At 44.5% G+C, this 220,000-nt stretch overlaps 5 protein-coding genes across 12 annotated transcripts in view; 1 reads left to right on the top strand and 4 right to left on the bottom strand.

The window, feature by feature from the left end:
• Window positions 1–8,329: 8,329 nt before the first annotated feature.
• On the top strand, window positions 8,330–32,289 carry BRD7 (bromodomain containing 7). 6 transcript variants are annotated; one of them, XM_087729050.1, is made up of 17 exons: window positions 8,330–8,420; window positions 11,614–11,822; window positions 13,610–13,739; window positions 14,248–14,305; window positions 16,038–16,182; window positions 19,071–19,181; window positions 20,314–20,495; window positions 21,479–21,602; window positions 23,428–23,503; window positions 24,316–24,423; window positions 26,244–26,376; window positions 28,046–28,157; window positions 28,652–28,714; window positions 28,918–29,029; window positions 29,115–29,258; window positions 30,053–30,196; window positions 32,095–32,289. In XM_087729050.1, exons 1-17 carry the CDS (start codon window positions 8,363–8,365, stop codon window positions 32,157–32,159), a joined length of 1,974 nt encoding a protein of 657 aa, XP_087585176.1. In that variant the 5' UTR covers window positions 8,330–8,362; the 3' UTR covers window positions 32,160–32,289. The 6 variants fall into 6 exon arrangements, with proteins under 6 accessions (XP_087585176.1, XP_087585175.1, XP_087585174.1 ...); XM_087729049.1 differs by having other exon boundaries at window positions 23,413–23,503; window positions 28,658–28,714; XM_087729048.1 differs by having other exon boundaries at window positions 23,413–23,503.
• Window positions 32,290–33,267: 978 nt separating this feature from the next.
• Window positions 33,268–125,253, bottom strand: ADCY7 (adenylate cyclase 7). Its single transcript, XM_087729051.1, has 28 exons — window positions 125,026–125,253; window positions 94,934–95,537; window positions 92,883–93,083; window positions 91,637–91,792; window positions 82,529–82,678; window positions 81,063–81,208; window positions 80,391–80,502; window positions 78,011–78,138; window positions 77,272–77,430; window positions 70,843–70,975; window positions 66,870–67,055; window positions 65,290–65,333; window positions 62,905–62,958; window positions 61,325–61,405; window positions 59,044–59,125; window positions 57,944–58,041; window positions 56,884–56,968; window positions 55,326–55,463; window positions 53,570–53,617; window positions 51,348–51,392; window positions 49,485–49,645; window positions 47,942–48,023; window positions 44,251–44,406; window positions 42,988–43,134; window positions 39,436–39,543; window positions 38,531–38,645; window positions 38,251–38,375; window positions 33,268–37,018 (listed from the first exon to the last, which is right to left on the bottom strand). Exons 2-28 carry the CDS (start codon window positions 95,102–95,104, stop codon window positions 36,881–36,883), a joined length of 3,249 nt encoding a protein of 1,082 aa, XP_087585177.1. The 5' UTR covers window positions 95,105–95,537; window positions 125,026–125,253; the 3' UTR covers window positions 33,268–36,880.
• A 12,619-nt stretch (window positions 125,254–137,872) lies between these two features.
• On the bottom strand, window positions 137,873–179,624 carry TENT4B (terminal nucleotidyltransferase 4B). Of its 2 annotated transcripts, XM_087729333.1 has the most exons (12): window positions 178,754–179,622; window positions 159,218–159,341; window positions 153,756–153,802; window positions 152,162–152,282; window positions 149,643–149,750; window positions 146,101–146,229; window positions 144,983–145,196; window positions 144,154–144,280; window positions 143,883–143,986; window positions 141,315–141,502; window positions 139,616–139,780; window positions 137,873–138,081 (listed from the first exon to the last, which is right to left on the bottom strand). In XM_087729333.1, the coding sequence occupies exons 1-12, from the start codon at window positions 179,572–179,574 to the stop codon at window positions 137,902–137,904; spliced, it is 2,328 nt and encodes a 775-aa protein (XP_087585459.1). In that variant the 5' UTR covers window positions 179,575–179,622; the 3' UTR covers window positions 137,873–137,901. The 2 variants fall into 2 exon arrangements, with proteins under 2 accessions (XP_087585459.1, XP_087585460.1); XM_087729334.1 differs by lacking the exon at window positions 139,616–139,780 and having other exon boundaries at window positions 178,754–179,624.
• Window positions 179,625–183,425: 3,801 nt separating this feature from the next.
• Window positions 183,426–210,032, bottom strand: HEATR3 (HEAT repeat containing 3). Its single transcript, XM_087729482.1, has 15 exons — window positions 209,835–210,032; window positions 205,385–205,557; window positions 203,058–203,145; window positions 201,072–201,184; window positions 199,461–199,570; window positions 197,369–197,509; window positions 195,345–195,613; window positions 193,740–193,830; window positions 192,633–192,787; window positions 191,354–191,436; window positions 189,597–189,733; window positions 188,274–188,362; window positions 187,564–187,707; window positions 186,244–186,420; window positions 183,426–185,417 (listed from the first exon to the last, which is right to left on the bottom strand). The coding sequence occupies exons 1-15, from the start codon at window positions 209,967–209,969 to the stop codon at window positions 185,289–185,291; spliced, it is 2,034 nt and encodes a 677-aa protein (XP_087585608.1). The 5' UTR covers window positions 209,970–210,032; the 3' UTR covers window positions 183,426–185,288.
• A 3,697-nt stretch (window positions 210,033–213,729) lies between these two features.
• CNEP1R1 (CTD nuclear envelope phosphatase 1 regulatory subunit 1) overlaps window positions 213,730–220,000 on the bottom strand; it is a 9,501-nt gene continuing 3,230 nt past the window's right edge. The window contains exons 3-6 of one of the 2 annotated variants that reach the window (XM_087728760.1): window positions 219,748–219,821; window positions 218,659–218,768; window positions 217,036–217,090; window positions 213,730–215,678 (exon numbers count right to left, since the gene is read on the bottom strand). In XM_087728760.1, the coding sequence (XP_087584886.1) occupies window positions 215,637–215,678; window positions 217,036–217,090; window positions 218,659–218,768; window positions 219,748–219,821 (281 nt within the window). In that variant the 3' untranslated portion in view covers window positions 213,730–215,636. The remainder of the gene's footprint in view (window positions 215,679–217,035; window positions 217,091–218,658; window positions 218,769–219,747; window positions 219,822–220,000) is intronic. The other variant, XM_087728759.1, reaches the window with a different exon arrangement.

The following is a 220,000-nucleotide window of genomic DNA, read 5'->3' as shown; positions in this document are numbered from 1 at the left end:
TTTGTTAAAAATATATATAAAAATCTAGCCATGTGCCTCTTCTGAACTGGAACTGTGCCTCCCAACATTCAAAGTTGGAAGCGTTAAAAGGAAACAGAAGAAGAAAGAAATCACAGAAGAAAAGGATGCTGTGATCTCTGACTACATCAAATGTGTTTGTTACATTTCCCTGGGTGATCTTGAATATTTCCAGGAGACGGGAGATATTAGAAAGACGGATTTACATATTACAGAGGCTGTCAGTTTTCACTACCCACTTTGGACTAGCAAGTGAAAAGGAAGTCCCATAAAGGAAGTCATGGACTAAGGGAGTGCCATCAAAGGGTGACACGGGCGCATAGTTGAACATTTGTTGTTGTTAGTTGCAAAGTCATGTCCAGCCCTTTGCAACCCCATGGACAACGTTCCTCCAGGCCTTCCTGTCCTCTACCATCCTCTGGAGTCCATTTAAGCTCACGCCGACTGCTTCAGTGACTCCATCCAGCCACCTCATTCTCTGTCTTCTTCTTCTTCTTCTTCTTCTTCTTCTTCTTCTTCTTCTTCTTCTTCTTCTTCTTCTTCTTCTTCTTCTTCATCTTCATCTTCATCTTCCTCTCCTCCTCCTCCCCTTCTCTTTTCTCCTCTTCTCCACTATGCCTTCTCCCTCTCTCTTTACATTCATTGATTGTTGTTGTTAGTTGTGAAGTTGTGTCCAACTCATTGCAACCCCATGGACAATGTTCCCCCAGGCCTTCCTGTCCTCTACCATCCTCTGGAGTCCATTTAAGCTCATGCCGTCTGCTTTGGTGACTCCATCCAGCCACCTCATTCTCTGTCGTCATCATCTTCTTCTCTTCTTCTTCTTCTTCTTCATCTTCTTCCTCTCCTCCTCCTCCCCTTCTCTTTTCTCCTCTTCTACACTATGCCTTCTCCCTCTCTCTCTCTTTACATTCCTTGATTGCTGTTGTTAGTTGTGAAGTTGTGTCCAGCCCATTGCAACCCCATGGACAATGTTCCCCCAGGCCTTTCTGTCCTCTACCATTCTCTGAAGTCCATTTAAGCTCATGCCAACTGCTTTGGTGACTCCATCCAGTCACCTCCTTCTCTGCCGTCTTCTTCTTCCTTCTTTCTTCTTCTTCTTCCTCTCCTCCTCCTCCTCCTCCCCTTCTCTTTTCTCCTCTTCTCCACTATGCCTTCTCCCTCTCTCTCTCTTTACATTCCTTGATTGTTGTTGTTAGTTGTGAAGTTGTGTCCAGCCCATTGTAACCCCATGGACAACATTCCTCCAGGCCTTCCTGTCCTCTACCATCCTTGGAGTCTATTTAAGCTCACGCCGACTGCTTTGGTGACTCCATCCAGCCACCTCATTCTCTGTCTTCTCCTTCTTCCTTCTTTCTTCTTCTTCTTCCTCTCCTCCTCCTCCTCCTCCCCTTCTCTTTTCTCCTCTTCTACACTATGCCTTCTCCCTCTCTCTCTCTTTACATTCCTTGATTGTTGTTGTTAGTTGTGAAGTTGTGTCCAGCCCATTGCAACCCCATGGACAACATTCCTCCAGGCCTTCCTGTCCTCTACCATCCTCTGGAGTCCATTTAAGCTCACGCCGACTGCTTTGGTGACTCCATCCAGCCACCTCCTTCTCTGCCGTCCCATTCCTGTCACCAGATTCATTCTCCTCGCTTCTTTAACTTGTATTTACTCAGCTCACTACAATTAGATGGTTTGGAAAACAACAACAAACCACTAAGTCACCGGGCATGAAGTCAACTTTTGCCAACTGCAATGGCCGGGTTCACACATCAAGTTAAATTTGCAACAAACAAATCGTGTTTTTTTTGGCTTAATGCAATGTTTGCATCCAGCTTACAGGGAGTCCTGTGGCCAAAATACAATCAAAGCTCTCCTGGTATAACGCTGACTGTAAGTTACTTATCTGTGGATTTATCATCTGAATCCTTGTTCTTTAATCATGGAAAAAGGTGGCTGCCAGATTCAGTCAACAGGACAAAATGCTGGAGAGATTTCCTGGCTTATTTCCCCTGCTTGGCGTCTTTCATTTCTTACATTCTTCTCACCTTGGTTACTATGAAGATACTTCTTCTCTCCTTCTGCACCCCGTGGCCTCTTCATCCAATAAATCAATACAACCCAACTCAGAAAGGTTAGACAGTCCTTTGGTGAAAGCTCCAAGTCTCTGTTTACGTGCCCCGAGACCGGGGGGCTAAACATAGTTGGGAAGGGTAATGGAGAAGCGAAGTAGACATGGAACAGGCCTACTAAATCTTTGTCTCTCTTATTTTCAAAATAGCCGCAGCAGGATGAAGGATGCGTGTGCGCCACGCACAACATCATGGTTCCCACAGCAAGATTTATTGGGTGTGTAGAAAGTTAGCACCCTCCCCTCCCCTAGAAGAATGAAATATTTTGTGGAATATTTAAAGAGGCGGAATATTATATTTCCCCTAAAGGAGAGATTGAAATCTTAAGGAAGACAGAAACTCAAAGCTTTAGCTGCCTGCCGCCAGGAGATATTTGGTGCCCATTGAGAAGGACTGGGCCAGCGTATCTACAAGACAAAAGACCTTCAACTCCAAGATGATGGGAGAATAGAATAGAATAGAATAGAATAGAATAGAATAGAATAGAATAGAATAACAGAGTTGGAAGGGACCTTGGAGGTCTTCTAGTCCAACCCCATGCCTAGGCAGGAAACCCTACACAACTTCACACAAATGGTTATCCAACATCTTAAAAATGTCCATTGTTGGAGCATTCACAACTTCTGGAGGCCACTGATTAATTGTTCTAACTGCCAGGAAATTTCTCCGCAGTTCTAAGTTGTTTCTCTCCTTGATTAGTTTCCATTTCATTGTTTCTTGTCCTGCCCTCAGGTGCTTTTGAGAATAGCTTGACTCCCTCTTCTTTGTGGCAACCCCTGAGATATTGGAACACTGCTATCATGTCTCCCCTAGTCCTCTTTTTCATCAAACTAGACATGCCCAGTTCCAGCAACTGTTCTTCATATGTTTTAGCCTCCAGTTCCTTAATCATCTTTGTTGCTCTTCTCTGCCGTCTTTCTAGAGTCTCCACATCTTTTTTTACATCATGGCGACTGAAAATAACTGCTGTATTCCAAGTAGAATAGAATAGAATAACAGAGTTGGAAGGAACCTTGGCGGTCTTCTAGTCCAACACCCTGCAGGAAACCTTATACCTTTTCAGACAAATGGCTATTCAACATCTTCTTTAAAACCTCCAGTGATGAAGCACCCATAACCTCTGGTGGCAAGCTATTCCACTGGCTAATTGTTCTTACTGTCAGGAAATTTCTCCTTAGTTCTAGGTTGTTTCTCTCCTTGATTAGTTTAGTTTCCATCAGTTGCTTCTTGTCCTGCCCTCAGGTGCCTTGGAGAATAGCTTGACTCCCTCTTTTTTGTGGCAACCCCTGAGATATTGGAAGACTGCTATCATGTCTCCCCCTGGTCCTTCCTTTCATTAAACTAGACCTATCCAGTTCCAGCAACTGTTCTTCATATGTTTTAGCATCTAGTCCCCTAAACATCTTTGCTGCTCTTCTCTGCACTCTTTCTAGAGCCTCCACATCTTTTTTTACATCATGGCAATCCTTCAGGAAAAAGCCATTCAGACACAATAGGAACTGCACAACAAGCCCCTTCAGGGCATCAGCCCAAGCTTCAACCAAGCTTGACTCAGAAAACCTACAAGGGTAGCTATGACCCCCATAGCAGCCAATAGCTTGCACAGGAACAGGAAGCTCACGGGCGAGGCCCAAGAGAAGGTATAAATAACCCTCACTCTCTACTCCATGTGGTCCGCTACCCCAGAATCACCCGCGCTTGGGGGTTCTGCTTCACCATTAAACCATCTTTCCAATCAGCCTCCATGTTTCCAGTGTCTTTCTCCCCACTTGGGACTAAACCAGATGGATATTTCTTCCATCAGGTCAGAGGTGGGTTCCTACCAGTTCGCACCTATTAGGTAGAACCGGTTCGTCAAATCTACCGAACCGGTTAGAAGAGGTTCCACCAGGGGACCCGGAAAGCAGGCCACACCTACAGAAGAGGTTCCAAAAAAATTTGAAACCCACCACTGGTCCTTGGATATGATTATTCTATACTATCATGCTCCTATTTATAAAACTCAGTGCCTCTGTGAAAGGTAAGGATGACTACTGCGTTTGTGGTGCAATCAGAACATTGCGTGTATTGAAGTTGTTTTAACGCAAACCAAAGATGCCTTTTAAAAAACAAGTTTACATCACATTCTTATGCATGCCAGTGCTGTGTGGGAGGTAATTTAAGGTGGTTCTGACAAGTGTCGTCGGCATCTTCATATCCGGTCACATGGGCGGCAAGCCACTCCCATCCGGTCACATGGGCAGCAAGCCACTCCCACAAAGGAGGCCACACCCACAGAGTAGGTTCGAACAATTTTTGAAACCCACCACTGCATCAGGTGTACACTATGGATTCAGCCTCAGGGAAAGCTAACCAGATTTGGCTCAGGATGAAGGACGTACCGTTGCACGAAGCTGTTGATGAGTTCACAGAACATAAAGGTAAAAGTTCCCCTCGCACATACGTGCTAGTCGTTCCTGACTCTAGGGGGCGGTGCTCATCTCCGTTTCACAGCCGAAGAGCCAGTGCTGTCCGAAGACGTCTCCGTGGTCATGTGGCCGGCATGACTCAATGCCGAAGCTGCACGGAGCAATGTTACCTTCCCACCAAAGGTGGTCCCTATTTTTCTACTTGCATTTTGTACGTGTTTTCAAACTGCTAGGTTGGCAGAAGCTGGGACAAGCAACAGGAGCTCACTCCATTACACATCACTAGGGATTCGAACCACCGAACTGCAGTCTCTTCCGACAAAGGATTTGGGGGGGGGCTGCAAATCCCCCCTCACTTAGCAACGTAAATTTGGGGCTCAATTTTGGTCGTAAACCGAGGACTGTCTGTGTTACGGTTGTAAGTCGAGGACTGCCTGCTGTGTTGACCCATCTTCCTGTTCAGCCCTTTGTTCCTCCCATCTCAGACTGAAAACTGCAGGCCTTGTGGCTCTCTTTACCTTTTAAGAAACAGGAAAGCACAGACCTGCTAATGAAATGTTATACAAATAATAGCACAACAAAGCCGGAACTCCCACGCAAAGCAAAACGGGAGTTTTCATGAACACAGGAAAAGTATCCGTTGGCCCAGGCATATTAGCAGGTCTGCAGGCTAACAGGCGAAACGTTGGAAGTGCGGCTGTGTGTGTGTGTGTGTGCGGTGAGTGTTCAGAGCTATTGCCAGTATCTGTAGCATCTGCTCTGATTAATCCTTTCAAAAAAGCAACTGGCGTTCAAAGGAATTCACACGGTGGGGAACCTGTTACATCTGTTACAGTGTCAGCTACATATTTCCCAAGCTCGGATTCTCTACGGTTTCTAAGATGAAATCTAATCCAGGGGTTGCCCGATTTGGGCTTTCCGGCTGGCGAAATTACACACACACACCCTTCTTAGGAAAGGGGTTTAAGACGCTGAGCTTATCGATCAGAAAGGTCGGCAGTTCAGCTGATTGAATCCCTAGCGTAACGGAGAGAGGTGGGTTCCTACCGGTTCGCACCAGTTCGTTAGAACCGGTTCGTCAAATCTACCGAACCGGTTAGAAGAGGTTCCACCAGTGGACCCGGAAATCAGGTCACACCTGCAGAAGAGGTTCCAAAATTTTTTGAAACCCATCACTGGAGCTCCCGTGACTTGTCCCAGCTTCTGCCAACCTAGCAGTTCGAAAGCACTTGAAAAATGCAAGTAGAAAAATAGGAACCACCTTTGGTGGGAAGGGAACAGCGTTCCGTGCGCCTTCAGCATTGAGTCATGCCGGCCACATGACCACGGAGACGTCTTCGGACAGGGCTGGCTCTTCGGCTTTGAAACAGGGATGAGCACCACCCCCTAGAGTCGGGAATGACTAGCACATATGTGCAAGGGGAACCTTTACCTTTATCTTAGGGTTTATTTAGCCCAGAGATCCCCATACATCGCATCCAGGCTAGGCAAAAACATTTCCTGAGCCGGCTCTGAAATTTGGCAGCCAACTTTGTGGTAGGCAACTTTATGATTTGGTGTGTGGAGCAAACCAGAAAAAAAAAGTCCTTAATTTATGGTTTCGGGTTTTTGGAAACCCACCATGGCTTGCTTTCATTCAATAAATGGTGGTTTAGTTAATCTTAGGTTAGCACTTTATGCAAACCCAAAGACTAGGATTCTTTGGGAAAGCCGGCCACAGAGTAACCAGGGATGGTTTGACTCCTTAAAATAGCACTTTAAAAAATATATTTAGGTTTGGTATATTTCAAAACATTGATTAACTAAGTCTCCAGGGGAATATGTTTTTTTTACAAGTCACCACACCTGTGTGGCTACGACACGAGTTTTCTTTATGTTGATTTAATTCCAGTTTATGGATTAGGGAAGAATAATTACTAGGATAGAAGTATTGTGGATTGCATTTGCTGCAACATCTCTGAGCTTCGTTCTTAAATAAGCAGAGCCAACATCACACAAAATGATGTGTGTGTGTTTGTGTGTGTGTGTGTGTGTGTGTGTGTGTGTTTTCTTAGCATTTTCGATTAAAATACCTTGCTGCTTTGATACAGTGTTAGCCCTTTCTTAATGCACTGACTGGAAATTGCTAACTGAAGATGCTCTACGAGCAATTGTTGGAAATATTTCTTTCTATGTTATTCAATAATCCAGCAGCTAAGCTGATCTCTTAACAACCTCTAAAGTTACTAAATAATCAAGCAAGTTTGCCTTATTTGAACTAGAAATCCACATTTCATGGGGGGGAAATGCTGGACCATTTTCCTTGGCGTATCACACCCCCAAGTGCAGTGGTTCTCAACCTGTGGGTTGGGACCCCTTTAGGGGTCGAACAACCCTTTCACAGGGGTCGCCTAAGACCATCGGAAAACACGTATTTTGGAAAAAATATGGAAAACATAAAATTGTGGTTGGGGGTCACCACAATATGAGGAACTGTATTAAAGGGTCCCAGTATTAGGAAGGTTGAAACCCATTGCCCAAGTGGAAGGAAACATTCCCAATCCATAGAACTTCCTTCTCCAAAGAGGCGCCCTTCGGAAAGAAAGAGACAACTGGGGGATGACTTCCACCGCTTTTGAACTACACCTTCCATGATCCCAATTGTCATAGCGAAAGCAAGGGTTTGTGGGAAAGGTAGCTTTGTTTATCACATCTCACTCACTGAGTGAACCTGGGCTGTGCGCAATTAAAAACACACTTTTAACTAACCAGGTTTCTTTTTTAAAAAAAACATCCAGAAGACATAAGATTGTCTACCCTCGTGTGCAAATTCCCAGAATTCCCCAATCCACTGGCTAGCTGGGAATTTGGGGAGTTGTCAAATCTAGATAGCAAGGAGATACAGCTGCCCACTCAAGAAGGAGAAGAAGAGGAAGATGAGGATGAGGAGGATGAGGAGAAGGAAGAGGAAGAAGAAGGAGAAGGAGAAGAAGAACCTCAAGATGTTTCAAAAGGTACCTACTAGAACTAAGGAGGAGGAGGAGCGAGACGGAGAAGGAGAAGAGAGGGAGAAGGAAGGAGGAGGAAAGCTAGAGGAGGAGGAGATACAGCTGCCCACTTAAGGAGAAGGAGGAGGAGGAGAAGGAGGACGACGACGACGAGAAGGACGAGGAAGAATAACAACAACAACAACAACAACAACAACAACTCTGGGGTCCTTAGTGCTCTCTGACTTGGATGTTTTCTTGCAGTCGTTTCATTACCATCATCATCAGTCCGACCAGGGAGAAGGGTTCAAGCCCTGATGATGTTCCCAAACTCGGGTAATGAAACATCTGCAAGGAAGCTACCAAAGCCGCGTCCTTCTGCTGCAGAAACCGAGAGCACCACACGAGGGCAGCAGAAGCAACGACTGTGCCGCAATGACAGCGGCCAACACGAGAGGGCGCTGCCTCTTTCGCAGGCTTTGGCCGCTCGCTTCCCCCTCCCTCCCCTGTGGGTCCGCAGAGCTAAAAAGGGTAGAGTGACACGAATTTCCACACTGATTTTTTTTTTTTGCCTTTCCTATATTGCCTCGCGGCGGCAAAATCTCCCGCAGACGACAGGGGGCGCCAAAAGGGGGCTCGCCCGGAGTCTCTCTGCTGCCACCTCGAGGCCCGCGGCTTCCTCAGACCGGTCGGACGCCCGCCTATTGCGGGTGGGGGGGGGGGCTTCGGCGTCGGACGAGGCGAGTGAGGGAGAGCGAGAGCGCGCGTTCTCCCGCCCCGTCGTCTCCTGGCCCCGCCTCCTCGCTGCTCTCGCGAGAGCCGTGCGGCGCGAGTGTGACGTCACCGCCGCCCGATGCGGGCCATGGGCAAGAAGCACAAGAGGCACAAGGGGGAGAAATACCCGTATGAAGGTACCGGCGTCCCGGGTGGAGGTGGGCAGAAGAGAGAGAGGTGGGCCGGGGGCGCCTCCGAATGCCCCGCTGCCTTCCTGGGGGAGGGGAGGGAGGAGCAGGGTCTCGATCTCTCAGCCTTCGGGTGGAAACCAGGGCTCCCACAATCCCCTGCTGGGAGGGAGGGGGGGATCTGCAGACCCCAAAATCCTCTGTCGGAAGAGACTGCAGTTCCCAGAATCCCCTGCCAGAGGAAATCAGGAACTCCCATGATCCCCTGATGGGAGGGAGGGAGAGAGTGGGGATCAGCAACTTCCAGAATCCCCTACTGGGGGGGGGGGGACTACAACCCCCAGAATCCCCTGCCAGAGGGAAATCAGCAACTCCTAGAATCCCCTACTGGGGGGGGGGGAGACTACAACTCCCAAAATCCCCTACTGGGGTGAACTACAGCTCCCAAAATCCCGTGAGAAGGAACTGCAGTTCCCAGAATCCCCTGCCAGAGGGAAATCAGCAACTCCCAGAATCCCCTACTGGGGGGGGGGACTACAACCCCCAGAATCCCCTGCCAGAGGGAAATCAGCAACTCCCAGAATCCCCTACTGGGGGGGGGGACTACAACCCCCAGAATCCCCTGCCAGAGGGAAATCAGCAACTCCTAGAATCCCCTACTGGGGGGGGGGAGACTACAACTCCCAAAATCCCCTACTGGGGTGAACTACAGCTCCCAAAATCCCGTGAGAAGGAACTGCAGTTCCCAGAATCCCCTGCCAGAGGGAAATCAGCAACTCCCAGAATCCCCTACTGGGGGGGGGGACTACAACCCCCAGAATCCCCTGCCAGAGGGAAATCAGCAACTCCCAGAATCCCCTACTGGGGGGGGGGACTACAACCCCCAGAATCCCCTGCCAGAGGGAAATCAGCAACTCCTAGAATCCCCTACTGGGGGGGAGACTACAACTCCCAAAATCCCCTACTGGGGTGAACTACAGCTCCCAAAATCCCGTGAGAAGAAACTGCAACTCCCAGAATCCCCTGCCAGAGGGAAATCAGCAACTCCCATAATTCCCTACCAGGGGGAACTACAACTCCCAAAATCCCCTACTGGGGTGAACTACAGCTCCCAAAATCCCCTGTGAGAAGAAACTGCGATTCCCAGAATCCCCTGCCAGAGGAAAATCAGCAACTCCCAGAATCCCCTACCAGTGGGGAACTACAACTCCCAAAATCCCCTATTGGGGTGAACTACAGCTCCCAAAATCCCCTGTGAGAAGGAACTGCAGTCCCCAGAATCCCCTGCCAGAGGGAAATCAGCAACTCCCAGAATCCCCTACCAGGGGGAACTACAACTCCCAAAATCCCCTACTGGGGGGAACTACAGCTCCCAAAATCCCCTGTGAGAAGGAACGGCAGTTCCCAGAATCCCCTGCCAGAGGGAAATCAGCAACTCCCAGAATCCCCTATCAGGGGGAACTACAGCTCCCAAAATCCCCTGTGAGAAGGAACTGCAGCTCCTACAATCCCCTACTGGGGGCGGGGGGGAGAACGGGACTGCAGCTCCCAGTATCCCCTTTGACAAGGAACTGCAATTCCCAAGAATCCACCACCAGAGAGGAACTGCAGCTCCCAGAAACCCCTGTCAGAAGAAACTGGAAGTCTGCAATTGTGGCTTGACTACAGTTCCCAGCAGCCCCAGCCGGAAGAGTGGCATTCCTAACAAAATATATATGCATATTGTTTCAGGTCTTTGTATCTCCATACGCATCTATCCATATCCTTGTTAACTTAAGTATGTGTCCCATCTGTAGTATTATACAAATCTTTTTCACACAATTTTTCTCTTCATTGGCAGGGTTACCTCGGAAACTTCCATTTTATTTCACTTTGAAGTGAAATCTAATTTTGGAATGGATCCCAAACCTGTCTAGCCTCTTTCTTTATGAAAGCAGTATATTTATGGCTTTGAATATTGAATTGATCATTTTTTTCTCAAGCGATTTGGAAAGGAGGCACATAAATATTTGTAGCAGCTCTCTGAACTCAGAAGGGAACATCGCACTAAGCAAATGTACTGTGGTTCAGAGCAATGTGGAAATTTTCCTCTGTGTATTTAAAAATGATAACTTTGGCTAGTATGTTGCTAGGTTCCACCACAAAACCGCGTTCGACTAAAGCGCGCTCGACGAAACCGCGTAGCTGACGTCATCACAGCGCGACGAAAAAAGCACGCTGCGAGGGCTAAAACTAAAATTAACCCCTAAACCTAACCCCCCTAAACCTAATCCTAAACCTAACGCTAAACCTAACGCTAACCCTTAACCTAACCCTAAACCTAACCCTAACGCTTAACCTAACCCTTAACCTAACCCTAAACCTAACCCTTACCTTAACGTGAATCGGCTTGCTTTCAAAGCGCTATTTAAAGCGCCCTTTTTTCTCTGCGGTCGCTGTTGTCGCCCTGCTGATGATGTCAGCGATGCGGTTTAATCGGGCGCGCTTTAGTGGAGCACGGTTTTGTCGTGCAACGATGTTGCTAAGGGTTAAGCATTGATTCTTGAGCGTTCAGATGATAGAATTAAAATCTGTCTCAAGCTCAGTGGATAAACGTATATTCTGGGGTGATTGGCCAAATTACTGCTAATTTCCTGTAGTCATTTGAAACATTTTAAACACGTCCACAATCACTTTATGAGGTCTTAATCTGTTGATAATTCTATCTTTAAGTATCAGAACTATGGTTAGTTTTTGATTTACGATAAAAATTGAGCCCAACATTTTTGTGGCTAAGCAAGACATTTATTAAGTGAATTTTGCCGTGTTTTACAACCGTCCTTGCCACAGTTGTTAACTGAATCACTGCAGTCATTAAGTTAGTAACCTGGTTGTTAAGTGAATCTGGCTTCCCCATTGACTTTGTACGAAGGTCGTAAAAAGGGATAGGCTGACCCTGGGACACTTTACAAATATGAGTCAGTTGCCAAGCATCTGAATTTTGATCCCATGCTGCAACAGTCGTAAGTATGAAAAATGGTCATAAGTCGCTTTTTTCAGTGCCGTTGTAACTTTAAGCTGTCACTAACTGAATGGTCATAAGTCAAGAACTGCCTGTAATATTAATCTTTTTTTTTTTTCAAAAATTCGCAATTGAATTGGTTAGGCGTTACATTGCCAATATTTAGAAAGTTTAACCGAGAGTTCTCATTTTTTCTTCAAGAATATGTAGAAAAACCACTAAAACTTGTCTTAAAAGTGGGAGGAAACGAGGTCGCAGAACTATCTACTCAGAGCTCGGTGCACGATTCCTCCCTGTATGACGACAAAAGTGAATATGAGAAACACAAAGACAAGAAAAGAAAGAAAAGGAAAAAAATGGAAAAACAAGTCCCGGGTGAGGAAAAGGAGAAAAGGAAGAGAAAAGTAAAGGTAATTATTAGAATAGTTACTGGGTTGACTTTAAGAGCTGGGGTGGCGCAGTGGTTAGAATGAAGTATTACAAGCTAACTCTGCCGACTGTCAGCAGTTCAGTTAGCAATAGCAATAGCAGTAGACTTATATACCGCTTCATAGGGCTTTCAGCCCTCTCTAAGCGGTTTACAGAGTCAGCATATCGCCCCCAACAATCCAGGTCCTCATTTTACCCATCTCGGAAGGATGGAAGGCTGAGTCAACCTTGAGCCGGTGAGATTTGAACCGCCGAACTGCAGTTTAGCAGTCAGCTGAAGTGGCCCTGCAGTACTGCACCCTAACCACTGCACCACCTCAGTTCTCATTGGCTCAAGATTGAGTCAACCTTCCATCCTTGAGAGGTGGGTAAAAGGAGGACCCAGATTGTTGGGGGCAATAGGCTGACTCTGTAAACCGCTTAGAGAGGGCTGTAAAGCACTGTGAAGCAGTAGATAATAAGTGCTATTGCTATTCCATCCATCCATCTTCCCTCCCTTCCTTCCTTGATGATACAATGGTTAGAATGCAGTATGGCAGGTTCTGCCAACAGCCAGGAGTTCAATGCTGGCCAGCTCAAGGTTGACTCAGCCTTCCATCCTTCCGAGGTGGGTAAAATGAGGACCCAAGATTGTTGGGGAAATACACTGACTGTATAAATCGCTTAGAGAGGGCTGTAAAGCGGTATATAAATCCTAAATACTAAGTGCTATTAAAATGTTTTTTTAATTGTTCATTTATGCTGGATTGTTGAGATTATTAAATGGGGCACGAAAATAATCCAGAACAAGTTTGAAAACGTAAAAAGTCTCCTTTTCAAATATTGGTTAAATTTAAACTGGGGGCGGGGAATAGATTTGGTGTGGTTCTCCCATCACGCCTAGCCTTGTTACTCATGTTGGTTTGAGATTCAGCATCTGCAAACTCTCCATTTTCCAGATACTGGAAGACTTTTTATATAGGAAGCAGCATAAATGTACTTAGTAGAAAGAATTTCCAGGAGCAGATTATCTAACCTGATACGACTGAGCCTCCTGCATTCCTGTGAACGGAGATGCTTTTAACGTTAATGAATATCCTAATTAAATCAACGGCGTTGATTTATGCCAATTAATGCAAACTACGTCGATTTATGCCAATTAATGCAACTACATTGATTTATGCTAGTGATGTAGCCGAGGGTTAAGCATTGATTCTTGAGCATTTAGACGATATAATTGAAATCTGTATCAGGTTCTGCAGAATAATTTTTTTTCCCCCAAATATTGATTTTATTTCTTTAAAAAAAACACACACACAAATATTTCATCATTTGTCAATCATTAAGACATTGAAGTACAATTTTTTGTGTGTGTGCCCCTCCCTCCCTCCACCCCCCAACCCCCCTCCTCCTTCCCCCCCCCGACTTCCCAGAACCCGTACACGGTATGGATTTTTAACTAACCCAGTCTAAAATCTATTGAGAAAAAAGAAATAAAGAAATTAATGACATTCTGCATTGACCTTAGCTTCTTCTTACTGAACTAACTTTTAACAGTTTAAATCATTTCTGATCTTAAGCATAGGCTAACTGGAATTTCTTGGTCCCGTATTTATTTTGTATATAGTCAATCCATTTTTTCCAGTCTCATTTATATCTCTCATTTGAGTGATCTTTAAGATATGAGGTTCTGCAGAATAATTTTGATTTAAACCTTGCTCACAAAGAAGCTGCCCTTTTGCAACCGGTTGCGTTGATGTTTCACAAGCATTTCCTGTTGCTTCCTCAGGAGGATAAAAAGAAGCGAGATCGAGATGCCGGTGAAAGCGAAGGAGAAAGGGAACTCAAATGCCAGTCTCCTTTAAGATTGGAAGTGCCGCTTGTAAAGTCTCTAGCAAGCAGTTTAGCAAAACAAGAAGGTAAAGGAAATGCTATTTTTCTTTCAAACCGCTATGCAGGTTTCCCCCAACCACCCGTTTTTGTAGTTAAAAAAAAAACATTCATAAAATAATGCTACTAAACCATAACTACTGATGCAAAAATTGCTAACATGCTAAATCCTAAATAAATCCTACACTTTGTCGTTTTCTCCAAAGATGTTTCTGTGTCATATATTTTTTCCCCTGCCTAAAACCCCTTGGCAAATTCCTCAAAAATTAAATGGATGTTATTCTCCTGGAGGAAGACCCAGACTTTTTGCTAGTTTGCATAGCATTGTGGAAAGATGAAACTCAGAATATCTTCACCGATGAGGAAACTTTGTTAAAATGATGAAGGATAAACAGATTTTTAAAATGTATCCCGTGTGTCCCTTTTTGTGTCACTTTTTACTCCTTTGTTTGTCATGATTTAATACTTTGTTTCCGTCAAAATATAGAGTTCCTTTCTGTTTAGCTTCCCTTTCTCTCTCTCTTTTTTTTATCCTAGAAGTGGAGCAGACACCTCTTCAAGAAGCATTGAACCAGCTTGTAAGACAACTGCAGAGGTGAGCTGTTGCTGCGTTTTGTGTAGAAATGCTGTTGCTTATAAGAATTAGTAAGGACATTAATGCCTCGATAATATCAGTGATCAAAGCTAAATCAAAGTCGCATAAAGTAAAGGTAAAGGTTCCCCTCGCGCATATGTGCTAGTCGTTCCTGACTCTGGGGGGCAGTGCTTATCCCCTTTCAAAGCCGAAGAGCCAGCGCTGTCCAAAGACGTCTCCGTGGTCATGTGGCGCAATGGTTAAATGCAGCACTGCAGGCTACTTCAGCTGACTGCAGTTCTGCAGTTTGGCTGTTCAAATCTCATCGGCTCAAGGTTGACTCAGCCTTCCATCCTTCCGAGGTGGGTAAAATGAGGACCCAGATTGTTGTTGGGGGCAATATGCTGACTCTGTAAACCGCTCTGTTAACCCTATGAAGCGGTATATAAATCTAATTGCTATTGCTATGACTCAATGCCGAGGACACACGGAATCCTTTAACTTTCCCACCAAAGGTGGTTCCTATTTTTCTACTTGCATTTTTTACGTCCTTTCGAACTGCTGGGTTGGCAGAAGCTGGGAGAAGTAACGGGAGCTCGTTCTGTTATGCGGTGCTAGGGATTCGACCTGCCTAACTGCCGATCTTTCTGATCAACAAGCTCAGTGTTTTAGCCACTGAGCCACCACGTCCCTGTTCAAAGTCGCATACTTGAGGCATAATTCTTATAACACCTGAATTTAATATTTGCTTTCTCTCTTTAAAAAAACCCCAAAAGGATTATTGCAGTGCTTTGACTCGTAATTGTGCTGCATTTATAAATTGCGTCCTCCGAAATAATCCAGCGATTATAATATCATTATTATAGATTTAGCTATTTAAGTCCAGCTATTATAATATTATGAGACAATTATATATTATTATTATAGATGGCCTTTAGAGTACTCTCCATTTTGCAGAACAGATCGCATTTAAAAGAAAGGAAAATATTCTGCACGTCTGTCATGGCCTTGAACCTGAAGCTCTTGATATCAAAATACATCATTATATTTGATGGAGAGATATCAAAATCCTCTATAGTTCGGTTCCACCACAAAACCGTGTTCGACTAAAGTGCGCTCGACGAAACCGCGTACCTGAAGTCATCACAGCGCGACGAAAAAAGCACGCTGTGAACGCTAAAGCTAAAATTAACCCCTAAACCTAACCCCCCTAAACCTAACCCTAAACCTAACCCTTAACCTAACCCTAACCCTTAACCTAACCCTAAACCTAATCCTAACCCTTAACCTAACCCTAACCCTTAACCTAACCCTTAACCTAACCCTAGCCCTTACCTTAACTTGAATCGGCTTGCTTTCAAAGCGCTTTTTAAAGCGCCCTTTTTTCTCCGCGGTCGCTGTTGTCGCGCTGCTGATGACGTCAGCGACGCGGTTTAATCGGGCGCGCTTTAGTGGAGCGCGGTTTTGTCGTGCCACGCTATAGTTCAGTTTAGAAATCTCAACCACATTTTAGTCATATCATCTCAGTATAAAAAGTGGGTATGGAAGGATGGGGGAGAGAGAGATTTCTACATTTAAAAAAACTTTTTAAAAAAATAAAAAGGAGTTGGCATAAGGCCAGATCTGTCTCTAGTTTAATCTTAGTTTTTCTACTTTCTTTTTAAGTTGGAGTCATGTCTTCTTTTTAATAGTAAACTCTGTTCTTTGCTATAGAAACGGAACATGAAATGCTCTTCTTTTCATTTCTTAACAGAAAGGATCCGAACGCTTTCTTTTCATTCCCTGTGACGGACTTCATCGCCCCTGGTTACTCCATGATCATTAAACGCCCAATGGATTTTAGTACTATGAAAGAGAAGATAAAGCATAATGGTTACCAATCCATCGAAGAGCTAAAGGTGCTTATAATTTATATATCCTAACTGCAGGGAGGGAATTAAATATCAACACTTAATACAATAGCAGAGTTGGAAGGGACCTTGGAGGTCTTCTAGTCCAACCCCCTGCCTAGGCAGGAAACCCTATACCATTTCAGACAAATGGCTATCCAATATCTTTTTAAAGACTTCCAGTGTTGCGGCATTCATAACTTCTGGAGGCAAATTCTGTTCCGCTGATTAATTGTTCTAACTGTCAGGAAATTTCTCCTCAGTTCTAAGTTGCTTCTCCTTGATTAGTTTCCACCCATTGCTTCTTGTCCTGCCCTCAGGTGCTTTGGAGAATAGTTTGACTCCCTCTTCTTTGTGGCAACCCCTGAGATATTGAAGATATTCACTTCGCAATTGTCTCACTTAAGCAACAGAAATTTTGTGGTCGTAAGCCAAGGACGTAACCTGTATTAGAGATTGAGACAGTGTAAAAACAAGGTGGCCAAGGTTAAGGAGACAGGTTCTCCTTAAGTATGCTTGACAGAGTAATAGATCAATAATAATTATATAATAATTGCGAAAGTTCATTGACTGTTCCCAGTCACTCTTCCGCAATATATTAAAGGATTAAGCAGTTGAAATTCAAACGGAACTTATTCAACCAGAATAATAGGAAGAGGGAAAAAATATTTGAGTTTTGTCTTTTTCTTAAAAGGAGAAGAAAGATTGAGAAATGTTTGCACATAATCAGAACTAAATGTCTTCCCCCACACTCCTTTGGATTGCCATTATCGCTTTTAAAATAAATACTAGCTTTATTGGAACAAACAGCAAACCCGTATAATATGTTACCCTTGCCTTTTTCCTCTTTCTGAGCACACTGCTGGTTAAAATTCTTGTCTCGCCACAACCCTTCTCTTTGTACACATTAAAGAGAAATGCAAGGCTGTGGTGGTGGTGCATTAATGCATCCCAACCTGACAAAACAACTCTCTGATCTCTGGGGAGAACTGTCTGGGACGAACGCCGCCTTTATCGGTGCAAAGTGTAAAAATCAGAGCTCTGTCACCAGCACTTCTGGCCTCACACGGCATCTGTCATCCGGGAAGCTCATCAGCCGCTCGCCCAACATTGCGCGAGCTGATGTGGAAAGAGAAGGGTCTGAAATCCCGCTTGCAGGTTCAGCCTGCCCTTCCAGCTCGAAGGCAGCATGGAGGGAGCATCCTTACAACGTCTTCTGGATAAATCCTCCCCTCTTCTTTTTTTACACGTTAACCTTGCCTGCGGTAACAAGGAGTCGAGTTCGAAAGGAGCGCGCGAGGGACGGCAGCCCGAAAGCCAAGATCGTCCACCCACTGCTGGTTTTCGTTCAGCTCTTCGCCCGTTGACTTGTTAAAAGGGGCAGACCGTGTCCGAGTCGGACCGTGAGAATGAAGAAAGTTTCCAAAGGGGTCACACCTATAGACGGTGGATTTAGTCCCTGTCCCGTCATGTTTTTGCCATCACTCGGCACACAACCACCACAATGGAAGCCACAATTAACTGTGTTGAGTCTTGAGTGAGACGGTCGTTCTAAGTTTGTCTAAGTGAGACTGTTGTTAAGTGAATGTCGCCCTGTTTTGTGGCCTTCCTGCCCACAGTTGTTAAGTGAATCGTGGCAGTTGTTTCGCTAGTAACCGGCAAGGTCCCTTCCAACTCTGCTATTGTGTTGTATTGTATAAGTGTGAAAAACAGTTAGAGTCAAGGACTATTTGTAAATAGTGATTTTTGTCTCTGGGCAGTGGATGAATGATCCAGATTTAGGGGATATTTCTATCCAACCCTTGTCATGGTCTGTGGGAGCGCCTTCCCTCTGGAATGAGCTGGCCCCGGAGCTTGGTATAATCCCAGACCTCCGGTCCTTCCCCCCCCCTTAAAGTTGGCTTTTCCAGCAAGCCAGCCTGGCATGAACAAAATAAATAAAAGTATTGATTATTGTTAATTTTAATTTGAATTCTTTTAAAATTCGTATTTTATTATTTGTATGCCGCCCTTCTCCGGGAGGACTCAGGGCAGCGAACAATTCAAGGGGGAAAAAAGGGGAACATAAAAGACAAAATACAAATAATAAAAGTAGACAACAGTCGCACAACCATACATGTCGAGAGGGGAGGGGAACTCATCACCCCCAGGCCTGCCGGCACAGCCAGGTTTTGACGGTTTTTCGGAAGGCCTGGAGAGAGGTGAGGGTCCGAATCCCTGCGGGGAGTTCATTCCAGAGGGCCGGAGCTGCCACAGAGAAGGCCCTCCCCCGGGTAATAGCCAGATGGCATTGGCTGGTAGATGGCACCCGGAGGAGGCCAACCCTGCGAGATCTAATGGGTCTGTGGGAGGTAATTGGCAGCAGGCGGTCTCTCAATAAAAAAATGTGTCATTGTTAATTTTAATTGGGTTTGGGGATATCTTATTTAATTTCTTTTTAACTTTTGTAGTATGTTTCTTTTAATGTTGTACGCCGTCCTGAGTCCTTGGGAGAAGGGTGGCATATACATCGAATAAACCTAAACCTCAAATATGTCTAAACAGTGGCTTAAAGAGCCAAGGTGGCGCAGTGGTTAAATGCAGCACTGCAGGCTACTGCTAGATCAGCAGGTCAGCGGTTCAAATCTCACCGGCTCAGGGTTGACTCAGCCTTCCATCCTTCCGAGGTGGGTAAAATGAGGACCCAGATTGTTGGGGGCAATATGCTGACTCTCTGTAAACCGCTTAGAGAGGCCTGAAAGGCCTATGAAGCGGTATATAAGTCTACTGCTATTGCTATATTGCTATTGCTATTCCTTCTGTAAGCAATTCTGATTCCATAGCTTGAAGTGCATCTTGGGGGCAGCAACCCCAGAATTCTGCACTACTCACGTGCCTTAATTTTTCTATTTATGCAGGACAATTTCAGACTGATGTGTACAAATGCGATGGTCTATAATAAACCAGAGACTATTTATTACAAGGCTGCGAAAAAGCTCCTACACTCCGGAATGAAAATACTCAGTCAGGTAATTGACAAGAGGGAAGAACAAAGTATTAGAAGAGTGATATTTATTGCTATCTGGACTACGGATTATTTATAACGTGAAGGGTTGGACTTCACACTAGTTGGGATCTTAGATGGAATCTTCCAAATTCATTATAGTCTTAGGTACGCTTTCAAAAATGTCAGTCTCTGTTCTGATCTCGGCTTCCCCAGCAGCAAGAAGCCAAGTCCTCCTCCCTATTTAATTTACAGTGAATTCCTCTCCAGCAAAGTTTTTCCTCTCCCATCGTCTTTCAAGATAGTTCACAATTAAGGACCTTTATCAGACTTGGAGAGTGGCCAAGCCGATATCTTTCAGAAGCCACAAGAATGAAGGAATGAACTCCTGCAAACACCCGTCTCCTTTCACTTCTCTTTTATTCCCTATGTGAGGGGGGGGGGTGCATTCACCATCTACCTGTGGCCTTACTCCCAAGTCAACCCTTGTTCTTTAGCTGTTCCCTTCGTCTGGCAACTCTGTGCATGCACACACTGGGAACAGGCTCCAGTTCTTCTGCCCCACTGATACCTGACTCTGAAGGCAACTGATAACTGTTGGACTGTCCTGGTCCCATCTCTGCCTCCGACGCAGACTCGTCAAAGCCTTCATCAGATTCCATGACTGTCCCATGTTCCTCCCCAATCTCCTCACTGTCCGAATCTGCTGTCAGCTCTGCTGGCCCGCTGGCGGGCCATAACATTCTCGTTGACATAAATAGGACATTGGAGTAAACTCATTCGAATTGTGTTGCAAAACATGCTTGGCAGAAATGTTTCCCAACCTTGGGAACTTTTAAGATATATGCGGACTTCCAACACCCAGAATTCTCTAGCGAGCCATGCTTCCTGGGGAATTCTGAGAGTTGAAGTCCAACACATCTTTAAAAGTTACCAAAGTTGAGAAATACTGCTTTACGGTATTTAATTCTTAGGATCATCTATTTGAAGGGGGGAAAAAAAATAAACCATTATGGACTCTTCTAAAACGTCTCTAGTCGAATACGTCCTTTTTAAGGGCTGGAAAATTAGGCACCTAATTCATTGAGTTGCATCGATTTTTTTCAGCTGGTAGGAATAAAACGGCGAATTTACGTTCTGTGTTTTCGTTTCCTTAGGAACGAATTCAGAGTTTGAAGCAAAGCATTGACTTCATGGCAGATCTTCAGAAAAGCAGGAAGCAGGCGGACAAAAGCGGCTTGCAATCTGGGGGAGAAGAGGATGATGGTGTTGGAAAAGATGGAGACCCCACAGACATAGACCTCAGAGCCTTTAAAAGTCCCATCAAAGATTTCAAAAAGTGATTATATTTCCCCAGAAGCTGATTTCCCCCCCCTCCCCCCAATTTCAGTAGAATCAGGAGCTGGAAACTGTGCAAGACAGTTTGGTATTGTGGTTAAGGTAGCCGGCTAGAAAGCGGGATAGTGAGTTCTAGTCCTATCTTGGACACAAAACCGGCTGGATAAACTTGGCCAGTCACCCTCTCTCAGCCCCAGTAAGAAAGCAATCATCTTCGACCCCATAATCCCTTGCGGGGTGGAGTCTGGGCCACTGAATGGAGCTAGGGGAGTGTTTACTGGCCCGATGCCCTTCCCTGTCGCCAGTGCGGAGTGCAGTGCAGATGTGTATTCTCATGGTGCTCATCTGCCTCTACCTAGGACTGAACCCACAGCCTCCTGATTGTGAGGCGACAGCTCCACCTCTAGGCCATCGTACCGCTCCCAGGAAGAAGGCAGTATTGTTTCAAGATATTCAAACTCTTTTTCTAATTAGGTTAGCAAATCCAGAGGCAATGACAAGCTCGTGTAACGAAGCCAATTCCTGATATGCATCCACCTCACTGACTAAATGTCGGTTTCACTCTTTTAACTGATGAAGAGGAGCACAATGGCTTGTGTGATTAGGGCACTGGCTTGACAAGCAACAAGCTGGCGTTCGAAACCCGGGTGCTACCACGGGGTGGGGTGAGCTCCCGTCCTTCGCTCCAGCTCCTGCCAGAGACATGAAAGGACATTCTTCCAGGCAACAATGATATCACAGGCCAATCCTTTCAACTGGGAAGCACTTAGTGCAACCCCCCCCCCCAAAAAAACCTGATGAAGAACATGACAATTACTAGCTGCTGTTACCAATTATTAGCATTTACCATTTCTAATATCCAAAGGACTGCACATTTTTCTTACCACACCGGTTTTAAAATCTTTTACGTTCTAAAAGGGATCAAAATAATGTATATTGGGTTTTTTTTAATGTGGGTTTTAATGCCATTTTTTTTCCTCCCAGAAAAGAGAAAGAACTACTGGAAGAAAAAATTAGGAACAGTAATTTAGAGAAGGAACAAGAACTGATTGAATGTATAATTAAAGATTCCGGAGGAAAGTTGACCAAACGTTCTGCTAACACTCAAGTAAGCTGACGAACCTTACCAAACGTTTAGAAAACTTCAGTTTCTACACTCTGATTCTCAACATAATGCTTTAAACATTAGCATCCCTCCAAATCTCCATTAATTTGAAACGGTTAGCAAAAGAGTTACTGTATTTTTCGGAGTATAACACGCTCCGAAGTATAAGACGCACCTAGATTTGGGAGAGGAAAACAAGGGAAAAATATCTGCTTCTGCCTCCCAGCAATTTCCTCCTTGCAACAAACAGTACAGGCAATATACAATGTTTGTAGTGTTATATTTCTGACTATATTGTATAGAGGCTGTTAAAATTAATGTGCTTTGTGTATAGTTATTCTCTGCTATTTAAAAGAATAGCACTTTTTAAAACAATAGCACTGGGCCTCTTCAGATTAAGCATTTATTTTAAAAAGCTTCATTTTGTTAAGCTGTCTAGAACAATAATAAAGCAGTCTTTAAAAAATAAGTCTAATAATTTGAACATTCTAAAGGCGTTTATAGTTGTTGACTTACCTCCTTGCAGAAAACAGCCTGATTAGCACAAGAAAAAAAATTTCCTTTGCCTCTCAGCAATTTGCCATGTGGAGCAAACAGCAAGTTTCACTTTTTTATTGAAAATTTAAAAAAACAAGCTTTTACAAATATTTACTTCCCTCCCCCACCCTCCATCCCAACCTTCCCCCCCCAGACTTCCCAGAACCAATACAAGGTATAAATCTTTAACAAAAAGATCCCTAAATAAGCTTAAAAAAGAAAAAAAGTTAATAACATCTTTCACTTGAGCTTTAACTCCTCCTTGCTAGGCTAGCTCTAAACAATTTGTATCATTCCTCTTTTCTTTAATCATAAGCTATCTGAAATTTCTTAGTCCCGTATTTATTTTGAATGTAATCAATCCATCTTCTCCATTCCAGCTTGTATTTCTCATCTGAATGGTCCTTAAGATATGCAGATGTTTTAGCCGTCTCAGCTAGGTTTGTTACTTTCAATGTCCATTCTTGAATCGTAGGCAAATCTTGTTTCAATTTCTCCCGATCATCAGCTGTTTCAGGCTGCAGGGATTGCTATAGCTTATTGAAGCCTCTGCAAGCCACCCCCCTCCCACTCAGTTTGCTGCAAAGAGGTAAATTGCTGGGAGGCAGAGACCAAAGGTTGGGGCCGGTGGGTGGGGCTACATTCAGTGTATAAGACACACCCACATTTTCACCCTCTTTTAGGGGAGGGAAAAGGTGCGTCTTATACTCCAAAAAATACAGTACTTAGGTTTTTTTTTTTTAACTTGGTAAAAAGGCTCCTCCATGTACTCCTAGAAGCCATATTTTACATTTTGGGCCTTCAGGCCTGCCACATTTTCTACTGTGGGGAAATGGGAGAGGGGATTATATGCAGTATGGGAGAGAGATAGTCAAAATAACATTCCTTTCTCAGAGAGTCAAGGACACCCTGGCTTGCAACTGGAGGGGTGTGACTGGGAGGCATCTCCAGAATTGGATGGTGCCTGAATGGATCACGTGATGGACATGTGGGTGCTGGGAAGGGACTTGAACTTTGATTTGGGTGGGGAAAACCTGGAGCCTTTCAGATTTGGCTTTTCCCAAATGTGCCAATATGACATCTCTAATAAAGTGGAACTTTGAGGAACCTCAAGCTTCGGAGTCTTCTTTCGTTGGGGGTGTCACTTGGAACCCTGACATTAATCCAAATCTTTGTCTGATGCTACCTGGGTTAAGAGTTGGCCGCTAGCCTTAAAAAATGGCTCCTCCTCGTACTCTTTGAATCCTTCTTTTAGTTTCTTGACTCGCTACAATAGCTTGTTCTTTTTCAGTGTGAGTTTGAGAGAAGAAAACCTGATGGCACAACCACCTTGGGACTTCTTACTCCAGCCGAAAATATGGCAGGAGGTAAGAGCAATTTTAATATTCCTCCTTGGATGTGTGTGTGTTTACAAATGATGGGGCTGACTCATTTAAAAAGGATGCTGGCTGAGGACCAATCCAGCTGCTGTCTTAGAAAGCCCGAGGAATGGATACCCCACCGTTGATGTTAAATATTCCTCATTCGGTTTGTCTTTCAAATGAGTAGCATTTGATTGGAGAAAAAGTGAACTGTTTGATTGGGAAAAGAGTGAGCTGAACTGTGGGAGGAAGGTTTTAGGAAACCCCCCTTGCTAAAATGTAAATTTGGACATGCTTCCCTTCCAAAGGCCAACTTTTCAATTGAATTATACAGGGAACGCTTAACCATGTCCATTACTTAATCTGAATGTGTTACAACACCCTTTTAGCAGGGATTTTTCCTTCATCTAATACAGATCACAAAAAAGCTCTCATTATACAAAATGTAAACTCCTGTTCCTTCGTTCTAAGCTTCGTAGCGATTCTATGCTTGTCTCTATTTTCTTACATCTACAGTCTTTCTTCTTTCTTCTTCTTCTTCTTCTTCTTCTTCTTCTTCTTCTTCTTCTTCTTCTTCTTCTTCTTCTTCTTCTTCTTCTTCTTCTTCGACGCACACTTACTATAATGTTCAAGTCAGAGGCAAAAGTGTTCCTAAGGAATTATTTTCCCATAATTTATTGTCGCAAACGCGCGAGGAAAATCTTAAGATGTGCTGTGCGCGCAGAGCAATTACTCTGAAGGATTTGCTTCTACTTCATGTAAATAATTCAAAATCACCTCCCGGATCCTTGTTCTCCTGTTTTACTTTTGGATTTTAGAGATGGGTTACAACTCTCTGAGGCTGGGAGCCACGGCTGGAAGACTTCAGTCAGGTGTCAATACTTTACAAGGGTTTAAGGAAGACAAAAGGAATAAAGTTACGCCAGGTAATGGCTATAATGCCTCTGTTAAGGCAACCCAACTTCCCATAAAGAATGAATTTGGTTAAATTTGATTTGATTGATTTGATTTTATTATATTTATATGCTGCCCTTTTCCCCCGAAGGGGACTCAGGGCGGCTCACAATTCAAATCAGGGAAGGGGGGGTGGGGGTACAGACAAAAAATAAAAAACAAAACATAACAATACATAATTTAAAAACACACAACAGTCATACCATTCGAGACGGGGGCAACAGCTCTTTAGCCCCAGGCCTGTCGGAACAGCCAGGTTTTAAGGGCCTTGCGGAAGGCCTGGAGGGTGGTGAGGGTTCGAATCTCCACGGGGAGTTCGTTCCAAAGGGTCGGAGCAGCCACAGAGAAGGCTCTCCTCTGGGTAGTCGCCAGTCGACACTGGCCGGCGGATGGAATTCGCAGGAGGCCTAATCTGTGGGATCTAATCGGTCTGGTGGAGGTGATTGGCAGCAGACGGCCTCTCTAAATGAACCCAGCTCCAGTCCTTTCTGGAAAAAGTATCGCTTTTCCTCACTGGGTTCTTTGTGTTATCAGTGGGCCCCTCGGTGCTCTCTGAGCTTGGTTGTTTTCTTGCAGACATTTCATTACCCAACTAGGTAACTTCACCAGTGCTAGACGAGAGTGGGGTTTGTAGAGTTGAGGAGGATGAGAAGGAGGATCCTCAGTGCTCTCTGAGCTTGGTTGTTTTCTTGCAGGCATTTCATTACCCCACTAGGTAACATCATCAGTGTTAGAAGGGAGTAAATTGTAAATTTAATGAATTTATATGCCGCCCAATCCCGAAGGACTCTGGGCGGCTTACATAAAAACAACTGTAAGAGGATACAAAAAATATAAAATAAAGAAGAAAGCAGGTTAAAAAACACATCATGCACTCAGTCTTAGTGGGGCTGGACCTCAGTCATGAGGTCAACAGCCCCAGGCCTGCCGGAATAGCCAGGTCTTAGTAGCCTTACGGAAGGCCGAGAGAGTGGGCAGGGTCCGGATCTCTGGGGGTAGATCGTTCCACAGGGCCGGGGCAGCTACAGAGAAGGCCCTCCCCCGAGGAGCCGCCAGACGACATTGCCTAGTCGACGGCACCCGGAGGAGGCCCATCCTGTGAGATCTTACCGGACGCTGGGAGATATGTGGCAGGAGGCGGTCTCGTAGATATCCAAGTCCTAAGCCATGTAGGGCTTTAAAGGTGATAACCAGCACCTTGAAGCGTGTTCAGAGACTGATAGGGAGCCAGTGCAGCTCGCGGAGGATAGGTGTAACATGGGTGTATCTCGGTACACCCAGTATCGCTCGCGCAGCTGCATTCTGGACCGGTTGTTGTCTCCGAACACTTTTTAGGGGGTATAAACAGAGCCAAACCCCACCCCTCCTTTCTAGTACTGATCATGTTAATAAGTTGGGTAATGAAACATCTTCAACAAAACTCAGGGAACACCAAGGACCCTTCATTTCAACTCTGAGCTACAAATATTTCTTTTCAGTCTTATCTCTCAATTAAGAGCCAGAGTGCGCTGCCTCTTTTACACTAAAAGTTCCATCAGGGCACTAGTTGAACTGGCCAAAACAGCGTTATCACAGCCAGAATTTAAACAAAATACACTCTCAACCTTCCTAGTTCAATTTACAATATTGGACTCTCTCTCCCTATGACTAACGGGGCTTTTGAAGAAGCATGATATGAATAAAAACTCTCTTAGGGCCCTATCAAGAGTTCAGAAAAGATCCCCTTAATGTGTGAGGGACTTGATTCCTGCTTCGTTTCAAGATACTTAATTCCTGCTTCCTTTCCCATCAGTGATGTACTTGAACTATGGACCTTTTAGCTCGTATGCTCCGGCGTATGACTCTACATTTGCAAACATCAGCAAGGATGATTCTGATTTGATCTACTCTACTTACGGAGAAGATTCCAATCCAGGAATTTTCAAGTAAGTCTTCCAGCAAGCGGGATTTCCCTTGGTTATTCGACTTTGCTAGAGTGAAAGCTTTTTTTTTTTAGACCCTTTCCCAACAAATGTTCTGATTTTCCCTTTTTCTAAGAAAAGAAGAGGCACTAGACACTTGACGCCAAGAATCACTTCATCCCTCATTTTCTACCAAAATGTTCTACCTTAGTAGTTGTTTTTTTCCCCCTGAAATACTATATAGCGCGTTTAAAAGCTGTGTCACAAAAAATATTTAAAACAATCCAGCTTGCTGTTACAGCGCGAAGTATTAAAACGAAACTGGGAATAAGGGGAAATATTTAGGTGTTTTGTCATTTTAATTTAATTGGTAAAAGGGGGCAACCTAATTATTGGGGCTGCAGGAAAGTTTTTCCTTGCTAGATATTTTGTGATGCTAGTCCCTGTGGATGAAATGTATCAGGAATTATGATAGTCCACACAGAACAGAATAGAATAGAATGCTTTTATTGGCCAAGTGTGATTGGACACACAAGAAATTTGTCTTCGTGCATACAAGACTTTGCACGCACATATTTTTCTGCTCTTCGTGTTAATTTGTGCTCAGATTTACTAGGTCAAAATGCATGAAATGTTTTTTGAAAGCATCAGGAAGATGCCTTTTAATGTACCATGCTACTATACAGTTACTTAGTTCTGATTCTTCACAAGCACTTTCTTGGAAGATCATAGTTGGTTCAAGTAACTCATCTGTTATTTAATAGCAATAGCACTTGAACTTACATATCGCTTCACAGTGCTTTACAGCCTTTTCTAAGCGGTTTACAAAGTCAGCATCTTGCCCCCAACAATCTGGGTCCTCATTTTACCAACCTCAAAAGGACAGAAGGCTGAGTCAACCCTGAGGCAGTCGGGATCGAATTCCTGGCAGTCGGCAGAATTGGCCTGCAATACTGCATTCTAACTACTGCGCCACCACGGATCATGATTTCATATTAGCGTAAGGACAAACAACGCCTTGTAGGCAGTGTTCATTGTTTCCCTGGAGTTTTTAATTTTTCTTGACTATGTTTTTTATTTAGCATTAACAGGATACACCAATAAGATCTCTGTTAAAAAAAAAAACTGGTTAATTTTAATCACCAGAACAATGACTTGGTGACTCAATGAAAAGAGAGCTATTCAAGTATAATTTATTATTATACAATTGTATCACAGCGGCCAGTTGTTTCGCCGGATTTGGCATTGGTTACGAGTCGGGCCCCACCCAGGGGCCTAGGACGTCGTAACGTATTTTCGTAATATGCGTGCAGATCCAAGCAGTGCGGCTTTTTGCATTTGACTGATGGTGATTTTGTCAATTTTTAACTGTTTTAAATGTAATTCCAGTGCTTTTGGAATAGCACCCAGTGTGCCAATTACCACTGGAATTACCACTGCTGGTTTGTGCCATAGTCGTTGAATTTCGATTTTTAAGTCCTGGTATCTTGCGATTTTTTCATGTTCCTTCTTGGCGACCCTGCTATCACCTGGTATTGCGATGTCTATGATTGTGACCTTATTTTTCTCTATTATTATTGTTGTTGTTGTTGTTGTTATTATTGTTACCTCGTAGGCTGGAAGTTAATTTAACTAGGTTATGGGAATGGCCAGTTGTAATTAATTGTAAAACAATTGCTCTCCTTGCTTTTAGCATTGATGAGTTTTTGGCAAAATCCCACGATCATCCTGGACTGATGACTGATAGCTTGCTGGATGTCTTGACACAAGGCGAGCATTCGCGCACCCTCAGAGAACTTGAGACGGTGAGAACATTCACATGTTAATACGCATATAAACAGCATGTAAACATTGTAGCGTTAAGGAGATTCATCTCCAGGGAGAAAGTGAAATCTTTCCTTCCTTATCATTTCTCGGTCATCAAAGTTAGAACTTAGCCTATTAATCTCTATATATATAGATTAATATAATACTGTGGGGGTAAGACACCCCTAACAACTTGGGGGGGGTGTTCTGTTAAGATACAGCCTGTTGTGCCTTAAAATGTCTTCTACTGTACTGCCTTAAAATGGCTTCTACTGTACAGCGCAATGGAGTTGCCAAGGTAACGGCTTCACAGTACTCCACCAGGGGGCTCTGGTAAGGCGGAAAATGTCCAATGGTCCGGACATTTTCCCCCTGTAAATAAATACCCGGACAACTCCGGGTTATCAGTAAGTATTCAACTAAATGGCGTTTAATTTTTTAAATTATTATTATTTATTTATGTTTCTCATTACTTTATCCGGTTCTTTCCTAGTTGCAGACCACAGAGGAAACAGAACGCTTACGTGAAAAGACGGATACAACGAAAGACGTAGAGGTGAGATAGTTATAAATGTGGTGGACATTTCAGGACTGGTGGGGTTTTTAAACAGGGACATAGACATTGAGTCAACTAAAGAGCAAGAGGGGAACCTTTACCTTTACCTTTTCGTCTTATAGCGCATCATAATGGGCGAAGCATGATGTACGTGTTTATTTTTACCCTGGATTTTAAGACCATATCTTTGTTCGCCTCTCTAGATAATAGAAACAGATCCAGCCAAGGTTGACTCTGGCCTTAATAAAGAGAGGCTCACAGCACTCAGAGCGGTGACGAATTTTGGGGTCCCTGCTGAGGAATTTAATTCTGAAGGTGAGCCAACGTGTCTTTGCAAGGCCTTGTGGCAAAATCCAACTCAATTTATGGTGCCTCACCGCTTTGTCTTTTGATTTCCCAGAAGCGGAAGTATTTCAGAGAAAGCTGGACGAAACCACAAAATTAATCTGTGACCTTCAGGATGCTCAGAACGAACGGCTGAGTACAAAACCGCCACCGAACATGATTTGTCTCTTGGGCCCATCTTACAAGGAAATGCATTTGGGTAAGAATTTAAGGAATATTTATTCATTGGTATCTCGCCTTTATGATTTTTTTAAATACTGTATTTTTCAGAGTATAAGACGCACCCTCCCCCCCCTCCAAAAAAAACAGGATGAAAATCTGGGTGCGTCTTATACACTGAATACAGCATTTTTGGCCTCCTGAAACCTCGCCCCCTTCGCAAAAATGGAAGTGCAGAGGCTTTGGGAGGCCTGCAAAGTGTTCCTGGGGAGGGCAAAAACGTGCGGAAAACAGGCCATTTTTTGCTTGTTTTTTGCCCCCACAGCCCCCAGGAGCACTGTACAATCCTCCTAAATGCTATGCATGTCCTTTTCTTTAGCAAAAAACGGCCCATTCCCCCCCCCCCAAAGTCCCAAGGAGCATTCTATAATCCTCCTAAGGCTATGCATGCCCCCTTTTTTTGGCAAAAAACCGAACCATTTTTTGCTTATTTCCCCCCCTCCCCAGCCCCCAGGAGCACTTCGCAGGCCTTTCAAACTCTCTGCATGCCCTGTTTTTTCACAAAAAACGAGGCTTGCAGAGAGTTTGGGAGGTCTGCAGAGTGTAAAAACTTTTTTTTTTTTAATTTACCTCTTCAAAATCTTGATGCATCTTATACTCCGGTACCTCTTATACTCTGAAAAAAAATACGGTAATCAATAACAACATTCACATGCATTCTGAATGGGAGCGGTCCACTTTGTTGAAAAACGTAGGTGGTGGTTGTTGAAGATAAAAGAGTTTTCGGTAGCCTTCTAGAACGTTACATCAATCCATTTCTTTACTTTTCTTCAGCGGAAAAAGTGACGAATAACCTGAAGGAGCTGGCACAACAGGTAGCTCCAGGTGACATTGTCAGCACGTACGGAATCCGTAAAGCGATGGGGATTTCGCTTCCAGCTGTAGAAAAAACAGTCAGCCTTGGGGATTTCACAGAGGGTGAGTATGTTCAGGCTGCCAGCAATCAGTGTCTGCTTCGGAACCATACAGAGGTGGGTTCCTACCAGTTCGCACCTATTCGGTAGAACGGGTTCGTCAAATCTACCGAACCGGTTAGAAGAGGTCCCACCAGTGGACCCGGAAAGCAGGCCACACCTACAGAAGAGGTTCAAAAATTTTTGAAACCCACCACTGACACACACACACACACACACACACACACACACACACACACACAGTCACATAGACAGACAGACTCACACAGAGAGAGAAAGAGAAAGAAAGGAAGGAAGAAATAAATCCAAAAGAAGTGAGGGAGAGATGAAAGAAAAAAAGGAAAAAGGGACAGAGAGACAAAAGGAAGGAAAGAGAGAGAGAGAGGGATAAAGAAAGAAAGAAAGAAAGAAAGAAAGAAAGAAAGAAAGAAAGAAAGAAAGAAAGAAAGAAAGAAAGAAAAAAAAAAACACATGGCCAGCAAGCCACTCCCACCAGGTCACATGGCCGGGAGTGCCACCACACACACACACACACATACACAGACTCACACAGACTCACACAGAGAAAGAGAAAGGAAGAAAGAAAGAAAGAAGAAAGAAAGAAAGAAAGAAAGAAAGAAAGAAAGAAAGAAAAAGTGAGAGAGATGAAAAAAAGGAAAAAGGGGCAGAGAGACAAAAGGAAAGAGAGAGAGAATGAAAGAAAGATAGATAGATAGATAGATAGATAGATAGATAGATAGATAGATAGATAGAAAGAAAGAAACAAACAAACAAACAAACAAACAAACAAACACATGGCCGGCAAGCCACTCCCACCAGGTCACATGGCCGGCAAGCCACTCCCACAAAGGAGGCCACACCCCCAGAGTAGGTTCTAAAAAAATTTGAAACCCAGCACTGGAACCATATCTTGCAAAGTAGCACGTAGAGTTTACTTGGGGAACCAGTCGTATGTTTTAGAATACAGGTAGTCCTCAACTTGCGACCTCAATTGAGTCCAATGTTTACATTGCTAAGTGGAACATTTGTGAAGTGACCTTTGCCCCATTTTACAATTTTCCTTGCCGCTGCTGTTAAGTAAATCATTGCAGCTGTTACGTTAGTAACACAGTTATTGCAGGAATTGGGAGATGACAGTTGCTCTTTAAAAAGGATGATTTAAATTGAGTTGATTGAAACCAAGCCTTTTTACTAGTGATTTAAATCGTGATTTAAATTGGCTTGATTTAAATCAAATCACAGTTCTAGGTTGCATCAACAGAGGGATAGAATCAAGGTCACGTGAAGTGTTAATACCACTTTATAATGCCTTGGTAATGCCACACTTGGAATACTGTGTTCAGTTTTGGTCGCCACGATGTAGAAAAGATGTGGAGACTCTAGAAAGAGTGCAGAGAAGAGCAGCAAAGATGATTAGGGGACTGGAGGCTAAAACATATGAAGAACGGTTGCAGGAACTAGGTATGTCTAGTTTAAGGAAAAGAAGGACTAGGGGAGAGATGATAGCAGTCTTCTGACATCTCAGGGGTTGCCACAAAGAAGAGGGAGTCAAACTATTCTCCAAAGCACCTGAAGGCAGGACAAGAAGCAATGGGTGGAAACTAATCATGGAGAGAAGCAACCTAGAACTAAGGAGAAATTTCCTGGCAGTTAGAAGAATTAATCAGTGGAACAACTTGCCTCCAGAAACTGTGAATGCTCCAACACAAAGTTTTTAGAAAGATGTTGGATATTTGTTTGAAGTGGTGTAGGGTTTCCTGCCTAAGCAGGAAGTAGACCTCCAAGATCCCTTCCAACTCTTGTCATTCTGTTCTATTCTAAAATAATTTGACCGGCTTTGCAAACCAAGCAAGTAAGTGACTTTTTGGATTTTTTTCTCCAACCCCCCCCCCCCCCCCCCAGAGATCCAAGACTCTCCCAAGGCCGTCATTCTTCTTGAAAATGAATGTGAGCCAGTTGCTGTTTGAAGCATCCTTATTAAAACGTTCCCTCTTCGGTGGCAGAGGAATAGAATTTGCCCCCTTGTATGCACAAAGCTGTTTGTATACTTTTATCTGTTAAAATATTTGAATTCCTAATAAAATTATTGAAACCCTGCTGGTCCTATTTCTAATTGCAGATGTAAGAGATAACGCTTTAAATAGAATGCAGGCGTTGGATCATGATTTGTGGGAGCCAAGAAGGTGATAGTGGTTTGAAAGCTTTTTGAACATGGTTGATACTGCTCGTTAGTGTTGTGGCCTGCTAGTGGAGGTGGCAGCAGATTTATACAATTGGGGGGAACGACGACATGGGCCAGTCCTGGGGTCTGGGGAAGGCTCTGATGAGGGCTCTGTGTCAGAGGCAGAGAGGGGGCCAGAGCCGTATGCCAGTTATCAGCTGCCTTCAGAGTCAGCAGTGAAGCAGCTGGAGCCTGTTCCCAGTGTGCGCATGCGCAGAGTTGCCAGACAAAGGGAACAGGTCGACTTGGGAGTAAGGCCACAGGTGGACGATGAATGACCCCTCCCAGAGGAAACAAAAGAGGAGCAAAAGGGGAGTGGAGTTTGCAGGAGACAATTAGTTCACTTAATCAGTTCGTGACTCTCTGAGACTCCTGGCCAAGTTCTGCAGAGATCAGCCTGGCAGCTCTCAAAGCCAGATAAGGTCTGTGACCGTAAATCCTCCCTTGAAAGACTTTGCTGGATGTGACTGACCAGAATTCCCAGTCAATTAATAAAAGGGTTTTTTGTCGTGAGCTTTTGCAGGAAGCAATTAGTTAATCTACTTGGTTCAAGCGTGGAAATGTTCCGTTTGACTTCCGCTAAGTTTGGCCTTGCTCTGCGTTTGGCAATTAGGTCTCTGGCAGCATTCCAAAGGAGATAAGGTGGGTGTTGTTATCAACATTTCCCTGAAAGACTGTGGCAATTCGAGCAGGCATCTGTTGGAATCTTCACAGGCTCTGAAGACTTGCGGACTGTTAATTTACAGCCGTATAAATAAAAGGATTTTGGGGGCTAAGACTGTGATTTATGCTTTCTCGGGAAGCCTAGATCAGAACAATATTTGTATATAAATTACAGAAGAAATAACATCAAATAACACGAAACTTTTTAATACAGAAAACTTAAAAAGTGGAAGCAACATAGCCTAGACCAGTTGCCTGGACCGCAATATAATGCAAAAGAGAAAATTTGAAGATTTCGCAAACGTTTCTGACGGTATACATTTGAGAGCAGTTGTTACACAATGATTTGAAATATTAATACGGTAGATAATTTCTGAACCAAAACCTTCTAACTTCTGTGTTTTATTTTAAAAACCAATCCTGTAATGTACAATTAAAAAAAAGAAAGAAAAAGTAATCATTGACACAAACGTGCAGTTATAAAGACAGTTGTGTGACCTTTTTAAACTACCCAGGATTACCTTAATACTCTCGAATATAATCTACTTTAATCGCCTAAGACTTTCTAAAAGTCCTTTATCTATAGTAAGACCTCACTAGAAGTTTGTTCCCATCATGAAACATAGGAAATTCATCCTCCACGTATTAATTACACAGTAATTATAATGAACACAATAAGGGTGCACACTTAGCATAAAAAGGATTTGCAGTCAATTGAACTGGCCTGTGAAACTTTTTAAAAAATTGAATACGATCAGAGCTCATTAATAGATTCACTCTATTGAGGACACTCCAATTTCTTCAGATTTATATACCTTTGTATCTAAAATGCATTCTAAAAAGCTTTGACGCAAATGGATGTAGCAGAAATAAAACGGCAGCAAAATACAGGCAGTTCTTAACAATACTACTCAACGTAAGTCATTGGTGCTTTAGATATCATCTTAAATAAACGCTTTCCTTTGTTCTTGCTTGTCCTAGATTTTATGCACAAACAGATCATTTGGTTGCCCTAATTTTGCTCCGTACCAGCGGTGTTGAACAAAACACCATTATTATTATTTTTGCAGTTGTTTATCCAATTTCATAGTCCCATCTAAAAAACCCTGTAATTTGTAGGATTGTAGGTATTGTGGCCAGGACAGTGAGGAGATGGGGGAGTAACATGGGCCAGTCCTGGAGTCTGGGGAAGACTCTGATGAGGGCTCTGGAGGCAGAGGTGAGGTCAGGGCCATCTGACAGTTATCAGCTACCTTTGGAGTCGGAGATAAGTGGGGCAGAAGAACAGCTGGAGCCTGTTCCCGATGTGCGCATGCGCAGAGCTATCAGGAGAAAGGAGCAATTAAGGAACAGGTCGACTCGGGAGAAAAGGCACAAGGGGACGCTGAATGGCCCCTCCCGTAGGAAATAAATAGGAGAAAAAGAGTGGTGTTTGCAGAAGACAATTAGTTCGTTAATGGGAAGATTTGCTTATCTGAGAGATTCCTCGTCGAGTATTTCCTTGGCTTGGCAACTATCCAAGGACTGATAAGATCTGTTGTTGCAATTCACCCTTGAAAGACTGACTTTGCAGGATAGGAATGCTAGGGATTCACATTAGCCAAATCAAAAGGGGCGAGGGACCAGGAGTCTGTTTTGTGATTTGGTGAAGCCTACCCTGTTTCCCTGAAAATAAGACCTCCCCGGATAATAAGCCCAATCGGGCTTTTGAGTGCATGCGCTAAAATAAGCCCTCTCCCAAAAATACTGCAACGCAGCAGCAGCCATGAGGTAATCACGCTCGCCGCCTCCTGCACCTCAAAAATAATAAGACCTCCGCGAAAATTTGGCCAAGCGCTTATTTCAGGGTCAAAAGAAAATAAGACCCTGTCTTATTTTTGGGGAAACACGGTGGGTTATAACAGTAGGTAGCACTGCTGTGGAAACTTTCAGACAATAATTTTATTTCACGAGTGACATTTTACTTGTGCTTTAAAAACATGGGTTCTCCCCCCACCCCAAACCAATTCCTGAAAGGCCTCAGAGCTTTGTCATATTTTGTTGTGCGACTTCGCACCTTGTCAAAACCAACTCTTCAGTTGATGGTAAAGATTAGTAACACTTCAAAAAAAACAGCCGATGGGATTCTTCGGGATTCCTGACACGAAAAGCAGAATCCTACTTTGAAATAACTGAGATGAATAACGGGAAGAAACATTGTTTTGCATGGACACAGTAGACCTCAAGTTACCACCATTCATTTAATGACCGGTCAGATTTACGACGACCCTGAAAAAAGTAACGAGGTCCTTGTCCTCACAACCAATGCAGCGTCTCCACGATCCAAATTTGGGCACTTGGAAACCTGTGTGGTTGTTGCATCTCAAGGTCATGGCTACTGGCCACTTTCTCAGCTGGCTTCCAACAAGCAAAATTAATACGGTAAGGTTGGGTTCGCTTAACGACCCTGTGACTCATTTAACAATAATTGATCAACAACCATGGCAATACGGTCATAAAATCAGGCACGGCTCACTTTAAAAATAACCCACCTGGCTTAGCAGTGGAAGTTCTGGTCCCAATTGGAGGTTGTAAGTCAAGGACTATCTTGGCCTGCTTCTCGTTCATTTTGGTCGCAAACGTACACAAGATAAAATTCAGCAGAAGGATACGGACACTTACTGTGCGGTGTTGGTATAGAAGCTGCCATGGTCATGGAAACATCGTCTATAATGCTCTACATCACTCAAAATTATGAGGGTGTTACTGACCACCGCGGGAAAAAAATGGCACAATATCTTCTCTACACCGCAACCCATTCCGGGAATTATCCATCATTCTGTTTTAAGATTAGTAGTGCAGCTGTAGTAAAAGCTGCCCATAATTTATATAAGCGGGTTTGCTATTTAAAGAAAGAACCTGAATTTTGCACCGACAATGCAGGAATTTCCACATTACTATAGGCTGCCGAATGGCTATTGAACTCAAAAATAGCATCTTGCAAAGACAAATGAGAGAGAAAGGAAGGAAATAGGCTTCCCAGAGTCCTTCAAAAAATAAGCACATTTTAAGACACAAATCCTCAAGTGTTTGATACCAAGCCCAAGAAGTGAATTCCAGAAAATGCATCAGCTGGGAGAAGTTTCTCTCTTAGGCTGTTCTTTTCCAGAACAGAAATGAGGTAAGTAGCGAATAAAAACAGATAGGTCTCATTTATTTTATGACGGGATAGAAGGAGTGCAAGAAAAAAAGTTTTTTGTTGTTGGTTTTTTTAGTCTCAAAATGTTAGTCGAAGAGAAAAGCAGAAGTGCCATTTCGGGACATCCGCAGCAGATCTGAGGGTGTCGCTAATGGACAACGAGAGGAGGAATCACAAATTAATGGCAGAGCAGATGAACAGTTCCAATCTGGTCTCTTTGTCATCTGATTTTTGTTCAAGGCAGTGCTATCGCAATTGTCAAATCTATCCCGCACAAAAAGGCAAGGAGGGAGCAGAAGAGGATGACACCTTGAACCAAGAAATCCTCTTGCTTGACTGCCAGTCCACAGAAATTTCTGAGTCCTCTGTGGGAGGAAGCAAAAATTGGCATCAGGTAGACTCAACTGTAGATGCAACTGGACTCAAATGTAGACTCAACCACTGTAAACATCTTTCAAGAACCTCTTCCGTTCTTCTCTCGAGATGCAAAACGACCAGCACGGATTGCCATTCGGCACAAACTCCTTTTTACAGAAGGAGACAAAATGTTAACAGTTGCTAAAAATTGAAAGCAAAGTCCGTCGAGATATTTCAACCGTCATTTCTCAGCATTCTTCTCGTTCGGGTCAAAAAACTTGAGATTTGGCTGTATCGGTGCAGACGAAATAAGTGACCAATTCTCCCTTTCCCTTCACGTTAATCAAACCTCGGCATTCGCAAGCATATCCTAAGCTCTCCAAGATTTTGCACGTCTCTTCCGTAACCTGTGCGTGAAACAAAAATGGAGAGGGCATTCAAAATCCTTAATATTCGATGGATTTGGGACCCTCCTGTTGTTGTTTTTTGCTGGCACTTCCAGAAGAAATTATAAAATCAGTAAAGTTGACTTGCACGGTCAAAGCTAAATGTGAATCATAGGAACAAATCCCAACAGCTGTGGCAAAAAAAAAACCTCCATATTTTTCAGTACCGTATTTTTCGGAGTAAAAGATGCACCAGAGCATAAGACGCACCAAGGTTTTGAAGAGGCAAATTTAGAAAGAAAAGGTTTTGCGTTCTGCAAACCTCCCAAAAATGGCCCATTTTGTGTGTGAAAATGAGCCTGTTTTTTGTCCAAAAAAAGAGGGCATGGATAGACTTTAGGAGGCTTATAGGGTGCTCCTGGGAGCTAGGGGGCAAAGTTGAGCAAAAAATGGCCCGGTTTTTGCTCATTTCTGTCCCCCAGGATCACTCTGAAAGCCTCCTAAAGGATCTGCATGGCCATTTTGCTGAAGGGGGCGGGGTTTCAGGAGGCAAAAAATGTTGTATTCAGTGTTTAAGACGCACCCAGATTTTCAGCCTCTTTTTTGAGGGAAAAAGGTGCGTCTTATACTCCGAAAAATATGGTAGTTAGAGCTACCTGGCTTGGCTGAACTTATGTTATGAGCCCTGTTGGCGCAGTGGTTAGAGTGCAGTACTGCAGGTTGCTACTACTGACTGCCGGCTGCCTGCAATTTGGCAGTTCAAATCTCACTAGGCTCAATCACATCTCATCCTTCTGAGGTGGGTAAAATGAGGACCATAGAGGGCAATAGACTGATTCTATAAACCGTTTAGAGAGGGCTGTTAATCAATTAGCAGTATATTAAATCTAAGTACTATTGCTATTGCTATTTCTTCCTTCCTTCCTTCCTTCCTTCCTTCCTTCCTTTCTCTTCCCCTTTCCTTCCATGGTGCAGTGGTTAGAATGCAGTAATGCAAGCTAACTCGGCCGACTGCCAGCAGTTCAATCCTAACCATCTCAAGGTTGACTCAACCTTCCATTCTTCCAAGGTGAGTAAAATGAGGACCCAGATTGTTGGGGCCAATAATCTGACTCAGTAAACCACTTAGAGACGGCTGTAAAGCACTGTGAAGCAGTATATAAGTCTAAGTGCTATTGCTATCTCCATGTTCTACATATAGTTATTTTGAGGTTCCCTTCCATTAAAATCCAAAATTTCCTGTCTTCTTTTACCTGGATTTTTCCAAGTTCTCCAGTAGTCTCCATTCTACTGGCAACATTGACCGTGTTTCCCCAAATATCATATTGGGGTTTGCGAGCACCGATCACACCAGCTACTACCGGTCCATGATTGATGCCTGCATAAATAGGATGATGAAGGAGAGAATAAATGTATGATGTAAAATGTACACAGGTTGGATCCAAACTTGGAAGAAAACTATCAGTGTAACCTTAATAAAGTAGCATACCCACTCTTAGGATCTGGGAGATGCCCACCTCTTCCCAAACTTACCGACACGTAGACGGAAATTGTTGAACGAATGGCGGTTGATGCCATCTAGCTTAGTCATCAAGGCCATTGCGAATTCCACCATGATGCCAATTTGAGCACACTGTTTTTCTTGATCCTAAGCAGATGTTGGGAAGAGACACATCAATAGCAGAACTGTAAGTTATTTCAATAGCAATAGCAATTACCTCCCAAAGACCCGTTAGATCACACAGGGTCGGCCTCCTCCGGGTTCCGTCCACCAGCCAATGCCACCTGGCTACTACCCCGGGGGAGGGCCTTCTCTGTGGCAGCTCCGGCCCTTTGGAACGGACTCCCCGCAGAGATTTGGACCCTCACCTCTCTCCAGGCCTTCCGGAAAGCCGTCAAAACCTGGCTGTGCCAGCAGGCCTGGGGTTGATGAGTTCCCCTCCCCTCTCGACTTGTGTAGTTGTATGATTCTTGTTATTTTAATCACGTGTATTGTGTTTTATGTTCCCTTTTTCCCCCTTTGAGTTGTTCGCCACCCTGAGTCCCTCCCGGAGAAGGGCGGCATACAAATAAACTAAATCTTAATCTTAATAGCAGTTAGACTTATATACCGCTTCATAGGGCTTTCAGCCCTCTCTAAGCGGTTTACAGAGTCAGCATATCGCCCCCAACAACAATCCGGGTCCTCATTTTACCCACCTCGGAAGGATGGAAGGCTGAGTCAACCCTGAGCCGGTGAGATTTGAACTGCAGAACTGCAGTCAGCTGAAGTAGCCTGCAGTGCTGCATTTAACCACTGTGCCACCTCGGCTCTATGATATGAAATGAACTTGAAGATACATGGACTTCAGCTCAAAGAATTCTGGGAGGTGAAGTCCAGACATCCTCAGGTTGAGAAACACTGTTCTGAGGAATGAACCCTTCAAAAGGACACCTACCACATTATTCTCTTGACCAGGTACCACACACAGTCCAGATGCTGCCATGTACGTGCTCCCAATAGTTTTGATTTTTTCAACCCCACTAAACTTAGGCTTTAGCAGCAGCTGTCGAAGAGAGAAAAAAGTGTATAGTATTTAGGGTTCGACCACAAAATCGCGGAGGACAAAATCGCGCTCGACGAAAGCGCGCATTTGACATCATCACAGCGCGACGAAAACATCGCGCTGTGATCGAAAAATGTAAAAATAAAGCTAAAACCTTCCCCTAACCCCCCCAAACCTAACCCTAAACCTAACCCTAAACCTAACCCTAAATCTAACCCTAAACCTAACCGTTAACGTAACGAAAAACCTAACGCTAACCGTTAACCTAACGCTAAACCTAACGCTAACGCTCTAAACCTGACCCTAACCCTTAACCTAACCCTTACCTTTATGTGAATCGGCTTGCTTTAATTTTAATTTTATTTCAATTTTTAATTTTTTTCGTCGCACTGTGATGACATCACATGCGCGCTTTCGTCGAGCGCGATTTTGTCCGCGCTTTTGATGGGTCACGAGTATTTAGGAGTTGTCAATTATCTCACATTATAGTGGTACAAAAGGCTACATTTTTTGGACAAATTAGCCAACTCAGGTTAAAGAGCTTCAGCAGACAGCGAATTCAGTGTAATATTTTCAATTTTTTTTTGAAGATACCTTAAGGATAGAATTTACATGATTAATCTGCACAATTTGAGGTTTTATGTGTGATTTCAACTCTCAAAATGCTGGTAAATGAGCCACACTTTTAAAATTTGTCACTTTTTAGTTTACGGAAGCTACCAATGGTGTAGGGTCTGCTTAGGTAGAGGGTTGGACTAAATAATCTCCAAGGTCCCTTCCAACTCTGTTAATCTGTATCAATTCAACATGAATGGTAGAGTAATAAAATTAAAACGCTGTAGAATATTCCAGCTTAATATAGGAAGTCTTCAGTTATTTTTATTCATTTGGCCCAATATTGTCTAATTAATCGCTATAGAAGGTCACCTTCTATAGAACCAGTTCCGATATTCTTCCAATTTGAAGATGCGAAGAATGGAATCTGGAGCCATTCTGGTGCAAAATATTATGGGGTACAAATGAATTATGTTCCTTCCCTCCCACTGTTCCCAACTGATTCCTTCTTTAAACTTGATCAGCTCAAAAAATAATAATAAAACCTTTCAATCAAACTTGATTCCTGGTGATCTCATTGACACAACCATTCATATATATTTTTTTTTGGCAAAAGTTCTTCCTCCCAAATAAGTTGTTCAACTTTCCAGTCAAATGTACTACTATGGTATTTCCCTAAAGGTAAAGGTTCTCCTCGCACATATGTGATAGTCGTTCCCCACTCTAGGGGGCGGTGCTCATCTCCGTTTCAAAGCCGAAGAGCCAGCGCTATCCGCAGACACCTCCATGGTCATGTGGCCGGCATGACTTAATGGCGAAGGCGCACGGAACACTGTTACCTTCCCACCAAAGGTGGTTTCTATTTTTCGACTTGCATTTTTTACGTGCTTTCGAACTGCTAGGTCGGCAGAAGCTGGGACAAGTAACAGGAGCTCACTTCATTATGCAGCGCTCGGGATTCGAACCGCTGAAATGCTGACCTTTCTGATCCACAAGCTCAGCGTCTTAGCCACTGAGCCACCGCGACCCTTTGGGTATTTCCCTGGCAGTGTCCTATTCAATTACAGATCATCTGTAACTTATAACCATTTGTTTAGTGACATTCGAAGTGACAACGGCACTAAATAAGTGACTTATGACCATTTTTCACACTTACAACCATTGCAGCATCCCCATGATCAGGGGATCAAAATTCGGACACTTGGCAACTGGCTCACATTTAAACCGATTGCCAGGTCCCCGGGGGTGATGCAATCTCCTTTGGCGACCTTCTGACAAGCAAAGTCAACGGGGAAGCCAGATTCATTTAACAACCGTGTAACTAACTTAAAAACTGCATTGATTCACTTAACAACTATGGCAATCAAGGTCATAAAATGGGGGCGAAACTCGCTTAACAAGTGTCTTGCTTAGCAACAGAAATGTTGGTCTCATTTGTGGTTGTAAGTCAAGGACTATCTGTACTAAGGACTATCTGTGCTCTACATGGGGCTGCCCTTGAAGAGCATCCGGCGACTTCAGCTAGCCCAGAATGCGGCCGCGCGAGTGATCGTGGGCGCACCGCGGTTCGCCCACATAACACCTATCCTCCGCGAGCTGCGCTGGCTACCTGTTGATCTCCGGGTGCGCTTCAAGGTGCTACTTACCATCCATAAATCTCTCCATGGTAGTGGATCTGAGTACTTGAGAGACCGCCTCCTGCCGATTACCTCCCTTCGACCGATTAGATCGCACAGATTAGGCCTCCTCCAAGTTCCATCCGCCAGTCAGTGCCGACTGGCGACTACGCGGAGGAGAGCCTTCTCAGTAGCAGCTCCGACCCTTTGGAACGATCTCCCCGTGGAGATTCGCACCCTCACCACCGTCCAGACCTTCCGCACAGCCCTTAAGAACTGGCTATCCCGCCAGGCCTGGGGATAAGATTCTAATCCGCCCCACCCGAATGCTGAATGAAAGTTGTGTTTTATCGTCTTATTTTTTATTTACGCACTGTCTTATGTTTTATCTTGCACCCCCCTTCCCATGAACTGTAAGCCGCCCTGAGTCCCCTCAGGGAAAAGGGCGGCCTATAAATAACAAATAAATTCTAAAAAAAAAAAAATTCTAACCTCAGGCCTGATTAGTTCCCAGTTCAGACAAAGGTTAGCTTGGGACTGTCACTTGCCGAGACACACCCATTGTCCTTCCAAAACCTCCTGCGGGAGTGGCGTCTATCTCCCACTAACATCTGCTTCAGATGGCGTCTACTAAGCCTGAGGCATGGATAAGTCACACCGATGGACAAACGCTGCTAAATATTTCAGGAGAAGGTTCTCGGAGTAGTAAATCAACCTTTGTAGAGTAGTGTTTCTCGGTTCCACCACAAATCCGCGGTAGACTAAAGCGCGCTCGACGAAAGCACGTACGTGACGTCATCACAGCGCGACGAAAACGGCACGCTGTGAGCGGTAAATTTAAAATTAACGCGAAAACCTTACCCTAACCCCCCCAAACCTAACCCTAAACCTAACCCTAAGCCTAACCCTTAACCTAACCCTAAACCTAACCCTTAACCTAACCCTAAACCTAACCCTAACCCTTAACCTAACCCTAAACCTAAACCTAAACCTTACCTTTATGTGAATCGGCTTGCTTTAATTTTATTTTCATTTTAATTTTATTTATTTTTAATTTTATTTGTCGCACTGCTGATGACGTCACGTACGCGCTTTGATCGGGCACGCTTTAGTGGACCGCGGTTTTGACGGGTCACGGTGTTTCTTAACTGTGGCCACTTGGGAGACGCGTGGGCTTCAAGCATTCCCCAACGTTGAAGCCCACACATCTTACCAAACTGCCAAGGTTGAGAAACAGAGAAGGCTGACGAAGCCAAAGTCAACAAGGACTTACCTCATCAAAATCGGCGATGATCTCATTCAGGAGACGGAGACATTCCAGCCCCTCCTTGTTGACATCGCACTCGGTGTAAAATACCTTGAAGTCAGGGACCGAGGCAAACATGACGCAGACGCAGTCGTAAGATTGATGGTACCAGTCCTGAGGGACATGCAGTAATAGGTTCGTGAACAATTGCTTTCAACTTAATGCTCCACCCCAACCCCCTCCAACCACCACCCCATGTTAACCAAGGCAACAAGGACACACAAAGTTCCTTTCTAGTTAGCCCACCGAAATTGCACACACGTCAGAAATTGGATGCTACACAAAGGAGCGTGTCGCAAGGGGTGTTACTCTTCTCTTGTGCCAGACAGAGAGCCCGTATTTCTTCCAATCTGTTTTCCTTTGGGGTGCCTCTCAGGTCACTCCTTGAGAATCTATTAGCGCCCCATGAGCGCTTGAGAAGCAACTCCCTAAGATGAATATCGTTCTTACAAAACTTGAAGTTCTACAGGATAATGAGGATGAGTGTTACTTATGTGGCGTATTCCTCAAAAGGGCCCCCACAGCTTTAGGATTATTGTGGCCCGCCAGCAGCCAGCGGAACTGGAAGCAGATTCACCCAGTGAGGAGGTTGGGGAGGAACATGGGCCAGTCCTGGAGTCTGGGGAAGGCTCTGATGAGGGCTCTGTGTTGGAGACAGAGAGGGGGCCAGGACTGTCTGACAGTTATCAGCTGCCTTCGGAGCTGGACATCAGTGGGCAGAAGAACAGCTGGAGCCTGTACCCAGTGTGTGCATTTGTAGAGTTACCACTCCACTTTCGCTCCTCTTTTATTCCCTATGGGAGGGGCCATTCACCATCCACCTGTGGCTTTATTCCCAAGTCGACCCTTGTTCTTTAGCTGTTCCCTTCATCTGGCATGCGCACACTGGGAACAGGCTCCAGCTGTTCTTCTGCCTCACTGATGTCTGACTCTGAAGGCAGATGATAACTGACGTACGTCTCTGGCCCCCTCTCTGCCTCCAACACAGAACCCTCATCAAAGCCTTCCCCAGACTCCAGGACTGGCCCATCTTCCCCCCAACCTCCTCACTGTCCGACTCTTCTGCCAGCTCCACTGGCCACTAGTGGGCCACCACACTAGGACTCTACTGCTTTCTTCTTAACTTGAGGGCAACTTCAGTGAATGAGCTCTTCAAGATCAACTGACATGCTACCAGCATCTTCAACCGAACATCTGCCACATAACATTACACAAATTTTTTCCCCCTACCTCGTTTAATTTGTCGCCAATAAAATGGGCCGCCACATGAGCTGGGAGGACGTTTTCCAGCAGTAGCCTGTTTACATTCTCCATCGTTTCAAATGACTCATGTTCCTTTTTGAATTTGTTTTTCTGCAGGCAGTCCAGCCGACAATAATAGTCTATCTGCAAACAAACAGACAGTTACCAAAACTATCAGCGACAGATACAAAGTTTATCCCATATTGATGTTGTGAAGACTAGGAAACAATTGATTTATGACAAGCCAGATACAATGCCCTTAATCTGATTGATTTGCGTGTTTCAATGATTCCTACAAATTTTATTTTTAAGTGGACATGCATAGGATCTGTCTATCATCTTTGTCTGTCTGTCTGTCTGTCTATCCCTCAAACATCTCTCTCTCTCTCTCTCTCTCTCTCGTATCTGTCTGTCTACCTACCTATCTACCTAATCTATCTTATATCTATCTATATCTGTCTATCTAACTACCTACCTACCTACCATTTATATTATATCTGTCTGTCTGTCTATCTATCTATCTCTCAAACATCTATCTCTCAAGGTTGGACTAGAAGACCTCCAAGGTCCCTTTCAACTCTGCTACTGTATTGTATTGTAAACATTATCTATCTATCTATCTATCTATCTATCTATCTATCTATCTATCTATCTATCTATCTATCTACCTACCTACCTACCTACCTACCTACCTACCTACCTACCTACCTACCTACCTATCATCTATCTTATATCTATCTATCCTCAAACATCTATCATCTATCATCTATCATCTCTCTCTCTCTCTCTCTCTCTCTCTCTCTCTCTCTCTCTCTCTCTCTCTCTCTCTCTCTCTCTCATCTATCACCTACCTATTTATCTATCTATCTATCTCTATATCTATCTAATTTACAGAGCCACCCATCTCACGAGCAAATAACTCTAGGCAGCATACAACAAATATAAACAATAAATTGTGCTTCTAAAGTGGGTAAGGCACTGTATTTTCTTAACAACAACAACAAAAACACACCATAGTCCGTTTCCACTTTTGGGTACTTAAGCCTCCGTAGCTAAATCACCGTTCATTCTTTTTCCTGAACTGGTTGTTGATAGATAATTTGCCTCATTATATTTTAATATAAAAGCCCTGAATTTATTCAGACACACATCCTGCATATGGGGATTTATGCTTAGATCCACGCAATCATAGCGGCTTCATAGGCATTCAGCTCAAACAAGTAAAATTATTAAGAAGAAGAATATCAATTGATTGCTAATTCAATATGGAACATCCCTGAGTAATGCCTTGGGATAAACAATTAATCACAGTTTTAAAATAGAAACCTGCCTTTCAGGGGGAAATTAGACTATAATGAATGTTTTATGTGTGTACCAACGGGCCGGGATTTGTTCTTTTTGGTTTTGTGTGTGTGTGTGGATAATATATTTCCACTATTAGGAAGCAGATGTACCAAATGAACTAGTTGGAGTTCCACCAGAAAACAATATTCCGGTGGAAAAGGAATCTGTTTGATTCAATATCTTCCATTGTCACACCCCCATGGCTCAAAAGGTTTGCTCTTGTCTTCTTTCAATGTCATTTTTGAGCATTAAAGTTGTGCCTTAAGAAAACAATGACAAAACTCCATTGTGATGTCAACATCCAGGTTTATAGCAATAGCAATAGCAGTTAGACTTATATACCGCTTCGTAGGGCTTTCAGCCCTCTCTAAGCGGTTTACAGAGTCAGCATATCGCCCCCAACAACAATCCAGGTCCTCATTTTACCCACCTCGGAAGGATGGAAGGCTGAGTCAACCTTGAGCCAGTGAGATTTGAACTGCTGAACTGCAGATAACAGTCAGCTGAAGTACAGCACTCTAACCACTGCGCCACCTCGGCTCTATGGGTTTATGTTCTACCAACAATGCCTTTCACTTGCAGGAGAAGTCCTGCTCCACCATGGAGGGTGTGTTGAATCAACCTCATATTTTGGTTTTTTTATTTATTTTTATTTTTTTATTTTTTATTACATATTTTAACTTCTTTTATAAACAAAATGCTGCCTGGGTTTTCCCCCTTTACACGTTCTGTTATGCATAGTTCATTTCACATCATATTTTCATTTCACATTTCAGTCATCTTATTTTCACTCCGTATTTTCCAGCTTAACTTTAATTTCTTCTTGATATATAAACAATATCATTATTTGTCTCTCCAAGTTATTCAAATTTCACATATATCATCTCCATTATTCTGTTTCACTATCAATAACGTATGTCCTCAAATTTAATTTTATGTAGTGAACATTTCATTTAATTTTATATAGTAAACATTTCACTTAATTGTAAACAGTTAATAGTATTAAATCTATTTCCCTCACATCATATTGGCTATCTACCATTAGCTAAATTTACCGAATTTCATTCTATTCTACTAGTAAATCCTTTCCCTTCTTTCCTCCTTTCAACCATTTTCTCTTAGTCTATCAGGAACGTCACTTCTCTTATATTCTGTCCTCTCCACCCCTTCGCCTAGCTTTTTTTTGTTGTTGTTCTTGTAATTTCTATATATATATATTTTTACGAGCTTTTTTTCTCCTTTTTAATTCTATTGTTTTAGTACCTTTCCCCAGTTTTCTCCCCCATCTTTTGTTGAGTTGTTCATCACATGGTCCTTGCCACTCTGGATTAGTATTGCCACACTTTTGCTAATTACTTTGGCTATTCTATGGAAGAAAATGCATTTCTCCTGTCAGTTTTCTGAGAGTTTCAGAATTCCCAGAAAAGCTCACCTAATACTGTTCCACCATGGGCTCTACATGTTCCACCACGCGCTCTACATGGGGCTTCCCTTGAAGAGTGTTCGAAGACTTCAGCTAGTCCAGAATGCAGCCGCGCGAGCGATTGTGGGTGCACCTAGGTACACCCACGTTACACCTATCCTCCACGAGCTGCACTGGCTTCCCATTGGTCTCCAGACATGCTTCAAGGTGCTAGTCGTTACTTTTAAAGCCCTACATGGTATCGGACCTGGTTACCTGAGAGACTGCCTCCTGCCAGTCACCTCCCAAAGACCTATTAGATCCCACAGACTAGGCCTCCTCTGGATTCCATCTGCCAGCCAATGTCGGCTGGCGACCCCTCAGGGGAGGGCCTTCTCTGTGGCTGCTCCGGCCCTATGGAACGATCTCCCCGTTGAGATCCGGACCCTTACTACCCTTCCAGCCTTCCGCAAAGCAACTAAGACGTGGCTGTTCCGGCAGGCCTGGGGCTGTTGAATTATCCAGCCCCATCCTATGTTATGACTGTTGCTGAATTTTTAATTGTTGTTTTTATTTTTGTACCCCCCTTCCCTTTTTATTGTTAGCCGCCCTGAGTCTTCCGGGAGTATACAAGCTAAATAAACTCAACTCAAACTCAAACTGTGGGAAAACTTTGCAATATGGTTGGATTATTTTCAGAGTTGCAAAGGAGATCTATGTTTTAATTTTTCACAGTTCCGTTTCTATTGTGTACACTGTCATTCGATACATTTGTTCTGCGAACAAACAATGGTGACAATGACAGATGCAAAGAACAACAATGACAATAATGACTGACAGAAAGACACGTCTCGATTTTAGAGTCAACTTTCCCAGTTCCTGGGCTGAAAATTTGAGGAGATTATAGAACATAAGTCACAAAGAAATCCATACCTGCTTGGACAACAAAACCAGCGTTATATAAAAGAGTGCCAGGTACAAATTGATCATCACTCTGGGATTTTTTATAAAAAGCCTGAAGTAGAAAATTAAAAAAAACAAAAACAAATTAGAACAATTACACGACACACACGTGTTTATGATTGAAAAAGTCCAAAAGTCTGAACTGCACAATGCTTAAGAAAGAAAACTTGCACTAATATTTGTAAAAAGTATCTTCCTCAAGAGAAACAGTGAAGTGGCGGAAAGGAAGGAAGGAAGGAAGGAAGGAAGGAAGGAAGGAAGGAAGGAAGGAAGGAAGGTAGGAAGGGAGAGAGGAAGCATGTTTGTGTGAAGGGGAGGAAGGGAGGAAGGACGGAACAAAAGGAAAGGAAAGAGAAAGAGAGAGGAAGTGTGTTGGGAGGGAGGGAGGAAGGATAGAGAGAAAGCATGTTTGTGTGAAGGGGAAGGAGGGGGAGGGGGAGGGAGGGACAGATGGAGAGAGAGAGAAAGTATGTGAGAGGAAGGAAGGAAAGGACAGAAGGAGAGAGAGAGGGAGAGAAAGCAAGAAGGAGAGAGAGGGTGATGGGAGGGAGGGAGGAAGGGAAGGAGGAAGGAAGGAAGGAAGGAAGGAAGGAAGGAAGGAAGGAAGGAAGGAAGGAAGGGAGAGAGGAAGCATGTTTGTGTGAAGGGGAGGAAGGGAGGAAGGACGGAACAAAAGGAAAGGAAAGAGAAAGAGAGAGGAAGTGTGTTGGGAGGGAGGGAGGAAGGATAGAGAGAAAGCATGTTTGTGTGAAGGGGAAGGAGGGGGAGGGGGAGGGGGAGGGAGGGACAGATGGAGAGAGAGAGAAAGTATGTGAGAGGAAGGAAGGAAAGGACAGAAGGAGAGAGAGAGGGAGAGAAAGCAGGAAGGAGAGAGAGAGGGTGATGGGAGGGAGGGAGGAAGGGAAGGAGGAAGGAAGGAAGGAAGGAAGGAGAGGAAGGATGTTTGTGTGAAGGGGGAGGAAGGGAGGAAGGAACAAAAGGAAAGGAAAGAGAGAGGAAGCGTGTTGGGAGGGAGGAAGGAAGGAGAGAGAGAGAAAGTATGTGAGAGGAAGGAAGGAAAGGACAGAAGGAGAGAGAGAGGGAGAGAAAGCAGGAAGGAGAGAGAGAGAGGGTGTTGGGAGGGAGGAAGGAAGGAAAGGAGGAAGGAAAGGAAGGAAGGAAGGAAGGAAGGAAGGAAGGAAGGAAGGAAGGAAGGAAGGAAGGGAGAAATGTGAGGTCACTTCCAACTTGTTAAGAGCTTTCATTTTCGTGCTCAAAACAAAGAATGGAACTGGGCAGATGCTATTTACAAGAATGACATTCAATAAACAATCCAGTGGGCCCTTATCACATTTTGTAGCATCCTGTCCAAGGCAACAGGCACTCCCACAAAGTTCTCAGGTGGGAAACAGCATCTTAAAATAGTCCCACCAGACCTGAATAACTTGATCTCTTCCAGTATGGTTTCATGGTGGATTTCACCCCACCCCATCCCCTGGCAGAGTTGCTTTCGAGATATAAAAGCCCTTCCTACCTCTTGGCACATTCCTGTTCGCAGGTGAGATTTGGATTGCTGTTAAATATGACGAAATACCCCACAATGGCTCCTGAGAGCAACATTAGCTTGAGTTCAAAACTCATTCGAAGGAACACGGAGCATGCAATGAAGCCCAGAATGCAGCAGTAGGCGTAATACTGGTATAAAAAGAAGGATTTAAGCAAGAGTTAGCAAATATGTTCATGTCACACTACTAGCAGAGGGCTTATTATTACTATTATAGCAATAGCAGTTAGACTTATATACCGCTTCATAGGGCTTTCAGCCCTCTCTAAGTGGTTTACAGAGTCAGCCTCTTATCCCCAACAATCCGGGTCCTCATTTTACCCACCTCGGAAGGATGGAAGGCTGAGTCAACCTTGAGCCGGTGAGATTTGAACAGCCGAACTGCAGAACTGCAGTCAGCTGAAGTAGCCTGCAGTGCTGCACTCTAACCACTGCGCCACCTCAGCTCTTTGTGTTAAAAGATTGCATGTCTCAATAGATAAATTTACAGGGGCGTCCACCATTGGCAACTCTAAGAGCTGTGGACTTCAATTCCCAGAATTCCCCAGCCAGCCATGATATAAATGCTTGGATGCCTCCTGACATAAGGTAAAGGTTCCCCTTGCACATATGTGTTAGTCGTTCCTGACTCTAGGGGGCGGTGCTCATCTTCGTTTCAAAGCCGAAGAGCCAGCTCTGTCCGAAGACGTCTCCGTGGTCATGTGGCCGGCATGACTCAACGCCAAAGGCGCACGGAACGCTGTTACCTTCCCACCAAAGGTGGTTCCTATTTTTCTACTTGCATTTTTTACACGTTTTCGAACTGCTAGGTTGGCAGAAGCTGGGACAAGTAACGGGAGCTCACTCCGTTACGCAGGCGCTAGGGATTCGAACTGCCAAACTGTCGACCTTTCTGATCGACAAGCTCAGCGTCTTAGCCACTGAGTCCCTGTGCCTCCTGATATACATGCAATTATTTAACACTGCATCTTGAAATTAAGCAAATTGGGCAAAGCAAAAAGACACATCTCCTCTGCACAGTTGTGAAGAAGCGGACACAACTTTACAGAACCCGTGTTGCTGTTAAGATGGCAATCCGAGAGCATGGCTTCAAATGGGAACCTGATCAGATCCTACACATGATTCAGATGTGGGATTGAGCCGGTTCGCTCTGGTTCGGGCAAACCGGTAGCGACAGCTGCACGAGGCTCCGCCCACTTGCCCCGATGTAATGCGCGAGCACTGCAAACTGGTAGGGAAAGGAAGTGAATCCCACCTCTGACCTGAGTGTAATGGTTGCAACCCTATTTTTTTTCCCATCAGGGTCATAACTTGGGTTCCACCACAAAACCGCGGAGGACAAAATCGCGCTCGACGAAAGCGCGCATTTGACGTCATCACAGCGCGACGAAAATATCGCGCTGTGATCGAAAAATGTAAAAATAAAGCGAAAACCTTACCCTAACCCCCCCAAACCTAACCCTAAACCTAACCCTAAATCTAACCCTAAACGTAACCCTTAACCTAATGCTAAACCTAACGCTAACCCTTAACCTAACGCTAAACGTAACCCTAACGCTCTAAACCTAAACCTAACCCTTAACCTAACCCTAACCCTAACCCTAACCCTTACCTTTATGTGAATCGGCTTGCTTTAATTTTAACTTTATTTCAATTTTTAATTTTTTTCGTCGCGCTGTGATGACGTCAAATGCGCGCTTTCGTGGTTGCTGCACAATGCAGTCGCTAAACAAAGTCTAACTGCATAAACTTGATACATTTGCGACTGCCTTTTTACCCAGGGCGGGGCCCAAAAATCTATATTTTTAAAATATTACATTCATCTTCACTCACCGGGTAAATCATAACCGATCCATCTTCAGTAATGTTTCCTGACGCCTGTATGGTTTTTTTTTGGGGGGGGGGGGAGGAAAAACATAAATAATTACTGAGGTGATAAATTGAGCTTCACACAAGCAAATCTGGAAGGGGAAAAATTAACAGAAATATGCAAGAGGGGTAAAATATTTTGTAGTTCTGGGAAGGTTCTGGGTAATATTTGGAGTGGTGGGATTCAAATAATTTAGCAACCGGTTCTCTGCCCTAATGACCAGCTGGGTAGGCGTGGCTCAGTGGTCATGTGACCGTGTGGGCGTGGCCAACTCAGCTGTCACTCAGATCAATGGGTGCTTCGCTTTAGCTGTGACAGTGTAATAAGGGTTAACCGGAGAGGCAGTTTCTGTAAGCAGGGCAATAAAGATGAGGCTAGAAACAACACCAGAATGTTGGCTTCCTGCCTTCCTTACAGGATTAGCCCTGTAAAGTGGGGGGAAAAACAAAAGGAGATTTCTTCCAACCATTTTTCTTTCTTCCATAAGAGCCGAGGTGGCGCAGTGGTTAAATGCAGCACTGCAGGCTACTGCTAGATCAGCAGTTCAGCGGTTCAAATCTCACCGGCTCAGGGTTGACTCAGCCTTCCATCCTTCCGAGGTGGGTAAAATGAGGACCCGGATTGTTGGGGGCAATATGCTGACTCTCTGTAAACCGCGTAGAGAGGGCTGAAAGCCCTATGAAGCGGTATATAAGTCTACTGCTATTCCAACAACCGGTTCTCCGAACTGCTTAGAAAGTTAACAACTGGTTCTCCCGAATAGGTGCGAACCGGCTGAATCCCACTACTGGAAGGGGCTCAGACCGGCTCCTTCCTGACTTACTGGAATATAAGAAGGAGGGAAGATGCCTTATTATTACACCTAATCTCAATAAAGTGTAATTCTAGTCTGCCTGTAAATATTTTCCAGTGGGGCTGACGATAACAATTACAGATTGTCCTTGACTTGATGACCACAATTTAGCTCCAATTAACCATTATTAAGCAAGGCAGTTGTTAAGTGAGTTGTGTTTCACTTTCTGGCAACAGTTCTTAAGCAAATCGCTGCAGTTGGTAACGGAAACATGTGGTCATTAAGTGAATCTGGTTCCCCCCCCCCCGCTGACTTTGCTCATCAGACGCTGAATGGGAAGGTTGGAAAGGGTGACGATCACTTGAACCCAGGACAACGCAACTGTCATCAGCCCATGCCAGTTGCCAAGCGCCCAAATTTTGATCACGGGACCAGGGGGAAATGCCGCAACGGTTTGTCAGCGCTGTAGTAAACTTCGAACCGTCACTAAATGAATGGTTGTAATCAGAGGTGGGATTCAGCCGGATGTTACCGGATGTTAATTTTAATCTGGTTTGCCGAACCGGTAGTTGCAAGGACTGGTTGACTGCCCCCCCCTCCCGCCACCCCACCCTGGGAGTCGCCACGCAGCCTGTTCATCGTGCCAGGTATGTGCAGGGCCTGTGTTGAGGCTCCGGGAGGGCGAAAAATGGGCCTACTACCGGAAGTAACGGAAGTCTGAAAACGGGTCTGTTTCCAGCCTTCGGAGCCTGGGGGAGGCCATTTTGGCCCTCCTGGAGGCTCGAGGAAAGGCTCCGGAGCCCAGGGAGGGCAAAATACCCCATCCCCTACGGTGCATGAAGCCAACTAAGTCATGCCTTCATCACCACACCCACCCAGCAACCGGGCAGAGAAGTGGTTGCTCAAATTTTTCCATCCCACCCCTGGTTGTAATTTGAGAACTGCCTGGAAAGATGACCCTTCTCCCCCCCGCCCCAAACTAACCAAAAGTTATGCATGGGATTATTATTCTTTTTTTTTTTCAAAATAAACATTTCCAAAGTCACTTTAATCATTTGCCTTCTAATTTTTAACCCGGCTTTTAGCCAAGGGCATTGACAGAATATAAAGGCAGCATAATGAAGGTCAGATCCCAAAACAGCCAAAGGTTCGTTTGTAAATCTCCACCCTGCAACAAGTCTTTGTTTAAAAAAAGGGGGGGCAATTTGCGAGCAGCAACCACAAATCAAAAAGGCGATGGAAAAGCGAGATAGTAAAGCAGGTAAAGTCAGCGTAGCCTATAATCAAAACATTACATGGGGTATTTTCACCTTGAGATAAGAAAGCCAGCCCACACCTGCTACTAAACCCAAGCAATTACTCTAGCCAATAAAATCAGCTTTTTTCACTCACTGGATTGGCATGTGAGGAAGTGTGATCTTCACCAAACTGGCGCACTGGCTAATGAAGACATTAAAAACTGGTTAGGGAATATTTTGGTAACAATTCAAAACACATACATTTATTGCCAAAGCAGCAAGAGTTTTCAGAAGGAAGAGAGGGTGGTTGAAAGCGCAGATGAGTGGAACTAAAGAAGCTTCTTGGATAAGGACATTTTTAAACCAAGAAAGTCCAGTGGGTTTAAATTGTTGGAACAGTGACAATATATTTCAAGTAGGAAAACACACTACAACAGCAACCACATTCACTGTCGGATTCCCCATATTGCTAAGTGCTTTTCTGTTCCCAAAGCCTGCCCAACTTCACTGAAAGTTGGTTTCTCAGCTACTTTGCATTTTATAGCATGAATTCCCCAAGTTGGGTGCATACTCCTTGCTAGCTTCAACTGTGGAGGTGGTTAGTAGTATCGAACTTTTGGGTGTGCAGGTTAGCTTGGTTGCTCAACAGTGAGACACTGGGGAAAGGGGCACAGCAGCGCATGCATTTTCTATGTCGTATGAGAAGAGCACATCTTCCTTCCACTGTCCTTACCACTTTCTATAGAGGGAGGATGGAAAGCATCCTGCCGTATTCTATTACTGTGCGGTTTGGAGGTGTTACTGTTTTGGACAGGACACACGGACACAAACATACGTACATACATTCAGGTATGTGTATGGATATGTGTGTGTATGTATGTGTCAGGCCTGCAGTCATATTCCTTTCTGGATCTTTGGCCTGTCACACTCTCTCTTATTTTACTATGCTGTTTCATTAGTAGGGAATTGGGAGGGGGGAAATAGTAAAGAGTGGAATGCGATGTTGTCAAAATAAAGTTCCTTTCTAGACTCCAAGGTCATCCTTTGTCTTTGCACCTCTGCACCTGACCAGAACTGGATGGGTGGAACTGCCAGCATGGCAATGGAAGATTGGACCATGGGACGGGCTTGTGGGTGTGGGGGCAAGATCATTAACTTTCAACTGGGTGGGGAAATCCGGGAAGCTTTCAGTTTCAGGTTTTCACCGATGTGCCAACATGACTCTCTTCATAAATTGGAACTTTGAGCAATACTTTGCTTTGGACTGTGATTTAATTTTGGATGTTATTTGGAATGTTGACAGTATGTATGTCAGGCCTGCAATTATATTCCTTTTAGAATTGTGGCTTGCCACACTTTCTCTTATTTCATTATGCTGTTTCATTAGTATAGTTGATGGGAGGGGGGAATAGACAGGAGTAGGATTGTGGAATGTATTATTATTCTTTACTAGAAGCCAAGGTCATCTTTTGTCTCCGCACTTTTACACCTGACCGGAAGCAGCTGGGTGTGGATGCCAGCGTGGAAGAAGAAGATTGGACCATGTGATGGATTGTGGGTGTGGGGACAAGATCATGAACTTTTAACTGGGTGGAATTCTGATGTCATTTCCAGAATTGGGATTAACACAGATGTGCTAAGATGTCTGCTTTATTAAATTGGAGCTTTAAGGATCGTTTTGCCTTGGACTCTGATTTAATTCTACATGATACTTGGAACGCTGACAGTATGTATTTGGGAGCGGGCATCAGAATTTCATTTCTTAATGTGCCAGTGTGTGACAATAAAGGTTATCCTATCCCCTCCGCTCCCCTCCCATTGTATAAGGCCTTCCCATCAGCCACGACTGCAGATGGAGACAGGCGGGGTCACTGCATACTTCCCCATTAATACTCAACGGAAGGCATTACCAGGTTGAAAACAGCAATTATCAGCAGCGAGCCGAGGGCAAGGATTGCCAGGGGAAGCCTGACCGATGGCATCGTCTCCACTTTCTCAGAAATCCGGCAGAAGTAGCGTGCTAGTGGCCACCGCTTTGCGCAGCATCTCTGCCGACGGGGAAGAAAGATTTCAAGATAGAAAATCCACCGCCTGTACCATACACCTTCATACATCATAGCATCATACGTATGTGTCGTTCTGAGGATAATTAGGACAGTTGGAACCACACGGTTTAGATAAAGGGACTTACAGGAGTCCCAAAGGTGTTTTTTCAAAAGGCAACTGGACTTCGTTTTCCCCCCCCTGAAGACGTTTTGTTTCTCATCTGAGAAGCTTCTTCGATTCAGTCAGAAGAAGCAAGACATCTTCAAGGGAAAAAAACAACAACAAAGAAAGTCCAGTTGTCTTCATCGGTCCTTAGCATCTCCAGTTAAAAGAGTCTTAGTGGCTGCTCTGGTCTGTGACTGCTCCGGCCCTCTGGAACGATCTTCCCTTGGAGATTCGGACCCTCACCACCCTTCAGGCTTTCAGGCTTTCCGTAAAGCCGTTAAGACCTGGCTGTTCCAGCAGGCCTGGGGCTGCTGAGTTCCATCCCTACTCAAATTGGTATGCTTGTTGAGACCTTTTAAATTGGTTCTGTATAGTTGTTTGTCTTTGTTTTCTTTTCCTTTTGTATTATTTCCCTTCCCTTCCGGTTTTCTAAGCCGCCCTGAGTCCCTCGGGAATAAGGCGGCATACAAGTTGAATAAAACCAAACCAAACCAAACCACTTAGGTCCCACAGCTGGGAAGGACTCTTTCTGCTCCCCACCTTGCAGAGTTACTGCTATTCCTTTGGCCGCACTAAACTAGGAAGACCAAGGATCTAATTTGCAAGCTGGAAACCTTCCACGCTTTGTTTACTGGAAAGGAAAGTTGTAGCAGGAACCACTTAGGGTATGTCTGCATTAGAGATGCACTGTCATCTATTCTGACGGTAAGCAAGAAATGCAAAAGGCATTCGACATAGTTCAGTGGTCACCTAGGAAACTGCAATTCCATTAGACCAGGGGTGTCAAACTCAAGGCCTGAGGGCTGGATCCGGCCCACAGGGTGCTTAGATCTGGCCCTTCCTGAAAGGAAGTGAAGGCCTGGCCCGTAGTGCCTATGCCAGTGAAAACGGAGCTTGGGAGTAGCTGAAAATGGAGCTTGGGAGCCTGTTTTCGCTGGCAGAGTGCTCAGGCCACCACTTGAGTGATGTTGAGCTGGCTATGCCCACCCTGGCCATGCCCACTCCAGCTCTCTAAGGTCAACTTGAGTGATGTTGAGCTGGCCATGCCCACCCTGGCCATGCCCACCCCAGCTCCCTAAATTCAAACATAATCCTGATGTGGCCCTCAATGAAACTGAGTTTGACACCCCTGAATTAGATGGTTATCATGCTGGCTGGGGAATTCTGGGAGTTGAAGTCCACGTATCTTAAAGTTGCTTGGGTTGAGAAAAACAACTCTAAAAGTTTTGACTTCCCTTCTTTTTTCTTTTTACTTACCCAACAGTCATCCGCAAAGCAGACACACAAAATCAGCCCCATGATGATTGCAACAATCCCAAATGAGATTCCTAAGGTTCGTGAGCTGAAAGAGAGAATGAGGATTGATTGATTGATCGATTGATTGATTCAGCGTATGACTTATCGCTCTTGGATTAGCAATATATAAATTAACATTTCAACTAGATGAGTAAGAGAACGAGGAAGGAAAGAGCAAGCAAAAGCAGATTGACGAATTCAGGAATTGTAAATTCTCCAGAAAGGTCTGAATCTCTTCTACTGCAAAGCTGGTGCCTGAAAATGTGGAGTTTGATGTTCAATCTTAATTACGATCACACAATCCAAGTGCTTTCCCCCCCCCCTCCTAAGTGGCTTTTCACTATGCAGGAAATATTAGATATAATCACAGGTTTGAGGAAAGAACAGATCTGTGGGAAATTCCCTTTCTTTCTTTCTTTCTTTCTTTCTTTCTTTCTTTCTTTCTTTCTTTTCTTTTTTCTTCTTCATCTCCTTCCTCCTCCTCCTCCTCCTCCTTTAAATACTTTCCCTTGAGGTGAAGGAGGCTAGTAGATTATGGCAAGATATCATCTCCACCCCTTCTTTTATCTGTCTTGTAGTTAATTTTAATGTTTTACTTCCAATCTTTGAACGTTCTTAACCTTTTAATGGTTTCAGACAGTTATTTATGGCATTGTAAGTCACCCAGCATTGCTAGATGGTGAGATGAGTGGCATATAACTGTAATATAATAAAATAAATAAAATTTCTTGGTACTTAAAACAATAAAGGTATATGGAAAGCAAGCATATTAAGAAGAAAAGCTTAGCCTGGGTGACTTTTCTGTTTCCTTGTTACTCTACGCCTTATTATTCTACTCCATGAGGGGAAAAAATTCTACAGTTTTGCAAAGAAGCCTCTGAACCTGCGAAAATAATAGAGTTATAGAATAAAGGAAGTCCTGACAATTTAATTGATTTAATAGGATGCATAGACAATTATTGGGGCTCAAAGAAGACACAGACTGGATTGATTTCATAATAGAAATAAAGACAACACTTACTTTGAGGTAATGCATATCTGCACCGCAAACATGCACAGCAGGACAATGCCAGCACAGACAAAATAACCCTTCAGTTTGGGAATAGCAATTGTGCGATACTGTAAAAAAAAAAGAAACAGAAAAGACTTCGATATATTCCTAAAACACCAGCTCTTAGGGTGTCACGGAGGAAAAATAAATAAGGAAACAGAGTGAGCCCTACCATAAATAACTTCTTTGCTATATACATATAGGATTGCAGGTAATCCGCAATTTATAACCAATCATTTAGAGGGTGTCACAATGGCACTTTAAAAAGTGACTTATGATCTGTCCCAGAGGTGGGTTCCTGCCAGTTCGCACCAGTTTGGTAGAACCGGTTCGTCAAATCTACCGAACCGGTTAGAAGAGGTTCCACCAGTGGACCCGGAAAGCAGGCCACACCTACAGAAGAGGTTCCAATTTTTTTTGAAACCCACCACTGGTCCTTGGATATGATTGTTCTACACTATCATGCTCCTATTTATAAAACTCAGTGCCTCTGTGAAAGGTAAGGATGACTACTGCGTTTGTGGTGCAATCAGAACATTGCGTGTGTTGAAGTTGTTTTAACGCAAACCAAAGATGCCTTTTAAAAAACAAGTTTACATCCTATTCTTCTGCATGCCAGTGCTGTGTGGGAGGTAATTTAAGGTGGTTCTGACAAGTGTCGTCAGCATCTTCATATCCGGTCACATGGGTGGCAAGCCACTCCCATCCGGTCACATGGGCGGCAAGCCACTCCCACAAAAGTGGCCACGCCCACAGAATAGGTTCGAACAATTTTTGAAACCCACCACTAATACAATCCTACCAAATAGAGGCATCAGATTCCTTAAAAAAACAAAAACGTGCCATATTCAAAAGAAATCTGAAAATACCCTTTTCTAGCACACTAATTGAAGCTAAATGAATGGAAAATTGTGTCTCAGCCTAAAAATTCTGTAAACAGGAAACTGTAAGATTACATTTTGATTTGTTAAGGTTAGCTTCCTTTTCAAACGCTAAAACCTGAAAAAAAAACGTTTTGTGGGGCTTGAAAGATTTTGCTCTTGTAGACATTCCTCCAATGTCTCACAAACCTCTTTTTCCAATCCTGTTTCGACAAAGCACAGCAGAAACCCACACAGTCCACGGAAATCGTCTTTCTGGCCGCACCACGGCCTGCACGAAGGAAAGGAAAACAGAAACTAAGCATCCAATGTGAAATTATAACAATTTTAAGTCAAGGATTTGTTCGTCGGGAAGCCAGGCTATTTAAAAAAAAAGACACGGAAGTATTAGAATTAAGACAAAATAAAGGAAAGGAGAGCAGCAAAAGGTGGTGGTGGGGGGAGGATTAAGAGCCGAGGTGGCGTAGTGGTTAAATGCAGCACTGCAGGCTACTTCAGCTGACTGCAGTTCTGCAGTTCGGCTGTTCAAATCTCACCGGCTCAGGGTTGACTCAGCCTTCCATCCTTCCGAGGTGGGTAAAATGAGGACCCGGATTGTTGTTGGGGGCAATATGCTGACTCTGTAAACCGCTTAGAGAGGGCTGAAAGCCCTATGAAGCGGTATATAAGTCTAACTACTATTAAGATTAAGGTGGCACAGTGGTTAAATACAGCACTGCAGGCTACTTCAGCTGATTGCAGTTCTGCAGTTCGGCTGTTCAAATCTCACCGGCTCAGGGTTGACTCAGCCTTCCATCCTTCTGAGGTGGGTGAAATGAGGACCCGGATTGTTGGGGGCAATATGCTGACTCTGTAAACCGCTTAGAGAGGGCTGAAAGCCCTATGAAGCGGTATATAAGTCTAACTGCTATTGCTATTGCTATATAAAACTTTCTACTTTGTTTTACGACCTTTCAATCAAAACCGGAGAAAAGGTAATAATATGGTTCTAAATGATTAAGCAGTTCTGAATGACGTTTTCACTGGGTTCCGGCATTACAGAACCAAAATGTATTTCTTAGAACTACGTAGCCTTCATGGCGTCTTTGTAGTTGCTGCATCGTGTGTGAAATGAAGACTTAATTTTGCTTTAAGTGCTTTTAAAAGCCTGTAACACTAAACCTTCTCATTAGCATCTGGCACAGAGAGAATTTTAGATGAAAAGTTGGAGCCAGATTAGAATTCCAGAAAGGAGCTACAATATTAAAGAATAACTGGCTGTCTTTAAGCCTAGACTGGGTTACATCACAGTTGTTTTGCGGTGATGAATCTCAAATAACACCCGCAGTCCTTGACTTACAACCATTTCCATAGCAACCGTCAGAAGTTACAACACCACTGGAAAAAAACACAAAAGTCAATGGGGAAGCCAGATTCACTGAACAACTGAGGTACTAACCCATCAATTGCAGTGATTCACTTAACGGCTGTGGCGAGAAAGATCATAGAATGGGGCAAAACTCCCTTAACAAAAGTCTCGGTGAATAACAGAAATTTTGGGCTCAAACTTGGAATTTATTTTACCAGTGGGTGGAAAAAAAGGGGTGAAGAGTAAGAATGGCATTGTATTGTTAAGCAAATTAAATACCCAGACAATGCAATGTTTATTGTTTATGGACTGAGCTACGGTGGCATAGTGGTCAGAGTGAAGTACTGCAGGCTACTACTTCTGCTGACTGCCGGCTGCCTGCAATTGGGCAGTTCGAATCTCGCTAGGCTCAAGGTTGACTCAAGGAGACAAGGGAGAGTGATCTGGATGCCAGCAGTGAGTTGTTCCTGGATGCACGGCACCGAAGAGCTAATAGGCGTCAGGAACAGTTGTGTAAGTACAGGAGGTAATTGCACTCAGCTGGTGGTCATTAGGCTCCTCTCCAGACTATAAAAGGACTGCTTGTGCACACGCCCCTTTTGCAGAAGTCAACGCATTAACTAATGTTGGAGAACAGTATTGTGAGCTTGGCAGTCTGGATTGCTGCCAGACTTATCTGTGTTGGATTGCTGCCACGGCTTATCTGTGCTGGTTTGCTGAGAAGGACCTGTCTGTCTGTTAATAAATTCTGGAAAGTATCTTTGACTCGGAGTGTGTTGGTGTGGGAAGAGGGGGGTCAGAACACATAGTCATCATAACATTCCTTTCTCAGAGAGTTAAGGACATCTTGCCCTGCACCTGGGTGGCGTGACTGGGAGGCATGTCCAGTTTTGGATGGCGCCTGAGTGGATCATGGGATGGACATGTGGGTGCTGGGCAGGGACTTAAACTTTCGTTTGGATGGGGAAAACCTGGAAGCTTTCAGATCCGGGTTTCCCCAGATGTGCCAATATGACATCTCTAATAAATTGGAACTTTGAGGAACCTCAAGTCTCGGAGTCTTCTTTCATTGGGGGGGTGTTACTTTGAACCCTGACAAAAGGACCTCTTCTGTTTTCTTACTTGGCTGAATTCAGGCCCTCAATGGTCGACATCATCTTATCGTTGATTTCTTCCTCCATTCTTCCTTTCTGAGAGGTGTTTCTGAAAAGAAAGGAAAAAACGACACCGTGAAAAAAAAGGATTCCTTCCAAACGTTCAGAGAATCAACTAGGATGGGAGGGGAACATCCCAGATTAACTAGAGGACCACTTCCCAAGCTGAAAATAACAGAATTATTTATTTTTTTTAAAAAAAAATCCGAATTTTGGCCACTAGGATGTTGAGAATGAGAAACGAAGATTTGTGAAGAGACAAGAGATTTCACCTGCATTAAACTACAGTAAAGATGCTCCTTTATCATCCAAGAATTGTACACTGCTGAATGGATTTGTGTGATTTTTTTTTGTTTTACACTGGAGAAAGAAGGTTCTTGGGCTGAATTCGCATCCTAATTCATAATTTGACTCCTTTGGCGATAGCTAAGCTGAAAGCTCGGTAAACAAGTTCACAAACCATGATTTATGGTTTAGCTTGCTGCATGTGAATCCATCCACTGTTATCTTTTTGAGGGATGTCAACTGCTTTCGAGCAGGGGTGTGTCCAACTCTTGGCAACATTAAGATCTGTGGACTTCAACTCCCAGAATCCCCCAGCTAGTCATGTCGGTCATTTAATATTTTTTATTGTATAAAATACAATAAAATAAAATAAAATAGGAGGTTAAGGGAAGGAAAGGGAACAGGAAAAGGAGGTGTGAAATACAAGGGGGAAGAGAAAGAGAAAGAAAAGGGGAGCATTGACTTCCAACTCTCCCTAGCACAGTACAAGATAAACACACTTCAACCTCCACTTTTTACTTTTACATATTAATATATAACTAGCAGAGGTGGGTTCCTACCAGTTCGCACCTATTCGGTAGAACCGGTTCGTCAAATCTACCGAACCGGTTAGAAGAGGTTCCACCAGTGGACCCGGAAAGCAGGCCACACCTACAGAAGAGGTTCCAAACTTTTTTGAAACCCACCACTGGTCCTTGGATATGATTATTCTACACTATCATGCTCCTATTTATAAAACTCAGGGCCTCTGTGAAAGGTAAGGATGACTACTGCGTCAATCAGAACATTGCGGGTGTTGAAGTTGTTTTAACGCAAACCAAAGATGCCTTTTAAAAAACAAGTTTATATCATATTCTTATGCGTGCCAGTGCTGTGTGGGAGGTAATTTAAGGTGGTTCTGACAAGTGTCGTCGGCATCTTCATATCCGGTCACATGGGTGGGAAGCCACTCCCATCCGGTCACATGGGCGGCAAGCCACTCCCACAAAGCAGGCCACACCCACAGAGTAGGTTCGAACAATTTTTGAAACCCACCACTGATAACTAGCCATTTCTATAGCACCAAATCTTACTAATCAACAAAACCAAGATCAAAATTTCATTATTTTTTTCTTCACAAGGGTTGGTCCACAGGACTTAAAGTTGCCAAGGTTGGGGACTCCTGCTTTAGAGAAAGGTGAAATGAGAAACAACTAGGAGAATAATCACACAGGAAGACGACAACAACAATCACTGAAAGTGAGAAGAGGAAGGAAAACTCACTTATAGGTTAGAACAGAAGGAGGACAGTAGTGGTGTTGTCTAGGTCCTTCGAAACTAACAGATACACAGAGAAAGAGAAATAAAGGTTTGAGGTTGGTTGACGCATAGATCCAGGCCAATAATTAGCAAACCAGTAAAAAAGATTTCCCTCAAAATTACAGCAACAGCCGCCTCTCCTGAGATACTTGCATCCTCCCAAGGGAGCCTTGAATTATTTTGAAAAATAAGTTTTGCATCCCTTCTTCAAAAAGTCTGGAAGAGCCGAATGAAAAGTGTAAGAACCGATTAAAATGTAATTTGTTTCTGCTGCTCAAAAGCACACAAAGCAAAAACCAGGAAACTTGCAAACGGTTCTGTTACTTGCCCGTTTTTTCATTTACCTTGGCAGCACACAGCAGTTAAAATTCTACATTTGGCATCAGCAGAATGGCATGTCTATGGAGATTTTCATATCTATATATCTATATATCTATATATCTATATATCTATATATCTATATATCTATATATCTATATATCTATATATCTATATATCTATATATCTATATATCTATATATCTATATATCTATATATCTATATATCTATATATCTATATATCTATATATCTATATCTATATCATCTATATCTATATCTATATCTATATCTATATCTATATCTATATCTATATCTATATCTATATCTATATCTATATATCTATATCTATATATCTATATATCTATATATCTATATATCTATATATCTATATCTATATCTATATCTATATCTATATCTATATCTATATCTATATCTATATCTATATCTATATCTATATCTATCTATCTATCTATCTATCTATCTATCTATCTATCTATCTATCTATCTATCTATCTATATATATATATATATATATATATATATCAGAGGTGGGTTCCTGCCAATTCACACCAGTTCGGTAGAACCGGTTCGTCAAATCTACCGAACCGGTTAGAAGAGGTTCCACCAGTGGAGCCGGAAAGCAGGCCACACCTACAGAAGAGGTTCCAAAAAATTTTGAAACCCAACACACACACATACACACACACACACATACTCACACAGAGAGAGAAAGAGAAAGAGAGAAAGAAAGAAAGAAAGAAAGAGAAAAAGAAAGAAAAAGTGAGAGAGAGATGAAAGGAAAAAGGAACAGAGAGACAAAAGGAAGGAAGAGAGAGAGAGAGAGAGAGAGAGAGAGAGAGAGAGAGAGAGAGAGAGAAAGAAAGAAAGAAAGAAAGAAAGAAAGAAAGAAAGAAAGAAAGAAAGAAAGAAAGAAAGAAAGAATACACATGGCCGGCAAGCCACTCCCACCAGGTCACATGGCAGGCAAGCCACTCCCACAAAGGAGGCCACACCCACAGAGTAGGTTCGAAAAAAATTTGAAACCCACCACTGATCTATATCTGTATATATATCTGTATCTGTATCTGTATCTGTATCTGTATCTGTATCTGTATCTGTATCTGTATCTGTATCTGTATCTGTATCTGTATCTGTATCTATCTATAAATTAAATATTCTTTTTTTGGACTATTTTTCAAACATCTTTGAGACAGCAGAACTCCAATTTCTAGGCACAGCAAAAGAAAGAAGAGTAGAGGAGAATTTGAGAAGGCAAGGGAGAAAATGGGTGACATTGTGTTTCTCCATTTTTCAACTTCCTCTTTGCAATCATGACGTAATGCTCATTGGTGGGCAGAAGCGGGGTTGGGATGAAAGATTGGCTTAAGTCCTGGCGGGGCGGGGGTGTGTGTGTGTGTGAGATATCCAACCACAGAATTCCTGAGCCCTAACTGCAAATTAAGGCTCTCTTTTCATCAAGTCAAGAATTTCTTTTCCAACAATTAGCTGTTTAAAGGTAAAGGTTCCCCTCGCACATATGTGCTAGCCATTCCTGACTCTAGGGGGCGGTGCTCATCTCCGTTTCAAAGCCGAAGAGCCAGCGCTGTCCGAAGACGTCTCCGTGGTCATGTGGCCGGCATGACTCAACGCCGAAGGTGCACAGAATGCTGTTACCTTCCCACCAAATGGGGTCCCTATTTTTCCACTTGCATTTTTACATTCTTTCGAACTGCTAGGTTGGCAGAAGCTGGGACAAGTCACGGGAGCTCCCACCGTTATGTGGCGCTAGGGATTCGAACCGCCCAACTGCTGACCTTTCTGATGGCCAAGCTCAGCGTCTTAGCCACTGAGCCACCGCATCCCTCTTTAGGAAAACCTAAAAAGAGAGCTGGGAGTTTATACAGACTCTCCTTTAATTCTATTGTGCATGCTGGCCGTTGATCTTTCTCCTTCCTTATAAAATGATTTGCAGGCTAGAGGATTAAGAAAAGGGACTGAAGCCAGTTCTTAAAGAAAGATATCAAACTTGCCTCTCTGTGGTCCTCTGACGACTTGCGAGCTGAAGGGCTATCTCCTAAGCAAGAAGAAAGCGTGGAGAAGAAGGTTTTACTTGTTAAAGAAGTAAACAATGCATTTGGTTGTGTAATCTAAATATTATAAAGGTAAGAGTTCCCCTCGCACATATGTGCTAGTTGTTTCCGGCTCTAGGAGGCGGTGCTCATCTCTGTTTCTAAGTCAAAGAGCCAGCGCTATCCAAATACCTCCCATAGACCGATTAGATCACACAGGTTAGGCCTTCTCCGGATCCCATCTGCCAGCCAGTGTCAGCTGGCGACTCCCCGGGGGAGAGCCTTCTCTGTTGCAGCTCCAGCCCTTTGGAACGATCTCCCTGTGGAGATCCGGACCCTCACTACCCTCCCGGCCTTCCGCAAAGCCGTTAAGTCCTGGCTGCTCCAGCAGGCCGGGGGGCTTTCGAAATATCCAGCCCCTCGGAAATTGTGACTGTTGTATATTTTAATATGTTGTCTTGTGTATTATCCCCTTCCCTTGTTTTATTGGAAGCCGCCCGGAGTCCTTCGGGAGTGGGCGGCATACAAGCTCAATAAAACGAAACGAATATGTCTCCGTGGTCATGGGGCTGCAGAAGTGGGTTGCTCCCGGTTCGGCCAGGATCAGCCAAACCGGTAGTGGCAGCGGCAGGAGGCTTCACCCACCTGCCCCAACGCTTCTGCACATGCGCAGGGATTTGAAACCCACCTCTATGTGGCGGGTGTGACTAAACGCTGAAGGCGCATGGAACGCTGTTACCTTCCCACCAAAGGTGGTTCCCTATTTTTCTACTTGCATTTTTACATGCTTTCAAACTTCTAGGTTGGCAGAAGCTGGGACAAGTCACGGGGAGCTCACTCCGTTAACACGGTGCTAGGATTCGAACCTTCTGATCGACAAGCTCAGTGTCTTAGTCACTGAGCCACTGTGTCCCTCTAAATATTATAGGTACCTATAAATAAAGAGGATCTAGACTCAATTCTCCCAAAAAATAAAAAGCATCCTAAATGCTCACTATAATGTCCCCTTCAGAAGTAGGAAGAAGTGAACAAGGGCAAAAGCCTTGGGACTTCTTCAAAACCGTTAAACAGATGTTCTCCAACCTCAATTTTTGCAGCTCTCTCCTCCTTTGCTATGAAATTATGTATTTATATCCTATCTTATCTCCATTACAAATGGGAAACACGGCCACTGTAGGAGGAGTGGCCGAACCTGGGGAAGGAGTTAAAAGAGGGATCAATCCAGAATCCCTACATAGCCACAAGCAAACTAAATTCAGCCAGCCTTGAATTCCGTTCACCCTTATTTAACTCCAAGCAACCTCTAACTTTAGTTGAGAAGATTCCTGTGCCTAGGCATGAATAGCAACACGTCAGTTTTGACTGGATCTTCCCACGTGGACTTGTTCTTTCACACCTGACAATCCCAGACCTGAAAAAGGAATGTGTTTCGGTACAGGCATTTCTCAACTCCTTCTCCTGTTCACGGGAAACCTCATGCATGCCTCCATAAGGACTTGTGCTAGGAAGGCAATTTTGAAGAACGGGTGGCAAAGATTCACCTTCCTGCGTCTGCGGTTGGGCGCAGATGTGTCGCTGCTCACACTCTCTCGGTGGTTCAGGTGGGAAAAAGGACGAGCTGCTCCCCAAGATTCCAGGTATCGTGACATCCGTACAGAGGCCCTCATCTTCAAGCCATCCTGCACTCTGGATTGAGGGAAATGATTGTTGGTGGCACGCTGTTTTGACTAATGAGAGAGAGAGAGAAAAGAGAGAGAGAGACGAGAGAAGAGAGAAGAGAGAAGAGAAAGAGAGAGAGAGAGAATATAAATAAATGATTACGTACAGGCTACCCTCCATGGCCCATTTTTGTTCCCAGCGGGCTGCAGGGAGGCTAATAGGACCAAATGAGGTGTGGGGCTCATGTGTGCATGCATGGGGGGGGGGGGGGGTTTAGCACAGGTGGGTTTTGTGTGCATGGGGGAAGGGGGGGTTGCACGTAGGGGGGCAGGGGGACAAGGGGGGTGTCATGCACATATTGAATGAGTGCAGGAATGCGCCCCAGGGGTGGATTCCTGACGGCATTACTACTCATGCGCAGACCAGACATACTCGGCGCGTGTGCACATTTGCACTTAAAAAGGTCTGGGCATGTGCACACCATTAAAAAAGAAATACAAATTAAACTTTTTCAATGTAGATTGTTTATGCGCCCTTGCAGAACAGAAAATAAAGATGGTGGTGCCCAGGATAGAACTGGTGTGGTCAGGTGTACCCTCTCCGAGTTACTACCTATTCGGCTGAACCGGTCCGAACTGAAAGGAACTCCCCTTCTGGTACGCCCGCTATTGCATGCATATGCACCAATGGTGGGTTCCGGATCCTGTTGCAAGCGGTACGGTGCAACGGGGCCCGGTGTCCACCACATGAATGCGCCCAGCACGGACACACCCGCAGTGTGCACATGGGTCCTTTCCTACTTCAACGCCTCCACGACGCTCCAGCTGCTCGGCGGAGCATCGTGCGGGCGCCGTACACTTCGTGTATGTGCACAGAAGAGCTCAAATACAAGTAAGGAGGACAGGCAAACGAGTGGGCCCTCCGGAGCACCGTACCTGAAAGGTAGTTGGTGCTCCCAGCAGGCACCAGTACGCCCGTACCAGGGTGTGCCGCCTGCAACCCACCACTCATGTGCACATGCTTTTGGCACGCGGCGGCAAAAAGGTTAGCCATCACTGCTCTAGGATGCTCAAGTTTCCCCGTTGAAAATATGCTTGAGCTCTCGCACAGGTGATGTTACCTACTCGGATAAGGAAAAGTCTCCGAGCCAACAACCGAACTCAGGAGGCACCGAGGTCTCCAGAGTTCAATTCTGAGCTATTGATATTCTCTTCTGTTGGATCCAATGGTGAGATTCAGCCGGTTCTCACCACTTCGGGAGAACTGGTTGTTAACTTCGAGGAGCAGTTTGGTGAATTGGTTGTTGGAAGAAATCATTAGGGCAGGGAACCCCTTGTTAAATTATTTGAATCCCACCACTGATTGGATCTTACTTTCTGTAGGCTTAGTTGTTGCACCAAATGCTCGTAACCCGTCAAAACCGTGGTCCACTAAAGCACGCCCGATTAAAGCGCGTACCTGACGTCATCAGCAGTGCGACGAAAAAAATTAAAAATAAATTAAATTAAAATTAAAAATAAATTAAATTAAAATTAAAATTAAATTAAAGCAAGCCGATTCACATAAAGGTAAGGGTAAGGTTTAGGGTTGGGGTTAGAGTTAGGTTAAGGGTTAGGGTTAGGTTTAGGGTTAAGTTAAGCGTTAGGGTTAGGTTTAGAGTTAGGTTAAGGGTTAGCGTTAGGTTTAGCGTTAGATTAAGGGTTAGGTTTAGGGTTAGGTTTAGGGTTAGGTTAAGGGTTATGTTTAGGGTTAGGTTTGGGGGGGTTAGGGTAAGGTTTTCGCTTTAAATTTAAATTTACCGCTCACAGCGCGATGTTTTTGTCGCGCTGGGATGACGTCACATACGCGCTTTCGTCGAGCGCGCTTTAGTCTACCGCGGTTTTGTGGTGGAACCCAAATGCTATCTTGGAGCACCTTTGAGCCCTACTATGAGTAAACAGGATTAAAAGAACTAAAAAAAAAAACAAACAATCCAGAAACCCATTCATAGCACACATTAAGCTCCACAAATGGTGATTGGTAATGGATTCATGTGGCCGTTACCAAAAGAAGAACCACTTTTACCCAATTCTGGGTCATTTACCCTGGGTTGGGAAGCCCTGTTCTAGAAGAATGTACTCTTCGTAGGGTTATTCATTGGAACTGGGACTTCCTGTGGCCCACTATGCTCTGCAAAGTAGCACTAATATCCTTTATTAATGAGAATATCGAAGGCAATCAGGTAGCCATTGGCCTTGGGATTCTGCCAGAGCTGTGGGAATTGTTGAAAAACAGAAAGAGGGGAGGGAAAGAAAGAAAAAACACCCGGACCTCTTTTGCAAGCTGAGGAAAGCAAAACTAAAGAGTATTCATTGTGCAATGGCTTTCCTTTCCTTTTTCTTTTTTTAAAAAATCAGTTCTTCTCAAAACGCTGGTAGAAGAATTGCACTTAAAGCAAGCGTGGGAGTGCTTATTCTGTTTAATTACACACATTTAAAGAACAGCCATTCTGGATTCCTGAAGGGCTCCTTGGAGATCGAAATTTAAAAGCCATTGTTTCCCCGGGATCGGTGGTTCATGGCAACTGAATGTTTAATATGTCCTCTCTTCCCCCTCCTTTTCCAAGTGCACACACAACCAAATTTTTAAAAAAACCAAACTTTCCAGATTGCAGGCTTCGGTTTAGTTCGGCTTTTGATACTTCACCTGACTCTCATTATTCCCCATTTCTTGGTACATCCACAACGCATAATAAAGATCTTAAAACGAAACGAAAAAGCAGGAAGCAAGCGGCGAGGTGTGGGTTTGCAAAATAAAATCGTAGGCCACCTGATCAAAGGCAACTGTGGTGTCAGCTGAAGAATATATATATATAGACAACAGAACTCAACAGTATTTTTAGATTAGAATCATTTAACTCCTCTCTGCCTACATCTGTTTCTTAGATAGATAGATATATTTTTTGCCAGCTTTATATTTTGCATGGATAGGCTACAGAGACTCAGATGTGGCTGAGTTTAAAAAAAAAAAAGGTTTAGGTTTTTTAGGAAAAGGTTCCCCTCGCACATACGTGCTACTCATTCCCAACTCTAGGGGGCAGTGCTTATCTCTGTTTTAAAGCCAGAGAGCCAGAGTTGTCCGAAGACGTCTCCGTGATCATGTGGCCGGCATGGCTCAACGCCGAAGGCGCACGGAACGCTGTTACCTTCCCACCAAAGGTGATTCCTATTTTTCTACTTGCATTTTTTACGTGCTTTCGAACTGCTAGGTTGGCAGAAGCTGGGACAAGCAACGGGAGCTCACTCCGTTACGCAGTGCTAGGGATTCGAACCACCAAACTGCTGACCTTTCTGATCCCTGGTTTGCAACCATCGGCTTCAACTTGCCTCCAGGAGTTGTGGGCGCTGCAACACTGGAGGGTTTTAAGAAGAGATTGGACAAGCCATTTGTACCAAATGGTATAGGGTCTCCTGCTTGAGTGGGGGTTGGACTACAAGACCTTTAAGGTCCCTTCTAACTCTGTTGTTGGGTAATTCTGTAACTCTCACTGGCCAGTTCATTATGCTGACACCTGCCCTATACCTACACACCAGTGTTTATCAACCTTGGCAACTCAGAGAGTTGTGTGGACGTCAACTCCCTTGTTGGCTGAGGAACTCTGAGAGCTGAAGTCCACCCATCTTAAGAGCTGCTAATATTGAGAGAAACACAGCTCTTACACCATTGTTGCCGGTCTGCATGTTTTTAGTTTTCCATGTGTGCAAACTCAACCACCCAATGTGCCATGTTAAACCATGATTCAGCATGGCATGTGCAAAACCAGAGAGATTAAACTTTGTTTGTTTGTTTGTTTGTTTGTCATCAGAGAATACCTACCCTGGGGTCAATCACCAAATAAGTCTTGATATTCATGGATTCAAGATAGGGATCCCGGAGGTGCCCGTTGCCTTCTTCCACCTCATAAGCTTTGCCCAGATGATTCAGTGTTGCTTCCGTGATGTGCACGCGGCTGCAAAGAGGATTGGGGCGGGGGAGAGAAAGAAAGAGAGAGACTAGGGTACAAAGGGCTGAAATGTTTGCAGAAACGTCATTCCCAGGAATCGATTACCATTACAATGGCAGCGGCTGCCAAAAGCTCTCTGCTGCTACACATTTGGCAGCCAAAAATCAAGATTCCTGGCAGGATTGCTCTTGAACAGCTCAGCTGGATAGAACATCCAGCAGTGCCAATTCTCATAACTTTGTGCAGTGTTTTTGAGCGAGATACAGACAGACAGACAGACAGACAGACAGACAGACACACGGAGGGAGGGAGGGAGAAGGAGGGAAGAAGGGAGGGAGATAGAGAAGGAGGGTGATAAGGATGGAGGGAGGGAAAGAGAGAAAGAGGGAGGGTGAGAGGGAGGGAGGGGACGGAGGGCAAAAGGGAAGGAGAGGGAGAGAGAGGGAGGGAGGAAGAGAGAGGACAGAGGGAAGAAGGGAGGGAGGGAGAGACGGAGGGAGGGAGGGAGAGATGGATGAACAGGCTCCAGCTGTTCATCTGCCTCACTGATGTCTGACTCTGAAGGCAGCTGATAACTGGCACACGGCCCTGCCAGCCCCCCCTCTGCCTTCCCCAGACTCCAGGGCTGGCCCATGTTCCTCTCCAATCTCCTCAGTGTCCGAATCTGCTGCCAGCTCCGCTGGTGGGCCACAACACACACATTGGGGCTGCCCTTGAGGAGTATTTGGCGACTTCAGCTAGTCCAGAATGCGGCCGCGCGAGCGATTGTGGGTGCACCTCGCTTCACCCACGTAACACCTATCCTCCGCGAGCTGCACTGGCTACCTGTCGATCTCCGGATACGCTTCAAGGTGCTACTTGCCACCCATAAAGCCCTCCATGGTAGTGGATCTGGGTACTTGAGAGACCGCCTACTGCCAATCACCTCCACTCGACCAATTAGATCTCACCGATTAGGCCTCCTCCGAGTTCCATCCGCCGGTCAATGTCGACTGGCAACCACGCGGAGGAGAGCCTTCTCGGTGGCAGCTCCAACCCTATGGAACGATCTCCCCGTGGAGATTCGTACCCTCACCACCCTCCAGACCTTCCGCACAGCCCTTAAAAACTGGCTTCCCTGTCAGGCCTGGGGCTAAAGATTGCAACCTGCCCGAATGGTATGAATGTTGTGTTTTAATGATGTATTGTTCTATATGTTAAAAGTTTGTTTCCCCCCCCCCTTTTTTAAGTTGTAAGCCGCCCTGAGTCCCCCCAGGGAAAAGGGCGGCATATAAATAAACTTAAATACAAATACAAATACAAAATTGAACATCCTCCAGGATCTCACTGCTGTTCCTCGCCACCCTCAGCACCCGCTGCCAAAAGCAACCATCTCACATTGTCTCTGGACAGAATCAGTGCCAGGTGCAAATAACCAGTAGCATTTGTTAGAGTCGAAGTATAGAAAAGTTCGTCCTTGCTTACCTAGAATCTACTCAACTAACACTTGGCATTAAATTGGTGCTAGATCAAGGTCAATGGAGTTCATGAGAGAACTTGAGAGTTCTCTACTTGAGAGACCGCCTGCTGCCAATCACCTCCACTAGACCGATTAGATCCCACAGATTAGGCCTCCTCCGAATTCCATCCGCCGGCCAGTGCCGACTGGCGACTACCCGGAGGAGAGCCTTCTCTGTGGCTGCTCCGACCCTCTGGAACGAACTCCCCGTGGAGATTCGAACCCTCACCACCCTCCAGGCCTTCCGCAAAGCCCTTAAAACCTGGCTGTTCCGACAGGCCTGGGGCTAAGGAACCGTTGCCCCCGTCTCGAATGGTATGACTGTTGTGTGTTTTAAATCATGCATTGTTTTGTGTCGTTTTTAATTTTGTCTGTATCCCCCCTTCCCTGGTTTGAGTTGTGAGCCGCCCTGAGTCCCCTTCGGGGGGAAAAGGGCGGCATATAAATAAAATAAATATTCAAACATTCAAACATTCATGGGTGGGCTGGATTTGGGGTTCTCCCCCAGCAACGCCACGACTCCAAACTGATGACTCTTCTAACTCTGCCCGCTCTTGTTTATTTCTGAACATCATTTCTGTCTGTTTTTTCTTCCTCCTTCCCTCGATTTCCCCAATACAGTGTGGATTTCAGACCTGTTAAAAGCACTCTTCTTGCTTCTCCCTCCCCCCCCCCAAAAAAATTATGTTTGCCTACAAAGCGCTTGGCAATATTGTTCCGACGAAAGGGAAATATTGCTCTTTCAGTGAAGTGCATGCTTAGCGCAGAAGTTCCCTCAAGACGGGGGGGGGGGGTAGCAAATGGCCCTTTGTGTCTTTCAACTGGAAGAAGGCTTCATTCAATTTTAATTCCATTTTAGACTGAAAGCTCTCTTCTCTTTGTCTCCTTCCTGCTTAAATAACGCCTAGGTGTGTAATCACACTCTACGCTCTACCGTTCTCCAAGAGTTTACTCAGCTGGCTTGCATCGAGTGCCCTCAGGAAGCACCACAACCTACAGCTTACTTAGTAACACACACGCACGCACACCGAGAGCACTTCCCAATGCTACAGAAAGAAAATAGCATACGCCGTTATGGGATTGTTTGTGTCTTTCTATAAAACAAGGACTGCCCAACATACTGTTAACCTGAGATGAACCAATGAAGACTAACAACATTGCAGCCTCAATTGAGATAATGATGACAACAGAGTGCCAATCTATCTATCTATCTATCTATCTATCTATCTATCTATCTATCTATCATCTATCTATCTATCTATCTATCTATCTATCTATCTATCTATTATCTATCTATCATCTATCTATATCAATCTATCTATATTATCTATCTATCTATCTATCTAGCTATCTATCATCTATCTATTATCTATCTATCTATCTATCTATCATCTATCTATTATCTATCTATCTATATCTATCTATCATCTATCTATCTATTATCTATCTATCTATATCTATCTATCTATCTATCTATCTATCTCTATCAATCTATCTATATTATCTATCTATCTCTATCAATCTATCTATTATCTATCTATCTATCATCTATCTATCTCTATCAATCTATTTATCTATTATCTATCTATCTCTATCTATCTATCTATTATCTATCTATCTATCTATCTATCTATCTCTATCAATCTATCTATCTATCATCTATCTCTATCAATCTATTTATCTATTATCTATCTATCTATCTATCTATCTATCTATCTATCTATCTATCTATCTATCATCTATCTATCTATCCATCCATCCATCCATCCATCCATCCATCCATCCATCTATTATCCATTATCCATTATCTATTTATCTATCTATCATCTATCTATATCAATCTATCTATATTATCTATCTATCTATCATCTATCTATCATCTATCTATTATCTATCTATATCTATCTATCTATCATCTATCTATCTCTATCAATCTATTATCTATTATCTATCTATCTATCTATCTATCTATCTATCTATCTATCTATCTATCATCTATCTATCCATCCATCCATCCATCCATCCATCCATCCATCCATCCATCTATTATCCATTATCCATTATCTATTTATCTATCTATCATCTATCTATATCAATCTATCTATATTATCTATCTATCTATCATCTATCTATCATCTATCTATTATCTATCTATATCTATCTATCTATCTATCTATCATCTATCTATCTCTATCAATCTATTATCTATCTATCTATCTATCTATCTATCTATCTCTATCAATCAATCTATCTATCCATTATCTATCTATCTATTATCTTTCTATCATCTATCTATCTCTATCAATCTATCTATTTGCACCAACACCTAACAATGTGTCACGCTATCATTTATTTGAGAGTTTATCAGCTAACTAGGTGAATCAATAGGTCCTTCAAAAGCTTCAGTCTAGACCTCCATGGTCCCTTCCAGCTCTATTATTTTGTTATTCTGTTATTCAGTCAACCTTCACCCACTCACTTCATTCATTTCTTTATTCACTCATTCATTTAGTTTCAAGAGTAGAACACGGAGTAGCAGGGGAAACTGTTTAGCGTTCCCTCAATCCTAAGACCAACCCTGAAATGCAAAAAATGAGTGTAGGACAGTACAAATAGTTTTGGATTATCCCTCGGGTTAGGATACTGTATATATAAAACCTTACAAGCAGAATGTTGTTGATTTTTTTCTTTTGTAAGCAAACATTTGTGTTTTCAAAATATTCTCTGTCTTTTGTAAGCATGGAAGTGTTTTTAAAGCAAGAATTTGCTCCCTAAATGACCGTGTTTTGGTTTCGCAGTTCTCTGGTTTCATCCTGAACAAGCAAGATAGAATAGAATAATAGAGTTGGAAGGGACCTTGGAGGTCTGCTTTCTGCTTAGGCAGAAAACCCTACACCACTTCACCACTACTCCACTGATTAATTGTTCTGTCAGGAAATTTCTCCTTAGTTCTAAGTTGCTTCTCTCCTTGATTAGTTTCCACCCATTGCTTCTTGTCCTACCCTCAGGTGCTTTGGAGAATAGTTTGACTCCCTCTTCTTTGTGGCAGCCCCTGAGATATTGGAACACTGCTATCATGTCTCCCCTAGTCCTTCTTCTCATCAAACGAGACCTACCCAGTTCCTGCAACCGTTCTTCATATGTTTTAGCCTCCAGTCCCCTAATCCTCTTTGTTGCTCTTCTCTGAACTCTTTTTAGAGTCTCCACATCTTTTTTACATCGTGGCAACCAAAACTGCATGCCGTATTCTAAGTGTGGCCTTGCCAAGGCCTTATAAAGTGATATAATGTGAACTTGATTCTATCTCTCTGTTTATGCAGCCTAAATGTTGTCAGATATGCAATTATAACTCCAGTAAAAGACTTGGAGTGAAATACTTTATTCTGCTATTATGTTCTAAAGCTAAAGTGTACTTCTTTCTGAGAGGCCACACACTGAGTTACAACAGAGCCGAGGTGGCGCAGTGGTTAAATGCAGCACTGCAGGCTACTTCAGCTGACTGCAGTTCTGCAGTTCGGCTGTTCAAATCTCACCGGCTCAGGGTTGACTCAGCCTTCCATCCTTCCGAGGTGGGTAAAATGAGGACCTGGATTGTTGTTGGGGGCAATATGCTGACTCTGTAAACCGCTTAGAGAGGGCTGAAAGCCCTATGAAGCGGTATATAAGTCTAACTGCTACTGCTATTGCTATAACAACTATAATGCAGGTATCCAGGTACACAAAGAAGATGATGTTGTCCTTCCAGGAGTATCCAGCAAACAGGTAAGATCATGTACTGGAAACAATAACCAATCCATCTGGTGCCATAAAAGTGACTAAAAATAAACGCATGCTTTGCCTCTTTGAGAGGTTAAAATACTGTTAACAAGGCTGGAAATGATTTCTGCAGATCCAGGAAAATATTTACAAAGCAGTTCCATCAGTCACAAGGTACCCTGAGGTCCCTTTTGCAGTTTTCCACGCCCTCCAGAGTAAAGGCACACATCTTACTATCCAGAATATAGATTAGCCAACTCTGAGTACATGTTGGAAACCATTGTGATTTTCATTAGGTGGGGAATGGCAAACTGAGAATTCACTAAACAGAAGAGGGAGGGAGGGAGCAAGTGAGCCAGAGAGTGAGGGGAGGAAGGAAATAAGGAAGGAGAGAAGAAAGGGAGGGAGGGAAGGAAGGAAAGAAAGGAAGGAAAGAGAGGAGAAGAGAAAGGGAGGGAGAGAGGGAAGGAAGGAAAGGGAGGGAGGGAGGGAAGGAGGAAAGGGAGGAAGGAAGGGAGGAAAGTGAGGAAGGGAGGGGAGGAAGGAAGGAGAGGCAAAAGGGAGGGAGGGAAGGAAGGAAAGTGAGGAAGGAAGAAAGGAAGGAAGGAAGGAAATTGAATTCTAAATTGTTTACCAAGTTGTGCATCCTCCAACATACACTCATACATTAAAACCTGGTTTAGAAATCACATCAAGGAATTGGGGCTCAAGCCTTCATTCTCAACACACAGAAAACCGGGAAAAACATCCCATTTTCAAATTTGGCACTAAAAATTGATGGGAAAATTTAGGCTATTTTTGCACCAGAGGAAAGAGTTAATTAAGGGTGCTTTGCTTCCCAAAGATGAACCCAGAATGTCTCGTCTTGAAGACTCTTGCTCTAATGTCACGGTGAAATCTCGCAACCAACCGAAAGATCAGATTATCCCCCAAACATTCTGCATCCTTGGACTAAACCCAAGTAAATCAACCTCAGCTGGGAAACTGCTCTGTATTTCCACTACTTGCCATCACAACGCCATACCCTGGAATGACTTCAGGTGCTTACCCAGGGATGCCGGCAGATTCCATGCGGTTGGCTAAGGAGACATCATGAGACCACACATCGTACTGCCATTTCCGAAGTCCGATCACCCCACAAAGTACGTTTCCGGAATGAATGCCAACTCGCATGTTGATGTCCACCCCTGTGGCTTCCCTTACTTGCCTGCAAAAATAAAAAAAATAAAAAATTATAAGTGCTCCAGTGTGGAAGACAAGATGGAAAGTCATTTGATTGTCCCTTCTCTAGACAGGCATGGGCTTAATTGGTTCGCGACTCTCCGAGACTCCTTGCCAAGTTTTGCAGAGATCGGCCTGGCAGCTCTCCAAGCCAGATAAGGTCTGTGACTGTAAATCCTCCCTTGAAAGACTTTGCTGGATGTGAAAGGGAAGAATTCACAGTCAATTAATAAAAGAGGTTTTTTGTCGGGATAAGGAGTTTGCTTCAGGCTCTTGAGAAGCCTCGGTCAGAACAGCTGGCTGAGGAATTCTGGAAGTTGAAGTCAACAAGTCTTAAAGTTGCCACGAAAGATTAAATCAGTGTAAACTAACTGCACAACTCCTTGATTTTACATCTGGATATTTAACAGAGCAATAAATATAAAAAACTGCACTGGTACAATCACAGGAGGAAGAAATTTTCTCCTTTCAGAGGATTACAAGACCCTATTATTATCTATCATACTGCTACATTATATATTCCGGCATCACCACTTCTAATTTACTAACTCTTTTAAAGTACCTACTTTATCGCTTCACACATGTCGAGGCCCATTTTCACACAGTTTTTGGCATGTATCGGCAAGGACACAGGTAAGCCCGAGACGCAATAATAACAGTCTCCCAATATTTTGATCCTCATGCATTCATTTTCCTACAAAACAAAACACACAAAAAAATAGCCCATGAGTCACTGAGCATGGCAAATATGAATTAACCGGCATTTTTTTTTAAGCAGTGCAAATTATAGGCTTTTTTGCAGGGAGAAAACAGATCAGCTGTCATCTCTTCATCCGAAGTAAGACTTTTCTGTATTCCAAAAAAATAACGGGGGAGGCACAGGATGGTTCATTTGCAATTTATCTGGGGTTCAAGCCAGTGGTGAGATTCAAATAATTTAAGATTCAAACCCAGGGTCAGGTTGACTGTCTTGGGAGGTATGACCCATCCCCGTCCTCCGGTTCACCGACAAATGCGCGCTGGACAAAAGCGCGCCGACAAAACCGTGAGAAAAAAAAACGTGAGTTCAAAATCGCGCCGACGAATGAGCGCAGAAGCGCGCCGACAACAGCGCGCCGACAGAAGCGCGCTCTAAACCTAACCCTAAAGGTAACCCTAAAGCTAACCCTAACCCTAAACCTAACCCTGAACCTAACCCTTACCCTAACCCTTACCTTAACCGTAATCGTGCTTCTGTTGCTGCTCTTTTGTCGGCGCGCCTTTGTGGGCGCGCTGTCGACGTCACAGTTTTATCGCCGTGGTTTTGTCGGCGCGCTGTTGTCGGGCACGCATTTGTCGGGTGACGGCGTCCTCCAATTCTGCCACATGTGACTCCAGTGATTGCAAACCTGACCCCTATTTTCTAGACCAGTGGTGGGATTCAGCCGGTTCGCACTGGTTCAGTCGAACTGGTTGTTAAATTACCCCCACCCCGCTATCAAAGTGGATCCTGTGCGCTGCGTTGCAATGGAGAAATGGGAAAACAAAGCGGCTGGTACACGGGAAAGAGGAAAGCGATTTTCTCCTTCCCACATGCTGGCCGCTCCATTGCCCGTTTCTTCATTGCAGCGCAGCACCCAGGATCCTTTTTGATAGCGGGGTGGGAGTAATTTAAAAACCAGTTCAACTGTACCAGCGCGAACCGGCTGAATCCCACTATTAGTTCAAGCACAGAAAATGCAAGGCAGTTACAGTCACTTACAGCCATTCGTTGAGAAGTGACAACAGCAGTGGAAAATCTTGCTGGCTGCCTCAAGCAAATTTAAAATTATCCACATGCAGCCAATGACTGTTATATAGGTAGTCCTCAACTTACATCAAGTTCGTTTAGTGACTGTTCCAAGTTACAATGGCACTGAAAAAAGTCACCCATGACCATTTTTCACACTTACAACCTGCCGTCACGTGATCAAAATTCAAGTGCTTAGAACTGGTTCATATTTATGACGGTTTCCAGAGGCCCTGTGATTCCCTTTTGCGAACTTCTGACCAGCAAAGTCAACGAGGAAGCCACAGTGGCTTAACAGCCATGTTCCTAACTTAACTGCAGCGATTCAGTTAACAAATGTTGCAACAAAAGTCGTAAAGTGGGGCAAAACATCACGTAACAAATGTTTCGCTTAGCAACATAAATGTTGGGGTCCTTTGTGGTCGTAAGTGGAGGGGGTACCTGTACTGCCAAACTATGCGACACCGTGGTTTTTAAACGGATAGCTTATTAAACCATGCACAAGGTTGTTGTGAGACTGCACAATAAAAAAATAAACACCATATTTTACGGAGTATAAGACGCACCTTTTTCCCTCAAAAAAGAGGCTGAAAATCTGAGTGCATCTTATACACTGAATACAGCATGTTTTTGGCTCCTGAAACCCTGCCTCTTCACCAAAATAGCCATGCATAACCTTTAGGAGGCTTTTAGAGAGCTCCTGGGGGCTGGGGAGGGCAGAAATGAGTGAAAAATGGGTCGGGCTTTTTGCTCAATTTTGTCCCGTCCCCCCCAGCCCCTAGGAGCACTTTATAAGCTTCCTAAATGCTCTGCATGGTCATTTTTTGGGGGGGGGAATGGGCTGTTTTCGTAAAAACCAGTCTGTTTTTTGCTCATTTTGGGGGGCGGGCACCCCCCAGGAGCACTCTACAAGCCTCCTAAAGACTATTCATGCCCGTTTTTTGACAAAAAATGGGCCCGTTTTCACAAAAAATGGGCCATTTTGGGGAGGTCTGCAGAGTGCAAAAACTTCTTTAAAAAATTTGCCTCTTCAAAATCTTGGTGCGTCCTATACTCCAAAAAATATGGTAATGCTTGTTTACCAACCAGAATGTCTACAGTCACTCAATAGGTGAGTTGTTTTCTCAACATCAACAACTTGAAAATGTGGGGAATTTCAATTCCCAGAATTGACTCACCTTTGCAATCTGGTCAAATTTCCCAAAGAGTTCATTCAACATTACCACTAGCTCCTTTGGAGAACAGTCACTTGCCAAGCGAGTGAATCCTACGATGTCTGCATACAGGATGCTAAAGGAAGGAGAAAGAAATATGACAAGTCTGGGATTGCTCTATGCGAAGTCCAGCTTGAAGAACCTGTGATCCCTTCAAGGAAACCTCAAGAACTTGGTGGCCTCTTTAAAATACTGACCCCAGAGGGAAATACGAGTCTCGGAAATTGTCAGAGTGTTTGCAGCATGACTACTATTAGGAGGCAACCCAGGAGCAAAACACGGCACACAGAGACTTAGATGTTTAATAGTGGTTTATATACAAGACATATACAGAAATACGCGTGGTAGTCAAATACCTGACAAGCAAGCAATCTTCTTCTTAACACTACATGGAGAACTTAGCAATGGATACTGGACACAAGGAGAGAGATACACTAAGAGAGAGAGAGAGAGAGAGATACGCCCTCTCTGGCCTCCTTTATATAAACAGCTTCTTAAAGTGGCAATAACCCAGCTTCTTAAAGTGGCGATGCCTCTGCTGACTCATCCTCATTTCATCATCTTAATTTACAGCCTTACATGGGCTGGTCCGCTTTAAATCATCAGAAATCATCTTACAGAAATCCAAAAATTTACCTGACATTCTGGTGCCGTTTCACATACAGGTTGTGGAAATTATTATCATGCTTTTTCATATCGTTGGTTTCTTTTAGACGCTCGATGATGGCAAGTTTCATTCCCATAGATATGTGAGCTGGCAGGATTGACAGAAGCAAGCTTTCCTTGGAGCAAAGAAGAAGATTTGAATTGTTCAAAGCATGAAGTGATCTCAAACCAAAGGAGGAGGAAGGAAAGACGGTTGCAAGAGCAACCCAAGACATCTAATAAACCTAACTCTAACTAATAAGAGCAAATCCCCGCCTTCGTTAAGTTCATTAGACCATGCAGTGTTCCTTCATTCACTTAGTGCTTCCATCAAATGTTGGCAATTCAACTTGGATGCTTGCAAATCTGTGCAAAAACACACATTTGTTTGCAAATGTTCCACTTATAATCATGTTTTCCAGAGAGGTCTCCTGGCTGTTCAGGAATTATTCTAGAATAATATTCATGAATATTTCTGAGTTTTCATTTTAATGGCTGCCCAGGAGGCAGCAATATGGCTTGCCGAACCTGGAACGAAGGAGAATATCTGTAGCTCAGCGTTGAACTGTGGGCTGCTTGGTGGTCTCTTGAGCTGGATTCTTTTCTTGTGGATGTTTCCTAACCCAACTAGGTAACATCATCAGTGCTAGAAGGGAATTGAGGTTTATGAAGAGGAGGAGGAGGAAGAGGAGGAAGACTGTGAGGTCCTTGGATCTGTCTGAGCTTTGTTGTTTTCTTAAAGATGTCTTATTACCCAACTAGGTAACATCATCAGTTCTAGAGGGGAGTGGGATTCACTACTGTTGATGCTACCCATTTTGGGTAATGAAACATCTGCAAGAAAACAACCAAACTCGGAGAGCAACAAGAACCCCACAGTCCCCCCCCTCCTCCTCCTCCTTCTCCTCCTCCTTTTCCTCCTCCTCTCCACAAACCCCACTCCTTCCAGCACTGATAATGTTCCATAGTTGGGTAATGAAATGTCTGCAAGAAAACAAGCAAGCTCAGAAAGCATCAAGGACCCCCACAGTCATCCCTCCTCCTCCTCCTCCTCCTCCTCCTCCTCCTCCTCCTCCTCCTCCTCCTCCTCTCCACAAACCCCACTCCTTCTAGCACTGATAATGTTCCATAGTTGGGTAATGAAGCGTCTGCAAGAAAACAAACAAGTTCAGAGAGCATCAAGGAGCCCCACAGTCATCCCTCCTCCTCCTCCTCCTCCTCCTCCTCCTCCTCCTCCTCTCCACAAACCCCACTCCTTCTAGCACTGATAACGTTACATAGTTGGGTAATGAGACGCCTGCAAGAAAACAACCAAGCTCAGAGAGCACCGAGTGAACCTGGAATGAGTGATGTGCTGCCCGAAATAAATTATCTGCATGTTAATAATGGCCTCTTAATAATTAACCATGCAGGGGAAAAAAACATGTGCTATTTTTATGGTTGGATATCCACCTTACCTGTTGCCTTTTTTCAATTTTCAATTTCATCTGGACTTGGATGCATTTTAAGGTATAGCGGTACAGATCCCAGGAGGCGTCTTGCACTTGATGCTTGTGGTACGCCCCCAGCAAATTGCCACAAAGGAAAATGAAAGCATTCGCCACCAGCTGGGTAAAAGAAAGAAAACCATACCGTTACGATAGGCTGCTTTTTGCAGCAGGCACAAGATTCTTCCTAACCACCTCTTACTGAACAAGCCATAATGGCTCATCGGCACAGAATGCTGGGCTAAAAGCGAGGGGCACCAGAAATAATAACAATTGGACGCAGCTAAACAAAGAACCCTTTCTTCTTCCAATTTTGCAATAGGAAAGCTTTAACCTATTTGTTCTTCTTCCCCATCCATTCCTCCCCAAGACTTTTTTTTCCAGAGAAAGTGCCTTCTACCATGTCTTCCGCAATTGCTGTTTTAACCAATTTTCCACAAAATGCTCCATTCGTTTCTTAAATCCATCCCATTCATTTGTTAAACTCATCCCACCGACCACCAAGGTAGTCTACAGTGAAAAAAAATTCAAATAAAAGTGAAGACCGGAATACTATCAATAAAGGCAAAAAACAGAGGGAGTGTATGTGTAAACCAGGGGTGTCAAACTCAAAGCCCGTGGGCCGAATCTGGCCCACAAGGTGCTTAGATCTGGCCCGCAGGGCCACCCTGGAAACAGCGAAGGACTGGCCTGCGGTGCCTCTGTCAGCGAAAGGAGGGCCATGTGCAGCTTGGGAAGGCTTTGAACAGACCTCCCGAGCTCCGTTTTCAGCTGCAACGGCCTTCTGCAGCGCTCTGCCAGTGAAAATGGAACTTGGAAGGGCCATATGCAGCCCTCCCGAGCTCCGTTTTCAGCTGCGACGGCCTCCTATAGCACTCTGCCAGTGAAAACGGAACTTGGAAGGGCCATATGCAGCCCTCCCGAGCTCCGTTTTCAGCTGCGACGGCCTCCAATAGCACTCTGCCAGTGAAAACGGAACTTGGAAGGGCCATATGCAGCCCTCTCGAGCTCCGTTTTCAGCTGCAACAGCCTCCTGCAGCGCTCTGCCAGTGAAAACGGAACTTGGAAGGGCCATATGCAGCCCTCCCGAGCTCCGTTTTCAGCTGCGACGGCCTCCTGCAGCGCTCTGCCAGTGAAAACGGAACTTGGAAGGGCCATATGCAGCCCTCCCGAGCTCCGTTTTCAGCTGCCACGGCCTCCTGCAGCGCTCTGCCAGTGAAAATGGAACTTGGAAGGGCCATATGCAGCCCTCCTGAGCTCCGTTTTCAGCTGCAACGGCCTTCTGCAGCGCTCTGCCAGTGAAAATGGAACTTGGAAGGGCCATATGCAGCCCTCCCGAGCTCCGTTTTCAGCTGCAACGGCCTCCTATAGCACTCTGCCAGTGAAAACGTAACTTGGAAGGGCCGTGTGCAGCCCTCCCGAGCTCCGTTTTCAGCTGCGACGGCCTCCTATAGCACTCTGCCAGCGAAAACGGAACTTGGAAGGGCCGTGTGCAGCCCTCCCGAGCTCTGTTTTCAGCTGCAACAGCCTCCTGCAGCGCTCTGCCAGCGAAAACGGAACTTGGAAGGACCATATGCAGCCCTCTCGAGCTCCATTTTCAGCTGCAACGGCCTCCTGCAGTGCTCTGCCAGCGAAAACGGAGCTGGGAGGGCCGTGTGCTGCGACACGAGTGACGTCAAGCTGGCCACACCCACCCTGGCCACACCCACCAAGCCCTTGAGGTCAAACACAACCCTGTTGCGGCCCTGAATGAAATTAAGTTTGACAGCCCTGGTGTAGACTCTTCAGCCCAAGCATGTGAAGCCTTAGGCTGTTTCACTATCCTTTATGAAATAGAATACAGCTGCGAGGGGAATAATAGTTACACATGGATCAGTAGAATAGTTCATTTTAAGAAGAACGCTCCTTCTTTTGGATGGCAGGTTGAATCAACCCTGAAGCAGTGAGAATTGAACTGCTGGCAGTTGGCAGAGTTTGCCTGCCAATACTGCATTCTAACAACTGTGCCACCTGGGCTCAGTTCAAGCTGCTTCACTGCCTTTCATTGTTGGCCATGTGTTCAGTCCCCCCCCTCCTTCGCTCGTTAACAGACGACAGGCAGACAAACTTAAAAGGAACTCACTTTATCAGTCCTCAGCTCAAACTGGCTGCAAGCCCAAAATAAACCTAAATAAAGTCTCTGCCTGAAGATAACGGAATGCAAAACAAATCTCTCTTACGGCAAAACAAGGTGTACAAAAAGAAAGCAAAGCACTTCTCCAAGTGTCTCTTCGAATCAGGGTTACAGAAAGCAAATCACTTCTCCAAGTGTCTCTCACAAATAAATCACGACCTAGGATCAATGAGCGAATGAATGAACGTTGACTCCTGCAACCAGGGCGTGGCACCATCCGTCCTTTTATCCCCAGAAGACGCCACTAACGAGCCCCAGTTGCATTGTTAATCTTGCATCCCGAAAAGACTCACAGGAGACTTCTGCTGAGTCACAACACCATGTTTGTGGAGACTGACCATGTTCAGATTTGGGGAGCCCCTACCAACAAAAGACTTGGGAAAAAAAACTCCTACCAACTATTAATTTGCCAGCACTTAACTAGCCTATTATAAGTCCAGGATTTCATATATTCCCAGATTAGCTTGCAGTTCCAGGAATGGCGGATTTTAGAGTTATGACTGTTACGTTGTGTGTCCTTTCTCTCTGATCTACGGGTTGGTTCGTCTTGAAACACGAATCAGAAATGCAAAGCTCTCTACTTTGAATCTGCCCATCCAGATGATCTGGATTTCGTAGGCAGCTTGGAAGAGGCGCTAATTTAATTCCTTGCTTTCCTTTTTTGTCTGATCTCAACTCCCCCCCCCCCCCTAAATCCCTGAATGATTGTACGATAGATGGGAAAGGGGGAGGAGGGAGTACAACCTTTTTAAAAAATATAAATACTTGTGTGAAACTGTATTTTGTTTTAGGAGAAAAAAAAGAAGCACAGTCTCCGAACTCTGAAACCGCTCCAAAACTAAGATTAACTTCAAGAAGTGATTGTTGCCAAAGCCGTGATTGATACCTTGGCTCATTTGTTAATCCAGGTGATTTCACACAGTGATTAAGTTCACACATTGCGCTACACCATTGTGATTTTAGTAAGCCAGAAATTATTGGTTTCTACAACAGGCTACATCATACATCATAGTCCACAAACCTCCATGTCTAAGGCAATTAAATTTTGGGTTGGTTTCCTACACATAATTTCCCATTGCCATGGAATACATATGGTACAAATTAACCATACCATCCTTCCTACCACTTCTAAAACAGCTAAGACATTCATTGGAGGTGGAAAAAACATAGCAGATTTCAAAGAGAAACCTCAGCTTAACCCACTGATATAAGAATTAGTTTCTTCACTCTTGCTTTAAAAACAAATATGGCAGAGGTGGGTTCCTACCAGTTCGCACCTATTCGGTAGAACCAGTTCGTCAAATCTACCAGACCGGTAAGAAGAGGTTCCACCAGTGGATCCGGAAAGCAGGCCATACCTTCAGAAGAGGTTCCAAAAATTTTTGAAACCCACCACTGCTAAAGGGTTTGGGGTGCAAGGATCTTGTAACTTGACAGCTTTAAGACTTGTATGCTTCAATGCCAGAGTTGCTGAGCCAACGTGACTGGAGGAGAAATGTTGAGAGTTGAAGTCCACAAGTCTTAAAACTGTCAGGTTTGAAGACCCCTAGTTTTTTTTTCCTAAAGGGTTAGGGGTGCAAGGATCTTGTAACTTGACAGCTTTAAGGCTTGCGGGCTTCAAATGCCAGAGTTTCTGAATAGCTACTTGGACCGACCTAAGTACTAATTCATAGTTTCATATAGCAATCACATGGGCGGCAAGCCACTCCCACCAGGTCACATGGCCGGGAAGCCACTCCCACAAAGGAGGCCACACCCACAGAGTAGGTTTGAACAATTTTTGAAACCCACCACTGAAATATGGCTAGTCTGGAGAGAAGAAGGATTAGGGATGACATGATACCAGTGTTCTAGTATTTAAGGGGCTGCCCCCAAAGAAGAGGGGGTCAAATTATTCTCCAAAGCCCCTGAAGGCAGAACGAGAAACAATGGATGGAAACTAATCGAGGAGGGAAGCAACCTGGAATTAAGGAGAAACTTCCTAACAATGAGAGTAATTAAACAGTGGTTAATTCAGAAGTTGTTTGGTGCTCCAGCACACCTTTAAAAAGAGATTGTACAGCCGCTTGTCTGAAATGGTATAAGGTCTCATGTTTGAGCAGGGGGTTGGAGTAGAAGACCTCCAAGGTCCCTTCCAGCTCTGTTCTGATTAAGGTTTTCCCCAAAGCACCTGAACAGCAGGACAAGAAGGAATGGATGGAAACTAATCAAGCAGAGAAGAGACCTAGAACTAAGGAGAAATTTCCTGAAAGTCAGAACAATTAATCAGTGGGACAACTTGCTTCCAGAAGTTTGTGGGTGATCCATCATGGGAAGTTTTTAAGAGGAAATTGGATAATTATGTCTGAAATGGCATAGGGTCTCCTGTTTGAACAGGAGATTGGACTAGATGTCCCAAGGTTCTCTTCTCTTCCTTTCCCTTCCATTCCCTTCCCCTCTCCTCTTCTCCTCTCCTCTTTATTCCTATTCTATTATCCTATCCTATCCTATCTTATCCTATCCTATCCTTTGCTTCTAGCACACATAGAAGTCATTACGTCATTGTATTTTCTTCTTTTGCCAAACTAGGAAACCATAATTATTACATTCGGAATAAACCATGATCTTAAACTTTCATTTCCAATACCTGCTCTGTTTGGGGAAATCAAAGCAAACATACCCAGTTACCACATTTAATTAAAAAATAAAGTTTCAGGAGAGATGGTCCAAGATCTCCTGTTAGATCTGCTTCTCTGCCATCCAAATATTCTATTCCTTTCATTTCGTGTCTTTTATCATGCTGGCATTCCACGCTGCCTACTCTCGAAATATTTTCATTCATACTGAAATTATTGTTTGATTGACTCAGGAAAGGAAATCGAGTTTTGTCTTGCTTTGGTTTCCGGCTAGGGATTAAACCAGGCCCTTTTTTTTTTTGGACTGAAAGTAAGCAAGTGCTTCAGAAACGAGATGATGGCATGAAAATTCACCACTCCTCAAAATCCAGCAAATTTGCCAAGAAAGAAACAAAGTGTGAATAAAAAGAGTTGCTTCAATCGTGACCCCAGCATTTATCTGGGGGAAAGGAATACATTACCTCATTCTCCAAGACATGATACACACCTTAGTGGTGTGGATCTTAAAGGGTTTTGCCGAGTTGTTTATCTGATTTTTTTAAAAAAACAGATTGTCTAGACAAGCAGGGCTTGGCAAACGACTGGAGAAATATTTTGACGGGTCATTGTTTCCACATTTACAACACTGGAGTATTTCCCTTTATCCTTCTTCAAGTGCGCACTCCTTTCGTAATAAAATCAAATATTCTTTCTGGAATGTAGCACTGCCTTGTGGGGAAAAAAACTGGGAAGAACTGTGGGGTTCACTCCACCACTCATGTATCGTTTTGATGTGAATCGAAGCTCCAGATGAATTTAAGATCCGTGTGTCCTCTTAAATTTTAAGATGAAGGCTATCGTGGAGAAGGAGGGGTCAACCTATTCTCCAGAGCGTTTGACGGCAGAACAAGAAGGAATGGGTGGAAGATCATTAAAAAGAGATCCAACCAAGAACTAAATTTCCTGATAGCAGTAGACTTATATACCGCTTCATAGGGCTTTCAGCCCTCTCTAAGCGGTTTACAGAGAGTCAGCATATTGCCCCCAACAATCTGGGTCCTCATTTTACCCACCTCGGAAGGATGGAAGGCTGAGTCAACCCTGAGCCAGTGAGATTTGAACCGCTGAACTGCTGATCTAGCAGTAGCCTGCAGTGCTGCATTTAACCACTGTGCCACCTCGGCTCCTGGTCCTGATAGAATAATTAACCTGTAGAGTGGCTTCCCTCTAGAAGTTGTAGGTGCTCCATCATTGGAGGATTTAAAAAAAAGATTGGACAGCCATTGGTCCAGAATTGTATAAGACAGTGAGGGCTAACCTTTTCGTCAACGCGTGCCGAAAACCGGCACATGTGCACACACACACACATAATGCAATGCGTGTGACACACACCCCATGCTCCCCACCCCGTGCAACCTCCTGGGACCAAAAACTGGTCGGGGAAAACACACATCTGTTCTCCTCCGTCCAGTAATGAATGCCGAGACAAGCTTAACTGGAATGTCACAGCACTTTATTAGCAAGAAACCAAAACCTCGGTGGCTGAAAGCCAAGCGTAACAAACAGATAAGAACTCAGACTTCGACAGATAACAGCTTCTCCAGCGTTAGGAATGACGTTGACTCCTGCAAAAGGGGCGTGTGCACAAGCAGTCCTTTTATAGTCTTGAGAGGAGCCTAATGACCACCAGCTGAGTGCAATTACCTCCTGTAACTGCGCAACTGTTCCTTACGCCTATTAGCTCTCCGGTGCCGGGCATCCAGGAACAACTCCCTTGGCTCCTCCCCACTGCTGACGTCCGGATCACACTCCCTTGTCTCCTCCCCACTGGTCCAAGGCTCAGGTGCCTCCTGGTGGCCAACCAGCCTCTCTGCGCCCTGCTCGGAGTCAGAACCCTGTCCAGGGTCCTCCACATCCTCCAAAGCCGACTCATAGGGCCCCTCGCTGTCGGAGTCTGGTGGCAGCTCCAACGGCTCCTGCTGGGCCACAACACACATCCATGGACGGTGGAGCTGAGCTGGGGTGACAGCTCGTGTGCCTGTAGAGAGGTGCCATAGATTTGTCATTACGGGAATAGGGTCTCCAGCTTGAGCAAGGAATTGGGCTACAAGTCTTCTAAGACCCCTTCCAAACTCGTTATTCTATGTTCTGAATTAAATCGTCGTTCCAATTCAACCAGCAAATGCTTTAAACTTTCCACAGGCTGTGGAAAGTCATTCCTCCATTACAATAGAAACTAACTCTGTGTGGCCTAACCTGGACCCATAGTTCTTTCGTTACTTTGGAACCTCTTGTAAGGTCCTTATGGAAAAAAAAGGAAGAAAGAGACACTTCCAGGATTACCAAAGAAAGAGAGAAAATCCAACGATCAATCTGGAATACAACAAAGAACAGAACATCTATGTTTACATGCATGTATAGATGTGTATTATGTGTGCCCACATGTATTAAAGTTAAAACATGTCCAAATATGTAAAGAATTGCCTAAAATGTGACCAAGTAGTCAATAGAATGTATGTCGGACCAACAAGCTAGCTAATTTTAAAGAAGAAAACATTTCTAATATCACTGCTTACACAATGTATAATTAACACCTTTTCTAATAGAAGATTTGTTCCACTGCCTTTCCTCCCCCATAGCCCAGAAAGGAACATTGCTTGAGAAATGATGGGGGAGGAGGTAACAAACTTTTTTTCTTAATTTACTTCTTAAATCTTTCTGAAGCCACTTCAAGGATTTGCACATCTGCAGCAAGACTGTTGATGGCGCAACACTGGAAGAAGGAAGATTTGCCTACTATTCAAGAATGGACATTAAAAGTAACAAACCTAGCAGAGATGGCTAAAATATCAGCATATCTCAAGGACCATTCCAATGAGAGATATAAATCGGAATGGAGAAGGTGGACTGACTATACTCAAAATAAATATGGGACTAAGAAATTCCAGATAGCTTATAACTGAAGAAACAAGGAATAACATAATCTGTTTAGAGCTAGCCTAGCAAAGAGGAGTTAAAGCTCAAATGGAAGATGATATTAACTTTTTTTTCTTAAGTTTATTTTAGAATATTTTTGTTAAAGATTTATATACCCTGTATTAGTTCTGGGAAGCCGGGGAGGGGGGGGAAGGTTGGGGGGAGGGGGGTTTGGGTGGGGAGGGGAGGGGGATGGGGAGGGAAGTAAACATTTGTAAAAGTGTTTTTTTTTCAAAATTTTCAATTAAAAAAAATAGGATTTGCACTTTTGCTTTCTTCTTGTAAATATGTTTTATTTCATTTCATTTCGTAGAATCACATATATACTGTGCATAACCGGGGCATATAACATTGAACAATAAACACAGCCCACCCTCTTGTCAACAATACCCCCCAAAATACAAGCCCAATACACCACTTCGACCCACCATACACCCTTTCTTTCACCCCCCTCCAACTTTCGTTCTTCCCTCCAGCGTTCCCCTCTATCCTACTTCCCTTCCCCCTCTATCACTCCTCTCTCCCAATACACTCCCTCTCTTCCTTCTCACCCTCCCTCCAATCCTTTCTCTCACCCTCTCTACCCCTCTTTCTTCTTTCCCTCTACTCCTCCCTTCGGTGTATCTCTGCTATCTATCAATATATTCAGCTTGTCTTATTTTAACACTAGAGTTAAAGAGCAACAGTATACAAGTGCAATCGTGTTATTTTAAAATCTAACATGTACTATATTTCCCCCCTCCCCCTAAGACCCCACCTCCCTTCCCTCCCCCTGACTTCCCAGAGCCCGTACACGGTATAGCTTCACTTTTGCTTTCTTTGTGGCAGAGGTGAAATGTTACTGGTTCGGACCAGTTCGTCCGAACCAGTAGTAAAACATGCTACCAGTTCAGGCAAACTGGTATTTCCGATGATCAGCTGTGACGTGGGATTTATATTAGCTGGAATCGTCGGCATTCCTGCTTTCTAGCTAATCTAAATCGCGTGGCAGAGCAGATTCCTCCCCCCTCATTTTTCTATTTAACATTGCAGGCGTCCTCAGTAGCATGCTCCGCCCACCCACATTATCACGCCCTGTATTTGACGCTCTGCGCATGTGCGGAAGGTCCTTTGCATGCGCGGAAGGTCCTTTGCATGCGCGGAAGTGGCACATTCAAGCGAAACGAGCATTTGTGAAGCGGTAGCGGCAGTAAATCGATTTCACCCCTGCTTTGTGGTCACCAACAGGCAGGAAATCACCTGGGTTTTGGTAATGGTGATCAGAGGATCCTCCCACAAATGTTCGAGGAGACACTTGGTGGGGTCAAGAGCCTTGGTTTCCCCAAGGTGCCTTACCTGAAGGAGCAAGGTGTGTTGATTCTGCGAGTCTGCTGTAACGCTGAGGACGATAATATGGGAGACGGCCGAAAAGGAGCTAACTATGACAGCGTCTCTCATAGCCAAGGGCAACATGGTGTATGTGGTGAAGATGATGAACAGGAAAAATGGAACCTGGAAAAAAAACAAGGTGTCATCATTCTGATTGATGAACTCAGAAAAGTTCAGGTTCAAGAGATCCTTTATTGAGTACATCATATCGGCACTTAGAAAGGTGAAACTAGCTCTAAATTATTCCCATGCTTAAAGGTGAAGGTTCCCCCCACACACATGTGTGCGAGTTGTTTCCAGCTCTAGGGGACGATGCTCATCTCTGTTTCAAAGCCGAAGAGCCAGCGCTGTCCGAAGACATCTCCATGGTCATGAGCCCATGTGTTAAAAGATTGTGCGTCTCAATAGATAAATTACAGGGGCGTCCACCCTTGGCAACTTTAAGAGCCGTGGACTTCAATTCCCAGAATTCCCCAGCCAGCCCTGATATAAATGCTTGGATGCCTCCTGACATAAGGTAAAGGTTCCCCTTGCACATATGTGTTTGTCGTTCCCGACTCTAGGGGTGGTGGTGCTCATCTCCGTTTCAAAGCCGAAGAGCCAGCGCTGTCTGAAGATGTCTCCGTGGTCATGTGGCCGGCATGACTAAATGCCGAAGGCTCACAGAACGCTGTTACCTTCCCACCAAAGGTGGTCCCTATTTTTCTACTTGCATTTTTACGTGCTTTCGAACTGCTAGATTGGCAGAAGCTGGGACGAGTAACGGGAGCTCACTCCATTACGCAGCACTAGGGATTTGAACCACTGAACTGCTGACTTTTCTGCTCGACAGGCTCAGCATCTTAGCCACTGAGCCACCGCGTCCTTAAACTACCTTTAATGAATATAACTTTATTGTCACTTTGAATGTACACTGATCGGCATACATTAAAATGAAATTTCATTGCATACAGCTCTCAAAAGGGTCACCACCTCCAATGTACACTAGATAAACATGACAGAATCAATCAATCAATAAGTACAAAATTGTGCCTATTTCCACATATATTATACCACACAGAGAAACAACACAGTCTAGTTTGGATGCATACTGGTATAAAGCTATCGGGATGTACTGAAAAAGGGTCACGCAAGGTGGGTTCAGGGGGAGGGGGCTGGACAGGCAGTCTCTTTCGGGTGCAAGGATGACATCATCATTAAGGGACGGAAATACCTGTTCCCATCCAGCAGGTTTTGAATTGTCGAAAATGGACACATATCCAATGGCCAGCAAGCTGATCCAGATCACGCCCGCAAAGAGCTTCAGCTGGCACCAAAAGTAATATTCGACGTAAACTAAAACATACATGATGATGAAGATGATGAGAGCAACGCTCACAGTGACAATGAAGGCCAGGTGTTCGCCGGCGTTTTTCTGTAAGCAAAAGAAAAGTTAGTTTGGGGTTAGGTTTTGTGCTAAGTTCCTGCTTTAATGCCACTATGCGATTTTGCTGCAGTCTGTACGTTTTAATAATTTTAAATTACTAATAATAAGTAATTTAAGTAATAATAATAAGTAATAGTAATTTTAAATGACTAATAATTTTAATTAACTAATTCACCAATTCAGAAGCCAGTTCCTAATAGCAATAGCAATAGCAGTTAGACTTCTATACTGCTTCATAAGGCTTTCAGCCCCCTCTAAGCGGTTTACAGAGTCAGCATATTGCCCCCAACAACAATCCGGGTCCTCATTTTACCCACCTCGGAAGGATGGAAGGCTGAGTCAACCTGGAGCCGGTGAGATTTGGCAGATAAGAAACTTAGCTTAATCCGGTCAGATTTATGGGACTATTCAGACCAGCAATTTTTCTCTAAATCCCTTAGGGAGGTCTTTCCCATCATCTGCCATCCAACCTCTTAAAGGTAAAGTTTCCCCTCGCACATATGTGCTAGTCATTCCTGACTGTAGGGGACGGTGCTCATCTCTGTTTCAAAGCCGAAGAGCCAGCGCTGTCCGAAGACGTCTCCGTGGTCACGTGGCTAGCATGATTAAACGCCGAAGGCGCACGGAACGCTGTTACCTTCCCACCAAATGTGGTTCCTATTTTTCTACTTGCATTTTTTACGTGCTTTCAAACTGCTAGGTTGGCAGAAGCTGGGACAAGTAATGGGAGCTCACTCCGTTATGCGCCACTAAGGATTCAAACCGCCAACTGCTGACCTTTCGATCGACAAGCTCAGCGTCTTAACCACTAAGCCGCCTCTTAGATCCTTTCAATTGGAGATACAGAAAAGATCAGAATATTTCGCTTTTAGAAATTCTGGAATAGCAATTCCCAGGGGATCTGGTGAATATCTAGAAAAAAATATTCTGGAAAAGGAAAATAGTTTGTAGTCTCTCATCTCCAGGATTGTCAACCAGACACATCCCTTATCTGTGGTTTTTTACTTTTAGAGACAGAGTAGAGAAATACATGTAACCAGAATAACAGAGTTGGAAGGGATCTTGGAGGTCTTCTAGTCCAACCTCTTACTAAAGCATGGTACCCTACTCCATTTCAGGCAAACGGTTGTTTCCCCAGAAAGCGTTAATCAGAAAGTCTTTTCACATTTCGTTCTTCCTTCTGATATCTGGCTGGGCTAGAAACTTTTAATAGTTTGCTCTTATAAGTCTAAATATTTATGCATTAAAACAACTGCATTCAACCTCAACAACCGTGTCAACATAAATGTAGAATTTCAGAAATAATCACGTTAGATCTACACGCTTGCTAGAAGCATAATCTGACATTCCTATTACATTTAAAATTAAAGTTCTAGGATTCCTTTAACTTACAGAGCACCCGAGAAACATTTATCAGATTTAACAGATTCTAGATTCATTTTGATTTCTCTAGAAATATAAGCTGCTGCAAATATGTACAGGTAGGAATTGTAGGAGAAAGCTTCTAAAACATTCTCTGAACTTGAGAGAGAGAGAGTTCTTTAAAGCTCCTGGGCTAAAAGGGGTTTACATTTCTCTAAACGCAATATTCTTTACTTGCAGTATTCCCCATAATATTACACGTTTCTTCAAATTCTCGCCAGCAGATTTTGTATCTTTTAAAAACCAACTTTTCCCTAACTTGCTGGTTAGGAAGCTGTTTGGGAAAATGCAAAGCACGATGGATTGCAAAACGATGGATGAATTTGCATTAATATAACGGGTTCCTACATCTGAAATTAGAGAGTCCGGTTTTGTTCAGAATAGAAAAACTAAGAACCTCAGCACATCATACTCACATCGTAAGAGACGAGCACTACGATAAGTGTTGAGCAATAGGCGACCACAATGAAGAGCAGGAAGAAGAGCAGTGGGTGTTGTTGACTTGCATAAAGATACTTCTCGTATAAGGGATCTGACAACTTGCAACCTTCGCTTTCATTAAAAAAGTATTTGCCTTTAGCTGGCATTTTAACTCCAGGCAGTCTCTACGCCTCGCTTCGCACCGAAAAGCAAAAGGGTGGTGGTGTTTTGTTTTGTTTTTCCCCCAAGGAGCAAGGATGCGACTCCTCACATTCAAATCCGCTATCGGATCACTCTCCGGTTCGCCACGTCTCGGGGAGGGGGAGAAACATTGGACTTCTGGATTAGCATCTCTTCTTATAAGGATGAAGCGCTTCGAATCGCAGCATCAGTCGGAAAAGATGGCCCCACCTCCTCCTTCGCCTTCTCCGCTCGTTCCAGAGCCATGTGCAACCCACCGAGAGGTCTCCGCATGGGTTTTTCTCAGGCGCGGCTTTCATTTGTGCAACTGAAAAGCAGGTGCTGGCGATTTTGCCATCTTCGTTGAAGCCTCTTTCACAAGCTGTCGGCAATTCGACCGGGATGAGTCTGGGATGCGAGCTGCAAAAGGGGGGGGGGGGAGAGACAGAGAGAGCTTTTAAATAAATAAATAAGCCAGCCCGGCTTGGCTTAAAAAGGAAGCCCATGTTCTTTGACAGAAGGGTGATTGCAAAAAAAAAAAAAAACAATCCAGCTTTTTCTAAGATTTTATTCGTTTGATTGATTTCTATCCCAACTTTATTTATAAATAACTTAAGGCAGAAAACATACCTAAGGCTTCTTCCTCTTCCGTTCCCCACAACAACAACAATCTTGGAAGCTGGGTTGGGCTGAGAGATTGGCCTGAAGTCACCCAGCTATTGAGGTCCAGCCCTGACGAGATTGGGTGCATGGTGAGGTTTTAATCTGTTTCCTTTGGTTTTTTTTAATTCTTTATTTTTCATAATTTACCTCTTTTCTGTAAGCCGCCCGGAGTCCTCCAGGATTGGGCGGCCTATAAATCCATTAAATACAATACAATACAATACAAATGCAATGGCTAAGGCAGAACTAGAACTCCCAGCCTCCTGGTGATTGGCCTGAAGTCATCCAACTATCTTTCATGGCTAAGGCAGAACTAGAACTCCCAGCCTCCTGGTGGTTGGCCCAAAGTCACCCAGCTGACTTTCACGGCTAAGGCAGAACTGGAACTCCCAGTCTCCTGGTGGTTGGCCCAAAGTCACCTAGCTTACTTTCAATGGCTAAAGCAGAACTAGAACTCCCAGCCTCCTGGTGGTTGGCCCAGTCACCCAGCTGACTTTCAATGGCTAAGGCAGAACTAGAACTCCCAGCCTCCTGGTGGTAGGCCCAAAGTCACCCAGCTGACTTTCATGGCTAAGGCAGAACTAGAACTCCCAGTCTCCTGGTGGTTGGCCCAAAGTCACCTAGCTTACTTTCAATGGCTAAGGCAGAACTAGAACTCCCAGTCTCCTGGTGGTTGGCCCAAAGTCACCTAGCTTACTTTCAATGGCTAAGGCAGAACTAGAACTCCCAGCCTCCTGGTGGTAGGCCCAAAGTCACCCAGCTGACTTTCATGGCTAAGGCAGAACTAGAACTCCCAGTCTCCTGGTGGTTGGCCCAAAGTCACCTAGCTTACTTTCAATGGCTAAGGCAGAACTAGAACTCCCAGTCTCCTGGTGGTTGGCCCAAAGTCACCCAGCTGACTTTCAATGGCTAAGGCAGAACTAGAACTCCCAGCCTCCTGGTGGTTGGCCCAAAGTCACCCAGTTGTTTTTCATGCCTAAGGCGGGATAGAACTCACCATCTCCTGGTTTCTAGACGAGCATTTATTGTTTAAATTTATAAACCTTCCATCTCAAAAGTGATGCTAAATAAATAACGGTATTACATTTATTTGATATTTTCAATGGAAAACCATCATAATAACCTATTTGTTAATAATACAACATTGCCATACAGGGAGTAACGTAAGTGAGTGAAACCTTCTGACGTTTGATTAAAAGCAAAACTTTCCAAACGTCAGGATTTAAAGCCTTGATCGTCATAGAACATCTCATTGTAGTTACGAACAGCTCACCGTCAGCAACAAATTCAGGAGATGAAAGGAAAAAAACCCTTCAATTTCTCCCTGGGGGCTCCAGCATATTAGCATAGGAAAAGAATCCACAGATAAGTCTTAGACATCATATAAACCCATGATAGCAAACCAATGGCATCCATGCCATAGCTGGCATGCAGTACCCTCCACAAAGGGTTCCACCACAAAACCGCGTTCGACTAAAGCGCGCTCGATGAAACCGCGTAGCTGACGTCATCACAGGGCGACAACAGCGCGGAGACAGAAGCACGCTGTAAACGCTAATCCTAAACCTAACCCTAAACCTAACCCTAAACCTAACCCTAAACCTAACCCTAAACCTAACCCTTAACCTAACCCTAAACCTAACCCTAACCCTAACCCTTAACCTAACCCTAAACCTAACCCTAACCCTAACCCTAAAGATGCCTTTTAAAAAACAAGTTTACATCATATTCTTATGCATGCCAGGGCTGTGTGTGAGGTAATTTAAGGTGGTTCTGACAAGTGTCCTCGGCATCTTCATATCCGGTCACATGGGCGGCAAGCCACTCCCACAAAGGAGGCCACACCCACAGGGTAGGTTCGAACAATTTTTGAAACCCACCACTGGTGGGTTCACATGTTGCACCAAGCCAACTATGGCTTCCTAACCAACCTGGCTGAGTTACAACATACTAAGACAAAACCCAAGGGAACTACAGTGTATAAATTCTGCCTTCCTATCCAGTCCAGGATTTATGCAGACAGATTTTTTTTCAACCCTCTTTTATAAATGTACTTCTCACTTTCATGCTGTATGTGGAAGTGTTTTCAAAAGTATTTTTAACCAAGGCAAACTCTGTTGTGTTTTAAATGCAAAAAAAAGGGCCTGTTTTCCACCCCCAAACAGTGGGGAAATATGTAGAATGCTTGTTTGCGATTATTTTTAACTCTTCTAAAACAGAAAGCAAATACAGTTCTCGATACTTATTGTTCCAGCCGCAATAACCGAGTTATGTCTGTATGAGGTCTTAACACAGAGACCAAAATATACTCCCCTTGCAAAACTCAATGCAAGTTCCCACAATGCAGCCGCCTCAATCTTGGCTTAACAGGATGTGATTATAATGTTCACATAACCCGGGATGTTCTAACAAGTACATCATATGGCGGCTTCAAACTGTGCCTTAGCATATTTGGCCACACTGAATCACCAACTACCCAACTCCAATTTATTGTATGGTGTGAGCCAGTCAATAACTGTGATCTATAATTTTCTTGGAATTAACTGTTCAAAAATCATGTAGTCTTAGGAAATAATCACCTTTCTCTCTCCTCTTCTGCTGAGACTGGGAATGTCCAGCTTTGTAGATATCAAATCGAATAAAGTTCTCGACAGGCATTGAGTTTCATCTCCACACATCGCTCCGGTTTTCACACCAAATATTTCGTTTCTCCTAGCATAAGTGGAGAGCTTTGCCATGATTAATGCTGACTTTGACCCACGATGATCCCTTTACATAAGGTTCCCAATCTGGCCTTTGCATCAATCCCTATCATCGATTGATTCAGGTGGGTTGAAGCTAAAACATACGAAGAGGCGGTTGTAGGAATTCAGTATATCCAGTGCAGTGAAAAGAAGGACTAAGGGAGATATGACAAGGGGTTGCCAAACCACAATTGCCAGAAATTTGGACAGAGGTATTAGGTCCCTGGAAATGCCAAATATTTGCTTTGGCATCACTTTACATTACCCCACAAGGAAAGAAAAGTAAGTTGAACTGATCTTAAGAAATTTCTACATGCAACATCAAGTTTTCGCAGTCAGAACAGGGAAGCGTGCAAAAATGCTAGTGGGCTAGCCTAAAGAAGAAAATGAGATTGCTAATATGTAAATGATGAATAGATCCAAAACTAAGTAAATAAAAATAGGCAAATTTTGAAGAGGAAGCTAAAGCCGAACACTAACCATTCATCTTATGGCTTTATTTGAAGTGCAATTCTAGAAGAGAATTGACACGTTCCCCTCCCCACCCCATCCCCGCCTAAACTTTTGGACTGGCAAAAGGTAAGGTTTATCAAGCAACAAGACTGAAGATGCAGAAATTCAAAATATCTTCAGGCAAATTATAACAGTGGTCACCAACTGGTGGTCTGCAGAAAAATTATTTGCATTTTTTATATTGTACTAAATCAGGGGTCCTCAAACTACGGCCCCAGGGCCAGATAGCAATAGCAATAGCAGTTAGACTTATATACCGCTTCATAGGGCTTTCAGCCCTCTCTAAGCGGTTTACAGAGTCAGCATATTGCCCCCAACAACAATCCGGGTCCTCATTTTACCCACCTCGGAAGGATGGAAGGCTGAGTCAACCTTGAGCCGGTGAGATTTGAACAGCCGAACTGCAGAACTGCAGTCAGCTAAAATAGCCTGCAGTGCTGCACTCTAACTACTGCGCCACCTCGGCTCTCTTGCAATGAACACTTGTGTTGTTAGCTGCAGAGAGTCTCCCCCTTTGGGGTCTTTTTGTGTGGGTCACAGAGGGGCAGAAACTCTGACTTGGGGTCTGCTTCAGCCTCCTGGTGTGGGGCTTTGGGTGAAGGCTGGAGGGAAGCACCACTGGTGGTGGCGAAGAGCTGGTGGGCCTTGTTCCAGTGGGACTGCATCATCTCATCCCACTGAGCCTCCAGGCGCCGGTACCTGGCCTTGCACTCCCGCAGGTCTTCCCTCTGCTTGGAAAGCCTATGCTCGTAGTCCTCAGTGAGGAGCTTCTGCTGAGCTTCCTTCTCAATCAGATCCAATTTGAACTGAGCTGTTTTGCCAACTCTTTCTCGTGGTGGCTGCTTAGCTCCAGCAACGGCTTCCTGTTGGGACCCTAAAGAGCCCAGGCAGGGAGGGGAGGAGTGGCTGGGAGGGGAGGGGCGAGCCAAAGCGCCCCTCAACGTGAGTGACATCGAGTTGACCACGCCCATCCAGTCACATGTCCACCTAGCCACGCCCACCCAGCTGGTCATTAGGCAGATCATATTAGTGGTCCGCGGGATTTAAAATTATGAATTTAGTGGTCCCTGAGGTCCGAAAGGTTGGTGACCTCTGAACTATAGAGTTTGATTGAGCCTTAAACCTGTCCAAAGGACACTTCCTGCAAATGATGTATGTCCCCTTCTTAACTCTAAATACTTTGGGGCAGAGCCCCTTCCAATCCCTTTCCCCTCAGGAAATTTTAGAAGGTCATTTAAACTTAAAGCAAGGTGGCGCAGTGGTTAGAGTGCAGCACTGCAGGCTACTTCAGCTAACTGCAGTTCTGCAGTTCGGCTGTTCAAATCTCACCGGCTCAGGGTTGACTCAGCCTTCCATCCTTCCGAGGTGGGTAAAATGAGGACCCGGATTGTTGTTGGGGGTGATATGCTGACTCTGTAAAACCGCTTAGAGAGGGCTGAAAGCCCTATGAAGCGGTATATAAGTCTAACTGCTATTGCTATGGCTATTGCTATGTTTAAACACATTCAACCAGGTCAGGGGACAATACTAGCAGTTACTGTCCTTAGTCTGTTTTAGTATTGTGCTTTAAAAAAAAAATGGCTAGGATGCTATGCCAACCAAACCAGTTTGGTTAGTGTATGATTAGTTGGGTGTTATGAAGACACAAAAAAAATGGCTTCATTTTACTGACCATTGTGTTATGTGAACACAGGCATATTTTAGATTTAGATTTAGATTTAGATAAATTTATTTATAGGCCGCCCTTTTCCCTGAGGGGACTCAGGGCGGCTTACAACGTATAGGGAAGGGAGTACACACAATGACATATAAAAACAGTACGTAATTAAAAGTGAAAGCAACATTCATCATTCGGGAGGGGACGGATTATAATCTTTAACCCCAGGCCTGACGGGATAGCCAGATCTTGAGGGCTGTGCGGAAGGTCTGGAGGGTGGTGAGGGTACGAATCTCCACGGGGAGATCGTTCCAAAGGGTCGGAGCTACTACTGAAAAGGCTCTCCTCCGCGTAGTTGCCAGTCGGCACTGACTGGCGGATGGGACTCGGAGGAGGCCTAATCTGTGTGATCTAATAGTTCGCAAGGAGGTAATTGGCAGGAGGCGGTCTCTCAAGTACCCAGATCACCGCTTTTCTGGTCACCGCTCAAGATGAGAGAGAGAGATAGAAATGGACCTCAAAGAAACTAATATTCCGTGTAGGGATAAGTAAAAGGTGAAAGATGAGTAGGAGGACTCAAACAGGATGAAGAAGGGCCCTCCTCAACTTCAAGTAGACTCAGGAACCATCTGAAATGACCTGGAAAGTTCTCCCTCAAAGTCCGGCTCCCTTAAGATGGCAACCTTCGTGGAGACATTTTCACACTTCAGAGGCCAAGGTGTTCAGCCTGTTAACTTCACAATTTGTTCCAGGCAAGAACAAATTTCATAAGACTGATTTTCATAAGAAGGTAGCACCAGGGTGCAATGGAGACTCACACCACCGCGTGGGTGTTGGTTGGGATTGTGCTCAAACGGTACGATTAGTTCGCGCTAACCAGCTTTCTCATTATGGCTGATGGATAGATTTCTCCCCCCCCCCTTCCAAGTCACAGCTACCTTGATGGCCACCGCTGTACAAATCGATATCCCAATTATTCTTTTTAAAGTTCCCAGTGATAGTTTTAAAACGGTCCCTCCATCCACTGCCCTTAAGGCTAAGGTAGCTTTTCATTACGAGACTGATCTGCCAACCGCATTACACTGGCCTTATAAGACTACATTTCCCATCCTCGCCAGGGAGCAATAGCAATAGCAATAGCAATAGCAATAGCAGTTAGACTTATATACCGCTTCATAGGGCTTTCAGCCCTCTCTAAGCGGTTTACAGAGTCAGCATATTGCCCCCAACAACAATCCGGGTCCTCATTTTACCCACCTCGGAAGGATGGAAGGCTGAGTCAACCCTGAGCCGGTGAGATTTGAACAGCCGAACTGCAGAACTGCAGTCAGCTGAAGTAGCCTGTAGTGCTGCATTTAACCACTGCACCACCTCAGCTCTATAGATGAGATGGTTATGCTGGCCAGGGATAATTGAGGCTGGAACAGTAGTCACCAACTGTTGGTCTGTGGCCCACTGGGGGTCCACGAGAAAATTTTGGTGGTCCGCAGAAAAACTATTTGCATTTTTTATATTGCACTAAATCAGGGGTACTCAAACTACGGCTGAATACGTGCATTGCAGAGAGTTTCCCCCTTTGGGGTCTTTTTGTGCAGGTTGGAGGGGGGGAAGAAATTCTGACTTAGGGTCTGCTTCAGCCTCCTGGTGGGGGGCTTTGGGCGAAGGCTGGAGGGAAGCACCGCTGATGGCAAAGAGCCAGAGGGCTTTGTTCCAGTGGGACTGCATCATGGCCTGGAACTGGCTGACCATCTCAGTCCACTGAGCCTCCAGGCACCAGCACCTGGCCTTGCACTCCCGCAGATCTTCCCTCTGCTTGGAAGGCCTATGCTCCTAGTCCTCAGGGAGGTGCTTCCGCTGAGCCTCCTTCTCGGTCAGATCCAATTTGAACAGAGCTGTTTTGCCAACTCTTTCTCCTGGTGGCTGCTTAGCTCCAGCAACTGCTTCCTCTTGGGGCCCTAAGGAGCCTGGGCAGATAGGCGAGAAGTGGCGAGTAGAGGCTGGCCAGACGCCCCTCGACGTGACATCGAGTTGGCCACGCCCACCCAGTCACATGGCCACCTAGCCACACCCACCCAGCAGGTCATTGGGCAGATCATATTAGTGGTCCGTGGGATTTAAAATTATGAATGTAGTGGTCCCTGAGGTCCGAAAGGTTGGTGACCCCTAAATTAGGAAGAATTTGTCCACGCTATCAGATCTTCCCAATCTGCTGATGCGTCAGATCAGGAATGACTATGCTGGTCCTCTTACTGCATCTTGAAGAAATGAGATTAGTCTGGTGCCCTTGATTTGTGCTGGCTGGGAGTTGTAGTCCATCCACTAAAGCTGGATGATTCCAGGCTAAGAAAACCAGAAAATACTGTTCCTGATTTCCCCCTCTCAGTAGAGACTTCCTGAAAATAGCTGGGTGCATGAACATATTTCAGATGTTGTTCTCTTGCTATTCTACATTCAGGTCAGCAACGCATAGCCTGCACATACACACACCCAGAACACCCCAACATAAGCCTCAAAATTATTTTTTCAGTAGCCTGATGTTTATTTATTTATTTATTTGAGATAAGGTTCGGAACGGAAACTGCCTTTTCGCCCCAAATTCATCTGCCAAATTTGGCAGTCTGGTGAAACTCAAGCGACTTGGGAAGGGATAGGTGTTCTGTCCCCCCTTCCTCGCTCGTTAACAGACGACAGGCAGACAAACTTAAAAGGAAAGAACTTTATCAGTCCTCGGCTCAGACTGGCTGCGAGCCCAAAAATAAACATAAATAAAGTCTCTGACAAGAAGACTACAGAATGCAAAACAAAAATCTCTTACGGCAAAACCAGGTGTCCAAAAAGAAAGCAAAGCTCTTCTCCAAGTGTCTCTTTGAATCCGGGTTACAGAAATCAAATCACTTCTCCAAGTGTCTCTCACAAACAAACCACGACCGATGAACCATGAATGATGAACGTTGACTCCTGCAACCAGGGCGTGGCACCATCCGTCCTTTTATCACCAGAAGACGCCACTAATGAGCCCCAGCTGCATTGTTAATCTTGCATCCCGACTCAACTTACAGCAAACTTCTGCTGAGTCACAACAGATAGGTATAGGAGAAGACCTCCTGCTTGCAATTCTTCTCCTTGGCCCATCACAAAACACTAAAAAGCAGACCTAACAGGTGTCTGCCTTAGTGGCGCAGTGGTGAGAGTGCAGTACTGCAGGCTACTTCTGCTGACTGCCAGCTGCGTGCAATTTGGCAGTTCAAATCTCACCAGGCTCAAGGTTGACTCAGCCTTCCATCCTTCCGAGGTGGGTAAAATGAGGACCCGGATTGTTGAGGCAATTGGCTGAATCTGGAAATCACTTAGAAAGGGCTGTAAAAGCACTGTGAAGCGGTATATAAGTCTAAATGCTATTGCTCCAGCTCCATCCTTGATATGACATCAGCTACAGTCTTCCAGCAGACCAAGTCCCTGGGAAAATGTCCATCCTTGTTCTACATTGGTGCTTCTTAATTTCAGCACGTGTGGACTTCAAGTCCCAGAATTCCCCAGGCACCTGTACAGGTAATCCTTAACTTGCAACCTTTTAGCTGCCGAAGCTCACATTCCCTAGGATCCTGTCCACTTCCTCAGGAGGTACAGGATCAAACCGCATGCAATTCCACCTCTCGTTCCATTTGTTATACTGATCTAAGGGGGACTTTCCATTCGTTCAGCATTTTATTTCTCTATTTTTACAAGGTGGAAAGCAATAACATTTAACAAGCTGCACGTAGCAAAATGGAATTTGCAATATAAAAATGGCCTAAACTTTTCTTTGTGCTTGGAAACCCCTCCTGGACTTTATGCTCGAGATGGGCAAAAAATGAAACTTTGATTTATTTATTTTTTCTTACAGATTAGATAGGTTTGTTGTTATAGAAGTGGCTATATAAATAATATACCACATACCTCCCAATGGCCGATAAGATCCCACAGGGTGGGCCTCCTTCGGATGCCGTCAGCCAGTCAGTGCCAGCTGGCGGGCCCCCGGAGAAGAGCCTTCTCTATGGCTGCTCCGACCATTTGGAATCAGCTACCCCCAGAGATCCGGACCATATCCACTCTCATGGCCTTCAGAAAAGCTGTTAAAACCTGGCTATTCCAGCAGGCCTAGGGCTGTTGACCTTATTGAAAGGTCCAGCCCCGACTAGAACGATTGTGTGTTGTGAATTTTAAATCATTTTTTATTTTCCTTTTTTTCCTTTTCCTTTTCTCTTTCTAAGCCGCCCAGAGTCCTGCGGGGTTGGGTGGCCTATAAATTTAATAAATAAAATAAATAAATAATTTAGATTTAAAGTCACAACCCCTGGTATGCCCAAATATGGGAGGAAGATCACACTTCCATTCTCTGTCCTTCGGCTCGTCACAAGAGACCATCCAGACAGAAACCCAATATTTTTTTACTGTTGCCTTTTTGTTACATTTGTTATATTTGTGCTGATAAATAAATAAAGGGAGACTAGTAAAGATCTATTTCAAGCTATTTAGCTCTCATCAGCTAGCCATACCCAGGTTCGAATCCCAGTAAGGATATGGCTAGCTGATGAGAGCTAAATAGCTTGAAATAGATCTATACTAGTCTCCCTTTATTTATTTATCAGCACAAACATATATATATATATATATATATATATATATATATATATATATATAGATAGATAGATAGATAGATAGATAGATAGATAGATAGATAGATATAGATATAGATATAGATATAGATATATAGATATATAGATATATAGATATATAGATATATAGATATATAGATATATAGATATATAGATATATAGATATATAGATATATAGATATATAGATATATAGATATATAGATATATAGATATATATATGTGTGTGTGTGTGTGTGTGTGTGTGTGTGTGTGTGTGTGTGTGTTGAACAGTAAAAATATTGGGTTTCTGTCGTGATGGACTCTTGTGACGAGCCGATTGACAGATGTTGGAAGCAGTTAGCTTCCTCCCATAATTGGGGCTTACCAGGGGTTGTAAAAATCATACATACACACACACATATCATGTAAAAGTAAAACATTGAGGTTGGAGGCTATTATCTTATTCGAGTGCCCCAAAGGGAATCGGAAGTCTATTTTCTTTTCTTTCTTTTTCCCCTTTTTCCCTACACTTTTCCCTTCCCTTTTCCTTCCCCTATCTTTCCGACTATTAATTAAAAAAGGAAAATGGCCCAAGCAAAATAGCTGCTATTAAACAACGGCAGAACACCCACGAAAGTAGGAATGTGCACGCCGAGACAACCTTTTCTTTGTTTCTGGGGTTTTTTTTGTGTGTGTGCAAACAACTAATTTGTGCTGCTCTTGTGCGGAAGAGTCTGAAGGGGGGGGAAAAAACAACCATAAATCTCACAACAGCCCCGCTATTTAAGCAGCGTTCTAGCTCGCAAAGCACACAAACTCTTCCCTCGCACAGCAATAACCGCAGGCACCAGTTCCGTAGCAACAGTTTGCAGAAACCAATTTCATTCTGCCTCAAGTACATTTAATGGTTATCTAACAAAGACTCCACTGTAACTGGAGAGGCTTTTCATGTGCACCGCAATCGTTTAGACAGAGCTGGGAAAGGAGAGGGGGAGAGAGATGCCTCTGAGCTCAATGAGGGCGACAACAGGATGTATATGTATATATATATATATATATCATCAGCTCCGGTGCACCCTGTACCTTCGCTGGGTGGTCAACGCAGAAATCTTGCACAGGTGTGCTTGAGAGGAAAGGATGCTAAACCTAAACGAAAAAAGACCTAGAAGAAAATGCTAAGCCTCGTAAGAGTGCAGAGAAGAGCAACAAAGATGATTAGGGGACTGGAGGCTAAAACGTAAGGAGAACGGTTGCTGGAATTGGTTAGGTCTAATCTAAAGAAAAGGGACGCGGTGGCTCAGTGGCTAAGAGGCCCAGCTTGTCAATCAGAAAGGTCGGCAGTTCGACGATTTGAATCCCTAGCACCCGCATAACGGAGTGAGCTCCCGTGACTTGTCCCAGCTTCTGCCAACCTAGCAGTTCGAAAGCACGTGAAAAATGCAAGTAGAAAAATAGGGACCACCTTTGGTGGGAAGGGAACAGCGTTCTGTGAGCCTTAAGCATTGAGTCATGCCGGCCACGTGACCACGGAGACGTCTTCGGACAGCGCTGGCTCTTTGGCTTTGAAATGGAGATGAGCACTGCCCCCTAGAGTCGGCAATGACTAGCACGCGTGTGCGAGGGGAACCTTTACTTTTAGCCTAAAGAAAAGAAGGACCAGGGGTGACATGAGAACAGAGTTCGGCTATCTCAAGGGTTGCCCCAAAGAAGAAGGAGTCAACTATTCTCCAAAGCACCTGAGGGCAGGACAAGAAGCATTGGATGGAAACTAATCAAGGAGAGAATCAAGGTAGAATTAAAAATAAATTTCCTAAATCAGTAGAACAACTTGTCTCCAGAAGTTTCGGATGCTCAACACTGGAAGTTTTAAAGAAAAGTTTGGGTAACATTTGTCCGAAATGGAATAGGGCTTCCTTGGTGAGCCCTGGGTTTGACTTGAAGACCTCCAAGGTGTCTTCCAACGCTGTTATTCTATTCTGTTCTGTTCTGTTCTGTTCTGTTCTGTTCTGCTCTGCTCTGCTCTACTCTACTCTACTCTACTCTACTCTACTCTACTCTACTCTACTCTACTCCACTCCACTCCACTCCACTCCACTTCCCTTTGAACAGACACTAAACCAAAGGTTGTAAGTCGAGGGATATCTGTACTTATGATCCATTTTTGAAGTGTGAAGCCACACACACTACAGGATCGCGTGGTTATCTTTTTCGTGCTTGACAATCAGCCAACAGTTATGTTTACAACACTGTAAACATTTAGTTGTTTACAGTGCCATTTTCAACATTTGCTGGTTTTGGTGGCTCTGACCAGATGACCAGATGTATTCGGACGTAAGACCATCGCACCCATCCCCGCAGTCACATGATCCCAGTTGGGTTGCCGGTCAACTGCCTTGCATTTCTGACTGCTTGCAGCGTTCTGTGGTCGTATGATTGTAACGTGCAATCTTTTTTTTTTTTTTAAATGATTTCTAGCCAAAATCACCCATCCGGAATCTGAATTCTGTCAATAAACAGGCAAGGTATTTCGCAATCGCTGTCAAAATTGTGATATAATCAGATCCCACTTGACTTACGACCGTGAAGTCAAGGATTATTACCTGTAGTGCAACAGAATGGATTGCAGAACAGCCTGGAGACAAGATTAAATGGGGCCTGTGTGGCCTTGAACAGATGCCAACAGCTCATATGTACAGTTTTGCCCTTGAAAAGCAACGCGTGGAACAAGAATTTGAACACACAGAACTGCAGCTCGTGAAAAAGGGTGAACCTTGGCAGATACAACCTCATTATTTGAACAGCATCTCAACCTGCCCAGTAACTTATTTTCCTCGGCTTGCCTTTGGCAGGTAATGCTAATTAATCCACAGAGAAAAAATAAAATATATCCTAAAGTGAACTTAAGTGGGAAGAAAAGACAAAAAAAATCTGAATGGAAATGATTTTTAGACTGGAGGAAGGATTGGCTGGAATGCTGTTTTAAATCGTCTGTTTTTTTAAAAAAAATGCACAAATTTTAAGTTCTATTCTATTCCATTCCATTCCTTATTTGTATTGTATTCTATTCTATTCCATTCCATTCCATTTCTTATTTCTATTCTATTCTATTCCATTCCATTCCTTATTTCTATTCTATTCCATTCCATTCCTTATTTCTATTCTATTCCATTCCATTCCATTCCTTATTTCTATTCTATTCTATTCTACCCTCCCCTATCCAAACTATCCCATTCTATCCCAGTTCTGTTCCAGTCCAGTCCAGTCCAGTCCACACCACACCAGAACAATCGAATCCAATCTAAACTATTCCATTCTATTCCATTCCTTATTTGTATTCTATTCTATTCTATTCTATTCCATTCCATTCCATTTCTTATTTCTATTCTATTCTATTCCATTCCATTCCTTATTTCTATTCTATTCTATTCCATTCCATTCCATTCCTTATTTCTATTCTATTCCATTCCATTCCATTCCTTATTTCTATTCTATTCTATTCCATTCCATTCCATTCCTTATTTCTATTCTATTCCATTCCATTCCATTCCTTATTTCTATTCTATTCTATTCCATTCCATTCCTTATTTCTATTCTATTCCATTCCATTCCATTCCTTATTTCTATTCTATTCTACCCTCCCCTATCCAAACTATCCCATTCAATCCGAGTTCTATTCAAGTCCAGTCCAGTCCAGTCCACACCACACCAGAACAATTGAATCCAATCTAAACTATTCCATTCTATCATGGTTCCATTCAATTCTGTTCCTGGTAAACCTCCATGGCTGACTGTGGACTTGAACTTGCCTAGCAGCCTAACCATTACATTGCTCTGGCTCACCATCCAAATTTACTTAAGGTTGCATTCTCCAAGTGCGTTGGACCTCCAAGACCCAGAGGGCCCTAAGGTTCTCTTTATAATTTCTAAGTCTAAACTAGTTTGGGGATTTTTTTGAGCCCTGGAATAGCTTCCTAGGTCAGTTAAGGTGACTTGGTTGCCACCAGTGGTGGGTTCCTAACCAGTTTATTACCAGTTCGCTTGGAGGGTGTTTCGCTGCGCATGCGCAGTTGACTGAAAACTGTTCTGTGCATGCGCAGAAACATGCCGGCGACAGCAGAAGAGACCGAGGAACCGGTTCGGAGGCGTGGCAGGCCTTGTTCGCCGCCGGTTCCAGCGACCCATTCTGCCGTAACATTACCGGTTTGGCTGAATCGGTCCGAACCGGTAGGAACCCACATTGGGTGCTACCATTAAAACCGGCCATCCTGCTGAGATGTTTTGAAAAGGTGGAAGAAGTCACTTGTTGTACTTTCTGAATTTCACAAAGATCTGTTGCAAAATCAGCAGGACTGGTAAGATTAGAAGGTTACAAGTTACAAAGGAACAGGAGGAGGAGGAGGAGGAGGAGGAGGTGGAGGAGGAAGAAGAAGAAGAAGAAGAGGAGGAGGAGGAGGAGGAGGAGGAGGAGGAGGAGGAGGAGGAGGAAGAAGAAGAAGAAGAAGAAGAAGAAGAAGAAGAAGAAGAAGAAGAAGAAGAAGAAGAAGAAGAAGAAGAAGAAGAAGAAGGGGACAGGAAGAGGAAAAGGAGAAAGAAGCAAAAGCAGAAGAAGCAGAAGAAGGAGAAGAAGAGGAGGAGGAAGAAGAAGAAGAAGAGGAGGAGGAAGAAGAAGAAGAAGAAGAAGAAGAAGAAGAAGAAGAGGAGGAGGAGGAGGAGGAGGAGGAGGAGGAGGAAGAAGAAGAAGAAGAAGAAGAAGAGGCAGAGGAGGAGGAGGAGGAGGAGGAGGAGGAGGAGGAGGAAGAAGAAGAAGAAGAAGAAGAAGAAGAAGAAGAAGAAGAAGAAGAAGAAGAAGAAGAAGAAGAAGAAGAAGAAGGGGACAGGAAGAGGAAAAGGAGGAAGAAGCAAAAGCAGAAAAGGAGAAGAAGGAGAAGGAGAAGAGGAGGAGGAAGAAGAAGAAGAAGAAGAAGAAGAAGAAGAAGAAGACCACCCCATCAAGCATCGTTTAGCCTCTGCTAATCAAACAAAGCATCAAATTAACAATCAGGAGCCACCTGTATTTTCTCGAGCTTTTTGGGGGATAGTAGAAAAACATGTTTTTCAACAGAAAGTTTCGCTTCTGCTTTCTTGGCCTCCACCCAAGGACTTGCAGCTCTTAAAGAACAATTCTGTCCCAGGTTCTCCCTCGCTGTCAACAGCGCCAGTGTCCACAATAGCCATGCCAGATGCTGAAAAAAAATGGATGTTGATTCTGTGATAAGGTAGGAAATTAAGAATTGGCTCTCCACTGAAAAGCCACACCAAGCAAGGAAACTCCCAGGCCCGATATAACACCCGAGGCACCATTTCCTCTGATTGCAGAGACTTCTGCAATAAATACCCCATTTCCCTGAAAATAAGACCTCCCTGGATAATAAGACCAATCGGTTTTTTGAGCACATGGGCTAAAATAGTGATAGCAGGGGTGGGTTTCGACCGGTTCGCACCGGTCCCTGCGATCCGGTTGGTCGCCGAACCCGGAAGTAAGTAACTTCCGGGAACGGCGAAGCCCCCCCCCCCCCCGCGCCCGTGCGCGCCCGCACACCCGTGCCCGCTCCTTACCCGGTTTTTACGAATTCTGCACTTTCCACGCATGCGCAGAATGCCTGCGCGATCCTCCAGGAGCAGCTGGAGCATCGCGCAGACGCTAGTACGCATGTGCGCGCCGCGTGCGTGCACGAGGACGCTGCGTGCGTGTGCGAGGACGCCGCGTGCGTGTGCGAGGACGCCGCGTGCGTGCGCAAGGACGCCGCCGGCCTCGTTCCAACCGATCCGGTTGGAACGGGGCGAGAAACCCACCCCTGAGTGATAGCTAACCTTTTTGGCACCAAGTGCCCAAACTGGAACGTGTATGCGTGCATTTGCGTGGAACCAGAGTGCCGGAAACCTGAAGACTATCTGGCCAGTGTGTGCATGCCTGTTTTTTGGTCATTTTCAGGCCATTTTGGGGGCATTTTCCAGCCCGGTTTTGAGCTGTTTTCAGGCCATTTTCCAGCTATTTTTCAGGATGTTTTCGGGCCATTTTGGGAGGCATTTTTGGCACAAAAATGGCCCAGAAAAAGCCCCCCAAACAGCCCCAAAACAGGCAGAAAAACAGCCTGGTTTTTCCCCATTTTTCAGGCCATTTTCAGGCCATTTCCGGATCTCCGCTGCCCGCAAAGACCAGCTGAGAGAAAATCACATGCACGCCCGAAACCAGAAGAGCAGTTAGCGATGGCCCGCATGCCCACAGAGAGGGCTCGGCATACCACCTCTGGCACACGTGCCGTAAGTTTGCCATCACATGCTAAAATAAGCCGTCCCCTGAAAATAAGCCTTCCCCGAGAATATTGCAACACAGCGGCAGCCAGGAGGTGACCACGCTCGACGCCTCCTGCAGCTCAAAAATAATAAGACCTCCCTGAAAATAAGGCCAAGTGCTTATATCGGGGGGGGGTGTCAAAAGAAAGTAAGACCCTGTCTTATTTTGGGGAAAACATGGTACATCAAATCAAACTGGTACAGAAGCTTCCTAGAACGCCTTTCTCTCTTGCTCAAATTTACTTTTGCAGAAAAGTAGGACTGTTGCATTGTAAAGAACCCCTTGTCCTGAGGGTGTATTAAACACAACCTATGGCACCAAAGCTGCCACGCTGGAGCAGGAAACCCAACACCCAACAACAAGAGCTGTGAGGTCCTTGATGCTCTCTTGAGCTTGGCAGTTTTCTTTGCAGATGTTTCATGACCCAACTGGTTGACGTCATCAGCGCTAGACGGGAGTAGGGTCCTAGCGCTGACGAAGTCACCAATTTGGTTCATGAAACATCTGCCAAGAAAACCACCAAGCTCAGAGAGCACCAAGGACCCCACAGTTCAACCCTGAACTCCTCTATCAGTAGCTAGAGCTGCGCAGATCATCAAAGGCTCACTTGGTTTTGAGGAAAGCTTGGAGGAGGCATGCAAGTGTATCTGGGGAGCTCTAGAGACCGATAGAAGAGAATAGTTGTAGTTCAGGGTTGAACTATAGGCCCTTGGTTCTCTCTGAGCTCGGTGGTTTTCTTGGCAGACGTTTCTGCCGAGCTTCTTGTAGACATTTCATGACCCAACTAGGTGACATCATCAGTGCTGGAAAGCCACCAAGCTCAGAGAGCTGCAAAGCAAGAAAGTCCCTTTTGCTTCTCTTGCTCCTAAAAGCAAACCAACTGTATCTGGTATTCTGCTGTCGCTACTTTTCTGGCAAAAGCTAGAAGACATACAGAATTTCCATCCATCCATCCATCCATCCATCCATCCATCCATCCATCCATCCATCCATGGAAGTCAGTGTGGTTTATAAACCAGAGTCTGTGGGTGACCTAATCCAATTCTGATTTATTTAATTAATTAATGCATTAAACAGCCTTTGGCCCTCTACCAGATCCTAATGAACACGGGTAGGGATTTTAAGAAACCACCCTAACAGAAGAGATGGAAGCCAGCCCGTAAGGGTATTTTTTTTAATATATAAAAACTGCCTCTAACAGGATATTATCCAACAACACCCGATCAGGCCAAGACAAATCTCCATTCCAATAATTTTTGAAACTATTTGCGTTGCTATTGGATCAACGCCTAGCTTCGATATAGCCAACACATCTGCCTTACAGCTGAAAGAGCTGTTACCTTAAATTGATTGATCTCGCCCCCCCCCCCCCCGCCTCCTTTTCCTTCCCAAGCTGTATTGTCCCTCTTTCAAACCAGGACTGTAGGTTAAGGTAGTAAGATGCACCACTGGGAGGCAAGAAGGAAAGTATAAAAAGTTCATAAAGGCAGGTTAAAAGGCCAAAACTATCACAAGCAGAGCGCTAAGCAACAGGAAGAGGTTTTGGCTAGCCTAGATTCCATCTACAGGTGAAACTCGAAAAGTTAGAATATCGTGCAAAAGTTCATTTATTTCAGTAATGCAACTTAAAAGGTGAAACTAATATATGAGATAAGACTCATTACATGCAAAGCAAGATAGTTCAAGCCGCGATTTGTCATAATTGTGATGATTATGGTGTACAGCTCATGAAAACCCCAAATCCACCATCTCAGAAAATTAGAAGTTGCATTACTGAAATAAATGAACTTTTGCACGATATTCTAATTTTTCGAGTTTCACCTGTAAATATAATAAAAGCTTCTTGATTATTCTATAAGACAGTGGAACAGTGTACCTAAGGAGGAAATGAGCTTTGCATCTCTGGAGGGTTTTAAGAAGTTGCTGGTTACTATCAGATACCTACTACCACATGTGGTGGACATGTAACAAAAGCAAGGAAATTTCGGTTATAAATTCAGATGTAGCTAGAAAAAAATGGTTGGACAACGTATAGAATTTAAGCCAGAATTACTTCTATTAGCAGAGGTGGATTCCCACCAGTTCGCACCTATTCGGTAGAACCGGTTCGTCAAATCTACCGAACCGGTTAGAAGAGGTTCCACCAGTGGACCCGGAAAGCAGGCCACACCTACAGAAGAGGTTCCAAAATTTTTTGAAACCCACCACTGGTCCTTGGATATGATTATTCTACACTATCATGCTCCTATTTATAAAACTCAGTGCCTCTGTGAAAGGGAAGGATGACTACTGCGTTTGTGGTGCAATCAGAACATTGCGTGTGTTGAAGTTGTTTTAGCGCAAACCAAAGATGCCTTTTAAAAAACAAGTTGACATCATATTCTTATGCATGCCAGTGCTGTTTGTGGGGTAATTTAAGGTGGTTCTGACAAGTGTCATCGGCATCTTCATATCGGGTCACATGGACGGCAAGCCACTCCCATCCGGTCACATGGGCGGCAAGCCACTCCCACAAAGGAGGCCACACCCACAGAGTAGGTTCGAACAATTTTTGAAACCCACCACTGTCTATTAGGTATTATAACCGAAGGCTATAGCAAAGGGTCAATATACCTAATGCTTCACATCCTGACAGCAGTGAGAATGGTGTATGCACAGCAATGGAAAAGTGAACGCACCCCTTCAGAAAAGGAGATAATAAGGAAGGTATTAACTTGTGCAGAAATGGATAGACTAACATTAGAAATAAAAAACAAAGGGAGACAGAATACAATGACATATGGAACAGATTTTATCAATGATTGGAAATACAAGGTATCCAAATGATTTAGACATTTTTTCCCCAGATTCCTTGGTTTACCGACCACATCCAAAGCCTTTTACGGACTTGATAAGAAAAGGCACTACCCATCATCCACTGCCTGAACTGAGATGCTCTCCTGCAGGAAAACATGGCTTGAAAATATTTGTGCTTTATTTTTTTCTCCCCAAAACTGGCTCTTTAATTCCTGTGAATATACTTCTGAGTAAGTCCCACTGAATTCCAAAGGAGTTGCTAGTATTTCAGAGCCAGCCCAAAAGGAAAGATTAAAAAAAACAGAAGCAGCTGGAATCGTTTATTCCGTCTTTCAATGGGCTTTTGAGAAATTCTGCATAATTAGCTGCTACAGAAAGCCAAGAATCAGCGAATGAGGTAAAAAAGCATTATGAAAAAAGCTACAGAAGAAGGGGATTAAGCTGGGAACTCAGAAACAACAGGGGGACGTCACCAGTCTAACATTTCAAGATTTCCTGTCAGAACTAAAGCCAATTAAAATGTCTTGCCAGAGAAAGAAAAATAAAATGTGCAATAGTGGCAAATACCTGAATATTTATGCAATAAAATCTCAGAGTGTGGTCTTGGATGGAAAAACAGGCATACAATCCTAAGCATAAAAGGTAAAGGTTCCCCTCGCACATATGTGCTAGTCATTCCCGACTCTAGGGGACGGTGCTCATCTCCGTTTCAAAGCCAAAGAGCCAGCGCTGTCCAAAGACGTCTCCGTGGTCCTGTGGCCGGCATGACTAAATGCCGAAGGCACATGGAACACTGTTATCTTCCCATCAAAGTTGGTTCCTATTTTTCTACTTGCATTTTTAATATGCTTTCAAACTGCTAAGTTGGCAGAAGCTGGGACAAGTAATGGGAGCTCATTCCATTACGCGCCGCTAGGGATTCGAACCACCAAACTGCTGACCTTTCTGATCGACAAGCCCAGCATCTCAGCCACTGAGTCCCAGTGATCCTAATCATAGATTATTGCAGACATGGGATGGGAGTGCATCATATACCTGCCCTTGGTTCGAATAACCGTGATATAGTTAGTAATCAGGGTTTGTTTGGTTCAACTAATTTGACTGTCCCTAGGAAAAGTGAGGAAGTGAGGAAACTAGGAAATGATTTGGAAACAACACAGCTGTGTCCTTCATCGCGGTGTTCAATTCCCAGCGTACAAGTACAGTCTGCTTAATCACCGCCAAACGTCATCTCTGAATTCATCAGAACATCTGGAGATGTTTCACAAACAGGGTGACAGCATCAAAAAGACCCCCGCTCCCCCTTAATCAGAGGCAGCGTGGAAGATGGAAAGGATGGTTGACTGAAAACTCAATTGGTGTAGTCATACAGGGTACAGTCATACCGTATGCAACACTGGAATGGGTTTGTAGTTTATATTTTAAAAAAAACCCCATAATGGGTTTGTTGCTTATGCAATGAATCAGCACTGTGGTTTCTGAATCACGATTTAGGATCTACAGTGATGGGAAGCAGTGCATTGAATATGTCCACCCATCACACCATGCCATTGAACCACCATTGTTGTAGAAACACCGTTAGCTGGATTTTTGTAACATGGTAAGCTGTAAACCAGCAGCTGGCTGCAGTCCCATCGCAGAGGGGGACTGCAGCCAAGAAATTAAAAGACACTTGCTCCTGGGGAGGAAAGCTACGGCAAATCTACACAGCATACCAAAAAGCAGAGACATCACCCTGCCAACAAAAGGGTGTATAGTCAAGGCTGTGGTTTTCCCAGTTGCAATGGATGGCTGTGAAAGTTGGACCATGAGGAAGCCTGAACGCCAAAGAATGGAGGCCTTTTGAACTCTGGTGCTGGAGAAGACTCCTGAGAGTCCCTTGGACTGCAAGGCCATCCAACAGGTCAGTCCTAGAGGAGATCAACCCTGACTGCTCTTTAGAAGGCCAGATCCTGAAGGGGAAACTCAAAGACTTTGGCCACCTAATGAGAAGGAAGGACTCCCTGGAGAAGAGCCTCATGCTGGGAACGATGGAGGGCAAAAGAAGAAGAAGGGGACGACAGAGAAGGAGGGGGCTGGATGGAATCACAGAATGAATCAATCTATCTATCTATCTATCTATCTATCTATCTATCTATCTTCTGAAACTCAAAGACTTTGGCCACCTAATGAGAAGGAAGGACTCACTGGAGAAGAGCCTCATGCTGGGAACGATGGAGGGCAAAAGAAGAAGAAGGGGACGACAGAGAAGGAGGGGGCTGGATGGAATCACAGAATGAATCAATCTATCTATCTATCTATCTATCTATCTATCTATCTATCTATCTATCTATCTTCTGAAACTCAAAGACTTTGGCCACCTGATGAGAAGGAAGGACTCCCTGGAGAAGAGCCTCATGCTGGGAACGATGGAGGGCAAAAGAAGAAGGGGATGACAGAGAAATAGGTGGCTGGATGGAGTCACTGAAGCAGTCGGCGTGAGCGTAAATTGACTCCAGAGGATGGTAGAGGAGAGGAAGGCCTGGAGGAACATTGTCCATGGGGTCACGATGGGTCGGACAGGACTTCACAACTAACAACAACAAAGCTGTAAACTATGATTTAAAAGCAGCAACGGCCCTTACAAAGCCTACGGCAGACTCAAGCCAAGCAAGTTTTATTTTAATACCTTTATTTTAATACGTCAGGCCACAGTAGCTGATTTAGTTGCTATATTTAGTTGCTCATTTGACTCAGTTTAAAAGCCATCTTCTCAGAACAGAAATAGCTGTAAAGTGCAGGAAAATAAGTTTCACATTTTCAGAGCTGATTGATATTGTACTGGGTTTTATTTTTAAAGCAATTCTGAAAGTTTACCCCACAAATATGTAGCCCACCGTTTAAACGTTAAGATCTCTTTATCTTCCATCCTACACTGATTAAACTCCTGTCTTCACAAGGCCAACCCCTTAGACATCAAAACCTTTTCCAGAACTGGTGTCTTCACGACAGATCTTGCTGTGGCTTTCACAGAAAATGTTCTGTTTTTCTTAAGGACGCAGCCACAGTTCTGAAACGTGGGGAAACTTATAAATGGAAGAGAATGCATTGAGAAACCAAAAAAGAGATCTGTAAAAAAAAAGAGAGAGATCTGTCAAAAAGTGTTAAATTCTAATAGGTCAGGATGTAACCCCATGATGGGATTATGAAGCTATTAATAACATCTCTACATTGATCTTAGCTTCTTCTTGCTAAGCTAACTTTAAACAATTTCAATCATTCCTGATCTTAAGCATAGGCTAACACCTATGCTGTTGAAGGGCTACTCGGCGTCAAGAACAACTACGTAATTACAGGAGGTAATTACGCTCAGCTGATGGTCATTAGGCTCCTCTCCAGACTATAAAAGAGACTGCTTGCGCCACACCCTTCTTGCTGAAGTCAACGCTTTGACTACAGAGAAACAAACTTGGCAGGCTGGATTGCTGCCAGAGTTTGTCTGAATTGCTGCCAAAGTTTGTCGGCCTTGCTGCCAAGGTCCTTATCTGTTTGTTTACTTGGCTTTCAGCCACCGAGAGTCTGAACTTGTTATTAAAGGACATTCTCATTTAAGCTTGTCTCGGCATTTGTTACTGGACGAAAGAGAGGGTCAGAACAGACATGTACCAGAACTAGCTCGCCATTTAACTCAGATATAAAGAGATGGCGTGACGGAGAGCAGAAGAAGAAATGTGGAGGGTTTTTAAAATACAGATTAAAGGAGAAGAGAAAACACTTGTGATCAGGATCCATCCTCTCCCCAACCAAGTTCTAAATTAGTTCTTGAACGTACCTCTGTCTTTTCTGCTTAATTATGCGTGCTCTACCACACTTGTAAACTCACTCTGCTTGCGCCACATTCTGTTTTTCGTCAGCTTAGGTCAAGTCCTGCATTTGGAAACAGGTCCTGGCAAGTAGGATATTTTCTCTACACGGTTCGTTCGTGTCCTCTGTTGTTTGTCATTCCTCCATACCAAGGGGGATAAGTCACCATTTGTCCGGCATGAAAAGACAGCATTGCACACCCTAAGAGTTCTTACTATCTCCCTTTTAAGAAAATCCTTCGTTGCCTTACAAGCCACAATCCTGTGGAGTAGGAGGGATCCTAAAACCACGTGGAAACTATCTCAGGCGTACACAGGAAGGAAGCGTGGGATTAAAAAATTTTTTAGCAACCGGTTCTCTGCACGGTTGCTGGGGGGCATGGCCATGGGGGTGGCATGGCCTACTCGGCCTCCTGCACCATGGCAGGGGTGGGAATTTTCACCCTCCCCAGCAGTGGTGGGATTCAGCCAGTTCGCACCTATTTGGGAGAACCGGTTCTTAACTTTCTAAACAGTTTGGAGAACCGGTTGTTGGAAGAAATCTCCTTTTGTTTTTTTCCCCACTTTACAGAGCTAATCCTGTAAGGAAGGCAGGAAGGAAACATTCTGGTGTTGTTTCTAGCCTGATCTTTATTACCCTGCTTACGGAAACTGCCTCTCCAGTTAACCCTTATTACCATTGTAACAGCTAAGGCGAAGCACCCATCGACTTGAGTGATGTTGAGTTGGCCACGCCCACCCAGTCACATGACCACTGAGCCCCGCCTACCCAGCTGGTCATCAGGGCAGAAAACCAGTTGTTAAATTATTTGAATCCCACCACTGCTCCCCAGACTCCGGAGGCTTTTGCTGAGCCTCCGGGAGGGCGAAAACGGCATCGATCAGGCTCCAGAGTCTCTCCAGAAGCCGGAATCAGGCCCGTTTCTGGACTTCCAGAACTTCTGGTAGGCCTGTTTTTTGCCCTCCCACAGCCTCCGTGCAGTCCCTGTACTTACCTGGCATGACGAGCAAACCAGGTGGAGACTCCTGGGAGGGGAGGGCTGGGCGGGGCCAGCCAACCCTTTCAACAATTGGTTTTAGCAATAGCAATAGCAGTTAGACTTATATACCGCTTCATAAGGCTTTCAGCCCTCTCTAAGCGGTTTACAGAGTCAGCATATTGCCCCCAATAACAATCCGGGTCCTCATTTTACCCACCTCGGAAGGATGGAAGGCTGAGTCAACCTTGAGCCGGTGAGATTTGAACAGCCGAACTGCAGAACTAGCAGTCAGCTGAAGTAGCCTGCAGTGCTGCATTTAACCACTGCGCCACCTCGGCTCTGGTTTGGCAAACCAGATGCAAAATTAGCATCCGCTTCAACCGAACCGGTCCGATCCAGCTGAATCCCACCCATGGCCATCTCCCATTATGGACTTATGGAGAGAGACCTGCTATTGCAATCTTTCTCGTGTGATTTGATTGACACTCGGCATTTAGATGGTCAGAACGGGGAAGCGGCTATGCAGGAAGATGACACGACAATAAGGAAGAGAAGCGCAAGTTGCTTTAGTCCAAAATCGCACTGAAAAGCATACAGTGGTTCTCAATTTAGGACCGTAATGTAGTCGAACTTTTATAGTTGCAAAGCCGATCATCCATGAGACCGACTCCATTTTACAACCTTTTTTTTGCGGCAGTTGTTAAGTGAAGGCTGGAATCACCAAGCAAACACTGCGGTCATTCAGTGAACCAATTATTCACCATGGACAATTTGGGGCCAAATGGCAATTAAATGGCAATTTGGGGCCAAAATATTGTAAAACGTGGTCACATCACCATAGGATGCTCCCAATGGGTCAGTTGACCCCCAGTTGAAATGGGATCATGCGAGTGGGGGGAAACAGCCATCAGAACCTCTAAACCAGGTTCTGTAAACACCCCTGGAGAAGTCCATCATATTTTCAGCCAGTCGCTAAGCAACAAGTTGTAAGTCCAGGACTCTCTGTCCGCATTCATGTCGGTCAAAACAAAACACACACTTTTCTTTAGATTCGCTTTTTTCAAATCACAAACCTATTTTAAACTGTTAACAGGGCCATCAACTCAAACTTTTATTAAAGGTAAAGGTTCCCCTTGCACATACATGCTAGTCATTCCCGACTCTAGGGGGCGGTGTTCCTCTCCATTTCAAAGCCGAAGATCCAGCGCTGTCCGAAGACGTCTCCGTGGTCATGTGGCCAGCATGACTCAATGCCAAAGGCACATAGAACGCTGTTCGCTTCCCACCAAAGGTGGTCCCTATTTTTCTACTTGCACTTTTTACGTGCTTTCGAACTGCTAGGTTGGCAGAAGCTGGGACAAGTCACGGGAGCTCACTCCGTTACGCGGCGCTAGGGATTCGAACCGCCGAGCTGTCGACCTTTCTGATCGACAAGCTCAGCGTCTTAGCCACTGAGCCACCACATCCCTTATGTCAAGTTATCTTACCAGGAAGCAATTTTGGTGAGACACTTTTCCTTCTGGCAAACAGAATCAGGTTTCCAACAATAAGGGCTCCTTCCAAAATGAAATGCTGGAAATTTATGCCATCCCGTCCCCCCCCCCCCCACAGACACACAGCAGCGGTTCCACGAAACGCGATGCTTGCCCAGAACAAAAAATTTGCCATGTTTCCACTTTTTTTTCCAAACTCCAGACACACACACACACAAACACACACCCTGTCTGCTTCTTCAGCCCCGAAAACATTTCAGAGAAGTACAATTTCCCTTCTGTTTTTTTTTTTTTTTTTGCAACACGTTGAATCTGTGTCGGGAGGCCTTACAAAAAGGCAGAAGCGGCTCCGCCAAACGGAAACCTTCTTGAAAAAGGGAAACGAAGCAGGGTGATTTGAGGAGTAGATTACGCTGCCGATTGGCGAACAGATGTCACTTGGTGAAATATTTGCTTCCTCGCACTCGGAGGGAAAGGCGGGTCATCAGCGGGCAGGGAGATGCCTGCATTCTGCACAACGTAAGAGGGTTGTCCATTGCTAATTGAGTGCCCCCTTTTGCAAAAAAACAACAAAACCACAACATGGTTTTCATGGTATTGGATCTGGGTACTTGAGAGACCGCCTGCTGCCAATTACCTCCCACAGACCCATTAGATCTCACAGGGTCGGCCTCCTCCGGGTTCCATCTACCAGCCAATGCCATCTGGCTATTACCCGGGGGAGGGCCTTCTCTGTGGCAGCTCCGGCCCTCTGGAATGAACTCCCCGCAGGGATTCGGACCCTCACCTCTCTCCAGGCCTTCCGAAAAGCTGTCAAAACCTGGCTTTGCCGGCAGGCCTGGGGGTGATGAGTTCCCTTCCCTCTCGACATGTATGGTTGTGCGACTGTTGCTTACTTTTAGTATTAGTATTTTGTTTTTATGTTCCCCTTTTTTCCCCTTGAATTGTTCGCCGCCCTGAGTCCTCCCGGAGAAGGGCGGCATACAAATAATAAAGTTCTATTCTATTCTATTCTATTCTAACATCCCTGGGTAGGGCGCAGAGGGCTGCGCCCCGAGCTCGCGTAGGACATGGTAAGGCTGGGTTCCTTTTCTGTTGACGCGCGTCACGTTTTCGAAGCCTTGCGGCACAACATTGGCAAGAACTTAGAAACAGGACAGAGAAAGAGGCTGTGTCCATGCAACCACGAATTCAGGGTAAACTCAACCATGGCTGTCTGAATTAACCCAAATGTCAGATTTATACTGTAGTGGGAATCATAAATGAGGCATAGTCTAGAGCAGGAGTGTCAAACTCAATTTCATTGACGGCCTTTGTGTTTGACCTTGGGGGGGGAGGATTGTGTGTGTGTGGCTGGGGGCATGATCAGGGTGGGCGTTGCCAGCTCAACGTCACTCGTCAAGGGTCCGTTTTTGGCCATGACGGCCTCCTGCAGCCCTCTGCCAGCTCGGAGAGGCCGTGCGTGGCCTGCCTCCGTTTTCGCTGGCAGACGGCTTTAGGAGGCCATCGTGGCCCAAAACGGAGCCCGGGCGAGCTGCATACGGCCTCTCTTGAGCTCCATTTTCGCTGGGAGAAGCACCACGGGCTGGTCCTTCGCTATTTCAAGAGTCGTTCTGCAGGCCAGATCTAAGCACACTCCACGGGCCATACCCGGACCGCAGGCTTTGAGTTTGACACTCCTGGTCTAGAGGAACATGACACACCAAGCCACAAGTGTGCTCATTGCGTTTTAGTTTGTATACAGTGGAGTCAAACTGAAACCCCCCCACCCCCCCCTTTGACCTCGTAGCATTTTCTGAGATAGCTGAGCCAAGACAGATTAAGCCTGCATTGGGTTTAACTGGGGTTTAGCATGCTGTGTGAAGAAGCCAACCATGGCGGATTGCAAAGACTTCATACCAAGGAGCACCCTCACCGAAACACAACAAATATTCTACACGAAGGTTGTGAAACGCTTGTGAACAAAAAAACAACAACGCTAAAACCGTTGTGTCGTTTGCAAGTCTGATGGTACTTGGAAGCTGTCCCCAGACAAATACACACACGCACGCACACAAACACACACACACAAAATGACAGTTCCTCTTGGAGTGAAGAGAAGTGTCTTTGCATGCATATGTGGGCAGAGCAAACCAGGAAGAACTCTTGAATCAGACACAGGACTTGCAAAAGACACGTCTGCCTTAACCATCACCCCCCCCAAAAAATATCGTTGCGTTCACGCCAACTTGTTTTGCCAAGGAGTTCGGCTGAGTGTTTTGCACAACCCGACCCTGTATTAATTTTAGGAAGCTTCAGTTGGCTGGTCTGTATTTCGCAGCTTGCACTGGCCTGTGGTTGCACACCGGAAAACGATGCTACTTAACCCTACTCAACTACAAGGCATTCATCAAATCCTGGTTAAACAAAGGATGGTTTAACTCAATGGGTGATTCCCACCCAGTGGTGGGATTTCAGCCAGTTCGCACCACTTCGGGAGAACCGGTTGTTAACTTTCTGAGCAGTTTGGTGAACTGGTTGTTGGAAGAAATCTCATTAGGGCAGAGAACCGGTGGTTAAATTATTTGAATCCCACCACTGCAGTGTGTGCGTGCGCAGGGCTGCCAGGAGAAGGGAAAGGCTAAGGAATAAGTCGTTAACTTTCTGAGTTGTTTGGCGAACTGGTTTTTGGAAGGAATCATTAGGGCCGAGAACCGGTTGTTAAATTATTTGAATCCCACCACCGTTTCCCACCCATGCGATGCAATTCCAGGATTCATACAGATGTGGTACAGCAGCCTTCCTTATTTTGGAGCGGGCTTTTCATCTGCGCAAGCCAAGATTATAGAATAGAATAGAATAGAATAGAATAGGATTTAGAATAGTATAGAATAGAATAGGATTTAGAATAGAAAAGGATTTAGAATAGCATAGGATAGCATAGAATAGCATATAGAATAGGATTTAGAATAGTATAGAATAGAATAGGATTTAGAATAGAAAAGGATTTAGAATAGCATAGGATAGCATAGAATAGCATATAGAATAGAATAGAATAGGATTTAGAATAGTATAGAATAGAATAGGATTTAGAATAGAAAAGGATTTAGAATAGCATAGGATAGCATAGAATAGCATATAGAATAGAATAGAATAGGATTTAGAATAGAATAGAATATAAAATAGAATAGGAGAAGAGGGGAGAAGAGAAGAGAAAAACAGAGTTGGAAGGTACTTTAGAGGTCTTCTAGTCCAACCCACTGCCTAGGCAGGAAACCCTACACCACTTCAGACAAAGGGTTATCCAACGTCTTCTTATCTACAATCATCTTTCCAAGGTGACTTAGAACGGAAGGCTCCACCAGCCTTCGGCCTTGTTAATCTTCAACCTCCATAAACCCTCAGAAGATGTGAAACACGCTCACTTCCAAGAAGCGCCGATTTGGGAACAAGGCCTTCTTAAGCTGTGATTTCTGGCTTATTGGATGAGCAGAACGGAAAACGGTAACAGTCCTTTTTCACTCAAAGCCCCCATCCTCACATCATCCATCGGCTGCTGCTCCAGGACGCAAGACCCTTCCCCCAAGAAGATTCAGCACCATCTGTGTTGAGATCATTACACTTTGGTCTACTTTAAGTCCTCAACAAGAACAGCTTTGTTTGAGCAGGTACCCAAGTTGTGTATACACATACACAACACCTCCAGGAAGAGGAAAGTGTTCCAAGAAGCCATGACTTACCCTTCCCTCCCCAAATCCTTCGGTCACCTGTTAATCCTCTTACCTTCGGCAAGGGTATCTCTGTAGGTCAAGACCCCCCACCTTGACCCTTTCATCCACCCCCCACATCAGCCCCACCACCACCACATTCCCCAGCTAGGCGAGGACCAGGCCAGAGGCAAGAGATCCAGACAGGCAGGGCCGCTTCTCTTTCTCCAAGACCCCTCCCCAAAGGGTTAGCGCTCTTGCCCCTGGCAACATCTGGAAAGCATGGGGAAGGAGGTGGGCGACCTTGGGACCCTGCTCTTTCCCCTTGTTTTGTAGCCCACGCAGTGAAACCCCCCTCCCCAAAACCACCAGCACCACTCCCCGCACGCCAGGACCCTCCCCGCCAGCAGAGGGGACGCCAAAGCGGGCGGTGGTCGTCAAAGAAGGAGGGGGGGAGGAGGCCAGGACGCCCACGCCCCTCCCTTGCTGGGCCCGGCAGAGGGGAGTTTGCCAGGCTGCCCAGCCCCGCGCCTGCGATGCCCGGCCAGCCGTCCCGGAGCCTCACCTTGGCCGCTGTCGGTCCGGGCGAGAGTCGCTGCTGGAACTCTTTCTTCTCCTTCTTCCTCCTTTCCCCCCTTCTTCTCTTTCCCCTTCTCTTTCTTTTCTTTTCCCTCTCCTTCCTCCTCCTTTTCCCTCTTCTTCTCTTTTTTCTTCTCCTCCTTCCTTCTCTTTTCCTTTCCCTTCCTCCTCCTTTCCCCTTCTTCTTTTTCTCCTTCTTTTCTTCTCCTTCTCCTTCCTCCTCCTTTCCCCTCTTCTTTTTTCCTTCTCCTCCTACTCCTTCTCCTTCTGCTTCTTTACCACTCCTTCTCTTTCTCCTCCTCCTCCTTCCTCTTTTCCTTCTCCTTCTAGCTCTCCTCCTCCTCCTCCTTTTCCTCTTTCTCTTCTAGTCCTTCTTCTTCTCCTCCTCCTTCTTTATCACGCCTTCCCTTTCTCCTTCCCCTTCTTCGGCTCGAGAGAAAGAAGAGTGACTCAAAAGCGGAAAGGCGCTGCCACCAGCCTCTCCCCGCAACCCCGGCCCGGGTTCGCCGGCCCTGCCCTCTAGTGGCGCTGCCTCCGCGAGGGGAAGCGCCCTGCTTTGCGCGGATCCTAAGCGGGCGCAGCCGCCGGCCGGGAGAGCGCGCGCAAAAGCCAGGCGCGCGCTGCGCCCGCCAAGCTGCCCTCAGAACAGGTGCGCCCGGGGGCGGGGCCTCGGAGAAGCCCCGCCTCTAGCCCCCTCCTCTTCCTCCCTTGTCCCCCTCCACTCCGCCGAAAAGGTATTTTCGGTGCCCCTCGCCCGGAATTGTGCTTTTTGTTGTTGTTGTTAAAGTTGTACAAAACAGATAACAATTAACATCAACTAATGTAAAGAGCAGGAGAAAGAAAGGAAGGAGGGAGGGAGGAGAGAGAAAAGGAAGAGGGAGGGAGGGAAGGAAGGAAGGAAGGAAGGAAGAAAGAAAGGAAGGAGTGGGAATGAGGGAGGGAGGGAGGAGGGAAGATGGAAGGATGGATGGATGGGAGATAGGAAGGGAGGAAGGAAGAACGGAGGAGGGGAGGAGAGAGAAAAGGAGGAGGGAAGGAGGAAAGAAAGAAAGAAATGGAAGGAAGGAGTGGGAATGAGGGAGGGAATGAGGGAGGGAGGAGGGAAGATAGATGGACAGACATTAGAGAGTGATGGATGGATGGGAGAGAGGGAAGGAAGGAGTGAGAATGAGGGAGGGAACAAGGGAGGAGGGAAGATGGATGGACAGATATTAGAGAGTGATGGATGGATGGGAGAGAGGGAGAGAGGGAGGAAAGGAAGGAGGGAGGGAGGAGAGAGAAAAGGAGGAAGGCAGGAAGAAAGAAAGGAAGGAAGGGGGAGGAAGGGAGGGAGGAGTGGGAATGAGGGAGGGAGGGAACGAGGCAAGAGGGAAGATGGATGGACAGATATTAGAGAGTGATGGATGGGTGGATGGATGGGAGGGAGAGAAGGAAGGCAAAAATGCAGAAAAAAACAAAGAAAAAGAAGAGAAAAAGAAGCTTTCAAAATATTAAACACACCCACACTCACAACCACACGTTCTAAAACTATAATTAAAGAGTTATGTGTGGCAAAGATATAACTTTCTTGAAAACGCATCCTCCTTGTCTTATTTTCCGTGTTGTCTGTCCTCTTTGAAGAGCTAATATTTTCCCATCTTATCCATAGTCATGCTGCTAATTCTATTAGTGATATGATTCATGGTAGCCTCCTTGCTGAACTTCTTCAATTATTGCTGATCTTGCCTGATAAAAACCATTTATTAAACGACTTTTTAATCAATCGGACTCCCAAGGCCACTGGCTGGATTGCAAACATACTTTGGGCCAGCTATATAGCACTACTACAGTAAATGTCCTCTTGCTTAGTCTAAGAGCCGAGGTGGCACAGTGGGTAGAGTGCAGCACTACAGGCCACTTCAGCTGACTGCTAGTTCAGCGGTTCAAATCTCACCGGCTCAGGGTTGACTCAGCCTTCCATCCTTCCGAGGTGGGTAAAATGAGGACCCAGATTGTGGGGGCAATATGCTGACTCTGTAAACCGCTTAGAGAGGGCTGAAAGCCCTATGAAGCGGTATATAAGTCTAACTGCTATTGCTATAATGGGGAGCCATTTAAATAAAAATTAGAATTATGCTGCCATCTCCGGGGGTGACAAAAGTATATTTTAAAAGCGCCTTTGATTAATTCAATGCAGGGTGAAGCAGATATATTTTTTCAGCCAACAAATTTAGCTCAATCTCCAGAGGCTCTCTTGACGTCAAATGATATGCAATTACCAAGAAAAAAAAAAGATATTTTTTTTTCTTATGTTGCAGGAACTGAGCATGTCTGGTTTAATGAAAAGAAGGACTAGGGGAGGCATGATAGCAGTCTTCCAATATCTCAGGGGCTGCCACTAAGAGGGAAAATAGAGCCGAGGTGGCGCAGTGGTTAAATGCAGCACTGCAGGCTACTTCAGCTGACTGCAGTTCTGCAGTTCGGCTGTTCAAATCTCACCCGCTCAGGGTTGACTCAGCTTTCCATCCTTCCGAGGTGGGTAAAATGAGGACCCAGATTGTTGTTGGGGGCAAAATGCTGACTCTGTAAACCGCTTAGAGAGGGCTGAAAGCCCTATGAAGCGGTATATAAGTCTAACTGCTATTGCTACTGCTAAAAGGTAAAGGTTCCCCTCACACATATGTGCCAGTCGTTCCCGACTCTAGGGGGCGGTGCTCATCTCCGCTTCAAAGCCAAAGAGCCAGCGCTGTCCAAAGACGTCTCCATGGTCATGTGGCCGGCATGACTAAACGCCGAAGGTGCACGGAACGCTGTTCCCTTCCCACCAAAGGTGGTCCCTATTTTTCTACTTGCATTTTTTAACCTGCTTTCGAACTGCTAGGTTGGCAGAAGCTGGGACAAGTCACGGGAGCTCACTCCTTTACACGGCGCTAGGGATTCGAACCGCCGAACTGCGGACCTTTCTGATCGACAAGCTCAACGCCTTAGCCAATGAGTCACCACGTCCCCTGCCACAAAGAAGAGGGAGTCAAGCTATTCTCCAAAGCACCTGAGGGCAGGACACGAAGCAACGGGTGGAAACTAATCAAGGAGAGAAGCAAACTTAGAACTAAGGAGAAATTTCCTGACAGTTAGAACAACTAATCCGTGGAACAACGTTGCCTCCAGAAGTTGTGAACGCTCCAACACTGGAAGTTTTAAAGATGATGTTGGATAACCCTTTGTCTGGAATGGTGTAGGGGGTTGGACTAGAAGACCTCCAAGGTCCCTTCCAACTCTTTTCATTCTGTTCTATTCTAAAGAAGATCTTCATCCCTGACAATGCTGCCTGTTGTCTACAAGCATCTGATTGGGGAGAAGGAGGAATCGCATCAGCCGATCAAGCCAGCCCTGTAATCTCCAATCTGCTTTCCTTTGAACCAGAGAGGAAGCTGCTTTATCAGGCCTGCTAACTACATAAGCACCGTCTATTCTTGGCGATATCCTTTCATTTCCTGTGCAAACGCATCAAATTGGAAATGCCTGGCTACTGTCGCTCTGACTCTCCTTCGACTAGCCAGGTTCCCTCCCTTGTTTATATTACAAAGGCTCCTTTATTTGCTGACCACCTGTTTCTCCGTCAGGATACTAATTCTTACGTTTCCCCCAACAAAACAGCCCACCTGACGGGCCTCTTTGATTAAGGCTGGCCGTTTTTTCTGGAGAGAGGACAATAGTCGGGGAGGTGCGCACTGATTTTATTTATTTATGTTCTGGCCCAAGCTTCCCAAGAGCATGAAGCAAACTCCTCATCCCGACAAAAAACCCCTTTTTATTAATTTACTGTGAATTCTGCTCATTCACATCCAGCAAAGTCTTTCGAGGGAGGATGTACCGGCCACGTTGCAACATCTGCACAGTTGAGATTAAATAATAAGCAGACTCCCCTCGTCCCTTCAAATAACTCGTCCTTTCTGTTTTACTAAACGGGGCACACTTCAGATGAAGAGGTTCACTGCTATAAAGCCATCTCTTTTATTAGGTGATTGGACTGCAGCTGTTACCTTGGGAACAGGGCTGAGTAAACATTATGTATTACTTTTAAGTTAAAATGAACTTGCCTATGTACTGCATTCTACAAGGATAATAGTGCGGGTGTATTTTTGGCGATCCGTCTCCGCGGGGCGTTTGCTGATTTGAATGGTGATTCTAGTAGAGCAGAGCGGCACTCCTGTTAGGTCTAATAGCTAATATCTAGGAGACTATGAGTTCTCTAGGGTGGCTTAGTGGCTAAGATGCTGAGCTTGTCAACCAGAAAGGTTAGCAGTTCGGCGGTTCGAATCACTACCGCCACACAACGGAGTAAGCTCCCGTTACTTGTCCCAGCTTCTGCCAACCTAGCAGTTTGAAAGCACGTAAAAATGCAAGTAGAAAAAATAGGGACCACTGAGGTGGTGCAGTGGTTAGGGTGCAGCACTGCAGGCCACTTCAGCTGACTGTTATCTGCAGTTCAGCGGTTCAAATCTCACCGGCTCAAGGTTGACTCAGCCTTCCATCCTTCCGAGGTGGGTGAAATGAGGACCCAGACTGTGGGGGCGATACGCTGACTCTGTAAACTGCTTAGAGAGGGCTGAAAGCCCTATGAAGCAGTATATAAGTCTAACTGCTATTGCTATTGCTATCTGGCCCAGGGGCCGTAGTTTGAGGACCCCTGATTTAGTACAATATAAAAAATGCAAATAATTTTTCTGGAGACCACCAGTTGGTGATCACTGTTATAATTTGCCTGAAGATATTTTGAATTTCTGCATCTTCAGTCTTGTTGCTTGATAAACCTTAGCTTTTGCCAGTCCAAAGTTGAAAGGGGCTGAAAGCCCTATGAAGCGGTATATAAGTCTAACTGCTATTGCTTTTGCTATTACCTAGGCCTGCTTTAGGCACAGAGCCAGCTGGGTGACCTTGGGCCAGTCCCTTTCTCTCAGCCCTAGGAAAGTGGCAATGGCAAACCACTTCTGAAAAACCTTGCCAAGAAAACTGCAGTAACTCATCCAGATAATCTTTTAAAAATCAAGACAAAATTGAACACAAGGGAGTGGGGGAAGTTACAATAAAGTATCAATTAGTCTCCTGTTCTTATTACTCGGAACAGGTAGGGTGTTCTGTATAATGTCAGATCCCTTGCCAGATTTTTTTTTTAAAAATCTTATGTAGGGAAATCTAATTTGAAGCAAAACCCTGCTCTAGTCATTCTTCTTTAAACCTGCTTCTGTAATTTTAATGGTCCAGCACCACCTGTTGGTCAGCCAAGGACATTGCAAGTCCTCTGAACTCCACTTACCTGGCTTGGTATAAAAAGTTGGGAAACCAATCCATAATAAGCTCAGAGAACCAATCTTCACCCACAATCGGGTCGGTTGCTCCCGGCAATACTGCCAGTTCGGTGCATGTGTGAGCATTTGCACAAAAATAGGTCTGCTCGTAGAGGATTTGGAGGTTTATCTCTAGTGCTTCGGTGGGTAGTGCTTTTAGCTCTACAATTGGGGATGAAGACCCTTTGAATGGGGTGTGTGGGGGTGGTGGTGGTAGGAATGGATTTCCAAAGGAAAAAAATTGCAGACTACAGGAACCAGGAGCGCCACTCGGGTGACCCTGAGGACACAGATTAACCTCCAAGTCAGTGGTGGGTTTCAAAAAAATTTCGAACCTACTCTGTGGGTGTGGCCTCCTTTGTGGGAGTGGCTTGCTGGCCATGTGACCTGGTGGGAGTGGCTTGCTGACCATGTGTTTTCTTTCTTTCTTTCTTTCTTTCTTTCTTTCTTTCTTTCTTTCTTTCTTTCTTTCTCCCCCCCTCTCTCTTTCCTTCCTTTGTCTCTCTGTCCCTTTTTCCTTTTTTTCTTTCATCTCTCTCTCACTTTTTCTTTCTTTTTTCTTTTTTATTTCTTTTTTCCTTTCTTTCTCTTTCTCTCTCTGTGTGAGTCTCTCTGTCTGTGTGTGTGTGTGTGTGTGTGTGTGTGTGTGTGTCAGTGGTGGGTTTCAAAATTTTTTGGAGCCTCTTCTGTAGGGTGTGGCCTGCTTTCCGGGTCCACTGGTGGAACCTCTTCTAACCAGTTCGGTAGATTTGACGAACCGGTTCTACCGAACTGGTGCGAACTGGTAGGAACCTACCTCTGCTCCAAGTGTTCCAACGACCCTCTAAAAGGATGCAAATTGACAGCTGTCTGCAAAGAATATAAATCCTTCCCTTCCCCACCATCCTGTCAGAGCTGAAGAAGCTTCTTGGATGAGCAGCGAAATGTCTTCAAAGAAAAAAAACAAGAAAGTCCAGTTGCGTCCTCAAAAAAGCATCTTCGGGACAACCGTGACCTGGATGGATGACTGAGAATATCAACAGACCTTTAGCTCTACAATTTGGGATGAGGACCCTTTGAGTGGTGTGGGAGTTGGGATGGATTTCCAGAGGGGGAAAAAATTGCAGACTACAGGAACCAGGAGCACCACTCAGGTGACCCTGAGGACACAGATTCACCTCCAAGTGGCCTCAATGACCCTCTAAAAGGATGCAAATGATCAGCTGTCTACAAGGAGTGTAAATCCTTCCATTTCCCCACCATCCAGTCTAGAGCTGAAGAAGCTTTTGGGATGAGAAACAAAATGTTTTCAAGGGGAAAAAAAAACAAGACAGTCCAGTTGCGTCTTGAAAAAGCACCTTTGGGAGAGTTCATACTACAGCTGCATAACATTGGTTTATCACAAACTGCTCATTTTTAGGAGAGTTTCTTGAGAGGGTAGTTATAAATGACACACCTCACCCTTTGTGTGACATGGGTCAGTTCCCTCTTCAACCAGGATACACCCTGAAATGTCTACCCAAACGCTACTTGGCATTGATGAAAGAAATGTCCTTCTGGGTTCAGCTCCAAGTGGGGAAAAAGACACTGGAGACATGGAGGCTGCTTGGAAAGATGGTTTTAATGGTGGACAGGGCCACATGGCTTGAGCCCTCAACAGAAAAGATGATCACATGCTTCAATGTTGGTGGAGAAGAAGAGAAGGGTTGAAGGAGGGGCTTGCTAGGCTTTTTATAACCTGTTTACTCCCACCTCTCTGTTTCCTGTTCCTGTGTAAGAAATGTATTCTGATTGATTGTCAGACTCCCATAGGGCCATGCTGTGTTTTGAATCCAGGTTTGGTTGAGTTCTCAGATGCCATGTGGTTAGTTGGGGCCAATATTATCATGCTTTCCTGTAGCTGAAGTGGAGAAGTCTTTATTATGTAAAGTGGACTAGCCTGGCCTTCTTAATGGCCCATTGACAAAGTGGGGATGGGCAGGAAGCTACAGGCAACTATTCTGTCTTTTAAAGCATGTTTCTTTCTTTTCATATCCAGAGAAATATTCTGCCTTTTCAATATTTCCTAGGATATTTCATTTTTCTGGGAGAGGGCTGGGTGATAACTTCCCACAGCATGATTCAAAAAGAGGGTTAGGGTTACCCTCAAAACAATGCTATAGGGCACTGCACACCAAGACAACTGGACACAAGGACAGTTTTTTTCCTGAATGCCATCACTCTGCTTAACAACTAATTCCCACAACAGTCAAGCTATTTAGTAAGTCTGCACTACTATTAATCTTCTCATCGTTCCTATCACCCATCTCTTTCCACTTATGACTGTATGACTGTAACTTTGTTGCTTGTATCCTTATGATTTATATTGTTTCCTTGTATGATGATTGCTTATTTGTACCCTGTGACTATCATTGAGTGCTGTACCTTAGGATTTGTGACGAATGTATCTTGTCTTTTTATGTACACTGAGAGCATCTGCTCCAAAGACAAATTCCTTGGGTGTCCATTCACACTTTGCCAATAAAGAATTCTATTCTATTCTATTTCTATTCTATTTCATGCTATCCTATGCTATGCCATGCTGTGATCAGGGCTATGTAAAGGGATGAGAAATATACCCTTGACTTCAAAGCAGAGGTGGGTTCCTACCAGTTCGCACCTGTTTGGTAGAACCGGTTCGTCAAATCTACCAAACCGGTTAGAAGAGGTTCCACCAGTGGACCCGGAAAGCAGGCCACACCTACAGAAGAGGTTCCAAACTTTTTTGAAACCCACCACTGGTCCTTGGATATGATTATTCTACACTATCATGCTCATATTTATAAACCTCAGTGCCTCTGTGAAAGGTAAGGATGACTACTGCGTTTGTGGTGCAATCAGAACATTGCGTGTGTTGAAGTTGTTTTAACGCAAACCAAAGATGCCTTTTAAAAAACAAGTTTACATCCTATTCCTATGCATGCCAGTGCTGTGTGGGAGGTAATTTAAGGTGGTTCTGACAAGTGTCGTCGGCATCTTCATATCCGGTCACATGGGCGGCAAGCCACTCCCATCCGGTCACATGGGTGGCAAGCCACTCCCACAAAGGAGGCCACACCCACAGAGTAGGTTCGAACAATTTTTGAAACCCACCACTGCTTCAAAGGAAGGACAACATCTATTCATCCCTCCACTCAAATATGTGGGCTGTTTCCTCCCATTGCAGACAGGGGGGGGGGAAGCAAAAGAACGGGAATTTTGCAAATATATTAGCAATGAAAACCCAAGGCAGACAAGTGCAAAAGGCTTTCCATTGCAAATTACCATAGTGGAATTAAAAGCTGGTATATATATATATATATATATATATATATATATATATATATATATAGATAGATAGATAGATAGATAGATAGATAGATAGATAGATAGATAGATAGATAGATATAGATATATAGATATAGATATATAGATATAGATAGATATAGATAGATATAGATAGATGATAGATAGATAGATGATAGAGAGCCCCCTTTCCACCCCCAGCTAATAGTCAGCCTCCAAGTAAGTCAATTTCTAAATTATACACCTTCTCTGCAAGTTATGGCCCACCCAAGTTGGATCACCATAAAATGCACAATTCTTCCACAGATTGCTAACCATCTGTTTTTAGGTTTTCACACGACAGAATAATGTGATTTAGTTATGCATACAATCACGTCAAACTTGGTTTCCTTGTCCCTTTCATTTTGAGAGTTGGGTCAGGGAAATGTTGGGTAGAATATCAACGTTGTGTAGAAAAATCATTAGAATGTGGTGCGCAACGTTAAATGTTTAGGAACTAGCGTGCTGGAAATGAGGACTATAGAATTTATTGATGGAGTTAAACTAAGCATACCAAGTTGTGATGTAGAGGGTATTTCAAACTCAAAACTACTTTGCAAAATGTAGGCATTGCGAGGTGGGGTTTTTTCCCCTTTGAGATGGGAAATACTGCTATTCAATATCTAAACCATAAGTCTATCAATGGTTAACTTGGTCATTTTGGAGAGTTGGTTGGTAAAATAAAAAGTGGTGAGGGGAAACAAAAATTGCATGCCTTAAAAACAGAAAATAGATGCCATGAATGATAAAACGTTGTTGAAACATTTATTTTTATATATATATTTCACAAAATTTTTCCACAAAAAAGTATTGAAACTCAAAAAAGGAATTAAGATCTGAATTGAATACAGAGATGAAGTGTACAAGATAAATGAGCAGGCAAAAATTAAAAGGTACTGAAAGTGATTTTTTTCTTTTTAAACTTCAGATTGAAAAAAGACGAACAGTTCAACTGTTCAGTTTAAATAAAAGATTTTGCTAGATATACATGTGTTTCATGAATACCAATGCTGGTTATTTGAGGCAAGTAAAATTCCTCAATTTTTCCTTCATGCTTTTTTTTTTTTCCTCCTTCTTCTTCCTTCTTCGGTTAGAAAGATATTGTTTACAAAATGAAACTTGAGCAGTCCAGGAAAAGCTATTTTTCCATTAAAATTTATGAAAACCATAAATTGAGACTAAACCTAAGATTCCCAATGGAATCAAGTTTATCTTCCCGCTATCACCACATTAAAATAATCTCACATGCGTATTGGAACACCAATCTCTGCAACCGGACAAACTGTTTCCAATGAAGAGGGTGATTTTTCCCAAAAATAATAATAATAATAAATGAATAAAAAAAAACCTTCAGTGTGGTGCGAGTAATACAAACTGTATTACATTTGTAACAGCATTTTAAAATGGCAGCTAATAATAATACTGGATGAAAAATAATTTAGAATTTTGTTCCCAAAACAAAGAGTGTCAGGGTAGGCCTACAGTTATAAAACATATTTATTTTTAATTCCGAATAAATACTCTGATAATGCATAATGTGAATCCTTGTGACAAATTCTAGCTCACGAAAGGCGTTTGGCTTTAAAAAAATATAAATGATTGGAACAAAACGTAACTAATAATCCTTTGTCGACACTTTCCTATTTCAAATTAAAAAATAATGCCTAGGGTTTTAGATGATTGTGGTGTTTTGAATTTTGCTTCCACCCCCCTCCCCTTTCTTCGTTTCGAAGTCAAAATGCTTTATGATCTAGTGGAGTGTTTCTCAACCTTGGCAACTTGAAGATGTCCGGACTTCAACTCCCAGAATTCCCCAGCCAGCATTCGCTGGCTGGGGAATTCTGGGAGTTGAAGTCGGGACATCTTCAAGTTGCCAAGGTTGAGAAACACTGATCAAGTGTTATTTTATTAATTTTTTTTCAATCATGAGAGTTTTTGGTTGTGTTGCATTATTATAATTATTGTTCACTTAAAAAGCTTTTTTTTTTTTTGCACTCTTATCAAGCGTCAAGTTCAGGTTGGTTTGCAATTTATAATAGAAAACATCTGGAAGTCAGTATTTCTTTTTTAAAAAGGGGGGGGGGTTGTTTTCATTCTCCAGACCGCATACACCCAATAATCTTACATTCGGAATTACACACTTTCCTCTTTATAAAGAAAAATAAAAAGTTACAGTAAACGTCACTTTTACATTCTATTCATTAAAGTGCTCCTTGTCTGTTTTTTTTTTTCTTCCTCCCTCTTCTTCTTCTTCTTCAGATAAAGCAAATGACTGCAATTCAACCCCTTTCACATTCTGCGTTCACAACCCGAATTTCACTTTCCGTCTTAAAATCCACGGCCCTGCCTGAGCTAGGAAACCCATCTTATAGGAAGCGGGAGAATTTCAGGAAGAATTAACACGTGGCTTGGTGCCTCTTTTAAGACAGCATCAGACGACGCCGTCCCATTATTGAAGACTGTTTTTAATTCTCTCGTAAGGGTGGATCTTAAAAGTCTCTGGAAAAAGGGAATGAGGTAACGTTCAGGTTTTTTTTCCTTTTTTTCTTAAAAGAGAAAACAACAACTCAACCATTTTGCATTAACGATTCTCCTTGCTTTTTTTTTTTAAGGGAGAGCTATAAAGCTGCAAGAAAAGGGAATTTTTTTCTTACAATTTTTTTAAAAAATAAATCCAGGATGCATGCAAAAAAAAAAAAACCAGAATTGGAATTACACCACCCTTTTTCCCCAATCTGGCGCTTTTTTTTTTTTTTTAAAGGTTGATTCACAACTCTCATTTCCTCTCTCAAGCCAGCACATGCAATAAAAATTGCAGCCCAATGCATTTGGAAACACACCAGACAGATTTACAAGGAAGACTTAAAACACAGACGTCAACAGGTTCCCCCCCCTCCCCTTAACGCAGTGACGCATATCCCTTCCTTTAATAAAGTTAAACTGGGTTTCCTATTTTGAAAGCAAACAAACCATGATTCCCCAATGAAAGCTAACCTGGAAATATCCCATCGCCTGAGTGATGACGGCATTTTACCAAAAAAAGAAAAAGTTTTAAATCTGTTTTTTTTTCTTTTTCTTTTCCTTCCCCAGAGTGGAATACAAGATCAGAGTTGACAATGGAAGATTATTTGTATATTTTATAAAACAAGCATTTGCCCTGGCATGGATATTCTTCTTCTTCTTCTTTTTTTTCCTTCGGAGAATAAAGTTGTGCACTCAGGTCAATGTGCTATTAAATGATTTCAATGCTGAAAGGGGGGGGGGGGGGAGAAAAAAGCATCACATATCGCTGAAGTGTTATCGTTGGCGACGTTTGTCCGTTGTTCAGATGACAATTCAGCTTTCGTCCGGGTTTCTTTTTCAATGAAATGAATCGTCCGGGGTGGGGGGGAAGGTGGAGAGGACAGTGGAAAGGAAAAGAACATTTTTTTTCCCTACGATTTAAAATGGGTAAACGTTACGTAAAAAGTATTAACAAATCCACTATTACAAATTGTCAAATTTTGCCCTATGGTCCATCTATACATATAGAATAAAATGCCGGGGTGTTTTGCAAAAATAATTTTTTTTTAAAATTATCATGCGAGGATTCACTCTTTTTTTTTTTTTTGAAAGTTTGGGTTGCCCTCAAATTACATCTCCCCTCTCCGAGTTTTTTTTTTGTTTTGTTTTTTTGCTTTTTTATTTTTTGTTTAAATCCTTTTTGTTTTATTTCAGTTAATTACCAAACCTTTAAATACACTGTAATCTACCCCTAAAGGTCAGCCTTGGAAGCTGACGGGATATATTTATTTTTACATTCAAGCTTTTTTATATATCTAAACAACCCTGTTGTAGCATATGACTTTACTGGAGAAAGCAGCATTGTCCTCTTCCTTCTCCTCCCCTCCCACCCATTTTTATTTTTGTTTTTTATTTATTTTTATTTGTTTTTTTTTGTTGTTTGTTTGTTTGTTTGCAGTTATTCAGTCTTCATGATCGGTTTTTTTTTTTTTTTTCGTGGCGAGCTGGAAAAAACAAAAACGAAAACTAAAAATGCGTTGCTAATCAACGTTCCCAACAGTCTTCAGATTCCAGGAGGGATCTTGGAAATGGTTTTGTCCAAGTTAAATTCTCGTAGCATGAGAGAGAGCATTGCACACAGGGGGAAGTGGGGTGGGGGGGAAACAAGTCCAACCGTCAAGATAGGAAAACTATCTACACAACTCCGAGAGTGCAACGTCCCTTTTGTGTTTCCTTTTCTTCCCGTGGTAAAACGGTTGTGGCTTAGTGCCCTGGTACTGTTTGTTCGTCACCAAGGTACTGTGGCCGGAATTCCCTGGACCTTGGATGCTTTTGTTGGAAGAAGTGCGGAAGAGCCTCATGGATCCGTGCTGCGGGGGTTAGGAAAAAGGAGAGAAAGAGAGAGAGAGAGAAAAAGAAAGAATGAAGACCAGCGAGACTTTCTTCCGCTACATCACAAAAGCAAACGGCGTTAACAGAGGAGCTGGGTCTCAGTGGTGAAGGTACAAGCTTAGAAACTGGGAGAGACGGGGAGTTCTAGTCCTTGGGCATGAAAGCCAGCCGGGTGACATTGGGCCCATCACCAGGAGATGGCAAGTTCTACTCTTGCCTTAGGCATGAAAGCTGGCTGGGTGATTTTGGACCAATCGCTAGGAGCCTGGGAGTTCTAGTCCCATCGTAGGCTTCAAAGCTGGCTGGATGACTTTGACCAATCACCAGGGCAATGGTAAGTTCTAGTCTTGCCTTAGGCATGAAAGCCAGTTGGTGACTTTGGGCCAATCACCAGGAGATGGTAAGTTCTAGGCTTTCCTTAGGCATGAAAGCTGGCTGGATGACTTTGACCAATCACCAGGGGATGGTAAGTTCTAGGCTTGCCTTAGACATGAAAGCTGGCTGGGTGATTTTGGACCAATCGCTAGGAGCCTGGGAGTTCTAGTCCCATCGTAGGCTTCAAAGCTGGCTGGATGACTTCGACCAATCACCAGGGGATGGTAAGTTCTAGTCTTGCCTTAGGCATGAAAGCTGGCTGGGTGATTTTGGACCAATCGCTAGGAGCCTGGGAGTTCTAGTCCCATCGTAGGCTTCAAAGCTGGCTGGATGACTTTGACCAATCACCAGGGGATGGTAAGTTCTAGTCTTGCCTTAGGCATGAAAGCCAGTTGGTGACTTTGGGCCAATCACCAAGAAATTGGGACTTCTAGTCCCATTTTAGGCATGAAAGCCGGCTGGGTGACTTTGGACCAATCACCAGGAGATGGTGAGTTCTAGTCGTGCCTTAGGCTTGAAAGCCGGCTGGGTGACTTTAAGGCAATCGCTCTCTTTCAGCCCAAATGACTTACTTACTGCATTAAATTCATATGCTGCCCTTTTCCTTCTGCAAAATGACTTTTATCTCACAGAGTTGTTGTGGGTAAAAGAAGAGGATGGAGGAGTATTAGGTATGTTCACCGCCTTGAGATGCTTATGAAGTAATAAAGGCGGGATTTAAAAACAACCCAATAAAACGACTTTAACGGTGTTCATCCAACTGCGTCACATGTTAAAAGAGTGAAATGGCCAATGCTCAATTCTACTGATAGGGAAGGGAATCGCCAAACTCCTAGGCCGCAGACTTAAGTTATTCCAAGCTGTGTTGAAGCCCAATACTCTAATGCAGTGTTTCTCAACCTTGGCAACTTGAAGATGTCTGGAACTTCAACTCCCAGAATTCCCCAGCCAGCGAATGCTGGCTGGGGAATTCTGGGAGTTGAAGTCCAGACATCTTCAAGTTGCCAAGGTTGAGAAACACTGCTCTAATATGTTTCTAGAGCTCTTAACCTATTTCCAGGTGTAGGGAGGGAATCACAACACCGGGTAGCCTTCAGATACTCTTTTGAGGGGAACCGAAACTAAGGCCATACCGACCTGGGACTTATTTGTCACATTGGAGGCGTTCACCGTTTGGCTACTTGGCGTTTTGCCGCTCAGCTGAGAGGACCCAAGGGAGATCTCCTGAGGTACCAATCTGTTAGCCGAAGTCTGGCAGGAGCCCAGCTGCTTTGAGGTTTTGCATGGGGTGCCATCCGACTCCTGTGGGGGGGGGAAGGAGCAGAAGGAGGACGCCATCTTTGACACACGGGAACCATTTCAGAACCTTCAGAATTTTTCGGAGTATAAGACGCACCGTTTTTCCCCCCTCAAAAAAAAGAGAGGCTGAAAACCTGGGTGCGTCTTATGCACTGAATACAGCATGTTTTGCCTCCCGAAACTCCGCCCCCTTCACCAAAACGGCCGTGCAGAGCCTTTAGGAGGCTTATGGGGTGCTCCTGGGGGGCTGAGGAGGGCAAAAATAAGCAAAAAACGGGCTGTTTTTGGTTTTTTTTGCTCGTTTTTGCCTCCTCTCCCCAGCCCCCAGGAGCACTCCATAAGCCTCCTAAAGGCTCTGATTTGAAGTGGATGATTTGAAGTGGTTCGCCAAACCGGTAAAAGCCACCCCTGCCCGGTCACCAGTCACCCCATTTGCATCCTTTTAGAGAGCCGTTGAGGCCACTTGGAAAGTTTATCTCTGTCCTCAGGATCACCTGAATAGTGCAAATGGTTCCTGAGGTCTGCATTTTTTCTGGAAATCCAGACTACAGGAACCATTTGCGCTATTCAGGTGAACCTGAGGACAGAGATAAACCTCCCAAGTGGCCTCAACGGCTCTCTAAATGGTTCCTGAGGTCTGCATTTTTTCTGGAAATCCAGACTACAGGAACCATTTGTGCTATTCAGGTGATCCTGAGGACAGAGATAAACCTCCCAAGTGGCCTCAACGGCTCTCTAAATGGTTCCTGAGGTCTGCATTTTTTCTGGAAATCCAGACTACAGGAACCATTTGTGCTATTCAGGTGATCCTGAGGACAGAGATAAACCTCCCAAGTGGCCTCAACGGCTCTCTAAATGGTTCCTGAGGTCTGCATTTTTTCTGGAAATCCAGACTACAGGAACCATTTGTGCTATTCAGGTGATCCTGAGGACAGAGATAAACCTCCCAAGTGGCCTCAACGGCTCTCTAAATGGTTCCTGAGGTCTGCATTTTTTCTGGAAATTCAGACTACAGGAACCATTTGTGCTATTCAGGTGATCCTGAGGACAGAGATAAACCTCCCAAGTGGCCTCAACGGCTCTCTAAATGGTTCCTGAGGTCTGCATTTTTTCTGGAAATCCAGACTACAGGAACCATTTGCACCACTCAGGTGACCCAGAGGACACCTGATAAACCTCCGGGGGAGGCCTCAACGGAAAAGGATGCAAATGACCAGCTGTCTGTGAGGAGTGTAAATCCTTCCATTCCCCACCATCCAGCCGGAGCTGAAGAAGTTTCTTGGAAACGCCTTCAAAGAAAAAAACAAGAAAATCCAGTTGCCTCTTGAAAAAGCACCTTTGGGACAACTGGATGACTGAGAATCTCCACAGACATCCTCATCCTCTGGCAACCTTTTTAAGACGTATGGACTTCAAGTCCCAGGATTCCTCAGGGCCGAGAGTCGAGGTCCGCACGTCTTAAAAGTGGCGGCGTTTGGAGAAATCCTCTTCCAAGCTTTTAGGAGGTGGCTGTGTAATAATTCAATTTGAGACTTACCACATCGCTGGAACTGGAGAGTGTGGATGACGACGACGACAAAGGGCCTGACGAAGAGTTGGATGAATGTTTGCTGGGGGTCTCCGAGGTTTTACTTCTCGCTTTTCCTAGCGACTGATTCTCTTCGGAAAGGTTGTTGTTGTATTTGTCCAGCTGTTGATTATCCACTATTAATGTCACTCCGTTACCTACGGCCAAAGGAGGAGGAGAGGATAAGCACCATGTCACAATAAAAGTTTTATTATACAGGTATTAATAATGGGAAAGGAGAGTCTATGACAGGGGTGTCAAACTCAACGCCCACGGGCCGGATTCAGCCCGCGGGGTATTTATATCTGGTCCACGGGGCCGACCTGGAACCAGCGAAGGAGCAGCTCGTGGTGCCTCTGCCAGAAAAAAGAGAGCTTGGGAGGGCCGCCGGCTCACTTAACAAATGCTCTCGCTTAGCAACATAAATTCGGGAGCTCAATGGTGGTCGTAAGGCGAGGATTACCTGTACTTCCAACAGGAACAGACTTTTTTTTAGAAACGGCGCTAAGAATTTGCTCACTCGATGTATTATAGAATTAATATGGATGTAATGAACATCGTTGTAAATGCTACGATTATTTTTCAAGATTATTTGTACCCAGACAACACAGTCGAAGTGAAGAGGATGTTTCCCAATGTCAGTTTAACGAGGACGTTTTGTAACGGAGGCTAAGAATGGCCAGACTCTTACAAGCGCTGAGAGTTTATTTGTCCTGACATGTGCTGTTTAAATCAGCAACTCTTCTCCATGAGTATCCAACTATGTGGAAAAGGTGTGTCTGTGTGTGTGTATCTATCTATCTATCTATCTATCTATCTATCTATCTATCTATCTATCTATCTATCTATCTATCTCTATCATCTATCTCTCTATATCTATCTATCTATCTATCTATCTATCTATCTATCTATCTATCTATCTATCTATCTATCTATCCATCCATCCACCCACCCACCCACCCACCCACCCACCCACCCACCCTCCATCTATATCTATAATCTCTCTCTCTCTCTCTCTCTCTCTCTCTCTCTCTCTCTATCTATCTATCTATCTATCTATCTATCTATATCTATCTCTCTATATCTCTCTATATCTATCTATCTATCTATCTATCTATCTATCTATCATCTATCTATCTATCTCTATCTATCATCTCTCTCTCGCTCTATCTATCTATCTATCTAGCCATCCATCCATCCATCCATCCATCCATCCACCCACCCACCCACCCACCATCCATCTATATCTATAATCTCTCTCTCTCTCATCCATCTATATCTATAATCTCTCTCTCTCTCTCTCTCTCTCTCTCTCTCATCTATCTATCATCTATCTATCTATCTATCTATCTATCTATCTATCTATCTATCTATCTATCTATCTATCATCTATCTATCTATCTATCTATCTATCTATCTATCTATCTATCTATCTATCTACTATATCTCTATCTACATCTATCTATCTATCTATCTATCTATCTATCTATCTATCTATCTATCTATCTATCTATCTATCTATCTCTATCTATCTCTATCTATCTATCTATCTATCTATCTATCTATCTATCTATCTATCTATCTATCTATCTATCTATCTATCTATCTCTCTCTATCATCTACCTCTACCTACCTACCTACCTACCTACCTACCTACCTACCTACCTACCTACCTACCTACCTACGCATCTCGGTTAACGAAGAATTATCTTTGGACTTTGCATTCTTCTTTCCTCCTCACACAAAGAATTGTATCCTTCCCATCAAACCTATAAAACCAGCTTGAAAACATCATCTGTCTTTCGCTGATTTGTGCATGCCGTTTGTCTACTTACAAGTCATTCCTATCGTACTGAAATGAGTCTCATGTTCTGACCCAGGCTTCACAAAATCACGAAGCAGACTCCTTGTCCCGACAAAAACCCCTTTTTATTAAGCTAATGTGAATTCCTCTCATTCACATCCAGCAAAGCCCCGGCAAACAAGTCTTTGAAGGGTGAATTGACAACCACAGACCTTATCAGGCTTGGAGAGCTGCCAGGCCGATATCTTCCAAATGCAACACTGTACAAGAGAATACTTGGCAAGGAGTCTCTGAGAGTCACGAACAACTCTTCATACTAATGAAAAGACCTAACTGTCTCCTGCAAACTCTGCTCCTCTTTATTCCCTCTGGGAGGGGCCATTCACTGTCCACCTGTACTTTTATTCCCGAGTCGGCCCTTGTTTCTTAACTGTTCCCTTCTCCTGGCAGCTCTGCACATGCGCACACTGGGAACAGGCTCCAGCTGTTCTTCTGCACCACTGATCTCCGACTCCAAAGGCAGCTGATAACTGCCAGACAGCCTTGGCCTCATCTCTGCCTCCCTCATCAGAGCCTTCCCCAGACTCCAGGACTGGCCCATCTTCCTCCCCAACCTCCTCACTGTCTGAGTCTGCCGCCAGCTCTGCTGGCGGGGCACAACACTACATTAGTCATAACTCAAGGACTCCCTATATCCCTGAAATACTGCCACCAGAACTTTTAAAGTCTCTTACCATTGCACGACGTATCTGCATTACTCTGGATTCCCCACTGTTTGGATATCCATTCTCTGTACGTCACAACTTCTTGCGTAACTCGAATTATTCTTCCTAATATACTGCAACGTTTTTTGAGATGGGGGGGTGGGGAGAGAGAAATAAAGATTACCGGATTTGAAAGCAGGGGTCAGAAAAAAAGAATGAGGTCAGTGAGGCCTCTGACTGACAGACACACACACACACACACACACACACACACACACACACACACACAATCAATATTTACCTTTCGCTTTCGTTGTTGGGGTAACATTTAGCTATCGGAGAGACGGCATGGCTCAGAACCACGTATGCGTAATCAAAGGCCTGTTTAACTTGCATGGCGCCGTAAGAACTCCTACCAACGTCATTGCCTTTAAAAAATAAATAAAAGAGCAATATTAAGAAAGTGGGGGGGATTCTTATTACAACCATCCTATGTATGGTTACTTCTTCTTATTGGTGTTAGTTTGAAGCCGTGTCCGATCCATCGCGGCCCCATGGACCACGTTCCTCCAGGCCTTCCTGTCCTCAACCATCCTCTCAAGCTCAAGAGTCCATTCAAGCTCACGCCGACTGCTTCGATGACTCCATCCAGCCCCCTCATTCTCTGCCGTCCCCTTCTTCTTTTGCCCGCAATCTTTCCCAGCATTAAGGCTCTTCTCTGGTGAGTCCTATTATCGCGCAGTGGTGAGAGTGCGGTACTGCAGGCTACTTCTGCTGCCTGCCGGCTGCCTGCCATTTGGCAGTTCAAATCTCACCAGGCTCAAGGTGGACTCAGCCTTCCATCCTTGCGAGGTGGGTAAAATGAGGACCCGGATTGTTGGGGGCAAGAGGCTGACTCCGTAAACCGCTTAGAGAGGGCTGTAAAAGCACTATGAAGCGGTATATAAGTCTAAGGGCTATTGCTATTGCTAGTATGCTCAAAAATCAATGCCATTATATTAGTCAATCATGAATGAATCAATTCACGAGGAAAATATCAGGGAAAGATGGAATCAAGAGCAAATTATTTTCATTAGCTTCTACTCTGTATATCAAAAATCTTCCCATGCTCAACGCAAAACCCCCAATACCTGGTTGTAGCGGGTCTTCAATATACAACATTGACGGTCTGTAACCATCTAGCATATTCTTCTGAACTTCATCCTTGGCTACATAGGAACCACCATCCTTGATTCGGATTCCCGTTTTCAGGTAGTTGAAATGACGGCCATATAATTCAAAAAATTCTATTAAAAGGACGCCATAATTGGCATTGGGGGTGCAGGCGTCCCCCCGGGGATGTAGCTGTGGAAAGAAGCAAAAAGGGTTGAGAAAAAAACAACACCTTCAAAATATATATGTATGTATGTATGTATGTATGTATGTATGTATGTATGTATGTATGTATAAGATTTTTACAACCCCTGGTAAGCCCCAATTATGGGAGGAAGCTAACTGCAGTTAGCTTCCTCCCATAATTGGGGCTTACCAGGGGTTGTAAAAATCTAATAGATACCTTTCACTCTGGCTTCGCTGATAACGGATAAGAGCCTGTGGCCTAATGGCTAAGATGTCTGCCTAGTATGTAATATAGCCCAGGTTCAAATCCCAGTAAGGGTATGGCTAGCTGATGAGAGCTAAATAGCTTGAAATAGATCTATACTAGTCTCCCTTTATTTATCAGCACAAATAAAAACACACACACACACACACACACACACACACACACACACACACCTATCTATCTATCTGTGTGTTATTATTATTAATCTAATATTATTAGTTTCACCTTTATTGCTTTTACAAATAACTCAAGACAGCGGACATATCGAATATACCTTCCTCCGTCTTTTTTTTAACTTAAGAAGTTAAACTTAAGGAGGAGCCGAGGTGGCGCAGTGCCTAGAGTGCTGTACTGCAGCCACTTCAGCTGACTGTTATCTGCAGTTCAGCGGTTCAAATCTCACTGGCTCAAGGTTGACTCAGCCTTCCATCCTTCCGAGGTGGGTGAAATGAGGACCCAGACTGTGGGGGAGATATGCTGACTCTGTAAACCGCTTAGAGAGGGCTGAAAGCCCTATGAAGCGGTATATAAGTCTAACTGCTATTGCTATTGCTAACTTGAATTCTGTACCATAATGAGCAGTAAGGGATATGCAACAATCAGAACACAGATTCATAAACCGCCAGGAAAAGAATTTTAACTTACTTGGAGGAAGCTGACAGCCATTAAAAAAAGACTATAAGATCCGATTCCACCTGTGAATACTTCATTGAGGTCCCTTTGCAATAAGAACTGTTTCAATACTAAAACTAAATATGGCAATACAGGATATTTCTGCAAAAGGAAAAAAGAAGATGGGAATTAATTTTTTTTTTACTTCTTCTGCCGTTGTCCAGTTAGAGGAGCATTTCTAACTTCGCCCCCCCCCCTTTATGGTGGACGGACTTCAACTCCCAGAATTCCTCAGCCAGCTTTAGGGTGGAATTCTAAAGCAGGGCAACTACAGCTTCTATAAAATACTAAACTAGTACACAATATGAACCTTTGTTAGGTAAGACTTATGTTTTTATGTTAATTCGACTGCCAGGTTTTGCTCTGTGATGATAGAAAATTGTTGTGGCCCAGCAGGAGCCGTTGGAGCTGCCACCAGACTCCGACAGCGAGGGGCCCTATGAGGATGTGGAGGATGTGGAGGCCCCTGGACAGGGTTCCGACTCCGAGCAGGGTGCAGAGAGGCTGGTTGGCCACCAGGAGGCCCCTGAGCCTTGGACCAGTGGGGAGGAGACAAGGGAGAGTGATCCAGACGCCAGCAGTGAGTTGTTCTTGGATGCCAGGCACTGAAGAGCTAATAGGCGTCAGCAACAGTTGCGCAAGTACAGGAGGTAATTGCACTCAGCTGGTGGTCATTAGGCTCCTCTCCAGACTATAAAAAGGACTGCTTGTGCACACGCCCCTTTTTCAGAAGTCAACGCATTGACTAAAAGTTGGAGAACTTTTGTAACTAGCTTGGCAGACTGGATTGCTGCCAAGGCTTGTCTGAGTTGCTGCCAAGGTCCTTATCTGTTTGTTATGCTTGGTTTTCAGCCACCGAGGTTTTGGTTTCTTGCTAATAAAGTACATTCCAGTTAAGCTTGTCTCAGCATTCGTTACTGAACGGTGGAGGGGGTCAGAACAAAAAATTATCTAAATTACTGTAAACATAATGTCCTTTTGATTAACTCATTTTTTCATTTTTCATTTTATTAAGCATTTATAGGCCGCCCTTTTCCCTGAGGGGACTCAGGGCGGCTTACAATAATACTCTTTGTACTTTAGAGTTATCATGGACTGCAGATACAACATTTGATTATTATTTTCATTAGGGACTGTCTAAACTAGCTAGCTGAAGAGGAAAGCGAGAAACAGGGACTAAAATATTTATCAGAGTAAAGGCAGTCCACAATTTACGATGCAAAATGTTGGTTTTCTAAGTGAGACACTTGTTAAGTAAATTTTGTCCCATTTTACAACCTTCCTTGCCACAGTTGTTAAGTGAATCACTGTGGTTGTTCAGTCGCACGGTTGTTAAAAATGAATCTGGCTTTCCGCCGATTGGCTTTGCTTGTCAGAAGGTCGCAAAAGGAAATCACGTGACCCCGGGACAACTCCAACCGTCGTACATATGAATCAGACGTTAGGCATCTGAATTTTGATAATGTGACCATTACTGGATGCTGCAACGGTGATAAGGCCCTTTTTTTTCAGTGCCGTTGCAACTTAGAATGGTCACTAAACAAACTGTTGTAAATCCAGACTACCCATAAATGAGTTGGTACAAGTAGTTCTTGACTTACAGCCGAAATCGAGCCTAGGATTTCTGTTGCTAAGTGAAACGTATATTAAGTGAGTTTTGCCCGAAATAATAGGCAGTACTTGGAGAAGCTGTTGTGGACCACCAGCAGCCAATGGAGCTGGCAGCAGATTCAGACAGTCAGGAGGTTGGGGAGGAAGTTGGGCCAGTCCTGGAGGCTGGGGAAGGCTCTGATGAGGGCTCTGTATCAGAGGCAGAGAGGGGGCCAGAGATGTATGACAGTTATCAGCTGCCTTCAGTGAGGCAGAAGAACAGCTGGAGCCTGTTCCCAGTGTGCACATGCACAGAGTTGCCAGACGAACGGAACAGCTAAAGAACAGGGGTTGACTTGGGAGTAAGGCCACAGGTGGATGATGAATGGCCCCTCCCAGAGGGAATAAAAGAGGAGCGAAAGGGGAGTGGAGTTTGCAGAAGACAATTAGTTTGATAATTGGTTTGTGACTTTCCAAGACTCCTGGCCAAGTTCTGCAGATCTCGGCCTGGCAGCTCTCCAAGCCAGATAAGGTCTGTGACTGTAAATCCTCCCTTGAAAGACTTTGCCGGATGTGAATGAACAGAATTCACAGTAAATTAATAAAAGGGTTTTTTTTTGTCGGGACAAGGAATTTGCTTCATGGAAGCCTCGGTCAGAACAAAAGCACACCACATATTAGAAAAAGTTTCAAACTTTATCTTTCCTGTGGCCTCTTTTCATACTTAAGTTTTAGATTCAAGCAGAGCAGCAAAAGTGCAACATTAAACAGAGGGACGCCCGTATCCTGAGATCGTCGACCCAGCCCTAATATTTCAAAATTAATATTTGAAGTCCTTTTCCTACTGCATCCAGTTATAGAGAGGAGGATGAGTCTTTTTAAGCGAGCCCTCGAACCAATATTTTCCTGTATTAAATTGATGAGATGAGACAAGCAGACTTCAATCGCAATGGTTGTTTTCCCCCCCACCTTTGGGCAACGTCTCTATACAGGTTGAGTCATAAAGTATCAGCCGCCCATCGCCATGAAGTTTCCTCTGATATTTCACCTGCAGCTCCAGGAACCACGAGAGCCTGCCGGGATTAAAACAGTGGTGGTATTCAGCCGATTCGTACCAGTTCGGCTGTGCCGTCCTATTTAGCCACGTTTTCTAAGCATGCCTGCAAGCCACATGTGCGAGAAGGGAAGGTGAACGCACTTCACCATTTCGGTGCACGGCGAACCGGTGGGTAAAATTATGCAAAACCCACATCTGGGTTTAAAATAATCGGTATGCTGCACCCAAGGCCAAACTTTCAAATTGAAACTGAGTTTTGATATGGAAATACAATCTTCGGGGAAGAGGAAGGGAGGGGAGGTGGGAATAACAATCCCAAATTCTAATTTTAAAACTGATGTGTTCCGATGCTCTCTAGTGGATGTGATGAAAAACGACAAGCATGGCTTGAGGCGTGTGCTTTGAATTATTTCTTCCCCACCTCCCTCCTCTCTCTCTCTCTGAAATTCTAAATGTTGCTAAAGTTAAAAAATAATAATTGTTGAGTCAGTTGTGCCCCGTTTTGCGACCTTTCCCGCCACGCTTGTTAAGTGAGTCGCCGCAGCTGATACCTCGGTAACCCGGCCGTTAAGTGAGTGTGGCCTCCACACTGACTTCTGCTTGTCAGGAGGTCGCAAAAGGGGATCACGGGACCCTGGGGCACAGCAGCGGTCGTAAGTATGAAGCGGTTGCCAAGCCTCTGCATTTGGATCACGTGGTCACAAGGTTGTAACGGCGAAAAGCGGTCGTAAGTCACCATTTTCGGGGGGGGGTCGCTGTAACTTTGAACGGTCACTAAATGAATCCGTTGTGAGTTGAGGACTACCTGTACAGTGTAAGCAATTTCATAAGCGAGGAGAAATGAAGTTTACCTTCATCATCAACTGACCTTAATAAAATCTCTGATGAGATAGGCAGCCTTTACCCCATTCTGTACATTAAAGCTGATATCCACTTTTACCTCAGTAAAGGAGTCTGTCAGTTTAATGATAGGAACCTGAAGAAGAGAGGAGAAACAGCATCTTTTGTCTTTAAAAATAAATCAATAAAGCTTTTCTGATGAAGAATTAAGTCTTAAAATTAATTAAACTTAATTAGAATTAATTAAACCAATCAGAAATCCTTGCTTGCAAAGCTTAAGATTCAAAGTCCCAAAGATGATTTTTTCGTGACCCGTCAAAACCGCGTTCCACAAAAGCGCGGTCGACGAAATCGCGTATGTGACGTCATCACAACGCAACGAAAAAGATCGAAAAATTGAAATAAAAATTAAATTACAGCAAGCCGATTCACATAAAGGTAAGGGTTAGGTTAAGGGTTAGGGTTAGGTTAAGGGTTAGGGTTAGGTTTAGAGCGTTAGCGTTACGTTTAGCGTTAGGTTAAGGGTTAGGTTTAGGGTTAGGGTTAGGTTAAGGGTTAGGTTTAGGGTTAGGTTTGGGGGGGTTAGGGTAAGGTTTTCGCTTTATTTTTACATTTTTCGATCTTTTTCGTCGCGCTGTGATGACGTCACATACGCGCTTTCGTCGACCGCGATTTTGTCGTCCGCGGTTTTGTGGTGGAACCGATTTTTTTCCCCCAGGAAGCAACTGGACTGTCTTGTTTTTTTTTCTTTGAAGAGGTTTCGCTTCTCATCCAAAGAAGCTTCTTCGGCTCTGACAGGAGAGTGGGGAATGGAGGTCAGAACTGAAGAAGCTTCCTGGATGAGAAGCGAAACCTCTTCGAAGAACAAAAACAAGAAAAGCCCAGTTGCCTCCTGGAAAAAAGCACCTTTGGGACAACCATGAGGTGGACGGCTAAGAATCTCGACTGAGTCTTAGATCCAAAGCGTGATTTGAGGACAATTTGAACGAAATCGGCTCTTCCAGCAACTCAATTCAGAATCATGAGTAGAATCCTGTAGCATGAGCCAATTTGAAAAAGGAGCTGACTTTTATGGACATGCATCAGGGGTGGGATTCAAATAATTTAACAACCGGTTCTCTGCCCTAATGACCAGCTGGGTAGGCGTGGCTTGGTGGTCATGTGACTGAACGGGCGTGGCAACTTGATGTCACTCACATCAATGGGCACTTCGCCTTAGCTGTGACATTGTAATAAGGGTCAACCAGAGAGGCAGTTTCTATAAGCAGGGCAATAAAGATTAGGCTAGAAACAACACCCAGAATGTTTCCTTCCTGCCTTCCTTACAGGATTAGCCCTGTAAAATGGGGAAAAAACAAAAGGAGATTTCTTCCAACAACTGGTTCTCTGAACCTCTTAGAAAGTTAAGAACCGGTTCTCCCGAATAGGTGCGAACTGGCTGAATCCCACCACTGACATGCATACGTATTTCTATACCAGTGATGGCTAAGTCATGCCCACACCTATAATGCAATGTGTGCGACCCCGCACATGTGTGTGCAACCTTCACACACAACATTTTGGGCCTAGCAGGCCTCCCTGCAGCCTCCCGGGACTGAAAACAGGGCATGGGAGCGCATCATAACCCCCTGCGCTGCCCGTGCCCACTGCGCATGTAACCCCACCCCCACATCTCCCACATGCGCCCTGCCTCCCGCACATGTGCGGTAGAGATGGAAAACCAGGTGGCTGGCAGGAGGCGCGTAGCGCGGTGGAGCTGACCTGGGGTAATGGCTCGCGTGCCCACACCTGTGGCATGCGTGCCATAAGTTTGCCATCACGGTTCTATACAATTGTACTGAATTATAATTTTAAACGTAATACCCTGTCTGTGGCATGAAGAGGCCATTAATACGAAGCTGAGAGAAGGAGATACAATTTCACACTCAAAATGTCTGTTTTTAAACATGAACAGATAGTTGGAAAAACATCACAGAACTTAATTATTCTTTTTTTTTAAAAAAAAGACTTTCAAATTAAAAAAAAAAAGCCGGGAGTTAAAATTATAATTTAACAGAGGGAAATTGGGCCTGCCGAATCCACGTTTATTGATGTAATTTGCACCTTTGAAATTAAAGTGCACCTTCTCTCTTTATATAGTTTGCATCGGTTCGTGTCAAATGACAAACTGAGACAGAAGTTGAAAAGCCGTCAATTATATAATTACACACAAGATGTGACTTGAGGCAAATTATGCCTATTGTCAGGACAGACTCTGAAATAACAAAGCTGGTTAGATGAAGATTTGAACCGTGGCAGCCCTATTGAATAGGGATCTATTAAGTTGAGGTTAGCGAAATAATACGGTTGAAAGGGACCTTGAAGGTCTTCTAGTCCAACCCCGATTAAGCGGGAGAGCCCATACCATTCTAGACAAAATACAGACTCCACTGTAATATATTATAGAGACGTTTCACAAGTTACTTTTTGGGCAAAACGGCCCCCACGCTACAAGAACAAAAAGAACACACATACACACACACACACACACACTCCAAATTAACTTACAGTGGCTTTATCTAAAACCTTTACTGAACCTTTGTCGGCCACGTTGTGCTTTCGAAGTGCTTCTTCCAGGGTCCACAGTGGCAAAGTCTCCCATTTTCCAAACACCACTAAGTCAATATCACTGGAATAAGAAGGCGGAAGATTAATATTTTCATTCAGATGCATTTTAGCAATAGCAATTCGACTTATATGCCGCTTCATAGGGCTTTCAGCCCTCTCTAAGCGGTTTATAGAGTCAGCATATCGCCCCCACAGTCTGGGTCCTCATTTCACCCACCTCGGAAGGATGGAAGGCTGAGTCAACCTTTGAGCCGGTGAGATTTGAACCGCTGAACTGCAGATAAGCTGAAGTGGCCTGCAGTACTGCACTCTAACCACTGCACCACCTCGGGTCTATTTTGGAATCAGAATGGATAGATTTCTGCAGAAGGAGCAGCGTACCATCTCTTATCCAGGCTTCCTTGCTAAGGGACACCTACTTCCGATACCCTTTGGCACTTAATGAAGGCTACTCCCTTGTGTCCAAGTTACAGAAATGTTAATACATCAACCCATCGTAGACGTATATCAGATGACTGATCTCAAGCCCTCTTGGGCCAAGGGCTTTTCCCAACCTGCAAACACTCATTGCCAGTTAGGTAAAGGTAAAGATTCCCCTCACAAATATGTGCTAGTTGTTCCCGGCTCTAGGGGGCAGTGTTCATCTCCCTTTCAAAGCCGAAGAGCCAGCGCTGTCCGAAGACGTCTCCGTGGTCATGTGGCCGGCATGATGCAACGCCGAAAGCGCACGGAACGCTGTTCCCTTCCCACCAAAGGTGGTCCCTATTTTTCTACTCGCATTTTTTACATGCTTTCGAACTGCTAGGTTGGCAGAAGCTGGGACAAGTCACGGGAGCTCACTCTGTTACGTGGCGCTAGGGATTCGAACTGTCGACCTTCTGATTGACAAGCTCAGCATCTTAGCCACTGAGCCAGTTAGTTCCAGTCACATGTTGTTAGAACGAGGTAAACTGAGGAATAAGTTGGGAAGGCAGAGGTGGGGACAAATATAGTCCTCATTTAGTGCGATTGGCATTAAACTTAATTAAGGGAAGCAATGTCTAAATGAAATCACAGTTGGGTTAAGATCTTACTTAGGTCTAAGATCTTACAAGACATTACAATGGTTGGAAACTAACCAAAGAGAGAAGCAATCTGGAATTAAGGAGAAACTTCCTAACAGTGAGGACAATTAAACCAGTGGAACAGCTTGCCACCAGAAGTAGTGGCTGTTCCATCACTGGAAGTTTTTAAGAAGAGGCTGGAGAGACACTTATCTGAAGCAGCACAGGTTCTCCTGCTTGAGGAGGGGGCTGGATTGGAAGACCACCAAGGTCCAGCTCTATTCTAGTCTAATATTCTAGATCTAGTAACTTAGAAGATCTGGCTTCAGCTTTCTTTTGCTTGACAGATCCGTGAAGGATTTAAGTGTGTGAGCAAGTCATAAAGTGACTTTTTCGTAGCCGCGAACGATTTGCCAAGTGAGAACTACCCGTACTGAAGAGCTACTCGGAGTAAAGACGAAATGCAAATGCAATAAATAAAACGTACTAACCTAGTAGGTAAATATAAACCAGTCTTGAAACTTCCAAATATCTGCACCTGGGGGGGGGGGGGGGGGGAGAAGAAAATACAAACAAATTAAAGCCTTTCGTCGCAAGCATAAAGAATAAGCAGCAAGGCAGACTGTCGCTGCCCTCAACGGACAGATTTTAGGAGCTCATCCAGTATGTATAGGATTAATCTAGAGATCAAGCTAAGCCATAAGCAAGCAGCAATTTAATGTGCTGTCTGAATGCATGTTTCTGGATTTCTCTCGACAAGAAGGAGAAATCAAGAGAATGAAGCCATTCTCTGTTTTAAGTTTATCCCTGCCTTCACTTAGTTATCCACTTTGCTGTAGGAGAACAAACTAAATCTAAATCCAGGCAGTTCACAGAGTGTTCTCAGCTGCGTCCACTCATGTTTGCTACATAAGCCAGCTTTCTAACTTTGACTGTTGCAGGAGCTTCTACAAATCCTAGCAAAATCTCTGGCTATTAACTTGTCTGAAGCTAATTAATCTCTTCTCTTGTGATGGACCGGGACAGAATCTCTGGGACAATCACCCTCCAGATGACTCTCAAGAATCATTTTCAGATTTGCATAGCCCACCCAGGCAACTTAGATTTATATACCGCTTCAACAGTGCTTTACAGCCCTCTCTAAGCGGCTTACGGAGTCAGCCTCTTGTCCCCGACAATCTGGGTCCTCATTTTACCCACCTCGGAAGGATGGAAGGCTGAGTCAACCTTGAGCCTGGTGGGATTCGAACTGCTGGCAGTGGGCAGAGTTAGCCTGCAACAGCGATAGCACTTAGACTTATATACCCCTTCACAGTGCTTTATAGCCCTCTCTAAGCAGTTTACAGGGTCAGCCTCTTGTCCCGAACAATCTGGGTCCTCATTTTACCCACTTCGGAAGGATGGAAGGCTGAGTCAGGATCAAACTCCTGGCAGTGGGCAGAGTTAGCACTAGCACTATATTCTGCTTTACAGTGCTTTACAGCCCTCTCTTAAGCGGCTTACGGAGTCAGCCTCTTGTCCCCGACAATCTGGGTCCTCATTTTACCCACCTCGGAAGGATGGAAGGCTGCGTCAGGATCAAACTCCTGGCAGTGGGCAGAGTTAGCAATAGCACGTAGACTTATATTCTGCTTCACAGTGCTTTACAGCCCTCTCTTAAGCGGCTTACAGTGTCAGCTTCTTGTCCCCCACAATCTGGGCCCTCATTTTACCCACCTCGGAAGGATGGAAGGCTGAGTCAACCTTGAGCTGGTCAGGATGGAACTCCTGGCTGTGGGCAGAGCCAGCCAGCAATACTGCATTCTGACACTCTGTAGAGATTCTCAGTCATCCAAGTCACGGTTGTCCCGAAGGTGCTTTTTTGAGGACGCAACTGGACTTTCTTGCTTTTTCCCCCCATGAAGACGTTTCACTTCTCATCCAAGAAGCTTCTTCAGCTCTGGCAGGATGGTGGGGAAGGGAAGGATTTATATTCCTTGCAGACAGCTGTCCGTTTGCATCCTTTTAGAGGGTCATTGAGGCCACTTGGAGGTGAATCTGTGTCCTCAGGGTCGCCTGAGTGGCGCCCCTGGTTCCTGTAGCCTGCCATTTTTTCCTCTGGAAATCCCTTCCCACTCCCACACCATAACTACTCGGGCGACCCAGATAAACCTCCAAGTGCTTCAACGACCCTCTAAAAGGATGCAAATGACCAGCTGTCTGCAAGGAATATAAATTCATTCTCCCGGTCACCAAATGTAACGTTCCCGTGGTTCGCCCATGAGGCCAATGTTGAGAACAGACAAGACACAACCTTTCTCGGGATGGAGCGACCCAGAATGGGGGTCTGAGAGCCCCTTTTATTGAGATAGGACAAAGGCAGGAGGAGCAATAGCATGTGAGTAAAAACAGCCTGTAAAAGTACAATTTCTAATCTACTGCTCAGTCTATATATGGTCAAATCCTGGACATCAATGGTAGGGCACATCTCAGAATGTTATGTTATGCACTATCAGGATGTTATGGCGTTTTAGGAGTTTGTTTTCTCCTGTGTGGTTCAGCGTGGCTCTGCATGCCCTGGTATGAACTGGGCCATGGGGGACACACACCTACACAAGGAACTATATTATAACAATCCAGTCAGAGCTGAAGAAGCTTCTTGGAGGAGAAGCGAAATGTCTTCCAAGAGAAAAAAACAAACAAACAAGGAAGTCCAATTGCCTCCTGAGAAATAGCACCTTTGGGACTGTATTCTAATCACTGCGCCACCCCGGCTCAATAATTACATCTATTTATTCAAGAAAAGTTCGCACTGATGGGAACTCTTATGCTGGCCATGCTTTTTAAACAAGGGCTGGCTTTCTGCGATCTAAGTCGCTTCCTTCCTTCGGCAGCTGCGTTATCCCGGTTCCAGGATAATTAAAGCCGCTCACCCTTCCCCTTAATGGCGAAGCCCGAGTTGATGCCAAGAACGGTTCTCACTTGCTAGGAATGTTTGTGTCTAAGCACATTCCCCAGAGTGACAAGAGGAATGACACAATTGCTGGCTTTTATAAATACGTTAAGGAAAGCACGCCGAATGCCAAAGGCTTCTTTTAATCGCTTCCTTCAACACGCTGAGATCATATACGTTTTTACAGGATCCTCTTTAAAAAAGGGGGCTCTTAACTTTTCAGATGAACTACGATGAACCTGCCAGTGGACATTTTGCAGATTGTAAACGGACGACCCCGTGATTTATTTTAATTTAATTTTTATTTATTTGCTTCCAGTTTTTAGATTCATGCCACAAATGCGGCTGGAGGGAAAAAGAGAAACTAAGCACTTTCCAGCTGTTCGGAGATTTGATTTGTTAGCCCCTTCCTCGGGTTTTTCATAAAACGTCCAAGAGCTACGCGGGGTCCAACTGGATGCAGATGGGAGACCTCTGTGACCTCTGAACTTTGCTTACACGGTTTTCCACGTTTGCCCTTTGGCAAATTATTTCGGTCACTGATCTGACTCCAAAAGCTCACCGGAGCCCAAAAAGGTCACAGGCTTGTTTGCTTTAAGGTTAGGCTGGGAGACTTCCAGTTCTCTTTCCCCCTTTCTGGTCTCCCTTCCCACGCGCTAAATTGTGGGAGGGGAAGGATAAGTCAGGAATGCCGCTACCTAAAAGCGGGAAATGGAATCTGAAAGTCCAGAAAGTCTGGCTGATCTAGAACAGGCAACGGTTTCAGGGCAGGGAGGTCCAACTTTGGCCATTTTAAGGATTTTGGACTTCCAACTCCTAGAATGCCCTCGCCAGCCATGCATTCTGGGAATTGAAGTCCACAAGGGGCCAAGTTTGGACACCCCTGATTTAGCGCAAGGTGCCAACTCGTCTCAAAACTTTTTGCTGATCGTATTGTCTGACATGGCTGGCTGGGGAATTCTGGGAGTTGAAGTCCACAAGCATTAAAGTGGCCACAGTTTAGAGCCATGATGGCGAAACCTATGGCATGTGTGCCATAAGTGGCATGGTTGGTTGGTTGGTTTGGTTTATTGGATTTATATGCCGCCCTTCTCCCAAGGACTCAGAGTGGCGTACAACATTAAAAAAACACATATTACAAAAGTTAAAAAAAAGTTAAATAGAATATCCAAAAAAAAACCAAACCCAATTAAGATTAACAATAACATTTTTTTTAAAAAAAAATCGATTAAAATTAACAATAATCAATAATTTGATTTGTTTTGTTCAGGCCAGGCCGGCTTGCTGGAAAAGCCAACTTTTTAGGGCCCGTCGGAAGGACCGGAGGTCGGGGATTATACGAAGCTCCGGGGGCAGCTCATTCCAGAGGGAAGGCGCTCCCACAGAGAAGGATCTCCCCCTGGGGGTGGCTAGCCGACACTGTCTGGCCGAAGGGACCCTGAGGAGGCCAACTCTGTGGGATCACACTGGACGGTGGGAGGCTACCGGTGGCAGTAGGTGGTCTCGCAGGTACCCTGGGCCTAAGCCATGGAGTGCTTTAAAGGTCATAATTAGTACCTTGAATCGCACCCGGAAGATAACCGTCAACCAGTGCAGGCCGCCTAAAAGGGGCGCAACATGGGAGCACCTATGTGCCCCCATGATACCCGCGCAGCCCCATTCTGGACCAGCTGAAGCCTCCAGGTGCTCTTCAAGGGCAGCCCCATGTAGAGAGCGTTACAGTAGTCCAAGCGAGAAAGGACGAGGGCATGAGTGACTGTGCACAGAGCATCCCGATCCAGGAAGGGGCGCAACCTCAACTCCTAGAATGCCCTCGCCAGCCATGCATTCTGGGAATTGAAGTCCACAAGGGGCCAAGGCTGGACACCCTTGGTTTAGCACAAGGTGTCAACTTGTCTCAAAACTTTTTGCTGATCGTATTGTCTGACATGGCTGGCTGGGGAATTCTGGGAGTTGAAGTCCACAAGCCTTAAAGTGGCCAAGATTTGGTGCCATGATGGCGAACCTGTGGCGTGTGTGTCATAAGTGGCATGCACAGCCATTTCTCCAGGCTCATCAGCCGTCACCCGTTGCTCTTCCGGGTTCCTGGTCTTCGCCTGTGCGGGAGTGCTGGAAACTGGAAAAGCAGATCCCCGGTGTACATGCGCCTGCTGGGAAACTAAGCTTCTGGTTTCCGGAGCGCGCATATGCACCAGCCAGCTGGACTTGGTATGTTCATGCGCGCCAGAAACCAGACGGCCAGGTGGCACTGGAAACCGGAAACTCAGCTTCCCGGTGTGCACATGCGCTCCGGGGAGCTGCTCCCGTTTTGGCACGGTGCTGAAAAGTTGGCCAACACTGATTTTGGGCATCAATCTTGCTGATTAATTGGACAAGGAAACCTGGAAGTCTCTTTATCCATAGTATTTGCTCCTCCTGATCCCTTTGGCCAGGGTAGCTGAGAGGAAATTGCCAAATGGCTGAAACGCCAACCAGACCCGACTAAAGCTATGCAAATGTACAATAAAGACTGCATCATCTTAACACCAAGTTTCCTTTTTTATTTAAACTGCGGAATGGTGGAATTTCTGTCTTTAATACCGTTGAAAGTCATCTAAAGTCTACAACAGGGGTGTCAAACTCAAAGCCTGGGGGACGGATCCAGCCCGCGGGGTGCTTAGATCTGGTCTGCGGGGCTGCCCTGGAAACAACAAAGGGCCGGCCCGCGGTGCTTCTGCCAGTGAAAATGGAAGCTCGGGAGGGCCGCGTGCAGCCCTCCCAAACTCTAGTTTTTGCTGGCCGAGGGTTGCAGGAGGCCATCGGAGCTGGAAATGGAGCTTGGGCGCCCAGTTTCACTGGCAGAGTGCTGGCACCCCCAACACGAGTTATGTTGAGCTGGCCACGCCCACTCCGCCCCGAGGTCAAACACAACCCTGATGCGGCCCTCAATGAAATCGAGTTTGACACCCCTGGTCTACAACCATTGGACAAAACACACAAGCGCCTTCAGCGACCGAGTTAAAAGAGTTTTGCTCAACTTACATCCGCGTTGGGCCAGAGTTCCTTTATTACGTTTTCTATCCTGTTCACCACCTCCATCCGCATCCTTTCTTCTTCGGGTCGAGGAGACATGTACTTGTAGAAGTCATTGATTTCTTCGTGAAGGCTGAGGGGGGGCGGAAAAGAGGGCTGAGTTAGCAACATTATACAATCACCAGGAAAGGGGGGAAGGAGTGGTGCGGTGGCCTAGAGGTGGCGCTCTCGCCTCCCAATCAGGAAGCTGTGAATTCGATCCTAGGGTAGAGGCAGATATTTCTCTCTCTCTGGGCGCAATGAGAGTATATCTGCTGAACAAAACTCCGCGCTGGCAACAGGAAGGGCAAGCGGCCAGGAAGCACTCAGCTCCATTCAGTTGGCCAAGACTACATCCCGCAAGGGATTATGGGGTCTTTAAAAGAGGAGGAGGAGGAAAGGGGGGAAGGAGACTTAAAAGAGTTTTATCTGTGGCTTTAGGTAGGATTACTTGGAAAGCATTTCAACGGGAAATCAGACTGCTGCACATAGGATTTTTTAAGTCCCATCCTATAAAAATGCAGGCGAGGGCCCGGAAGGAAATCCCAAGCCAGCCTTAGCCTCACGATACATTAGTTAAGAGAGAAACAACAGGCTGGAAGAGACGCTGTTCAATACTTCTACCACCCCCACTTTCTCTTTAGCCATCTGTTCTGTGGCACATAAACGGAAGAGAAGAAGAACTGAGGTGAGGAGAAGCTGGAAGGCAGCCTGGAGGTATTGGGAGAAACGGCCTCGAAGAAAATAAGTTGCCCGAAGGAAAAAAAAAGGAAAAAAGGGTGAGGAAGAAACTCAAGATGGCCCCATCTTGATGCTCTCTGGTCTAAGACAGTGATGGTGAACCTGGTCGCAATTTAGAACAGGAGCTGCCTAGGGAGCACACATGCACCGGGAAATGAACTTCCGGCTTCCGGTGCGCACATACACATCGGCCAGCTGGTCTTCTGACTTCTGGTGCGCATATGCACACCCAACAGTCAGGTGGCCAGCGCGCATGCACACGCCAGAAACTGGAAGACCAGCTCTTCCGGTTTTTGGCACTGCCACATGCGTGAAGGCCAGCTTACTGTTGCGCGCACATGTGTGCCAGAAACCCTGAAGAGGAATGGGTGATACCACACTCTGCGTGCCACGTTTGGCACATGTGCCATCACGGGTCTAAGAGGATGATGTCAGAGGCTTTCAGAATTTATCCTGTAGATAGCCCTCCATTTCCAATCACGATTTTCATTGCGAATCAAGGCGGTTCTTAAACTTGTTGAGTTTGATTTTACTTCCTTTTCGCCCCCGTTAAGGAATCACCATGGTTGTTAAGTGAATCGTGCGGTCATTATGCAAATCTGGCTCCCCCCCCAACCCTTGACTTTGCTGTCAGAAGCCACATGCGAAGGTCACACAATCAGCTATTGCCAAGTGGTTGGATTTTGATCACATCATCCTGGGGATGCCACAACGATTGTTAAGCGTAAGGACCGGTCAACCTCACTTGAGTTGACTTCGAATGGTCGCTAAACGAAAGTGGTCCTAAGAGTCCAGGATCATCAGCTGTGTCAATAAAACAAGAGATCTAGTATTTCTTGCTGAGCCCGTTTCCTGACCTGATTTGCCTCAACGGCTGACGGATTGAGAGACAAACAATCGACAGAACAACGGAATGCACTTCAAAAACGTGCAAAAGACTTTTTTTGTTGCGGATAAAACGAGAATATTTACGGCTCAGGGTTGAAATGAGGGGTTGATTCCTCACAGACGTTTCATTACCCAACTGGGCGACATCATCAGGGCTAGATGATGATGTAGCCCTGATGATGTTACCCAAACGAGTAAGGAAACATCTGCGAGGAAACAACCAAACTCGGAGAGCACCAAGGAGCCCTCACTTGTTGATTATGACCGTTTAGCCCAGGGGTCCCCAACCCCCCCAGTGGGTAGGAAGCAGTGGTGGGATTCAAATAATTTAACAACCGGTTCTCTGCCCTTATGACCATCTGGGTAGGTGGGGCTCGGTGGTCATGTGACTGGGTGGGCGTGGCCAACTCAAGGTCACTCACGTCAATGGGTGCTTTGCTTTAGCTGTTACAATGTAACAAGGGTTAACCGGAGAGGCAGTTTCTGTAAGCAGGGCAATCAAAATTAGGCTAGAAAAAACTCCAGAATGTTTCCTTCCTGCCTTCCTTACAGGATTAGCCCTGTAAAATGGAAAAAAACAAAAGGAGATTTCTTACAACAACCGGTTCTCCGAACTACTTAGAAAGTTACCAACCGGTTCTCCCGAATAGGTGCGAACCGGCTGAATCCCACCACTGGTAGGAAGCCCGACACTGGGCCGCAACCTGCTCAGAACCAGGTCGCACAAGCGAGGGGTGGGTACTTTTGGGAGCGGCAAACGTGGATGTCTGTTGCTCACACAGAACCATTTCCTCTCCCCTCCCCGCAAAGCCAGAATGATTGGGGACCCCTGGTTTAGCAGTTTACACAGGGCAGTTAAAATGGGGCTCGAACCATAATTTCGGGCTGCAGACAGAAAAGCCCAACCCTCTGAAAGTCACAAATGAGCAACCAACACTTTCACCTAAGGATGACATCCTGAATATCAGCAAAATATCGCCCTCCCCTAACAAAGCCGCAGAATATCAACAGCACACCAATGTTGACATTAATAGTTAATATTAACTGCTCTGATAAATGCAGGCGACATACCGTGCAAAGAAGCCAACCTGGCCTCGGTTACATTTATGATGTTTTTTTGAAGTACGTTTGACAGCGACATAGAATAGCAGACTTGGAAGGGACCTTGGAGGTCTTCTAGTCCAACCCCCTGCTTAGGCAGGAAACCCTACACCACTTCAGACAAAGAGTTATCCAACATCTTAATAACTTCCAGTGTTGGAGCATTCACAACTTCTGGAGGCAACGTTGTTCCACTGATTAATTGTTCTAACCGTCGGAAAATTTCTTCTTAGTTCTAAGTTGCTTCTCTCCTTGATTAGTTTCCACCCATTGCTTCTTGTCCTGCCCTCAGGTGCTTTGGAGAATAGCTTGACTCCCTCTTCTTTGTGGCAACCCCTGAGATATTGGAACATTGCTAGCATGTCTCCCCTAGTCTTTTTCATTAAACTAGACCTACCCAGTTCCTGCAACCGTTCTTCATATGTTTTAGCCTCCAGTCCCCTAATCCTCTTTGTTGCTCTTCTCTGCACTCTTTCTGGAGGCTACATATCTTTTTTCACATCGTGGCGACAAAAACTGAATGCAGTATTCCAAGTGTGGCCTTACCAAGGCATCATAAAGTGGTCTTAACACATTATCTGATCTTGATTCTATGCCTCTGTTTACACAACCTAGAACTGTGTTGGCTGTTTTGGCAGCTGCTGCACACGGCTGGCTCCTGTTTAAGTGGTTGTCCACTAGGACTTCAAGATCCCTCTTACAGTTACTACTCTTGAGCAAGGTACCACATATATACTGTACATGATTATAAGGGTTGGTTTGGGGTCAAAGAGGAGGAATTGGTGTCTCTTGGCCTTAAACCCATTCTCTCAATCTCAAATCACTTTTTCAGATGTATGGATTTCTACGTCCCGAATTATATCAGTGCAGAAGGAAGGGACTTATGACCAGTCTCAAACGTAGATAAGGCTTTCTGATAAGCAGATTTGGGTAAGGAAGGAAGCAAGGGGGGAAACACTGAATTATAGGGTCAGGACCAACCACACTCCCACAGTCTTTGGGGTGGTTTGTTTTATTTATTTAGTAAACAAATTTTTATAGCCACAAGGGGACTCCACGCGGCTTTCAAAAGGCTGTCTGCCTTTCTTTTTTAAATACAGGAATATTGGAAGTGCCACAACTGTGACTTAATTCCTTTTTAAAAAAAGAAGAAGCTTAAAGAGATGTGAAGAAACACAGATGGGAATTATTTTCAGGGTCATTAAAACTGTTCCCTTTGGTGAGAAGGAGAAGTCTCAACTAAGCACCTGTTTCTTTGACGTGCTGCCTCTCTTGATACAAGGTAAAGGTTCCCCTCGCGCATATGTGCTAATCGTTCCCGACTCTAGGGGGCGGTGCTCATCTCCATTTCAAAGCCGAAGAGCCAGCGCTGTCCGAAAACGTCTCCGTGGTCATGTGGCCGGCATGACTAAATGCCAAAGGCGCACGGAACACTGTTCCCTTCCCACCAAAGGTGGTTCCTATTTTTCTACTTGCATTTTTACATGCAAGTGTTTTCGAACTGCTAGGTTGGCAGAAGCTGGGACAAGTAACGGGTGCTCACTCCGTTATGCGGCGGTCGGGATTTGAACCGCCGAACTGCCGGCCTTTCTGATCAACAAGCTGAGCATCTTAGCCACTGAGTCACCTTTTGGAAACAGGGAAGGCTGAGTCAATCTTGAGCCGGTGAGAATGGCCATTAAAGGAATAGTAACAACTACCTGTATCTTCTGTCTGAAATATTTTCATCTTATCCAGATTCGGTTTCAGCTTCTGGATTCTTATCCAGTCCTTTCCGTATTTTAAACAAACTGCCTGTGTAATCTCACGTGATTCGGATGAAAAGAAGGACACTGCACATTTGAAACCTCAATCTCCGGGCGAATTCTGCCTGCAGCTTTGTGTACATACCAAACCCGTAAGGATGAAAGAACAGAGCCCGCGTGAAATCTCACACCTCCTGCAGATAGACTGGAGCCACTGAACACCGTTCCTACCATCCAAGAAGCTCCTTCACCAGTCTTTTCCTGATATCAAAGGAGACTTGGAGACCTAACAGGAATTCTCCACATCTAAGAGCCAAGGTGGCGCAGTGGTTAAATGCAGCACTGCAGGCTACTGCTAGATCAGCAGGTCAGCGGTTCAAATCTCACCGGCTCAGGGTTGACTCAGCCTTCCATCCTTCCGAGGTGGGTAAAATGAGGACCCAGATTGTTGGGGGCAATATGCTGACTCTCTGTAAACCGCTTAGAGAGGCCTGAAAGGCCTATGAAGCGGTATATAAGTCTACTGCTATTGCTATTATTGCTGTTGATTATTTTTCTCCCCCTCTCTTCATAAAGGCAATGAAGGCTATTTCAAGGGTAGATCAAGACCTGAAGCCAGGCTGAAATGCATCTAAATAAGAAACTTCTATTAAGTCCTCTCTAAACTGGATGGCCACTGTCCACCCCCACCCCCCGGTGCCTTCCCCAACAATTGTCTAAAGCAGGGGTCTCCAACCTTGGCAACTTTAAGCCTGGATGACTTCAAATCCCAGAATTCCCCAGTCAGTTGGTGAATTCTGGGAACTGAAGTCCTCCAGGCTTCCCGTTGCAATGGATGGCTGTGAAAGTTGGGATCATAAGGAAGGCTGAGTGCCAAAGAATGGAGGCCTTTGAACTCTGGTGCTGGAGAAGACTCCTGCGAGTCCCTTGGACTGCAAGGTGATCCAATCGGTCAGTCCTAGAGGAGATCAGCCCTGACTGCTCTTTAGAAGGCCAGACCCTGAAGAGGAAACTCAAATACTTTGGTGACCTAATGAGAAGGAAGGACTCCCTGGAGCAGAGCCCAACACTGGGAACGATTAAGGGCAAAAGGAGAAGGGGACATCAGAGAATGAGGTGGCTGGATGGAGTCACTGAAGCAGTCGGCGTGAGCTTGAATGGACTCCAGAGGATGGTAGAGGACAGCAAGGCCTGGAGGAACGTTGTCCATGAGGTTGTGATGGGTTGGACACGACTTCATCCCTAACAACAACAACAACAAGGCTTAAATTTGCAAAGGTTGGAGATCCCCGGTCTAAAGTCAACCTGAAGGATGAAAAAACTGGGAAATAAAGCAACGCTGATTCTCATGTCTACTTGGGATGTGTCCAAAAGATTCAAAATCTTCATTACCATTATTATTATTAATTTGGCAAAGGAGGTCATACATTCTTCTGTCTCCTGTTGAACCAGGGTGGATGCTTATTCTAATCCAGATCATACTGGGGCAAGTGTGTTTAAAAATAAAATTAGGAAATATGATCAACGGGATGTCAAGTAGCATGCTCGACAACCTTCCAAACACAATGAACTTTGCCAGAGGGGGAAGAGGGTCATACAGAAGTCCGAACCTCGAGTTCTCCTCCCTTATTATTTTTTTTACATTTACAAATGTGCCATTAAAAATACGTGAACGGGTCAAAACTTGAATCCATGAAACTGTGACTTATAATACGAGGGGGGGGGAAAAATTAAGCTACAATTGTGCCGCTAATCTATTAAATCCAAGTACTAAACTTAGTTTTCAGCGGTTATGATATTCTCTGCCATATTCTTTGGCTGACTAGGGGAAAAAAGGATGGGCTCTCTCCAACTGAAACTAATGGTTAACAGATAATTCTTGCACTCAATTCCCTTTAAGCTGAATATTTACTTTAAAAAAAACCTAAGCACAAATAGAAACTTATTCCCCATATATTCTGCATTGGAGTAATAGTTCTAATTTTAATCAGTCAATCTATCTGCAAAAATCTCTTCTTGTGATAACTGATCACTATATAACAACACAATCCTACCCAAATAATTGTATATCACTAACGCTGTGTGCAACAGTAGCAACAGAGTAATGTACCAGATATTAACAATTATTATTAATGCTACATTTGCAAAGTTGGGGAGAAAAATGAAGCTACTCTTTGTATAGGTGCTAAAAATGTCATGTTGGTGTTAATGAGTTCACTCACATTTATACAGCAAGTTTTGCCACCCAAATGATGGTATAAAATAACGTTGAATTCCTAAGAATCTCGGTCCCTATTATCAGTGTACAAAAATATAGGTATATTGGAAGCGTTACAAACGTATCTCCATCCATCCATCCATCCATCATCTATCTATCTGTCTATCATCTATCTGTCTGTCTGTCTGTCTATCTATCTATCATCTATCAATCAATCATTCTATCTCTATCAATCAATCATTCTATCTCTATCAATCAATCATTCTATCTATATCTATCAATCAATCATTCTATCTATCTATCTCTATCTCTCTATCTCTCTATCATCTATCAATCATTCTATCTATATCTATCTATCTATCTATCTATCTATCTATCTATCTATCTATCTATCTATCTATCTAGCTATCATCTATCAATCATTCTATCTATATCTATCTATCTATCATCTATCTATCTGTCTATCTATCTATCAATCAATCATTCTATCTCTATCTCTATCTATCAATCAATCAATCTATTATCTATCTATCTTCTATCTATCTATTATCTATCTATCATCTATCAATCATTCTATCTATCTATATCTATCTATCATCTATCTATCTATCTATCAATCATTCTATCTCTATCTATCTCTATCAATCAATCAATCAATCAATCAATCAATCATCTATCTATCTATCTATCTATCTATCATCTATCTATCTATCTATCTATCTATCTATCTATCTATCTATCTATCTATCTATCTATCTATCTATCTGGTTCCACCACAAAAGCGCGTAGGACAAAATCGCGCTCGACAAAAGCGCGCTGTGACGTCATCACAGCGCGACGAAAAAGTTCGAAAAATGTAAAAATAAAGCGAAAACCTTGCCCTAAGCCCCCCAAACCTAACCCTAACCCTAAACCTAAACCTAACTCTTAACCTAACCCTAAACCTAAACCTAACCGTTAAAGTAACGAAAAACCTAACGCTAACCCTTAACCTAACCCTAACGCTAACGCTCTAAAGCTAACCCTAACCCTTAACCTAACCCTAATCCTAACCCTTACCTTTATGTGAATCGGCTTGCTTTAATTTAATTTTTATTAATTTTTATTTGAATTTTTCGATCTTTTTCGTCGCGCTGTGATGACGTCAAAGGCGCGATTTTGTCGATCGCGCTTTTGCCGTCCGCGCTTTTGACGGGTCACGATCTATCTATCTATCCATCTATCATCTATCTATCTATCATCTATCTATCTATCTATCTATCTATCTATCTATCTATCTATTAATTATCTATCATCTATCTATCTATCTATCTATCTATCTATCTATCTATCTATCTATCTATCTATCTATCTATCTATCTATCTATCTATCTATCTATCTATCTAAAAAAATGGATGTGTATGTTCCAGCATAACTCTAGAACGCCTCGAGCAATTTCAACCAAATTTGGTACACAGATGACTTACTCTCTGGAAACAAATACTGTAGGAGTAAGACACCCCTAACATCGCTCAGTGTCTGTGTGTGTGTTTGTGTGTGTGTCTGTGTTCCAACATAACTCTGGAATGCCTGAGCCGCTGGAATGAAAAGGAATCAATTATATCTATACTGAATTACTTTGACTTGACACTATAGATCTAATTCATTCCTTTTCCTGTCTAATACAGAATTAGAATAAATAAATACCCGGGCAACACCGGGTTATTAACTAGTTCCTTATAAAAATTTAGAGGCATGAGGGAAAACAAAAGCGAATTATTTTCAGGGTCATTAAAACCTGCCACAGTTAAGTGTCAAAGATAATTACCATAATGTTCATAACAAAAGCATAAGAAAACACACCTGTAGAGTTATGTCATCTTACACAACAAGGTCAAAAGCTGAGTAGCAACCAGGAGCCAATGCAACCGAACGGGGAGGGTATGTGAACTTCAGTCTTGGAGGACTGAGACCAAATCCTGCCTTTCCCACAGATGTGTTGACATCAGCTTGCCATCCAAGCCACAGGAACAAGGCATGCTTTACTCATAGAGTTAAGTTGCAAGGATGAACCAGGTGTTTAAATAAGGCTCTCAGGTAAACAAAAGAGCTAACTACATCTTAGGACAGCAAACAAACTGGGGAACGAAGCAACTTTCTGGTTTACAGCCCTGGCCTTTCATTTATCTCAAAGCTAGATGTTGTGGCCAGTGGAGCTGGTAGCAGATTCGGAGAGTAAGGAGGTTGGGGAGGAACCTGGGCCAGTCCTGGAGTCTTGGGAAGGCTCTGGTGAGGGCTCTGTGTCGGAGGCAGAGAGGGGGCCAGGGCCGTGTGCCAGTTATCAGCTGCCTTCAGAGACATCAGTGAGGCAGAAGAACAGCTGGAGCCTGTTCCCAGTGTGCGCATGCGCGGAGTGGCCAGACGAAGGGAACAGCTAAAGAACAGGTGTTGACTTGGGAGTAAGGCCACAGGTGGACGGTGAATGGCCCCTCCCAGAGGGAATAAAAGAGGAGCGAAAGGGGAGTGGAGTTTGGGGGACACCATTAGTTCATTCCTGCATTCTTGCCAAGAATTGTGGCGTCTGAAAGATATCGGCCTGGCCACTCTCCAAGCCTGATAAAAGTTTGGTAATTGTGAACTATCTTGAAAGACTGTGGGAGAGGAAAGACTTGGCTGGAGAGGAATTCACTGTAAATTAAATAAAAGGGGTTTTTATCGGGACAAGGACTCGGCTTCGTGATGCTGGGGAAGCCTAGGTCAGAACACTTAAGAGTTAGAAGATTCGCAGACTGAAGTGAAAAGAAATGTTTTATATTGCCTCTATTATTATTATTATAGCATCCTGAAGAACCAGCTATCTTTCTCTGCATTCCCTCGGCATAAATGGGACTATTTCAGAAAGAAAAGGCAACCGTCATAAATAGCAGGACCAACGTCCTCTTCGCACATCTGGAGAGATAGTTCAGTCGGAAAGCAAGGAATACAATGTACAACAGTCCGCTTAAGGACCCTTCAAAGTTACGACAACACTGAAGAGAGAGACAGCAACTGGGCTTATATTGATGATGGTTGGAGGGTCCCGGGGTCCCTTTTTGTGACCTTCTGACAAGCAAAGTCAACGGGGAAGTCAGATCCGCTCGACAACTGTGTTCCTCACTTAAACAACTGTGGCAAGAAAAGTGGCAAAACTCGCTTAATGACTGTCTCATTAACAACGGACAGTTGCGATCGAGGTCTAGCCGTACATAAATTCTAGGCTGTTTCCTGCACCATGTTGACCTACCCCATCTCAAATAGTTCAAGTGGAGGTACCAATGTTCTGGAGAACCTGAGAGTTATAGATCAGAGCAATGCTTGGTGGACTTCAGAGCTCGCACCCTGCTCCACAACAGTCAGTGAACACTAGGCATCACAATAAAAATGGACATCTTCTGGACTGTTCTTTTAAATTTTGGCTACAAGTAGCAGATCCATCAACCAGATCCTAATGCAAAAAAACCCCCATACTCTTAGAATGAAATTATGGCCAGCCCAAGGTTCTGGAGAAGGCTCCTGTGAGTCCCTTGGACTGCAAGGTGATCCAACCAGTCAGTCCTAGAGGAGATCAATCCTATCTGCTCTTTAGAAGGCCACATCCTGAAGAGGAAACTCAAATGCTTTGGCCACCTGATGAGAAGGAAGGACTCCCTGGAGAAGAGCCTCATGCTGGGAAAGATTGAGGGAAAAAGAAGAAGAAGGGGATGACAGAAAATGAGATGGCTGGATGGAGTCACCGAAGCAGTTGGTGTGAGCTCAAATGGACTCCGCAGCATGGTAGAGGACAGGAAGGCCTGGAGGAACATTGTCCATGGGGTCGCGATGGGTTGGAGATGACTTTGCAACTAACAACAACTATCTTAGTGATGTGATTTAGGAAAGGAGAGGTGGAAGATTTATGTGTAACTCATTTTGCTGCTGCTATTTTTAAGCAGTTGGGATGAGATTTCCTTACCAATTTACTGCATATCATCCATGGATTTAATAAATCCAGATTTAACGTCTGCTTTAGGGGTAGGACAGAAGATTCCCAAAAGTAAATTTTTTAAAAATGTGGGCATTTCACCTTAGTACCCTACTTTTAGATCCTGAGGACTAGAATTGAGGCATATTTTTGAGAACTTAATACAACACGATAACCACCCATCACCTACCTATCTCCCGACGGGTGTGGTTGCAAATGTTTATTTGATTTGATTTTTTAATGCATTTTAGTTTGATTTGATTTATATTAATGAAGCATTTTATTTTATTGCTGGCATTGTTCAAAATCGAGGCTATGAAAGAATCCAGATAAGAGAGGTTAAATTCTGTAGCTTATCTGTAATCACTCTGACTAGAGACCAAATGTAATAGAATTGTTATTCAGGAATTCCATTACTGTCTTTGGGCCAACACTAACCTGTTTGTCTGTCTGTCTGTCTGTCTGTCTATCTATCATATCGTGATAATAGTGACATGATGTGCATCTTCTTGCCCCCAACAATCTGGGTCCTCATTTTACCGACCTTGGAAGAATGGAAAGCTGCGTCAACCTTGAGCCAGTCAGGATTGAACTGCTGGCTGTGGGCACACATATATACACTTAATGTTTTGACTATCAATTCAATCCTAAAAGACGTCTCCGTGGTCATGTGGCCGGCATGACTAAATGCCGAAGGCCCCCGGAACGCTGTTCCCTTCCCACCAAAGGTGGTCCTTAGTTTTCTATTTGCATTTTTACGTGCTTTCGAACTGCTAGGCTGGCAGAGTTGGGACAAGTAACTGGAGCTCACTCCTTTACGCAGCACTAGGGATTCGAACCGCCGACCTTTCTCATTGACAAACTCAGCATCTTAGCTACTGAGCCACCGCGAAATACAGGTTGCCTAAAAGTCAAATTTTTCTCCACCAAATTATGTTCATCAAAAGAGTAATAAACCAGAAACATAAGGAGAGGAAAAATAATACCTAAAAGTTTCACAATGCTTTTAGAGGTTTTAATCCCGAAATCTCTCAATTATGCTAAAGAAAGGACATTCAGTAGGTAGAGAACTAAATAAAGGATTATTCAGATAATAAAGAAGTGGGTATGGGAACAAAGTGAACTATCCCTTCCAATTTATAGCAAGAACGGAAGAATCCAAGAAGGAAGAAGAGAGATACAGGTGCTCCATGGAAATGTCATGAAAAGGATTCCACTCAGCGAATTTTAAAACAAGCTCACCAATTTACTATCCGGTGCAAGATTCAAATATTAATTCTGTACTTCTTTGTATGCCCACAAGGGCCAAGGTTACGATAAGTATTCCCTTATCAGCAAAACAACATTGTTAAATGGGGACTGGCACGGGTATTAAATCAATCATAAATTAAGTGTTCTCTGAAACACACTAATGGAACATTAATAGTACATAATTTGACTTCCTTGGCGTTGCAATATTCTCTTGAAACATGATGTGAAAGAATAATTCACACCATCTGTTGAGATATCCATGTGGGAGTGGCCATCTTTTCTTTTTCGTTTTAGCATGCTTCCCACTTTAAAACAAAACCACAATGTTGGCGCTGGATTGTGACATTTTATTTGAGGAATAAAATATTAGATTAGGGAAAAGTTGTAAAAAATATTAGATTAGGGAAAAGGTGTAAGACTACTATAGGTGGTCCCCGACTTACAGTTCATTTAGTGACCATTCAAAGTTACGACGGCGCTGGAAAATGTTGACTCACGGCCATTTTTCCACGCTTACGACCGCGGCAGCTTCCTTGGGGTCACAGCATCAACATTCAGATCTCGGCAAACCGACTCGTATTTACGACGGCTGCAGTCTCCCAAGATCACATGATCCTCTTTTTGTCGACCTTCTAACCAGCCAAGTCAAAGGGGAAGCCAGGTTCCTTTCATAACCAAGCTACTAATTTAACACCTGGAGTGATTCACCTAACGACGGTGGCAAGAAAGGATGTAAAACGGGGCAATACTCACTTCACCGACACCTCGCTTAGCCAAAGAAATTTTGAACTCAGCGGTGGCCTTATGCCGAGGACTACCCTGCGTTTAAGGCATGACTTGACCAACTGGCAAAGGATGGGTCTGTAGAACACGTAAAGCCTTCACACCAGTTCGAATCCAGCCTACGAAATGGAACCAAGAATCTATAACTGAGCTATGCAGGCCTCTAGGCTCCCCGGAGAAGAGCCTCATGCTGGGAAAGATGGAGGGCAAGAGAAGAAGGGGATGATAGAGAAGGAGGTGGCTGGATGGAGTCACCGAAGCAGCCGGCGTGAGCTTCAATGGACTCCAGAGGATGGCAGAGGACAGGAAGGCTTGGAAGAACATTGTCTATAACAGGGGTAGTCAACCTTTTTATACCTACCGCCCACTTTTGTATCTCTGTTAGTAGTAAACATTTCTAAACGCCCACCGGTTCCACAGTGATGGTGATTTATAAAGTAGGGAAGTAACTTTACTTTATAAAATTTATAACGCAGAGTTATAGCAAACCCCTATCGCCCACCATGAAAGTTGGAACGTCCACTAGTGGGGCGGTAGGGACCAGGTTGACTACCACTGGTCTATGGGGTCGTGATGGGTCGGACACAATAGGAGCCGAGGTGGCGCAGTGGTTAGGGTGCAGTACTGCAGGCCACTTTAGCTGACTGTGATCTGCAGTTCAGCGGTTCAAATCTCACCGGCTCAAGGTCGACTCAGCCTTCCATCCTTCCGAGGTGGGTGAAATGAGGACCCGGACTGCGGGGGCAAGTTGCTGACTCAATTTGCTAAAAAATTTGTAAACCGCTTAGAGAGGGCTGAAAGCCCTATAAAGCGGTATATAAGTCTAATAAATAAATAAACAATTTCCCAACTAACAACAACAAAGAATGGGACTTATTTTCCCAATTAGCAGGCAACCCCGCTTGCAATTTGCAGTGTGCCAGGAGAAGCCATCCATGACCCTACTTTCCTTCCCGGTCTGCACAGCACCTTGGCTTGCCATCTTCACAGCTCAAATAACAGAATAAAAGACCTGGAGGGGACCTTGGAGGTCTTCTAGTCTAACCCCCCTACTCAAGCATGAGCTCTATAATTTCGGACAAGTGGTCGTCCGGACTCCTCTTAAAAGCCTCCAGTGTTGGGAGCACCCACAACTTCGACAACTAATAACAACCTGCAGGGTTCATTTTCCAGAAGGGGAGACCAGCCCATCCTCAAGGCAAGGCCAATAAAAACTGAGCTACAGAAAATAAAACTCAGTCAAATGCAGGCTTTTTAATCTCGTGATCCAGGCAAGCTAGCTAGAAATTTTGGCCAAGAAAACTCTGATATGAGAGTGTTGTTTAACACAATGATGTCTGTAACTTATTGCTTTGAAGTCAGGTGAGTTAAACAACATTTTCATTTTCATTTTGCTTTATTTGTATGCTGCCCTTTTCCCTGAAAGGGACTCAGGGCGGCTCACAACTCAAGGGAGGGGAAAAACAGACAAGTTACAAAACATAAAAACCATACACAATTAAAAAACACACACACACACAAACACAATTGCAGAATTTGCTCCTTCCCTTACTTCAACTGCCACTTCCATTTTCAAGATGTTTATTTCTCCTGCTGCTTTTGATGTCAACAATCAAAGTACAAGTCCAAAGGGAAGAAATGGTCCCTTGCTTGCAACGTGTGTGTGTGTGTGTGTGTGTGTGTGTGTGTGTGTGTGTGTGTATCCACATACTTTAATACTGGGTTTACTGGGCATGTATAAAGACAACTATAAAGGTGACACAATTTGCACGTGCCCCGAGGATGAGCTATTGCAAAGTGATATCTTTTATTAATTTCTTCACTGAACTGTATAAAATACAAGTGTCATTAGCCAGGGCCTCCACTTAAGGATTTTTACAAGTTTGTGCACGCTGTCAAACCAATTAACACTTCTCTCCCAACCCCTTGCACATTTAATCTGTAACACCTTGGAACATAAAAACTGAGATTAGACAATTATGCAAGAATCAAGTGGAAGAACCGAGAACAACTGTGCCGAAAAGCCTTTGTAGTGGTAAAAATGAAGTGTTATCACTATGTCTACAACTGGCTCACTTGTTCCACTGCATAAAAATGCTTTATATTGGTTACAAAGTGATATGAGCTGTAAAGATCTTTCTTATTAAACACGATAGTACAGGACCCTGTAACTCTTATTGTTTTGAGCTGGCATGAAGAAGATATATTTTAATGGCTGTTTAACTTCTTATCACACATCACACTAATGTGGCCTCATTTAGGCTGGATGCGTAGTGCCAAACTAGGTACTTAAGGTCTATTTAATTAACTAAAGCAAACTATAGCTTAATGTGTTACATAAACCAAGCCTCTTGACTATAACCATGGGAAAAAATACACTTTCTTGAGTTAAAGAAGACAAATTGCAGTTTCAAGACGAGACAAGAACTTTTTATCAACTACTGACGATTAAGTAGGAAATCACTTTTGAGATATGATGTACATCTGGCATCTGGCATCTCTGCTAAAACAAGGTCACAGCACAAAATCTATGCTCAAAGTCTGGGAGACATACTGTTAGTGGATCCATACAAGAAGCATCGGATGAGAAGTATAACTTAAGTGTAAAGCTGGCTGAGGAATTCTGGGAGTTGAAGTCCACAAGCCTTAAAGCTGCCAAGGTTGGACACTCCGTAATATATTACTAATTGAAAGAAGCCAGCAAACAAAACAACCTCATTAATTACTTAATCCAGTAGGTAAATCTAACTATAGTGTTATTGCTTTTTTTTAACGCCCCAAACCATTTAAAAGATATGTTCCACATTTTTTTTTAACAATATCCTTGAAGGCTAACCCATGATTTAACAAAGTTTACTTTATTTCCAATCTCTATTGATTCGGTTCAATTACAAGACTGCCCAGCAAGCTCATGATTTAACTGATCATTGTGTAACACAAATGTCAACGCCAGTCTTGCCAGAAAGGGAAATTATGTGAATGGACTCACTTTCAGCCAAAAATAGTCATTTAACAGAATTATGGCATGGCATGATCGGACATCTTTAAAAGGAGCCAGTTTTAGCTACAGCTGCATTCACAAGCATGTACTTGGCAAATAAAACTTAGCTGCTTTTTTTACTTCTCTGATCAGCATCATATTCAGTTGCAGATTAACTATTCTGCTTCAAAGTGCTAGTCGTAACTTATAAAGCCCTTCATGGTATTGGACCTGGGTACTTGAGAGACCGCCTGCTGCCAATTACCTCCCATAGACCCGTTAGATCACACAGGGTCGGCCTCCTCCGGGTTCCGTCCACCAGCCAATGCCATCTGGCTACCACCCGGGGGAGGGCCTTCTCTGTAGCAGCTCCAGCCCTTTGGAATGAACTCCCCGCGGAGATTCGGACCCTCACCTCTCTCCAGGCCTTCCGGAAAGCCATCAAAACCTGGCTGTGCCGGCAGGCCTGGGGTTGATCGAGTTCCCCTCCCCTCTCGACTTGTATGGCTGTATGACTCTTGTGTATTTTAATTACGTGTATTGTGTTTATGTCCCCTTTCCCCCTTTTGAGTTGTTCGCCGCCCTGAGTCCCTCCCGGACAAGGGCGGCATACAAATAAACTAAATCTCAAATATGATTAAATTCTACCATCCTTCATTTCATCCTCTGAAGTTGCAGAGTTACAAATTTCGGCTTTCACCTTACTGGCTACGTAACAAACACAGCCAACTGTTGCATTCACAAATCATGCTAAGCTAAAGATTTAACTTGTGTTAAATGAATAAACCCAGGTTCTTGCAGAGGTGAAGGTATTATGGCGGGTTACTCTTCTACGTCAAATAAACAAGTGCGTTATCAAGCTAGTTTAATGTCTCGAACTAATTTCTGATATATTATGCAATTAAAATAGAAGTGGAACGTACTAAAAGAAAATGGTATTTTGAAGTCCATTTAAATGACATCTAATAATAAAATACCCCAAGAACCTTATGGTTTTCGGCCGTCTGTGGGATTCTATCCTTTCGCTTGAATAGTTTATACAGGCCAGTGAAAAATCTAAGGACAATGAAGTTCCATAATTATCTGGATTGGATCCTGATCCACAATGCAGAGAAATAGGTTTCTGGTTGGGAACAGGATGGGTAAATGTGTTGTTCATAAAATAAAGGGGAGGGGAGGTTGAATCGCAGGATGAACACTGCAGTTTTTAAAAACTAAAAACTAAATGCATGAATTCTACAAATAAAAAGTATAAGCTGCCTTGAAACTCTCCAAAGAATAGAATGTTGACAAATTTGACATTTATCGTTATGAAACCGCTCCCTACCACAATATAAAATCCCATTTTGATGCTGTTAAAACTTGATGCCAACTGACAATGCACAAGCTGCACAATTTCTTTCTGACCAAAATAAAAAAACCCTTCGCATAATTTGCGGAAGGAATGAGAATGCAAGGAGGAAAAGATGATATGCATCTAAAAGCAAGACCTCCTTAACCTTTGTTAAATTAAGTGCAAGCTGCCACAGAAGAGTTGTGCATTCGGCTGGGCCCGGTAGACTTCCTTCCACACCCTGCAAAGGTCCATTTGTATTCAGGAAGACACCCTTGCCCTGGACTCCTGCATAATGTTAACACTAAGAGTGACAAAGATTTTTGTTGAGAAAGACAAAAACGCATATTATAATTCACCTTTGCAATGGCCAACTCAAGAAGGTCATTACGGCACAAGAATCCTACCTCCACGGAATGCACTGGCCATGTGCCTTTTGTCAGGTATAATTCTGGCGTGCAATATGCCTCTTTGCTCCCTCGCACACTTCCATGCACTGAAACACATGTTTCGACCGCACTGGGAGGTGCTTAAGAGTCGTAAGATCAGAAGACACCGACCTGATTGTGCCCTTTCCGTAGAATAAGTGGATCTGCTCCTGTCTAATTTCAAAATGCACATATGCACACTGGTTTCCCCTCTACTTAAGCTTCTTAACGACCCCTCCTCCTTTCTTCGGTGTGCAGAGAGCCAAAGCAACTACAAACAGTGTGACTCGGGGAAGATAGCTACAGAATACTGTTACAGGAATGCAAACTGTGTAAAGGTCAAAGCACATCTTTGCACAAGCAACATTGGGGTGGTTGGTGGTAGGGCATGACAGGTAAAGTGTGCCTTTCTTTCCAAACCATGTGCTTCTGGACATGGCACCCTTACATTGTCCCTTATTACAGTCCTTCGCCATAGTGTTGCCCTATTCATCGACTCAATCCACATTGGTGGGGTGAGATTCCTGAAACAACCTACAGCCATCTCTCGACGCCTATTCCCAATAGCACACACACACCCCCAACCAGTAACTTTATACCACACATTCAACACAGATCTTTCCTGATCCATAACTAATTCTGGCCAAGCCTTTGCTGATTGACAGGCCGCAGACTTCCCAAAAGCATCCAAACCGCTGCTGGTTTGAACCGGATCCCCATACATGCAAAAGGGACATCTCAACCCTGACCCCCCAGAAAATGTCCAATCCGGCCTACTCTAAGGGATGAGCATCCATTCTGCTTCCTTCTTCCGTCTATCCTTGGGATTCAACCTTTTGCAAACTTGGCACCACAAAACAAGCCAGGAAAACCGCCACGGAAGGCCAAGGGGTTATCCCACTCACCCTCCAGATTCAAGAGCACACCGTCCCTGGCTCTGCACACCTGCAGATCCCCGGCAATCCCCGCCTGCCTTCCACATTTCAAAAGCCGCCTTTGTGCTGTCATTCCCAAAGAATCACTCAAGTTTCTGGGCAAGGTGCAATAATAACCTTGGCTGGCCACCCCCATCTCCTCCCCATTTCACTACACCCCATTGCAGACTAAAATGCGACCTTTCCCCATAGGTCTCCTTTTGCAAAGGTTTTCCTTTGGGGAGGGAGGTTATAAAGGCTTGCAAACCATCCCCCTCTCCTCATCCACCCCACGTCCTGCCCCCAAAGACCCCCCTCTTCTCCCTTCCCACACCCACCCTTGCCTCCAAAGACTCCTCCCCAAGTCCTGACTCCAGAGACCCCCCCCTGCTTCCTCCTCCCACCCTATTTCCTGACCTAGGAGACCACTGACCTTATTTCCTCCCCTCCCCCAGTCCTATTCCAAAGAGCCCCTCTCCTCCCTTTGCCCCCTCCAACTCCTGGCTCCAGAGGCCCCCTCTTCTGTCCCCCATGTCCTGACCCCCCCCAACCCCTCTGCTCCCTTTCCCCCACACCCTGCTGCCTCCAAAGACCCCTTTCTCCTGTCCCCCTCTGCTCCCTTCTTCCCCCAACCCCTGCCCCTTAAGACCCCCCCTCCTGCCCTACCCATAAAGACCCCCTCCACCCTTTGCCCCCCCAACTCCTGTCCCCCCAAGCCCCCTTCTCCTGCCCCCCTCTGCTCCGTTCCCCACAAGCCCTGCCTCCAGAGACCCCCTCTCCTGCCCTCCCCATAAAGACCCCCTCCCCTCCCTTTGCCCCCTCCAACTCCTGCCCCCAAGCCCCCTTCTCCTCCCCCCTCTGCTCCGTTCCCCACAAGCCCTGCCCCCAGAGACCCCATCTCCTGCCCTACCCATAAAAACCCCCTCCCCTCCCTTTGCCCCCTCCAAGTCCTACCCCAAAAACCCCCTTCTCTGCCCTCCCCATAAAGACCCCCTCCCCTCTCTTTGCCCCCTCCAAGCCCTACCCCAAAGACCCCCTTCTCTTGCCCCCCATGCCCTCCCCATAAAGACCCCCCTCCCCTCCCCTGACCCCTCCAAGTCCTACCCCAAAGACCCCCCTCCCCTCCCCAGGCTCCCTTCCTCACCCCACCACGCCGGGGCTGTAATTCGTCTTCTTCCACGGCGTGCCGGTGTAGGCCGGCTCCTCCGGCGCGCCCGGAGGCCTCCCCGAAGGCCCGTTCCCCAAAGCCGGCCCGCCGCTTTCCCCGGCGGGGCCCAGCAGCAGCGTGCAGTTGAAGCCGAAAGTGCTGGCCTTGTTGTCCCGTTTCCTCTTGTTGCTGGCCGCCGCCGCCGCTGCAGCAGCAGCGGCAGCAGCAGCGGCGGCCGCAGCCGCCGACGCCGCCGGAGCGGCGGGCGAAGCCGCACGGGGAGCCGAGGCCGCGGCGGCTGGAGAAGGCCCCGCGGCGGCGTTGCCCGAAGAAGCCGAGGCGGAAGAAGAAGAAGAAGGGGCCGCGCCCGGGACAGCAGCAACGGCTTGGACTCCGGGCCGGGCTGCCCAGGCGGGAGGCTGCGGAGAGGCCTGCCGCCGCGGGGGAGGCGGCTGTTGCTGATGGTGGTGGTGATGGTGGGGCAGGCCGGCGCTCTCCAGCGGCAGGAAGTCGGGCTGCGGGTCGCCGCCACGCGGGACGCGGGACATGCCGGGCGGCGGCGGGGACGAAGCGGTGGCGGCGGCGGCCACGGGGGTCGACGGGGAGCTGCTGCTGCTGCTGCTGCACGAGGAGGCGGTCGAGGAGGAGGAGGAGGAGGAAGACGAGGCCGGGGCGGCAGCGACGGCGGCCGGCTGGCTCTGCTGCTGCTGCTGGAAGTAAAGGTTGCGGACCCCTTGCGTGGTCTCCCAAATCTGCATCCACAGGCGGTTCGAGGGGCCGAGCTGCTCTGGCTGGAACCAGGCGATCCGGGGATCCATCAAACGGCGAGCCGGCCCAAGAGCGACGGGGCGGCGGCGGCGGCGGCGGCAGCAGCGGCTCCTCCTCCTCGCCCTCCTCCTGCCTGATGCCGCTGCCGCCGCCAGGCCGGGCAGGCCCAGCCCCGCCGGCCTCTCGGGAGCGCGGCGCCCTGCGGGGAGCGGCAGAAGCGGCGGCGGAGGAGAAGAAGGAGGAAGATACACACACGCGCGCGCGCGCGCGGCCGGCCGCCTCCTAGCCAAGGACGGCGGGGAAGCCGGGGCCGAGCTAGCGGGAGGAAGACGGAGAGAGGGAGAGAAGCGGCTGCGGCGGCGGCTGTTGCTTCGCCGCCCCTCCCGGCCAAGCAGCAGCGCGGAGCGAGCGAGCGAGCAAGGCGGGGCCCTGTCGAAGAGGCGGCCGCCGCCGCCTCCTCCGCCGCCGCCGCCGCCGCCCGGGCCGCGCGTAATAAAGGCGTGGGTGGGAGAAGGAGAAGGCCCGGCGGCGGAGAAGGACGGTCGCCCACGCGGAGAAGGGATCTCCCCGCGGGTCTTTCCCTGACCCGGTCCCGGGATGGAGACGGATCCTACGCGGACGGCCTGAGGGGGGAAGCGCGGCGGAGCCCCTCTCCCCCCCCCGAAGGGCCTTTCGGGGTGCTTAGGCCGCGGGAGTGAGGGAAGGCCTGCTTTGCAGGGAAAGCCGCGAGCTTTCCTAGTAGATTGAGGGGACGGGGGTTTCGGGATATTTATCCCCGTCTCTTCCTTTTGAACCTGAGTTTATGACACTGGTTGACATACAACATTTGTATATGTATGGATTAACTTGGCCCATTAACAGTGGGGATGGGCAGGAAGCTACAGGCAACTGTTTGTCTTTTAAAAACATGTTTCTTTCTTTTTCACATCCAGAGAAATATTCTGCCTTTTCAATATTTCCTAGGATATTTCATTTTTCTGGGAGAGGGCTGGATGATAACTTCCCACATATATGAAGGTTATGTGTATATATTATTACCTTTATGTTTTTATTTGTGCTGATAAATAAATAAAGGGAGACTAGTATAGATCTATTTCAAGCTATTTAGCTCTCATCAGCTAGCCATACCCTTACTGGGATTCGAACCTGTGCAGCACAGGTTCGAATCCCAGTAAGGGTATGGCTAGCTGATGAGAGCTAAATAGCTTGAAATAGATCTATACTAGTCTCCCTTTATTTATTTATCAGCACAAATAAAAACACAAAATATAACAAAGGCAACAGGAAAAATATTGGGTTTCTGTCGTGATGGACTCTTGTGACGAGCCGATTGACAGATGTTGGAAGCAGTTAGCTTCCTCCCATAATTGGGGCTTACCAGGGGTTGTGACACTAATATATTACCTTTATGTACATATACATATAGAAATGGGTAGAGATAGAGATAGATAGGAGAAACATAAAACACAAATGCAAGTAGGGACTATTTTAGAAATGGTTAGGGAAAGGGGAAAAAAAAGAGTGAAATACGGGACTTTTCATAGGAGGTTCATCCATCTACCTATTGAATTTATACTCCACCCAATTCCCAATGACCCTGGGCCAAGAGAACAACGGCAGGAGTACTAAACCTTCATTGAAGGGAGGTTTTGTTCACTTATTTATATTACAGAATAATTTATATTACAGAATAATCCGTAGGACATACTCATAACAAAAATGGAAGAATGTGTATGCTTCTAAACCTTCCTGGAAAGGGGGAGGGGGTGTTTGTTCATTTATTAATTTATAGCACATTATATAATTTTATTGTATTACCAGTATCTACCTCTGGGCAGAGCAAAATTACAGAATAATCCGTAGGACAAACTCATAACAAAAATGGAAGAATGTGTAACATGCTTCTAAACCTTCCTAGAAAGGGGGAGGAGGTGTTTGTTCATTTATTAATTCATAGCACATTATATAATTTTATTGTATTACCAGTATCTACCTCTGGGCAGAGCAAAATTACAGAATAATCCGTAGGACATACTCATAACAAAAATGGAAGAATGTGTATGCTTTTAAACCTTCCTAGAAAGGGGGAGGGGGTGTTTGTTCATTTATTAATTTATAGCACATTATATAATTTTATTGTATTACCAGTATCTACCTCTGGGCAGAGCAAAATTACAGAATAATCCGTAGGACATACTCATAACAAAAATGGAAGAATGTGTATGCTTTTAAACCTTCCTAGAAAGGGGGAGGGGGTGTTTGTTCATTTATTAATTCATAGTACATTATATAATTTCATTGTGTTTACCAGTATCTACCTCTGGGCAAAGAGCGAAAATGACAGCAGTCCAAACTTTAATAGAAAGGCGGGTGGGTACTTGATTCTACGTAGGTAATCTTTATGCTTTTTACCTCAGAACAGGTGTGCCTACGTGCAAAAAAACAAGACCAGGACTCCAGCCATTTTTAGGTTCTCGGATGCTTCAGGAGACTGTTTGCAATTGAAGGCCATTCTTAGAAATTAGTGTGGGAATACCAATAAAAAAGAGTATTTGTAGCTCGGGATTGAATTGTGGGGTCCTTGGTGCTCTCTGAGCTTGCCTGTTTTCTTGCAGACTTTTCATCACCCAACTAGATAGCATCATCAATGCTGGCAAGATGATCCTAATGGGATAATCTAGTAGACACCCCCTTCTAGCACTGAAGATATGACCTCTCTGGGTAATGAAATGTCTGCAAGGAAACGACCAAGCTCAGAAAACACCAAGGATCCTACTGTTGATGCTTAGCTTTGAAGCCTACACTCTTCTCCATCCCCCCCCCCCCCAAATACTAATCCTTGAGGTTGGGAAGAGTAAAATAGAGGACCTTCTTCATAAACATTGAGGAGATGTCCTCCAGGCATTTTGATGGATCCCAGTAGAATCCCACATCCGTGACTTGTCCAAATTAAATGCAGTAGTTCAAACTACTGACTCAGCAAAACCTATCTCCTTGATCCAAGCTTAAGGTTCAAAGTTGAGATCATTAAAGGTGTTTTTTTACCCCCTCAGGTCTCCTGCCTCCCTTCTTGTGCACATAACATCTGTGCATACCAAATAAAAGCAATCATAAAAACATTCTGAGGATCTCAATCGATCTAAGCCAATGATTGTTGCACACCACTGCCAAAATTCCAAGGATGATCAAAGCCACCACAAAGTAAACTATCCTTATATTCAAGGATCATGTTAATTGTATCTCCTAATCCAGAGTTTCAAAGCCCTATGTCGGATTTATTTAATGTAGCTTTCTCTTTCCACTTTATAGTGCGTTTGTGGTTAATCACGTTGAGGGAAGATTTCCATTTACAAACCGTCTCTTGGACAGCATCTCCAAAATCAAAAAGGCCGCAGGAACATTATTAAGTACACACTTCATTTTTTTCCAACCTTTCGCCAAGGAAGAGCTCAAATGTATCTGTGTAGTCACGTGTATTATGTACATCTGCCAGTTTTCGTGTGTGAAAAGAGAATTTTGCAATCACTGATGCCTTTCAACATCTTTACAATAGGTAATACTTTTGCATTACTCAGTACAGTGTCTACTAAAGAAAGCAATAACATTTTAGCAATACATTTCCGATTCCTAGTTGGTTTGAAAAGCGTTGTTTTAGAGACGTCATGCATGCCTGAATTTGTCCATATCTAAATTAAGCGGGGGAGAGAATTGTGTGGTTTTTCTTAGCTTCTTTGTTCCCATATTCTGATTTCAACCTCTCCAAAATCCTATGTGTAATAGCAACGATTATTTGGAAGCAGCTACTTGTTCCATGTTTGTATTGTACAACATGGAAGATCAAATATTTAGTAAGTTTTTCCCCAGTCCAGCAGCTTAGCCAACGGACCAAATTGCCCCGTCATTTTCCAGCACAACATATTTTATTACGATCTGTTCAGTTCATCAGATTTTCTAGAGTAGGTTGAAAACAAGATTATTCTACAACTTTCATCTCAAGCTATACCTCGTGTGAATCACACTGGTTGCAATCATTCAGTAACTCAATTCTGATACTGTCTTACTCTGGTACAGGGGTGGGTTCCAGCTTCTGTTACTGCCGGTTTGCTCAGGGACGCGCTATGCACGCATGCGCAAAAGCAAAAAACAAGATGGCGGCGATAGAACTGGTTTGGGCATGTCCAGCCGAGGTACTATCTACTCGGCTGAACGAGTAAGGGCCCACCTCTGCTCAGGTACCTGAAAGGAGGAGAGGCAGAGCCTGGAGGTGGAGCCAAGAGAGGACTTAGCCTGGAATCATTACCTTTTCACAAGTGGTCTTAAGTCCTCTTGAACGCCGTCTATTCTTATCTAGCGCCAATGTAGTGCTGACCATTGACTAAATTCGTGTGCGTATGAGCAATAAATCAGTTTGACTGGAGCTTAATGCAGGGTCCTGATTCTTCGCTCCTGATATTACCACCTCATCCCTGTTGTAACCCTTCCCGAAAGCCATTGCACTGGTCAACTGAGAAAGCTTGATTATGCTGAATCAGGCCAACTGGCTGGTCACAGCTCTCCAGGTTTTAAGGGAGGCGTTTGTTCAAGCCATTTGAAAATACTAGGATTAGATGAGTTCACAGCCTGGCTGCCGAATATAGATTGTACTCACGTGGGCTATGACTCACGTGAGAGTTCTCACAGGCAGTGAAAGCAAAACGATAGTAAATCGGAGTTGCAGAAACAAGGGATGTAAAAACTCAACGGGGTGGGGCAGGCCACGCACAGCAAACAAGGGATGGAAGCATTTATATTGATTGTGCAGAGACTGCTTGATCCTGAACCTTATTGGTTGCTGGAATTAGTTCATTAAGTCTTCTTTTTTATTATTATTATTATTAGCTGGCCTTCTTTCAATCCAGCCTCTTGGCTGAATGCAGACAAATTTGGCTAAAAGGCTATTTAATCAGAATATGGTGAAAGGCTTTTTCAAAGCAAGGAGATATTTGACAGTGCCTCAAGTTGTATCAATTTACCCAGGGTACCATAATTTATAACTTGCCCTGTTTCATCATAGTTTATCCCATACAATTAACATAAATTATGATAATGTCCATTATTTCATTGCTATCATTCACCAGCTTTCAATCCAAACACAACACACAGCTTCCTTTTGGTAGAAAACGTTATTTTGCATTTTAAACAGCTTTTGGCTAAAAGGATTTCAAATACAATATGAAGAAATACTTCTGCATATATTATGCATATTAGGAAAAATGCAATGTGTGAACTTGGCTGTTATCAAGAAAACATTTTTAAAAAGAAGCAGAAAAAGTCTCCATATTTGGGCACTGAGAAAACTGGTATCACCCAGGAACAATGTTTTATCCTGTTTTTTTTTTTACATTGGACTTTTACTTAAAAATAAAATAAAATAGGAAAGCCTGAAATATATCATCAAGGAAATCAAATTATTTTGTCCACATTAAGAAAATGGACCCTTCCATTATAATATTTTATTTTTGATTTTTTACTCATTCTTTTTCCAAGAATGGCAAATCAAAACATTCCACCACATTAAGGACAAATTTTGACCCTTTGTGGTACTGAATTCATTTTCACACTTTTCTCTGCCTCTTTGCTTCCCCTCTCCCCCAAATCAAGACACATAACATGAAAAGCAGACCATAACCCCTTTCTCCTACTAGCTGTTGTTACAAAGTCCTATAGAATTCATGGTTAAAACAGTTGATAAACTCTATCAAAAATAGAACTTTCCATTCTATTTCTATTCCAAAGCTTTTTTCTTTCTGTCCAGTGTCTCTTGATAGGCAATAAATCTTCTTAAATTCAGCTTCACGTTGTCTAGAACACACAGTTGTTCTGTGTTATACTGTCCTCTGCCTTCTTTTCGCATCTGCAGTTTAAAAAAAAATGTGGAAGCTGTAAATGAGCTGAACTCTAATTAATAGTGATAGGTAGGTAGGGAGGTAAATAGGGAGGGAGGGAGAGAGAGAGAAAGAGGGAGGTAGGGAGGGAGGTAGATAACAGATAGATGAGAGAGAAAGATATATAAGATAGATAGATAGATGATAGATAGATGTAAGTAGGTAACTAGAGACAGCCAATCTAAATTATTCCAGGAAATAAAATGAAACAGAAACAATACCCAATACCCGTGACCACCCATCACCTGCCTGCTTCTACATCTTTACAGCCCCTTCCCCAGCTTTCTATTTAAAAAAAAAATCATATCAAACAAAGTTGTCTGGTCCTTCCGACGCGCCCTAAAAAGTTGGCTTTTCCAGCAAGCCAGCCTGGCCTGAACAAAACAAAATAAATCACTGATCCTTGTTAATTTTAATTGAATTTTCTTAAAAATGTCATTGTTAATTCTAATTGGGTTTGTTTGGGATAGTCTATTTAATTCTTTTTAACTTTTGTAATATGTGTTTTTTTTTAATGTTGTACGCCGCCCTGAGTCCTTGGCAGAAGGGCGGCATATAAATCTAATAAATCAAACCAAACCAAACCAATGAAAAGTCTAGCCATCCCATTTCAAAATGCACTGCTGAAACCACGAGAACTAGTAGTGGGGGAATTTTAAAACATGGGGTTTTCAGGAACTCAATGAACACAACTGGGCAAGAAAAGTCAACTGTTTAAACGTGTAACCCAGATGCTTCCCTAAACCGTCTTAGCCCTCCGTCTTCTCCGGATTCCTTAGGAAACTCCATGCTTACTCGTGACTTGAAAACGGGCTGGAATTCCTTAAGCGCATAAAGCAACTTGATTTCCTCCGCTGCCTTTTCCGCTTCTTTGCCGTCGGCAAAAACGTCGAAGAGGGCGTCCAAGGCTTCTCCCACCACCACAAGGGAAGGGTCCTTCGTCGCAACATTGAGGAGGAATTTCCCGATGTTCTGGAACGACAAAGAAATGCAGAATACAAAGGAAAAAAGAAGAACAACAGAGCTAGAAGAGATCTTAGAGGTCTTCTAGTCCAACCCCCTGCTCAAGCAGGAAACACCATATCAGTGATCGCGAATCTTTTCGGCACCAAGTGCCCAAACCGGAACGCACATGTACGCATATATGCGCATGCTGGAGCGCCAGAAAACGACCAGCTGGCCAATGCACACGTGCGTGCCAGCCAGCGGGTTTTCGGGTTTCTAGCACGCACATGTGCTCCAGCCATCTGGTCTTCACATGTGCCAGAGCACCAAAAACTCGAAGACCGGTTGGCCAGCATGTGCATGCCTGGTTTTTGGTCATTTTTGGGACCATTTTCAGGGCCATTTTCCAGTGCTCTGGCGCCCACGAAGAACACCGGAAATCAGAAGAGCATCTGGTAACGGCGCTTGCCCACAGAGAAGGCTCTGCGTGCCACCTCTGGCATGCGTGCCATAGATTTGCCATCACGGCCCTATTGTCAGGCCTGCATTATTATATTCCTTTTAGAATTTTGGCCTGCCACACTTTCTCTTATTTCAATATGCTGTTTCGTTAGTATAGTCGATGGGAGTGGGGAATAGAAAGGAGTAGGATTGTGGAATGTATTGTTATCATTCTTCTCGAGAAGACCAAGGTCATCGTTTGTCTCCGCACTTTTACACCTGACCGGAAGCAGCTGGTTGTGGATGCCGGCGTAGAAGAAGAAGATTGGACTGTGTGATGGATTGTGGGTGTGGGGACAAGATCATGAACTTTTAACTGGGTGGGATTCTGATGCAATTTCCAGAATTGGGATTACACAGAAGTGCTAAGATGTCTGCTTCATTAAATTGGAACTTTAAGGATCGTTTTGCCTTGGACTCTGATTTAATTCTACACAATACTTGGAACGCTGACACCTATACCATTTCAGACAAATGGCTGTCCAGTCTCTTCTTAAAAGCCTCCAGTGATGGGAGCACCCACAACTTTTGAAGGCAAAGCTGTTCCACTAGCTGATCGTTCTCAGGAAATCTTTGTTCTAGGTTGCTTCTCTCCTTGATTAGTTTCCGTCCATTCCCTGCCAAGCAACTGACGTCCCCGTTCAGAGCAAGATGGCAACTGATTTTTACCTTGAGCGTCTCCGCGGTGTCTTCCACTTTGGCAAGCACACTCCCAGCAATTCCCAAAATGCTAACCACGTTGATTCGGACGCTGGTATTTGTGCTCTGAATTCCGGTGTCACACAGAGTCATCAGCTGCTCCGGGGTCATGGACTGTTAAAGACGGAAGAGGAAGGGAAAGAAATCAACAGCCTTTGACTCCAACCGTGAAGCCTTCCAGATGTGCTGGGATTACAATTCCCGACAGCCACTTTGGGAATTCCAATCCCAGTATACTGGGAAGGTGTTTTTGAGGAATGTTTTCATTTTCAGTGAAAAAAAAGAAAAGAAAAGGCAACGTCATAGGTTTGCGATCAAACCATTTCATATGCTTTTAAGAAACCGTCCCACAAGCATGAGCGGGAATAAAATATATTTACAGAATATGGAAAACAAAGAGTTGGAAGGGACCTTGGAGGTCATCTAGTCCAACCCCCACTCATGCAGGAGGCCCTACACCATTCCAGACAAATGGAAGTCCAATCTCTTTTTCAAAACCTCCAGTGATGAAGCACCCTCAACTTCTGGAGGGAAGCCATGCCACTGGTTAATTGGTCTCACTGTCAGGAAAGGTTTCCTTAATCCCAGGTTTTTTCCCTCCTTGATTATCTCCCCAGCATGGGAAAGAAAGACATTGTGGAAACTGTGAGATTAGATGCCAACAGGTCCAGAAAACTCACCTGAGGTATATTATTGGATGCCAACATTTGCAAAAGAGCTCGCAACGCACTGGTGACAGCTTCTAGAAACTCCACTTCTTTTGAAAATTCTGTCCATAAAATTAAAAAAAGCTCTTTGAGCTCAAAACGCAAGTTATACAGGTAATCCTCAACTAGCAGACCACAATTGAGGCTCAGACTGATGTTGCTAAGTGAGAGGTTTGTGTTCTTCAACCTCAGAAACTTTTTAAGACACGTAGAATTCATCTCTCAGAATTCCTTAGCCTCCAGGCTGACTAAGGAATTCTGGAAGTTGAATTCCAGCCATTTGCAAGTTGCTGAAGTTGAGAGACACTGGTTTAAGGCTCCAGATTAAAAACTGGAGGGCCATGAATTCTAGTCGTCCCTTAGGCAGGAGTACCAGCTGGGTAATTTGGGCCAGTCCTTCCTGACAGCCCCACGAAGGTAGAAAGAGGTCGCCATTTCTGAAAAATGCTACCCTCATTTGGCAATCACCAAGTGTTCTGACTGAGGCTTCCCGAAAGCATGAAACAAACTCCACATCCCGACTAAAGAACCCTTTTATTAATTTACTGTGAATTCTGCTCATTCACCTCCAGCAAAGTCTTTCAAGGGAGGATTTACAGTCACGGACCTCATCTGGCTTGGAGAGCTGCCAGGCCGATCTCTGCAAAACTTGGCAAGGAGTCTCGGAGAGTCACGAACCAATTAAACGAACTAATTGTCTCCTGCAAACTCCACTCCCCTTTCGCTCCTGTTTTATTTCCTCTGGGAGGGGCCATTCATCGTCCACCTGTGGCCTTACTCCCTGTTCTTTAGCTCTTCCCTTTGTCTGGCAACTCTGTGCATGCGCACATTGGGAACAGGCTCCAACTGTTCGTCTGCCTCACTAATGTCTGACTCCGAAGGCAGCTGATATCTGGCGTACGGCTCTGTCCCCCTCTCCGCCTCCGACACAGAGCCCTCATCAGAGCCTTCCCCAGACTCCAGGAATGGCCCATGTTCCTCCCCAACCTCCTCACTGTCCGAATCTGCTGCCAACTCCGCAGGCCGCTGGTGGGCCACAACAAAGAGTCAACACTGATGCCATGCCAGGAGGCCAACTGCAACATATATTCACTCACGCCTTCCTTAAATAAGTCTGCTCTACAGGGGCTTACAGAGACAAAACCGCAGGAAACCCAGTCATTAAAAGGCAGAGCTATCCAGTAGCCGGTGCAATTAGCAGAAGGATAGGGAAGGACGAGCGACGGGGGCAGCAGGGAAGAGCAAGGGCTACCATGCTGGAAAGAGCCTAAAAAAAAATCAAAGTTTGAAGCAAACCTGGCTGAGAAAAAATTAACTGAGACAGATGCTGTGAGAGGGATTGAAGCGCCGAAGGGCCCCCCAGGCTATCCACGTCCGACACCAGTAAGATGCTATGAAGGCAGGTTAGCGCTCTGTACTGGATCATGTTCAACCTGGAAGAAAACAGAGAACGACTGTCAAGACAAGGGTTGAGGGTCTTCCTCTGAGGTTGAGGGCCAGCCTGAGGTCAGCTCTCCCGTTTGGCTTATCGGTTAACAAAACACCCAAGAAAGGTTGAGCTGCCCAAGGCCATTAGAGCCGAGGTGGCGCAGTGGTTAGGGTGCAGTACTGCAGGCCACTTCAGGTGACTGCTATCTGCAGTTCAGCGGTTCTAATCTCACCGGCTCAAGGTTGACTCAGCCTTCCATCCTTCCGAGGTGGGTGAAATGAGGACCCAGACTGTGGGGGGCGATATGCTGACTCTGTAAACCGCTTAGAGAGGGCTGAAAGCCCTATGAAGCGGTATACAAGTCTAACTGCTATTGCTACTGCTATTTTTCAGGGTGAGAGATCGGGAAATTGTGTGTGTCCGCGATGGCAAATCTATGGCACTTGTGCCAGAGGTGGCATGCAGAGCCCTCTATGTGGGCACATGCGCTGTTGCCCCAGCTCAGCCAGCTGATCATCGGGATTCCAAGGTGCACATGCACACCGGGCAGCTGGTTGTTGGATTTCCGAGAGAAGCATGTGTTATCAGCCAGCTGGCAGTCAAATTTCTGGCACGCACGCATGCACACACGCCTTCCAGATTGGGCACTTTGTGCCAAAAGGGTTTGCCATCAGAGGTGTGGGTTGTGCATCCTTTTTCTACTCCCAATGTTAGCGGAGATCAGGGTTTCACAACCTTTGCAACTTTAAGAAGGATGGACTTCAACCTCCAGAATTCCCCAGCCAGCCTCACTGTCAGCTTCTGCTTTGCTGTCGCTTCAGCTGCCATGAAACGGGGAGGGAGGGCCTGGTATTTGGGAGGGGTTACTCATTGTGCTGGAGGAAGGTTCTGGAGTTCCCTGACTGATCGGTCTACGCATGTGTGGGTGTTTCCTGCCAGGACTAACGGCACCGACATTCCATCTTCGTGATGCCTTTTGAAGTTATCTCACACCTGACACTTGGAAGACTTATGATTGGGCTGGGACTGTGATGCCAAGGGGTGGGGAATGGGCTATTCTATATATCAATCGCTTTCGCACCTAATTAATCAGACTTCGCTACGCTTTGCCTTTAATCATTCTTAATTAGTAAAAGTACACTTGATTTCCACACATGGAGTCTCGTGGTCTTTCTTTCCTAATTAATTAATGGAGAGGAGCCGACACTCCTATGAAATGTAAGCCGCCCTGAGTCCCCTTAGGGAAAAGGGCGGCCTATAAATGTCAATAAAATGACTACAAAAAAATGACTACACTCCCTGTTAGGAAGTTTCTCCTTAATCCCAGGTTGCTTCTCTCTTCGATCAGTTTCCATCCTTTGCTTCTTGTCTTGCCCTCTGGTGCTTTGGATAATAATTTGACACCCCCACTCTTCTTTGTGGCAGCCCCTCAAATGCTGGAATGCTACTCTCGTGTCACCTCCAATTCTTCTGTTCATTAGACTAGCCAAAGCCAAATTCTGGGGGTTGAAGTTCATCCCTCCTAAAGCTGCCACGGCTGAGAAACCCTGGTCTGGCTCGATCAACCGAGATTGTTCTGCTAAGGAGGAGGTAACAAGGAATCCAATCAGAACCAGCCACTTACTTTTTCATCAGAGGCTTCCAAGACGGATGCTTCATACAGACATCAAGAGTAACTGCACTAGGGAAAGCAGTTTTTTCCAGGATCTGCGCGAAGAAAAGAACAGCTGTGGGTCATCGTGAAGGTTCAAAGAAGGACTAATGGCCCCAATTCTTAGAAGAGCCCAATATGCCCACAAAAATGTAGAAGTACCCCAGTGGTGGGTTATGACCGGTACGCCCCGGTATGGGCGTACCGGTGTCTGCACCCGCCCACCCACCCTCCTTAGCGGTATTTGAGGTTTTTGGGGCTTCCGTGCACAGAGCATACGGCACCTGTGCGACGCTCCGCCGAGCAGCTGGAGCGTCGCGGTCGGTAAGTACACATGCACGCACTGTGTGTGTATGTATGTGCACTGCACGCATTCATGTGGTGGACGCCCATCCCCGTTGCACCATACTGGTTGTACTGGGATCCGAAACCCACCACTGAAGTACCCTCACATTCCTGAGACCACTACGTTCCTTTAATTTATTTTAAAGGTTATGATCCTTTCTTGTGAAACGGCAAAGATGTCTTTAAAATCCTTTGGCGACACATTCCTTCATGCTTCATTGCCACCCCAAATCCAAAAGTATTATTTTTGAGGGGGGAGGGGAGGAAGGCACTGGGAGATTATGTGTCAACTCATAAAGCATTGGCATGTTGTTATTAAGTTGCCATTAAGTTGTGGAAAGGGGTTCCAGCGCATTCCACGCATACGTTCGGCTAGAGTCGGATCTCAGATTACTAGAGCAGGCTTGTGAGGCGTGCACCTCGTTGGGGAATGTGATTTATGACACAGACCGAGGGAGGGGAAGGAACAGGGGTGACGTTCAGCCATAATTCAAATGAGGTTAGATCTGATTGCAATGAGATATTGCTGAAATGGCGTTCCTAATAAATGACTGGTTTTCTTTTGAAACTTGGCTTGAGGCTCATGAATTAATTAAGGCATCTTTCGGAAACCTGACACTATGATCTGATTCACCCATCATCCTAAATCTTAGTGGTTTGCCATCTGACCCAACGCATCTGAAGGGCACCAAGCTGGAGAAGAGAAAGGAAGTCTACTGTATTGTGTGACCTCCACCCTTAGCTTGTCCTCCACATTTGAAGGCTTAGCATGCGGTGTGAACTCAGCCAACGGTGCGCTATTCAATGAACGCTGATGAAGTAAATGCAATCACAGGTTTGGGAAACAGAAAACCCGCTTTTGGAAACCCAGAGGTTTGTTGTCTGAAGTCAAAGAGGAGCTGGTGACCTTCTTTGGGATCAACTGGTTGACCAGGGCGGTGTGAATTTCAGCTGAAAGGCACAGCGGAGAAAGGAGCTTTCCCTCTTCTTCGTAACTGTTATCCAGAAAGGCATCACTCTCATCGCTGCTCGATAACTCCTCCCATTCTTCGTCAGAGGCATCTGGAAATAAAAGCCCAGGTGTCAACATCCCAAAGGAAGTGCAACAACTTTAATCGCATGCCGCCGTCTTGAATTCCTCAGGTGCCAACCTCTCAACCAAATACCAATTCTTTGGTTGCGGTGCTACGTAGATTATAGATGCAACCATTATGAGGACACATTATTTTTTGCACAGTTGCGATAAGCATGAAGGGGTAAGCCAAAACCTTTTGGGCAGCATTCACACAATGCATGATCCGCTACCCAACAGTTTGGGTTCACACAACGTGCAAAGACCCAACAGCTTCACCACAATTCAACTGAGCCAACTTTTACGTCATCATCACTTTCATTTAATGACCCCATAATCCCTTGCGGGTTGGAGTCTGGGCTACCGAATGGAGAGAGCAGTGTGTTTTAATTGTGTAGCTTCCTGTCGCCGATGACGAGTTTTTTCTTCAACAGATTTACTCTCAGTGTGCCCAGAGAGAGAAATATATGCCTCCATCTAGGATCGAACTCACAGCCTCCCGATTGTGAGAGCTCCCACCTCTAGGCCACCGCACAACTCCAATTGACCCAACTTTACATGTGTGGCTCACACATTTTCTCACATGCAAAGACCCAAGAGTTACACAGTTCAACTGACCCAGCTGTACATGTGTGTGTTATACACTTAGTAGGGCTTCAATTATTCCACTGGGCCTTTACCAAAATCAGAAGTTTCTGGTGGCCATCTGTGGCATTTCCATTCATTTTATGACTTACTCCACTGCCTGTTAAGATACAGCCTGTTGTGCCTTAAAATGGCTTTTACTGTACAAAGTCTGTAGATTGGGGCGTGGGACAAAAACTGTGGTAGAATTAGCCCCCTTAAGCATCGCGTATTAAAACAGCTGACCCAGTGGAGGAAAGGCCACATCTGTTTTATTTATTTATTTACTTCACCTGAGATAAAGAGCCACAGATATACCTTCGTTGCAGCACATGTTGACAATGATCTCCAGGGCAGTTTGTTGAGCCAGAAGTAACGCTCTCACTTGCTTCAACTCTTGCTGGCTGCGCTAGGAAGCAAAGGATGCAGAGAAGAGCAACAAAGATGATTAGGGGACTGAAGGCTAAAACATGTGAAGAATGGTTGCTGGAATTGGGTAATGAAAAGAAGGAGTAGGGATGAAATAATAGCAGTATTCCAATAATTGAGGGGCTGCCACAAAGAAAGGGGGGGGGGTCAACCTATTCTCCAAAGCACCTGAAAGGGTTCCACCACAAATGCGCGCACAACAAAAGCGCGCCTGACAAAACCGCGGTGTCTAAAGCGCGGTGACAAAACCGCGCAACGAATGAGCGACTAATTAGCCCTAAAGCGCCGACAAAAGCACGCCGACAGAAGCGCACTGTAACGTAACCCTCAACCTAACCCTCAACCTAACCCTAAACCTAACTGTAAATCTTACCTTAAATGAAATCGCACTTCTGTCGGCGCGCTGTTGTCGGCGCGCTTTTGAAATCGCGGTTTTAGCGCCGCGGTGTTGTCGGCGCGCTTATGACGTTCGCGCTTTTGACGGGTCACGCCTGAAAGCACTGCAACTCTGAATGTTCACTAAGCGAACTGTTGTAAATTGAGGATTACCTGCGTTTTTTGACAACTCTGAAGCTGACCTGACCGAGGTCGTTTCGACGCTTCAGGGTTGCCACATGGGAACTGAGGGATAGGGAGGGGGAAACAGAGAGAGCTGGGGTTTTGTAGCCAAAACAAAATACTTTCTCCTGGGAGACAAGGACATTCCCACAGGTGGTTGGAGAGAGGAGGAGTGAAGTTACCAGGCAACCAGATGGCATTGTGATTGGACCACAACTACTTTGCCCGAACCAATGCGAATCGGCAGAATGCCACCTCTGGTGTGACTGACTGTTTGGGGAAGGGAGGAAACTTTTACTTTTAATTACGGTATTTTTCGGAGTATAAGATACACCGGATTATAAGCAAGGTTTTGAAGAGGAAAATTAAAAAATATATATATTTTGCACTCGGCAAACCTTCCCAAAACGACCTGTTATTTGCAAAAACGGGCCTGTTTTTTTTTGTTTTGTCAAAAAAAGGGCATGCATAGCCTTTAGGAGGCTTATAGAGTGCTCCTGGGGGTGGGGTGGGGGAAAATTGAGCAAAAAATGATCTTTTTCACTCATTTCTGCCCTCTCCAGCCCCTAGGAGCTCTCTGAAAGCCTCCTACAGGCTATGCACGGCCATTTTAGTGAAGGGGGTGGGGTTTCGGGAAGCAAAAAATGCTGCATTCAGTGTATAAGACGCACCCAGATTTTCAGCCTCTTTTTTGAGGGAAAAAGGTGCGTCTTATACTCCAAAAAATACGGTAGGTGAAAACCGCGGGAATATTCAGAGTTGGTTTTCACCGCTTGTGCCAATATGATATATCCAATAAAACTATTCTTTGAGGAATCTACCTGCCTCAGAGTTCTGTTCGCTATGAGTGTATTACTTGGAACCCTGGACATTTTGTCTTATCCTCATAAATCAGCCCCTAGTGCTCCATTTTGAAAGAACAAATGGGATACTTACTGGCAGTAGATCCAACAAGTCCTTCTCTCCTCGGGCGATCCCTGTAGTTTCCTCTTCCATTCTATCCTCTTCTACGTGAGCGGCGCTTCCTCCGTTCACCCCGTTTCCTTCAACGGGAGCCTTCAACCTTTCCGTCTCGGCTTCCTTCATCCGAATGACCGCCTCTCCAGCATCCACCGCCAGACACTCTGAGAAAATCTTCAGGATGGCATTGATAGTTTCCGCCTGGCTTCCCGAAGGCACGGTGCTCTTGATGTTCCACGCTACCCCTGAAACCACCAAAAGGATACGGTAGAGTTCAGCCTAGCCAAATCTGATCGCTACAGCATTTCTTGCGCACGAGACAATGGGACAACTCCAAACTTCGCTGCAATGTCAAGAAAGGGATAACTCTTATGTATTTATACTAATATATAAGCATATATTCAAGAGCGAGATATAAAGCGGGGGGGGGGGACGGGACATAGTTAGGATAGATTAGCGAAGGTAAGGGAATAAGAAATGATACCAAATTACATTTGGGTTTGCGGAAATACCTTCCCAAGGAAACATAAATTGAGATCTGAAATAAGACACCTACAACAACAGAAAAGACAGGGAGAGAGGAGGAGAGAATGAAAGGAAGATGGGGGAAAGAAGAAAGAATTGGAGGATGGAAGGGAGAGGAAGAGAAGGAGAGAGGGTAGGGAGGGGAAGAGGAAGAGTAGGAGAAAGGAAAGGGAAGAAGGAAGGGGAAGGAGAAGAGGAAGGAAGTAGAGGAGGGAGGGAGAAAAGAAAGGGAAAATAGGGTGGTGTCACAACAGGAAGAAGGGATGGTAAATAAAGCAACCCAAACTGTCTATTATAACCTATTAAATCAATTAATAAATGTATAAGCATGACAAATGTAAAGAAGAATTATGTGAACGTATACTTAATTCAATTTCAATTCAATTTATTAGATTTATAGTCCGCCCAATCCCAGAGGACTTAAAATGGTATGTAAGAGAACAAAAATAAAAATTCTAGAGACAAAAAGAAAGGGACAACTCCAAACCGCAACTGCGAGAGAATCCTTCCCTGTTTTACTTTCTGGAAAATTGTAACACAACTGGCAGTTCAATGCAGTTGGTTCACAAATGGTGAGCTACCATGCCAACATGTCATGTCCCCCCTGTCGAAGTCTGAATATGCGGGGGAAGAGGAGATGGAACAAAAACTGACAGTGAAAGGGCAGCTCCGTTGGCCTTGGAAGAAACAGGAGGAAGGCTGGAATCAGTCCAGACAAGGCTTTTCGGGACTAAAAGATCTGCAGGCAAGGAGGAACAGAGCTCAGTCAAGGAGCAAGAACCACCCGCTCCGGATCCAAGAGCTTGGAGAGTGCAGAGAAGGCATAATCAGCAAAGATGGAACGGGCCACTCAGGAGAAGAGCACCCCGCCCAGCTTCACCAGGCACACCTGGGGAATGAGACTTAAGGAGACGCTGTGGGAAGGGGTATTTGCCGGGAACAAACGCTGAGTTCCTGAAGTGTTGTGTGCCGACATTTGTACTTTCCAAGAATCCTTGCATTTCTGTGTGGCATTCTGGACTCATTATCTGGATCTTTTGCTCCATGAGCCCCTTGCTTTGTTCTTGTTTTGCTCAATAAAGTTGGGATTTATTGCCATGCTGCCTTGGTGCAAACAGCGCTGGACTAAACTACAGGCATCCAGAGGCTGTTTGAGGTTTGTTTGTGGGAAATTTGGAGCACTAGAGGGCCGGTGTGAAGTACCAGCTGCTTTTGTTCTCTCTGTGCTGTGCCCTGGATCATCACACAACATCTCACTAAGCCAGAAAGGAAGTCCTCATATCATGACTTTCTACACCCAACCTCTGACTGGCAATCCAGGCAAGGAATTCCCACGCATAAACCATAGAGCTGAGTCTCACCACCACCACTACACACATTCTGGCGCATCGTTGTCATAGCGCAGCTATGTCAACTTCAGGACCTGTAGACGTCAACTCCCAGAATTCCTGAGCCTGCCCTATTGAGTATTTTACCTGCCACCAAGGTCCGCAAAAGGATATGGTCCATATCTTTCTCCGAGGATAACATGACCATTTCCAGCACCTGGTGCGCAGGTGCATCGAAAGACGATAGCAGATCTGGGTTATCTTCTGTCACGGTTTGTAAACAGGACGCTGTACAGGAAGAGAACATGTTTAAATGGAGGCCACACAAATCCGAGTCAGAAAGTCATATATCAATCTTCCTTTCCCTATCTGTCTTTCTCTGTAGAGATTCTCAGTCATGGTTGTCCCAAAGGTGCTTTTTTCTGGAGGCAACTGGACTTTGCTTTTTTCCTTTGAAGACGCTTTGCTTCTCACCCAAGAAGGTTCTTCAGCCCCGACAGGATACAATTTGGGATGGACACCCTTCAAATGGTGTGGGAGTAGGAATGGATTTCCAGAGGGGAAAAAATGGCAGGCTACAGGAAGCAGGAGCGCCACCCAAGTGACCCTGAGGACACAGATAAGCCTTCAAGGGCTTCAACGATCATCTAAAAGGATGCAAAGGACCAGCTATCTGCAAGGAGTATCAACCCTTCCCTTCCTCACTGTTGTGGCCCAGCAGGAGCCGTTGGAGGTGCCATCAGACTCCAACAGCGAGGGGACCTATGAGTCGGCTCTGGAGGATGTGGAGGACCCTGGACAGGGTTCCGACTCTGAGCAGGGCGCAAAGAGGCTGGTTGGCCACCAGGAGGCGCCTGAGCCTTGGACCAGTGGGGAGGAGACAAGGGAGAGTGATCCGGACACCAGCAGTGAGTTGTTTCTGGATGCACGCCATCAAAGAGCTAATAAGCGGCAGGAACAATTATGCAGTTACAGCAGGTAATTGCACTCAGCTGGTGGTCATTAGGCTGCTCTCCAGACTATAAAAGGACTGCTTGTGCACACGCCCCTCTTACAGAAGTCAACACAGGAACTAATGTTGGAGAATAGAATTGTGAGCTTGGCAGGCTGGATTGCTGCCAAGACTTATCTGTGTTGGATTGCTGCCACGGCTTATCTGTGCCGGCTTGCTGCCAAGGACCTGTCTGTCTGTTAATAAATTCCGGAAAGTATCTTTGACTCGGAGTGTGTTGGTGTGGGAAGAGGGGGATCAGAACACCTCACAATCCTATCAGAGTTGAAGAAGCTTCTTGGATGAGAAGCGAAATGTCTTCAAACGAAAAAAAAACCAAGAAAGCCCAGTTGCCTCCAGAAAAAAAGCACATTTAGGATATCCCTCTTTCTGTTTCAGGAAAATGTGATCAACTGCTTGATACTGTTTTTAGTTTACTTGTACTAATCCCCCCATCCATCATGACGTGACGGTAAACAGGTAGTCCTCAACGTACGACCCCAATTGAGCCCAAAAATTAGGTTGCCAAGCAAGAAATTTGTTAAGTGAGTTCCGCCCCATTTTACGACCTCCCCTGCCACAGTTGTTAAGTGAAATCACTGCAGTTGTTAAATTAGTAACATGGCCGTTAAGTGAATCTGGCTTCCCCATTGACTTTGCTTGTCAGAAGGTCGCAAAAAAGGATCACATGACCCCAGGACACTGCAATCATCATAAATGTGAGTCAGTTAGTTGCAAGGCCTCTGAATTTTGATCGCATGACCATAGGGATACTGTAATGGTCGTAAGTGTGAAACATGGCCATGAGTCACCTTTTTTAGTGCCGTTGCAACTTTGAATGGCCACTAAGTGAACTGTTGGAAGTTGAGGACTACCTGTATTATAGAAAAACTTTTTTTTAAATCTCGAAGCATTTCCTTGAAATTATTATCATTCTACCACCTGCCACTTAAATTTTTTTCCTAGAGAAAAAGAGGAAAAGCAGGATTCAAGCCAATGAAAAACAATTACCGTATTTTTCGGACTATAAGATGCACTGGAGTATAAGACGCACCAAGATTTTGAAGAGGTAAATTACAAAAAAATGTTTTTGCATTCTGCAGACCTACCAAACCCTCTGCATTTGGAGGGGGAGGGGGAAGTGTGCCTTATACTCCAAAAAAATGTGGTATACAGACAGCCTCATGCCAGCAGGAAAAGCTATAACAAGCACCTCCAAGAAAAAGGAAAATATATGCCCTTTCTTACCCACAGCGATAGCCAGGTCAACATTTGCATGAAATCTCTTCAGATATTGTAGAACAACATCTAAGCATCCTTCTTTGTTGAATATTGAAACGGCTGTACTGTTGCATTCACTGATAGAGACATTAAGGAAGATTTAGTTGGTCCATCTAAGAGGCTATTGTAAGAGGTGTCAAACTCAAGGCCCACGGGCCGGATCCGGGCCACAGGGTGCATAGATCTTGCCCACGGGGCCGACCCAGAAACAGCAAAGGAACAGGGCTCAGTTTTTGCTGGCAGAGGGTTGCAGGAGGCTGTCGCAGCCGAGAACGGAGCTCGGGAGCCCACTTGCACTGGCCGAGTGCATGGGCCACCAACATGAGTGACGTCAACCTGCCCCCCCCCCCCCCGGTAAGGTGAAACACAACCCTGATGCGTCCCTCAGTGACAAGTTTGACAACCCAGGCCTATTCTGTAAAAGCAAAGATGGCAATCTTCAATTTTAGCACAGTTCTGAGCATAGTGGGTCTCTCTGATATGCATGAAGGGAGCATGGAAGGATTCCCCCCCACTCTCCCAGGCATCTGGAATAGAATAGAATAACACAGTTGAAAGGGGCCTTGGAGGTCTTCTAGTCCAACCCTCTGCTTAGGCAGGAAACACTACACCACTCCAGACAAATGGTTATCCGACCTCTTCTTAAAAACTTCCAGTGTTGCAGCATTCACAACTTCTGGAGGCGTTCTATCTATTCAAGTCTGAAAGAAGATACAGCTGGTTTAATGAGATCCCGCTTCTTAATGAAACCACATCACTTTTGAAGTCTTGAGCAGAAGCCTGGGGGGGGGGGGTTGGGGGCCCGAGAGCCAGATTTCCTTCTTCCAAACAATGTTTGAAATATCCACAGCCCCGGCACTGGTTAGTTTCCAACCGAAACCAAGTAAATGTTTTACACACAGCGGCTACAGGACACAAAAAGATCCCATTTGGGATCCGCTCATCCTTCCCTAACACACCGGTGCAGGGACAAACCAACAATGTTAATGAACTTGTTTTATTTATTTAGTAACTAATTACTATTGTTAGGAATATAATCTAACAGTTGGGTTGGCAATATATAAATCATGTAACAATGTTGTACCTGTTTCTTTAAAGCAAGGGTAGTCAACCTTTTTATACCTACCGCCCACTTTTGTATCTCTATTAGTAGTAAAATTTTCTAACTGCCCACCGGTTCCACAGTAATGGTGGTTTATAAAGTAGGGAAGTAATCTTACTTTATAAAACACAGAGACAGACTCACACAGAGAGAGAAAGAGAAAGAGAAAGAGAAAGAAAGGAAGAAAGAAAGAAAAAGTGAGAGAGAGATGAAAGAAAAAAAGAAAAAGTGAGAGATGAAAGAAAAAAAGAAAAAAGGGACAGAGAGACAAAAGGAAGGAAAGAAAAAAAGAAAGAGAGAGAGAGAAAATACATGGCGGGCAAGCCACTCCCACCAGGTCACATGGCCGGCAAGCCACTCCCACAAAGGAGGCCACACCCACAGAGTAGGTTCGAAAATTTGTTGAAACCCACCACTGATCCCCGAATACCCTCCCTACTGGCCCTGAGAACCAGAATTTCAACAAATCTACTGACCACACATTCCAGAGCAGATTCACAGCTTCGTTAGCGATGTCTTCGGCATGGTTCTTCTCGGCCTGCTTGTCATCCTTTAAGGAACTGTTGCTTTCTGTAAGTCCTGCCTGGCACTGTTTGAATCAGAATAAGCCAACAAAAGAACAGCAGGATTGGGGTGGGGGGAGAAAAGAAGGAAAGTATTAAGATACAAATATACAAATTTTAAAAAAATGACATTCAGTGGATTTACGACAGGGAAATAAAATGTGGCAGAGGAAATTTAGCTTCATGTAACTTTAAAGCCGGCATCGCTGGAATGCCGCCCCCAAAAATCCATCAGAGGAAGGAAATAAGCAAAGGCAACATCGGAAGGAAGAGGAGGGAAAGAAGAAAGGGTAAAGCAGAGGGAGCAAGGGAGGGGAGATGAGAGTAGGAGAAAGGGGAGGAAGGAGAAGAAGGGAGGAGGAGTGGGGGAGAGGGAGGGTGAAGAAGAAAAGAGGAAGGAGAGGAGGAAAGAAGAAGGTAGAGAAGGGAGGTCGGGAAGAAAGAAGGAAGGAGTAAGGGTGTTGTGATCCCAATTGTAGTTTTCTATATATTTTTAAGCAGATTGTGATGTTAGAAGGCAACAGATAAATGTTAATAGTATCTAGGAGAATGTATATTTGTGAATGTATATGTATGTATGTGTATATATATATGTATGTATGTATGTATGTATGTATGTATGTATGTATGTATCTATGTATGTATGTATGTATGTTTTCTGAGGTTTTCGCGGGTGTTAGTATGTAGGACTTTGGTTATTTGGGTTTTCTCCCGCGTAAGACACTTCCAATTTTACGCGGGAGAAAACCCGAATAACCAAAGACCTACAGAGCCGAGGTGGCGCAGTGGTTAAATGCAGCACTGCAGGCTACTTCAGCTGACTGCAGTTCTGCAGTTCGGCTGTTCAAATCTCACCGGCTCAAGGTTGACTCAGCCTTCCATCCTTCCGAGGTGGGTAAAATGAGGACCCGGATTGTTGTTGGGGGCAATATGCTGACTCTGTAAACCTCTTAGAGAGGGATGAAAGCCTTATGAAGCGGTATATAAGTCTAACTGCTATTGCTATACATACATACATACATACATACACACACACACACACACACACACATATATTGTCTGTGTGTGTATGTATACACACACACACACACACACACAATCAGTGTAGTCTGAAATGGGCCCTGGTTGGAAGAATGCAAGATATCCTTGACAGAATATCAGTGGTGGTGCAGCGGTTAGAACGAGATACTGCAGGCAAACTCTGCCCACTGCCAGGAGTTCGATTCTGACCAGCTCAACCTTCCATCGTTCTGAGGTTGGTAAAATGAGAATCCAGATTGTTGGGGGAAATAGGCTCGTTCTATAAACCACTTAGCGGTTTATTTACAAAGGGCTGTAAATCACTATGAAGCGGCAGTATATACCGTATTTTTCGGACTATAAGACACACTGGAGTATAAGACACACCAAGATGTTGAAGAGGTAAATTAAAAAAAAAATGTTTTTGCCCTCCCCGGCCCCCGGGAATACTCTGCAGGCCTCCCAAACCCTTTGCACGCCCCCGTTTTCTGTGGAAATAGAGGCATGCAGAACAGTGGTGGGATCCTAACCGGTTTACTACTGGTTCGCTGAGAAGGCATATGTGCTAGTCGTTCCTGACTCTAGGGGGCAATGCTCATCTCCGTTTCGAAGCCGAAGAGCCAGAGCTGTCCGAAAACGTCTCCGTGGTCATGTGGCCGGCATGACTCAATGCCGAAGGCTCATGGAATGCTGTTCCCTTCTCACCAAAGGTGGTTCCTATTTTTCTACTTGCATTTTTTACGTGCTTTCAAACTGCTAAATTGGCAGAAGCTGGGACAAGTCACGGGAGCTCACTCCGTTACGCAGCCCTAGGGATTCGAACTGCCGAACTGCCGACCTTTCTGATCGACAATCTCAGGGTCTTAAGCCACAACATACCTCCTTCAATAAAGCGACCAGAGGAGTCATGATGTCTTTAGCGACCATATCGTTGCAAACTTCAAATCCTCCACAGGCACTGAGATTTCTGCAACAAAGCCGAATTTATTCCACATTAGTTTTTTTAGGTTGTTTTCAATCAGCCATTTATAAAGGTTTTTCAAGTTAGGGGATAAGTCTCAAGCAATGATGAAAACGGTACCATCCAAAACGATCAAAACACATCTGAAAGTTTGGACAAACTTTTTTTTTTGCCTCTGGATGCGGGATAAAAAAAAATAAATCTTATTGGGAGGAATTCCCTGGAAATCGGGATGAGAAACGTAGGTTTGACATTGCTGATTTGTGTCGGCCAGGAAGCTTCAAATGAAGAGAAATGTATACAAAGAGAAAGGGCAAAAATGTATAATGGGATGTGGGAATCATCTTGGGAATTCAGGTAGGAAAAGCCAATCAATCCGATAAATAAAATTTATAAAATTTATAAAATTTATAAAAAGAGCCGAGGTGGCGCAGTGGTTAGGGTGCAGTACTGCAGGCCACTGACTGTTATCTGTAGTTCAGTGGTTCAAATCTCACCGGTTCAGGGTTGACTCAGCCTTCCATCCTTCCGAGGTGGGTGAAATGAGGACCCAGACTGTGGGGGCGATATGCTGACTCTGTAAACCGCTTAGAGAGGGCTGAAAGCCCTATGAAGCGGTATATAAGTCTAACTACTATTGCTATTGCTAAAATTTGACCCCGCAGAAGGAACATGAGTAGCAAGCAAACAACCTCAGAAGGGACACTCCCTAGTTCTGTAATGGTGAACCTTTGGCACTTGTGCCAGAGGTGGCATGCAGAGTCCTCTCTGTGGGCACGGACACCATCAGCAGCTGCTATTTGCAGGCGCTGGAGTGCCAGGAAACGGGCCAAAAAGAAGGCTGATTTTTGGGCTGTTTTCCAGGCCAATTTCAGGCCAAAAGCAGCCCGAAAAACAGCCTGAAAAACTGGCATGTGCTCACCAGCCAGTTGGTCTTCGGTTTCCGGAGCTCTGGCCCAGGCACATGCACGCACATTACGGTTCAGGCACTTGGTGCTGAAAAGGTTTGCCATCCCTGCCCTAGTTTCTTGCACCGTAAACGCAGGGACGGAGAGAAATGTACGTCCCTACCTGCAAGATTCTGTTTAAGGCTTCCTAACAACAAAGTGGAGCCACAACTTCTGAGTGTGCTTGTCTGGATTGCCTCACAAGGCTTGCAGGCGTTGAGTCAAGAACAGCAAAATTAAGGTTCGTTCACTCAAAACCCGCCTAAGCACAGTTACACTTTCCAGGAGGAGAGGCACAACTTTCTACAAATAAATAGCAATAGCAATAGCAGTTAGACTTATATACCGCTTCATAGAGCTTTCTGTCCTCTCTAAGCGGTTTACAGAGTCAGCATATTGCCCCCAACAACAATCCAGGTCCTCATTTTACCCACCTTGGAAGGATGGAAGGCTGAGTCAACCCTGAGCTGGTGAGATTAGAACCGCTGAACTACAGATAACAGTCAGCTGAAGTGGCCTGCAGTACTGCACCCTAACCACTGCGCCACCTCGGCTCTATAAATGTCTCAAAGGCGTAGTAGACAAGCCGTCCTTGACTCCAGCCACACAACTAGGTCTGTTGCCAGTAACAATAACATCGGGCTTTATTGAACATACCCCCCAATTTCATTTGTGCGATGTATTCTTTTTTTACAAAAAATAAATGTTATTCGTTTTCTATTAATTGCATTCCTCAGTACTTAATAAACACTGTGTTGTCTGGGTATTTCATTTGCTTAACAATGCAAACGCCGTTCTTATTCCCCGCCCAATTTTTTTCCCCAACCCCTGGTAAAATAAATCCCAAGTTTGATAACAGTCTTCTTTCCGTTTGATTTTCAGTGTAAGTCCGTCCAACGTATTAAGGACTCCAAAGAGCCTATCTACCTTTTGCCGTAAACCCGTGATGGCAAATGGGTGGCATACAGAGCCCCCTCTACAGTTCAGTTTTGCCGCATATGTGCATGCACCTCCCACCAACCAGCTGGTCTTTGGGTCTCTGCTACGCATGCACAGGGGGTGGGGTGTACGCGAGGGGCACGTGTGCATACACGGGAGGGAGCAGGACACATGTGGGTGTGGCGCACATGCATAGGGGCAGGTCACATGCGTGGGAGGTGGGCGAATGCACACGGCGGGGACAAGCATTGCATTTGGGGGGGGGGGTGTTTGGGTGCTTGCCCACACTTTGGACACTCGGTTCAGAAACGGTGAGCCACCACTGCCCTAAATCTTCTCGCTTATCATCCATCACTCACCGGAGAGCTCCCGCCGCCGTCTCCCGAACCACTAAGCTTGGATCCAACAGCAACGGGCCCAGCCGCCGAACGACGTCTCGTTGCACAAAAGCTGGGATCGTCTGCTGCTGTTGCAACATCTTGGAAATGTTGGCGCAAGCAAATTCACGCACGTCGGCATTGGGGTGCTGCAACTAGACAGGCAGAAAGCAGGAGAGGAGAATTAATACACCGTACGGTTAAGTCTCGACGGGAGGAAAATATTTGTAGCTCAGGGCTGGGCGCTCCTCTGAAATAGCTTTGACATGCGTGTGTTTGGATCTGAGGTGGGGGACATGCGCTCTGGACTTGCCCCAGGAGGTTGTGTCTCTAGGTTTAAATCCCGGTTAACCGACAAATGCGGGCTCGAAAAAAGCGCGCCTGACGAAACCGTGGCGAGAAAACCGCAAGTTCTAAATCGCGCTGACGAATGAGCGCAGAAGCGCGCCGACAACAGCACACCAACAGAAGCGCGCTCTAAACCTAACCCCGAACCTAACCCCGAACCTAATCCTAAACCTAACCCTAAACCTAACCCTGAACCTAACCCCGAACCTAACCCTAAACCTAACCCTAACCCTAACTCTGAACCTAACCCTAAACCTAACCCTGAACCTAACCCTGAACCTAACCCTGAACCTAACCCTGAACCTAACCCTGAACCTAACCCTAACCCTAACTCTGAACCTAACCCTAAACCTAACCCTGAACCTAACCCCGAACCTAACCCCGAACCTAATCCTAAACCTAACCCTAAACCTAACCCTGAACCTAACCCTGAACCTAACCCCGAACCTAACCCTAAACCTAACCCTAACCCTAAACCTAACCCTAAACCTAAACCTGAACCTAACCCTGAACCTAACCCTGAACCTAACCCTGAACCTAACCCTAACCCTAACTCTGAACCTAACCCTAAACCTAACCCTGAACCTAACCCTTACCTTAACTTAAATCTCGCTTCTGTTGGCGCGCTGTTGTCGGCGCGCTGTTGTGGGCGCATAGATGATGTCGTGGTTTTCGCGCCATGGTTTCGTCGGCGCGCTTTTGTCGTGCGCACATTTGTCGGGTCACGCAAATCCCGCGGGAAGGAGGCCTTCCAGGAATCTTCAAAATGGACTTGGCGATGAGGGATCCTCTGTGCTTTGTGGTTTCCTTGCAGCCATTTCATAACCCAACTGGGTAACGTCATCAGCCCTAGCATGATGATGCTAATTGGGTTAGCCTAACGGACACACTAGAACAGGCAAGGCTGTATACTGTCACCCTGCCTATTTAACTTACATGCAGAGCACATCATGAGAAAGGCAGGGCTAGATGAATCAAAAGTTGGAATTAAGATTGCCGGGAGAAATATCAACAACCTCAGATATGCCGATGATACCACGCTCAAGGGGCGAGAGTGAAGAGGAACTAAAGAGCCCCTTGATGAAGGAGGAGAGTGCAAAAGTTGGGTTGAAACTCAACGTTAAGAAAACTAAGATCACCAATAATGATGGAAACATGGGAAAAGATTTGGGTAAGAAATGTAAAATTTACACAAGCTCAAAACTTGAGAGAGAATTTTTACAAGTTGCTTTATAGATGGCATCTAGATCCCAAAAAGCTAGCTTGTATGTATCCGGATTTACAATCCAAATGTTGGAGATGTGATTGTGTTGACGCTACCTATTATCACGTATGGTGGGCTTGTAAAAAAGTTAAAGCATTTGGGATAAAAATATGGTGGATTATTCAAAATATTCTTCAAAAGAGGATAAAGTTTACTCCTCGGTTGTTCTTGCTAGGTATAATTACAGACTGCACAGTTATAGAGACTAATTTCATTCTGAATTTAATAACGGCAGCAAGATTGTTGGTGGCGCAGTACTGGGAGAAGGAAGAATTGCCTACTATTCAAGAATGGATGTTTAAAGTAGTAAATTTAGCAGAGATGGCCAAAATTTCAGCATATCTGAAGGACCATTCAGATGAGAAATATACGTTGGAATGGAGAAGATGGATTGATTACATTCAAAATAAATATCAGACTAAGAAATTTCAATTAGCTTATGAATGAACAAGGAATGTTATAATTTATCTAAATTTAGTTTAACAAAAGGGGAGTTAAAGTACAAGAGGGAGGTAAGATGCTATAGTTAGTTAGCTTATCTTAGTGTATGATTGTTAAATGTTTATACCCTGTATTTTGCTCTGGGAAGTTGGGGGGAGGGAGGGTTGGGGTGGTGGGAGGGGGAAATATTTGTAAAATTTATTAAAGCTCTTCAATTAAAAAAGAAAAAGAAAACTAAGATCATGGCATCCGGCCCTCTTAATTCCTGGCAAATAGATGGGGAAGAAATGGGAGGTAGTAACCGATTTTACTTTCCTGGGATCCAAGATCACCGCAGATGGGGAAAGTCGGACCATAAGAAAGGCCGAGCGCCAAAGAATGGAGGCCTTTGAACTCTGGTGCTGGAGAAGACTCCTGCGAGTGCCTTGGACCGCATGGCCATCCAACCGGTCAGTCCTAGAGGAGATCAACCCTGACTGCTCTTTAGAAGGCCAGACCCTGAAGGGGAAACTCCAATACTTTGGCCACCTGATGAGAAGGAAGGACTCACTGGAGAAGAGCCTTAATGCTGGGAAAGATTGAGGGCAAGAGAAGAAGGGGACGGCAGAGAAGGAGGTGGCTGGATGGAGTCACGGAATCTATCTATCTATCATCTATCTATCATCTATCTATCATCTATCTATCAATCTATCAATCTATCTATCTATCTCTATCTATCTATCTATCTATCTATCTATCTATCTATCTATCTATCTATCTATCTATCTATCTATCTATCTATCTATCTATCTATCTATCTATCTATCATCTATCTTCTATGTATCTATCTATCATCTATCTATCTATCTATCTATCATCTATCTATCTATCTATGAGTCCCCTTCGGGGGGAAAAGGGCGGCATATAAATATAATAAAATCAAAATCAAAATCAATCAATCAATCAATCAATCTATCTATCTATCTATCATCTATCTATCTATCTATCTCTATCTACCTCCCTCCCTCATCTATCATCTATCTATCTATCTATCTATCTATCTATCTATCTATCTATCTATCTATCTATCTATCTATCTATCATCTATCTATATCTATATCTATCATCTATCTATCATCTATCTATCATCTATCTATCATCTATCTATCTATCTATCTATCAATCATCTATCTATCTATCTATCTATCTATCTATCTATCTACCTACCTACCTATCATCTACCTACCTACCTACCTACCTACCTACCTATCATCTATTTATCTATCTATCTATCTATCTATCTATCTATCTATCTATCTATCTATCATCTATCTATCTATCTATCTATCTATCATCTACCTACCTACCTACCTACCTATCATCTATCTATCTATCTATCTATCTATCTATCTATCTATCTATCTATCTATCTATCTATCTATCTATCATCTATCTATCTATCTATCTATCTATCTATCTATCATCTATCTATCTATCTATCATCTATCTATCTATCTATCTATCTATCTATCTATCTATCTATCATCTACCTACCTACCTACCTACCTATCATCTATTTATCTATTTATTTATCTATTTATCTATTTATCTATTTATCTATTTATCTATTTATCTATTTATCTATTTATCTATTTATCTATTTATCTATCTATCTATCTATCTATCTATCTATCTATCTATTTATCATCTATCTATCTATCATCTACCTACCTACCTACCTACCTACCTAACATATCTTACCTACCTACCTACCTATCTTCTGAAACTCAAATACCTTGGCCACCTAATGAGAAGGAAGGACTCCCTGGAGAAGAGCCTCATGCTGGGAGCGATTGAGAGCAAGAGAAGAAGGGGAGGACAGAGAATGAGATGCAGCATATTCCAAGCGCATAACAAAAGTGGCATTAACTCTTCACGTGATCTTGATTCTATCCCTCTGTTAATGCAGCCCCCTCCTCTCTCCCCCTGACGCCCAACCCTTCCCCACGCTAGAATGAAACAGAGTAAGAGCTGGAAGGGCCCCCGGAGGTCTTCTAGTCCAACCCCCTGCTTAGGCAGGAAACCCTGCGCCACTTCAGACAAATGGCTGCCCAACATCTTCTGAACAACTTCCAGTGTTGGAGCAATTCGCAACTTCTGGAAAGCAAGTCGTTCCACTGGTTCATTCTTCTCACTGAGAGCTGGGAGGGACCCTGGAGGTCGTCTAGTCCAGCCCCCTGCTCCAGCAGGAGAGAACCTATATTCCATCTCAGACCAGGGACTCTTTTCCAGTCTCTTCTCCAGGGATGGAGAGGGCGCGATTGGTAAAGGCGAGCCCGGCTTCCACCACCACCACCACCACCGCCCATCCGTGGGCACCCACGTTCCCTCTTGCCTTGCCTTCTCCAGCAGCTCGGCGGCCGGGGAGCTTTCCTCTTCTTCTCCCGCTTCGTCTTCGGCCGCCGCCGGCTCGCTCGGGCTCCCGGCCGGAGCGAAAGCCGGCGGGCGAAAGCGACGGGCCTTGGTCTTACCCATGGCCGAGCGAGCCGCTCCCACCGAAAGACACCCGGGGTAAGTCGGCGGGCCTTCCCTCCCCACGTGGGCAGCTGGGGCGCAGGCGCCGCTCTCCGCCCCGGATGCAAGGCGGAGAAGGGGCTTGGGGAGGAGGGGAGCGGGGGACGGAAGCGGCCGCCGGGGTCGCTGGGTGGATGAGTCGGGGTCTCCGCGGATGTCTTTCCCAGGCCGCCTCTGCATTGCATTCGCCTCCCTACCCGGGGCGGAGAGGCGATCGGGTTGCCGCAGGGCGCTCAACTCGCCCTTACGCGCGATCCAATGAATGGAATACAAGAACAGCATAAGAAGGGGAGGGGATGGAAGGGAGGAGAGAGAGGGACAGGGCAGGAATAAGGATAGAAGAAAAGAGGAGAGGAGAAGAGAATAAGAGGATAGAGAAGAGAACAGAGAAATGAATAGAATAGAGAATAGAATAGAATAATAGAATAGAGGAAATGAATAGAATAGAATAATAGAAAAATGAATAGAATAGAATAGAAGAGAGAATAGAAGAGGGAAACAAATAGAATAGAATAATAGAATAGAGGAAATGAATAGAATAATAGAAAAATGAATAGAATAGAATAATAGAACAGAGAAACAAATAGAATAGAATAATAGAATAGAGAAATGAATAGAATGGAATAGAGAAATGAAAAGAATAGAATAATAGAAGAGAGAATAGAAGAGAGAAACAAATAGAATAGAATAATAGAATAGAGAAATGAATAGAGAATAGAATAATAGAAGAGAGGAAATGAATAGAATAGAGAATAGAATAGAGAAATGAAAAGAAAAGAATAGAATAATAGACTAGAGAAATGAATAGAATAGAATAATAGAATAGAGAAATGAATAGAATAGAGAATAGAATAGAGAAATACAATAGAATAGAATAATAGAAAAATGAATAGAAGAGAGAATAGAAGAGAGAAACAAATAGAAAAGAAGAATAGAATAGAGAAATGAATAGAATAGAAGAATAGAGAAATAAATAGAATAGCAATAGCAGTAGACTAGAATAATTGAATTGAATGAGCTGGAAGGGACATTGGAGGTCTTCCAGTCCAGCCCCCTGCTCAGGATCCTATACCATTTCAGACGACTTGAGACTATCCAGTCTCTTCTTTAAAACCTCCAGAGATGGGAGTGCCCACGATTTCTGGTGGCAAACTGTTCCGTTGGTTAATTGTCCTCACTGTTAGGAAGTTTCTCCTTAATTCCAAGTTGCTTCTCTCCTTGATAAGTTTCCATCCATTGTTTCTTGACCTGCCCTCTGGTGCTTTGGAGAGTAATTGGAGATTCAGTTGAGTTGGATTGAGAAAGATTTCCCTTCGTTGCCAGACCCCTATAAAATACTTAGAAAAAGGGCATGCTCAGGAGCTTGATTTATTTAGTGGGATTTTTTTTTTTTTAAAAAAATTAAAGTTAACAGTATATTCCAGTTGTTGACAATTTATAATACAAATTATAAATCCTGCTTAGATTTTTTTTTCTTCTACTCACAGGTTAGCTGTAATCAAAGCCTCCTCTGGTTTGAGCTGGGTTTTAAATGCAGTTTTCTCCCTGAGTTAATGGCAAGAGGGCAGCTTTCTTAAGATCGTCAAGTCTGCTACGAACATTTTTTAAAGAATCATTCTACATTTGACTCGGCCTCCCATCCTCCCGAGGTGGGTAAAATGAGGACCCAGGTTGTTGGGGGCAATAGGCTGACTCTGTAAACTGCTTAGAGAGGGCTGTAAGGCGCTGTGAAGCGGTATATAAGTCTAAGTGCTATCACTATTGCAGGCTAACTCTGCCTACCGCCAGCAATTCGAATCTCACCAGGCTCAAGGTTGACTCAGCCTTCCATCCTTCCGAGGTGAGTAAAATGAGGACCCAAATTGTTGGGGCAATAGGCTGACTCCGTAAACCGCTTAGAGACGGCTATAAAGCACTATAAAGCGGTATATACTGTAAGACTAAATGCAATTGCTATTGCTATTTGGTAGAAATCCCACCAAATTCTTCGGCCTAATAGGAAAGGCCTTCTTTCTAACCTCCTATATTTTGAAATCTCCACATTTCAACCATCTTTTTCTGAAACCATGAAAAATTAAAAAGCTGCCTAAATTCAACCGTATCTTAAAATACGTAGGCTAAAGTGCCCAGAATCAGATATACATTTCTATTGTATAGTATTTAACCCTTGGATAATAAATGCAAGTTAATCTTGCCTAAAACGATAAAGCAATGTCTTTCATACCAGATTGCGGGGAGCAGTCCATCGATACAAAGGATGAGAGAGTAGATGAAACATGTCTCCATTACTGAGATGGGTTGCCACCAAATTTTCCTCCAAGTTATCCAGGGTCTCATCTTGATCGAGTTTTATCTCCCGTATAATCCATATAGTTATTGAAATCCTCCTTGTCAGTAGGTTACCTTATCTCAGTTCAGAGCACGAAGCTGCACTGGGATCTAAAGTAATCTCTTTAATGGAAAGGAACTTTTTTTCGCTTAGGTTAAAGACAGGTCCAGACTAGTCCGTGAGATCGGTGGGCGGGGAGGACGGATGGAGGGATCACTTCCGCTGCTGAAGTTTTACTGGAAGTTTAACAGCCGGATATACGTCCAATACGTATTATTTTAGTACCACTAGATTGCTAACTTTCATTCTTTCCCAACAAATTTTGTCTTAGGTTGATAAGCTGTAACCATCCCTTAAATTTTAAGAGAGAGCTCCCAAGTGCAGAAATTATGTATGTATGTATGTATGTATGTATGTATGTATGTATGTACGTACGTACGTACCTACCTACCTACCTACCTACCTACCTACCTACCTAGCTAGCTAGCTAGCTAGCTAGCTATCGTGTCACAACCTCTATCTATCTATCTATCTATCTATCTATCTATCTATCTATCTATCTATCTATCATCTATCTATCTATCTATCTATCATATATATATGTGTGTATGTGTATATATGTGTGTGTATGTGTATATAAATTTCTGTTGCTAAGTGAGACACTTGCTTAGTAAGTTTCGGCCCACTTTTAAGGCCATTCTCGCCATAGTTGTTAAGTGAATCACTGTAGTTGTTAAGTGAGTTAACATGGTTGTTAAGTGAATTTGGATTCTGCATTGACTTTGCTTATCACAAGGTTGGAAAATGTGATCCTGTGACCCTGCAACCGTCATAAATATGAGTCAGTTGTCAGGATTCTGATGTAGCCACAAGGATGCTGCAATGGTCGTAAGTGTGAAAAACGGTCATCACTTTTTTCATTGCCATCGTAACTTTGAACGGTTACACTAAATGAATGGTGGTAAATCAAGGATTACCTACACAATGCTTTTATCAACTAAGAGATTATTTTTAAAAAAATGGAATGGGGCCGTAATAGATAATCATGTCTATAATTAAATCTTAAGGGAAGAGATTATTCTTTGGTGACAAAGACCACCAATTTTATGAAATGCACATGGTTGGGTAAGGTGCTACCATGTTATTCCTGACTATAAGTCATTCTACAACAAATAGGAAAATGTATAAATCAATATACTCTACTTTTAAGATTTCTTGCTATAAATTCACGCAGTGTGACTATTTGTAGGACTGGTATGGACCCCCAACCATTGGTTGGTTTCAAACATTTTTTATTGCAGAAAACAACGGTATTTTGCAATTTTTCTCCCAATAGAATTTTCAGAAGTTAGTGATTTCAGAGGTTTTACTTCCAACAAACACACTCTCGCATTTTTTTTAAAGATCAAGCAATAAAATATTTATTTAAAAAGCAATTCCTACAAAAATGTACAGCTGCTTAAAAACCACGGTGATGTAAGGAACAGAGAAGACATTTGAAGAGCAAAAGAAGGGGGAAAAAATCAGACTTTGAGGTGCATTATTACTAAACCCAAAAGATTTCTTCTCCTCTAAATTCTTGCACAGTAAGGATCCTTTTGGTCTCAGCTGCGCCTTAAAAGAGCAATGCACTTATTAAAATAGCTTTTAAAAAAAGGCTCAAGGATTTTAAAATTATATTCCTGAATCAGTATTTTAAAAGTCACACTGTGGGTAACAGCCACTTTTTATTATTATATTATTATTATTATTTTAACACTTCCATGTAACAAGGGTAATTAAAATCATTTGTTAAAAAAAGGAGTTTTTTAAAGAAATTTCCCTTATGGAGAAACAACAGAGTCACTAAGCAATCTAGAATCTGATTTCATGGGTACAAAACCTTTTTCTTAAGCAGGTATTTTTGGTGAAAAATACAATCAAAGAGACCACGTCCAATATCAGAGTGAAAGCTTCACGTCTCCAGTACTTCTGCTAAATTAAACTATCATCAACACAGAGAACTACGGTTTGAGAGCATCCTGTATGGCTTCCATGATGCTGTTCCCACTTCTAGCGTGGCGTTACATTTGCAGTCATTGCTAGTTCTGCAAATGGCTACTGCAAACACATAAAAACCTAGCTAGCCATCAAGCTGAGTTTGGAAGTTGCAGGTGTCCAATACAAGGCTACAAACCTACTTCCCCAAATTCTTCAAATCTGTTAAGTCAGTTGAGGGCATCTTGCATGCCCCCGAGGCTAAAACAAAACCCGAAACAGCAGCAAAATGGTTTGGTTAACATTTCTGGCACTTCTTTTCGTCAAGTAATATGAAGAACATTTGCATCCCATCCAGCAATACTATTAATTTCACGCCGGATCTCTCCCGGCAGCAATTTCAAATCCAATACATTGTTGTTGTTTTTTTAATGCAGAGGAGGGGAGGGGAGGACAACTCGGGAGAGGAAGAGCGAAAAACAGCCAGCTGTGGAGAACAGAGCAGAATCGAAGGTTGCACAAAGCGAAAAACTAGGGACTAAAAAAAATTAGCTCCGCACCAAGTGTTTGTGGGCGATGCGCCATCGTTTTCCCTCTGCTTTTTCCAACGTGCGCGGGCCAAACGTTTTATAATTATTAGCAAGAAAATGCAAAATGTGACTCGGGAGGCTCGCTCTCCCATGTTCTGGGTCCAAACGAGCCAAAAAGGAAACTAACTTTTACACCCGCAGAGTTGTGGGAAGCAGCTAACTCAAAATCGCAACTTGGACGATACTCTGAAACGTTAGCTGCTGGTAAGTTCCAGTCGACGGAGGTTGCTGCCGTCAGATAAAAGGACCCAACTGCAGTGAAACATTAAGGCAGCATGTCAACCCACTCATTCATCGAACAAACCACAGATGACCTCTGGATGTGACCTATCCACAAATTGGGACGGCAGACGAGGGAGAGGGTAGAGAGCTCACAATCCACAAACACACACACACACACACACTGGTTAAAAAAAAATACGCCGTGGCGAATGGCAGTACAAACACTGTCGCCGTTTTCTATTTACAATGACTCGCGTGTTGTAAATGGAGACGGGTCTCTGGAGGAGGTGCCTGGGCGCCACCTCGCCATTCGAGATGAGGAAACCGTAATACTGTCCTAGGAGGAAAAAATCGATAACACAAAGAGTTCGGGTAGAAAAGATGTTTCTCGCCCGCCTTCCAGCGAAGGTCGAAGACGAAGCCCGTTTCTCCGTCCCCTTTGGCCTTGTCGTAGCGAAGAAACAAAGTGGCGTGTGTAATCCCACGATCCCTTTACGCAAAGGCCGTGGGTTATTGGACGTGGAGACGAGGTTTCAAGATTAATTTTCCAGTCTGTGCGGGTGGAGGGGGGAAAAAACAACAACAACCAGCCTTAAATGGCAAGATAAAACCCGGCAGAGATTCTACTACCTGAGATTTCTCAGGGAACAATAACTGAATGGAAAAATGCTGATGACCTTCTACTGCTGCACCATAGGGAGTATTTTAACTTACCGTATATACTCAAGTATAAGCCGAGTTTTTCAGCCCACTTTTTGGGCTCGAGTCAGTGAAAAATTTGCCCAAAATGGAGGAGAAAAAGGGGTGGGGCCATGCCGCTGGGTGACGCTCGTGAATGGCCCGGCGCCCCTGTGACTTTCCCCTCCCTCTGTGTCAGTTTGCCACGCAGCGCGCACCGCACCATCCCCCCTCCTCACGTTCTAATGTAATGCAGGGCTGCCTTACGATTCCCCTTCCTCCCCCTCCTGCCGCTCTGCAACGATGTCCCACCTCCTCCTTGTTATGGCAAGCAGCCACATAGCGATGTCCCACCTCCTCTGGTACAGTGATCCAATGATAGGAATCACTGTGCCGTGTGTCATAGGAGGCGGGACATCGCTCCCGCGGCTGCACGGGACATCATCATCACAGCGGGACATCAGCATCATGAGGTGAGTGAAGTATTTCATTGAATACACCGCTAGTTTACTGTTTTTCTTTGAAATAAATATTCAAAAACATTATTGGTATCTATTTTTATTTTTGAAATTTACCGGTAGCTGCTGCATTTCCCACCCTAGGCTTATACTCGAGTCAATAACTTTTCCAGTTTTTTTTTTTGTGGTAAAATTAGGTGCCTCGGCTTATATTCGGGTCGGCCTATACTCGAGTATATGCGGTACTGCAGCTGTGTATGGTTTGCCAATTGCACAGGGGCAGATAGGACAGCATTCCAGAGAGTTAAAGTCATTGCCCAGGGGATCATTGGCTGCCCTCTCCCCTCTTTCAAAGAGCTTTAGAGCTCCGGATGCCTTAAGAAAGTTCAGAACATCCTTAAAGATCCATCTCATCCTGGGCACCCCCCCTTTTTTTTTTAACTATTACCATCTGGCAGACGGTACAGGATAATAAAAACAAGGACAAATAGGCTGAAAAACAGCTTCCAAAGCAGTAACAATTGAATTCCACTACATAGTGCAATATTAACATAATATCAGGATTTTTAAATTCAATTGTATAGAATGCGAAGGATGTGTGCTTTTGTTTTATTTTTTAGGTATAATGTACACTGAACATGGCGTTTAATTTTGTCGTACGATGTGCAATGACAATAAAATAAAATAAACCGGCAACTCCCTCCCGCCAGAAGTTTCGTTTCAGGTGTCAAAACTCAACGTAGTTATCCAAGGGGAAAAAAAGAGTCACTTACATCATCACATGACATGTTGTATTCTGCCAAAACAGTTCGACATCGAGCGGCTATGCTGAAGAGGGGGTCAAAGAAACATACTTTCTCCATAGTCAATGGTCCTGCTTTCCTAATCCATTTAGCACACTGATTAAAAAGATACATTTCTGAATGTCTCACCAAATTTTTAATTTCCTGCTAACTGCTTGATAATTATTTAAAAAATGCTTATCAGCGACAAATTATTTTATATATATATGTGTGTATGTGTGTTGCATTTGTGCTGATAAATAAATAAAGGGAGACTAGTATAGATCTATTTCAAGCTATTTAGCTCTCATCAGCTAGCCTTATTTATCAGCTTATTTATCAGCACAAATGCAACACAAATGTAACAAAGGCAACAGTAAAAATAATGGCTTTCTGTCTGGATGGTCTCTTGTGATGAGCCGATAGACAGAGAAAGGAAGCAGTATGCCTCCTCCCATATTTGGGCATACCAGGGGTTGTGACTCACTCTCTCTCTCTCTCTCTCTCTCTCTCTCTCTCTCTCTCTCTCTCTCTCTCTCTCTCTCTCTCTCTCTCTCTCTCTCTCCCTCCCTCCCTCCCTCCCTCCCTCCCTCCCTCCCTCTCTCTCTCTCTAGATATAGATAGATAGATAGATATAGATATAGATATATATGTGTGTGTGCGTGCGCGCGCGTGTGCATACATACATATATATTACACACACATAGTTTTTTCTTTGTCAAAACACCTGGTATGCCCGCATTCTTTGATAAAGAAAAAACACTTAATCATTCCCCTGGCTCAGCTGATAAAGGGAGGAGAGCTTGTGGCTTAGAGGTTAATACAATTGCCTAATATGTAAACAGCCCAAGTTCGAATCCCAGCAAGGGTATGGCTAGCTGATGAGAGCTAAATAGATTGAAATAGATCTATACTAGTCTCCATTTATTTATCAGCAAAAATGCAACTCTATCTATCTATCTATCTGTCTGTCTAACGTATATAGTTGTATTTTTGCTGTACACACAGACACACACATCAAATGAGATTCTGCTGCCTTTCTATATCCAGAAATGGCACAAAGCTATAATTCTCCTTTTCTGTGGCTTTTTAAGAGGGAAAAGCTTTAATCTGGGGCAAAACCTACACTAGAGTTAAGAGCTTCTTACGCTTAAATTACTCTCCTGTAAAAATGACTAAACAGCCTACAGGTAGTCCTTAACTTACAAGCACAATTGGGCCCAACATTTCTGCTGATAAGTGAGATGTTTGTTAAGTGAACTTTGCCCCATTTTACGGCCTTTCTTGCCTCAGCTGTTAAGGGGATCACCGCAGTTGATAAGCTAGTAACCCAGTTGATAAGTGAATCTGGCTCCCCCTTTGAACGCAAAAGGGGATCACATGATCTTGAGATACAGCAACGGTCATAAATATGAGTCAGTTAATTTTGATCGCATGATCACGGGGAATGCTGCAGAGGTCATAACTGTGAAACACGGTCAGAGATCAGTTTTTTCAGTGCCTTTGTAACTTCGGTTATTAAACAAACTGTTGTAAGTCGAGACATATTAAATAGTCATGTATTGCACATACATTCGCACCTGGTACCTGCATAAAACCCTTGGAAAAGGATACATTGAGGGCGCCACTACTCTTTTATGTATCCCAGCAAAAAATAATCCAATTAATGTAATACAGCTAATGGTGAAGAATGGATGATTCCATAGAGACGTGAAAAAAGACACCTAGGAGAGAATCAAACAACTTATTTTTATTTTAAAAAACACTCTTACGCTGGATGAGTCAACACAAAACTTAAAAAACGGAACCCACAAAAACTGTTCAAGAAGTGAAAATCTGTACTGTACTTTCGATTTCCTTCCTAGCAAAAAGCAATAAGCCTAATTTCTAATTTTTCTCTGCAACTCTGCTGATTTTTTTTTTCCTTTTGAAGGTAGACAGATTCTAGTTGTTCACTTCTGAAATCTAATCTAAAAGACCCCAAAATTGTGATATAATCACAAATGGACCAACTCCCCTACGTTGTTCTAGACGTGCTTCTAGAATGTGCGGGATTGAGATTCTATTTGGAGGGTTCCACCACAAAACCGCGTTCGACTAAAGGGCGCTCGACAAAACTGCGTAGCTGACGTCATCACAGCGCGACAACAGCGCGGAGAAAAAAGCACGCTGTAAACGCTAAACCTAAAATTAACCCCTAAACCTAAACCTAACCCCCCTAAACCTAATCCTAAACCTAACCCTAAACCTAACCCTTAACCTAACGCTAAACCTAATCCTAACCCTTAACCTAACCCTAAACCTAACCCTAACCCTTAACCTAAACCTAACCCTTAACCTAACCCTAAACCTAACCCTAAACCTAACCCTAAACCTAACCCTAAACCTAACCCTTACCTTAACTTGAATCGGCTTGCTTTCAAAGCGCTATTTAAAGCGCCCTTCTTTCTCCGCGCTCGCTGTTGTCGCCCTGTTGATGACATCAGCGACGCGGTTTAATCGGGCGCGCTTTAGTCGAGCGTGGTTTTGTCGTGCCACGATTTGGAGAAATGAAAGTGCTACATTGACGGTAATGACATGTCTTGGATATTGTTAGAGGAGAAACAGCGATTTTCCAGACACATCCTACAATACTTGCTAAAGTATCCTAAATATTTTCTATGAGGGCAAATTTAAAAAAAAATATGCTAGAACTTCACCCACCTTCTGCGTTTCGGGATCTATTAACCAGTTCCAAGCACCAGTGGCTGTACAGACTGATACCACTATAAGAATTACTGGAAAAGAATCGAAAGGACAAAAAATGATGTTGTTACATTGAATACATTGGGAACAAACTCTTAACAATTTGACTTAACAATCAAAAGAGACCCTGCCAATCACGGTCTTAAATTGTGAAGGTTGTAAATAGAATAGAACCGAATTCTTTGTTGGCCAATTGTGATTGGACACACAA

This window comes from Thamnophis sirtalis, unplaced genomic scaffold, assembly GCF_051295495.1.
Source record: "Thamnophis sirtalis isolate CommonGarterSnake01/CBP01778 unplaced genomic scaffold, rThaSir2_p1.2 scaffold_14, whole genome shotgun sequence".
NCBI lineage: Eukaryota > Metazoa > Chordata > Lepidosauria > Squamata > Natricidae > Thamnophis > Thamnophis sirtalis.
Note: the sequence above shows the minus strand (reverse complement) of the source record. Positions and strands in the feature narration are given on the sequence as shown.

Bases quoted from the DNA above. Each gene is read 5' to 3' on its own strand.
- BRD7 (XM_087729045.1), top strand. From the start codon at position 8,363: ATGCGGGCCATGGGCAAGAAGCACAAGAGGCACAAGGGGGAGAAATAC. The intron at 20,496-21,478 runs GTGATTATATTT...TTTTCCTCCCAG, and splicing joins CCCATCAAAGATTTCAAAAA to AAAAGAGAAAGAACTACTGG. The intron at 30,197-32,094 runs GTGAGTATGTTC...CCCCCCCCCCAG, and splicing joins CCTTGGGGATTTCACAGAGG to AGATCCAAGACTCTCCCAAG.
- ADCY7 (XM_087729051.1), bottom strand. From the start codon at position 95,104: ATGCCAGCTAAAGGCAAATACTTTTTTAATGAAAGCGAAGGTTGCAAG. The intron at 82,679-91,636 runs GTAAGGCACCTT...TCTTTTACCCAG, and splicing joins AACACACCTTGCTCCTTCAG to CTGGTGGCGAATGCTTTCAT. The intron at 61,406-62,904 runs GTGAGTTTTCCT...CTTTCTTTTCAG, and splicing joins CCTTCTGTTCTAACCTATAA to AAACACCTCTCAGAAAGGAA.
- TENT4B (XM_087729333.1), bottom strand. From the start codon at position 179,574: ATGGATCCCCGGATCGCCTGGTTCCAGCCAGAGCAGCTCGGCCCCTCG. The intron at 152,283-153,755 runs GTTAGTACGTTT...TTCTTATTCCAG, and splicing joins GGTTTATATTTACCTACTAG to TGATATTGACTTAGTGGTGT. The intron at 146,230-149,642 runs GTCAGTTGATGA...TTCCTTTTGCAG, and splicing joins TCATCAGAGATTTTATTAAG to AAATATCCTGTATTGCCATA.
- HEATR3 (XM_087729482.1), bottom strand. From the start codon at position 209,969: ATGGGTAAGACCAAGGCCCGTCGCTTTCGCCCGCCGGCTTTCGCTCCG. The intron at 192,788-193,739 runs GTATATCTGTGG...TTTTATTTCCAG, and splicing joins CAACATGTGCTGCAACGAAG to ATGCCTCTGACGAAGAATGG. The intron at 185,418-186,243 runs GTAAGCATGGAG...TTTAAACTGCAG, and splicing joins AGCCCGTTTTCAAGTCACGA to ATGCGAAAAGAAGGCAGAGG.